At 49.7% G+C, this 277,710-nt stretch overlaps 2 protein-coding genes and 3 long non-coding RNA genes across 10 annotated transcripts; 3 read left to right on the forward strand and 2 right to left on the reverse strand.

Moving 5' to 3' along the window:
- The first annotated feature begins 39,056 nt into the window (after positions 1–39,056).
- Positions 39,057–185,883, forward strand: Kcnn3 (potassium calcium-activated channel subfamily N member 3). Of its 4 annotated transcripts, none has more exons than XM_052732071.1 (8): positions 39,057–40,331; positions 80,468–80,563; positions 128,073–128,491; positions 163,982–164,123; positions 170,750–170,860; positions 180,090–180,217; positions 181,167–181,236; positions 185,560–185,883. In XM_052732071.1, the coding sequence occupies exons 1-8, from the start codon at positions 39,378–39,380 to the stop codon at positions 185,854–185,856; spliced, it is 2,217 nt and encodes a 738-aa protein (XP_052588031.1). In that variant the 5' UTR covers positions 39,057–39,377; the 3' UTR covers positions 185,857–185,883. The 4 variants fall into 4 exon arrangements, with proteins under 4 accessions (XP_052588031.1, XP_052588032.1, XP_052588033.1 ...); XM_052732073.1 differs by lacking the exon at positions 39,057–40,331 and adding an exon at positions 41,402–41,423; XM_052732074.1 differs by lacking the exon at positions 39,057–40,331 and adding an exon at positions 42,383–42,678.
- An 18,039-nt stretch (positions 185,884–203,922) lies between these two features.
- Positions 203,923–211,271, reverse strand: LOC128106525 (uncharacterized). Of its 2 annotated transcripts, XR_008216738.1 has the most exons (4): positions 210,275–211,271; positions 209,046–209,659; positions 206,643–207,530; positions 203,923–204,133 (listed from the first exon to the last, which is right to left on the reverse strand). It is a non-coding gene; the product is annotated as an uncharacterized LOC128106525 (long non-coding RNA). The 2 variants fall into 2 exon arrangements; XR_008216737.1 differs by having other exon boundaries at positions 206,643–209,659.
- Positions 211,272–222,878: 11,607 nt separating this feature from the next.
- Positions 222,879–232,516, forward strand: LOC128105731 (uncharacterized). The gene is made up of 4 exons (XR_008216469.1): positions 222,879–223,015; positions 230,754–230,809; positions 231,226–231,355; positions 231,776–232,516. It is a non-coding gene; the product is annotated as an uncharacterized LOC128105731 (long non-coding RNA).
- A 22,047-nt stretch (positions 232,517–254,563) lies between these two features.
- Positions 254,564–276,947, forward strand: Adar (adenosine deaminase RNA specific). Of its 2 annotated transcripts, none has more exons than XM_052731525.1 (15): positions 254,564–254,646; positions 257,936–259,349; positions 261,577–261,764; positions 262,823–262,967; positions 263,506–263,644; positions 263,765–263,949; positions 269,270–269,417; positions 269,733–269,904; positions 270,659–270,752; positions 271,274–271,396; positions 271,636–271,769; positions 272,998–273,180; positions 273,621–273,733; positions 274,010–274,137; positions 274,313–276,947. In XM_052731525.1, the coding sequence occupies exons 1-15, from the start codon at positions 254,619–254,621 to the stop codon at positions 274,557–274,559; spliced, it is 3,441 nt and encodes a 1,146-aa protein (XP_052587485.1). In that variant the 5' UTR covers positions 254,564–254,618; the 3' UTR covers positions 274,560–276,947. The 2 variants fall into 2 exon arrangements, with proteins under 2 accessions (XP_052587485.1, XP_052587484.1); XM_052731524.1 differs by having other exon boundaries at positions 254,566–254,646; positions 269,270–269,495.
- On the reverse strand, positions 264,718–269,263 carry LOC128106205 (uncharacterized). Its single transcript, XR_008216627.1, has 2 exons — positions 267,967–269,263; positions 264,718–267,912 (listed from the first exon to the last, which is right to left on the reverse strand). It is a non-coding gene; the product is annotated as an uncharacterized LOC128106205 (long non-coding RNA).
- Positions 276,948–277,710: the final 763 nt, after the last annotated feature.

The raw sequence follows: 277,710 nt of genomic DNA on the forward strand, positions 1-277,710 counted from the left end.
TAGCTGCTTCAAGGGTTATGACGTCTAGTCAGTTGTTTTCAGCTCAGAATGCAATGACCTCTGGAGGCCTGTAGGTATAATTAGGTACTTCCTATGTTTGGGGGAGGGAGCGTTTTTTATATGTGAAATATGGCCTTTCCTATGGCTACTTTTCATTTCCCTGCCGGCCATTTTGGCTCCCTACCTGTCCTGAACTCCTTTGCTTTTGTTCTCTCTCTCTCTCTCTCTCTCTCTCTCTCTCTCTCTCTCTGTCTCTCTCTCAAAATGTATTTTATGTATATAGGTATTTTGTCTGCATTTGTACACACCAGAAGAGGGCACCAGATTCCATTGAACTACAGTAATAGACAGTTGTGAGCTACCGTGTGGTTGCTGGGAATTGAACTCAGGACTTTTGGAAGAACAGCCAGTGCTCTTAACTTATCTCTCAGGTCCCATGGTTTTGTTCTTTAATTTTTTTTTTGGTTTTTCGAGACAGGGTTTCTCTGTGTAGCTTTGCGCCTTTCCTGGAACTCACTTGGTAGTCCAGGCTGACCTCGAACTCACAGAGATCCGCCTGGCTCTGCCTCCCGAGTGCTGGGATTAAAGGCGTGCGCCACCACCGCCCGGCTTTGTTCTTTAAAATTTTTTAAAAATTATATTTAAAAAAATTATATTTAAGCCGGGCGGTGGTGGCGCACGCCTTTAATCCCAGCACTCGGGAGGCAGAGCCAGGTGAATCTCTGTGAGTTCGAGGCCAGCCTGGACTACCAAGTGAGTTCCAGGAAAGGCGCAAAGCTACACTGAGAAACCCTGTCTCGAAAAACCAAAAAAAAAAAAAAAAAAAAAAAAAAAAAATTATATTTAATTTAAAATGTGTGTGTGTGTGCGCACACACACGCACATGTGCACACACACGCAAATATATCACAGCACACGTCAGAGGACAAGGTTTGGGAGTCAGTTCTCTCTACCATGTGGTCCTAGGGATGGAACTAAGTTCAGAGTTGGTGGCAGGTGTCGTTACCCGCTGAGACATTTCACTGGTCCTAGCTTGTTCTTTTGAGACAAAAATCTCACTGTGTGTTCCAGGCCGGCCTGGAATTCACTCTGTAGCCCGGATGTGCTTGAGCTCACCATCCTTTGCCCCATCTCAGTGCTGGCTCAGTGTAGGGACTGTAGACACTCACCACTGTGCCTGCCCACCCTGGGCTTTCTGGTTTCATTTCCTGGAACTTGCCAGGCTCTGGTTTCCCTTCCTTCTTTTTCTATACTCTGCCCACTGTAGCCGTTCTCCGCCTGGACCACTGCAGCCCCTGCGGTTCTCCGCCTGGACCACCGCAGCCCTGCGGTTCTCCGCCTGGACCACCGCAGCCCTGCGGTTCTCTGCCTGGACCACTGCAGCCCTGCGGTTCTCTGCCGGGACACTGCAGCCCTGCGGTTCTCTGCCTGGATCACTGCAGCCCCTGCGGTTCTCCGCCGGGACCACCGCAGCCCCTGCGGTTCTCTGCTTGGACCACCGCAGCCCCTGCGGTTCTCTGGCGGGACCACTGCAGCCCCTGCGGTTCTCTGGCGGGACCACTGCAGCCCCTGCGGTTCTCTGGCGGGACCACTGCAGCCCCTGCGGTTCTCTGGCGGGACCACTGCAGCCCCTGCGGTTCTCTGGCGGGACCACTGCAGCCCCTGCGGTTCTCTGGCGGGACCACTGCAGCCCCTGCGGTTCTCTGGCGGGACCACTGCAGCCCCTGCGGTTCTCTGGCGGGACCACTGCAGCCCTGTCGTTCTCTGGCGGGACCACCGCAGCCCCTGCCGTTCTCTGGCGGGACCACTGCAGCCCCTGCGGTTCTCTGCCTGGACCACTGCAGCCCCTGCGGTTCTCTGCCTGGACCACTGCAGCCCTGCGGTTCTCTGCCTGGACCACTGCAGCCCTGCCGTTCTCTGCCTGGACCACTGCAGCCCTGCGGTTCTCTGCCTGGACCACTGCAGCCCTGCGGTTCTCTGCCGGGACCACTGCAGCCCCTGCGGTTCTCTGCCGGGACCACCGCAGCCCTGCGGTTCTCCGTCTGGACCACTGCAGCCCTGCCGTTCTCTGCTGGGACCACTCTTCATCCTGCTTTGGCTCTCCGCTTTTGCACCACTGCCTTCTTTGATTTTTATTCCTCCTCTGTCCCTCTCAAGAGCGGAGTGTCCTTGCTGTGGAAGTCCACAGCACTGGCTATCTAGGCTTACCACCCCTCTGAAACTACTTAACTGTTCTCCCATAACCCTCTTAGTTATGGTGACATAACTAAGACAGGAGGTGAACTAGAGTGGTCAGAAGCCCATGATCCTGAAATGACCACTTGTTTGGGTCAAATGAGCCCCACCACTCGGATCCTCCAGGTACGTGATGTGAGCATGCTGGACTCCATCCAGGCAAGCGACAGAAGCCAGAGGAGCTAAACCTCAGCCCGTGGCCCCATCTCCTCTCTCAACTCCATCCTCCTCAGCTCCTCCTGTCTCTGTGCTGGAGACTCTGCTCCCGGCTTTCCCCGGCTGACTCTTCTGGTGCACTGGCCTCAATGATCAGCCCCGTCAAGTCTCTCCACCTGCCTCTACTGTGAGTCAGATATTCTTTACAGACCCCACATTAGGGTTGTTATTTTAGAAAAGATGTTGCTATGTATCTCCAGGCTTGGGTGACTTGGGACTCACTATATAACCCAAACTGGCTTCAAACTTACAGCAATCCCCCTGCCTCAGCCTCCTGAGTGCAGGGATTTCAAGTATGAGTCACCACGGCCAGCTCAGGGTCTGTTTCTTATTTGATTTTTATTATTTTTATTTTAAGATTACATTTTATTTATTTATTGTGTGTGTGTGCATGCACACACGCGTGTGCGCCCACCCACCCGAGCCACTGTCAAAGGTTAGCTCGCAGGAGTGGATTCTCTCCACCTTGGAGGGTTCAGGGATCAAACTCAGACTGTCAAGTTTTGCTTTTTACTTTTCTTCTGCCTTTTCACTATGTAGATCAGGCTGGCCTTAGACTCATAGAGATCCACCTGCCTCAGTTTCCCAAGTGCTAGGTTAAAGGTGTACACCACCATGCCCAGCACTGGAGCCTCCTACAGGTGAAGGCCACTAGGCCCAGAACTAAAATCCACTTTTAAAAAGCTGGCTGCTGGGGCTGGAGCTGGAGAGATGGCTCAGAACATTGACTGCCCTTCCAGAGGTCCTGAGTTCAATTCCCAGCAACCACATGGTGGCTCACAACCATCTATAATGAGATCTGGTGCCCTCTTCTGGTGTGCAGGCATACATGCAGACAGAGTACTGTATTCTTTTTTTTTTTAAAGTTTTTTTTTTTTTTAAGATTCATTTATTTATTTTGTATACACCATATATGACTGCAGGCCAGAAGAGGGCGCCAGATCGCATTACAGATGGTTGTGAGCCACCGTGTGGTTGCTGGGAATTGAACTCAGGACCTCTGGAAGAACAGCCAGTGCTCTTAACCTCGGAGCCATCTCTCCAGCCCCCAGAACACTGTATTATTGATAAATAAAATAAATCTTTAAAACACAAAAGCTGGCTGCTGGGGCTGGAGAGCCCATTCTGTGGTTAAGAGCTCTTGCTGCCCTGTCATGAGGCTGGATTTTGGATCCCAGCACTCATGTTAGGAGGCTCACAAATGCCTGTAACTTCAGCACCAAAGGGTCGGATACCCTCTTCTGGTCTCCCCAAACACTGGCATACAAATGTGTGTATATACTCATACAAACAGACAGCAGACAGACTGACTCACACACACACACACACACACACACACACACACACACACACACACACACATTGATAATAATGAAATAATGAAAATAGGTTAAAAAATAAAATGAAAAGAAATAAAAAGAGCTGCCTGTGGTGGAGACAGGAGAATTATCTGGGCCTTCTAGCCTGGAGTACTTGGTGTAGCCCAAATCAGAAGAGAGACTCTGTCCCAGCAAACAGAAGAGAACTGACCCATAGAAGTTGCCCTCTGACCTCCCTCACTGTATGTACACTCTTCCTCCCTCCTCCCCATTCCTCACCCCTCAATATTCCCCCCACTAATAATACAAGACAAAAATTTAAAGTGGAAAAAACTTTTAAAATTTAGAAATGGTGGTCTAGGGGTCTGGAGAGCTGGCCCCGTGGTTAAGAGCACTCGCTGCTCTTCCAGAGGACCAGAGTTTGGTTCCCAGCACCCATGTCAGCGGCTCACAGCCATCTGTAAGTCAGCTCCAGGGGATCTGACGACTCGGGCCTTTGTGGGCACCAGCACTTACGCACATACCTGTATGCAGGCATGCACAGACCTATACATAGTTTAAACAAATTCCTTTAGAAACGGTGGCCTCATCAGGTGTGTGAGGTAAGCCTGGACCACGTGGGAGCTTGTCTCAAACAAACGAACAAGAAACAAACATCCACCCAGACAGACAGACAGGCAGATGCTGTTCTGAATTCCCTTCCAGTCCAGGTCGCTTTGCTTCAGGAGCACTGAGCAGGGCCCTTCCGTGACACAGGCTAAGGGCTGCTGTCGTCCTCTCTGCTCAGGAAAGTGCTGTCCTGGTTCTTTGCGTGCCCCGGTTTTGATCCAGACGTGTGTTGGTGACAACATCACTCTTGTGTACAGTTGAGACAGCTCTGTTTCTGAGACTGTCACTTTAGGGAATTGTGTTAAGGAGAGCTATTTCTGGAACTTTTGAATTTCGAGGACTCCAAGCTACAGACAGACGGCTGTTTGAACTTGTGGATCTGAGTGCTTTTGTGGGTTCAGTAGTTTGTGGGGAACAGAGGCCGAAGGTGACTTTGGCAGGACTCAAAGGGCCAGCCCACACCTCACTCTGGGACAGTCATTTATTCCAGAGTCACCTGGACTTGGTGCTGCCCCACTTGAGTCTCTCGGGACTGTTGGGCAGCATGAGGCGGGTGCCTGTCCAGTGTCTAGTTCGTACTGTTCCGGGCTAGGGTCGGCCTGGTGAACAGTGTGGACAGCTGTGCTTGGGGCCATGGAGCAAGACCGCCCTCTGTTGGCAGGGCCCGGTTTCTCCAGCAGGGCCCATCGTCCCGGGAAAAGAGTGGGCGGGGTCAGGAGTCTGCTTCTCCAGGGTCTGGCGCCTTGCTGGGAGATGGTCCTGGGGGCAGTCTCCAGCAGCTGATGGGGGCTTGCCTTCTGAGCTGTTTTCCTTTCTTTCCCCTTAGTGAAATTGGAAGGCACCTGCCTCACACATTTGAGGATTTGCATGCTAGACTTCTGCACATCTTAATGCTATAAATAAGCTACAAATGGTTAAACAGAACAAGTTGACCTTGGTAAATATGCTTTTATAATGATGAAATTATCAAGCAAGCAGCATAAAGTTACCATCATACCAAAACTGATGAATCATTATTATACATGCTGGGTCTTATTTAATGGACCAAGAATGACTGGATAAGCAACAAAGACAAATAGCATCAATAAATTATATAGTTTTTAACAAGACTAACTTCTTTTGTCTTTATTTTAACAAAACACAGATTGTCTGGTTAAAAAATGTTCACTTGATTTGTGTTGTGTTGGCATGGGGTGTCTAGGAGACAGCAGGACGGGGTTCAGTGGTGACCAGCAGGGCTCGACACGAAACCCGAGTCAGGGATCCAGATGGTGGGAAGAGAAAGCCAGCTCCAGCAAGCTGTGCTCTGATGCCACACATGAAAACACACCAGACGAACAAATAAATGTCATTTCAAAAGAAAAGGGAGCTGGGTGTGGTGTGGTAACGCCTTTAATCCCAACACTTGGGAGGCAGAGGCAGGTGGATCTCTGTGAGTTCCAGGCCAGAGAGACATGGAGAGACCTTGTCTCAATGAACCAAGACTCCCGATGAAAGAAGTGAAATTAAATGGAGGTGGCAGAGGCAGGCTATAGACATCGCAGTGGCACTTTGCCTGGCACACTCGCGTGCTCCTGGCACACTCATGTGCTCCTGGCACACTCACGTGCTCCTGGCGTGGGTATGTGCTGAAGCTCTGGTTCCTTTTCACTCGAAGGGCTTATTTACCCTCCCACCCCATGAAGACATCTGAAAAGGATCAAGCCTTCACTATCCCTTACTTGTGGATAGCTCAGCCTCCAGAATCATGAGTCCTGGCTTTCTCTAGTTTGTAAATTCACCCATTTATATTTAAATCTAAGGCGTTTCGTTACCAGCCTACATGATCAAAGACATCAACTTATTTCTTCAAAAGAAAAGAAAAAAAGGGCTGGAGAGACGGCTCAGCTGTTAAGAGCACTGTCTGTTCTTCCAGAGGTCCTGAGTTCAATTCCCAGCAACCACATGGTGGCTCAAAACCATCCATAATGAAATCTGGTGCCCTCTTCTGGCCTGCAGGTATATATGCAGACAGAACACTATATATAATAAATAAATCTTAAAAAAAAAAAGAAAAGAAAAAACACTGATGATCAAGCATAAAAAAGTTGGAGCAAAATTTGTGCAGAGAGCCAATATTTTGAAGTTTTGTTTCATGAGATTTTCAATCTTATCACATATAAGGCTGGAATTATTCCCAGTTCTGGAGTTCAGTGTCTCAGGTTCACCAGTGGGAAGAAGCAGGGCCAGGCTTTCTGCATCTTATCCGGACCCACGTGTGCACAGACCTAAGAGTACTAGGCAGTGATTGCACAGTGATCCTCCAGGCACTGGGAGCAGCTGTTGAGCATGCTCTACCAACTCAGCAATACTCACACAGCCCTGGCTGAATCAGGAGAGCGGGAAAAAGACCTCAGAAAGGCTCTGTAGTGCTGTTTCAAAGGATCTGACAAATTAATCTTCCTTTTGCTCTGGCTCACGGGGACACCGGCAGGCCTTGACTATGCAGTAGGGAACGACAAAAAGGAGCTTTAGTCATACCAGAACTGAAAGGCCAGAGCAGGGGCTGCCACCTGGGAGAAGACCTGTCACGGTGCAGGCATTGAAATGAAGTGGAACTTTACTTTGTGGCAAGGCACTCATCCTTGTAGACCCACGTCAGCCTCCAAGCCCCGGGCCTACACTTCTCGCGGGCACATTTGTGAATTGCAGCATCCCCAGCTTCTACACCTGCCTCCTCCCTCCTTCTACACCTCCGTCCTCCTCACCGTCCTTGCTTGACCTGGTAGTGTTCATCACCTCGACTGTCCCCTGTGCTTTCTGATCCCAGGACTGATGTACAGACACGCAAACACCAACACTGCAGAAATATAAAACACTGCAAGTGAGTCCCCCCGTTCCACACCCTCCAGGGGCAACTATCATTAACAGTTTGGTGCATATTGCTAAAAAAGCATATACACATCTGTATTATTTCTGTTTTAAAACAAAAATGTGTATACTTCTAAAAAAGTATATACACATCTGTATTATTTCTGTTTTAAAACAAAAATGTGTATACTTCTCACTCTGCAGCATCTTCCTCCGACCCCCCAACACAGTGGGTTCTTTCTGGAAATATGTGCCTATCTGTGGCCTTCTCTCCAGTGGCGGTATATGGCCTGTTGTGGGGCTGTGTAATTCCTTATGTAATCAGTCCCCTATTTATGGACATTTGGGTCCTTTCCAAGTTTCTGCCCTCATAAAGAACGCTGAAAGAGTGTTTCTGTGTACTTATCTCTTCATGCTTCTGTGAGAGTTTTCCAGAATAAACTTCCAGATGTGGAAATGTTCAGTATTTTAGCTTAGTTTGGATTTTGTGGAACAGGACCTTGCTGTATAGCCAAGGTTGACCTGGAGTTCATAGTGCAGGCTGACCTTGAACTCCTAATCCTGCCTTGGTCTTCCGAGTGCTGGGATCACAGGCTTGCAATACTGTGCCTGGCACACACTGACTGCTTTCAGCAGATACTACAGGTTGAGCATCCCCGTTCTCAAAACCTGGAATCCTAAGAACTCAAGATCAAAACCTTTTGAGGCTCAACACAATGCCACAAGTGGAAAATTCTAAATGGACCTCATGGACAGGGGGCCAGCAAAGCACACAGGTGGTAGCGGCGTCCGCCTTGGATCCCAGCACCTGGGAGGCAGAGGCGGTCAGTTCTCTGTGAGTTTGAGGCCAGCCTTGTCTACAGAGCGAGTTCCAGGATTGTGATCCCCTGTCTCAAACAGCAACAACAGCAGCAACAACAGGCAGCCGGGTGAGGCCATCTGATAATGTTACCTTCATCTTATGTGGGTAAACTGTGGGGGAAACCTTTCCCGCCTCACGTGTTTCTGACTTGTACTAAATTCCCTTCCAAAAGGATTGTGCAGCCCGGTGTGCCGGACCTGCAGCCTCTTGGCTGCTTGTATCCCGGGATAGCTATGAGGATGGCTCATTTCTAGATGCAAGGGCACATCAGAAGGTCGGAGGGTTCTCGTCGGCTCCCCAGGGTGCTGGGCTAACCTCGTAGTGCTGGCGGCTGGTGGGCTTGTGCCGTCTTTACTGGTCTGGTCAGCAGGCTCTCCGGCCCTGTTTGCTGGATCCCCCCCGCCCCGAAAGCTCCCTCCATGCCCATTTTTTTCCCTCATTTTTCATTCTTATCATTTCCATACTAAGTTCTAATTTTGACTCTGCCAATTAAATAAACAAAGAAAAAACCACGTTAGGAGCAGTCGGAGGTAGCTCATTGTAGAGCGGCTGCCCAGCATGTTCCAAGTCTTGGGTTTGATTCTCAGAACTGCAGAAGCAAGCAAACTCTCTTGACAAAGTGAAGTAAGATTGACAGTCTCGGCCTCTTATTTATCCAACCCACAAATAGTTGGTGACGACCAGCCCTGCGCGTGTGCAGTCCTAAGCACTGGGGTCATAGCCCTGAACAAGAGTGATGTGGTCTCTGCCGTTGCAGAGTTTGAGTCTCGTCCTGGGAGACAGACCATAAACAAACGAAGAAGCAAACAAAAACAAAAACAAAAACAGTAGGAGCAGGCTGGAGAGGGGGCCTGTTAGGGAGTGGGATGGGAGTAGAGGTATAGCCGGGGCCTGAGGGTTGAGTTTTCACGCGCTGGGAAGCTTGGAGGATTTAATCTGGGTTACATGATCTGGGAGAGCATGCTCACTGGACAAAAAGGGAACTGAGCCAGACAAGCGAGGGAGCCCAGAGAGACCCATTTGGAGAGTCCATGGGGGCTGGCCAGGGCTAACGCAGGACACACAGATTTTGGATAGTGTAGCTAGGCCAATGGGAGTATTATTTAGATAAGGAAGGCTCAGGGAGGTCTGGGTTTAGGAATAGGAAAGCCAGGGTTCTGTTGCTTTCAAGGTAATGTCCAAGATGCAGGTGGATCAGTCGCGCACATATCTGGTAGCTGCCATGTAGACCATCAGATAGACAAGCACAGGACTCCAGAGAGGCACAGAGGTCAGCACCGTCAGTGTAGGTCTGCAGCCACCAGCAGCAAGGACATGGTTAAAGCCCCCAGCCAGGGGATCCCCGGGGGAGTGACAGGTAAGGGTCCTGGGAAGAAGTGTGAAGGTCCTCCAGCCTGTAAAGGTCAAGTGAGCAGGAAGGACCTAGCTGAGATTGGGTGTGTGCAGGGGCTGTGGACAGAGAAGGGCTTAGGAGAGAGAAAAGGGGCTCAGAGAGACCCAGGCAGCAAGGTACGAAGAAGGGACCACAGGTTGAGGAGGGGTCATCTCTGGTTTGAGGCGCAGGATCCCAACTCCAGCTGAGCAATCGCAGGAGATGGAGTGTGTCGTAGAGAGGGCCTGCGCTGGTGGAGGTGGAAACCCAGACTCTCAGCCCTCCTTTGGCTTCACTGTGGGCAGGAGGAGAGCCTCAGGGGTGGTGGTGATGGTGGTGATGGTGGTGGTGGTCGGTGGTGGTGGTGGGTGTGGAAAGAGATATGAAACTCAGGGAGGGCGTCTGAAGCCAGAAAGACCCTGGTGAACATTTGCATACAGACATCAGATTTGTGAGGTAGGAGCAGCTGATTACAAGAGAAGGGAAGTGGGTAGGAGCCATGTCGTTGAGAAGGGGAGAGATGGGGTCAGGGCCTGAGTGGCACTGTTAACCTAGGAGAGAACAGAGGATGTGGCTAGATTGGGTGCTTTTCTGTTGGTGTGGTAAAAACAACTTGTAGAAGAAAGCGTTTATTTTGGCTTACGGTTCCAGAAGGTATGATTGAAATTCCGAAGACGACTCTCAGGCAGCAGGCGTGATGGCAGGGGGAGGGACTGAGAGCTCACATCTTGATCCACAAGCAGGTAGCAGAGAGAGCAAATGGAAGTAGGTGAGGCATTTTCAATCTCAAAGCCTGCCCTCAGTGAAGTACTTCCTCCACTGAGGTTGCAGTATCTGAACCTCCCCAAACAGTGCCACCACCTGGGGACCTAGTATTCAGAGACAAGAGCCTTATAGGGACAGTTCATTCAAACCATCCTGTGGCTTTGTTTGTTTGTTTTGAGATAGGGTCTCACTCTGTATCCTAGGCTGCCTGAGCTCTGAGGCACCAAACTGCAGGGAGCCACCCTGCCACCCAAAGAGGTGGCCTTGATGTGGGTTTATTGTAGGTTTGGTGGCAGGGAGCGGGGGATCCTGAGAGAGTGCACTTTCCTGCTCATAATTAGGAAGCAGGGCGGTTAGTGTGACACCATCAGGTGTGGTAGGGAAACAGAGGTGCTTGGAAGAAGGAACATACTTGCGACTTTGTGGACTGGAGAAATGTCTGTTCCTCAGAAGTTTCGGCGGCATTGCTGGGGACAGATTGGGCGTCTCTCCAACTTTTCTCTCAGAGGGATGCCTTCCATTCCACTCGCAAGCCCCCTTCCCCACCCTCATACTCCTGCTCATTGACGTTGATGTCCTCCATGGAAGCTGACTCAGAGAGATGATGAAGGAGGTGGGCCAAGAGAGGGACTTCCCACGCCCAGCTCAGGAAGTCCTCTGGTAGCCCTGGGCAGGGGCAGAGGGCCTAGTTGGATCTGCCCTGGCAGGATCGGAGGCAGGCTGGCTAATTTTAGGAGGCCTCTCGGTCCTATTGTTCTGCTGATGCTGGGTGGTAGGTGTTGGGCCGCGATACCAGCGTGGGAAAGGAAGTGTGGCTGCTGTGAGCCTGTGAGAAGGATGGAAACTCTGAGCATGGTACACAGGTTTCGACCCTGGGGAGGTTATGCTCTGTTTCCCAGGGAGCAGGTAGGAAGCTGCCCTTCCCCTGAACCCTTTCTTCCATGAGCAGCTTTTTCACGGTCCCAGCTGAGTGTGGGGTTCGCTAGACCCTTCAGCTCCCACACCTATTCCACTTTGCCTCAGCCTGCCTCTCTCTCTCTCTCTCTCTCTCTCTCTGTGTGTGTGTGTGGTTTGAGTGTGTATAGGCTGTTTCCCACCACATGGCTCCCAGCTGGCGGGACATTGAAGGCCAACCTGCTCATGCTTGGTCCCGTTGCTGGTGAGGCAGCTGATGGCCGTTTCACGGGCAGGGGTTTGAGGCCCACATGAATGACGTAGGTGGTGGTGGATCCCTGAGTCTCCAGATGGGTGGAAATCGCTTTGGCTGGGGGCTGCTGCTGTTCGAAGGGAGGCTGGGAAGGCTGGGTGAAGATGGTTTTCTTATGAGAACAGAGGCGGCACAGGGGTGCAGAAATGGGCCCCAAAGGTCTGTGCTTGAGTCTTGTCCCTTCTAGGTGTTAGCCTCGTGACTGAGCAAGCCGGGTAGCCCGCTGGAGCTGCACACGTTGGAAAGAAGAAGCTGTGGAAGAAGACAACTAGCAGGTCACATCGAAGGCCAGATTCCACGTGAGCCCGAGAGCAGAGGACTGCCTTCAGAAGACATCCTCACCATTTCCAAAGGATGAGGGCTTTGTTATGAAAGGCTCTCGGGACCCCGGAAGAGGGCTGAGGTGTTGCCCAGCTGGTAAAATTCCAAGTCTGCTGGTGCCCCGGGCTCCAGTGGGGTGGAGTACCTTCACAGGCTCCAAAGGCACTCTGAAGGCCCTGCGTGACTTCAATGCCAGCGCTGACCGGGCAGCTGGGTGTGCTTTGCGGCCTAGCAGGTTTGCTCTAGCGAATTCCCCAGGGCTCTTTCCAGTTCTGGGCAGAACGAGTTCTTCTTGATCTCTCCCCCAAGCACCAGAGAATAGAGAAAGTGCTGGTGTGTGGGGAAGGGAGAGCCCCAGAGAAAGGAGCCATGAGCCAGCCCGGGAGTCCCCCGGCTGCCTTACGGGTCACCCGGGGTTACGGAGGGCCTGCCCAGATGCCTCAGAGTCTAACCCTGATCTTTCCTGCTTCTCCTGTCTGCTGATGATCTCATACCTATCAATCAAAGCTCAAGTGATTTCTCCCTGCTGGAGACCTTTTGTGCTCATGCATTAAGATCAGTTTTCATTATTTACTTATTGTGTGGGTACACCTGCCCGCGCATTCGCTTGCCATGTCCATGTGGGTGCTGGGAATCGAACTCAGGTTGTCAGACTTGGTCGCAAGCCCCTTTACCGGCTGAGTCATCTTGGATGGTGCACTGTGTTCCTACATTAATAAGCTAGTTTTGATTGCAAAGAACAGAGAAAAATCAGTTCAAGTGGATTTCGGCAATAAGGAGGACCCATACCTCAGATAACCAGTGATTCCAGAACTGCCGTTAGCTCGGGCATGGCTTGACCAGGCTTCTGGCTGTTTTCTTGTTCCTTCTCTGAACTCATCCGTTCTCTGCTGTGTTGACGTTATCCTTGGGCTGGTTCCTATGTGGGAGGCAAGATGAGTGCCACCCGCAGCAACAGGGAGCACACTCATCCTTGCAGTTAATGGGCAGAGAAAGGGCAGATGCCAGAAGTTTCAAACTATCTCCCCTGCCTGAGGGAATCCGTGTGCTGGCTGACTTGGGCTGGTATTATCTTTCCTTCCTGAATCAGCTAGTGTAGGAACAAAAGATGAGATTATGTGGAACAAAATTTCACCTTGAAACTGAGGCGCAATCTGTCTCATGAAAATGTGTGCCTGCTACAATGTGCAAGTGAGGTGGGTCCCAAGGGTGTTTAACCAACTACGCAATTAATTGATTGTTTAGAGACAAGTGTGTAACCTGGCTGGCCTGGAACACAACATGTAGACAAGGTTAGCCTGGAATTTGCTGTGACACCCCCCCCCCCACTTCAGCCTCTTGAATTCTGAGACTGCAGGTGTGGATTACCAGGTGTGGCTCCAGGGGAAGTCTCCTCTCCCCGCAATATTTCTTTTATTCCTATTTATGTGTAGCGGTGTGTATGGGGGTGTGGGTGCAGGTGCTCTCAGAGGCCAGAAGAAAGCATTGGGTCCCCCGGAGCTGGAGTTACAGGCAGTTGTGAGCCACTGGAAGTGGGTGCTGGGAACTAACCTTGGGTCCTCTGCAAGAGTAGTCCCCACTTTTAACCACTGAGCACCTCTGCAGCCCCAGGGGATAGGTTTTTGCAGAAGAAGAGGGCAGATGCTGTTGTGGGTGATCAACAATTGCCTCCCGCACTTCCACGGCACTTGGCGCACAGACGTCCTAGCGTTTGTTTCTGCTGATGAAATCCCGTTTGTCAGGATTTCTTTTGTGGATTGCGCTGTCGGAAGCCCATCTAAGGCGTCTACGCCTGATGCAAGGTCACTAAGACTTTCTCCGATGTTCTCTTTTACAAGTTTTAGAGATTAAGTCCTGGACACATCATAAGCTAATTTCTAGATATGGTGTGAGGTATTGAGCAAAGGTAGTATCTTTGCAGATGCAAATCAACCGCTCTAGTATCATTTGCTGAAAGAAAAAGCATCCTTTCTCTGCTGAATTACCTTTACATGTAACTTGGTTGAAAATTAGTTGTTGACTTGTATGGGTTTATTTCTGGACCATTCCGTTCCAATTCTGTTTATCCTCTTCCTCCTCCTCCTTCAAGAGTTATTTATATGCAGGTGTTTTGCATGCATGTCTGTGTAGCCTGTGTGTGCAGTACCTGCCAAGGTCAGAAGAGGGCATCAGATCTGCAACTGGAGTTAAAGATGGTTGTGAGGTCCTTTGCAAGAACATCAAGTGCTCTTAACCACTGATCCATCTCTCCAGCTATAGTGTCTTATTTTTTTGAGGCAGTCTTGGTATGTAGCCTGTGTTGGACTTGAACTTCTGATAAGAACTCCTACTTCAGCCTCCCAAAAGGCAGGAATTACAGGCATGTGCCACTGTGCCCAGCTCCATAATGTCTTGTTAGATCCTTTGCATTTCTAGGTAGTCCATTTATATATACATATATATAGTGCATTTCTACAAAAAAGGCCACTATGATTTCAGTTAGAACTGAACCTACAGACCAACTCAGGGCGTGTCCCGGTTTAGTTTCTGCTGGGAGCGAATACCACGAAAGCAACTTTGGGAAGAAAGGATTGTTTTGGCTTACAGTTCCAGAGGGATACAGTCCACAGTGGTACCCAAGGTATGGCGGCAGGAGCTCCAGGCCAGCTGTCACCTTAAGTCAACAGTCTGGGAGCAGAGCGCAAGCGGGAAGCGAAGTCAGGCTAGAAAACCTGTACTGGCCATTTCATGTCAGCTCGACACAAGCTGGGGTCACTCAGGAAGAGGGGACCTCAGAGGAGGAAACACACCCACCAGACTGGCCTGTGGGCAAGCCTGTGCTGCCCCTTCTTGACTGACGATGGATACATGAGGGCCCAGTTCAGTGTGAATGGTGCCACCCCTAGGCCAGAGTTCCTGGGTGTCATAAAAAAGCAAACCATGATGAACAATCCAGTAAGCAGTTCCCCTCCACAGCCTGGTCTGTGTCAGCTCCTGCTTCCTGGGTCCTGCCTGAGTACATGCCCTGACTCCCTGGGTGATGACTTTAAGATGTGAGATGAAAGGAAAGAATTTTCCTCCCCAAGTTGCTGTTGGCCATGATGTTTTATCACTGCAATAGAAACCTTAACTAAGAGAAACCTCAAGTGGGAGCTGTGCTTCTCAACTTTCCTAACGCTGCGGCCCTTTAGTACGGTTCCTCCTGTTGGGGTGACTCCAACCATAAAATTAATTCGTTGCTACTTCATAACTGTAATTTTGGTACTGTTGTGACTTGTGATGTTAATATTTTTGGAGACAGAGGTTTGTCAAGGGAGTTATGACCCACAGGTTGAGAACCATTGTTTTAAAGATTTCAAAACCTTTCCAAATATCACCACCATTAAGGGAGCAAGTGTTTAAACACATGAGCCTATCAGGGACATTTAATGTGCATTTAAAAAATCAAATTTACCCATTTTATATTTTTGAAGTTGTTGTCTGTGACATTATTTGAGTTTTGAGACAGGGTCTTTCTCTCTCTCTCTCTCTCTCTCTCTCTCTCTCTCTCTCTCTCTCTCTCTCTCCATACCCCTGGCTAGTCTGGAACTACATCTATAGACCAAACTGGCCTAGAACTCAGAGATCAACCTACCTCTGCCCCCTGAGTGCTGGGATTAAAGATGTGGTGTCACCATGTCTGATCTTATTCAGTTTTTGTAGTCTTTTTCTTTTGGACCACCAACCAGCTTCCAAATCATAACACAGAGAATTCTTTTTTTTTTTTAAATATATTTTATCTTATTTTTATGTGCATTTGTGTTTTTGCCATGGGTGTCGGGGTCCCCTGAAACTGGAGTTTCAGACAGGTGTGAGCTGCCATGTGGATGCTGGGAATTGAACTCAGGTTCTCTGGAAGAAGAGTCAGCACTCTTAACCCCTAAGCCATCTCTCCAGCCCCCGAGAATTCTTATTAGTTGTGAATGCTCAGCCTAGCTTAGGCTCATGTCCGGCTAGCTCTCTTAACTTAAAATAACCTGTTTCTCTTTATCCACCTTTTGCTGGAGGGGCTTTTTACTTTTTCTCTCTGTATGTCCTGTTTTTCCTGCTTCTTCCACATCTGTCTGTCTGGTAACTGCCTGACTGGCAGGTTTTGAGTCTAGATTTCTCTTATTTATTCTCTCTGCCTGCCAGCCCCGCCTATCCCTCTTCTGCCTAGCTATTGGATGTTTAGCTTTTTGTTAGACCAATCAGGTGCCTTAGGCAGGCAAGGTGAAACAGCAACACATCTTTACATAATTAAACAAATGCAGCATAAACAAAAGTAACACACCTTTACACAGTTAAAGTAATATTCCACAGCATAAACAAATGTAACACATCTTTACACAGTTAAATATTCCACAACAACCTTTTGTACAATTTCATCAAGATCTCCACATAGATAAAATTTCCACATGAATTTTGGGGACATTTTGCTTTCCTCCCTCCCTCCATCTCTTCTTCCTTCCCTCCTCTTGTCCTCTCTCTCTCCTCTCTCTCTCTCTCTCTCTCTCTCTCTCTCTCTCTCTCTCTCTCTCTCTCTCTCTCTCTCTCTCTGGTTATAGGTATCTGCTTCTGCATCTCCAGCTGCCCTCTCTTTTCCTGTTGTGTGGCTGTAACTGTCCATGCAGTAGATGGACAGCAAGAGGGGCCATGGCTTGTTCTCAGTTTCAGGAGGAAGAACTTAATGTCTCACAGTTGCAGTGGTTTGATTTGAAGTCTTCTCCTAGCCCCAAAGACCAAAGGCTTGGTCTCAGGAGGAGGCACCCTGAGAGGTGAATGGATCATGAGGGTATTAACCTCATCAATTACAATTGGTCCATTGATGAGTTCATAGCCAACTGGACTATTAGGAGGTGGGGCCTAGCTGGAGGAAGCAGGTCATTGTGGGCATACTTTTGAAGACTTTAGGTGTACTTTATTTTTTATTTTTATGTGTATGGGTGTTTTGCCAGCATGTATGTTTATACACCATGTGTGTGCAATGTCCATAGAGGCCAGAAGAGGGAATCAGATCCCCTGAGACTGGAGTTGCAGACAGCTGTGAACTGCCATGTAGGTGCTGGGAATTGAACCTGGAAGAGCAGCCAGTGCTCTTAACTGCTGAGCCACCTCTCCAGTGCATGTGCTTTTGAAGACTACATGCTACCCCTGCTCTCTCCTAGGTTCTCCCTCTGCTTCTCCACTGACTGAAGTGTATAGTTTTCCTTACCACTCTTCTCCTTAGGTGCACAGTGGACAGAAGCCATGAGCCACAAGAAGTCCTTCCTCTCAAGGAATTCACCTCAGGCTTTTGTCATGGTGAGAAAGGCTGATTTGTACAATGTGTTGTCAGTCATAGTTTTTTTTTCATATATATGCTTTTTTCCAAGACAGGGTTTCTCTGTGTAGTCCTGGCTGTCCTGGATCTCACTCTGTAGACCAGGCTGTCCTTGAACTCAGAGGTCTACCTGCCTCTGCCTCCCGAGTGCTGGGATTAAAGGGCCACCATAGTTTTTTTTTTTTTTTTGTTTTTGTTTTTGTTTTTCGAGACAGGGTTTCTCTGTGTAGTTTTTTGTGCCTTTCCTGGATCTCACTCTGTAGACCAGGCTGACCTCAAACTCGTAGAGATCCGCCTGGCTCTGCCTCCTGAGTGCTGGGATTAAAGGCACACGCCACCACCGCCCGACTAAATAGTTTGTTTTTTTAAATAGTTGTTCTCTATCAGGTTGAGGATGTTTGTTTATTCTTAGTTTGAGGGTTTTAAAGTCAGGAATATGTTTTGAATTTGTTGAATATCTTTATCTACCTATCATATATATTTTTGTTTTTTTAGTTTGTTAGTATGGCAAATTCTATTGATTTATTTTATGTGTCTGACTGTTTTGTCTGTCTGTATGTATGTGGAGTGCTGGAGGAGATCAGAAGGTGACAGATTCCCTGGAACTAGAGTTACAGACGGTTGTGAGCTCCTGTGTGGGTGCTGGGAATGGAACATGGGTCCTCTGCAAGAACAAGTGCTCTCCACTCCGGAGCCATCTCTCCAGTATAGATGTAACTGTCTCGTTAAATAAGAAACACAGAGCCAAATACAGAGTTAAAAGCCAAGAGGTCAGAGCAGTAGCTAAGAGCTGAGATTAAAAACCTTACCCTTCACTGCCGCTGCTGTCCTACCTCTCCGCAAGAGACCTACTTCCTGTGTGTTTGTCCTATTTATTGACTTTCTATTCTGCCTTCTCATTGGTTGTAAACCCAACCACATGACCTCCTCTTTACTGCCCATCTATACAGACCTCCAGATCTTCTGTGGTTGGTATTGAGATTAAAGGCATGTGTCTCCATGCTGGTGGTATCCTTGAACACACAGAGATCTGCCTGTCATGTGATCGGGATTAAGGGCATGTGCTACCACTGCCAGACTTCTGCTATGGCTTGCTATTAGGTCTGACCCCCAGGCAACTTTATTTATTAACATACAAATAAAATCACATTTCCGTACAAATAAAACATCACCATTCTCCAGATTCATTTTTTTTTAAAGATGGGTCTTGCTATTAGTATGTTGCTCAGGTTCCAGGTTGTGTTTATGGCTCCTCCTGCCTTGCTTTTTTTAGTGAGGCCTCAAGTAGCTGAGGATGGCTTTAAGCTCCAAAAGTAACTTGAGAATGACTTTGAACTTCTGATTTTCCTGTCTCCACCTCCCAAGGGCCAGAATTACAGCTGTGGGCCACAGTTTCCAGCTGAAACAAGGCCATGGAACAGGACAACCAGGCATGCTGTACCCTAATTCCTGACCCCAAAGAAGGTTGATAGGACTAAAGAGGTAGTCCAGTGGTTAGGGACACTGCATGTTCTTCCAGCTTACCTGGATTCAGTTCCTAGCACCTACATGATGGCTCACAGCCATCTGTAACTCCAATTCCAGGGGATCCAATACCCTCTTCTGGTCTCTTCAGGCACCAGGCATGCACATGGTGCACAGACATACATGCAGACAAAACATTTATACACGTAAGATAAAAATAATCTAAAAAAAAGGAAAGATTGATAGTGGGCGTTTGCTGAGTAAATCATAATGTTTCAGGGTACGCTATCACAAAGGACCAAGCCAGTAAGCAGCGTTCCTCCCTAGTCCCTGCTCCTGTTCCCACTTCCACATTCTTGCCTCGAGCTTCTTCCCTGGCCTCCGTCAGTGACGGACTACCCAGTGTCAGCTGACATAAGCCCTTGTCTCCCAAGGTTGATTTAGTCAGTGTTTTATTATGGCAGCAGACAGTCCATTTTATGTCAGTCTTATCTGTGGCTCTCTGGATGAGTGTCATTGTCTTAGAGTTTCTGTTGCTGTGCTAAAACACCACAACCAAAAGCAACTCGGGGGAAGAAAGAGTTTACTTCTGCTTACAACTCTCAGGTCACGCTCCATCACTGAGGGAAGTCAGGGCAGGAACCTGGAGGCAGGAACCGATGAGAGGCCATGGCGGAGGAATGCTACTTACTGGCTTACTCTTCACGGCTTGCTCAGCCTGTTTTCTTTTCTTTTCTTTTTTTCTTTCTTCTTCTTCTTCTTTTTTTTTTTTTAAGATTTATTTATTTATTTATTATGTATACAGTGCTCTGTTTGTGTGTATCCTTGCAGGCCAGAAGAGGGAGCTAGTTCTCATTACAGATGGTTGTGAACCACTATATGGGTGCTGGGAATTGAACTCAGGACCTCTGGAAGAACAGCCAGTGCTCTTAACCTCTGAGCCATCTCTCCAGCCTGTTTTCTTATAGCATCCAGGACCACCAGCCCAGGGGTGGTGGCACCATCCACAGTGACCTGTGCCCTACCACGTCAATCATCAATCAAGAAAATGCCCTAAAGATTTGGTCACAGGCCAATCTGGTGTAGGTATTTTCTCAGTTGAGGTTCCCTCTTCCAAAATGACCAAAGCTGTGTCAAGTTGACATAAAACCAGCCAGCACAGTCATGATGTCTGCGGGGTTTGGACGAGAATGTCCTCCATATGCTCAGATGTTGGAGTGCTTGGTCCCCACTTGGTGGCATTATTTGGGTAGGTTTGGGAGGTGTGACCTTTCTGGAGGAAGTATGTGGCTAGGGGCAGACTTGGAGGTTTCAAGGCCACCCACCATTCCCAGTTTGTTCTCTCTGTTCCCTGCTTCTGCCTTTTTGACATGAGCTCTCAGATGTTCCTCTCCCATGTCTGCTGTCTGCTGCCAAGCCACTCTGCCACTATGGACGCTTGTCTCTCTGGAACTCTAAGCACAAATAAACTCTTTCTTCTCTAAGTTCTCTTGGTCATGGTGCTGTATCACAGCAAGAGGAAAGTAGCTAATACCATGTCTGCGCCTGCCTTCTGAGTTGATGATTTAAGATGCAAATCATGGGAAACTCAGCCCAAGCTGGCTTCAGCAGAAGAGGTCACAGTGTGTGAACACTAGCTTCATAAGAAGCCTGAAGGAAGGAATCATTAGATCTGGCCGAGTCAGTAACTCAGTCATGTTGTCAAGCACCCTACTCCAACTTTTGGCTCTGTGGTCCTCACCAGTTCTCTCGAGTGAACTCTGCTCATGGACCCAAGATAGCCGCCATAGGTTCAGGCATCACACACAGACCCAGCAGCGTCAAGAATGAAGGAGATCTGGGCTGCGTAGCCCAGGCATGTAATCCTAACCACTCGGGAGGCTGAGGCAGGAGGATTGCAAGTTCAAGGCCAGCCTGGGACACTTAGTGAGACTCAGTGTCAAAATCAAAAGTAAACAAAGAAGGTTGGGGATCCAGGTCAGTGGGAGAGTACTTGCCTAGGGTGTGATGCTCGGCCCTGGTTTCAGCGCTCAGTACTGGGGGGCGGGGGGAAAGGAAGGGGACACTTTCCAGAGGTCTCAGAGATGTCCCTTTCATCCGCTGGCTGTCACTTGCCCATCTTAAGCCAGTAACCGTTAAGAAGAACGGGACCATCATGGAAGCCTTAGACTAATTCTGATGATATATATATAGCTTTTTTTCAAGCCATGTGACCCCCGTGAGGATGAAGTTGCACAGATCTTGGGTTTTGTTACAAGGAAGGACGGGCCCAGTGGCCACCAGGGAGGAGTATGTGTCTGTTTCTCGCCGTCTGACAACATCTCCCAACGTGGTCAGATATCTGACCACATCATGGCTTTGATTAAACCCTCCAGTGGTGACATGCTTACTTCTGACTGGATTCTGAGCTGCTTGAACGGGACTCGAGGCTTCAGGACCTGACTTTAGGTACCATCCAGCCTTTTTTCCCAACTCCACTCTACTTTGGCTTCTCATTCCCGTAATCCCCAAACCCCTGCTTCCTACCCTTGCTCCAACACTCCACACCGTCATCCTCATCGTCCAAGTGCCTCTCTCTGCATCTCCACAGAAGCTGCCCTGTGCAGAGTGCTCACTAACTGCTCAAATGAGACATTCTCTGCTGAGCGCTCCTGAGAAGCGGGAGGCATGATGTACAGACCCTTGCATATAACCTTGTGTCATGAGGGAGGGTCTCTTCCTGTCTGGTCTTTGCTTCTTCCTGATGCCTTAGTGTGGAGATGTACCTCCACGGGCTGCTCAAGACGAGAACTGGGGAACTCTTGTCTCTCTTAACCCTGTGTCCATTTTGTCTCGCAGTATGCCAATCTTAACTTCAAATGCCTTCTCAGTTTCTCTCCATACTGCCTTATGTCGGGCCCCGGTCATCGATGGCGTGGACATCTCCAAATCAATGCCTGCCCCTCCAGACTGCAGCGTGGGCTTCCTTTCTCAGCGGTGCAGCTGGGTGTGCGTCTGGAGGAGGTTGCTGTCCAGCCTGGACCTGCTGACGCTCTTTCCTCGCTTGGCCACATTCTCTCGGTTGTCAGTCACTTCTGGTCAGACTTCTATGGAATTTCTCAGCTATTTATATCTTTATTTTTTTAATTTTGAGACAAGGTCTTACTCTGTGGCCCGAGCTTGCCTGAAACTCATCATTCTGTGGGTGTGGTGGTTTGAAAGAAAATGTCCCCCAAAGGGAGTGGCACTATTGGGAGGTGTGGCTTTGTTGGAGTGGGTGTGGCCTTGTTGGAGGAAGTGTGTCACTGTGTGTGGGGGGGCGAGTTTTGAGGTTCCCTATGCTCAGGATACTGCCCAGTGTCCCCGCTGACTTCCTGTTGCCTGCAAGATGTAGCATTCTCAGCTCCAGTGGCACATCTGTCTGCACGCCGCCGTGTTCTCTGTCGTGATGATAACGGACTGGACCTTTGAAAGTGTAAGTGAGCCACCAGCAATGAAATGTTTTCTTATAAGAGTCGCTGTGGTCATGGTGTCTCTTCACAGCAGTGAAAATCCTAACTAAGACAGTAGGCAGGCTGGCCTTGAACTCACAGCAATTCTCCTGCCTGGTCTCCTGAAGCACCATGGCTGGCACTGAGAAGCCATCTCTCATCCTGCTCTCATACTTTTGTGAACCCAAGCCATGTGAAATTGTCTCTGATTTCTCCAGGATACGCCTCTGTCTAGAATGCAAACCACAGTTAGTTCTGGAATCTTCATCTTTCATGCTTCCCCATCCCTGCCAGCTCCCCTGGATGGACCCAGATTCCCTCTACCGTGATAGAACCTAGCTGTACCCTGTCATGGTCATATAGTGGTTGGGGATAAAATGCTCTTCGGTGCTTCCGTTTAGTGAGGTTGCTGTTGGGGGATGGGAGGGGGCTCTCACAGAGCATACTGCTTGATTAGGATGTGGGAGTCCTGGAGGGGCGAGTTCATCATATCAGTGGGAGGCATAACATGGGGGCCTGTCTTAGCTGAGAAGCCAGGATGCCTTTCCAGAGGAAACTGGGTTTATACAGGGACTCTAGGGTTGAGGAGTGGCAGGTGACCAAGCAAAGAGGTGAGAGGGGTTGGTGGCATTCCAGGCCCTTGTGATGCCCTGAACTGAGCAGACTTGCCTCTGAGGAACTGGATGGAGGTGGGGGAGGGGTAGCAGTGTGCAGAAGTATGTGGGGGAGTGGGGAATGATGCCTAGGGGACTGTGGAGGTTCATGAAGGAGGCCTGTGTTTTATCTTGACCGCTCTGGAAAGCCACTGTGGGGTTTGAGCAGAGGCATAATGGGTCCAGATTTTTATTTCCAGAAGATACTTCACTGACACACGGAGCATGAATTTGAGGGTTGGAGGGGAACTGTGTAGGTACAGGTACTAGTGATGTGGAGAGGATGGAGAGGAGCAGCCAGGAGTATTTTGGAGGTTGGGTGAACAGGATGAGGTGGCAGGTGCCGGGGATGGCACTCACCACGGAGGACTGGGGCTCTGCCTGTTTGTGGGGAGGCAGGCCAGGTGGATGTGAGACATGAATGTGACTCTTCAAGGTGGATGCCCACATCATCCACCTGCAATTTCTGTGAGTGCAGCAGGGACTCCAGCAGTGTCTGTAGAGAGAGTGAGGGAAAGACACCCTCTTTCTGAGGTGTTCTGCAGTCTGGGCAGCCAGCACGTGGGTTGTGCCTCTGTGGTAAAGGGAAGCTGCTGTTGAGAAGTTTACAGTTGCCTCCGCTGGGTGACTCTGCTTGTCCCAGCAGCAGCTGAGGAGCACAAGCAGGAACAGCGTGTGTGTGTGTGTGTGTGTGTGTGTGTGTGTGTGTGTGTGTGTGTGTGTACAGGAGATGGGAGTTGGGGGAAAGGCCTGAGGAGTAGGGAGGGGTGTGTACTCAGCATCTCACCACCATTCATTGATGTTTCTCTTAGCTGGGGGCATAATGTGACGGCAAGTGTCACTTTTTTCCCCAAGGACTTGGACTATGATTTCCCCAGAGGTCTGCGGCCCGGGAGTTGAACACACGTGAAGGAGTCTGCAGTCCTGTGTTGAGGTGTCTGAGCACAGGTCCCATGCCAGCCCCTTGGGCTCACAGGCACCATGTGCACCCAGGTCCAGAGGCACCACGTGGAGCCAGCCACTGAGCTGGACAGTGATTGGTGATGCTGTTTGGGTGCAGGGGTCGCACTGCAGTTGATCCTGCTGCTTCCAGAGAGTTCCCTTGTGTTTATCTCTCCTACTTTCCCTTCCTGTTAATTAAAGAATTATTATTAATTGTGTGTGCCTGTGTGCACGCACATGCCAGAGTGCACACCCTGAGGTCGGAGGACAATGCTGCAGAGTGGGCTCTGGGGATCGGGCTTTTGCAGCAAACACTTCACCACAGAGCCATCTGCTGGTCTCTGGGCTCTTCTCTCTCTCTCTCTCTCTCTCTCTCTCTCTCTCTCTCTCTCTCTCTCTCTCTCGATGGTCTTGCTTGCTTGGAACTTATTGAGTAGCCCAGGCTGGCCTTGAACTAACTTGTCAAAACCTCCTCCCTCCTGAGTACTAGGCTTACAGGCATGGGACACCATACCCTGTTCCCTTTTCAACATTTTTATAAAGAGGAAAGTATTTACCATGAAAACTCAGAGAGGCAAGTTCACTAGAACCCTCTATATGGGCATAAGAACCGCTAGCATTCAGTAGGCAGAGGCAGGAGGGTCTTGAGTTCAAGCCAGCCTGGGCTACATTGTGAGTTCCAGGCTACCCTGGGATATATAGCAAGACTATCTGAACATTCCCATCCTCTGCCCCCAACACATACACAGAGGCATGCATAATATGTACGTCCATACCAAAACAACCCCCCCTTTTTTTGTATATTGCTATATGTCTTAGGGTTTCTATTGCTATGAAGAGACACCATGATCACGGCAACTTTTCTAAGGAAAACATTTAATTGGGGTGGCTTGCTTACAGTTTCAGAGATCCAGTCCATTATCATCATGGCAGAGGGTAGGGCATGGTGGTGTAGTGGGTAGCCATTCCAGCTTTGGTCTGGAAGTTCCAACCCCCCTTGAGGCTTCGGTAACTGTCACACTTCCAAGGCAGGGCCAAGAGAGGACCCTGAAGACCCGAGATCCAGATGGCCAGCTCTCTCTTGGTTACTGGACCCTGGACGCTGGAGGTAGACCGAGCAGAGTTCTCCAGAGAACACCGCCGGACTGTGCTACACTTTTCCCAGACCCTGTAAACTATCCATTCACTTGGAAGTTACCCCACAAAATAAACCTCCCTTTTAACTACATGGAGTGGCCTTAATAATTTCACCAATATGGTGGCATGAAGGCAGACATGGTGCTGATTACATCTTGATCAGAAGGCAACAGGAAATGGACTCGGTGTTACACTGAGGGAAGCTTGAGCAAAAGAGACCTCAAAGCCCTCCCCCACAGTGACACACTTCCTCCTATAAGACCACACCTACTCCAACAAAGCCACGCCTCTTAATAGTGCCACTCCCTCTGGGGGCCATTTTCTTTCAAACCATCACACCATAAGTCAGAAAGGAATCTCAAGGGATATGAAGAAAATTAAATGACTGTCGGTCATTTTGTAATTAAGGTGGGCACTTAGCCTTCCTTTGCTCAGAAGTTCTGTGAGTCAGTTTAGTTTCATACAAGTCGAGCAGTTTCTCAATCTAGTTGGGAGGTGGACTTATTTATTTTTGTATCTGTTCATTTAACCAACATTATGGAGCTCCTAGTATGCTTCTGGCACTGTCCCAGATGCCGGGGGACATAAACACTGTATTGACAATTTGATATGGCATGCTCAGCAAAGGGAGTAACCGACCCAGTTTGGGGATGTGGAGGCCAGGGAAGTCTTACACACGAGCATCATTTCAACAGGGTCTTAAGGGATGAGTCAGTGTTTTCTAGCCAGGAAACAGAGAGATGGAGCCTTTGGGAAATAGTTTTGGAGATGCATGTGCTGTAAGGAAATCGGAGTGTGTAGATTATTTATAGACTGCTGTTTTCTTCCCAGCCAGGAAATCAGGGTGAGGAATAGGGTTCAAAGGTCCGAGCTTGCTGTGACAAAACTCCTTTGAGGCCTAGCTCTTTTCTTATTCTGCCTTAAAACGATGTGCGAGTCATCTGAATCATGACCCCTCCACCCAGCAGGGCCACTGGATGCAGGAACTGGAAATGTCTGGATCCTGCTGGGCCAGGAGAACATGGCAAGTCCTGGATTTCCATCCTCACGCAGAAGCAAGGGTGCTCCCAGAGAGGACCCAGGGCTGGGGATGTTAAGGGACAACTTAGCAGGAGGGCTTGTGGGGCACTTTCTGTCCTGCATCCCACAGCTGTTTGTCATCCCTCTTCCTCTCATTTCCTTGCTTTCACTCTGATCTCTCTGTCTTCTTTTCTTTTTTCAAGACAGGGTTTCTCTGTGTAGCCCTGGCTGTCCTGGAACTCACTCTGTAGCCTAGGCTGGCCTCGAACTCACAGAGATCCGCCTGGGACTAAGGGTGCTGAGATTAAAGGCGTGCATCACCACCACCACCTCGCTCCCATCTGTCTTTCTTGACTCACCTCAACCTGCTTTCCTTCTCATATCTCTTGCTCACCTTGGGGTCATCCTCACGGTCCCCACAGCTTGTCTTTAAAGGTATTTGGGGAGGGCAGAGTTGGGGCATGTTGAACCTGGCTGCTGTCCTTGCCCACAAGAGTCTGGATTTGTATGCAGGAACATAGAGGACTCCTTCCCCTGCTCTCACATGTCCCTACCAGGCTGAAACATATCCAGGCAGATAATCATCAGGCTTCCTCCAGGATATTAAAGACCCCAGCACCATGCAGATGTTCGCATCGCTTGCTCATAAGTTTCACAAAAGACTTTGTTTCCCTGGTATGTGATAGAACAAATCTTTAATGAGATTTCTTCCCCAAATCTCTCTAATAAAATCAGTCGTGTGTGTCCTCTATATATTTTGCAGGGCCGGCAGGTTCTCATTTGGGTGCAGGCCGCTGCCTCACTCCTTCCTAGCTAAGCTGCAAGGACACTGAGCTGGAGTATGTCTTCTGGGTCCAGACTGCAGAGCTGCCCCAAGGGAAGAACTCCTGTAAAGAAGTATATATACTAAGTCACCTGGTGGCCTTGGTGACCCAGGGGTCTGCCTGTCCAGGAGCCAGTAATAACTGCCGTGTTCTAGATCCCAACTCCTGGGCTCTTGAAGATCCCAGCTCTTGAAGTCAGCCCCCCACAACATGGCAGTACCCCCACCCTTTGCCAATGAGTGGTTTAGGTCTGAGTATGTGACCCACTTTGTGAGATAGGAAAGACAGTCTAGGGGCTTCTGGGGCATTTCCCTCTGTTATGAAGTAGAGATCCACACAGGGTTGGCGTTCCCTGCTTGTCTCCAAACCCGGATGGGGTGTCTGCATGTGTTGTGGTCGGCATGCTGGGGACAGAGGAGCAGACTCAAAAGGGACCATGTTCTGGCCACAAGTGCTACCAATTAATGAGACTTCTAGTTCCCAGGGTAGGAGAAAATAGCTACACTTGAATTTTTTTTCTTGGCAATTAAAAGCATCTTAGCAGATACAGTGAGGCCCAGGATGCCCCCCTCATGATTTATAAGGGAGGCTCAAGCTCACTGAGATGAGGTGAGGAGGTAACCTTGGAGTCAGACAGTCTCCATGTTGGAGCACCAGGCTTGTGGTCCCACACAGTGGCACACACATCACAGGAGAGCAGCGCCCTTCTCTGAGTTGATGCTTCCTTGGCTCAGAACAAGCACCAAGTACACACAAATGCTCAGTAATCGCCAGTTCTCTCCTCCCTCGATGTGTTTATCTTCCAGCTATTTTTAAAGGGACCGAGAGGTGCCAGGTGCAGAGAGCTATTTAATGACATTTCAGTGCTGGGGAAATTTTACCCAGAGACCGTTCTGAGTCCTTTACCCACAGTTGTTCAAAGTACAAATCGCATCTCTAATGCCAGCAACGGAGTTGAGGGGGAGGGAGATACACCCGATTCTCGATTCTCTATGGTGATGAGGGACGTGGATAACTGAAAAAGCAGATAATCCCTGAACCTGCTTTGAGTCATTGGCTTCCCTTGCCTCCCCCAGTGACAAACTGCCACACGGATGCACGTTTCTCCTCTCCTACATCTCTGTGTGTTTCTTGGCAAAGCTACTGATTTGCCTTAAAATGGTCCAGGGTAGGATGAGAGACGCAAGGCTCTCTGGAAACTTCATGGCTGTGCTTTGAGATGGGCTAGTACAGCTGAGATTTCTCTAAGTTCTCTTTAGCGCAGTGGTTCTCAACTTTCCTAATGCTGAGACCCTTTAATACAGTTCCTCATGTCGTGGTGACCCCCCAATCTTAAAATTATTGCTACTTCATAACTGCAATTTCGCTACTGTTATGAATCATAATGTAAATATTGGCTATGCAGGATATCTGATATTGACACCTGTGAAAGGGTCGTTCGACCCCCAAATGGTTTGAAACCCGGAAGTTGAGAACGGCTGATCTACAGGGTCAGTTGGGAAGGCTTCTGGACCCTCAGGGAGACAGGGAGACAGGAGCTCGGAGATGCCTGACTTCTCCCTTCAGGTGGGCACAGCCAACTCCATGGTTGTTCTAAGACCCTTCCCTAGACCTCACATGCTTGGAAACAGAAATCACCCTTTTCCCCACCCTTCTCTTACACAGGGGCATGGCCGAAGATGAGTGTGCTCGTTGGAGGAGCTTCTGAAGTCTTGATCCAAGTTTCCTCTTCAGTCAGTGAAATACCTTCAGACACAGACAAGAGGGATGAGCAGCCAGGCCTGGTGACATCTATCTATGCTCAGAGTCCTCCGGAGTTACTGAGGCAGAAGGACCGTGAGTTTGAGACTGGTTTCGGCCACCTAGTGAAGCAGGTGGAAAGGGTGGGGCCATGTAGCTCAGTGGGAGGATGTTTGCCTCGGATCTGCGAGGCTCTGGGTTCCATCTCCAGCAGCGTGAAATGAAAAGGGGGATAAGAAAACAAAACCTTACTAGGTCCCTAGCCACACCACAGTCATTACTTCTGGGGCTGGAACTGACTGGCCAGCCTAAGAGGTATTTGCTCCTCTCTTGTCTCTGCTGCCAGCGCCACCCAAGTCAGCTCCCTAAACCCAAACGCAGGGTCTCTGAGTTTTGATCAGCTGAGCTTCCTGGCTTGGAGTGCTGGGCAGCCTGAAGTTCTCCATGGGCCTGGGGAAGTCGATGGCCAGTCTGGCCCTTGTTGGGAGATGCTGACGTGCCCCACCGGCCAGAGTCAAGGCTGGCATTCCTGGAAATGGCCACGATAGGCAGCTGGTGTTGGGTGCTGGGAGCTGGCAGGTGTTTGCCCAGGGTTCTCTTCTTGCCTTTCTCTAGCTCCATTGGCCTTCTCGCCCTGGGGGGGGGGGCTCACATTTGCCAGTTATTGGGGGGCCGCCAGGGGGCTCAGTCACTAGGTTTGTGGGAAGAAGCTCTACACTAAGAAAAGAGGATTAGCACTCAGCAGGGCTGCCCAGGACTTCCTAGGATGGAGCCACAGGATTGTGGGAGCAGCAATTTGTCATAAAAACAGCCCCGGGAACACAGTTTCAGAAACAGAGTAGGTAAGGTTTCCTAATGTAGGAAAGGAACTCCCCAGGTAGAATAATGGAATTATGGCTTTTACTTGGTACATATTCTTTCAGAGATGCACAGCCTTACCTATCCCCATTTTCTCATTGCCCGCCCCCCCAGACTGGGTTTCTTTGTGTAGCCTTGGCTATTATCCTAGAACTAGTTCTGTAGACCAGGCTGGCTTTGAACTCAGAAAGATCCACCCACCTCTGTCTTCTGAGCACTGGGATTAAAGGTGTGCGCCACCACTGCCCAGTGACACGAGGTTTTTGAATGCCAGTTGGGAAAGAGAAAGACAAGGTGCTGGGCCGGAGGCTGGACTCAGTATTGAATCTGGGGCAGGTTCCCAGGCCTGGGTCCCAGTGTCACCATGAGTGGGGACAACCGGAATGACCTCGTACAGACAGACACTGGTGAATGGTTCACCTAGAAAAGTCTTAGGTCCCTTCCTCTTTCTTGCCATCCGTTTATACACATTTTTATTCCTAGGCACACACATGCACACACATACAAGTCCTGTTCCTACGCCCGCCTCTGTCTGTTCCTCTCAGGACCCCTCGTCTGCTCACATTTTTCTAGGAGCGATGGGGGAGGGGGAGACAAACCTGCAAAGCTAACTTTATCCTCTTTGTGTCTGTGCTCTTTATGTATGTCACAGGCTCTGAGTGAGACAAGCATGGCTTCCAGAAGGCCACCCTGGAGTTCATGGACAGTGACTTTTAGGGCCAGCACACTTTCCTCCATGTCCTCTCCTGGAAAGGTTCTGTGTGGCCACTGGGGGTTCTGGAGCATGAAGCCACTTGGTCCTGCCCGGCAGCAGGTGTCTCTGGTGGGACACTTTCCCCGGGACTTGGGTCCATGGCAAGGTCTTGTTGGTGTGCAGGTCAGAAGAGCAGGTTGGTAGCCGTGGTGACGTCATTGTGGAGAAAAACCTCTGGTCTTAATGCAGGGAACAGGATAGAGTGACAGTGTCCTGATGTCCTAGAGAAGATTTTCAGAACAGTGATGTGCTCTGGTCTCATGGTAGTGGCGACATTAAAGGTGACAACTTTTGTTGTATAGCGGGAGTCCACGGCAAGGTGTATTCTATGAGTCCACGGTTGGGAGAGAGTGACTAGCAGTGTTGATGGTGACCTGATTTTCAGTTGTACAAATGAGCAGGCATGTGGGGATTTGGGGTGCTTCTGCCCACAGTGGCCAGGAATCCAGAAACATGCTTACCCATGGCTGTTCTATATAAGCAAAAGGGCCAGGAAGGTCTTCCTACAGACCCTGCTCGGACCCCTCGCTACGTGGCTTCCCAACCCTGTCTTCCTCCCCGTGTCCTGTTGAGGGACACCAGCCAGAGCGATTGTCCGATCTGACGGGAGCCTCTTTAGACATCACTGCCTCTCTAATTCTGGCTCAGTCGACATTGGTTTTGTCAGTCTCCCGACGCAGGTCAACCTCGTTGCTTTCAATTTCAGGTGATTTCCATCTCGCGACTCTCGCTCCCTCTGCAGCCCATCCTCAGGCTCTCAGCTGGCCAATCCCTCCTGGGAAGCATCCAGGCTGCCTCCCAGGCTTGGCAATTAGAGACCTGGTCTCCAGCAGGGAGGATGGCTTTGGATTATTGCTGAGGAGGGAGAGCGCAGCCGTGTGTCCATAGCAACCCTCTGGCTTTCACCTTTACCAGGAGGGAAAGGAGACCAGGGAAGGGAGAGGCCAGTGCTGCCAGGCAAAGCATTGGATCTGGGGCCTTGGCCCTGGGTGTGTCCTTAGATGTGGCGAGGGAAGACAGGGCTTCTCTGCTCACTTGACAGGGGTAGTATGTGGAGCTGAGGACTGTAAGGGTGACGGGGTGGGAGATACTGAGACAGGCGCTGCTGTACATCCATTGAAACCGAGAAAGGATCAGTCAGGCGAAGAGGGCACGTCAAAGAGACCTGGGGCACTCAGCTTCTCCTTAAGATGTGTGAGTTTATGAAGCCGCCTCCCAGCTTGTTTTTCTTGCAAGTAAGGGGTGGGCCTGAGGCAGCTCTGCGCTTGTCCAACCTTGACACTCAAATGTATTATGCTATCCACACAGGGGTTAGCAGGGCATATGCCTTTTCTACCAGGTGCCAGGGAACTCCAGAGAATCTCGACAGGTAGAAGCTGCCTTTGTGCTATTTGAGGCCGACATGCTCTGCATAGCAAGTTTCTAGCCAGCTAGGGCTACTCGGGGCTTCCCCACACTCCCAAATATCACTTTTCAAAATATCACAAGGGTTCATGGCACTGACTCTAATTCCTGGGTCTTGGTGAAAAGAGGCTGAATGTTGAGTTGGCCATGTTCAGGTTCTGTTCTTGTGCATGAATGTGTGTGTGTGTGTGTGTGTGTGTGTGTGTGTGTGTGTGTGTGTGTGTGTCCGTCCCAGGCTTGAGTGCAAGACTATGTGCATGCACCACCAGTAGAGGGTGCCACACTCCTCACAGATCCTCCACAGGTTGCTTTGTGTAGGTGGATGAGCAGAGCAAATCTGAGCCTGTAGAGCACAATCTCCAAGCGGTATCTGGTGTGTGGGCCTCAGGTCCTTTCCTCTTTAGCTGGCAGGTCTGATGTGGGCTCAGCAGGCTCAGGTCAGAAGCCCAGTCAGGTCCCACAGCTGCTTCTTACCTCCCTGCTTGAGACTTGTTCACAGGCTCCAGAGTGACTCTGCCCTCTTTTCCTGTCAGGGCCTTGTCTACCTGGCTCTGGCTCTTACCCTGGGTGGTGCTGGGGCCTGCTCTGTGTTTGTGAAACTGTTAAAGACTTCCTTCTTTAATCATTTTGGGTCAGGGGCCAAGAAGCCAATTTATTCAGTCTGTTTTAATAAGAGCATACTCTGTGTCTGGCACTGTTGTAGATGTGGGGAATACAGCAGGTGAAGAAGTCCTCACTGTCTACAAGATAGCCACCAGTCTGGCAGGTGAAGGGCTGTCTCCATGATTTGGCCTCGAGAAGCCTGGATGTTCCAGGCTCTGAGATGAAGCCCTCTCTGGTCCGGAGTCTACATGGTCCCTCCAGCAGCCATTTGTCCTGTGTTTTCCCAGTTCACATGGGTGGTCCCTTTTCCAGAGTATACGTGCTACCACTGGGAACCCAACAGGGCATCGTAGTGACAGAACCTTGGCACTCTGTCCCTCCCCCGCCCCTTTCCCCGCTTCTTTCCTAGACACACTTCTTTCCCATCACAGTGTTGATACCTTTCATTTGACCTTGACCCCTCAGACAAACGTTCCCATCCGGATGACTCATCTGTCCAGAACAGTAAGTTCTCACACCAACGCCCTGGAGAAGGGGTCACGAGAAGCATTACGGCTGCATCTTGGTGTCCCCAGCCGGCTGTGGAAGGAGACAGGAAGGGCCCACTTTCCAGGCTGCGTGGTGAGATGTGTTCATCATGGGCACTGGCGGAAGAATGGCAGCTCGAGCTGGAGGGGTGGGCTCCCAGACAGACCATGGTGGCTCCCGGGGCACGGCCCAGATGGCCCATCCTGTCTTCTCACCAGGGACCTTTCACAGCCAAGGGCAGACTCACTCTCTGCAGAGCCTCTGCCATCACCAGAGCAGCTCCTGTGAGGACCTGGGGTAGGAGTGGCAAGCGAAAGGGATGCCTTCCCTGAGACGAAGGAGCCCAGTGGTAAGGCAGAGTGGACAGGATATGACTGCTTTGGTTCCTAGCTAGGCCTCTTGCCGCCTCTGTGAGTGAGAGCTAGCTGCTCACTGTCACTGAAACTTGACTCCATTTTTCCAGCTGTAGAATGGGTATATCGATCTGACACCTTGCTGTTGGCACCACATTTGCGCCGAAAAGTCCCAATAAGTACTCAAGGTGTGGCCAGGCCACAGATCTTTGTCTCTACCACAGTGATACCTAAACTAACAGTTCCATTTTTTTTTTCTTCAGCAAAGCAGGGTGCTGTGTGGTCCCTTGGCATCATAGGTGGCTAGGAGCTGTTAGTGTGTGGCCTGGTGGCTAGAGGAAGGCGCTGTAGTGAAAGCTTACTCTTTAGGTGGCAGATAGGGTAGAGTTAAGTTTTAACACACCTCATCCCAGAGTCTGAACACAGAGGAACCAGAGAAAAGAAACAGGAGACCTATACCTTATCAACTGACATCCATGGGGGCCAGGGGCAAGGATCCCAGAGTCAAAGCGCCCCAAACTTTCACTCACACATAAACTCATCTGCTCACTTATTTATTCAATAAACCCTTTGCATTCAGGGTGAATTGTTACTGTTGTGGTCATGGTGGTGTATGTATATATGTGTGTGTTTGTATGTGGTGTGTGTGTGTGTGTTGTATAATTTGTACCCTAAGCTCCTGTTACCAAGGAATTTATGGTACAAATTAGATGCAGGAGAGAAAAGACATGCACGTTGATAAAGCCAAAACAAGAAGAGGTGAGCAATGTCTCCAGAGAGACCACATGAAATGACAAGGGATTCGAAGTGAGAGAGGACGTCCGAGTTGGGAAGAGCACAGAGGAGTCTGAGAAAGTCCCTGCTCCTTACATCCAGGACAGCTGGACATAGGGCGGGCTGAGGCAGGAAGGCATGGGACGAGGTTCCAGAGCTAAGTGGTAACCTCGAGAGAGTCACTGAGACCTTTCTAACCTTAGTTCATGAGGGCTTCCAGGATGTGCAAATGAAGGAATCTATGTGAGAACTATAACGGGCTAGCAATTACAGTTGTTTTGATGATTCCAGCGCCCACGAATCGAATACCACAGCTCTTAGATTCGAATACAGTGCTGACTGAATCTGGGTAGACCAATGAACGAGCTCCTCAGTCCAGAGCTGTGTCCAGTCCAGCCATCTGAGGAATGTATGGTTGACCCTCCCTAGACGCCTAAGGAGACCCCTCAACCCTGTCTTCTCTAGATATCCCATTGGTTTTTGTCATTGTATTTATCACCCACCTACCCATCCATCCAATTAACTTTTAATAAGTACATGCACGACAGCACCAAGTTAGAGTCTTTTGCTCTCAAGGGAAGGAGATGCACATGAGCCACATGTCACCTCTTCTTTTGAGTCAGTTCTGTTTATAGGCAATGAGGTCTGTAGAGTAGACAGTTCCAGAACTGGAACACCCTGGAAATACCTTTCCTGCCGCAGCCCCTTGACCACACGGGTAAAGTTCCATGACTCCCTCTTCTTCACCCCCAGATGATCTCTCCCTGGTTTCAAGGCCGCTGCTTCTCCCTCTGTCAGGCCTCTGCTGTGTGCCCAGCTCTGTGGAAGAGACAAAGATGTATCAATTCTGCCCTCCAAAAGGTTACAGTGTAGGAATAAGGACACACAAAAGTGATACAGAGTCATATTGCTTGATGGTGACAATGTTAGCATGGAGTCCCCGAAGGCAGAGGAAAGGGCCCCGATGTGCGTTTGGGGAGTTCAGGTGGAGGAAGGATTTTCTGCAGAAAGACCTTTGAGCCATGCCTTGAAGGTCAAGGAGAAATGTGTTGGATGAAGGTTTGGGGGAAAGGCATGCCAAGCAGAAGGGACAGGGTGAGTTGAGGCATGGAGGTGTGAAACGGTATGACTCAGGCGAAACGGCAGCTCGAGATGGGGGTGGTGAGGACTGAGCCTGGAGAGAGGGCAGTGCCTACCGAAAGCATTCCCGCAGTGGGGCTGGCTTGGTCGGTGGCCACCCTCCCTGAGTTTGGGGAATCTGTCCTCACCCACTCTCCAGTACTCCGTGAGGTTAGAAACTACGGCCCTCATCTTTACAGTCAGGAGAGGCCCAATGTACCATCCTTCTGTTCTAGGGCAGTGTCAAGACTTGATGCCCCCCCCCCCCCTTCTACTGCGTGTGGCGTGTGTAGAGGTGTTTTGCCTGCATTGATGTCTGTGTACCAATTGTATGCAGTTCCTATGCAGACCAGAAGAGGGCATCAGATACAAAGGAACTGGAGTTACAGCCACTTGCGAGCTGCCGTGTGGGTGCTAGGAATCAAACCTGGGTCCTCTGGAAGACCAGCGAGCACATGTAATCACTGAGATATCTCTCCAGCCACTATGAAGCCTCTCTATTAAAACATATTTTATTTATTAGACTTATTCACTATATGTTTCGCGTGAGCGTTCCACCTGAGTGTTTGTGTGTCCACCATGCCTGTGCTTAGTGCTCATGGAGGTCAGAAGAGGGCATTCGATTTCTTGGAATTGGAGCTATGGATGTTTGTGAACCACTGTGTGGGTGCTGGGAATCGAACCCAGGTCCTCTACAAAAGCAACAAGTGCTCTTAAGCTCCGAACCATCTCTCCAACCCCATGATGTCTCTGTTGATTGCTCTCTGCTTTTAATGACCCCTAACTTCTTGGATACTCACTGAGATTTGCATTGCTGTCTGTCTGATTAGTTAGTAGCTACAGGCCAAGTTTTTAAAAACTTGTCTAATGCCTCGGTGGTCTCATGATACTCCCAACTCATGGGTTGTTGAGTGTAAACATGGGTTGAGTGCTCAGGGGAGGCACTAGGAGCTTCTTACGCTAGGAGATATAACAGCAGTGGGAAGACATCGGGTGCAGGGCAGCCCGGGGCAGCTGGAAAGGCTGTTATGCTCAGGCTCTGTGGATGCACAGATCCTGACTGATTCATACCCTTTCGAGTTAAAAGCAAAGCCTTGGCCTGCCATACCTTGGAGGTAAGGAGAGGAAGGTATGAGAGTCTTATCAACATACCCAGGGCTTCTCAGAAATCCAGCTTCATGCCAGGGAACAGGAACAGTCTCTGGAGATGAACAGCTGGAGCTGACAATGGACCAGGAGGGAGTTGTGTGCTGGTGGAGGTTTACCAGCCAGTAAAAACTTAGTACAGCCGGGCGGTGGTGGCGCACGCCTTTAATCCCAGCACTCGGGAGGCATAGGCAGGCGGATCTCTGTGAGTTCGAGGCCAGCCTGGGATACCAAGTGAGTTCCAGGAAAGGCGCAAAGCTACACAGAGAAACCCTGTCTTGAAAAACAAAACAAAACAAAACAAAACAAAACAAAAAAAAAAAAAACTTAGTACAACCTGGTGGGAAGGAGCAAGCCCTGGATGACATGTTCATTCATTCTGTGGTGTGAACATTCTCACCACAAATGATTTCAAGCTGCCAGGGTGACTCTGGTGAACTGGAGTGGGGAAGGCTGTCAGAGCTGGCCTTTAAGAACCAGTACTGCCAGGTATGGGGGCACACACCTTTGATCTCAGCACTTGGGAGGCAGAGGTGGGTGAAGCTTTGTCAGTTCAAGGCCAGCCTGGTCTGCATATCAAGACCCAGGACAGCCAGGGCTACATAGAGAAACCCTGTCTCAAAACAACCAAGTACCAACCCACCCACCAACCAACCAACCTACCAACCCACCCACCAGTACTGGCCAGCTCCAACACACTGTCGAGGGGCAGAGTTGCTACGTACGGTGAAGAAGGGAGGCTTGAGGGCGGGTGTGGGATAGGATCCTAGTGGCTCACAGGGGCCAGGGACCCTAATTTTGCCTATTTTACAGAGTAGGAAGGTGAGGACCAGAAGGGCATCTTGTTTGTGCCAAGTGACCATCCATGGCAGTCAGGACTCCAGCACAGGAGTGTGCTCCAGCGCTGAGCACACCTCACCCACCTTCTTTCAGGACAGACTTGCTGGACCCAGGGTGGGAGCCGCCTCTGTGGCGTCAGTCTTAGAGCACTCCCAGAGGAGCCTGGGGCTTTGGCTGTAGAGCAGCCCCATCCATGACGGTGACATACCCGGTTTCATTTAGATCCTGTTGTCACGGTTAAAATAACTGGCTCAGAAAAGTTAGTGGAGACAGACGGTAACCTGTGGGGTAGAGTAGGCAAAGAAATTTCCAGCACTAGAAATGAAATTTTCACAGCACAGAATCTATATCTGTCACAAAGCCCCAGTACTAACAGCACGTTTTTGCTCCTAAGGTTGTATTAGTGATCATTTATTAATGATCATTAAACCTAATCATGTGATCTGGAGCCTTGAGTCAAAAAGGTGACTCTGTCTGGGGGAGGGAAATCAAGGAGGAAGGTGAGAACAGGGACTGGGCAGGCCGGGCATGCTGGGCGGTGAGGTAGGGTACTGAAGGCCTGTCCGGTCACAGAAAAATGCACGAGATCCCAGGCTTGCACCTGTGTCCTGATGCTGTGACTCAGTGTGTTTGCATGCACTCGTGCATGTGTGTGTGCATGTGTGTGTGTGTGTGTGTGTGTGTGTGTGTGTGTGTCTACAAATTGCCCCACCATCATTGATAGCAATCTTGTGCAAGAGTGATTGTCACGATCAGGTCCCTGGGGGTGTGGCTTATAGCGCAGGTAGTTCAGCTGTCAGTCTTCTGGGCTGACAGCAGCCTCCGGAGGTGAGAACTGGTGGGCAGAGGGGGCTCTGAGCACATTTGATGGGAGCTGTGCTGCTCTCTGACCTGGCCATTTGCTGTTCACCATTCAGGAGAAATGCTTTGCAAACACACTGGGCATGTGTATAAGTGTGCACGAGCTAGCTCACACCTGTGCACATGCATGCCCACACATATGCATCCGTGTGTATTCCTGGATCTCCTGCTATTTCCTTACTCATCTAGGGAAGGCCCTGGACAGAGGCCTGAGGATGGTGGGGAACTGGGAAGTTGACAGGGGGTGTCTCCCCCTTAAGGCCCCAGGTGTGTCTAGAGGAATTCCACAGCATTCTCTTCCCCTCTGATCTCTAAGGCTGTCACAGTTAAAAATGGAGATAAATTCATCTCTGGCCTTGTCCCTTTGGAGCCTCTTGGCACACAGTCGGAGCTTAATAAATACTTTATGAGGAGGATTCTAAACCAGGGAAGCCAGCAGCTGTTTCCGACTCTGACTCTCAGAGACCCATGGGGCAGATCAGACATGGAGCCACCAGGATCTCCAATCTTCCTTCCAGACCCTGAGGTGACTCCAGGCCCAGCTGTTCCGGAAGAAGCTGGATCCAGGTTACTTCACACATCCTGCTTAGGGGAAGTTGGCTCTTCCTTGACAGGTTCTCTTTGGCTCTTTCCCATCCATCATGTGAACACTATTGAACAACCACATTGTGCTCAACATCATAGGAGAAAAGCATTCTGGGTAACAGCATAGGAGCAGTGGGGTCTACGTTCAGATCCTAGTGCCTTTAATCACAAGAGGCGCATTTCTTATCTGTGCCTGAGTGGGCTTCTTTTCTTTTTTTTTTCTCTTTCTTCTTTTATTTCGTTTTTAGAATGATGACGTCATTCCATAGGGTTGACGTGAGGTTTAGAAATAACAGAGGCTCCTGCACACAGCGCAGGTGCTCTGGCAGCGGTAGGTGAGCTTCTCCTCCCCATCAGGAGAAGTGGGTTCCTGCCACTCCTGGCTATTCTTACTCAACGCCTCTGAGGGTTCGTTCTCTTCTTTGTAAAATGGGAGCCCAGTTGGGTTTTGGGAAGGGTGTCCCTGGAATCCTATGTGTCAAACAACCTGTCACAGACACTGGCCATTAATCAACGTTTGTTCTCCGTTCGCGGTCCCCCCAGCATGGTGACAGCTTCCCCTTTAGGATGTCCTGGGTCTCTCTTCTTCCCACCGCCCCAGCGCCAGCGTCCAGTCCCGATCGGGGGTTCAGGATCCTAGTCATACCTCCCAGGGGAAAGAGGGCAGCTGCTCGGCTCCCGGGTGGGGTGTGGAGGGGTTGGGGGGGGGTGGGGGTCTTGGAACAAAAACTACAGTTCCCAGCCCTCGTTGCGCTGCCACCCGGCGGGGAGCGGAGGATGGCAGGCCCCTTCTGGGAGGCGGAGCCTGGGAGGGAGGCGGAGTTAGGAGGGTTGGAGAGTTAAGCCAAGCCAATGAAACCGCTGGCTAATAAGTGGGCGTGGCTTGCCATATAACAGTGTCAGGAGGAGGAGAGCGAAGCTATTGAGCCAGCGAGGAGTGAAGCTGAGTCTGCCTCATACACTCCTAGAGGACCGCCTCCAGAATAGAGTTCCTTTCGCCCCTTCCTCCTTCTCCCAGCTCCTCTCCTGGCCTTTCTACCCGCCCAATACAATGCATACTCGAGTGGCAGCCCCAGAGAACTGAAGCAAACCAAAGAGAGAGGACTGGAGCCAAGACACTTCTGGTGGGGGAGCTCGGATGCCTGGCTTTCTTTGAGGTCATCTTTGGAACAAGGGTGGCTTTGGGGTGGAGGGTCGTGCTGCAGGGAACCCAGCCAGGCCCCAAGATGGACACTTCTGGGCACTTCCATGACTCGGGGGTGGGGGACCTGGATGAAGACCCCAAGTGTCCCTGTCCATCCTCTGGGGATGAGCAACAGCAGCAACAGCAACCGCCACCACCGCCAGCGCCACCAGCAGTCCCCCAACAGCTTTCAGGACCCTTGCTGCAGCCTCAGCCTCCGCAACCTCCGCAGCTTCAGCAGCAGCAGCAGCCGCAGCAGCAGCAACAGCAGCAGCAGCAGCAGCAGCAGCAGCAGCAGCAGGCTCCACTGCATCCCCTGCCTCAGCTTGCCCAACTCCAGAGCCAGCTTGCCCATCCCGGTCTGTTGCACTCCTCTCCCACGGCTTTCAGGGCTCCCACTTCGGTCAACTCCACCGCCATCCTCCACCCTTCCTCCAGGCAAGGCAGCCAGCTAAATCTCAATGACCACTTGCTTGGCCACTCTCCAAGTTCCACAGCCACAAGTGGGCCCGGTGGAGGCAGCCGGCACCGGCAGGCCAGCCCCCTGGTGCACCGGCGGGACAGCAATCCCTTCACGGAGATAGCTATGAGCTCCTGTAAATACAGCGGTGGGGTCATGAAGCCCCTCAGCCGCCTCAGCGCCTCGCGGAGGAACCTCATCGAGGCCGAGCCTGAGGGCCAACCCCTCCAGCTCTTCAGTCCCAGCAACCCCCCAGAGATTGTCATCTCCTCCAGGGAGGATAACCATGCCCACCAGACTCTGCTCCATCACCCCAACGCTACCCACAACCACCAGCATGCCGGTACCACAGCCGGCAGCACCACCTTCCCCAAAGCCAACAAGCGGAAAAACCAAAACATTGGCTATAAGCTGGGACACAGGAGGGCCCTGTTTGAAAAGAGAAAGCGACTGAGTGACTATGCTCTGATTTTTGGGATGTTTGGAATTGTTGTTATGGTGATAGAGACCGAACTGTCTTGGGGTTTGTACTCAAAGGTAGGGGCTGTGGTTTCTCTTTATACCTTCAACAAAAGGAGTATGTAGAGGAGAGAGAGAGAGAGAGAGAGAGAGAGAGAGAGAGAGAGAGAGAGAGAGAGAGAGAGAGAGAGAGAGAGAGAGGCTTCCTTTGCTTAGTTACATGAACACCCTCCTAACTTCTGTGGTTTTCCTCCTTGGTCCTGTGAGAATGCCTGCTTTGCTTCCCTTTGTGGGGACATCCCCATGCACTGTGTCTAATTTGCAGACTCTGTGTTAGGGAGCATTAAAGAATCCCTTCTGAGAAATCGCTTTTTTTTCCCTCCAGGCTCACTCGTACTAAAGCATAACCCAGCAGCTTAACGCACCAATTAATTACACTCTGCCTTGATGTGTTCGCCAATTCCTGGTACTTCCCTCCTTTCCTCTCCTGCCTGCTCCACTCCATTTTCCCCAGGATAAAAAAGAAATAAATGTCTGGCTGGGGGTAGGGATCCTATAACATTCCCAAAGCCCCCCCCCCCCTTCCCAAGTTTCTATATCCCTTCTGGTCCCAGGGAGACTCCAGGGTAAAACAGAGATGTAGCCGAGTCTCTCCCAAGGGCACCGGGTTAAAAATATAGGTGGAGGAAATCAGCAGTCCCTTCCCTCAGGAAAGAGGACTCAGAATAAACCTGCCGCTGCCTTGTAAACATGCCCTGATAAAAATGGCTACAGGTGTTATCCAGGCAGAGCAGATGGGCACCGCCTTGGCATCACAGGGAGAGTCCCTCTCCTTGGGATGGGATGATAGGGCTTCCCCAGAGGGCCACGGGAGCCGGCGACCCGGCTCAGCCCTGTTTCTTCCCTCCCACCCTAACTCCTTCTCCTTGGGATAAATAAAGATGAGTGTACGTGAGAGTGCACACTGGATGGAGAATGGCAGGCACTGTGTGTGTGTGAGTGTGTGTGTGTGTGTGTGTGTGTGTGTGTGTGTGTGTGTGTGTGTGTGTCCATTGCCCTAGCCTTTCAGTCGGAGGAGAAGGTTTCCTTCCCAGAGGGGAAGGAGGTTCAGGAAGGTGGTTTTTGTCAATGCTGTACTTGGCAGGAAGCTGCTGGTTGGAAGGCTTGGAGGTGCGGGGAATTGTTGGGCAAGTGGCTTCCCCACACCGTACCTTCGGCCCCAGTTTGTTGTTGGTGTGTGTGTGTGTGTGTGTGTGTGTGTGTGTGTGTGTGTGTGTCTGTGTGTGTGTGTCTCTCTCTGTGTACTTGTGTGAGCGCCTGCTTGTTGTGTGGATGCCTGTATTTATTTGTCGTTTTGGACGAGGGCTGGCTGGGCTGGCTGGTGGGTAGCTGGGAGGGGCTCAGCTGTTGCAGGTTTCAAATAGAGCCCGGTTTCAGCAGGGCACAGCTGCTGGAGACTGTCACATTCCTTGCTGAGATCTAGTCACAAAAACCTGGGAGTCGCTGATCAGATTTCCCCCATTCCCAGAGTCTCACTTGAAACCAGGATGGGCAGAGCTCCTTGTCAGCCAACCGGCATGGACAGAGTCCTCCGGGGACCTGCTGCTTTGCAGGGACTGCCCGAGCCAGAGCACTTGGAAGCTGCCTTAGTCCAAACAGCTCATGGATGAACAGACCTCTCCGTGAGCAGAGAGTGGGGTTTCCCCTGGAAGCCCAGCTCACTTAGTCATTCCCTGTAATGAGAGCCTGGGAGGCTGTAGTCCCCCCGCTCCCTGCCTTCTTAGAACGGCCTCTCTTGCTATGTGCTCTGCCTGGGAGATGGGCTGGCAACCACCCCCTGGGAATCAGGAGCCCTTGCTGGGGGAAACCCATGGAAGCCCATATCCCGGGGGTGTGGGGTGGCACCAACATGTTCTCGTTAGTGTTCCCCATGGTGGCTCTTAACGAAAAGGCTTTTCTAGGAGTTGGTGGCTGTGTCCAGCTCCGCGTATGGGATCCATGGTCGTTGGTCTGAATGTGTTGGGAGGGTGGCCACCAGGCAGGGGTGAGCTAGCTTCTCTGGTGGAGTACTCATGGGAAGAGGCTTTCCCAGGAAGGGAGGCTGCAAGTGGAGGCAGGGTGAGATCGCCGGAGGTGCGTGCCCCCTCCGCTTCTAAGACAGGATTCTCTGGTGCTGATGGCACCAAGGGACAGTGGCTAAGAAGCTCCTGCTTACCTCAGCTGGTGAGGTGGCCACTTCCTGTGGACTCTGGGGATGGGACTGGAACAACAGAATGTTTAACGAGGCAAATGTCCCTATCTGCCGTGGAGACAACCGGGATCATACCAAAGAATGGGGCCAAAGCTGGAGTTCCAGCTCTGCCGCTGTTAGCTGTGCGATTTTGGATAAGTCACGGGACTCTGCAAATCTCTTTCCAGCTTCCAGGTGGGGATACTGAGTCAGACGAGCTCAAGGCCCTCCATAGCTCCTGTTCATTAAGAGGGGTCTGCTGTGGCTGTTTGTGATGACGGTGGAGAGAGATGCCTTCTTCCTCTGTAATCTAGCTCTGGCTCTGGAGTTAGGTGGAAAGTAAGCATGCAGGAGGAAAGTTCTGCAAAGAATCTGGGTCTGGTCGGAGACCATCTTTAAACATGAGGCAGCTGTTGGGGAGAGGTGTCAGCCTTGGGGTGGGGTGGGGTCGGGGATGGGCTCTGTGACAGAAGAGCTCAGAGAGCCTCAGGACAGATGAGTGACTCTCATCTGGAGGTCTTGTGTGCTCCCCTGGCTTTGATGATGACTCTGGAAGCCAGAGGCTGGACCAGGTGCCCAGTCATTTCAGGTTCTGCACCTACAATGGCAGTTTCTAGTTAGGTGATTGATGGTCTGCAGCCCTGTGCCTTAGCTAGCTCCTAGGCTCTCCGCTTTATCTCACAAGGCTACACGCTTTCTGTCCGCCTATCCATGGCTGGTATCGGCTGCGGGGAGAGTAATTCACCATGCAGGCCCAGGTGTCTGGGAGAAAAGCCATGCGGCAGGTGCCCTGAGCATGCTCAAAGTTGTTGCAGAAGGGAGCCAGTGTGAGGAGGTTGAGAAATGGGGACAAAGTGCCTCCCAGCTCCCACCCTCACAGGCTGTAGGCGATGACATGGAAGGAAGGGAGTTCTACTGAGAAGGGCAGGTGGGAGCCTGAGCAGGGAGGGGCTGCCTCAGAGGCCCTCAGAGGTTGGCTCTGAACTGAATGGGGACTCTAGGTGCTCCTGCCTGCCTGCCTGCCTGCCTTCCGTCCTTCCTTCTTGCCTGCCTGCTTTCCTTCCTTCCTTCCTTCCTTCCTTCCTTCCTCCCTCCTTCCCTTCTCTGTTCCTCCTGTTCCTCTTCCCTCTCCTCCTCCACCTTCATCTTCTTTAGTAGATGAGTTTCCTATCTGGAGACTTAGACAACAGAGCATAGTCTAGAGATCCTGTTTGGAAGTCTTGGTGATCCCGTCTCTACGTCTCAGACTCCCTCTAACTGTTAGAGTCTAACAGGATTAGGGCGATGAGGATTTAGGTTTTTTTTTTTTTCCTTACTGTGTTCTCTACTTTCTTCTGGAGCTGGTTTGGCCCACATAGCCCTGTTGCCTTAAGCTGTCAGTAATTCTCTCTCTGCTAGGTCCAGAGAGAGCTAAGGATAGCCTGGCTCTCCCCTCCCCTACACCCCGATGGAACTCAGGCCTTAGCCTTGTGGCTGCTTCCCCAGGAAGCCTGGCTGTGCTGGGCAGCAGGGCAGCTGTCTGTTTCCATGGATTTTGCACACTCTTCAGCAGCTTCCCCATCCCCGGCCTAGAGATCCACCTCAGCTTCGCCTCGGCCCCTTGTCCCTCCTGTCCGTCCAACCAGACTTCTTGTCTTTCTGTTCCCTTCTGATATCCCTGCCTGTCCTGTTGCTATGACGACACAGCCCGGACACAGGAGCTCCCGTCTGCTCCCTCAGTGGCCTCTTCTCTCTTCTTTTTACTCTTTCTTCCTCAGACCACCCAATGAGCTGCCACCTTGAGGAGGCTAGTTCTCCTGAGCACCTAGAAGAGGTCTCTCATGAATACTCTTCAGAGAATGGTGGCTTCTAGGCCAGGGCCACTTTGTTGCCGATCTCTTTGTTGGCCTCACAGATAGCAGAGAAGTCCTCCAGCCTTTAGCTGGAATGACTGATAGTATTCTAGGTTTTATTTTGGGGCCTTGTAGGGTGAGTGTGGGGAGGTGGTAGCCAGAGTTTCACACTGTAGGTAAGCGCTCTATTGCGCACATCCCCAACACCACAAGTATCCCAGTTCTGGCCCTCTGCCCTCCTGGGAAGGGAGGTCCTCGCTGCAGAAGGGCAGAGAGGTAGCTGGGCTTGACATAATGAACAGCCCTGCCTGTTCCTTTGGGGCCCAAGTGCTGCTTGAGGTTAGACAACCGGCTGCTGGAGTGTGGATTTCTAGATTTGGGGGTACCAGTAATGTGATTTCAGGCGTGCTGGGGTGGTAGAAACAGGGTCGACCCTTGGGTGGGCCTCCTGCAGGATGCCCTCCCAGGGTGTGCAAGCAGGAGACTTGATTTTCAAAAAGCCCTTTGGCTGCAGGCAGGACCCTGAGAGGCAGCAGCCAAGGGCCTCAGGTCCACATTTTATTGTCCCGGGGCATATTGACTGTGCCAGCCCAGGGAAGGACAAGCGGATCTGATAGTGTGAAACAGCCGCAACCCTTCCCCCATGGTGACCATTTATTTATATTCTCTGTGGACAGGGAGCAAATAAGTGAAACCTTTGTAACCTATACGGTTCCTGCTAACTTGTCATATACTTTCCTATGCATGTCACCCCACTATTTATAACCATCCTGGGCACAGGCTCTGATGATTCCAGACTTCCCTTCCCCACAGGCGGTATTCATGGGTGCTGGGCACTGGGACAATGGCTGGGCATTTGTCTCCTGAGTAAGCTAATTAGAAAGCTACTCCATGGCCTTTTATTCCCTTATTTAGCTTCCAGGAAGGAGGATGTATGAGCCCATCCTCAAAAGATCCTCTTTAAAGAAAAATTAGGTAGAGAAAAACAGAACAAAATTGAGTAACCTGTATTGTGACTCTGAGACTCCAATGGAAATGTAAAATCAGAACAGAGAGCTTTGGTTTCGTGCCAGTTATTTATGGGCGGCGGGTGGGGTTGGGGTTGGGGGGTGAGTGTGTGTGAGTGTGTGTGTGTGTGTGGTTGTGAGGGGCGTGTGTGTATATATATATATATATTGATACAATATCCCTTTTCTTTGCTCAGTGACAGGACACCAGAGTATTCGTCGGTAGTTGTTTTTCTTTCAAAATCCCAAAGGGAGAGAGAGAAAACGAAGAAAGCCATCAATTCCTCTTTAAATCATGAGGGTGGGTAATTCTAAGACTGCACTGTTCTCAGGAGCTGTGGGGAGGAAAATTCTAGTGCCTTCTCTTGTGAGGAAAGTCCGGAGGAGGCTAATGGGTTCTCAAGGCCCCCTCCCCCTGTCACTCCGCCCCCAGGTGCTCTGAAGTCATGGGAGAGGCTGGGGGCAGGGACCACACTGCTTCACCTGCCCCACACTGCTCTGAGTGACAGGTGAGGGAAGGCGGGGACCTTTTCTTAAGTACTGGATGACTTTACACCCAAGAGTCCCAGAAGTAGGCGGTGCTGGAGGCACCTAGGCCGATGAAATCACTCACTAAGCTAACACTGCGGTGGGCGTGGTACTGAGACAAGAGCCCTGCCCTTTTGACTCTGGAGTTGAAGCTCTTCTGTGCCTGCGGCGGGATACGCTGCTTATATTTCTTGTGTGTGTTTCCATTGTGGTGTTTCAGTGCAGAACCTTGTACATATTAATATCAGGCAAGCGCTCCACTGCTGAGCAGTCTCCCCAGCCCAGATTACTTATATTCTGTTTTGGTTTGTCTTTTTAGATTCCTTGTATTCTCTCTGCATGTTGCATTATGTGTACATGTGGAAGTCAGAGGTCAGTGTTGGATGTCTTTTATTTTGTGACAGGATCTCTCACTGAACCTGGAGCTCACTGATTCAGCTAGTGTAGCTGGCCTGTGAGCTCAGAGGCTCCTGTGTCTGCTCTCCCCTGTATCCCATCTACCCCTGCACCCTGGTTAATGTGGTTACTAGGGATTGAACTCAGATCCTTGTGCTTGCATGGAAGAGGTTTTACTGACTGACCCCCGCCCCCAAGCCCCCCGATATAGTCTTAGAAGATACAGCTCAAGGCCTACGAGCCAGAGATCAGAGATACAAAATGTTGTGGCAGGAGAAGCTTGGCCCAGAGACAGGCAGGAGAACTTGATTGGAATTCGAGCTGCTGGTGCAGGAACCTAGGAAAAAGATTCTTCAGGGCAACTAGGACCCCAGGGGCAGCCTGGGTTCAGGATGAGGTTGTAGGCAGGCCTATGGTGGGCCCTTGAGATGTTTCCTCTATGAGGGGGTGTCGTACACTGCCAGGGTGACCCTGGATAAGTTGTGGGGATGTTATTGTGGGGATTACAGGGAAAAATGAGAACTTGCCTTGTAGAGGCTTGTAGTAGGCGTCTACCATAGCACCATGGTTACTCAACACCCCTGAGAGCCAGTGGGGCCCCCAAACTATCTGTCTTACCCTGTTCTCTCCTGCCTGGATCTTCTCTTAGGCATCTCCTTCCTTTTCCAGTGCTGGCTGCCAAGGTGGTAATGGGGAGTGGGGACTCAGCATCGTCTGTCTAGCAGGCACAGTCCATCTGCTGCCCTGCACGGTCCCCACAGTGGCTCAGAATCATTACGACCAATTGTATTTTCCAACTGGGGAAACTGAGCCACTAGACCCCCTTCTTAGAGGGTTCTAGAATGAAGCTCAGGGTTCCAGTACACTGCTCACTCTCTCTCTCACCCCCCCCCCAATCCAGAAAATCTCGGAGGGTTTCTCCATTGTTTATTCTGGAATTTTCTTCTTTCTTGAGTCCACGTTCCCTCCTCCCCGTCTGTGCCATGGTTTACTGCTGTCAGCACAGACAGTGGTGGAGAGGGCCTGCCTCTGCCTTTAAGGAGCCCCCAGGAGGTGCTGGGACTTGGTGCTTCTTGCTTGCTTTGTGATGGTCCTTAATTCGCTCAGACTTAAGAGTTACACTCCCTTTCTGCTACCAGGTTGTGTTCCCCTCAAGGACTGGCTGAGCCATTGTCCTCAAAGCCACCTTCTCCAGGGGTACCCCGTGGGCAGTCAGACAGCCAGACAACATTGATCCGGGTTGGACGGTTTATGGCACTGGTGCTTGGGAACACTATGAGGGAGAGAGTAACTTGGGCTGGAGATGCCGGGAGTCCCCTGTAGAAGGTGGGGTAGTCATTGAAAATGAGCCATTAGAGAAAGAGGGACCCATGTTTGAGTGTGAGAACTGTAGGACCAGGAGATAAAGTGTGTAGGAGACGAACTGCCTATGCAGGGTACTTGAAGATGCCCCTAGGATGTACGTACAAAGGTGGATGGGAGGACGGAGAAGATTGAGCAAGTTGTTGGGGGCTGTGCCGCATCCTGGGAAGTTCTGAGCAGGGATCAAAACACTCCTGCTGGGGTGTGGGCACAATGAGGGACTGACAGCGAATTGCCGTGAGCCCTGAAGATCCGATGCTCCTTGCCCCCCTCAAGTATGTCTTACCCGTCATGGTCTTGTATGGTAGTTCAGGGATTGGTTGGAATCTAAGTTCATATCTTAACTCTGTGGCCTACCAGTGGTGGAGAGTTTGCTGAACCCTGAGCCTGTTTCTTCAGATGGTAAGAGGGAGTCCCAAACATTCCTTATATCATAGCACCCAATATCTCTCCCTGCAGTAAAACACCAGCATCCTTCCCTATACCACAGTATGCAGCATCCCTCTGTGAAGCATAGCACCCAGCACTCAAGGTTTCTGTCTGTATTGGAGTACCTAGCATAGTGCCCAGTACCCTTATCCTGTAGTATAGTACCTAGCACAGAGCTGCACATGCATTTTGAACCTCAGCAGCTGCCCCTTGGAGGACCAAGCCTGGAGGGACACAAGTACACATGTCACCTGTGCATGCTTTCCAGATGGCTGTGGAGAAGATGGGATTCTGCTTAGGAGAAAGATCTCTGGAAGAGTTGAGCATATGGGGACCTTGTCCTCATCTCAAACGAATGGCCAAGACACCAGTATTACTGCTGGATGGGTCTCAGTGTGTAAGTGAGAGGGAGGGGCCATTCTTGGGAAGGTGGGACTGTCATGGCTGCCTGGCCTGGCCTTCTGGAGTCTCCTTATCACGAGTCTCTATGCTCAGGGTTGACAGTCTGTGGCCTGGGCATAGCTAATTGGGTGTGGACATTCAAATTGGACAGGTGGAGAGAGCACAAAAATAGACCCATGGGGCCAGGCCAGAGGCTGAGAGGAAGGTCAGGGGACACATGATGATCAGGGAGAAAGAGACAGAGAGAGTAGGGCTCTAGAGAAGGAACCAGCCAGGAGGCTGTCCTGGAACAGATCTAGGCAACTGAAGAGGGCTGCATCTTGCCCAATGTGCCATCAAGAGAACACAGTTTCCCTTCAAGACCTGAGGTAGGGGTACTTTGCAGAACGTAAAGGGCTCTTTTACCCAGCTTGGAACACTAAGGCCGTGCTCCCAGCCAGGCACCAGGGGGCACCAACCGTAGTTGGGTAGAGAAGGATATGTCAGACAACCTGGGCTTGTGGGTGAGGAAGCCATTCTTCCCACCCCAAGGCCTGGGTCACAAGATACTGGAGTTGTCCTCTGAACAGAGTCTTGGTGATACCAAATGAATGACATGCAAATGATGTTGTGAAATAATATGCAAATTGGTATCTGTTATTGTGGAGTCAGCTTATTGGGCGTTTTTCGTCAAGGATCAGAATGTCACTCAGTGTCAAGTAAGCATGAACGTTGGCTTAGATGAACCTTGTTGCAAGGGCTGCATGAACTGCTGTCTGTACCTTGGAGCTGCAGGTTTGCGTCTCCCAGCTAGCATGTTCAAGGCCAGTTGTTTGGTGTTTAGCTTGGAGAAGTTCAAACAATGAGCACCTTGCCCAGGGTCACTCAACAAGCCAGGAGGAGGCAGCAAGATCATCTGATCTCCAGAGCCCCTTAACTGTGGGTGAGTTTGGAACTGGAGATGGTCATGGGGAGTCAGAAAGATCCGGCCGCCTTGGGTCCTAACTATGGCCTACCCTTTTTTTTGTTGTTGTTTTTTTTGTTTTTCGAGACAGGGTTTCTCCGTGTAGTTTTGGTGCCTGTCCTGGATCTCGCTCTGTAGACCAGGCTGGCCTCGAACTCACAAAGATCTGCCTGGCTCTGCCTCCTGAGTGCTGGGATTAAAGGCATGCGCCACCACCTACTCTTACTGCTGAATTCCCCTAGGGACCATAAGTCAAACTCTCTGAGCCTCAGTTTCCCCATTTGTAAATGAGAGTACCAGCATTCTCTAGTCCAGTGAAAGTCACATTTGGGAACAGTTGAGTAAGCGGCCCGCGCAGTGGCTGGCACCTCTCCCAGGCTGGTGATCCCTCCTCACACCTCTGCCTGAGCTACCACCTGCCCACATTCCTGTGAGGTTCTACCAGCAGGGATCTTTGCTGGGCCTTCTCCCCTTTGGTTTCTGATTTTAACAAGTTGGAGCTTAGGCGGTTTTTTCTCTTCTGCCTTCCATCAGGTGAGATGTTAACTTTCCACACAGCTCCTACACATGCCGACATCTGGAGCTGCCGGAGAAGGCTGCTGCTCCTTCTCATGCTGAGAGCGTGAGAGCGCTGCTGTGGTTCAGGCCACTGTGTTTGCAGGGCTCAGAGCTGAAGGCCGTGGAGAAGGGGACCCTTAGAAGTCTTCTATGGGAGATAGCCGGGCCATTTCTACCTTGGGTAGCATCATACATGCCTGGAGTGGCCAAGCTCCACCCACCTGGGTGGGCATGCTCCTGCACAGGCCCCGCATTGGTGAGGGAAACAGTGCAGGGACTGTCTTTCAGGACTCCAAGGCCCAGAGAGGTTCTGTGTGTTCCCCAAGAGCACTCAGTGGAGGGGCAGCAGGAATCCAGGGGTTCTGGTTTCTGCCATTTCCCTTTTTAACTCCTTCTCCAGGCACCCTGGATTCCAGGAGTGGAAAGGGTCCGTGCCCCTGAGGACTAGAGTCAGCTCCAGGGGCTTCTCCTCACCCCAGCAAGCACGCTGGTTTCTGCCATCTCTTCCTAAAAGTGCTTAAGATTTCCCTGCAGACTGGGAACAGGGCCCACGGCTGAGCTCGGTGGCTTTGCACAGTGGGAGGCGGGACTCTAATTCTTCTGCTGAGGGTGAGGCTGGGGGACTAAAAGTGGGTCAGGCTGGGGTCTGCTGTTGACCTAACGTACTCAAGGTACTGGGTTCCATCCTCATGCCCAGATGGCAAGGAGAAAGCAAGTGAGCGAGCGAGCTGGACAGGCATGGCCCCTAAGGGGCTCTTATTCTTGGCAGTGGTGACCTTCGCCTTTGATATCTCTCCCGAAAGCCCGTGGCCTTGTGATGTTAGGAGCTCCTTCATTGGTCCATGGTTCCCGCTCCTCCTTGGTTCGTGCAGGGATCCTGAGGTCCCTCAAGAGTGAAATGGGTGTGATCCGGGAGCCAGTCTTTAGATGTAAGCTGAGTCTGGAGGGTTTCCTCATAGGCAGGTGGCATCACAGACAAGGCTCTGTCCCAGCAGCGTGGGAGGATATGCCACGGTCTTAAAATGGAGGCTTCCTTTCTCTTCCATGGAAATAACAGCAGAGTCAGTGGCCGGCTCAGAGGATAAGGGCCCTTTCTGCCGAGTCTGATTATCTAAGTTCAATCCCCAGGACCCACACGGTGGAAGGAGAGAACCAGCTTCTCTCAGTTGTCCTCTGACCTCCACAAGCACTCCTCTAAATAAGTAAATGAATGTAACAGAAAAGTCTAAGTGGGCCCCCATGTCTACTTCGGTGGTGAAAAAGGGGACAGAGAGGGAAGAAGATGATGAGTATTTTACTCTGTGCCTTCATATGCCTCATTAATGCCTCGCAACAACATACGAGGTGGACATCATTAGCCCCGTTTTAGAGATGCCAGTCTGGAGCCTCAGAAGGGATATGCATCTTGCCCAGGATGTTACAGGTAGAGCTTCAGAGCTGGGACTTGAGCACAGGGCAGAGTGGCTGAAGCCTCCTTGTACAGCAGGCAGGCTGCGGCCGGTTGGCTCTTGGGTGTTCTCCTTCGAGCCAAAAACCTGTTCGGTCTTTCAGAGCCCCAGCCTTGCTGCCTGTCCCCTTGTTTCACAGCTCATTGGCCCGCTCACCTGTCCCTGGGGTGTGTGGAGGGGTGGGCAGAGCACTGTCAGTTTAGTGGAGGTTTGTGGGAGCTCCAGGAGCCAGCAGCGAGGAGGGCTGGGCTTGCACACTCCTTGAGTTCCTGCCTGGCTCTGGCTCTGTGGGTCTTTGTCTCTAGATTTGCAAGTGAGGGCAACGGTGTTTCCTCCCAGGGAGGATGTGTGTTGTGATGGAGACAAGATGCCGTGAGGGCTTTGTGAGTGCCGAATATTACACTGATAATGTTCTCACTGAATCAACTCTCAGTGCTGGGTTCATCCCCGAGACTGAGGACTAGAATGAGTCCCACTCCCTGCCTCCTCCGGGCAGAGTCATCTGGGCACTATGTGCCTATCCTTGTAATGGTTTCGTGCACTCTCTGGGTCTTAGCTCCATTCTGTCACTTGCTAGCTTTAGGAAGCTGCTCCAGTGTGTTGATTCACAATGCCCTTGGTGGCTAACGGTAACCAGGCTGCGCAGGCTTCTGTGGCAAATGCCAGGCCGCTGTTAGGAAGCTTGTGACATAGCTTTTGGCCTACACTGAGCCCTCGGTAAGGGTCAGGTGAGACCGTGGGTGGCTGGTGAGAACCTCTCTGGCTAGGCATGGGCAAGCTTGGCGTCTGGCCATTTATTTTGTCATCTGGAGAATGGAGCAGAGAGCTGGAGGAGTCTCTCTCTGGCCATCTTGGGCTGGTTGTGGTGGCCAGGTGGAACTGGGCAGTGAGCAGAAGGAAATGGTGGTACTCTGGGGGCAGGGGACTGCCTGTCAGGGTTTGCGATGTCTGCGGGAGGGGTGGGCTGGAGGGTTATCTCCGTGTCCCACACGTGAAAACCCGTGAAGGCAACACAGCTAAGTGGATTTCCTCACTATCAGGAGACAGCTGAGAGACAGGCGCTTTGGCCAGGCGCCCCCCCTGCTGCCTCCTCCCTGCAGGCCAGCCCTTGGCATGAGGCCTGTTTGTCTCCTGAACCCTCTGAGCAGCAGGGATTTAATTACTATAATGTAAGGAGCTGTGGCTTGAGGCCTTCTGGCAGAGGGGAAGCAGATTTGTCTTCTCCCTGGGAGAGTAAAAACTGATGGAAGGGAGAGAAATGACCCTTTCCTGGGGCTCCAAGGCTGCTGGGTCGCTGGGGAGCTTTTCTGGGCATAAGGAAAGAGGAGTAGGCAGGAAGGGGTACGGTGTTCAACCTCAGGGCCTTTGGTGCTCAGTTTTGCCTTCTGTGAGTGATTCAGCTAAGTTGCCTCTGTTTTCCCCAGCAATCTTTGCTACAGACAGCTGTTAAGTACCCACTATGTGCTACGTATAGCCCTTGAGAAACTTCCTGTCCAGGCAGAAACACAGGTACCACTCTACAGATGGCGTCCAGCCAATTATTCTAGGCACAACACAGTGGGAAAAACCACAGTAGATGAAAGTCTTGCCCTTGGGGGACTCACGCTTCCATAGCTCAACCCAACAGGTTCATATTTGATGTTTGAAGTGTTATAAAGGAAAATAAAGCTGGGATAGGAGGGCACAGGGTTCCAAGGGAAGCCCAGAGTGCTTCGACAAGTGCTCAGAGGTGACATTTGGTGACAATCTGAGTGAGACTGGTGAGCAAGCCAGGCATCCTTGGGGGGTGGGGGTGGGAGACTAGCAACATGAAGGCCTGGGTCAGGTTTATGGCAGTCGTGGTCTGGATAGCCCTGTCCAATACACAGAGAGCATGAACTATCTTGGTCCTTTATGGCTTCCCAGTAGCCATATATTTTAAAAAGTAGGACATACGAAATTTATGTTAATATTTTCATTTCATGTGATGAAGCTCGATATTATAATCTCAATGTGTAAGTGACGTAAAAATTTTCAGTGAGATGTCTTACACTCTGTCTCCCGAACTGTGTCTGGTGTATATCTGACAGCCCATCTCAGCCAGACGCTAAATCTTCACGGGAAACGCTTAACCTGTTTTAGAGTCCATAAAACTTACAGTTAAATAAACACTCACATTGGTGCAAGCATACTTTAGCGTTTTCTAATAAATTAATAGTGAATCAGTTTTAAAATTATGGTTCTTTATTTTGGTTCTAGGGTTGAACCCTGGGCTTCACCTGTGCCAGGCACATGCCGTCCTGCTGAGCTATACTCCCCCAAACCCTGGCACTTCAGTTTCCTGGTGAATAATCGACAATAAAATGCACATATAAATCCCTTGTACTGGCCATGTCAGTGGGGCTTGGTAGAACTTGTGACATTCAACAGACACTCCCCCAGAGTGAGGAGCCAGCCCCTCAGGTCTGCCTGACTGAACAATGGGGAGTGTGGGTGATGGGAAGGGGTCGAGACTAGCAAGGAGGCAGGACTTGGAGTATGCTGTGAAGAATTTGCCCTTTACCCTGGTGAGATAGCATCAGGTGAGGGCTCCGAGCAGAGAGCGACAAGTCGGCTTTGGCTTTGGAGTTAGGCCCAGACAGGAAAGCCCTGTAAGAGGTGTGGAGACTTCAGGTGAGGCTGGTGGGGATCTAGACATGGAGGCAGCAGTGGGGTGAGGACAGTGGCTGGTCCTTGCAGGGTCTGGAAGGGTAGGTTTCTGGTGAATCTGGTGAAGCGAGGAGATGGGTGGTAGGCGAGGGGTACAGTGTAGCCCTAGAAATCGGGTGTGTAGAATGTGCCCTAGAAATTGGGAAATTTGTGAGAACCATACTTGGCTTATAGAAGGTTCTTGCCCGGCCTCTTCCCATGATTGATGGCTCCTCTTGCATTCCAGAGGGTAGTTTATGACAAGGTTGGCATCCTTTAAAACAAATCAAGGGATGGGCAAGAGGGCTCAGTGTTGGGTAAGGGTGCTTACGGCCAACCCTGTCAACCTGAGCTCTGTCCTGGGACCCACATGGCGAAAGGAAAGAATGGACTCCTGTAAGTTCCCCTCTGGCCTCCACGTGTGTGCATGGCATGTGTACACCCCCAGTCCCACAGCATAATAAATGTTAAAAAACCACTCCAAGCAAATCAAACAAGGGGCCGAGGCAATAGTTCAGTGGGTAAAGCTCTTACTACATGTGTGAGGACTCAACTTTGAATCCTCAAAAAAACTTTGAACCCATATGAAAATGGATACAGTAGTGCACGGCTGCAATCCCAGGGCTTCTAAGGAGAGATGGGAGGCAGAGCTGGAGGAATCCCTGGGCTCAAAGGCTGACTAGCCTGGTGTATGCAGTGCTGAGCAACAGAGGGACGAGGTCTCAAGGTGGAAGGTAAGGACCAGAACCGAAGGACCACACCCGAGAACTACACCCATGCAGGGCGGAGAACTACACCCGTGCAGGGCGCATTCCCCCAAACCCCAGCCAAGACACAAAATGGCACACACAGAACCAAAATCAAATCAATTATCTATGCGTACAGCATCACTGATGTTCAGTTCTCAAATGTCCCAGCGAGTTAACAGGGGTTTTCTGGGTCAGTCCACATTTGAAGATCAAGTCTCCTGGTTCTGGACTGACCCCAAGAACACTTTGATGGATAGGGTCAGAAGTGATGAGAGACTCACTTGGTACAGTCAGACGATGACCGAAACAAGATCGACACCAAGGATTCCTAATGTTCTAACACCTTCAACTCCGTGGGCAGCGGGGGAAGGGATTAGTGAGCTTGAACAGGTAACTCAGAGACGAGGCCTAGGTATAGAGAGTCACCAAACCACTGAGTCCGAAGCTTATGACGCTCCCAGGGCTCTCGGGGACTGCTAAGTGATGCCACTATAACCTTTCCTTGTGAGTGGGGGAAAAAGGGCAGGAATGGCTTTAGAGCTATTCTCCCAATCTCTTGGTGTCTGATGGTTGGCCTTGGGCCCAGAGGGTGAGGGTCTGAAGGTCGTGGGACCTGTGTGGGCCAGCTCCTCTAGCTGGGTAGTCCGGCATGCTGGGTGTGGGCCTTTTGACCCATTCAGAGTTCGAGCCTGCCACTAGTTGACCGTAAGATTTTAGTAACTTAATCTTCAACTCTTAGTGGTGCAGGCAAGAGTGATGGTAATGGATTGTGGTAATCCTCTGGCTCCTAAATGCTGATTCCTTTCTCCTTACATGAGGTGCTTCAGGAGCACTGTGCACAGGCTTTTCTGGCCTTTGGGTGGAGAGGGATGGTGTGTCTGGGGCTGGGATGTGGCTGAGGAACAAAGGTGTGGAGAAGGCAATGGTAAAGGTGACTCGGGATCTAACTGGCCTTTGAACCAAGGCTTTCCACCTGAGATGTTTGCTCCTCAGCAGACACGTAGCAGAGCCCAGAGACATGCTTGGTTATCCCAACCAGGGGAAGGAGCTGACAGACACCTAATGGGCAGGGGCCAGGGCTGCTCACCGAAGCAAGCCATTACCTGGTTCCAAACAGCAGCTGTTGAGGAAGCCTGGGGAGATGGCTTGTCTCAGGACAAATGGGACAACAAAATGTCATCCTAACTGCAGTGTGACACTAGTCTGTCTTCTCTGGGATGCTGCACTAGGGCTCAGACTTGAATTTTGTCCTTTGTTTTGAGGGCCCCTGTTGGCCCGGAACTTGCTACATAAACCAGGCTGGCCTCCAACGCTCAGAGGTTCACCTGCCTCTGCCTCCTGAGTGCTGGGATTCAAGGCGTGGGCTACCACACCAGGCTCTCAGACTTGGATCTAAATTCTGAGGTCAAGTTCAGGCCCCTCCGGAGTCTGTTCTTTGTTTCTGATCTCTGTGTCTTTATATCCTTGGAGGTTTTTGTTGTTTTTTTTTTTCTCCCTCCTGTAGATGGGACTGAGGTGTGAACCACGTGGAAGCCTGTGAGGAGGAGAGACTTAGGGGCCTTTCCAGGACCCCCTCTTGCCTCTGAGAGGCCTCAGATGCCAACTTCATCTTGGTCTTTGTTGTTTCTGAGAGCATGTAGAGCTGTAGTCTCCATTTAAGAAAGATAGAATTTGCAGGTCTATTACTTCTGTGCTTGTGAGTGGGGTACTTAGCTGGCTGAGTGGCAGCTCTCCTGGCATGGGGAGAAACAGTTGGTGTACCAGTCTGGGTCAAGCCAGAAGCCTCTTGAGATTGTGTGGGTTACTGCTCTCCAGGTCGACCTTGGGAAGCTTGTGCTGGGCTGCGGACCAGCCCCTGGGAAAGACAGGTCCAGGATAAGTCTATGCAGACACACAGAAGCTCTGAGAAGCAACTCTCACTGATGCTTGCTCCCTGCTGGGTGCTGACCCCCAGTGACGTTGGGAACACAGAGAAGACGGTGTATGGTCGAGGGTTTGCGGGCTGTGGTAGCGTGGAGGCCTGCAGACTGCTATGAGCTCCACCCGGGCTCCTTCTCCTCATGGGTGTGCTGTGAGTCTGAATGTCTGGCGATCTCTCAGACGGACCGGGGGCTCGAGTTGGGCCTTCAGGGCTTCATGAGGCAAAGGCGAAAGAGTGTTCTAAGCTTGAAGGGATGGTGGTGGGGTGGGGGTGGGGGTGGGGTTGCAAGGCCCCAAATCGGAGAGTGCCAGGTGTTCTTAGGGAGGAACAAAGGAGGCAGGTTTCTCTGGGAGGGATAAAGCATACGTTGGAATGGGACAGGAGTTCCCTGGTCTTTGCACACCAGGTTGAGGGCTTTGCACGCATGTTGAAAGGCACGGGGAGCAGGGGAGCAGGGGAGCAGTGTGATTAAGTTTTGGCACAGAGAGCAGTGGTAGGAAGAAGTTGGCAGTGAAGTGAGGGGTGACCCAGGCCAGGGGCAGTGGGAAAGGAAAAGGTGGGATCTGACAAAGGAGCACACGTAGGGCATCCTCCTTCTGGCCCAGGGTTACCGGACGGAGGCTGTGTGTGAAGGTTGATACAAGCACTGTGGCTTGAGTACCCCCCTGCTTTGCTCAACATCCAGCCCTTCCTTGGAGGATAGGCATCAGTGAGCAGCCAGGCAGCCCGCCGTCCCAGAGAGTGGGGTGGCAGAGTGCCCACACCAGCCGGCACCAACTGGCACCCGCGCCCTGGCTGGGGGCTCTCCTTCTGGAATCCATCAGCACTGGCTTCCAGCCAGACCCGATGGAGTTGGATACACCCTCCTCCTGCATGTTTTCAAAGATATGGGCGGAGTAGCGACAGCATGCAGAGACAGCCCTTCCTCTGGGGTTCTTGTAGGAGCCTGGGTAGTGTCTGACTCTACCCAGGGGCAAGCGGGCAACTGTGGGGCCTCCCTGAGTCTCAGTTTCTCTGAGTTTGAAGTGAGTGTACTGATTAACCCATGCCGGGGTTGTAAGAGAGGATTCAAGAACACAGGTGGAGGTTCTCGGCCCAGCAGCAACAGTCACTGTTTTGAATGGTCAAGACGTGGTGGCGGACTGAATGGGTTGGGTGGGGGAGGTGGGCTATGGTTGCCATTGAAGGAGGGGAAGAGGGGACACAGTGGAGATGGCAGTTCTCTTAGGCTGCGGCTCTGCAGGGCTGGAGGAGTGCGGAGGCCACCCAGTGGAAGCCTGAGGCCCTCCCACTTTGTAGTCCACAGAGGATTTTATTATCTAACTTAGGGCCAACTTTTCGAAACACCCGTTGTCCCCATCAGCCGCCTCAGTGCAGTGACCAGAGAGGTCAGTGGGGTCAGCAAATCTGCTTGGCCTCTGGTCTTGCCCGTGTTTTTGGAGACTTTCTGGACCCCCAGTGCCTCTCTCCATCACGGTCTTCCTCAGAGGCTAGCTGGTTCTCTTTCCAGGGCTCCAGGTGGGGCCTGGCCCAGTTCAGACTCCAAGAGGAAGGAGTCCTGGGCTCTCACTCTTGCACTGATGTTCACCCCCCTCTGCCCTCTGTGTGTGTGACCTGGACAGTCAAGAAAGCTCTCTGAGGGGCAGTGTCCCGCATAGAACAGGATGGTGACGCTGCTGTCTGGGGTCCTCAGGAGGATCCCAGGAGACGAGGAACGTGTTGGCACCAGCACACAGAGGCTACTTGTGGGTGTTTGGTAAGTGAACAAGGATGGGTTAGGCTGAGTAGGAGACAGGCCTGAGGGGAGGCCTACCGCAGGGAATCTGTGATGAGGGGCCAAGCAGACCTGCCTCAGCTACGGGAGAGCAGAAAGATTGTCCTGGAGTCTACACTGGCTGCCTGAATGTGCAGGTGGAGGCTCTGGGTGCTGGCCTGGGGGAATGCTCCAATGCCTTCACCACAGCGAGCGATAGGTGTGGTTTGTCAATAGCCCCAGTGACTTGCACACTATTCAGCATCTGTTCTTCCTTCTGCAGTCCCCGAATTCCTTGATTACCCCCAACAGTGGCAGGGGAAGCTCTCTCTGCTGCTGTGACCCTTTCCTACATGCTTTCTAGCTGTTTCTTCTCCTGGAATTTGATTCAACCCTGTGGAAACAGTTAAGGGCTACAGTGGACTGAGGAGTGGGGTGGATTTGTCTATTCTAGGTATAGACCATAAGGGGCCATGTTGTCTGCAGAGATACGAAAAATGAATAAAACCAACTGTACGTTAGTCTGCTTTTTAGTATGTGCTTGTAAACAAGGTCAGTGATAACCCACTCTTCTCTGGTGGTGGGGTGCAGATGCTCCCCCATGCTAGAATGTGGCTGGCTAATGGTCCTCCAGCCCAGGGTTGACATGGCTGTGAACATCAAGACTACTCTTGAGTCCTGGTCCAGGAGGCCCTGGGTGACTTGAAAGATGAACCCATCCAGGACTGCTTAGATTTGGGAGACAAGGGACAGAGAAAGGGAAGGAGATCTCCCGTGAGACACAGGCAGAGGAGTGGGTGAGCAGATGAAGGTTGGGCAGTGGCAGATGGAGCGTTGTCTGGGTCCCTGGTGTAGGCAGAGAAGAGCATGTCTTGTCTATCTCTTGGGGACTGGCTAAAAGTCAGTGCTGATGGGCTCCAGAAGACCTCCTAGCCAGGGTTCTCCGGGGCTAGCAGGCAGCTTTCTGTCTTCCAACGGGTGAGCAAGAGACCCAAGTCTTCCCTCAGGTCTTAGAGGTCATAAATGGAGCACTGGGGAAGGGCAGGGTTTAAGTTTCCCTGCCCTGAAGAACAAGGGTGTCCATGAAGATCACTCTGAGCTCTTTAGGTCGTCCTAAAGTTGTTCAAACAGGTTCCCTTGCAGGACACTGTGTGTGTGTGTGTGTGTGTGTGTGTGTGTGTGTGTGTGTGTGTGTGTGTGTGTGCACATCTGTGTTTGGCCTGTCTTCCAGTTGGACACCTTGTTTCAGGATATTCAGGAGGCCAGGGTCCATTTTGGAAACATGTCACTGCTGCAGTTGAATGTGGACATCAGTTGAGGGTGGCTTGTGGTCCTGCGTGGTAGGGCTCCTGCAGTGACAGCAGAGACTTCTTGGGTCTCTGGATCCCTTTCAATTGGCAGGTGTGTCTGGTTCCCTCAGAACTCATTTGGAAGTGGTCAGCAGGCTAAGGGGTGTTGTATGGGGTTCCTGAGGTTGAGCAACCAGGCTAGGCATAGCCCATGACACTTCTCGGAAATTTGTGGCACCGTCACCGTGTTGGCTGGATACTGAAGAGTTGGCAGGATACAGAGTAGGCATAGCAAAGAGGTTTTATCTGGGTGTCAATTCTGAACGGTTGGTACCAGCTGCCAGAAGAGCTGTGATGAGAAGGATTCTGAGGTGCTATCTGAGCTCAGTGAGAAAAGTGCTGTGATTGATTTGTGATGTCTGTCAATGGCAAGGGGAGGTGAAGGGAAGAGGGGATGTGCTTCCACTGGTGTTGCAGAAGGAATACAGAGATTCTAGACTGACTGTTAGTGAAAAACTCATACTTTGTCTTGTCCCAGTTTCTTTATCCCTAAAAATGGGAGTGATAGGCTTATTAGGTATTGAGGAAGAAAATGGAATTAAATATTTTATAAAAGGTGAAAACATGGAGTGTGGATTTCATTGTTTTGGAGTCACTCAGGAGCTCAAAATGACTTCACAGCCATAGTGCAGTCTCTTCTTCTCTGTTTGCTGTAGGAACCACACAGACAGTGTGTGAGACACTTGATTGGCATGACCTGTGACCAGTCCTGTGCCAGGCACCTGGTACCATGATACATTCTTTGCTAAAGTGTCCAAGAAGGGTTTGGTTACATCCCTGACTGGTAGTCACTTCATTTCTGTCCATGATTCCCCGGTTGCCGATTTAAACACTGTTTCTCTGTGTAACAGAAAAGGACAGAAGTCTCTCTCTGGAACTTTGTCTCTGACTCTCCATTAAAGGTAGCAAAATTGCCTTATAAAGTCTGAAAGCCTGACAAGATCATGTACTAGCCATGCATACATTATGCAAATCTGTGTGGAGTTATTTAATTTGCATAATGGATGGGCTGAAGGAGGGCTGGGAAGGGGAAGGAGTGGGGATGCTTGTACAGACCCCGTTCACCCCACAGAGTGAGTTTCCCCTTCCCATGCTCCTGCTTGGCCTTGAGATTGCTGGTCTGTTTATTCCTGCTGGCCCCCTGCCTGTCCCTCGGTAGTCACCCCTCACCTGCAAGACAGTCACCCAGGCAGGCACAGAGGGCCTTGTGTCTGCTTCTTGAGCAGAGGGGCTTCATTACCTCTCATAGTCCCCCATGGACAGACAGCTTTCCCTGAGCGGTCCCCCGGTCATTGTCTCTCCTGTATTTGTCCGGCTGAGGCACTGGACTTGGTTAAGTGCCATCGTGAATTGTGAGTCTTGCCACTGGGTGGCTTTTTTTGGGATTCTATGGGAAGTGGAGGTGGGAGGGTATCTCGGGGACATCCCTCCTGATCGGTCTGCTTTCTCTATGGACATATCTGACAATTGCTTTGAAGGCTGTGATGCTCTGGTTATGAGGTTTCAACCTTCTGCTTTTCCTCGTCCCCTTCTCTAGCCCTTTCTGAGCTCTCCTCTGGCCTACACCCCTAGGGGCTGAGACGACAAGCCCAGGGTCTCCTGAATGCTAGGTAAACTGAGCCCCAGCCCTGGCACCCCCTCCCCCACTAATCTTAGGGCTTAGGATTTGACAAGGGCCGAAATTGAGACCAAGGGTATTTGAGGTCAGAACCCAGTGGATACTCCCTGGAAGTCTGGGGATTTGGAGGGTTAAGGTTTAAGGGGTGTTGGGAACCAGCTGTGTAGGTAAGACAGGTGTAGGAAGCATCTGGGCAGTTGGCTTCTCTGGCTGGTGCAGAGGGTGTGTCCTCTGTAGTGGACAGATTCAGAGCCATCTCTGGCAGAGGATGAACAGGGGGCTAAGTCTGCCAACAGTCTGGGGCTTAATGTGGCCAAACCTGCTCAAAGTTCTCCGTCCCAGGGCTCGTGCTAGGCTCTAGGACCCTGAAGATGAGCAAGAGCCTCCAGCTTTCCTTGACCGACTTCCTACTGCAAGTTCTCGGTCCTGGGACTTCATGAAGCCATTACGCTTACTGCCCCATTTTACATCAGAGTATGGTAAGCCTTGGTCTCACGGCCAGTGAGTGAGCAGCAGCTCTTTAAGGGAGGTCTTATGACCCCCAAGGCCCATACTCTTGAGATTGAGAGTCCGATCCAGACCTCTGGTGACAGGGTGTGAACAGAGGGTCTGTGCAGTGTGAGAGAAGCAAGGAGAGGAACAGAACTGGACGCACAGTAGCAGGGACACTAGGGACAGTAAGGAGAGCCGTAAATGCGCCATGTTTGGGAGTCTGAGTTGGCCTGGGCTTTGGGAAATGGAAGCAGTTCCTCCATGGGGGTGAGGCGGGGTGGCAGCCAGAGGTGGGGTGGGGTGAACAGGGACTTGGAGCAGGTATTTCTCTGTCAGGTGAGGTAGACCTGGTATATTAGCTCCTGTCCTGCTCAGAGGGCCATGGCTGGGGCAGGTGCGGGTGCGGCCCTTCCTGTTGGTCTGTTTGTCCAGCTGGTGCACTGGCGTCTCCTGCCCGGGGCTGGGGGTAGACGGTGTGTGGACCCTTTTTCTCTGGAGTGAGGCCAAAGCTCTCCGCATACCCTCTCATGCCAAGAATGGGCCCCACAAGCACCCTGAAAGACAGTGCTGGAAGGATACGTGTGGCCAGGCAGAAGAGGGACCCCAGGCTCAGAGAGAGGGGCGACTCTCTTCACGTCCCACAGCTCACGGAGGAATAATCATAGGAGTTCCGGTTCCCAGGTCCCTGGGGTCCTTCCTCACTTGCTCCACCTCGGGCGAGCAGCGTTGCCTTCTGGAAAACATTTACGCTCTTTTTACACCTGGCCATCCTCTCGGTTAGGCGGGGTCTTTGTTCTGGAGAGATCTCCAATGGTTTCAGCAGCTGGTGGAGCAGAAGCTACTGACCCCACAACTGCCTGGGGGTGCTGTGCACACACATAGTCTGCTCTTGGGGGTGCCGTGCACACACACAGTCTGCTCTTGGGGGTCCCGTGCGCACCCACAGTCTGCTCTTGGGGGTCCCGTGCGCACCCACAGGCTGCTCTGGGGGAGCCGTGAGCACACACAGACTGCTCTGGGGGTGCCGTGCGCACACACAGTCTGCTCTGGGGTGCCGTGCACACACACAGTCTGCTCTTGTAGGTGCCGTGCACACACACAGTCTGTTCTTGGGGGTGCCATGCGCACACACAGTCTGCTCTTGGGGGTGCCGTGCGCACACACAGTCTGCTCTTGGGGGTGCCGTGCGCACACACAGTCTGCTCTTGGGGGTGCCGTGCGCACACACAGTCTGCTCTTGGGGGTGCCGTGCGCACACACAGTCTGCTCCCCCAACCATGCACAGATTCTTGTGTTCGTCCTCGGTGTTCGAGCTCCTGAGCCCTGGAGGGGCTCTGGTTGGGAGTTGGCAGTGGACAGTAGGGAAGAGCCCTTGGTGTTCAGATCTGAGGCATTCTGCCAAAAGCTATGAGTGTTATAGACTGTGACTTTAGGCGGGCGATTTAGCCTGTTAATTTTCTCATGAATAAAATAGGTGATAATAATACCTTCTTTAGGGGTGCACAAACCCTGATGCTTTTCTTATCTTTTTTTCCCCCTGAGATATGGTCTTTGTAGCCTTTGCTGGCTTCAGACTCTCTATGTAGACCAGGCTGGCCTTGAATTCACAGAGATCTGCCTGCCTCTGCCTGCCAAGTCCAGAGATTAAGGGTGTTTGCTACCTTGCCCAGCCCTTGATACGTTTTGGAATTACCTTGGGGTCTTTTTTTAAAAGCTGGTGTAAAAGAAAAACAAACAAACAAAAAACAATAGCAACATCTCCCTTCTGACCTCGTTGGTTTGAGTGCAGCCTGGGTACTGGGACATTCCCAAGCTCCTTGGGTTATGTGCAGCAAAGTTTGGGAATCACTACCCTAAGTTTGTTGGGGATTAAAGGAGATAATGCAGGTTCCTGGGGCGAACTCAATAAATGGAGGTAATTAGTATTCCTCTCACTGTGTTTAATGAGAGCTCTGGTAGGAGAGGGAGGGGTTTCACTTTTATTCCACTGTGGGTCTGTCCTCAGTGGCCAGTCTTTACCCAGAAGAGCTCTCCCCTCATTGCTGCCAGTATTTCTGCCACTTCAGGGCCAGCTTCGGCCTTCCCGATAGCCATCGTAGCTGTGATTAGGTTGGGTGCCCAGAGGGGAGCCCGGATGTGCTGGGCTCCACGGCAAGCAGCCAGGCCTCGCCTGAGTCTCCTCCTGGTGGTATTGAGTCCTCGGGATGGCCAGTAGAATCAGACGCTGAAGACGTTTGCTGTATCTTTGAAATGTTCTTCGCTGTTGCCTGGCACCAGCCGAGGCTGTGAAGGAAGACACATTTCCCCAGACTCCTCTGTGGCCCTGACAGGAAGTTGTGCATCAATGGGCTGACAGGAAGAAAACGGCTCTACTGCCGGGAGCATCTGATGGGGGCTGAGGGAAAATGTGGACTCTTTTGGTCCACAATGAGGAGTCTCTTTCCTAAGGCAATTCCTCTGTTTATTTTTCTTTCGGTGACAAAGATTGGGGGTAGCTAACGAGGAGCCACGGGAGGAAAGTGAGTGGGGGGGCCTGTGCAGGTGTGGCAGGTGGGAAGTTTGGTGGCCAGCTGCCCTCGGCTTTTGACAGCATGGTTTCTCCCAGCCCCCTGCCTCGGGGGGACTGCAAGGTGACTAAGCATTTTGTGATCTGCAGTGCTTTTTGCTCTGTCTACCAACCGTACCTTTGCAGACGCCTTTGATTTCTATTTCTTTTTACCACCCCCCCTTCCAAAAACCCCACAGTGAATCTTTTAATAGCATAGGCCTTTTGGATCTCTAACCAATCAGTTGCCAAATCCTATCCAAAGTACACCCAGAATAGATGCTTTTAATAAAATGTATCACCTTTAAGCCGGCATAAACCTGTGAAATTTGTACATTTCTTCTGGAGCACCTCTACAAATTTTACAATATTGAAATCACCACCCAGTGACCTTTGAGAAAATACTAGATAAATTGCAAGTGATAAATAGACAAACCAGGCACCATTTCTAGCCAGTGCCTTTCCTGGTGGGCTCTTCGCCTGGGCCTGTGAAATCCCTGACCGCGGGCCCCCCCACCCCAGCCCAGCCCGCGGAGCCGCCTCGTGCCCTGCAGGCCTGTTTTCTGCCTTGCTCCTGGCAAAGAGCTGATGGCACGGTGCAGCTCTGAGAAACAGTCCTGGTATGTGGCTAGGCACCTCGTCCCGTCTGTGTTTGTCTCTGTGCTCCATCACTAAAAAAAAAAAAAAAAAAAATTCTGCCTGTGGTCAGAGCCCCTAGAAGCTGTGGTGGAGGCCTGAGGGCTGCGTCCCTGGGCGAGCGGCAGGGAGTCCTCGGCCTTGCCAAGAGCGGGTTGAGCTGTGGTCCGAGCTGGGTGACCTTCCCGATGGGAAGACACTCAATGCCTAGGCCAGTCCTTGGTCACCTGAGTGTGGTGATGCACTCTGATGGTTTAAATGGTCATTTGTGCCCCTAGGTCTAGTCTCTGCCACGATTCTGCTGCATGGGTACCTGCCCGCTTGCCAGCTGCCGGTGCACCGTGCAGCAGGGGTAACATCCTGTTTACATTTTGTGTAGGGAAAGCCATTTGAAGGCAACGGTCTGTAAAAAAAAAAATCACATCAGCGGGAACTCTCAGAGAGTCTTGGTCATTCAGTGCTCCTGCGGGTCAACGCATCTCTTGGGCAGGGGCAGGGGGCATTGTGCTCTGCTTCCTAAGGGCTGCTAATTGCGGTTGACCCCACGGCCATGATCTTGTATTTACGGGTTCATTTCATGGACAAGTGAGCTTAGCCACAAGCCTGGCTGCTTTGTCCTCACCATGTGATGGTCCACGTCAGCATCAGTGGGAGCTGGTCTTCAGGTCACTTGGATTTCTAGCGTGGTTTCCCTGTAAATTGCCAACGGTTGTACTTGAAACCCGACTCCCCTCCCCTGTGGGAAGGAAGGGAGAGCAGAGAGAAAAATCAGAGGTTACAGCATGTCCAGAGCAGGTTGGTCTTTCCGTAGGTAACACAGTTTTCTGAGACCAACACTGTCTGGGTTTACTTCCTTCTTAACTTGACAACTGATTTCTACCAACATTAGTGACATTTTTCCCCCTCACATCTCAGGCAAAATGCTGGGTTTCTGGAGGAGGTGGAGAGATAAGAAGATAACAGACACCTGGTTCCCTTGTGTGTGTGTGTGTGTGTGTGTGTGTGTGTGTGTGTGTGTGTGTGTAGGGAGGGTGGGGGTCTGATTGTCTAGAGTCCATGATGTGAGCGTGAGCTGCAGAGGTGGGCAGGGCTTGTACCATGCAGTGCCTATCCCTGTCCCAGGAGCTGCAGAAGTAGCAAATGGAGTCTGAAGAACGAGGGGGCGTGGCCTGTTTTCTGTCACTTGCCACAGAACCTCCGTGGTACAACAGAAGGGTGCGGGTCCAGGATCCAGGCTCTAGGTCTTGTTTCGAGGTCTGGATTTTGCAGCTAGATGATTGTGACCCGGGCCTCAGTGTCCTGGCCTGTAAGATGTGAGGAGCCTAAGGCCTGGACCTGCCCTGAGAGTCCACACTCAGGCTCTCCCTCGTTGGCAGCCATCTCTTTGTGCCGGATTTGTCCTCTTGCCATCTGACCCCATCTCCTGGCTTACCATAACCAGCAGCTGGTGGTGGCTGGAGCCGGAGGGATGAGTCCCTCAGGAAGAATGCACCCTCCTGACTCTGCATGTTGGCTTCCTCCCTCTGACCCCGGGACTCTGGGCTCCCACCATTCACACCCTGGGCCCAGCTGGGTCTCTTCAGTGAAGTAACCACTTCCTGTGCCTACGACCCTTCCACCTGGTCTGCAAGCGACACGAGGCAGCTGCTTCGTAGCCGGTGACGTCTTTGTGGAGAAATGACAGTGTGTTTGGCCCATGCTGTCTTTTTCCTTGGCTGACTTGGGTTTTAAGAGCTCAGCTGTCATCTGCAGTGGTTGTCTGTGAACTCCAGTGTTGGCTTTTCCCACCCAGGGAATTACTTCCGAAAGGCTCATTGGCTTGTGCTCCCTATCCCATCCGAGTGCTCCTCCAGGGAAGGGAGCCCCAGGAGGGCTTGGCAAGGCTTTCTGTTTTCCTTGGTCTTTGATCACAGCTGTTAGAGTTAAAAGCTTAAGGAATGGATGCTAAACAAATAAGTATCTGTTTAGTCAGTAGGATGAGGAAATTAAGGTGACTCAGATTTTAAATTCCCAACTACCTGAAAGATCAAATTTGTGGTGGAGCAATGCAGAGCTCCCCTCTCCTCAGGAATCCATTCATTCTTCATCTAGCATTTAGGGAGTAGGTGCCAGGTCTTGTGTGGGGCAAGGGGTCAGAAGGACAGATGAGCCTCCCTCCCTCCTACCTCTGGTGACCACAGTAGAAGACCAGGACCTATGGGACTTGGAGGGCTCTAGCAGTTTGGTCTAGACTCCACTCCTTAGCTGGCAATCTTAAAGCACGTCCCTGGAAAACAGAAATAGTGCAAAAGGGAAGAAGTGTGGGGGAGGAGCAGGAGATGAAGGTGGAGGAGAGAGATGGGAGAATCACAGCAAACTTTCCCACGAGGGAGGTGTTCCACACCGCGCCACAGTTCCTTGCTGAGACTCACAGCCTTTTGCAGCAGGAGGCCAGAGGGAGGACATTCTTTCTCAGCTCCGCCCTGATTGTTTCTTCATGGTGCCTCAGTTTTATTATGTTTGTTTGTTTGAGACAAGGTCTCACTGTGTAGCTCTGGCTGTCCTGGCGCCTACTATGTAGACCAGACTGGCCTCGAACTCATGGAGATCTACCTGCCTCTGCCTCCCAGTGCTGGAGTCAAAGGTGTGCGCCACCACACCTGGCTAGTTTCATCATCTGTAAAGACAGGCTTCAGATGAGGTGATATAGAGGACTGCTTAGATCGGCTTTTCTGAGAGTGGTGTGGGGCTGGTGGACTCGGAGCAGGGACCCAAATAGAAGACACTCGGGCATCAACCGACTTTCCCTGGCTTCTCCCGTTTCAACACCAGGAGACACCTGGTGAGTCCTGTGGGAGCCCTGCTACTTCTTCACTTGCAAGAGGTGCCTTCTAGCTGTGCTGCTGGAAGATGGAAAGTTCTGGGTCTCCACGCTTGCATAGCTTTCTGATCCGGACATACTCTTCTCAGAATTTCTTAATTGTTTTCCTTTCTGTTAGTGTGGTCCCTTGCGGCTTTCACGGCAAAGGGCTCCTGAGTCTGGTACACACACACACACACACACACACACACACACACACACACACTCACTCACACACACTCTCTCTCTCTCCCCGATGCATTTGACTGACTTCCTGTCAGGCCCGACTCCAGGTGCCTGTGGCCCGTCCCAAGCACCCAACCATGGGGCTGCTTCAAAGCATAGCAAGAGCCCTCGCTGCAGCTCACTCTTGTGGATCTGCAGGGAAGGCTCGACAATGCGTTGGCAACACTGTGTTGGAAGAATCGGAACTCTCACTGGGTAGCTTTGGGTAATTGCTTAATTATGTTGGGCCTTAGGTTTTCTGTCCATGAGATGGGAGTGACTTGCTCTATCTCCTAAAGACCAGAAGACAAAACCAAACCAAACCCATAAATAGGAAAATTCTAAGTCGCTGTCCAGGACACAGTGATTTGATATCAAATGTATTCTGAGATAGCCCGTGACAGGTTGCTGCCTCTGAGAAATTCTGTACTGAGGAATACCAGCCAGCCAGGACTAAAGCAAGCTAGGCTCATGACTATGACTGTCCGTAATTGATGTGATAAACTTAAAGGAGTGACATGTAAGTGCAATTAATGCAGGCACAGTGACACCGCCTTGCTAAAAATAGCGTCTACTAATAATTACTTTGATCTAGCAAATGATGCCTGTCTGTGAGCCTGGCTGGGGCAGAGGGTCTGCTAATGCAGTAGAAAACTCCACTCCTCCCTTCTACAAGGTGAGAGCCTTCACGGTGGAGGGGCAGGAAGTGAGCCCACCTCTCAGGCAGCAAATGCATTGTGGATAAGGAGGTGTCTGATTCACTGCTGGGTATTATATAATGTTACTATTCATATTAATAGTTATGCCGGGCACAAACTGGACTTTCTGGGCTAATGGGGTGTATGGACACCCTGTGTATGGGCTGTACTGTGAGCTCGTGGGAAGTCATGGCTAGAACACGCTTGCGTTCATCATCTGGTCTTCAAAACAATCTCGGAAGGAAGAAGAGGTTTTGCTGTCACTTAATAGATATTGAAGACAGTAACAGGGCCAAATGGTCCACCCACAGTTTTGGACTGGCTTCCTAGGTGGCTGGCCTCATGAAGGTAGAGGCAGCTGGCTGGGGTCAGGGAACTCTGTGGCCATGGAAACAGAGGGAGGGCTCAGTCAACCTGGCTTCTGCAAAAGGGGAGCAGGTGTCAGCAAGAGCAGAGTGGCCTTAGCAGGCCTCAGCCTGGGACTCTTCCAGTCTTGGACATGGGGTTAGAAAGCTTGGGGTTAGCTGGGCGTGCTGAGGAAGGCTTTGGTCCAACACTCAGCAGGGCAAGCAGACCCTGTGAATGTGAGGCTAGTCTACACAGTGAGCTATAGGCCAGCCAGGGTTAGAGAGAGAGAGAGAGAGAGAGAGAGAGAGAGAGAGAGAGAGAGAGAGAGAGGAGAGCTTGAAGTTAGAGTCCAGATCCTCTACCTCCCAATTAATCTTGGGAAAACTTATGAGTACTCTATGCCCTGGTTTCCCATTTGTCAAGTGGGAACACAAATGCTTTATTTATTTTTTTTTGAGGACTTCCATCCCTTCCTTCCTTCCCTCCTTTCCCTCCCTCTCCCCTTCCCTCCCTCCCTCCTCCCTCCCTCCCTCCCTCCCTTTCTTCCTTTCTTCCTTCCAAGACAGCTAGCCCCAGGACCTGCTGGGCAGCAGTTCCTCAGGATATCCTTGAGCTTTTGAGATTGGAGAGCTCCCAGAAGCAACTTTCACAGACAACCTACTGTTGCTGGACAGGAACACACTCAGGCCTTGTGGTTCCTTTTAGGGGGTAGTTTCATAACTATTTGACACTCTGTGGTTAACTCTCACCCACACTGGCGTGGAGATTTGTGGAGGTGGCAGCAGGGACATAGGCTACCAAGCCCAGAGCTTGCTCGGTGACCCTTCACCCTCACTGTATTTCTGGATCACCGAGTTGGGACATCTCTCGTTCCTCTGGCCTGGATGGTTTTGTTGAACTTTGTTTCACTGGGTACATGTGGGGTCCCGGTTTCCTTCATGGCAGATTCTTGGGTGTCCCTAAGCACATCTGAGATATGCTTCCTGGAGCTGATCATGGATGCACTCATGAATGCTGGAGGTGTCTTCTTGACTCAGCACCCTGGTGGCTGAAGCGTCCGTCTTATGGCAGCCCCTTTTGGGAGAGCCATTTTGTCAGGTCCCAGCTGGACAGGAATCACAGCAGGGACTGTAGGAAGGAAGGCTGCGGCTCCTTGATCTCCACATGGGCCAGTGGCCATGTGACCTGTAGCTGCCCTTCTGGGCTCTCAGATAAACTGGCTTGATCTGCGTAGGTGACGTGGCTCCTGTGGTGCCCCATTGCTGGCATTGATGGCAAAAGGTAGGCAGGCTGGCAACAGTTTGGTGCCAGAGGACTAGAGAAAGACAGAGTTTATAAAGGCACCACATCCAGCCTATTAATAGCCCGTGTTTGGTCTCCACCATGTCTGTCAACATCATCCATCACACTCAAACAATTGAAAAGCCTGTGCCAAATGGTGAGGAGTTAACAACTCACGGCTGTGCCGAGTTTCTGAGAACAGCATTTCCACTTCTTATGCAGACCGAAATGCCAATTGTTCTGTGCCAACTGGTTATTTTTCCAGACCATTTCCCTTTATTTATGTTTAAGCGGTTGTGTTTTTAAGCGAGAGGAAGATGGAGAACCTAGAGTAGGTAATTGTTATTTCTTTTGATTTGCCCTTGAATGAGCCATAGGAGAAATGGTCTTTTCTCAGCCTTGACATGAGAACACACAGATGCCGAGGAGGGGTCAGACAGGACCCTCCTCTTTGGGGGAGCATTCAGGCTAGTTGCAGGAAGGACAGGGGCAGGGGGAAATGCCAGCCCAAGCCTTGGGAGGTTGGGATTCTGATCTCTTTCAGTTTTGAATGTGACCTTGGATAGGAGGGGGCCCTTCAGTGGGCCTCAGTTTCTTTATCTGTATAATAGGGAAGTTGGGTGAGATGGTCTGAGGCCAGAGGCTGTGGCAGGTGTGTGCTCTACAATGTTTTTTTTTTTTAATATTTATTTATTTATTATGTATACAGAAGAGGGTGCCAGATCTCATTACAGATGGTTGTGAGCACCATGTGGGTTCTGGGAATTGAACTCAGGACCTCTGGAAGAGCAATCGGTGCTCTTAACCTCTGAGCCATCTCTCCAGCCCCACTCCACAATGTTTTTAGACACCATAGGACTCATGAAATTGCTGACTGGCTGAGGATACTCGCCGGCCATGGCAGAGGAAGGAGAAAGGCAATCCGGAGCAGATTGTCTGTAGGAGAAAGAAAAGGACTAGATGATAGGCCTGGCGATGACTTCCCAGACAGGGATCCAGGCTTTTGGAGAACAGATGAAGCCAAGGACGACAGGACCACCAGGTGGGCCTGTGAACGCAAGTCTGGATTCTAAAGTTGCCCGGACACAGGCTGAGTCCTGCTGGAGACAAGCCAGCCTTTCTGTCCTCAGTGTCCTCACGGAGAATTTCCAAGGATACCTCCAGACCTGGCGTGAATGTGCCCTGAGAAGGGGGAACTGTCACAGAGACCTATGAGGCCAAGTCGGAGCGGGACTCACAGGGGTATTGGCTTAGCTTTACACCTAAGTAAACTGAGGACAGATTTCTGAGAAAGTCAGGCCTTCCCAGGGAGCATCTCTCTAAGTCGTCAGCCTCTGAAGCAGTCAGTCAGATACAGCCTGGAGAATTGCCACAACTCTCACACAGGGAGCAGGGGTATTTGGCTGTGTGGCTTTTAAGTCGCCACCAATGGCAAGATTCAGGGACTCCATTGTTTATGTGGATGACCATCTGCCTAGTGGTGTCTCAGCAATGATGTTGATTCCTGCATCCTGGGTTCCTTCTGGAGCCCTAAAGTAGAAACTCTCACCTCTAGCCTGCATATCAGAATCAGAGGTTTTTTTTTTTTTTTTTTTTTTTTTAAAGTCTGCAGAGATTCTGAATCCATTGTTCTGGTTGGGGCCAAGGTCACTCCATCCTGGGACCTGGGTGATCGTGCCTGGTGGAGTTGCATCCCATGTCCACCCTCACTGTGGGGACAAAGAGATACTCTCTGCTTCTGTAAGGTACAGATAGGTTTGCAGTTGGCGTCCTTCCTTAGCGTTCCATTTGCCTGGGCTGGCTTTGTGTCTGGAAGAAGCCTTGGTGGCTCCCTTTAGAGTAACAATCAAGCTTTGGGAAGGCCCCGTCCTGCTGTGTCTACCCCCCACCCCCCACAGCACGAGGCCTGGCACATGACAAGTGTGTAACACAAATTCCGACTAATTGCAGTGTTGTAAGTGTGGCAGGAAATGCATGAAAGCAGCATGCCGCCAAGACTTCCTGGTTTGCCAGCCCCTTTCTGCCCAGACCTTGTAAAGGAAAGCATCTCAATCAGAATTATGTTTGTGGCTGAAGGGGTGGCAGCTCGTGGGATCTCCATCTCCAAAGTGACCTTCTCTTGATTTCCTCGGGGCACCACACCATGGGAGAGCCGGGCCCCGGGAGGATCATTGCCTCTTAATTGGTGTGCTGGTCCTCATGCTGGCTTCACCAGACAATGCCGGGCCACCCTCTGCTCAGACCTGAGTGTCCTTGCTATTTTCACTGCATGATGTCCCTCCGACATCAGGTCCTATGTCCTCCTGGAAGTGACAGAGTAGAAGGCCACAGAGAAACGCCCCAGGCCAAAGTGACTTTATGTGTTTTAGTCCGAGACATTGGCTTCCTTCACTCACTAGCATTTCCTGTCTTGTCTGCCTAGGCCTGGGCTAGACTTGCAGGGACAATCAGGACTCCCAGGCCCGACCTCAGGCTGTCATTGTCCTCATGCCCCTCAGTCACTGAGGTTCAGTGGTACCACCGGGGCCTGGCCATGACATTTTCTCCAGACCCTGTGCTCTGAGCACGAATCCTAGAGTCAGACTTGTTTGGGTTCACATCTTGCCCCTGCTTCTTCCTTGCCCAGGGATCGTGGGCTAAGTGACAAGCTTTCTCTCAGTTTCAGAACTCTCTCTGTAGGGTGGGGCCACACCATAAGTCAGTGGGACCCAGGGCAAGTGAGCACATATTACCCGTTCTTTTGATCACCCCCCCTTTTGCTTCATGAATTTGAAAATCCAGGATGGAAGTGTCTCTACCTTGTGGCCACATCTCTAAATTTGCTCCCTTCCTTCAAGTATTCAGTATTCAACATTCAGCTGATATTTATTGACTTGCAATGTCCTAGACAGTATTTCACATATGATGACATAGGAATGACTTTAGTATGAAGATGCATCCCTCTGTGGCTGACATCCTGGCTAGGACAAGTAGCAGTGAGTCAGGTCAGGCCTTGTTAAACGACGCCAGCTTGGGTAGTACCGTTGGGGAAGAGTACCTGTGTGTGCAGCCTCAGAGAGAGTGCGAGACCAGAACAGGTCTGTGGGTCCATCTTAGCCAGGTAATGCTCCCAGTTGAGATGATGAGTGACTGAGGAGACAGAGAAGGGCCACAGCAGGGTAGGGCTCCAAGAAGCCATCTGCTCAGACCCCCTCCTGAGTTAGTCAGCCTGCATATAATGACCCTGCTGAGCCCAGGACTGAGAGGAGAGAGTGGTCCATTTGTTTCTGCTGACATTTGGCTGTGGGTAGGGTGAGTGCCGAGGGAGCATGTCAGAAGGGTGTAGAACGGCTGTGATGGTGAGGGTGATGATGGGTCAGGGCTCAGCTTGTGGGCAGGATTCAATCAGTACACTGGGATGGTGAGGAGGAACTCTCTAGTGTTTTCCAAGGGCTCAGCCTGGAGCCTGGGCAGAGCAAATGCTCAGTCATATGACTGGTTGAATGAAGGAACATGGATGTAGCCTTGTGGCTGCCTGATGTGTCTCTGAAGTGCTGAGAACATGAGGTACTGCTAGCGGAGCCTGCAGTGGAGACCAAGTCAGTTTCTCTGCTCTGCGTGACAAGAGAAAGGGTGTTTGACTGAAAGAAATGTGGAAAGATAACATTCCCCGCTTTGTATCTCTTGTGTGTGAAGTGAGAGAAGAGGAGGAACTGGAGACCCTGGGAGGTTAAGGCCTGAAGAAGGAACTGGAATCCCAGTGTTATAGTGGACAAGTCTCAAAGACAGAACTTGAATTCCCGCCTTTAGTTGTCAAGTTCTGTGTTGTAGAAAGAGACAATAAAAACGTTATTAGCCCCCACACTAACAACAGGGTAGAGTGGGCTGAGCCTTTCCATGACTCCATTCTGGACCAGGAGTACTTGCGATGGGATGGGACATCATGCTGAGGATGCTGGTAGGGCCAGCATGACCTCAGGTGACCTCATGACCCAGATGGCCTCAGGCAGCTACACCTGGGAGGAAAACCAGCTAAGGTCTGATCAGGCAAGGTGGTGGAAGTTCAGAAGGCAGAGTCAGGAGAGAGGGGCAGGGAAAGGAAGGCTAGGCTAGGTGCAGAATGAAAGGCCCAGGCAGAGGAGAGAAGCAGGGCCTCCCTGGAGATCAGCAACCAGGAATGCTGACTTCCCCGGCGGGGGTGGGGTGGGGAGACAGGGAAGGAAGGCCTGGCTTAATCTGCATAGCATTAATTAGCAAGAGTGTCTAATTAGGACAACCATTACAGAGCTACAGTACGAAGCCAGTGCTGAATATCAATCAGTCTTGGAGCCTCTCCATGAAATTGAAGCAAAGGTTGACCTTATTAAACAGAAAAGATTTCTAACTCAATTATTTCCCAAGTCGAATGCACAAAACGAGGTGATGTCAGGAAGGCACATCAGACCTTAATTCGGGAAATCCAGGTTCTGAATGTTATCACCTCTGTCCCTTGGGGGCTCCTAACCAGTGACAGAGACATGAATGGGCTGTGTACATGTGCTGTGTGCTTACATGCACACCCTTGGAGCTTGTTAACTTGGCTGGGGAAGGAGCCTCTTTGGTTCAGGGGTCCTACATGACTGCATCCTTTTCTGTCCCCCACCTGCAACGTTCCAAACAATAAAACACATTAAGAACTTCAAAGTCTCTGGGGAGACCTACTGTAATCATTACGACCCTGGCCTGTCTCTGGAAGCTACAAGGCAGGCCAGGAAAGTAATTTATGCTGCTGGCTCAGAGGCCTTGAAACCACCCCATCTCCCTGTGCACAGCCCCCCAAAGGGACACAGCAGCCTTGAGAAACTTCTCTTTGAATCCGGAGGCCAGTGGGGCCCAGCCTCAGGGCTGCTGGCTCAGAGCTGGGAGGAAGATGGGTCTGGGTGGCAACCGGCCTCCCTCAAAGCTGACTTTGCCATTTGTTGGCTTTGACCTTGGACAAATAAGGCTCCTTGGAGCCTCAGTTTCCTTGTCTGTGAAGGAGAGTTCATGATGCCTCCTTTGCATGGTAGGTCCCTGGAGTAGTACTTCAGCCCCGATTATTATGAATGGGAGAATCACAGACCTGTGAAGGGCTGGTTTGTGTCCAGGAGTGCAGCAGGGACCACATGGCGGGAACAGCTCCAGGAATGTGTCTTGATCTCCTGCCCAGCCAGGAGTCTCTTGTGCAGCCCAAGGCTCCACTGAGGTAACAGGACATGCTGTTTCACACAGTACCTAGAACACCGAAGGGCAGGGTAAGTATGGGACGCAGAAAAATTTGGCAGATAGCTAAAATCTGAGTTAGTTGCATGACCTTGAAAAAGTCACTTCAACAACTCTCCAGTTCTTAGTGTTTTATCAGTAAAATGGAGACATTAGGGTTTTTTTTTTTTTTTTTTTTTTTTTTTTTTTTTTTAATATCAGGGATGAAATGTGTGGTGGGCCTGTTCTGGGGGAAGCTCATGATCAGGGCTCATTGAAGATTAGCTGTAAACAAGTGTTTATTAAATGACTCTTATATTCAGAGCACCAAAGAGGTGATGGGATCACATAGCGTAAATGTGTTATCATGTGGGTTTAGAAAGACTGCAAATCAGTGAAGCAATAAGGCTGTCTGAAGTGGGTGTGAGTCCCTAAACCCAGCCCCAGTGACTAAGAGCTGAAGTGTCCACTCGGCCTAAATGCACACTCTCCTGCACAGGCTGAGAAGGGTCACTTTTGGAGTAGGACACTAGGAAATGGGTGTGTGTAAATGAAGTGGGGTTTCAAGACTCTGAGATAGCTTAGGCCATTCATCCCCACCGCAGGGATCACTTGAGGCTCACATGTCCCCTGCAGCCGCCATGCCGGAGTGCATGTTACAAGGAAAGATGCATCTTTCCCACTGCACGAAAGCCTCTTCCTGGCAGTCCAAGGCTCAGATTTTAAAAAATAAACTTTTGAACTACAAAATGCTATATTCCCATTATTAATAATCGGAGAGAAGAAAAGTGATAAGAAAACAGCCTGTGATGCAGAATATTGATATTTTCACAATCTTTTTTCTACATGAAAAAAATTTACAAATAATCAGAAACATACTACCTATCCAGTTCGAGGCTCACAGCTCTCTGGTGAATAGTCTATCACCCCTTCTCTCTCTGTGTGTCTTCAGATGCTCTCTATTTTCATGGCTGTGCTAGTCTCCACCACTGGCTGCTCAGATGGTCTGAACCACTTGGATATCCTTGAGCCTGTGGGACTAGATGGGTTTTAAAATGAGTCCCACCCCCATGGAGCGCTGGAGAGACGGTTAAGAGTGCACACCGCTTTTTCAGAGGACTAGAGGACTCCCACATTGGGAGGTTTATAAGTGCCTGTAACTCTAGCCAGGGGCATCTGACTCCCTCTTCGGGACTCTGTGGATGCCGCACTCACATACCCCTTACATTCGTATTTTAAAAATAAAAGTAAAATCTTCATGCATAAAAATGCCCCTCCATCACTGGGATGTGTCCTGCGTCTCCTGCATGTTGGGGGTTATTTCTTTGTTGCTAAAAAGTTCTCAGACATAGGAGAGAAGGGCTGACTAGCTGGCCACAGGACCCGTCACAGCCAGGGAGTCAAGTTCAAGGCCCCAGATGGATCGTGGTGGGGCACAGCGGGTGTGGAAGGTGCCCCACCATGTGGTGTTCGGTGGCTAATTAGTCAACCCTGTGTCAGTGGTGTCATCTGAAGAGTCACATCGATTTCAAGCTCCACTGGAGTTCAAATGGGAAAGAAGACGATAATTCAACATTTCGGCAAATAGAAAATGGCCCAGGTCCAGCTAGACGTCTTTGACATATTTTCCAGGTGTTAGAAAGTGAGCTAATGTTTTTCCTTTATTGACATGTGATAGGATCTCAAGGATGTCTGTAAAGTCTCCAGGGTCCCTGTCAGTCCAGTGCACAGCTCTGTCTCCCTGCAGGCTGCCGCTGGCCCATCAGGCCACACCAGTCAAAACCTCTGAGCAGGTGGGAGCTGCCTTTTAATGGAAAAGCTTCAACTTTTGGGAGAAATGGAAGAGGCTTAAAGGAGAGGAGACAGCATCTGGCCCCTGTCCCTTCACCTCTTCGCCTAAAAATGATGGAAACAGACATAGATTCTGACGTTAGCTACTTTTTTGCCAAGAAAATGAATTAGAGGTGGAAGTGTGCCACTGATCACAAGCCTTCCTGGGGTAGGCGTGATGCTCTCCACATGCTTTTGGACCCCTTTGACAAGGACCTTATGGTCATTTCTGGCTGGAGAGCACTGTGAGCTGTCCCAGCTCCTTCCTGTAGGGAAATTCATCTTGTCCCACAGCAACCGGAGTGTCCCTGGGCCTCCAGCTTTTCCCCTCAGCCCCAGCTAGGTCTGGGATCAGCATCAAGTAAGCTTTCAAAGGCTGGAACCTTTTGGAGGGTCAGAACTGTGTTCTGCTTTTCTTGGTGCTCATATTGCATTAGCAAAGCACTGGGACTCCACGAGACACCCCTGTACTCGTGAGCTCAAGAAAGAACTCCAGGGTACTCTTTGTTCTGAAGAGCGTAGAGGATGCCAAGGGGCCTGAGCCCTGGGGATGGAATCTAGGACCTCCACCTTGTGTGGCTAGTGCTCTACCATTAAGCTAACACCCCCAGCCTTTGGCCACCTTTGGGTAGTACAGAATGGAGACATTTCTCTGAACCGTATAGTGTAATTAAGTGAGAGCTTATGCAAGAAGACAGACTGAAAACTTCTGGTGGGTGGGCCCCTCTCTCTCTATCCCCCAGCATGGACCACACTGTGGAGTATCTAGCTGGTATTCAACAAGCAAGAACTGGTTGAAATGGTTGTGAAAAAGCAAATGGATAAAAACTTGAGGTGCTGAGGCAGGAAGATGGCAAATTTATGTAACCGAACCTTGTCTCAGAAAACAACAGAACAGGGGCTCAGGGAGATGGCTTCACAGGTAAAGGCAGTTGCCACACAAGCTGATAACCTGAGTTTAATTCCTGGACCTCACATGAAAGTGGAAGGAGAGAACTGATTTCCAAACGCTGTCCTCTGGCTTCCTTGTGAGCGCTGTAGTACGTGCGCATGGCTGCCTGCTACGTGTGCACCCTGCAACAGACAATACAAACAGAACAGAAGTAGGAATGAATGAATGAATGAATGAGTTATTCCACTAGGTCTTCCTCAGAGCACCAGGACTGATTTGTGCCTGGCATGAAATGGGCCTCAATGACATAGCCAGGAAGTGAAGGGTGGAGGTGACAGACACACCAGAGAGAGCAGCTCCCGTTCTGTGTGAGTCCACAGCGGGTGGTTGAGAGCATCGACATGGGCACCTGCTAGTCCTGAACGAGACCAAGCTGTCCTCTTGACTCTGGTGGCCATATTGGACCCTAGAACCTTGCTCTGCAGGTCCTAAACCGCTTTCACCTCTGCCGGTGATGTCTCCCTCCCCTAAGCTCGTTCAGCTCTGCTGTATCACCTGGCAATCAATCTTATCTTGCTGTTGAAATAGCTTCCATTGTTATTTAAAGACCTTGGCTGTGACATAGTATGTGTACACTTTTAGGGGAGTTTTGTTGCATGTTTTTTGAAACCTATTGGTATGTGATGACTGGATCGGGCTGGTTAGCGCCCCCATCTCCTCAAACATTACGCAGTTCTGTGTGGTTAAGAACTTTTGTCCTTTTCTAGTTATTTTGCAGTGTGCCATAGGCAGTTATAACCATGGTTACTTTGTATAGAAAAGTAGAGTTAGTCTCTCTTACCTAGTTATTTTTTGGTCTCTTGTCTTGGTCTGCCATTTAGGTCTGTGTAAGGGAATTTTCATGAGCATTCCTATTTCCGGGTAGAGCTAGGGCAGGGCAATGTATAGTGCTCTGACCTGGGGGGGGGGGGGGTGTCAGAGACTCTGGCTTTGAACTCTGACCTAAGCCACTCATCCCTCTGGGCATGTCATTGCTATAAAGTTGGGGTGTGCAGAAATTGGACATTATTGATTACCCTTGAGGATAGCACTGTTTCTTTGGTCTCCCTCAGCTCCCAGGACCAGAGAGAGCCCCCCCCCAGTGGTGCTTGGAGATGCTGCCTGACCTGTCAGCCACTTTTGCTCAGAGCTATCTCCTGTGTTCCGTTAGGACTGGAGGTAGCTCTCCTTTCAGACTTGCGTCACTCAGGAGTGTAGCAGGTCTCAACTAGATGCTCCGGCTGACCGGAGCGAAGAGTATCGGTGGCCAGCACTCCCTGAGCCGAGCTAGGGCAGGTGCCTTGATGGTCACGCAGCTCTGAGTAGCTGGGGCAGGCTCTGGACCCAGCAGAGAGAGCTAATGCACAGACTACAGGCTCTTTAAACCACCTGGGCTGAAGCTGCAGGGAGTGTTCTCTGCCCTGACTAGCAGGCCACCACAGCCTTTCCCTGCCCAAGACCGCTTTCTGCTCCTTTGCTGGCCGCTCAGCCATCCAGTAGTTCTTCTGCCGTCCTTGTCTTCCTCTTCTGACCTCGGCTTAATCTAGGAGACAGAGAAGCTCCCGGGACATCCTGATTCACGCCTAACAGAGCTCTTCATGGCCAGGGACGTGAGGGACTTTAGAATCTTCTGGTTTGTGTTAAGATAGAAACATGAGTAGGCATGGTATGGATACCCAAACCATATAACAATGGCACAAAAAAGAATTACATTCACGTGACTTAAGAGCATGGAGGCAAATATTCAACACACCAGTAACCAGAATCCAGCCAGGTGTCACAGACATGTGGGGTCGTTCTGGGAATGCAAGAATGTTCTCTCCTCAGAAGCGAAGGCTCAGAAGGGGCAGCCCAGGCTCAGGCTAACTTCGTGCTCCATCCTGCTCCCAAGAGGGACTAAGGACGGTCCCTTCCTCTGCCCACCTGTTTGCTGGTACACTCCTTCCACGAGCTGCTTCTTGCCTGGACCCCCTAACTCTCTTTCCCTCTCTCCTGCAGGATTCCATGTTTTCGTTGGCCCTGAAATGCCTTATCAGTTTATCCACCATCATCCTGCTTGGTTTGATCATCGCCTATCACACAAGGGAAGTCCAGGTATGTCCCTCCACTTCAAGTAGTAGCCCATGCTCCTGCCTTCATCTGGACTGAACCCATCCACCCTCAACCCAACTTGAGTGATTTTACAAGTTGGTGTCCAAAGTCTTGGCTCTCCTTTTGCTCTTTGGATCTTCAAGGAGGGTGTCTTGAGGCTATCCTGTGATCTTTTAGAAGAATGGAGACATTATTTCCTCTCAGGTGGCCTCATGGGTAGGCATATGGCTTCATGACTGGGGGCTGTACACACACACACACACACACACACACACACACACACACACACACACACTGCCTCAAACACCAGCAAGGAGCCTGCACTTCTGAATGTGGGGATTCCACCTCTGAAGACGCCAGGCTGGGAGGCACCATTTTCTAGATGGAGTGGATGTGTGATGTGGTTGAGGATGTCTCTTGCTTCTGGCTGCCTGGGATGACTCAGTACTCTGGGAACTATTTCCTGGACATCTGGGTATTCTTCCAGCTTGGCTGATATAGTTCACCTAGGACTGTGAGAATAAAGCTGGAGTGAGTGGACCTGAGCATCCTGTCATGACAGTGAGTCGTCATCGCCCACGCCGCCCCTGGCCCCACTCCCCCTTGCTGGCTGATCTGTTCACTGCTGACCCAGGTCATCCAAAATATCCAGATGCTTCTGATCATGTGCGTGTGAATCTGGACACTCCCCGGGTTCTCTGGTCAGAGGAACATAGACAGAATCACATCTGGGCAGCAGGAAGAGAATGATAAAGACCAGAACTCAGGAGTCAAAAAGACTGTGGTCAAGTCTTGGCCCTGACCTCTTCTTGAAGAGTGTTTTTGGATAGTCCTGTGACCTTTCTGGGTCTCAGCCTCCTCACCTGGAATACGGAGGCTTTATTCCAGCTTTGTGGGGTTACTGTGAGGGTGGAACAAGAAAGTGGTGTGTGTGTGTGTGTAAACACTAGGCAGCAAATGCTGGTCAACTCAAGTCCTGTTGTTTCTCTTTGTCCTGACACAGATGTATCATGGGGAGCCTCCTGGTCTCTAAATGAGGTCCAGTTTCTGGCCAAGTGCCGGAGTTGCTCTGGCCGGACTGGATGTAGTGGTTTTTCGAGACAGGGTTTCTCTGTGTAGCTTTGCGCCTTTCCTGGAACTCGCTTTGGAGACCAGGCTGGCCTCGAACTCACAGAGATCCACCTGGCTCTGCCTCCCGAGTGCTGGGATTAAAGACGTGCGCCACCACCGCCCGGCTTGGATGTAGTGGTTTTTACTCTAGGTCTTCTGGGCCGGACTCGCAGTATGCCCGTGCATGAGGACACCCCCTTAGAGACTGTACTCTAGCTTTTGCAGAGTCTTGTGTGCTTATACTGGGCTATGCTTTCAGGGTTGAGTACAGAGGTCACTAGGCAACTTCTTTCTCAGAGTTCAAACTGGACACAGCTGTTGGACTTGAATCCACACTATTATCTAGCAGGTCTCAGAAAGTAGCCAGTAGCATAATTGAAGACGACCAAGGGTCCATGAAAGGACAGGGGTCTCCAGTGTTGGCTTCAGCCCAGTTTCCACCCTACCTGGAGTTCTGAGCCTCTTCAACCTTTGGGGGTCCTCACTTTGTCATCTGCAGGGAGGCTGTGTGGTCAGGTATCACCCTGGCCTGTGTGGGAAGTTGTCACAAAGGCCAGATTAAAAAAAGATGAATCAAAACTCAGTTGGATCCAGGTTGGAAGGAAGGACAGAAGGCAGCCCAGCACTCGGGGTGGTCCTCCCAGACACATGAACTTCCTGTTTCTGCATCTTGAAGGAAGAGCAAGATCTCTGCTTCTCTTAGGTTCAATCCTCTTTCCTGCTTCAGGTCTACATACCTGAGTTAGTTCAACTGCAAAGTGATGCTGGTCTGGGGGCAGACCATGCCCCTGGCAGACTATCTAGTGTACCCTCAGCTTAGGACCAGTCTCTGTTTCCGTGGTAACCACGCTCTCTGGGTCACTTACCTTGGCCCAACACTCACAGTTGTAGAAAAACAGAGTGAAATAGGGGGCTTTGATTTTTTTTTAATTGATTATTTTTTAGGTTTTAGCTTTGTGCTGTCGCATGTTGTTCTGGGGACAGAACTCAGGGCCTTGCACATGTCAGGCCAGGCTCTGCCTCCGAGCTACACTCAGCCCAGAGTAGTGGCTTTGACTCCTAGCTCAGATACTTCAGCTTGAATGACCTTGGGATGATAGTAAGTGCTCAGTTTCCCACCCAAAGAACGGAAGTCCTTCTCCCTGCTTTGACGAGTTCTTTCGGGTGCTGGGATGGCATAGAGCACAGTGTGATCTGAAGAAACGGGAACTCTACTCCCTTTCCTGCTACACCCATACACCTGCCCTCTGGCTTCTAGCTGCATCTTGGGATACGCCAGGTGGGACAGCTGCCTGGTCACTAGCATGGCGGGTAGTGCTGGCAAGTCTGGCTTTCTTCCTGTTGTGGCTGGGCTCTGGGCTCAGTTCCCATGACCCAGCCCCTCATCACGCTGTGCCCACTGACTCCCAGGGGATGGTACCAGTGTCGTCACCTTTACAGTCACGTTCTCTCTACAGCAGCCTGTGCTGTCTCTCGTCTCCTTCCGGACAGGAATGTGAATGGCTTGGGCCCAGAGAGGCAGCAAGAGAGGTGTTCCATCAGCACCTCACCTGGCTAAGCTGCAGTGTTCTGCATGATAGCTTTCTCCATCACTCCAGAGATGATGATGTCATTGATGTTTGCATTTATAAAAGTATACAGTGCCTGACAGAAAGCTGGTGTTGGCAGCACATTTTGGAATAGAAGGTTCTGGACTCAAGAGCTCTAGTTTCTTTCCTTTTTTTTTTTTTTTTTTTTTTTGTTTGTTTTTTTTTTTGTTTTTCGAGACGGTTTCTCTGTGTAGCTTTGCGCCTTTCCTGGGACTCACTTGGTAGTCCAGGCTGGCCTCGAACTCACAGAGATCCGCCTGGCTCTGCCTCCCGAGTGCTGGGATTAAAGGCGTGCGCCACCACCGCCCGGCAAGAGCTCTAGTTTCTAAAACTAGTTACATTATTATTTTTGCTTTGTGGTCTGGGGCCTCAGTTTCAAGGAAACTCTGTCTAGTCATTAGGGTCCTAGGCCCCTGGTTTCAAATTCCCTGGTCTAGGTATGGCTGCTCATTTTTCAGGGCCCTGGTTACTGAGTGATAGGGAGGAGCTGTCCCCTATGTGACTGACAGAGAATTTCCAGGGAAAACCGGAAAATCTTTCCTCAGGGAAGGCCAGCTGCTGCTGCGGTGGGCATGGGAGGAAGAAGGCTGCGGCTGTCCCATCTCCTAGTCTTAGAGGGCCACAAATGTGGCCACCCGCCCGGCACAGGACCTGCTGGGTTCTGTGACAGAGCTGACCAGAGGAGCATCTAGATGGACACTGTCCATCTAGAATGCCCCCTTTCTGCTGAGAGGAAAGAAGCCAGCTCTTCTGGAACTTGCTCTCAGCCCCAGTCTTGTCTCTGGAACAGCAAGGAAAGGACCAACACGGTCACCTCTGTTATTGAAGACGTCACCTGCCCTTCTTCAACCTTTGCCTCTTGTGGCACTTTGGATTGGAGCTTTGAAAGACTCAGGTACCTTTTATCCCCAAGCCAGTATATCCTGAAAAGAAAAAAAACAAAACAAAACACAAAAGCTATGCATTTGGGGCATTCACTAAAATGTAACCGGAAGCCATGCTTGTTCACGGACAGTTCACTCCTGTGCCATGCTTTGGACGCCCTTGGTGCATCCCTCTACGCACAAGGCACTGAGCTTGGCTTCTCTCCTGGTCGCCTCCCTCTCCTGCTCTCCGTTGCCCAACAGCTCAGTTGTTTATTCAGCAAGGGCTTTAAGGAGGCTGCTGTGCACAGCCTGGGTGGAGCTCTTCTTCCTGGGCTGGAAGCCTGATATCACCGTTGCTTCTCCGAGGGGTTGCCAGCTTTGACTGTGTCTGGTGCTGGCCTGGCAGGCAGGCTAGACGCTGTCACCTTTTGGGGTAGGGGTATATGGTGACCTTTTGAAAATGTCTTACTCCCCTTTGCGCTGTTTCCTTCCTGCAAAGTCAGACTGGTGGTAGTCCCTACCACGAAGACTGTGCACAGGTCAAATTGGGGCATTATAAGAATGCTGCAGCTTAGATAAAGTCCTGTATGCCTGGCTCACAGGGTGGAAAAGGTGTCTGTCTTAGCCACTGTTCTGTTGCTGTGAGGAGAGACACCATGACCAAGGCAACTCTTATAAAAGAAAGCATTTAATTGGGGCTGGCTTACAGTTCCAGAGGCTTATAGTCTATTACCATCATGCCGGGAAACATGACAGCGCACAAGGTACGGAGCAGTAGCTAAGGGTTACATTCTGATCTATAGGCATGGGCGGGGGGGGGGGGGAGACAGAGAGAGAGAGAGAGAGATGGACTGCGCCTGGCATGAGCTTTTGAAACCTCAAAGCCCATGCCCAGTGACAAACTTCCTCCAACAAGGCCTCACCTCTTATTTTTTCTCAAATGTGCCAGTCCCTGGTGACTAAGTCTTCAAATATAGGAGCCTATGGGAGCCATTCTTATTCAAACTGCCACAGCGTCCCAAACAGAGATAACACAGTAAGCAAAAGCCCTGGGGTGGAAACTGCAGTGTGCATTCAGAATGCATCAAGGCTCTGGTCTTGGGCAGTGGGGCAGCTCCACTGTGGAAGGTGGGCAGGCCAGTTTGTCTTGCTAACAGGTTTTGAAATGTGCTCTAGGCAGCAGCAGTCATCATGAAAGGGTGTCACGCTGGAGGAATATTTACATTTTCCACATGCTCTCTGCTGTGGCTGGCAAGTGTGAGAAGGGTCAATTTCAGAGGCAGGAAGATAGCTAGAAGCTGATGACAGCATCCAGGTGAAGGATAGCGATGCCTGACCAGGATGAGCGCAAGAATGAGGACAGGAGGAGGGGACAGACTTTAGAGATGCTGAGCGAGTGGAAATGACAAGACTTGGTGACCAATTAGTCTGGTTATATTCTCTGCGGGGAGAGAGGAGTCTTCCAATTGCTGGGGTAACTCAGTGCTGGAGAGTGCCATTCATTAAACCAAAAACACAGAAGGAGGTCAAGGTGGGAAGGTGTTGGGTTCTACTCTGGGCATAGGAGGGGCCTCTCGCTGCCTCCAGCAAGGAAAAGGGAGCTAATGATGTCGAATAGTTAGGAATGGATGTGCAGGGGCAGTGAGATAAGAGGAGGCACAGGGCAGAGTCCCCAGAGGATCCTTGACAGGTGATAAGTAGGTGGTGGAGGAGGAGCTCCTAGGAGACTGAGAAGGAGCAGCTAAGGACCACAAGGAGGGGGAGGAGAGAAGGGAGCTGTTGTGTCTGCCACATGGAGGGCAGGACTGAAGAGCACATCTGTCCTCTGCCTGCCTTTGTCAGGGCAGTCATTGGGGATGACAGTGTATGGGGCGGGGCGGGGGGGGGGGGCTGGAGTGAACAAGTAGAGACAGTGAGCATAGGCGCTCTGCCTTTGTGGATAGACTATGAGCAAGGAGCCAACTGGGAGGGAGAGGGGATAACCAGGGCTTATTGTCTGGTCCAGGAGCATGCGAGTGGGGAAGGGTAGAGTGCCCAGGGAGGAGGTGCTTGGCTTCGGCTGGGGATATGGACAGCAGTGGGAGTTCACATCATGGAGCCCCTGGATAGAGGCTGCAAGCGCCATCAGTTACCACTCATGCTATTTCATCAGCTGACTCAACGGGACGGCGTTTATCTACACCTGTTTGGAAGTGTTGGTCCCCTCAAGATCTAACCCAAGCCTCCCTGCGCTTCTGTAGTTTCCTCCAATGTGACAGAAACATAATGATGGTGGTGAGAGATGGGCCTTCCGCTTTATGAATTTGGAACACAGGGGACCCAAAGTGGAGATTTTCATTTACTAGGTATATAAAAGTGAATAGTTTTATTAAATACCAACAGGGTTCCCAGAAGATAGGGAACTTATTTAAAACCATAGGACGTGAGTTATAGTCAGGAGACAGCTCACACTGTAAAAGGCTCACCCACTGTAGTGCGATGGTCCAGGAGATCCGTGCAGCCTCCTGGGTACTCACAATGCGCTGTCACTGAGACATGATGTGTGTAATGCAGGAGGGGTCATTGGTGCAGACTCTTTGGGGTCCATTTGCTAAATAGGTACGTAGCATCTTCCCATCATGGGGCAGGCAGACAACTTAGTCCTGCTCTTTACCTTCTCCTTCCTATAGAAGTGTGGACTCAAATCCTGGCCCTAAGAGGAAAGGCATGACAGCTGAGCTCTGTATGGACTTCTCTAAATCAGTAAATTGATTCTCGTATCATTTATAACACTGAGCCTGCATGTTCATCGATTTACTCAATATTCATAATTCACGTTTAACCCATTAACACCTTGAGCCTGCTGATCCAAGCTTATAAGCACCCTAGGAGGAGAGGTGTGTGTGTGTGTGTGTGTGTGTGTGTGTGTGTGTGTGTGTGTGTGTGTGTGACAGTCCAGGTGGCATGAAGAAGATGGAGTGGGGCGTGTCTCCTGGGGGCGGGTGGGTCCTAGGGAGGTGATGCTGGGCACTGTGATCACTTGGAGCAGAGACCTTGTGTATTGGAGACAGAGCTGGCCTGGAGTGATTCAGAGGGCTAAGGAGAGCAGAGGAAGTTATATCTTTTTCCCCCCCGTGGGAACTAGAGGCTGTCTATCCATCTGCAGACAGACCATAGACAGTGCTGATGGCGTTCCTGCTTGACTGACTGATGAATTTGAGGTGCTGGTTCTGGGGCTGAGCAGGTGACTCAGTTAGTAAAGTGCTTGTCCCCCAACCATGTGGACCTGAGCTTGGATCCCCAGTACTCACATAGGGTTGATGTGCTTGTAACCTGTGGGAGGGGGTGCATGTGGTGTGTGTGTGTGTGTCTGTGTGTATATCTCTGTCTCTGTTTCTGTATCTCTCTCTCTCTCTTGCTGTGTGTGTGTGTGTGTGTGTGTGTGTGTGTGTGTGTGTGTGTGTGTGTGTACAGGTGGATCTCTAGAGCTCATTGGCCAGGTACATTAGCCAAATTTATGAGTTCCAGTTTTAGAGAGACCCTGTTTCAAAGAATAAGGTGGAGAGCGGCCGAGGAAGACATCTGTCTTCGTTAGGGTTTCTGCTGCAATGATAAGACACCATGATCAAAAGCAGCTTGGGGAGAAAAGATTTGTTTTGTCTTCCAGCTTATAGTTAGTTCATCATGCAGGGAAGTCAGGGCAGGAACTCAGCAGGAACCTGGGTGCGGGAGCTCATGCAGAGGCCATGGGAGACTACTGCTTACTGGTTTGCTCAGCCCGCTTTCTATCGTCATCTAGGACTACACATCCAGGGGTGACATCACCCTCTGTGGGATGGGCCCACCCACATCAATCATCGGTCAAGAAAAATGAACCATAAGCTAGCCCACAGGCCAGTCTTGTGGGGGCATTTTTTTAAATTGAGGTTACCTCTTCCAAAATGACTCTATCCTGTGTCAAGTTGACACAAAAAGCATAAAACCTAATGTTGACCTCGGTCCTCCACATGCATGTGAACACACACACACACACACACACACACACACACACACACACACACACAGACACACACAAGAAATGAATGGCCAGCTCTGAGTTCCTGAGATCTGAAGACCCTGGGTAAGACATCTCAGCCTGGCTTGGTCTGAGGGCATCAGCTCAGTCTCCATGGGACCAATACAGAGGAGACCAGAGCTCAGATGGGTTTAGTACTGAAGGGGTACCCAACCTGACCAGGACATGCTGCACAGCAGCCTCCTCTGCCAAGCTTATGCCCATCTCCTGTTCCACTTTCATTAACACTCCACTGATAGATTGCAGCTCGTGTGGGAAACTGAAAATGGGGAATGTGTTCCAGGGGCCTCACTGTGGTGCTGCTGATCCTGGGGTCAGCCTGTGCTTGGTAAGGCTGGAGAGAAAGAAGCAAGAGAGAGGAGGGCCTGCCATGAAGACACATGCCTGTAATCCCAGCATTCAGGAGGAGGCACCGTGTCTCAATAAAAGAAGGAAGGCAGGCGGGGTGCGGGGAGCAAGAGAGAATGCAAGAGAGTGAGCGGGAATATGAATGCTTGGCTTCAGCAGGGTACCAGGAGACCTGTTCACATTCTTTGAAGATAGGAGTTTCAGCGGTGGGTGCTTGGGCAACTGCCTGGGTGGTGATGGTTCCACCGCACTTAGTCTGTGCTTTGAAGTCCGACAGCGTTTTCACAGGGCTGTCAGCTTTACCCTCTTCACCTTTAGCCTGATAATTCCTCCTCTAGGAATTCTTTCTGGCCACCTCTGGTCCCCAAGCAAGGTGCCTGTCTAGTCCGCGACTTAGCATCAGCTCCTCGTCTGCTGCGGCTTGCCTGATTGGTGGCTTGTAAATGCCATCTCTTGTCGGCCCCTCTTCCCTAGGTGTGGACTCCATGATGACGGGGACTGTATTGGAGCGAAGAGATGTCTGTCAGTCACATAGTTAGACTCAGCAAGAGCTGAATAGTGAATGGATGAATTGAACTCAGGTAGATAGATGAGGTCTGTCTTCCTTCTGTGGAGAAAACTCATCTCCAAAAGGCTGGACAGGCCTCAGTCTGCAGTGTGGACTTCTGGCCCATGATTTTTGTATCCCAAAGGGTAGAAGTCTCAATAGGCCTCTCTTGTGAGCTTGCCCACTGTGGTCCTCCTTGTTGCACTCTGGTCAGCCTACCTCAGTCCCAGGACCTGTTCACTTAGATCTGCCCCTGGCTGTGAATTGCCATGGTTACCACATCAATCCCGATAGTCAATTTCTATGTGACACTGTGCCTTTATTTACTAAATATTTAAACACTTGAGTTTAACCCTTTTGCCTCACAGAGGGCTTCCTGCCTCTGCTCCTCTTAGTAGGTGTGAAGGTACCTGCTCTGCCCCGACTGCTGAGGTGAGGGGGCAGCCAGACTCCATCTTAGCTCTCTGTACTTCGTCACTGGGAAATGCATTCTGAAGCATCCTGTTTCCTGACAGAGCGTGTGCTGTGTCTATTAAAAGTAGGAAAACCCATACCCTGGGCATGTTGGGACTTGTCCCAGCCAGATGGACGGCTCCAAACTTCTCAAGTTCACTTGCTGGGTGCCATTGACTCTAGGGTGCATGCCTCTTTATGTGTGGGAATGAGTGAGTGGGGAGGGGTGTGTGTGTGTGTGTGTGTGTGTGTGTGTGTGTGTGTGTGTGTGTGTGTGTGTGTTTGCTCTTGCTTGTGTGTGTGTACATATGGAGGCCAGAGGTTGGCACTGACATTGGATGTCTTTCTCTATCATTCTCTTGTTCTTTTGAGACTGGGTCTCTCACAGTTTCAGCTAGACTGCGTGGCCGGCAAATCTCCAGGATCCACCTGTCTTATGGCCTTTCCAGGTGCATATGGCTGCCACAGCGAGCTTTTATGTGGGGGTTGGAGACCTGAACTCAGGTCTTCATGCTTGTACTTTGCTCACAGAACCAGCTCCCCAGCCCCGCAAATTCCTCTTACCAAGTCTTCCAAGGCCCCAGGGTGGTAGGGTTGTCCTCCATCCTAGACCCTGACAGGGCTCAGGGCAGATTAGTTCAGAAGGAGTTATGTTTGTAAAGGGAAGGTGGCTCCTCCTTTTTACTTCTCTCCTCACTGGCTTCAGACAGGCCCCAGCAGTCAGAATCCACCTGCCTATGGGTTGCCTTGGAAACCACACACTTGTCTTCACCCTGGGCTATGTGAAGTGAGTGAGCCCTGGATAATGTGGCTCAGGAGGCCTCAGCAGTGCGAAGCAGCACCATACCCAGGGGGACTGAGCAAGTGTGAGGGGCCCAGTACCTGCCGCACCCCAGGGCTCTGGCTCCGTGGAGCTCTGCACTGTTATGTGGGACTAGAACCTGTGTCCAGGTTGTCTGGAGTGTTGATCACTGTAGCCAGACAGGCTACCACCAGCTCAACTTTATTATTTTTTGTGGTTGTAAAGTAGATAGATCAGGCCAAATGACCTTTGGGGCTTCTGATTCTATGAAGGTGCCATAGCTGAGGGATCCTTGGTGACAGGGAGAGAACACAGAAGGAAAGGAGGCCGGCGGCCGGCAGTACGTGCCCAGGAGGCTCCTGGTGGGACCTGTCTGAACAACCATGTCCTTCCCCTAACAGCCTTACCTCTTTCCCAGAAGCAGAACTGGACACCTGGCTAATGGCCTCAAAGCTGATACAGAAAGCCATCTGAAAGACAGTTTTTTGGCTCTGGCATCTTGTAGTTTAAAGGAGACTTCTCTCCAGTCTTTTGCAGGCACACACGGGCCAGCCACTCAAAGCCTTTAGAGTAATTACAGTCGGTGGCCAAGCGTCCTCCCCTCTCAATTCTGTCCTCCTTTCTCCAAAGTCACTGGGCCGCAAGCTCGCTTCATGGAAAATCTGTCTCTGGCTCTGGTGAAGTGCATCTCTGTGACTTTTCCAGAACTAATACGTCCTGTTTTTGTATTGTTCCTTTGTGTTTGGTTTGTTTGTTTCTTCCTTTGAGGTAAGGGCTTACTGTGTAGTTTGGGCTGACCTGGAATTTGTGGGTTTTCTTGCCTCAGCCTACTAAGAGATAATCTAATTTCCAGATGTGTGCCAGCTCCCATGCCCAGCTGTCTTTCCTCCGCCTATTATTTTGGGGGTGTTCATGTAGGTGTCCTGTTTAGGGTTCAGCACTCAGTAGACGTTGATTCTCAGTACTGTGACTAGCTATTCATCTCCACATTAACTCTGACCACTGCTGAGAGGATACTGACCCAAGCTGAGTGCAGCACTACTCTGTGGAAATAAGCATACACATTTGGAGGACAGTTGGACATCCTGTTATTTAGTAGTAGGTTCCTCCCTGGGACCTGGGACCTCAGGAGCCATGGACTTTGGACCAGGTGTACGGTACCAGGCCTGGATTCTTTACTGTGGAGCAAGTTTCAAATCCAATCCCAAAGCAGGCGGTTACCTCCATAACCTTTGTGCCGCGATTTCACGAGTGGGCACATCTTGTCTGGCGGATCAGTACTGAAGCATGCAGGGTTGGCTGCGGGGTTACCACTGATGCCTTTTCCTCCCCAGTAGCCTGGATAGCACCTCCTGAACTATTACAGCTAGTCCTCAGGGAGGAAGTTTTCAAGTTTGCCTGGCTTCTCTCTGTCCCTCAACCAAAGCGTGCTGTATCTTCAGCCAATGGGTCTTCCCAGTTAGTTGCGGTGGGAAAACAAGAACTATGGGGCAATGGCTGGTGGTGTTTGAAAGGGGCCTCCCTGATTCCTACACTTGGTACTGAGATGTTTATTTAATAATCCATGACTGACAAGTCTGACTATGCAGGGCACAGCTACCATTTTTAAATAGTGATCTTGCCCCACAATGGTGGCCATCCTCCATCAGCAATGTGTATTAGCCCCACTGTACTGTGTCTGGTCCCCCACAGGCTATTAAACCCCACTTCCCTAGGGGTATGTGTTCTGAAAGCACCACCAGGGTTCTATGTACACTTCAGGTAGAGGACTAGTACCATTTATGAGCTCGGTAAAGGTGGTGTCTTCCTTCAGCCGTCTCTGCCGATGCTCCTTCAGTGTCTAATAAAGGTGCTGTACACAGTAGGAGCTCAGTGAGTCTAAACTAGGCTAATGGAAACTGACTCTGAGGCTTTGGGAAATTGGAAGACACTGTAGAGTTTTGCTGCCTAGAGATTTCTATATAATTGTTATTGAATTATGCTGCCAAGAAAATTCTGGTAATTCTAGTTTCCTGTTGGGCAAGAACCTGGTAAAGTGACATTTCCCATTTCTAAGAAGAAAGATGGCGAAATCAGCAGAGCTCAAATCCTTCTAACCCAGTAACTGGATTAGGGGAGACGGGGTCTGTCCTTCATTTCCCTTTGGTTGAAAGGGTTTTATGTAAGTTAGAAGAAATTCTGTCACTCTCACACCTCCCCTGTCAGAAGGGAGGGAGGTCCATGGGCAGTGGACCTGGGTCTAGGTTGTGATTTTGTCATTTAATTTTTCCCCTTAAAAATGGTAGTGAGGCCGGGCGGTGGTGGCGCACGCCTTTAATCCCAGCACTTGGGAGGCAGAGCCAGGCGGATCTCTGTGAGTTCGAGGCCAGCCTGGGCTACCAAGTGAGTTCCAGGAAAGGCGCAAAGCTACACAGAGAAACCCTGTCTCGAAAAACCAAAAAAAAAAAAAAAAAAAAAATTGATTTAGCCGGGCGGTGGTGGCGCACGCCTTTAATCCCAGCACTCGGGAGGCAGAGCCAGGAGGATCTCTGTGAGTTCGAGGCCAGCCTGGGCTACCAAGTGTGTTCCAGGAAAAGGCGCAAAGCTACACAGAGAAACCCTGTCTCGAAAAAACAAAAAAAAAATAAAAAAAAAAATGGTAGTGAAATCTACATAACATAAATTTGCCACTTCACAATACAGTTCAGTGGCATGAAGGGACATCCACGCGTGGTTCAGGAGTTGCCACCAGCCACCTCCAGAACTGACTTCATCACCATCGACGTAACCCATGTGCCTTGGTGTGAGAGAGACTGGCCTCGTGCCCTGATTTCCACAGGCACTCTCCACCATGCCAGCCTCTGAGCCTACCCTGTGTCACACCCCTAGATCACAGGCTGGGGTCCTATTCCAAGCCTTGGTCTGGCCAGTGGCTTGCAACCACATGCGCGGCAACAGCGGTAGCGCCGTGTGTCCATTCATCTCTTGTGGGCAAGGGCTTGTGCCTTTGTTATTCCAGATATCCTTGTCAGCGCCTTGTTTTCTACAGAAGTCAAGTGAGGCTGAGAGGATAAATGACCCGCTCAAAGGCATGTGGCCGATGAGAGGCAGAGCTGGCGTCCCATAGATGACCATCTCCGGGCCCGGCAGACTTCCCTGCTTACGGGAGTGCACTCCACTCTCAAATCCACTCCTATCCCTAATCCCCATGGTGTCTAGAAGCACCCGGGAACATGGGTGAGTCGCAGGCATACTGTTAGGTCATTGAGAAGAGGGAATGTGGTGGGGTCCAGGGCTGAAAAGCAACATAGACGCATTGGTCCTAACTCCTGAGGTCTTGCTAGGCACACCTCAGCCTCTGCGGTGCCTTGGGTGGCCCCCTCCACCTGTTAGAGGCTCTCTCTCTTTCTGGCTTCCCTGCCGTCTTCCCCTGGGGTCCGACATTTGTGGAAGGATGGAGTGCAGCTCCCTGGTGGAGGAGAAGGTCGCGATGTTGGTGAAATGCCCATGTTTCCCTGCCTGCCTTCCCTTTGCTGTAGGTGCTGATCTTTCTTGCAGATTGGCTGCGTGACTGAGCCCCACACAGTCTTGATTTTGCTTGCCTCCCTGGGGGCAGGCACCCATTTCTTGTGCCCTCCTCTGCCTGTCTGGACCCACTAGCCCTGCTAGTCCCTGGGCTGTCAGGTTCATATTTGCTTTAGCTCTAGGTACTGAAGACCGGGCAGTCTGGGGTCTGCTTTAGAGGTTGTCTTTGCTTGCTATATCCCATAGGTCAGGGCCCAGCAGCCTCCTCAGGATTCCTACTCACAGTGACTGTTCTTACGCTGAGCATCTACAAGGTCACACCCAAACTTCCTTGAAGGGGACCCAGAACTTCCCAGCATCTTATCTTTCCAGATAGAGCGCGGGGTCCTGCCCAACCCTACTGCTCTGAACAGATCCGGGCAGAGGTGCACCACTGTGACCTGGTCAGCAGGGGGCCACCTCCTTGCTTTCTCATTCTCTTGACCTTAAAGATGGCTTCCACAGCAGCTCACTGGTTCACTCAAAGCCTGCTGCTGTCTTCATTGAGCTGTTGATTTTTCAGCTGTTCCCCCCTGTCCCTTGGTCTCTCATTTTCGTTGTAGAAGCAGCCCTTTTTAGGGGGGTGGGTGGGCGGGGGAGAAACCTGCACCTTTGGTTGCCCCTGTTAGTTTCCCCTTGTGTTCCTTTCATCTCATCAGCAGCAGGGTATTTGGGGTGGTCCCAGCTTCCTGCCTCACACACTGGGTGAGCCTGGTGTAAGGGCCTTGTCCAAACCACTGAGATAGATGTGGAACCAGAAACTGAATCTGGGGCGGTACATTTTCTTTAGCTCGACTACACAGAGGGAATTGAGGTTTAAAAAGAAGCCCAGGTATTTGCAAGTCTTTTATTCTAAAAACCAGTGGCCTCCCCTTAGACTGCAGTAGCGTGTCCCTGTCCACCACACCTTTCCCTACACACCATGCACATCTGTGAAACACTCATCTCATGTAACCAATGCTTACTGTAACCAATGCTTCCTGAGCTACAGCGCTTGGTGCTGGGCGCCAGCTCTGGGTCTGGCCTCTGGCTTGGATGACACATGACACTTGGCCATTTGATAAGACGGTTGTAACAATGTTGCCCCAACAGCCACAGGAGAGCGTTGACACATAGCCACATGCCCTGTGGCTCTAACATTCCCAATCCGCTCCACCACAGCAGCTGGGCTTGGCCCTTAATGCTGACCTGTGACTAAGCTGGCCTGCTATAGCCACAAAGCAGGGATCAGGAGCCAGCCACGGTGGAGCCATCCGCCAGGTGCAGAGCAACCACAGCCTCCAAACTCAGAGCATGAGGCAGCATTGCGCTAGGACAGGCGCGACTTCCAATGTCCCTGACACCTTCCTCCCTGCAGATCCCGCCCCTCACTTCTTCCAGTTCCTTCCTTGGTGCTCCTGGGGCAGGGAGCTAAATGCTCTCCAAGATCCCTCTGGGTTCTCTATGATACCACTTGTTAGACTGTACTAGAAACTAGCCATTTAAGAGCAAAGAGGAGTTGCCTCCACTGGGTGTGTGTAGGATGGAGGCGGGAGGGGCAGGCCTGGCGATGTTTGTCTTCCTGCTGTTGTTAGAAATAGCAACTGTTCTCCACCTTGCCTGAGGACTGGACGAAAGGTGATTAATTTCCTGATACAGAACTATTGGAGGTCTGTTCCGAGCCAGGCACCCGCAGGGACAGTAAGGCTCCAGCCCTAAACAGACTTGCGATCTAACCTGAGATAAACATCTTGACGGCAGGCCCAGTGAACAGCCTAGTGAGCCTTCCCACCTAGGTGGGAACAAGGACCTCACACTGGTGCTGGGGAGATGGTAGAGGGGTGGGCGGAGTTCTAGCAGAGCAGGGGAGGGTCCTCTGGGGAAGGAGTCTGGCAAACAGCTGGGAAAGGTAGGTAAGCCTAGTGCTTTTAGGGGTGGATAAGACACAGGCATAAAGGGACTGGAGAGAAGTGAGGATGGATGGGCTTGGGCTGTCCTGGGGAGTCTAAAAGGGTATTGTAATCTGACAGAGGCAGGGGTGTTAGGGAATGTCTCCAAGCTGCTGTGGCAGAGATTTTAGAAAAAATGTGAGTTCATCAATAGCTTATCAAAGACCAAGCAGTGAGAGTGAGGTGGGGAGATGGACAGACATGTGGAGAGTTGGTTGTCTGGTCACAGGTATCGGCTGGGACTTCCAAGTTCGGGACTGTGCTGGGGAATAGGTTGAAAAATCTCCCTCATTGGAGATCTCCAAGACTAAAGATGGCGGCTATCAGCTGCCCTTGTTTGAGAATCAGGAATGACAAGTAACCGTCTCAGCCTAGAACCTTGAGATTCTAAAGCTTATGGATGGAGCACGCCCCCAGCAGGGCCTCTGGGAAGCCCAGCGCGTCTTGCACTGTCGGATCTTTTCAGATGGCTGGCAGGCGGTGTGCCCATCGGGCTTCCCAGGAACCCAGTTACCTCCCCCTAAAAATACACTCGTCCCCAGCAGCCTTGGGAACCGAGCTTCTCCCAAAGGCAAGGGTTTGAATCTTTTCTCGTGGTCAGGATCCAGACTTGCCAGTTTGGCCAGGTGGCTAGGACTGTCACTGTTCCAAAGTGTCAGCAGCATGGGCTCCTGGGGAGCATCACCCAAAGCCAACACAAAACATCTTGTGTGTAGTGGGGTTGAGAAGGCGCCATGTTGGGGGTCTCACAGGAAGAGGTGTGCTGCCTGGGCCTGGGTGGGAACTCAGGGGCATGGCTTTGGCCGGACCCCAGAGCCAGGGCCTAGCTCAAACAGCTTGTTTCCACTTCTTGCCAGCATTACCCTGCCTCTTCCCACCTTTATGTACCCTCCGGCTCTCTTTTCTTAACTACAGCCATTTTTACTTTTTTTTTTTTTTGTATTGGAACATGCAATGTTTGTTGCTCTGGGTAGACTCCGCGTCTGCACGTGCATGTGTGTGAGTGTGGTTTTAAAGCCGGATTGACAGGAATGGATTTTACAGCCCATACTTCCTGGCTCTGGAAAAAGAGAGGGGAAGACAGTGAGGGACAGGATCTCTAAAGCAGGGAACGTTCTGATCTAGGTGTGCTTTGGGGATAAATTTAGTTCTCAAGGCTGCTGCGATGTTCTAATTGAGCAGGAGTCCTTGGGCACCCACAGTGGGGAGTGGCCGTGTGTCATCCCTCACCTGCTGGCTCAACTTCAGGGACCACAGGAAGCCCAAAGCTTCTGAATGTTATGTATGCAGAGCTACAGTGGCAGCAGCCCTGAGCAGACACAAGATGGATGCGCAGCGTAGATTTCCTCCAGGCCCCTTCTAGGTGCCGGTGGGGTTTGGAGCACTTTGGTTTTTATGGCTGGCACATCTCAAAGAGGAAATGCAGATGAATGGTGTATACTGCCATGTTCCCAGGATTAAATCAATAAGAGCTGAAATATTAATTGGGCTTTTATGAAGAGAAAATGAAATATGGTATGGCACAGAATACTCTAGATTTAGGTTCATGAGTTTGACTGTCAACCTCCCCCGAATTGCTAGATTTCTCTGAATCCGTTTCCTTCTGTGTATAATAGGTGGCCATACACATGTGTTGTAGTATCAGCTTAGAATATCCCCAAGCCTGGAACAATCAGGAGTTTTGGTGATTATTTTAGCTTGCCTCCTCCTCGATGAGACCACCTTTTGCTCATAACACAGAGTCCAGCTCTTGCCTGTGGTTGGCGCCTGCTGTTCGTTCAGATGAGGTCTCTGGAGCCCTTGCTGGCCACATTCAGGTCAGCACTCTCCCTGGGGACCCATCTCTCGTCCTCACCCTTCTGTCACTCCCAGTATTCATGGTCATCCTAGGGCTTGTAGGGCTTCCTGCCCAAGGCTGGCCAGTCCCTACTGGTCCTAGATACAAGCTTATTGTCAACACGTGGGGCACGGAGCCCCTCACTCTCCTAAGTACTGGGAACTGGATCTCAGGCTGGTGACTGGAGCATGGACAGGCTCGTTAAAGCTGCCTGGCTGGATATAATGGTGACAGTGAAGATAATAAAACATTAGCACAGGGCCACATGCTGCACAAACAGTATCCTATTTAATCTTCATATTATCCTCAATTTATTCCCATCCATTTTGTATTAGCTTGAACCAGCATACATTTATTATCTTACATTTGGGGGTTGGGGTCAGAAGTTTAAAATGGCGCCAGCGAAATCTAAGCGTTGGCAAGGCAGCTCGGTATAATCCATTTGCTTGGCTTTTCAGCTTCTGGAAAGTGGCTTGCCCTCCATCTTCCAAGCCATTAGTGGCTGGTTGAGTTTTCTCCTGCTGTGTCACACTGCCACCGCCTCTCCTGCTCTCCTGCACTCTATTTAAGGGCCTTTGTGACAACGTGGTGCCCATCTGACAATGAAGGAAGAGCTCCCATTGCAGACTGACCATCTTTGCTCTGTCTGCATCCTCTCTTCTCCTTTGCTGTGGTTTGGGGACTGGATGTAAACATTTGAGGGGTGTTCTTCCGCTTACCACAGCCCCTTCTTGCAGAGACTTGGATATTAGATCCCATGCCCAAGATCATGTGGCTGCTGAGTGGCAGGCTGGAACTAGAAGCTGGAGGTGGTTGACCCAGGAAAGTCTGAGAGAAATCCTTGTGCAGAATAGCCTGACTGCCAGTGGCATTCGGAGAGAGGAGATGGGAGGAGCCCAAGGTTGAATCCAGTTCGTCTTAGTCTGGAATGGGAGGACAAGCTGGCCTGGCGAGACTCTGCGGGAGAGGCCGTGTTCTTCAATTGGGCTGCACACTGGAATCACCCTGGGAGCTTCCAAATGATACCAGTGTTCCACCCCTGGAGAATTGGCCTTAATTGCTCTGGGGAGACCCTGAGTTTAGGGATTTCCCAGGCTTTCCAGCTGATTCTGGAGTATAGCGGAATCGTCACTTTCAACTAATCCACAGCCCCAGCTGGGCCTCTCACCCCAATAACTGCCTTCCGAGTCCCTCCGAGTTGGCGGAGCCCCTCTCTCATCCTACTCAGGACCCTGAACCCCAGGCCTCTCTGCTCTACGCTGCCTCCTTGTAGCCCTGGCTGCAGGCTACAGGGCATCACATGTTCCCAGAGGAGCCTCCCCTTTGGTAACGAGCATGTTCCTCTCTGGGTCTCTCTAGTCTCTCTTGTAGGGCTGTCGGCAAACGGGATCAGTTTCTCCTTTGTTCATGTTAGTGGATAGAACAGGTTCGAACCTCAGCCCTGCCAAGTCCTAAATGAACTTAGCACGAGTTATTCTCCCTCTCTGTACCTCAGTTCCCTCACCCATAAGCGTAGGACGCAAATAGCGCTTACCTGGTCAGTGTGAAGATTAATGGTTTTGCAGATGAAGGAAATTACAGCTAAATGTTTGCCAGTATTACCAGCGGCTTCACCTAGCCCTGTGGGTCCAATTGATTTCAACAAACATTGATTCTTTACTTAGTGTGAGGTTAGGAAAGGGTAAAGTGTCTTCCCTGCCCTGAGATAGCTCACAGTGGTGGAAAAGGTAAATCAGTCAGATCAGACAGCTAATTACGGTACAGCGTTTGGTGTGGGAACCAGATGGCGGTGAGAAATGAAGGCAGGGATACCGTGATGCAGGGATTGTGAGGAGCACGGATGTGAAGGGGCATCATCAGTTCTCAGCACTAATAAAACCTTAGTGGGTTTGTCTGCGTCTGCACATCTGAACTTATGGGTTATAATTCCCGTGAATTCAGGCAACTTGCAGTAGCATTTACCTGCAAATGCAAAGGTGTGACCCACTGTGAATGTTGGTGTTCTCTTCGAGAGGACAGTGGCAGGCTCCCCAACAGAGTGGATCCTGCCTCCTATCCAGCTATCCCCCGGAGAGTAGCAGGAATCACTGCAGCGGCAGAGGACACACGTCCTGCAGACAAAGGGGCCGTGGCAGCATTGATGGAGGGGCATGAAAGAAAAACATGGATGCACGGGGTAAAAGGGCCTTAAAAATGGGCAGGGTCCAGGTTCCAAATGGTCAGAATAAGCCAAAAAGGTTGCCCAGCTGGGGAATGAGGCCGGGGAAGAGGTAGGTCTTAATGTGACAGCCCGAGGGAAGTTAGGTAGTGGTGGGGACACCTTTTGGGGAGAGGGCTGCTTGCAAGGCAGAACGTGTCCTTCCTGTTCCCTCTGGCCAAATGGCCAGTGGCTCCACTCACCCATCTCTCATGGGGACTGCCGGCTTGCTCAGTGTTGGCTGATGCTGCTGGCAGCTGTGGGTGTCTCTGCCAGCTGTGTGAACAGCTGTGCACCAACCCTGGGCTGTTCTGTGCCCTGGCTCATTTCCCTTCTCTGCTTGGTTGAGCACACTTAAAAACAGGATCCTACACTCCTTGATTCCAGCTGTAAAATACGTTCCTCAGAGGAAAACAGCGTGTCGTCTGCCGGGGAAGGACTGGGGGGTGAGCACTAGGGAGACGTGCAGGTTTTTCTCATTTTGAAGAAAACCTCTGTCTGAAGCAGACAGGGGGTTGATGAGTGTGCTTGTGTGTACAAGGTGCAGTAAGGGCTAATAACAATACCTGATCATTACCGAGTGGCAATTGCCAATTCTGATCGAATCCCACAGGGTTTTTCTGTCAGACATCATTTAAACCCCACCTCCATTGCTGCAGCTTGCATGCTGATGATACCTTTAGCTGCAGCCTCAACAGGACTTCTAGAAACTGTTTGCAGTAGCCTGGAGCTTGTCCCAGTGTCCCCAAATCCACTGGTGTGGCTCACCCGAGGTGAGAAATGGCCCTTCTTCTTCCTGGGATGCTGGAGTCTACATGATTCTGCAGAGGGAAGGGAAGCCTGGGTGGGCAGAGTCGGAGAGGATTTCTGAGCTGCTCACAAGGCCTGGACAACAACAAAGCCCAGGGCACACAGCTGGAATAGACATGGTGGCTTCATCCTCAGTCAAAGGAGGCCAGAGCCTTGACTTGTCAGGGTACAACATGAAAAGACCCTCCCAAAGACAGCGTCTCCCTTCCAAACGATCTGAGTAAGCAAAAAACATCAAACATCCAGGAATAAGGCCAGGGAAGAGGTAGGTCTTTGTTTTTTTGTTTGTTTGTTTGTTTTGTTTTGTTTTTTTGAGACAGTGTTTTTTTTTTTTTCTTTTTCTCTGTGTAGCTTTGTGCCTTTCCTGGAACTCACTTGGTAGCCCAGGCTGGCCTCGAACTCACAGAGATCCGCCTGCCTCTGCCTCCCAAGTGCTTGGATTAAAGGTGTGCGCCACCACCGCCCGGCGAAGAGGTAGGTCTTAACATGACAGGCAGAGGGAACCTGGTGGGAGCCTCTGGGATTGCAGGGTTCTGCCTGCTGTTGGGAGCTCCATGTATGCTGGTGAGAGCAGGTGGGGCTGTTTCCTGCGGTGGAGTCTGATATCCAGGCCTGGCTGGAGGATCATAATGACTGGATGTCATTTTTTTTTTTTCTGTAATATTCTAGAGCTCAGCTCTCAAGGCTCCATGCGTGGCTGAGCTTCTCTCTGCCCCCTCTACCTGCCTTGGGGATTCTAGATCTTACTTGGACCCTTTCCTGCATGTTCTGGGATTTCCTGCCTCTTTGCTCTGGAGAGCACTCCTTGGGTGGCGGGGAGGTGTCTCCTGCTGCTCTGTGCAGGTTCCCTGAGTCAGTCTTTGTCCCTGCTGACAAGCTCAATAAGTACACATGACATTCGTCTTCCTCTGGCTCAGAGTCCAATGGATCTGGATATAAATTCCAGCTCTGTCTTTCACTGGCGATATAACCCCAGGCTAGTGGTTTAAACCTTTGTACTTCAGTTCCCTCCTCAGTAAAGCAGAAGGGTGCCAGTGTCTTCCTTAACAGGTGGCCAAAACGGGCAAATGAATCAACACAGTGAGTGCCGTGGGTATGGGTGCCATAGGGTGGCTCCCGCTTCATCTCATCCCCCCTAGTCAGGACATGCTACTTGGACCCCGTATCCTTTTGGGGTGTCAGAGCTTCAAGCTCCTCTCAGAAGCCTTTCCCAGGTCCTGCTGCCAGCTGTGAGGACAGCTGTACCTCTGCCACCTTCCCTTGCATCCCCCTGGGTTTTTTTCTGTCACGTTAAGCGGGCAAGTGCGCTTAAAAATAAGTGGCAGACGCCGCGCTTGTTTGAAGTGTAAGGTATGCCACCCTCAGAAGGAGCGTTTGTGCTGTAGAATAGATAAGAAAGAGCTATCTGCTTAGAGAACTTTTTTGGCTAGCTTTTCTTCCAGGGCGTGGGAGGAGCATCCTCCGTCCTGGTGTGGGCTGGGGGAAGAATGAATGTGCTCTTCAGAGGCTCGGCACAGGCTCTCGGTCTGTGGCTTTCTCATTGATCTATTTCTCTCTAGTGAATGGGCTTAACAGAAGTAGAGAGAGATTTTTCCCTAATGATGGGGATAGAAAAGAATAAAAAGTGACTTTAGGGGTATCTTGGGACCTTAGCTGTCATTGTGTGCCGACACTTCATTTCAGAATGTAAAGGGCCCTGCTTCTCTTTGGTAGGATAAATAAATGGTCCTCTCGCCAGGAGAAGCCAGGAAAGAGGCAGAACTTCTCCACTTAATAACACACAGCATGGAGGGGTCTCTCTCTCCTTTTCTTCCCGGGAGAGACAAGGCTGGTGCCTGGGTCAGCTGGAGCTCAGGACGACTCAGCATGGAGTCCTAATGAATTGTTTGGAACAAATATTTCCTAGTGTTATTGGGAATCCAGGGAGGGCTTTTGCTCAGTTAGCCTTGGAGGCCTGTCTTAGGCTGCTGCCCTGGGCACTGGTGCCCAGGTAGAAGGCGGCTGCGTGGCTGTCTAGGGTGAATGACTCTTGCTGACCGGAGGGTCCTTCGTGCTACCAGGTTACCAGCAGATGAGCTCTGGAGGTTTGTATTGGGACAGGCAAACGCTAAGCCCGGAGCACCCATTTCTTACACTTGATCTTAGCCAAAAGGCCGAGAAGCGATGGAGCACCCATTTCTTTGGTGAGAGTTTGGGTCAAGAAAAATCCCTTGAATGATTTTGAGTCCTGTGCTAGAGGAGGTCAGAGCAAGGCTACGTGGCTGCCCTGTATTGCTGCACATTAACCCAGCTTGTGACAGTGCTCTTCAGCCCAGAGTGACTGACATCACTTGGCATCAGGGCTGACTGAGCCCAGCGACATCAGCACAGAGAACCGGGGCCAAGGGAAATCAGTGAGTTTGCCCTGTGCTTGAATAGAGGGAGGGAGGAAAAGCTATGGCTTCTCCAGGTGGATAGGTGGTCCTCCTGATTTCAGGCTGGGGCTGAGGCAGGGGGTCCGGGAACAATGAAGTCCTCCTTTGTTTCAGGGTGAGAGGTCTTGGGGCTTTATTGTCTAAGCCATTGGAAGCGGTCTGATAACAGCTAAGGCTCTGGGGCCTGCCTGAGTCCGTTTCTGTTGCTGTACCTGAAGACCGTAGATGGAGTACGTTAGAAAGACTAGACGTTTATTTAGCTCACATTCCTTTAGGCTACAGCGTTTAAGAGCATAATGGGGGCATATGCTCTCTAACTGGGAAGGTGTCTTGCTTCAAGCCTGATAGCTTAGTCTCTCTTCCTCTTTCCACGAAGCTAATAATGCCACCTGGGGTCTCACCCCCATGACCTCATCCCCCGAAGCTCCTACTTCTAGATATCATTAACACAAATTAAGGAATTTTTAAAAATTGCTTCTTCTTTTCTTTTTTTTTTCTTTTTGTTCCAGGGTCTCATGTGGTTCAGGCTAGCCTTGACCTTGCCATGTAGTTGAGGAGAACCTTGATTCTTCTCCCTCCACCTCCCAAGTGCTGGGATTATAGGCATTGTAAGAGTGCCTCAGCACACCCTGGCTTTATGCAGTACCAGGAATCACACACACACTGGGTACTTTATCAGCATGCATCCTCAGCCCAGGAATTGCTTTTCTAATACATGAACCTTTAGGGGACACCTTCTAAGCAGAGCAGAGCTCCAAGTGGTAAAACCAGAGACTTTCTGTTTGTCAAGCATGTGAGAAGGCTGCTGGGTTCCTCAGCTCGGGGATGTGCCCGGGGTGCAGCAAAAGGCAGGGTGGGTCCATACCAATCCACTTCCTCTCAGGAACTGCTCTCCAGTTGATTTTATGTGGCACTTAAGAAGCTGAAAGGTACATGCGTAGGCTCCATTGAGGGACCTGAGCCTTGGACTTGGTTGCGGTTGTATTCAGTCAACTCCATGTGAGACTCAGGGACAGAGCCCGAGGATACCCGAGGTCTCAGCAGCCATCTCCATACTGTCCTCTGAACTGATGAGGAAGCTAAGGCCCAGAGCAGTGGGAGACCTACTCCAGCCCAGAGAGCCTGGTACAGAGACCCGCCCGGTTCAGCCTTCAGCACTCCAGCTAAGCCTTGAGCACTTGGCACGAGAGAGGCTCCGTGCTCCACACTCACCAGTCAAAACCAGTCACTTTCACAATTCCAGGTACTGGCGTGCAATAAGCAGCAGGGAAGATCTAATCCCACCCTCACAGAGCTTCTGCTCTGCGGGAGGGGAGGGGCAGGCCATGAAGAATCAAAGAGGCCAGAGTACCTAGGCATGGTGGTACACACTTGTAGTCTTTTGTACTTAGGAGGTGCAGGCAGGATCAGGACTTCAAGGTTATCCTCAGCTACACAGTGAGTTCAAGGCCATCTTGGGCTACCTCAGACCCTGTCTCAAAAGAAGAGTTTTATGTAAATTCCTGCTAAGGACAGTGAAGGAAGCAGGACATTGATGGAGAATGATGGAAGGAGAGATTGACTGGGGCTGAGGTTTCAAGGGCGGCAGGTGTCTTTGAGATGGTAATTTGGGTATCACAAGATTTATTTCTGTAAATATTATTTCCTTTTCTTGTGTACTGAAGTATTATCTCCCCAGGAAAGTGAGGCTTGGGGAGACTAATTAACCCCCTCAGTCACACAGCTGACCAACAGACGAACCAGGATTTGAACACCACTTTTCTCCTAAATCCAGGCTCTTCCCCAACTTTGTTGGCTGTTTGCAGTGAGGATGACCGTGTTCTGTTTTCCATGGCTACAAGGTGACTGTTACATGTGAGCAGTAGAGGCGAGTTCTGAGTCCAGCTCCACAGCTCCGATGCCCCCTCTTGTAGGAAAGCGGGAGCTAGATGACCCAGGGGAACGCCTCCCCTCCTTCTGGAACTGGCCTCATTAGGAATGAGGTGGCAGTGTCCCAGGGCCAGCTTATTTAGGCCACAGTTTATCTAACCCAGACTTCTTATGAAGCTGGGTAGAGCACACCCATCTCTGCAGGCCCGCCGGGTTGGCACACTGGAGTGGCCCCCTCCCAAATGTTTTTCTCATTTCCGGTTTCCCGGTTGTTTTGAATCCACCGGCTTCATTTCATTCATCACCAAAGCAAGGCGTGCAATGGAAAAGACACATCCTGTCCTCTGGGTGCTGCCTCATTTCCTGCCTGAGATTGACAAGCGCCCCTGGAGCACTCTGCACACCTTAGAGAGGGATTGCTGTGCCTGTGGCCGGCAGGGCTGTCTGCAGACAAAACTCTGGCTGCTTTATGGACAGAGTCAGTTCTTCAGTCATGATTTGTCTCCCCAGCCACACATTTGTAGCTTGTTCACTGTGAACCTTTGCAGCCTGTATACGTCATTTTTTTTTTTTTTTAGCCCGCTGAAAATTCTTCTAAACATCTGTGGATCGATGCAAGTGCATCCCTGTGTTCGTGTGCATGTGCTCACGGTGTCAGTGCCTGGCAACACCGGCACATATGGAGTGCCACTCAGCCGCTAGCTTGTTTCCACCGGGGACAGGAGAGGTGCTCCAGGGACTGTAATTCCAGACAGACAGGAATGCCCAAGAGCCCTGGAGATGAGCGGACGGAAGCAATTCAGACCTGCAGTTGAGGCTGGGGAAATGGACCTGGGCTTGGCTCGATGAGAACTAAGGATCTGCCAGTAGGGCTCTTTGAGTGTCTTCTTGGCTATTGCTCATTGTAAACCTTCTAAGGTATTTCCCAAGAGACGTAGGGAACCTTTATTAGGCTCTCTCTCTCTCTCTCTCTCTCTCTCTCTCTCTCTCTCTCTCTCTCTGTGTGTGTGTGTGTGTGTGTGGCAGTGCTGGGGATATTAAACCTGGGGCCTTGTGTGTGCAGCTAGGCAAGGCCCCTGCCAGTTACATCTCCAGCGACTAAGCATCTTTTGTTGTCACATTCTCCATCCCACTCATCACCCGCACTGGGTCTCAGGGTGTTATGACAGCGGTGGCCTCTTCCTGGCACTCCTTCCTTCCCTTTCTGTGTGTCCTTTATCCTGTCTTCACAACTGGCAAGGCATCAAACAGACACACACATCCGACCTTGACCTTGACCTTGACCTAGTCTGCAAACTTCCCGCAGCTACTCACTCATCACCCTTCCAATATAGTTTAGACTCCACGGGACAGCATGTCTTGGAGCTGGCCCTGCCCTGTTCTGAAATCACATTTATTCACTTCCTCTTTAAACCCTCACCAGCCCCTGCGAGGTTCTATATTGCCTCAGTACTACATTTCTGGACCTTTGCACACATCAGGAATTCCTTGTTCCAAGTGCCACCCCCTTGCTGTGAAGCATCCCTGATATCCCCAACTTCTGCCTGCCTTGTGCACATAGACATCTCCTGGGCCCTTGTCGACAATGCAAAGACATCTCTTTTTCTTCACTAAGTCCTTCAAGGGCAGTCTGGCCCATGCCTCTGGACTCCCAATCTCATATGGCATCCAACAGAGTAGGGGCTCAGGGAGTGCTTGGTGAATGCATGGATTCCCCACAACACCCACATACTGTTAGCCAGCTGCTCATTGGATCTCGGAGCGGAGCCATGCCCTTAAAGAAGCTTTATTCCCTCTGCAGGGACTCGAACCACCTGTGCAGGGCAGTGGTGGCTTTGCTCTATGACCTCAGGCTCTCTCATATGTCCACAAAGCACTTGTCGAAAGGGGTGACTAGATTCTTTCCACAATATCCAGCCAGAGAGGGGACACAGCTCCCCACGCTACAAAAGGCAACATAGTCCCAGAATCCCAGTGTTATTTTTTTGCTTAACTGATACAAATGTGTCCCAAGAACACAAAGACCAAGACTTTAGGTCTTAGGCATTGTAGCCCATCTGTTCCCTGGGCAAGATAGCAATTTTTTGTTGATGTTGAGATAAAGTCTCACTATGTAGCCCTGTCCTGGAGCTCACTGTGTAGGCCAGAATGGCCTCAAACTCACAAAGATCCACTTGGCTCTGCCTCCTGAGTGCTGGGGAGTGTGGGGGTGGGGGGAGAGGATGTCACCTCTTACAGAGCTCCATCAGTGGCATTTCAGAGCATGCTCTGTGAAAATGTGAAAGATGACATGATACCTGCATGCTTCAGTATAGACTCCTTATGGACCCATCCAGCTGTGTGAAATCCAGTCGTATATACTGTGAAGACCTGGCCTCCTTTATTACACAGAGCCCCTGTTCTCAGACTGGGTGAGAAATTGTTCTCCACAGGCCAACGAACAACGAGCTCCCCTACATCTTCACAGCAGCTTGTCACAGGGTTTTTACTCTGCACTCACAGTAGACATGACTAATCTATCCCATCCTCAGTGAGCTCCTGGGCCACCTCAGTGCAAGATGCCCAGCTGGAAGCTTGCTCCACTTCTGTGACTCTGCTCAACCATTGACCAAAACTCCTGTTCCCAAGGACCTCAGTAGCTGAATAATCCAACTCAAAAGAAGACCAGAAAAGTGATGGTAAAGACAAAAAGGAGAATATAAGTAGTCTGCCCTCACAGAGGGCACTTTCTCATCTCAAAGGGTCGCGGACTCAAGTAGCGTGCAGTCTCGTAACAGGCCAGGAGCAAAGCAGGTCATGTTGTAAATCACGGTGGCAAATACCGTGAGAAGCCTAGGACAGGGTGCCCACTGGAGTGTGACTAGACGCTAGCTTGGCACAGAGGGAAGGGAGGAACATTCTAAGGAGAGGGAACCGCATCCTCAAATGTGAGTGTCGGGGAGGAGATGAATGTGACAGCCTCAACAGCTGCCAGTGAGCTCCTGTGGAAAGCCTGGGGTGGGAGCTGGAGTGGGAAGATGAGTCTCCTTCATCCCAGCAAAGGGCACACCCTGGGCAGCCATTGGTCTTGTGTCTCCAGCTCCCGGGAGTGCAAAGGACTGAAGACTGTGGAGGAATGTCGGCTGGGATGGGTGGTGGCTGCTCTGCCGTCTCTCGAGTGTCTGCAAACCATGCACTTGAGCTCTGTTCCTACCCTCGAGGCTCTGTCCAGGGCATGACTAGCCTGCAGCTCTTGGGCATTTCTTCACTCCATCAGCTAACTTAGCCGCTCTGGCCGTTCTTGGAACTATTTTATTGCAGCCATTTTGTGTCGTGTTTCTGCCCCATCAGCAACAACTGAGCAGCAGCTCCCAACATCTCAAGTTCCAGGATTTAATATTTTTCCATTACTAAAATTATTAATGATCCGCTGATAATTTGGAGTTTTCATTAATTACACTCATTCATGGTAATCGTCTAATGTGGTTTATTACTTTCATCTGGGGTCTTGTCTCTCTTCTAGCCTGGTGCCTTTGCCCCTGGGCTCCATTGGAGTCTTCTGCCCTTCCTGGTTGCTCTCTTCCTGTGCCCCTGCTAGCCCTCTCCAGCTCTTCTGTTGCTATGAGGTGCAGAGAGGACAGCTGGGGTAAACCGCTTTGTGTTTGCCTCTTACAGGCATTTGGGCCCTTGCCTGGCCAAAAGGCAAGGTGGGTGTTTCCTGTCTGGCCTCCTCCCTGGGTGGAGGGAAAGAGGCCACCGAGAGCTGTTCACTTTACTGCTGCTTGAAGGCTCAGACTTAGCGTTCGTGGTTTGCATGTCTGACACCTCACTTGGCACATGATTTATTACAGTTTTAAATAGCCCTTTCTTCCTGGATTGAACTGTCCATATCCATTTGGAGTGGGAAGATCTGGCTTGTGGTGTTGGTAGCGAGAATGTTTTTGAGTGCAATTGTTTGGGGGTTCTTAGTGCAGCTGATGCTCACACACCGGAGAGCGCCCTGTGTCTGGCGGGAACCCAGGAGACAGAAGCAGATAGTTGCCTGCCACCTGGATGAAGGATGACATGGATGCAGAGAGCTTTTTGTTTTGCTTTGTCTACATTTTAGAGACAGAACATCCCAGGCAAGGGGAGGCAGTCTTATGAACAGCCTAGAAGGGGCTTCAGGATCCATACTAGCCATTCCCTTGCCTTTGTGGTGGGCTTTCCACCGGTCCGGGCTTTGTTAGGAAAACATTTCCCAGGGAGGAATTCCCCTTGGCTGCTCTCTTTCTCTCCCCTCCTCCCCTGGGGGCTGGCAGTCTCTCTAGCCAAATCCTTTTTGCTGTAGTTAGAGCCTATCTGGGACAGTTAAGCTGGAATACAGGACGGTTACAACAAAATATGCAAATTCCTTTTCCTCTTACAGAGATCTATGTCCCCTAGATGTCCCCTAAATTAGCTCATCAGATTGTGATCACCATCCTGGGGTTGTGATGATGTGGACAGCTGCAGAAATCCTTCATGGAGGGGGAGCGGGGAGTCCAACCAGCTCCCTATGGAACATTCTGGTTCCTTTTGTTATCCTGCACTTCTTGAATGAGATCCACCGTCAGCCCACCTCCTTCCCTGCTGCTGGTTCAAAGGCTATTTAGTGTGGCCCCAGGAAAAGAGAGAGGATTTGGCATGGCTGTGAGAGCCTGGCAGAGACGGCAAAGGGAAGAGGTCACCTGGGTGTGGCATGAGTCACCTGATCTCACACAGGGATGCCCACCAGCCACGCCTAGGCCCTTCATTCCCCCCCCACCAAGAGTCCACAGAGAGTGCCACCCACCCATTTTCACCGAAATGGCAAAGGTGTTTATGCTTCTCCCCTCTGTCAGTTCTGAACCCTCAATGGCCTTGCCGGCCATTGTCCATGAAGCAGATCTCACCTGTCATGCTGGCTTGGGCTTATTTCTTATTTATTTGTTTGTTTGTTTGTTTGTTTATTATTTCTCCACTTCCAAGGTTTCCTCGACTAGCTAGAAGGGTGCTTTTTCCTATGGAACGATAGGAAGAGATGAGATTTCTGAGGGTTGGAACCATCCAAAGAGTGAGAGTTAGCTCTTGGGATGGGTGTGTCTTCCCCTTCCAAATTCAGACAGTTGAGAGGTTTCATGAATTCTCCAGAAAACTATAACCCCATTCATCTGGCAACAGGAGAACACAGTAGTTAGTGTCTGTGTCCTTTGACTATGAAGTTTTGGGGAGAGCTTTAGGCTGTCTGTAAAGTACACGGCAGGGCCCTTTCTTGACAAAATGGGTGAGAGCCCCTTCCTCTCCCTGTTCGTTACCTCAGTGGAGCTCGGTTGCCCTCCTCCTGTGCGCCTCCTCCCCACTCTCCCTGCTCAGTGCTGCTACTGTTGCTGCTACCAAACTCGGTGTGGTTGTCAGTCCGTAGGGTTTCGAAACCCACCTGCTCACAGCCCAGGGGAGGGATTAGAAACATGCACGGACCCATTCAGTCATCAAGGGCCTACTGTGTGCCAGCTAGAGAAGGGACAGAATGGACTGACTGTGTACCCTGCCCTGCAAAAACCCTCAGTGTAGAGCAGGAAGTCTTTCTTTTTAAAATTATGATAAAATACACATCATGTAAAATTTACCATCTTTACCATTTTTTTTTTTTCCTGAGACAAGGTCTCTTGTATCCCAGGCTGGTCTCAAATTCTGTATGTAGCCTGGGACGAACTTGAACTCCTGATCTTCCGGCCTCCCCATTCTGGGTGCTAGGATTACAGGCACACACCACTGTGCCGGGTTTATGCATGCTGGGACTGAAACCAGGACCTTGCGAGTGCTAGACAAGCATCCTATCACTGTGCTCCCCAGTGATAGGGCTCCCCAGCCCTTCACCATTCTGAAGTATGGAGTTAGAGGCCATCGATTTGTGAGGGAGTGAGGGGGTGTGTGGAAGGGTTTGGAGGGAGGAAGGGAAAGGGGGGAAGTGATTATAAAAGAGCATTGTTGGTGGGTTAAGCAATCCCTTACCCCCACAACTCTCAATCCCTAGATTAAGTGAGGTTAAATCAAGGACCCAGAGAAGGGAGCCAGCCGTGAGCTATCTGAGGGCTCTGGTGCCCACAAAGGTTCTTGATGGCAGGGAGGCAGAGAGGGTTGGCCACAGAGGAAGATGTGATGGGTCCAAGTGCTGAGAGAAAAGACTGGGAGGGGAGGAGGTTGGGTCCCTTCCAGAAGCCAGAAAAAGCCGGGAAATGCATTCTCTCAGATCTCCCAGGAGCCACCCTACTCACAAGCTTGACTAGTCCAGTGAGGCTGAATCATCATCTGGGCTCCCAAACTGGGAGACACCATGTGTGTGCTGTTTAAGCCCCTGGTGCTGAGGTGAGCAGCACCAGGAAGCTCACACACAGACAGACATAGACAGACTGGAGAGGACAGAGAGGGGCCAATCCAGGCTCAGTCACTGAGCAGCTGTGTGGTTCAATCTCTTCATGCCCCAGTGTCCTCATCTTTAGATAACGGGGCTCCCACGGAGGTTTGTTAAGGCTATGGAGTTAATGTTTGTAAGTCACCGAATGCCTGGAACCGACACGTGTACATTTGTCAGATAAATAGCTCCACGCACCCAGCCAGGTCTGGCTCGCAGGTCTCAGTGGGATGATCTCAGAGGACTGAGTCGGTGACTTGAGTCTGGTCACCAGTGAACTGGAGCGGGCTAGGGAGGAGGGCAACTTCTAGAAGCCTGCTTGGTGGCTTCATTAAAACGGAGCACAGAGGCTTGAAGGGGCTACCCTTCCATTCCCTGTCACAGCGCGGGCTTCCTCAGGGTAAGAGTCAGGGCGGGTGCATGTGTGAAATGGCATTTCAGTGCTGACCAGTTGGCTTTCCTTCAGGAAGTCTCAGAACTGTGAGACTTACACCCGTGAGCTAAGTGAATCCTGGGAAGTGCTCCACACATCTGGCTTTGGGGTTCCTCCAAAGACTGGAGCTCTCAGAGCAGGTCAGCAAGCCCTGGGCTGCTGCATATGGCAAGAGAAGGTAGGGTAGGCTAAGAGGAGGCATCACCTCCTTGTGCCTGACCTTGGAAGGGTCTAGAAAATATGGCTGTGGTTTCTATTGCTGCTGTAATTAATCTCTAAGATGGTCAGAGACCGTTGTGACAGATCCATGCCCAACATCTTCAGGGCCTGGGCCGGCCTCACGTGGTGGCACCTAAGATGTCTGTGGGGCGCTTGGATCGTCATGTCTGAGTTCCACCCAGCTCTCCTGCCCTCACCAGATGTGGGAGCTTCCCTCTGGGGAGAACAGCAGGGAGAAGGTACCATGTGACCACCCTGGAAGCACGCTTGGCCCTTCGGATAGGGAATTCTGGGATACTGGGTATCCGAAGATAGGCTTATGAGATGGGATGGCCCATGGGTTTCCAGCCCTGTGAGGAGGGGCTGGGCAGAAACCCCATGTGGGTTGCAGAGCAGGAGTCCCGGTGTGTGGGTCCAGGGCAGTCTCAGACATCAGTGCAGTGGCCAGGCCCTGGATGGCAAGAAGCGTTACCCTATCCTCTGCTCTATCACCAGACTGGCGCCTTCTGAGCCTGAGCCTCACCTCCTGTGTGTCTGTGCATCTTTGGGAGACAGCACCCCCCCCAGCTTCAGGCTCAGCAGTGGGTTTCTCTCTAACCTCAGCAGGTACTCCATGGAGCCTGGCGTTGGAGCTGGCCCAGAGAGGCCGAGGGGCACTGTCACCTTAGTGACTGTGGCCTCTCTGGCTTTCTCCAGACCCTCCCCAGGAGGGAAGGGGCAGTGGAGAGTGGCTGATGACCTCAGTGGTGATGACCCGAAAAGGGCCCTCTTTGGAATAGGGAGCCAGCCTCCACGGTACTGGGCAGGTTGAACACGATGTAGCCTTCTGAGACTTTCAGGACCTGTAATGGGGTGGACCTGGGAATAAGTGCCATTGTTTATTTCTTGTGCATAGGATGGCTTAGCTGGGAGGAGTTGTGGAGCTTACCTTGTAGTGGAAACCTTGGGGGGGGCCCTGGGAGCAGCACTGTCCAGCAGGGTTGGGGGAGGCTGGAAGCGCCGCAGAGGAAATAACAGGGCAGGGGAGCACTTGAGGAGCCAATTTCCCTCCAAGAATGGCCAAGCTTAAAATATCTCCAGCAGGCTCCATGAGTGGTCTTCCCCAGGAGACTTCTGCTAAAAAAATGTTTTTATTAACTTTTTAAAATTACAGAAGCAATATTGGCTTGTTTTAGTGCAGAGGTGTGTTCTAATTATTAAAGGAGAAAAAAATCAATAGTTCCCTCAATTCCTGCACCGTCCCTCTCCAGAGATATGAGGTGTCAACTCTGTGATATTAGCCAAAGGTGGTCTGCACGCCTGTGTGTATATCCCTGCACACTTATATAAAAAAAAGGCCACCTTGTATGCACATCAAGGGATACTTTCTATGTGCTGGTGATTTTTTAAAACAGGAACTCACACTATGCCCACTGCACAGCCATTTTCTCTGTTTGTTTAGCAATACATTGCAAACCTTTCCTAAGTCAATACGTACAGACCAGCTTCATTTTAAACAGCTGCATAATGTTCCACAGCGTGAGCACCATGATTTAACTGGCTCCCTATGGATGTGTATTCGGGTTATTTTCTGGGTCTTAAAAAATGGTAAAGAAGCAGTTCTTTAATGAATATTATTTGATTTCTTTATTTTGTGCACTTCTTTATTCTCTTGCCTTGGGAGAATTAGAGAAATAGTGAGCCAGTGAGGTACGTTTTTCTTTTCAGTCATTTTGATATAGTTTGGAACTTTACTGCCTCTAGATCCATCAGGCAGCCACTGTTTCCCGAGCTTGTGCTTGGCGCTGTGGCCATGTGGAAATCAGCCCTCAAGGGCCCAGTGTCAGGGAGGGGGCCGACAGGCAGGAGGCCAGGCACTTTGGTGAAATGGTTTGGGCAGTAGCTGCTCGGGAGCAAGCTCAAGAAGGAGGCTGTGGTTGAAAACAGGCGTTTCTAGAAGATGACGATGTGAACTCTGGGTGGTATCCTGTTTCCCCAACCTGCTCTGAGGTCCCGGGAGGCCCAGCTCAGCTGTCAGTCAGAACTGTACCAGGACTCCTCTTCTGGAGCCGTTAGGAGGAGTGTACGAGTGAATGAGCCCCACACAGGACAGGAAGAGTCCCTCAAGTGATCCACAGCACAGCGGAGTGATGGCAGTCCACAGTAAACTGTCATGTCTTCTGTGACGCTCCAGACACAGGAATGTCATGCATAAAGAACAGTAGGGGAACAGGGGAGTTGACTCAGCAGCTAAGAGAACTGGTTACTCTTCCAGAGGTCCCGAGTTCAAATCCCAGCATCCACACGGCAGCTCACAACCGCTATAACTATAGTCCCATGGGATTCAATGCCCTCTTCTGGTGTGCATACATGTGGACAAAATAAAGTAAAATGTATTATTTTATTTAAAATATGTATAATTACATATATATAAAATAAACATATCTTTAAAAAGAGAAATGGTAGAGATGGAAAGCTAAATCCCTTTATTTGATCAGCACACACATATTCAAGTATCACAGAGTGCTCCATTGATGAAGTTACTACGTGCTAATTAGCAAGAGACAAAGTAAAGTTCTTAGTATGGTGTGAATGGAATAGCCAAGTGGTCAGCTGCTCCCTGGGAGACCAGTAAATGCTCCCTGAGGGCTAATGCTTCAGGGAGTCCTTTTTTGTTTGTTTACTATTTTTAATTAAAAATTACATATAAATGTGTTTATTATTCATTTGTGTGTGCATATGGGCATGTTCATACCATAGTGAATGTGTGGAAACCATAAAACAGCTTTCAGAAGTTGGCTCTCTCCTTCTACCATGGGGGTTCTGGGGATTGAATTTAGGTCATCCATCAGGCAGGCATCTTTACCCACAGAGCTGTCTCATGGCCTCCTTTCACTGATTGATCGATTGATTGATGATTACAAGTCTCCTGTGGCTCAAGCTGGTCCTGCACTGCCTCCTGCCTTTTGTTTATTTCTTTTTGCCAGGGTCTCATGTAGTTCAAGCTGGCCTGGGACACCCAATATAGCTGAGGGTGACCTTGAACTCCCAATCCTCCTGTGTCTGCCTCCCAAGGGCTGAAATCACAGGTGTGTGTTACCACATCTGGTTTCTTTTTGTTTTGTTTTTTTTTCTGAGACAAGGTCTTCTCTGTAGTCCAGGCTGGCCTTGAACTAGCTGCCCAGTGCTGGCATTACAAGCCTTCACAAGCTGACCCTTGACAGTGAGGTGAAGGGCACTTGAGTCAGCCCAGGACTCCCACTAGGCCCTGATCTCAGCTCCCAAGGCTCCTCAAGGATTCCAAACCTCTTGACTTCAGCTATTGAAAACAGGCCAGGTTTGAAGACTCTCCAAATGGTAAATAGGTTGGATTACCAGCCTGGAGGCTGGTGCTGGGAAGATGAGCCCCCCCAACCCCCACCCTGCCGCCCCAACCTTCCCAAAGATTCTTTCCTGTGTCAAGCCAAATGGAAACTTAAGAAACTTCCTGTTTGCAAAACCATTCTGCTTACCCCAGACATCACAGAGGTTAGACACCGTGTCTGTCAAAGCAGAAGGAACTGCAAACACATTCCAGCTTGGTCCAAGATGGGTAAACACCAGCAGGTCACCAGACCCCCAGCATAGCCTGGGCTGGGACCCAGTGGTCAAGAACATGGATGTACAAGAGAATGGACTTTGTAAGAGTCTAAGCTTGCCCTTCCTTAACTCTTTGGCCATTATTGAATTCCCACATTTTCCCAAGCCTCAACTTCCCTGTCTGTATAATGGGAATAATAATACGTTCAGGACCTTGTTCAGGACTGAATGAGATGGTCCTGTAAAGTGCACAGCTTCGGGCCGGGCACCTGTTGTTGTTGGAGGGAGGCAACCGCTCTTTCCCTACCTCCTCTGAAACTGAGGCTGGCACTGCTGACTTCTGGCCATCCTTCCCCAGCTTCTATGTGGGGGTCAGCTCTGTGAGCCTGGGGATCAGCCGGACTGGGAAGTCCCGAGAAAGGCTTCTCATCCTATGTGGAGATGAGTGAAGCTGGAAAGAAGGGGCCGTCTACTGGAGCCCTCTGGGAAAGAAGCAGGGAGTGGAGCCGTAGTTCATAACGTCCCACATGGCGCAGCTTGCGGTCTGAGTGCCTTGAGGGGCATGAGGTAGTGGGTGTGCTGTGGCAGGTGGTGAGGACGGAGGGCAGTGGTGGGGACAGAGGGGGGTGATGAGGACAGAGGGTCAGCTGAGCTCAGATGGGGACGAGCTCTTTTTACCAAGTGGACTAAGAGGTTGAACTTGACCCAGAACGCCCTGGGGGAACAGCTGGCAGGGTCAGCAAGGGAAGTTATGTGACTCGGTTCTGTTGGGGACATTTACTCTGGCAGCTGGAAGGTGGATGGAATGGGGCACTTGCTAAGACGAGGTGTGGCCACCGTCACCAAGGGCTGGCTGGATCACGGTGGCTTTACTGCATTGAGTAGAACTGGACAAACTCCAAAGCTACATGAGGAAGAGCCCCAGTGTCTCCAGAAGCCTCGGGGAAGGAGGCTTGTTTCTGGGGAGTTCACCCCCATCGGGCACTGGGTCGCCTCCATGCCCGTCACCCCCCTCCTTGGTGGCGCTGTCCTGGATGGCTGGTAGGGTCACGTCGTTTGCTCTCAGACGTCTCTCATTTCTTTCCCATCATGTTTTATTTTCACGCCAGCAGGCATGGCTTATGAAATTATGTGGTTCGTCTGTTTACTATCTGTTGTCCTACAATGCGTGTTCCGTGGCCCAGGCTTCTTATCTACTTGTTTTCTGTGTCCTAGAGCTGAGCAGGAGAGTCCCCAGTCAGAAGCCAACACGATGGATGCATGGATGGGCTGATGAGCCCTTCAGAGTAAAGCTCCATGCCTGTGCATCCAGAAACTTACAATTTAATTTTTAAATGTATTTGGGAGTTTTGCCTGCATGAATATCTGTGCACCAAGTGAGTGTAGTGCCCATGAAAGCCAGAAGAGGGCATCAAATCCCCTGCAATTGGAGCTACAGAAGGTTGTAGGCCACCCTGTGGGTGCTGGGAATCAAACCTGAGTCCCCCGGAAGAGCAGCCAATGCTCTTAGTCACCTAGCCATCTCTCCAGCCTCGCATCTAGGAGCTTTTGAACTAGGCCCCAAACCCTCCTCTCTAGCAGACTCCTTATCTGTCACCACAACTGGAGGAGATCAACGGTTTTCCTGCTAAGCGGGTGGGACACAGAGATCATAAAGAGATCCGTGTAGGTGGAGAGGGAGGGAGTTGGCACTGAATGATGCTTTCCATCCACCCTTAACCTAGAAAGCCGAGTTTCTTTCTCATATTGGACTTCCATTAAAAAAAAATCACCGGGCGGTGGTGGCGCACGCCTTTAATCCCAGCACTCGGGAGGCAGAGCCAGGCGGATCTCTGTGAGTTCGAGGCCAGCCTGGTCTCCAAAGCGAGTTCCAGGAAAGGCGCAAAGCTACACAGAGAAACCCTGTCTCGAAAAACCAAAAAAAAAAAAAAAAAAAAAAAAAACCAAAAAAAAAATCATTAGTAGGAAATGGAAAGCTGCAAATTGGATCCAACCTTCATGTTCCAGATGAGGAATCTGAGGGCCAGGGATGGAGAAGGACTTGCCAATGGTAGACTGCTCTGTCCCCAGTAAGCCTGCTCAGGGATAGAGAGCTTCTCGCTGAGTGAGTGAGAAACACGCACTTTCTCAGTCGCCATGGTTCGGCCTTCATTCTCCTAGAACTGGGGATGGGCAAAATGATTTATGGTCGTCACTGGTCTCCGTTAGTGCCACATGGGCTTCAGGCTTGAAAGTCCCCAAGGGTTCTCATGTCTATGGCAATAGACTGGCGGTGATGTCTGGCAGAAGAAATCTTAGTCTGGCTGGGGCAAAAGCCACGAAGGGACATTATACATGGCCCAGTGCCACCAGCTGTGGGAAGTTAGTTTCAGGTGAGGAGGATTTCTTCTTAGAAGGATGCAGAGCAAGAGAGGATCACTCTGACAGTCTCTCTGGTGCTTTTGCAGCAAGGCCCACCACCTAGGCAGCCCCTACGAGGCACTTCTTAAAAATTTTTCTGCTTATTTATTTATTGGTTTTTCGAGACAGGGTTTCTCTGTGTAGCTTTGGAGCCTGTCCTGGAACTCTCTCTGTAGCCCAGGCTGGTCTCAATACACAGAGATCCGCCTGCCTCTGCCTCCCGAGGGCTGGGATTAAAGGTGTGTGCCTCCACTGCCCAGAAAGATTTTAATGATTTGGTTTTTTTTTTTTTCATGTGCATTGGTGTTTTGCCTGCATGTGTGTCTGTGTGAGGGTGTCAGATCCCCAGGAACTGGAGTTTTAGGCAGGTGTGAGCTGCCACATGGGTACTGGGAATTAAACCCAGGTTCTCTAGAGGAGCAGCCAGCGCTCTTAACTGCTTTCTAGCCCTTGGTCATTTTTGCTTTTTAAATTTCAGTGTTTTTCTTCTTTTTCCTTTTCTTCATCTAGTTCCATGCCGCATTTCCTTACTGGAAATTTTATGTTCGCTGTTGCTGTAGACCTCAAGTTCATTTCAACCCTGGCAGTCAGCTCTTGTCCTCAGGGAAACCCAATTAGGGATCACAGGACTTTTTGATGTTGTTTCCATGGTAACCCCATAGTAATGGTGTACATACATAATATATGTTCTAAGGAGTTTAAGTTTATTTATCTATAAGACATAAAGATAACACTTTTTAAGAATATTTGGGGCCAGGCATTGGAGGTGCACACCTTTAATCCCAGCACTGGGGAGACGGAGGCAGAGGCAGAGGCAGGAAGATCTCAGTGAGTTCAAGGCTAGCCTGGTCTACAGAGCTAGTTCCAGGAGGCTGGGGCTATTATACAGAGAAACCCTGTCTCAAAAAAAAAAAAAAAAAAGAAAGAAAGAAAAAAAAGGAAATTTGGATTTTTTAAAAATCCAAAATGTTTTCTTCTGCATTTTTAAGAAATAATTTATTTATTTTTAATTTTATGTGCACTGGTGTTTTGCCTGTATGTGTGTTTGTGTGAGGGTGTTGGATGCCCTGGAATTGGAGCTACAGACAGTTGTGAGCTGCTGGGAATTGAACCCTGGTCCCCTGGAAGAGCAGCCAGTGCTCTTAACTACTGAGCCATCTCTTCAGCCCCTCCTGCATTTTTTTTTTTTTAATGATGGAAAATTTCTTTGAAGTTTTTCTCCCACAGAGGGGACAGCAGAGAACACAAAGTGTTTCTCCCATACCTCGTCTTTCCACTTTAATTTAGAAAACTTTATAGCTGAGCAAGAAAGTCTGTCTACACAGGGTCTCCCGTGATGGCCGAGGACATTTTTTTGAGATGATTTTGCTCAACTAAAGAGCAGAAGGGCCTCAAGTCTTTCACACTAGAGTGGAGGGGACCAGTGGTCTAATGAGTCAACTCAGGCTCACTGTGGAACAGACAGGACAGTTGAAGCCTTGCCTTGCTTTCCTGCCAGGGTGGCCGCTCTCCACCCTGCAGCTGTCCCCTGGGAGGCTCCAAAGTGTCTGGTTGAACTGACCTGTTCTGAGGTGACCAGATGGCCCTTCAGAGCTGGCTGTCATGAGCCAGGGATGACACAGCTTCTCTGTGAGACGGTCTAAGGAGGAAGGAAGCCCTGCCTTAGTGAGCTGGAGGGGCCGAGGACTCCACTGAGCTCAGGCCTGTGAAGACCAGGCACCGTGGCCAAACCTCAAGGGTCTCTGGCTCATCTGAGATCTCTAAGAGCATTTTCTTTGGCACCATCAGTGACCACTCAGAGCATCCACGATGACCTCTTTGCCCCTGCCAGCTAGTCACAGAACTCCCTAGATCTGCTAAGGAGTCTCGCTGTTCCCACACGCCATAAATTCTATTTTGCCTACGTTATCTGATCTAATTCTCCAGTGGACTTCCTTAAACACTTCCAGAACACACTTTGGAAACTAACTGGACAGTTTGGAAAACAACTTTTTAATACTTTGACTTCTTCTTGGTATCTGAAATGAGGTATCCAGAGGATGGCGGAAAGTGGAATGTCTGTTGGCCTCCCTTGGACTGGCCAGCCCTATAACTATGGGGGCGGGAGGGTGAATAGGTGTTGTGGGTTCTTTCTAGAGCTTGGGGCAGGAGAACTGAAAAGAGAACTGTTGGGCATGGAAGGCCTTTCACCCGCTCTCCTAGTACCTACCCAAGTGCACGTCAGTCTTAGTGTATGTTGATGGTATTGCGCTCCTGAGAGATGCTAGCCTAAGACAGCACCTGCTCCTGGGGATGGCTCAGCCTCAGCGTGGTGGCTCTACAGAGCTTCTGTCACACAGCTGGTCTAGGAAGGCCTCACTGGAGTGCCTGGCAAAGTTGAGTGACAGGAAAAAATGAGGCCATATGCCTGCAGCAAGCCTCACAGAACCGATCTTTTAAACCTTGGATGCTTTGCCTTTTATAATGTCCCATCGCTCAAAGCAAGGCACATGGTCAAGTTCAAATCCCAGAAGCTGAGACATAGACTAGACCTCTTGTGGGAGGGAGAGGTGATGCCATACCCACAGAAGCAGGTGGTTCTGTGGACATTTTCTACAAGCTACGCGCGGTACTTGTCTCCAAGTGATGCTGAAACCCCATCTTACCCAAGAAGCTCTGCTCTGAGGGTCCTCATCTGCCTCTCTGATGCTAGAGCCACTTGAGACTGCAAACTGGTTCCTGGGACACGTGTTTGACTTGTGTTTATGTCCCTACAGTGTCCTAACCTGCTTGGTTCTTGCTGGTTGTTTCACTCAATTGAGTTTAAGTCGAACTGAATGACTCTGGCTTTTCTCTAATTACTGCACATTAGGAATCACTCTGTTGTGTCCACGTCCCTCCAGAGGCTCTTGGGATCACAGTAACTCCTGCTCTCAGAGTTACACAAGCGGTGGAAGGACCCAGCCCGGAGCATCCTCTCACCATCCGAAGAAGGGTGGGACTTTTCGAAGTCTGCAGGCCACGGTACCACATGACCCTCTGCAGGCTGGCCCTTCCTCCCTTCATGAGGAGAGTCTCTGTTTCAATAAGATGCAGCAATTTAGAGACAGAATTTTGTTTCCTCCCAGGGAGCCAGTGGGCAGGGGCAAGCACAGGCTGGGTCAGGAGAACACTTCCTTGTCAGTGCCAAGTGTCTTCAACCTCCCCCTTCCAGGGCTGTCTGTGGCCCTGCCTTGTGACACATCCTGTCAGCATCACCCCAGGGTCTTTCCAAAACCCACCAGAGGCAGTCAGGCTGGGTCATCGAGATCAAGCTCTGGGGGAGACCTATCCTTTGTGGAGACATCATTGCCCATTTCCCCGGATCCCTCTGATCCAGCATCACTCAAGATCCTGAGTCTGGGGCCAGCAAGATGGTTCAACAGGGAAAGGAGCTTGCCACCAAGTCTGATGACCTGCATTCAGTCCCCAGAACTCACATGGTAGACAGGAGAACTAGTTCCAGCAAATTGTCCTCTGATCTCTACACATGCACATGAGCATACCCATACATAAACAAATAATGTAGTCAACGTAATAGTAGACACCATTTTAATAATTAATGAGAGATGCTGGTTCCAGGTTAGCTCTAGAACTTTCTGATGTTGGAGATCACCTGGGGCAGTGTCTTAGTTAGGGTTTCTGTTGCTGTGAAGAGACACCATGACCACGGCAACTCTTATAAAGGAGAACATTTAATTAGGGTTGGCTTATAGTTCAGAGGTTTAGTCCATCGTCATCATGGTGGGAAGCATGGCAGCACACAGGCAGACATAGTGCTGGAGGGGTAGCTGAGAGTTCTACATCTGGATCCGAAGGCAGCAGGAAGAGACTGAGACACACTTTCTCCAACAAGGCCACACCTCCCAATAGTGCCACTCCCTGTGAGCCTATTAGGGGGCATTTTCTTTCAAACCACCACAGGTAGTTTATTGCAGATCGGACTCACATTTGGGAATGGGGCAGCATCCTCCATGGCATGAAATGTATCATCAGGCCTTTGTTAGTCAAGGGCCTAGGAATGAATTTCCTGCAGGAGTTTCCATTCTGGATTCTTCATAAAGCAGTCTTTGGCCCCTTCCTCCTCATTCACCCAAAATTGGCTTCAAGCCACAATGCGCCAGAACCATCCCAGGCACTGTAAGTAAGTGAACCAGCATGGGCCCTGTGCTGAGGAACTCACGCACCAAGAACACTCGGGTCAGGTCGGAGGCACCAGCAGGACAGTACCACAGAGTTCTGGCTTCTCTGAACAGGAGGCGTGTGCTGGTTAGTTTCCCCCAACTCGACATAAGCTAGAGTCATCCGGGAAAAGGGAACCTCAGCGGAGGAAATGCCTCCATTACACAGCCTGTAGGCAAGTCTGTAGGACATTCCTTGATTAATGATGGACATGGCACAGTGGGCGGCGCCACCCCTGGGCAGGTGGTCCTGACTTGTATAAGAAAGCAGGATGAGTGAGAGAGCCATGGGGAGCAGGCCAGTGAGCAGCATCCCTCCATGGCTTCCCCTGATGATGGACTGCTGCAGCCGGTAAGCCAAATAAGCCCTTTTCTGCCCGGTTGTTTCTGGTCCTGATGCTTTATCATAGTGACAGTGTCTTAGTTAGGGTTTCTATTGCTGTCAGGAGACAACATGGCCATGTCAACGCATAGAAAGGAAAACGTTTAATTGAGGTGGCGGCGTACAGTTTCAGAGCTTCAGTCCATTGTCATCATGGTGGGACATGGTGCCGTGCAGGCAGACATGGTACTAGAGAAGGAGCTGAGAGTCCTACATCTTGCAGGCAACAGGAAGTGGGTGGTCTCACTGGGCGTGACTTGAGCATATATGAGACCTCAAAGCCCACTCGCTCAGTGACACGCTTCTCCATCAAGGCCACACCTACTCCAACAAATCGACATCCCCTAATAGTGCCACTTCCTTTGGGGGCCATTTTCTTTCAAACCACCACAGACAGAAGCCTAAAACAATGCCAGCTGGGGACCATTCTTCATCCTCAGAGGAGGAAACAGGCAAGAGAGGGAAGATTGGCTGCCCAAAGTCATGTAAGTGGCAGCATTTAATAAACATCTACTACATGCTAAGGTTGAGGTTAGGCATGGGCAGTAGTAGAGATCAAGGGAGCTGTAATCACTGGGTCCCGACCCTGGCCACACTTGAGAGTCACCTGTGGGGAGCGATCCCAGCACCAGGAGGCTGAGGTGGGAAGAGAGCAAGATCAAGCATAGCCTGAGCTACATAACAGACCTTCTATCAGAAACAAGAGTAAGAACAATCCTAGGGTCAGCCCACCCCACTGCACAGAGACATCAGCCCTCCTCCCCTCCCACAGATTCAGACATCAGCCCTCCCCTCCCACAGATTCAGATATCAGCCCTCCCCTCCCACAGATCTGGACATCAGTCCTCCCCTCCCACAGATTCAGACATCAGCCCCGGCCCCCTCCACAGACCCAGTCTTAGTCTGAGGATGGACCTCGGCATGGAGATGCTTTTCTTTCCTTTTTCCTCCCTCCCCGCCTTTCTCTCCCTCCCCCTTGCTTGTGCTATGCTCCTGTGGTGAAAGGCAAAGGGAATTTTAACAGGCTCCAAGTGGCTCTGATGTGCAGCCACACTGACAGCCACTGGCCTAAGTGACAAGACAGACGGAAACACAGTAAAGACCAATAAATAGCTGGAACTTGTGATTGGCAGGGAATGAGCAGGAGGCTGAGAAGCTGCAGGGTGCATCTGCAGGAAGTGAGGTCACACTGCAGAGCTTGGTTCCAGGGGCAGAAAGCACAAGGCATAGGCTGTCCTGTGTAGGAGAGCCACGGATGTGCTGGGATGTGCTGGGATGTGCTGGGAGATGCCCGGCTCTGCAGCGCCGCCAAACGCTGCCATGGTGCCTGTCTAGCAGGTGCTCTCAGTCTGTAGCCTGAAATAGTTCTCCTTGTTCCTCTACTCCAAACAACCTCCCCCAAGTGCACACTGCTCGAAAATGCCCCAGCAGTCAGCTCTGTGATCCACCTACTTAGAGAAGAGTCGGTGGAGTGCAGAGGAACAGGTGAATTGTCCCGTAATGGAGACAGTCAAACGGACTCAGGGAGTCTGATGCCTGGCTGTGGGAAGCTTCCATCCAGCTCACCAGCCTCCGATGTTGACTACCCAGGACTGCCCCCATCTCCCTTGCATCAGGAAACTGAAGTACATAGGGCACCTGAGCGCTGGTGGGACACCGCCCCAGTCCAGCTCTTTCCTGTGGAGCTGTGTAGCTCAGTGGAGACCCCATCCTTCAGTTTAGATGATGGACCAGCTCAGTCCCCACCAAGCAATCAAAGGAATCTGTTACTCATTGCTTCAGTTCCTACTGCGTGAACCCAGTTACTATAGCAACCGAATGTGCTTCTTTATCACTGGAGGGAAGGCTTTAATTTTGTATTTAAAGAGTTTGGCCAGATAGTCATGTTGCCATGACTCGGGCTGTCGGATCGCAGTTAGGAGCAGACAGACGCCTTGGAATGGCCATAGATCTGTCTTTCTAATTGATGGATCTGGTCTGGGAAAACCCAGGCTGCACTGCACTGAGAGAAGGGGAGGCTCCCTTGGTGATGTGCTGGAATCTTTCCCTGTTCCCAGGTGACTCCTGATGAGAGGCGCGCCGCCAGGTGTTCTCATGGCGGCCTCTACTTCCCCTGCTGACCTTCATCATCAGGCCTTGCTTGGCGGTTTTGCTCTATTCCCAACAGACAGCAGGCCTTTAACACATTTGCCTTTAACACATTAACACATGGGTTATGAGTTTCACATTCGTTATGGCCCTTGTGTGGTCCCGGGACAGGAAGAGGGGGAAGCTGAGGCTCAGTGACATTGGAGTCTGGTCCCCGCCACAGCCACCTCTTTTACCTCTCAGTGCAAGCATGCAAGGCCTGCTAGCATGTCTGGAACTTGATCCTGTAGCATGCAAATGTCACAGGCAGACACTAAAAGCAAGAAGCACTCCCCCACCGCCCCCCCTACACACTGTCTACATCATGTGACTCACCTGCTTGCCTTCTATTTGTATCTGGTGTGCCAGAGACTATTTGACTCTCAGGATTTATTCCTGGAGGCCTCAGGCCCAAGCAGCGTGAGTCTTCTCTTCCTCCTTGGATGGAGTGACTCGTGGGAAGGCAGCGGAGAAGGCTGAAGGCCTGTGGTGGGGCCCAGACCTTGGAGGAGGTGGAGGCAGTCTGATGCAGGCAGAAGCGGCAGGGAAGGAGGCTTAGTTCATCTAACCTTTGGCCAGCCCTCAACACATAGTGCGGCCAACTTTTCTCCTTTGTGGATGCTGGATTTGAGGTTAAACTCATCTTTCCCCAGCTCCTGCCACAGCATCGGCGTCTTCCCCTCCCAGGCTGACTGTTCCCTGGCCTTCCTGAACTGGCCATCCAAGGCAGGATTCAGGGGTCGCTCTCCGTTCACGATGCACGAGTGGATGCCTGCCCTCCGAGGCTCTCTGCCCCAGAGCGCCAGCTGAGTTAGGCCACAAGACCTCCACCCTAGCTCTTCATTAAAGGCCGGCAGCTCCCATCCTGGAAGGCAGCAGCTCCCTAGGGCTCTGGGCAGGATTCATGGGGGTGCATGGCAGCGGGTGGCAGCCAGGGAGGTACATGGGGTGTGATGGGTACCTCCACTGTCCTGGCTATCGCCTCGGCCTTAGGCAGGCCCCAGTGGCTTGGGACCTTCAAGGCTCCTCTCTGTTCAGAGAAGACTGAGTCTGTTGAAAGGCGAAAGTGCAGTTCCTGAACAGTCATCAAGCACCGTGGGACCCCATAGTGGGACTTCCTTGGGGACAAAGGCTGGGCCTTCCCCACATAATCTCAGCTGAGTACAGGCAAGGCAGATATCCAGGGAATGACTGCTGGAGTGGGTTCTCATGACCTGGCCCCAGGATTCAGAGCTTTGAAGAAGGTTGGTACTGGAAAGAAATGGAGATATAGCTGAACCCAGTCATCATTGTTTGGAAAGACCAAGATACTAACCTTTGTAAGGCTAAAAGATAGCAGTCATAGCTAATATTAACAATAGCTAATAGTTACCACTATGCTCATAATAGCTAATAGTGTGATAGGTGTTAGGCGGGGTTCACTGTACCTCGGGCATACCATTGTGCACGATACATGCAATGTGCCCATGGTAGCCTCTCTGGCTTGCTTGCAACAGATGTCGCATCCCCAGATGAGAGTGGAGGGGCAGCGAGGTCCAGTAACGCACTCAGGGTTACTGAACTGGTTAGTACTGGGCTCAGGAGCCGTGCAGTGGATGTTCTATGCATGGCTCAAGAGTGTAGGAGGGACAGCAGACACTTCCTGCCCCTTCTGGGTTGGGGTCAGGAACCTGGCTGCCCTGTGAGCCCCATGATTCAGGAGACACCCCTCTTCATCAAGCCACACTTGCTGAGACTCAGAGATGTGGGGTTTTTGTTTTTGCTTTTTCTCTTTTAAACACAAAAGCACTCTTAATCCCCCTTAGCATAAAATAACACACAGAGGCCGGATCCTTCACGCTGGAAGGGAGCTTGGCAGGGCATAGCAGAAAGAGACTGACCCATCGCTTGCCCCTCCCGCTGTCCTCCTCCAGCCAAGCTCTCTGCTCTTAGGATTTGTGGGAGTTGTCCACACACCAAACATGAACACCAAAGGGATGCTTTGCAGTTTAACCCAGCTCTAACACTCTATTGGAAGTTGGCATTCGATGCCACTGGCTACTGGCCTGGTTCTTCAGCTCTGGCCCCACTTCCAAAGCCCACACGGGGCTGACTGACCAGCTGTGAGTTGGGGCTCCTGTGACCTGGGCCCTGGGTTTGATTTATCTGCTGGACCCAGGTGAAACACTTGCACAATTCTTCTTCAGGATGCTTCAGAGAATCCTGTTAGCAACAAGCTGGACTGGACTCCCAGGGCAGGAGAGTGGGAAGCGCACGGAGCCCCTGGGGCTTCTATGGGCGTGCCGCCTTCCAGGTACCTCCGTGTGTCCCGCTATCTAGAACTCTCCAAACCTTGGCCTTGGGTTTTGCAGAAGCTCACTGTGTGGCACACTTGATGAAATCTTTTGCCACTGATGCCACCCTGGGGAGGGTGGGACTGATAGCCATTCTCTTCCTAGCTCCCATCCCAACGTTGGCCAGTGCTCCCCAAGCAATCACAGCATGGTCATTCAGTCATGACACAGGCATTCAGGAGATTTTGACTGTGCTGGCGACGGGGCTTAGTGACAAACAACACTGTGTGAAGCCCTGGGCTTCAACTCCAGCACTAAATAATATAGACAGGTGTAAACACCTTTAACCCAGCACTTAGGAGAGGCAGAAGCAAGTATATCTCTGTGAGTTCAAGGCCAGCCTAGTCCACATAACAAAACTCAGGACTGCCAGAGCTACACAGTGAAATCCTGTCTCAAAACAAAACAAAACAAAACATAATAGCGCCCCCAAAGACTCATTATTTTTAAAGCTCATTGTGTGTGGGGTATGGGGTGTGTGTGTTGTGTGTGTTTGTATTTGTGTGTGTGTGTGTGTGTGTATGTGTATGTGTGTGATGTGTACATATGTGTCTATATGCATGTGGTGGTGGTGGTGGTGGTGGTGGTGGTGGTGTGTGTGTGTTGCTGGGGATCAAACCCAGTGTCTTGTGCATGCTCTGCTGCACCCCAGTCCTCTCCTGGGGTTTTAGTAGCTCGTGCCTCAGCCAAGTTGAAGACCAAATGTATTGTTTCTGATTATAAATCTCAATATCCAGCTTGTCATGCTGGCTTATTGTAATCCCAGCAATGGAAAGGTTGAGGCAGGAGGATTTCCATGAGTTTGAGGCTAGCTGGCTACAGGGTGAGACCTTGTCTGAAACAGACAGACAGACAGGCAGACAGACATGATGGTATCCTAGGAAGCAACTTCCAGAGGAGGAGTGCAAGGTGCTGAGAGTGGGCGTCTTAGCCAAGATATCCAGCCGACCCAGGCAGGTCTCCACTCTCTACTGGGGCACTCACCACAGCTGGAAGTCCAGCCTGCCCCGAGGTGTTCAGGCTAATGGAACCCCCATTAGCGTCTTCTGGGACATTCCTGCTCACCTGTCCTGGCCACACTAACGCACTCTCTGCTCCTCCAGCTCTTTGTGATCGACAATGGTGCAGATGACTGGCGGATAGCCATGACCTACGAGCGCATCCTCTACATCAGCCTGGAGATGCTGGTGTGTGCCATCCACCCCATTCCTGGAGAGTACAAGTTCTTCTGGACCGCACGCCTGGCCTTCTCCTATACCCCTTCTCGGGCAGAGGCTGATGTGGACATCATCCTGTCCATCCCCATGTTCCTGCGCCTGTACCTGATCGCCCGAGTCATGCTGCTACACAGCAAACTCTTCACTGATGCCTCATCCCGAAGCATTGGGGCCCTCAACAAGATCAATTTCAACACCAGATTCGTCATGAAGACACTCATGACCATCTGCCCTGGCACGGTGCTGCTGGTGTTCAGCATCTCTCTGTGGATCATCGCCGCCTGGACCGTGCGAGTCTGTGAAAGGTATTCCAGGGGGCCTCTGAACTCGGAACAGGGAAGGGAGGAGGGGCAGGGAGGTCCAGGTCTAAGGGCTGATGGAGGAGGCAGGAATGTTCTCACATACTTCAAAGGAGGAAATAGGAATGAGAAGAGGGCAGAGCTGGCTTAGGATGTTGGAACACTGGAACCCAGGTAAGCTGGAAAAATACACAGAACTGACTTTTGTTCTTTCTTTTAGAGCAGTGTGTCAAGGCCTTCTGGTTATATCTTCACCAGAAGTATTACCAATTTACAAGGTTTTTCATGCTCTCCTCTTGGAGATTAATGATGCTTGCTGATGTTTAAAAAGCTCTAAGAAGTCCTGCAATGTAATGAAGCCTGTTCATTTTTGTTTAGTTCAAATTTCCTCATATAATTATTTGTGGTGATATATTGTGTACCCTAATAAAACTTGCCTGAAGATCAGAGAATAGAACAAGTCACTAGATTAAACATAGAGGCCAAGGAGTGGTGGCACACACCTTTAATCTTAGCACTCGGGAGGCAGAGGCAGAGATTCAGATGGATCTGGATCTGTGTGAGTTTAAAGCCACCCTGGACTACATGAGATTGACTCAGTCTAGGAGAGAAACAGAGCCAGGCAGTGGTGGCACACACCTTTAATCCCAGCACTTGAGATCTCATGTCTTTGCTTGGGAAGCATACACACCTTTAATCCCAGGAAGTGAGAAAGATATATAAGGCATGAGGAGACAGGTGTAGCTAGAGTTTACCTGCCTGGCCCACAGTCAGGATAAATCTCTGCCACCCGCCAGTCCCACAACCATTCAGACCCGACCAAGTAAACACAGAGACTTATATTGGTTACAAACTGTATGGCCGTGGCAGGTTTCTTGCTAACTGTTCTTACAGCTTAAATTAATCCATTTCCATTAATCTATACCTTGCCACATGGCTCGTGGCTTACCGGCATCTTCACATGCGACTTGTCATCATGGCGGCTGGCAGTGTCTCCCCGACTCAGCCTTCCACTTCCCAGCTCTATTCTCCTCCTTGTCCCGCCTATACTTCCTGCCTGGCCACGGGCCAATCAGTGATTTATTTATTGACCAATCAGTAACACATTTGACATACAGACCATCCCACAGCAGACAGGAACTAAAGGCTTTTCGGTAGAAGCTTTGCTTTCAGCTAGAGACTCTTTCAGGCTGAGGAGTTGTTGAGGTAAGAGGTGGTGGCTGTGGCTTGCTCTGCTTCTCTGATCACCACACAATATATCACCACAATTATTTTGCCCACAGATCTTTTTTTTTTTTTTTTCAATCACACATCACTACTAATACGTCTCTGCTCAAGGTTCGGTCCACAAATTGACAGTATCGGCCTCATTGGGGGGCTTGTTAGAATACAAGGCCTTAACCCCAGAATTACTGACTCAGCACTGGCCTTCTAGAAGCTTCTCACCATGATTCATATGCACTTTAAAGTTGGAGAATCATGATGCTGGTGAAATAGATTCAGGAAAGATTTTTAGGGGGCTGGTGATTCAGACCAAGGACGTCGGGAAGGAACTGTGGCCTCCCTGAGACCCAGGGCTCTGTAGTGACCAGCCAGTTCTCAGAACAGTCACCCCTGTGGCTCCCCATTAGGACCGATACTACCTCCCTCCTCCACCCCTCAGGCCCTGTTGGAGACACCTGTCTTTCTCAAGCTGACGCCGTATCTCATTCTAATCATATCTCACATACAGAGTCCAAATCTAGGCAAGGGCTCTGGAGTCTGCCCGAGAAGCTGTAGCTTCCTCATTTTAAAGTAAAAGTCACTTGAAATGGAATAAAGCCATGCTCCTGGGGGTACTTGAAATGGAATAAAGCCATGCTCCAGGGGTAGAGAGCTTCTCTGTGTGGGAAGGCACGGAGAAAATCCGTGCTGCTTACACAGACCCCGGTAGCTGTCCTTAATACATCAGTACTTACGGCTGGCTGGCAGCTCTTCCATGTGCCCACATCTGAGCAGATATAAAACAGGACAGAGAACTCTAGCAGAGTTAGCTTGAGTAGGCTCACATGGGAGCCATGAACTAAATTTCCCACTGTCTTTGGGGTGTTCAGTCTCTGAGTATGGCTTTCAGATTTCAGACTGAGACGTTGTGCTGCCCAGAACATGGTCCTTAGAATGAGAGGGGCAGCCTCTGAGAACGAGGCTGTGACTGTCCATTTTGGGGGACTCTGCTAGAGAGCCCAAAGCCACAAAGCCACACCACTCGGCTCTCTAAAGCCCTACCCTAGCTCAGCAGCTGAGCTTCTTCTCCAAGCAGGGATCCATACTAAACATTTCCTCTGGAACCTTCTCTGGCAAATACATTCCCGTGACAGGGAAAGGAGTGCTCTGTCTGCTTCCAACCCCAAACCCCTCATGAGACTGTTGTGTTGTTTATTTGAGACAGGGTGGTCCAGGCTGGCCTTGAACTTGTGACCCCTCTGTTTCCATATTCCCTCCTCCTGCTTCCTCCTGCCGGGATGACAGGTGTGTGCCACCATGCTGGCTGTCACGTGGGACTCTCTGCTGAGGAATACCAGTCCCTCTGCCTCCCTGAGCTTCAACAATGAATGAAGGAGAATGACGCCTACTGCATGGAGTTATTGTTTAAGTCAAGCAAAGCCACCCTTGCAAGCTGTACCTTGCCATGCGATGGCAGTCAGTTAATGGCATGCATCGCACAGTCCCGGGTAACTCAGGGACTTGGTGGTTGCCTTCTTTATAACCAGAAGAGACAGACTCCTACCAAATGCCCACTGATACTCATCCTGCTTTCCTTTCTAATCTTCAGAGGCCAAGATTGCCAACAGTGATAATTGAATTTGTATAGCCCTTGGGGGCACTTCAGGTTTTCCATGTTTGTGCCCCTTGTCTGGCATGCATTTCAGACGAACAGACAGCCTGAACATAACAACCAGATACCTACCAGGGAGCTGCATTGCTTATTGAAACTGTCACAAGTATGGCAACTTATTTATTCATTTTCAGAAGTCTTTGCATCATAGTTGCTATTTAATACCCTCCAAAGCTCCCAGGTCCGGGTTGGGTTAGTCTGGTTAGACAAGGTTTGCTTGCATCAAGATGCACGAGGCTGGGTTAGCCTGAGTTAGCCCAGGCTAAACAAGAGCAGCCATTGTCGAGCTAGGTTAGCCTGTGCTGCTACGGAATTCCCAGCTGCTTCTCCGCAGGCGTGGCTCAAGAGCCCCAGCTGAAGATCCAGGAAACAAAGGGAGGCAGCCCCTGCCGTAGCCTGGCCTCTAGGAATAGGCTTTGTGATCACAGGCTTTGGGGTGGGTTAGATGTGTGGTACCCAGCACAGGGGCAGTGCCCTGGCTCCTGCTTCTCCTCTGCTGGCTCTGTATCTCACGCTCCATGATATCCCAGCCTAACCCAGACCCGAGGAGCCCTGACTGTCCTCACGTTGGGGTTGGCTGCTGGAAAGTAGCTGGTTTGAGGTCACAGGGCTCCCAAGTGTGCAGCGAGAATGCAAGCCTGATTTCTGCCCCAAACTTCAAATTTATCTTGTCAACCCAGGCTGGATCCCGCAGGGACAGGAAATTGTGCTCCAGACTGTCCTAGTCATTCCCCCAGCCTGAGGTCTGAGGGCCACTGTGGTGACACAAAAAAATGCCAGACTTGCTGTTTGGTCTTCTCTGATGTCAGTGTCCTCGATCACTCTGCCGTGCCATTTCCAGGGCCGACTTCATGTCCAGTGAAGTCCGCATGTGTGTGCATACATGCATGTATGCCTGTGCAACTGTGTGTGTGTGTGTGTGTGTGTGTGTGTGTGTGTGTGTGTACTGGGCGTGCTCATGGGTACGTGTGTGGGTGTGCACGTACATTTGTGTGTGCCTGTGTGTGTGCATTGGATATTAGAGTGCCCGTGCTCCATCCTCTGTTGACTGGGGCACTCGCCGCCTTCACCTGGCTGTGAAAATGCCATCTCTCAAGGGAGCTGCCTGACTCAGGGTCACACCCCTTACTCAGGGGTGGCAGGAACCCACTGACTGTCAGGGGAGTTTACAGAGCCCTTTACCTCCTAGAGCATAACTCTCTAGGGCCATCTAGGGGTCCCTAAGGGATCACCTGGGGTTTCTGTTACCATTGCACCCCGCCTAGCCTGTGCCCTGCTTCTCGTGTTGATCCTGAGAGCCCCCCCCATCCCCAAATTTCTGTCCCTACATGTCATGATCTTTGACTCTTGCCCAGAGTCTGATCTATAGGGCCGTGAAAGCATGCACAGAACTCATGTAATCAGGCAGAACTCTCTTACAATGGCCAACCAGTTCCTTTCAGAGCTGTAGGTGACCCTGTGCTTCCCAAGGTCAAACCATAAGAATGACTGGCTGAGACATTGAGACAGGGAGACTGGAGAGTTGGACCAGAGTGGGAGAGGGATATGGGAAAGATGGCCTTGATGCCTCTCAGTTTGATCTGATGGTGACTCTGTCACCTTTGGTTAGAGAGGGTAAGTGACTTGTCGAGGGCATTAAGCACCACGACGGGTTCTAGAACCTGTTTTGGCTGCTGCCACCCAGACCATGGTTTGCATATGGTCCAGGTGGCTTCTGTCAGCTGAACTTGTCTCTAGCTGTATGCACACACTTCTGAAGTTGCTATGGAAATCCCTCTTCAGCAAGATGCGTTTTAGAAGTCATTTCTCCTATCTGGAGTTGGCTTTTATGGGCCAATAAATGTTCTTGCATCTCCTGCCAAGGGCAGACAGGCGTTAATAATGGTGCAGAGGAGCCCTGTGCTGGGAGAGCAACACCTGGTTGCCGGGAGGGCGGTGGCAACCTCGGCTTGTTTTGCCGGGACCCCAGAGAGGCATTACACACCACTGCCTCTGACAGTGCCTGACAGTTGCAGCACTCAGCAGTCTCCAGGATTCTCTTGGCTGCATGCCCACCTCCCACAGGCCTCCCAGGGCCACCCCAGGAACCTCCTCATTAAACACTGTCAAATGCCAAGCAGCATTAGAAAGGGAACAGTGGAGGCCCCAGGTCCCAGGGCATCAGGCCGGGGAAGTCGGCTTTCCCTGCACACCCTGAGCAACTCTGGCAGCCCACACGTGTGTGTTTGTCTCCTTGAGAGGAGCAGAAAGGCCTCCAACAGCACTGGCAAACACAGGCTGTGTCTTGCTTCCAAGCAAACCCTCCCCACCCTCTTAAAAGGCTGGACCCCTCTGGGCTCTTCCGCTCTGAGGCTCCACAGTCTATATGACTCCCTGCAGGTTGTCGGCCTCAGGGTCTCAGGCCTGTCAGCAGGCGTTTGATTTTGACTATGTGAATCTGAATTTTTTTCATACAGATATTTTAATGAAGAGTTTGATTCTAGAGATCTGGCCTATAGAGCCAGAGAGAATCAGGCCGTTCTGGGGTTGGGGTTACAGCTCAGGGAAAATACTTGCCTAGCATGCATGAGGCCCTTAGTTGATCCCCAGAACTGTGAAGGAGGAGGAAGAAGAGGAGGAGGAGGGACCAACCTATACTCTTGTTCTCTGTTAGTGACTAGTGAAGCTCCGAGGCAGGAGCAGAAGGGAACAGAGGGCCTACGGCTTTGACTTGAAGAGAGCAGTATGGAGCTTGTCTGCAGGATGAAGCTCATTGCAGGGAGTCCAGGAAGTCCCTACGCTGAACTGAGCTGAGAAGAGCTTGAAAGCGCAGGGCTCAGGACTGAGGTTGTGAGGAGCCCTTCAGTGGGGTACAGATTCTAGTATGAACCTGGTGCAAAAATCCCATGGGGGACTGTGTGGAAAATGATAAGAGCTTCTAGCCATAGCTATTTTATCGAAGATAACCAAAGCTTGTATTCAATATACAAGTGTTCAACTTATTATATGTATATACATACATATATATGTACATATATGCACATACATGCACACATAAAGGAGAGCAGCGTATGCTCAACATTTTTTACTGTTGGAAGTCTGTGATTTTAAATGTTTGTAAATGGATGGTTGAGGGAGTCAGAGGATGGACCAGAAAGCACAGCACTGGATGAAGCTCTCTTCTGGTCTTGCCTCTAGCTGGAGAAACGAGAAGTTGGTCTTCTGTAAGGCAGGAGTCAGTCAAGGTGGTCCTGCTGCCCAGCCAGGTCCTGCGGGGACCTGCTGCAGCATCACGGAGGAGAAGAAGGAGGATGCAAAAGGATGCTAATGATGGGAAACCCGAAGCACTCTTAGGAGACTAGCTATGCCTTGCAGTGCAAGAAAAGAACAGTCTCTGTGTGAGGAAGACGGCAGAAAAGGAATAGAAACACATCTGGTTCACATGCTCAAAGTTCCTGAAAATCAAAATTGCTTTTCTAAAGGGGAAAATCCGCATTTGTGATGCTTTTTTTAAAAAGTAGAATATAGAGGGCCAATGTTAAAGCTTTCTCAGAGGGCCAGTGAGAGGGCTGAGTAGATAAGGGTACTTACTGCCAAGCCTGGTGACCTGAGTTAGTGCCCCAGAACTGATGTGGTGGGATGAGAACCAGCTCTCACAGGTGTCCTCTGACCTTCATGGGCGGTGGCACTTGTCCTTCCTCCACAAAGAAACAACAAATAAATAGTTTCCAAAGTTGTTTCAGAATCTAGAAGAGGTGAGTGAAAGGACCATTAGCCCAGAGATGGAGGCTGTCAAATCCAGGTTTGGACAAAAGTATAATCAAAGATGTACAGGGAGAAAAGTTTTCCAGAATTGTCATGGGTAACAGATACTCAGGCGGGGCAAATAAAAAACACTACCTTCTTTCCAATCAGAAGGGCGATAGGAACTACCTCTAGATATTACTTTTTCTGGAACTGGGTTAAATCATACAGTTAGCCACCTGAGAGTCCCATGAACAACACAGCTGTGTTTTCCTCAGATCCACTGCATTTTAAGAGTCAGTAGAACATCTTGACAGGGTTTGCAGTTGTGTGACCCACTCTGTCATTTGAAGAAAGGAAAAAAGACTAACAATTAAGATCTTAATAACAGACTGATGTGAAAGCCAGAGAGGTGGACAGAGGTATACTGTACAAAACGAAATAAAGACATTTGTGCATGGTTGCCAAACCGAATTTTAATATCAAAGGAAAAGTAGTTTCTACGGAGTAGGTGCATGAAATAAAAACAGTAATTCAACAATAATTAGGGGACTGCAAATCGTTAGAAGTTTAAAATGGGAGGGCTTGAGGGGTTTAGTTAAAAACATGTTGAATCCATCATCTGATGTAGAGAATTTTAATCCCTAACACTTAAACTCAGTAATCAGAAAAATATAGTTGAAATCATAATTTAAACGTTAAGGTTACCACAAGTAGGATTTAAAAATGAGGATTTGCCGGGCGGTGGTGGCGCACGCCTTTAATCCCAGCACTCGGGAGGCAGAGCCAGGCGGATCTCTGTGAGTTCGAGGCCAGCCTGGGCTACCAAGTGAGTTCCAGGAAAGGCGCAAAGCTACACAGAGAAACCCTGTCTCGAAAAACCAAAAAAAAAAAAAAAAAAAAAAAAAAAAAAAAAAAAAAAAAAATGAGGATTTATTTATTTAATTTTATTTTATGTGTGTCTGTGCAGTGTCCATGGAGGCCAGAAGAGGGCATCAGATTTACTGGAACCGGAGTCACAGACAGTTGTGAGCTGCCTCTTGGGTGCTGGGAATCAAACCTGGTCCTCTGGAAGAACAGCCAGTGTGCTCTTAACCTCTGAGCTACCTCTCTGGCTCCCACAAGTAGGACTTTAAAACCGTACAATAAGGATAACAGTAGCATCAGCTATGAGCTGTCCCCCACCCCCTAAATTGGTACCTCACCAGTGTGAGGCCTGGGGACTGCGACATTCCCATTTCACACAGGATGAAGCTGAGTCACGAGGTGGTTAAGCAACTGCACTTTCCAAATATTGGGTCCCATTAAGTTAAGACAGAAGAAACAAGGACTTGGGACCGGAAAATGTAAGAGCAGAATCGCAAAACCCAATGAGAGAGAACCAAATCTAAAATTTATAATGATCAACATTAGTTGAGTTTGCCTCACTTTGATGAGATTTCAAAGCAAAAGCTGTTTTCATGCTATTTTAAGAAGAGGAAGCTAAAGCAAAGGGACCCAGAAAAAAGTAAGAGTGAAGAGTTATTATGTCAATGCAAAGCAGAGGGCAACGGAGCCAGGCTGACTGCACAGCTCAAATTGTTATGTGCTTCAAAGGAGCCATTTAACATTCTAGATAAAGGGGGCTGGAGAGGTGGCTCATCAATTCAGAGCACTGGCTGCTCTTCCAGAGAACCGGGGTTCCATTCCCAGTACTCCAGTTCCAAGATCTCTGACTTCCTCTTCTGGCTTTTGCAGGCACCAGACTCACAAGCGGTGCATGGCCGTGCATGCAAGTAAAACACCAATACACACGAAACAAAATAAAATAGTAGTGATGAAAGAAAAGATGAGGTTGAAAATCTGGGGGCTGGAGCGATGGCGTGGTGGTAAAGCTTGTCATGTAAGCTGAGGACCAGGTTGGATCCCCAGAACCCATGTAAAAGCCCGGTGGGTATGATAGCCCACTTGTAATCTCATCGCTCAGGAAGTAGAGACAGGATCTCCCCGGCAAGCTGGCTAGACAGATGAGCCAAAACGGCAAGTTCCAAGTTTACTGAGAGACCCTGCCTCAATATATAAGGTGGAGAAGGATTGAGGAAGACATCCAGCATCAGCTTTGGGCCTCCATATTTACACATGCACCCCCCCCCCCACGCACACTCATACATACACACATATAAAAAAATAAGAAAGAAAACCTGAAATACTAAAGTTTTGATGGAGAACTATGTACTCAAATGAAAAGTACTCTTCACAGTTTTCATTGTTAAAAAGTGAAGGAGGACGGAGAGATGGCTCAGTGGTTAAGAGCACTTGCTGCTCTTCCAGAATCCTAGATTCAAATCCCAGCACCCACATGGCAGCTCACAATCATTCATAACTCTGACACCCTCGTCTGGCCTCTGTGGACACCGCACACATGTGGTGCATTGACATGCACACAGGCAAAACACTGATACGTTTTTAAAAAAATAAATACATATTTTTTTAAAGTGAAGAAGGAAGCCAGGTATTGTAGTACATGTCTATGTACATGCTTCAGGAGGCTGAGGCAGGAGGATTGCCTTTAGTTTTTGGCCAGGGTTGCATATTGAGTACCAGGGTTATATACCAAGATCATGTCTCAAAAGGCCAAGAAAAGGAGATGAAGAAGGAAAAGAAACTATTTTAATTAGAAGATGAAACAAACCTTAGATGGAAAGCAGAATAAATTTATAATGAAGAAACAGGAACTAATGAATATTAAAAACAGGATTTACAAATCTGAAAGTTACCAAATTTAATCAATTTTTGCTGTATTGGAAAACAAAATTAGAAATTTTAAGGGAAAATAACGAGTGATTCACAGGACATTTTAATCAATAAATGAAAACAGCTTGACTCTCACAAGAGAAGTCATAGGGGGACTTTCTCTATGGATACTAAAATGTATTATAAAACAGAGAGTCATTAAGTCCCTTGGGCATTACTCATTACTAAAGAAACCAGTAGCGATAGATCAATGAATCGTAATGGAGAACCCTGAAATACATCCTGGTGTGAAAACCCAATCATGGAGGAAGAAAACCAATTAGGAAGCAATAGATTATTCTATAAATGTTCATGGGGAAATTGGAAGCTTGGATGAAATATCAAATTGGCACGCCACCTCTCACCAGCCGCCAAAATAAATTCCAGGTAGATTAAAGAGTCAGATAGAAGAGAAGAAATATGAACAGGAGCCAGAAATCAAAGTGAATATTTAATCAATCCTGGGGTGAAAAGTAATGTTAGACAGACCATCTCAGAAGAGAAGAACCGTAAAGGGAAGGAGGTGCGTTTGATTACACCATAAATACAATTTAAGATCTCTCTCCTTTAAAAAAATAGAAGCCAGGGCTGGAGAGATGGCTTAGTGGTTAAGAGCACTGGCTGCTCTTCCAGAGGACCCGGGTTCAATTCCCAGGAACCACATGGTGGCTCACAGCCATCTCTAACTCCAGTTCCAGGGCATCTGATGCCCCCTTTGGCCTCTATAGGCACTAGGCACATAAGTGGTACACATACATGAAGGCAAACCACACCCTACTGTGTGTGTGTGTGTGTGTGTGTGTATATATATATATATATATATATACATACATATATATACATATATATATACATACATATATATACATATATATATATGAATATATAGATAGATCAAAAGTGAAAAAAACTATTTAAAAGCAAATGTTACTCGAGAAAAATATTTGTAACAACATGACAAGAGGGAAATATCTCACTGTCCAAAGTGGTCCTGGGCGTCGGTCACAGTTTACCTCCCCACTGAAGGCAGCCACAGCAGAGAATTAGAGGAAGTCACCAACGTGGAGTATATAGTGTACTGGTCACTAACCAGAGAGTCGTGAGTTTTCTGCCAGTAAAACAGTATGGAGCACATCATGAAGCTCTAACTTGGTGCCGCTAAGGTCTTCCTGTTGATGGTGGGGTGAGGCTGTGTCCTACCCTGAAAGCAGGCAGGGAGTTAGCACTGTCTTTCTGGAAACAAGCTTGTTGGGAAGCCCTGGCAGGCTTATAGCTTTAACCCTAGAAAGTTCCTTGAATGGAACGATAAACTGACATCAGAAGTCTTCAATGTAATGATGTTTATAACATCAAAGAATCAGAAATGAAGTGAACGTCTAGGGTTTAACTGCTGACATAAAGAGGCTGGGGAGATGGCTCAGCAGTTAAGAGCACTGGCTCCTTTTCCAGAGGACCTGGGTTTAGTTCCAGCACCCACACAGCTGCTGACAACTGTCTGTAACGCCGGTTCAGGGAATCCGCTGCCCTCTTCTGGCTTCTCTGGACACTGCATGCCCATGGTGTACTTACATACAGGCAAAGGAAACACCCATACAGGTAAAATAAAAATAGAATCTTTAAAAGAATGTTTAAATAGGGTATAGCAATGTTTACAGTGAGTTCTTAGGCAACAATGTTTAAAAGTCAGTCTTTTAATGATTATATTAATGTAGTCTTATGTAAGATCTGGGAAAGGAACACAGACTAGCGCCACACAGCACACCACCATCCACCTCTTACAGGCGAGCCACATGCACAGAAATGCTTGGGAACACATGCCAATAGCAAGCTCTTTTCTCCATGGGATGTAATAGAACTTCTTTTGGTTAGATTTATTGTGTTTTTACTAGACTGTGTCTATGTATAAGAAATGGGTTTGGGCTCACAAAGTCTTTCAGGAGGGTGTAGATGTGCCAAGGCAGGCAGGCAGGCAGGCTGGCACACACACTCGGTAGTGGGGCTGCGTCTGCATCCTTATCCCTAACGCAAAGTGATCCGGCGCCTCACATTGTCTCGTGGACGGGTCGACCTAAAGAGTGTGTTGATAAGCAGCATGCCATCTTGAGCACCAGGGGCAACCTTGTGCACATATATTAGCTTCAGGAAGTGCTGACCCTGGAGGAATTTGAAATTCTGGCAAGTGACTGGTTAAAAAAGTTTTTTTTTTTTAAATGATGTTTTGTCTTGTTTAACCCTTTGACAGAAAAGACAGTGCAATTGGTTTACAATGTCCACACTATACACGAATTTTTAACCGAGAGAGGCGGCTGGCTTTCACAATTTCGACAAGCCCCTCATTGTCCCCTCTGCATGAACTCTAGTGTCTTATCGACAGGGCTTGGGAAGTAGGGTTGGGTCGGGCCGCGTAGTTTTCATATTTAACTTCCCTGGAAAGTGCCGTTGAAGTTCCTTCTGGAAGATTCCCTTCCTGTCTAGCAGCCGATGGCCTTAGAGACAGGCGGGATGGTAAGAGCCTTGTGGGTCCTCTCGCTGGAGCCTCCCTGGGAATGGCTATGTCCTGGGCTTGTGACACCACGGTATGTGTGTGTGTGTGTGGGGGGGGGGGGCCTCCCAGATGCTGCCTGGCGCCTTGCTTGGTGGGAAGGCCCGGGAATCCTGCAAGTTAGGGTGCATTCAGAAATCACAGAAAGAGAGGCAGTGGTCTTGCAAGGAGGGTGGGGAAATGTAAGGCTGGTGATTCTCTGTCCTCTGTCCCCTCACCCGAGCTGTGCGGCCTGGGTGAGAACAGCACCTGCCTGGCCACAGGGGCCGCTGTGCCCAAATCTCCCCTGAGCCTGAGTCTTCTAGGGTGCTGCCATGCCCAGGTTCAGCGGGCTGCCGCCAGGGTGACTTCAGCACTGGGCCACCGGTCCCCGGGCCACATCCCTAGCGGCACTAGAGTTCTGGCCTGCCTTGTGTCTCCCCCATCCTCACTTTTTTCACAGCTGAGTTTCTCTTTCTGTTATTTCTGATTCACATTTTTTCCGTGTTTTTCCTTTTCCGTTCACAGTATGCTTCTACTTTTTGACACTCAAACAGCAAAACTTGTTTATTTGTTGCTATTTTCTTCATACTTTTATTTATGTTAAATGCACATTAATTATAAATTGCATTACAGTTAAGGGATGGCATCTCTTAGAAGAGTCTAGAAACGGAAATCAGGAAGATTTCCTAACAATGGCAACTCTGAGCTCTGGGTACAGGATAGCCCCTGAGGAATGAGACTTGCAGGAGCCCCCCACCCCAGACCCTGAGGAGTGAGCCTTGCAGGAGCCCCCCCACCCAGCCCCTGAGGAGTGAGCCTTGCAGGAGCCCCCCCGCCCCCATCAGTGTACTGGGAAGCAGTACTTGTCCCAAAAATTACTACGGCGGCCTGTGGTGCTAAAGGTGGACTCTCTTTAGCAATGACACTTTTTTCCTCCAAGCTGTTTGCTTTGGGGACACCTGGAGGGAAGGGGTTGCAAGCCCCCCCCCACCACCACCCGGGTAATGATCCCCTCTCACTCTGCTAAGAACGGATCCAGCCACAGTCAAGAAGTTGCGTTGTTCTTCCAGGGAATGCTAAGGACATTCTGGTATGTTGAGAAGGGCTCTGCTCCCAGCAGAAGGCCGTGTTCAAAGCTTTCCAAGGTGGGGAATCCTTGGATGGTGAGGGAAGGAAGGGGAAGGGATAAGTTCCATGACCAAACAAAAAAAAAAAGAAAAACCCATGTCCATCTCCCAGCGGATGTTAGTCCAGACACGAAATCTGCCTTCGGCCCACCTTTCCATGTTCAACCTTTGGTTGCTCTGTTAGGTGCTTGACCCCCCTACCCCCATGCCCCCGCAACTCCATGGCAGGAAATCCAGCTGCAGTAGAGGGAGGGCCACCTCAGCCCCACAGGGACTGAGCACTGTGTTGAGGGCTGACATTTAGTGTTGTGAGGGAGCCATCTGAGTCACAGGGACGACTGTCACCGTCACCAGCGCCTTACTGATGAGCAAGAAAACCTCTCAGAGAACAAGGGAGCCCACGGCAGCAGGCCGAGCAAGGGGCGCGAGTGACTTAGAGGAGCTTTCATCCTAATACACCGCTGTGCCTGGTGAGGAGTGGTGCCCGTGTGTGTCCCCGTGCACTGGTGTCCCAGGCATCGGGTCTGTGCTCGGACCCTCACATTGCCCTGAACTCTCTCTGCTTCTCTATTTTTAACTCTTGTTTTTCTCAGGAGTTTTATCAGTTTTCTTTTTTTTTTTTTTGTCTGTCATATTAGATTTTTGACTCTGACGAAGAACTTACAATAGCTTACACAAAATAATAAAGTTTTCTTGGGCAAAAGAAAATGGGAAAAGGGTCAGTCCAAGCAAGATGGGCACCCAACAACATCAGGGACAGAGACTCCTCCCTTGCTGCCCTACTGCTCTGGAGACGTGGCTTCTTCATACAGTTCAAGAAGGCTGCTGAGGCTCCAGCCATCACATCTTCCTTCTAGCCAGCAGAAAAAGAATGTATTTCTGCTTTTTATGGATGCATGCCCCTCCCACTGGTCATTCCTGGGGTTGAGGAAATGGAGATTTCATCACTTGTGTTCATAGCTCACTCGTAGGTTTGCGAAGATGGGCGAATGGGCCACAGTTGTCTCCAAGGTCAGCATTGTTAGCTACCCCACGCCCGTGCCTACCCCACCCAACCTTCCATGAAGGGTTTCAAGCTCTGTAGTTCCTGTCCGTAATTCCCTTCAAATTCACCTTTCTCCACACCTGCTGGCACCGACCCCTGCTGTTTCCCTGTCTGTAGAAGCTTCTAGTTCTGCTACACTTCAGTGTTCCCAACAGAAGATTAATTCACATTCCTTAATTTAGAGTCTTCCAGCTTCCCCTGCCCAAGCCCAGTAACCAGGGTAAACTAGCCGAGTCCTTGCGGTGAGTGACTGCAATAACCCTCACGTCTCCTCATGGGAGCTTTATTGCTCACGGTGAAAACCATCGCACGGGAGGGAGGCAGCCTGGGCCCAAGCTGCCAGAGTGGTACCCGACCTGTATGCAGCACCTCTACCATGAGGTCCCGGAGGCAGAGGCAGGGAGGTTGTGGGTTCCAGCCAGCCTGGACTGCATAATAAGACCCTGTCTTTAAAAACAGAAGAAACAGGAAAGGGCTACTGAGATGGCTCAATGGGAAAAGGGGCTTGCCACCAAGCCTGGCGACCCGCGTGGTAGAAGGTGAAAAACTGGAAACCGAGTCCAGTGAGTTGTCCTCTGACCATCATCCTTCAAACGTGCCGTGACATGTACACACACGCACGAACACACACACACACACACACACACACACACACACACACACACACACACCACACACCACACACCACACACACACACACACACACACACCACACACACCACACACAGACACACACACACACACACACACACACACAGACACACACACACACACACACGCACACACACGCACGAACACACACACACACACAGACACACACACACACACACACAGACACACACACAGACACACACACACAGACACACACACACACACACAGACACACACACACACACACAGACACACATACACACACACACACCACACACACACACACAGACACACACACACACAGACACACACACACACAGACACACACACACAGACACACACACACAGAGACACACACACACACAGACACACACACACACACACCACACACACACACACCACACACACACACACACACAGACACACACACACAGACACACATACACACACAGACACACACACACAGACACACACACACAGACACACACACACACAGACACACACACACACCACACACACACACACACACACCACACACACAGACACACACAGACACACACACACACACAGATACACACACACACAGACACACACACACACAGACACACACACACACAGACACACACACACACACACAGACACACACACACACACAGACACACACACACACAGACACACACACACACAGACACACACAGACACACACACACACAGACACACACAGACACACACACACACACACACACACTCAGGAGAGGACAGGAAGGGGAGGAAATAGAAAAGAATAGAAAAGAGAAGGAGGAAAGAAGAGACCGGAACAGAGAGAGGCAATGAGAAAAGGAAAGGAGGGGGAAGTGGGAGGGAAGAGAGCGAGCCTGGGCTCATCGTGTCACAGAGCAGGGACCCGCCATGACCCTCAGTTCAGTGCCCGGGACCGTGGTTGGCTCTTGACCAGCCCCTGGGCCTTCCGGTGTTCCTGGTCTACAGACGGGAGTTGAGCGCCCGGCTCACCCGCTAGGTGATTCAAGAAACCAGCAGAGCCCAAAGCGGCCCACGTGCTTCTCTGCTTCTCCTGACCCACAGAGCGAGGGGCAAGATGGGAACAGAGGGATCCCATCTGTGCAGGAGGATGTGGGGGCTCCCTGAGTGGAGGCCTGAGACCTGGGGCTGGTGGCTACCTGCTGCCTGCGGCAGGGCTGGTTGTGCTGGGGACGAGAGAGCGAGCAGGGGAGAGAGCATACTGTGGGGAATGAGTTAGGTTTGTCTTGCAGTTTGAGCCAACTGCTTATTTTACGATTTCTTGAGGGCATGCTGTCTGGTGTCTCAAAAAAATTATGATTGGTGTGATTTAAAAAAAAAACAACAATAGTGATTTTCAGAGGAGACCCACTTCCCATACGGGAGCACAGATGGAAATGGCCCACTGTTCTCTGGGGAGGGGGGACTGTGATTGGATAGACTTTTTCTGAGAAAATGCAAACCAAAACCAGCATCTATGTTGTCAAAATTACAGAGTTAAATAAACGCTATGGCTGACTGGTTAGTAGCTTTTAATTATTATTTTGTCAAATGTAACAGACGTGGTTCTCCTTAGCGACATTCTTAATGTGTTTTGCTCTTGTTTATAATTTATATTAGGATTTTATGTAGGGAATAGACCTATCTTGAGGCTGTCCATTATTTCAGAAATTAGACTATGGTCTCCTGTGACTATCAGCCTGTCACTGTGGGACCAGCTTGTCAAAGTACACTACAGGGAGGGTGCTGGGACCCCGCCGGACTTAGAAGTCTGAGGAGGAGGAGGGGCCCTTGCTCGCTAGTGCTGGCTGCAGGCTTTGCTCTACCCTGACTTCTCACAGTGGTGGATGGTTGCTGCAGGTCACTCCCACTTCTCTGATGGAAGAGTTGGGGCCCTCCCATCGTGGTTGAAGTCCTATGCCATGCCTCTGGTGGTTGTTGGCAGGTCATCTCACAAGGGCTGCCAGACCCTGCCCTCGCAGGGGCTGGGGATGGTTCTAGAACAGAGGAGGGGTGCCTTCTTGTCCCCTGGCCCTCTGGTTTCCTTTGTCATTTCCCAGTACTCTGTGAAGGGGGCAGGGCAGAGTCACCTTCCCACTTTAGAGATGCGGATGGAGGCTTGGGGAGGTGCATAAGGCAGGTTCTGACTTGGCCTGGGTCCCCTGGCAGCCAGGTGTGTGGCATCGTGTGTGTTGCTCTGGCCCAGACTCACGGAGCCCCGGGTACCTAGGCCAACAAGCAAATAGATGTCAGGTGTGGGTGATGGCTGAGGCCATCTTTGCTTTGGAATATAATTCTGAATCTGTGAAAGCCAGTGGAGAATCAGGCCATTGCTCAAAGGGTGTTTAATAAAAATCCCTAGTCAGCCATCACCATCATCTTCCTTAATGACACCTCATCCCCAGTTAGAGCAGACAGGACAGAAACAAAACAGAGGAGGCTTTGCAGGAAGCTACCACCCAGCTGGCTTCTGGCTAGGCTTCCTCCATCTGCGCGATGCCTGGCTTGCACACCTGTCAGCCTCACTGCCTTCGCCCTGGGGTTCCCCAGCTCCAGCATGCCCCTCCCTTTGCATCTCCTTTGTTCCCTGCCTCTCTGCTCTCATCTGAGGGTTCCCAGTCCTAGGAAGTGTCAGAGGTGGGCTGTAGTTTTCAGGCAACATTTTTGTTGCCTAGCAACATGTTACAAGCACCTTCTTCTGAGAGGCTGCTTCCTCTAAAACAGCTGGGGCCAGGGACACTAGGACCAAGGAATCCTGAGGCCTCCCTGGGGTAAGGGAGGGATAAAGAGGAGGGAAAGGAGGGGGATGGACGGACGGACGGACAGATAGACAGACAGACTTGCATAACTCTGAGGGTAGTCATTCCTACTCTTCAGTGGTTTTGTGGCCAGAGTCCTCTCTACTGTCCTGTCGTGGATCCCAGATGATGGTCAGTGTCAAAGTCCTGGCTTGGGAGCCATCAGAGGAAGTCACTTACTGGCTTGGGAGCCAAAACCAGCCTGAGGGTCCCCACCTGACCTGGTCCCTGGCCTTGTCTTGTTTCCTGAGATGCCATAGGCCTCCTGGCTTCTGCCTGTGTAACCAGCCCAGCTCCAGGTGCTCTGGGAGTGGGAAGGAAGATAGAGAAGGAGGCAGAGTGTGATTTAAAGATGAAACAGGGACCAGGGAGGTGGCTCAGTGGGTAAAGGCACCTGCCACCAAGCCTGAGTGTGATCATGCGCTGATTCGAGACGAGGCTTCCATGAATCTGTCTTCTCAAAGATGGCCTTGAAGAGCCAAGGGTACTGCAGATGGTCACTCACTGCCCGGCCTGATCTTCCCTGCCAGCGTGGGCTGCTGAGTGAAGGGCAAGACAGTGCTCCAAAGATCACAGCCACAGACCTGCCCTTCATCTAGATGAGGACACGAGGCCCCTAGTGATCGGTACCATGAGGGACAGCTTTCACGCCTTCCCTCTTGGCCCTGCAGCTGACAGAACTCTCCGTGGTTCATCCCGTCTTTGTCTTGCCCCTCACTTTCCTCCAGCAAGCCCCTCTCGGTTCAAGAGACAGGAAAAGGGAATTCTAATGCTGGCAGCTTTCACCCCCCATGGTTAAGAGGCCCAAGGCTGTGACCTGAGCCCCGGCAAGGAACACTGCCTCCAGAGGCTGCTCTTGTGGGTCATGGGACACGCCATCTTTGAGGACTTGAAAGTCTATCCAGCAAGAAAACTCCTCTTGAGGGGAAAAGTTGAGTGCGATTGGCTGTCTCCATCCTTTTCTTCTCAAGTACTAAGCTTCATGTCTGAGTTGTGTTCCAGAACCTTCCAGTTAATCATGCCAACTAAAGTTTCAGGGAATTGGCAGTAGGAAGAGTGGACTGGAGCTAGCTCCTAAGAACCTACTACCTGCTACACTTGGCCACCTTTTCTTGGAAACATGTGATGCCCAGGCCCAGGGAAACATTTTCGAAGGAGATACTGTGGTCAGGGAGCCCTATGCCTCGTCCTTAGATGAGGACAAAGGCTAACTTTGTCCTTGGCCTGGCCTGCAGTCCTTGGCTCTGCAATGACCCTTTTCTCCATGGCTTTCTAACGGCTGCAAACTCAGCCAGCTGGAATTCTCCCGTCTCCCCTGGCTTCCTGGGTTCCTTCTCAGCACCCACTTCTCCATGGCAGGGGACGTTTCCCACCCAAAGCGCTCACGCCTTTCCCTTGGGTAAATGAGCAAGGAAACTCTTTTCAGGGCATCCCTCCTTCTGTTCCTATTTGTTCTTGGCCACAGAGTGATCCCCACCTCCCTCCCACACTAACCCTGTCTAGGTGGGAAATTTGCTTGCCTGGCTGCCTGCTTTTCATTCTGAGGAGAAAACCCCCTTCTTTCCTTTTGGGCTCCATCCAGGACCAGGGTCTCTGCAGTAGTCCCTTCCAGGGGGTGCCATTGAAGCCTTTGTGAATGTCCTTTCCTGGGGCTGTACATAACCTACAAGGCTGAACAGGGCAACCCTAGCTCTTAATTACAAAAGTCCTTTTCATAGAGATCCGGGCTCAGATGCCAGAAAGGGGGAAGGCCCCAGCAACCTCTCCACCCAACTTCCCTGGGCCTTTGTTTTCTTGGAGGCATCATATGGCCAAGCACAGGGCTGTGGACTCAGGCAAATGCAAGCTTACACCCAGTACAACCACTCAGCTGAGGCTTTATTCATTTACTTTTTTGGGGAGGTGGCGAAGATTGAATTTGGAGCCTTCCATGTGCTAGGCAAGCCCTCTGCCTCTGAGGTTTATCTCCAACCCTAGGTTTTTGTTGTTCTGTATTTTAGACCAAGTCTTGCTGTGTAGCTCAAGCTGGCCTTGAACTTATTATGCAACTCAGACTATCTTCAAACTCCTGATCCTCTGGCCTCAGCTTCCTGGGTGTTGGGATTATAGGCATGCACCTCCACCTCAAGCAAATGCTTTATTGTGTACACATCCCCTAATTGAGTGGAGCTGAGTTTCCAGTCAGGAAACAAGAACTGGTAAGTATTCATCTCATGGATCGGAGAGTGCGCACAGTTTGGGCACACGTGGCTCCGAGCTGGTACTTGATAAACGGTAACAGTGGTGGTTCTTTCCTGGAATAAAGCTACGATCCAGCCCTACCTACCTCATGGAGATGGTTCCAGAAATAAAATGCGATGAGAAATAGAATGCTTCTAAGATCACAGGGGAAATACTTTGCAAGAATCCCAACTACTTTTATTTTGGTCCCTGTGTATGGGAACTCAGCCCTCAGAAAGCCTTTTGCCTACAAGTCACGCTCCGCGACCGATGGCAGTTGTCAAGAGAGGCTCAACCAGGAGGGAGAAGACTCCCAGACAGGGACGGAGGCTCTGGGTGGGTGGAGTTGAGTAAAAACCAAGACAGCAGAGCCCCACAGAGGAATGAAATGACAACGCTGAAATGTCATTTCTTCCAAAGCCCTGGTTCATTCCTGGCCTCTTTCAACAGTTTGCCTGGTTCTGCTGACCTGCCTGAGGATCTGGGCAAGGCCTGTGTCGAGGAGTGGCAGAGAGTTGGCAAGCTCAGAGGGCGCTTGGTCGGGAAGGCAGTCTAAAGGAGCTGATGTCCTCAGCTCAAAGGAGTCCCAGACAGGAGGCCCAGTGTGAGCAGCATTAGGGAGTGTGAGCAGCATTCAGGAGTGTGAGCAGCATTCAGGAGTGTGAGCAGCATTCAGGAGTGTGAGCAGCATTCAGGAGTGTGAGCAGCATTCAGGAGTGTGAGCAGCATTCAGGAGTGTGAGCAGCATTCAGGAGTGTGAGCAGCATTCAGGAGTGTGAGCGTACAGCGTAGGGAAGCAGCAGCAGCAGCTGCTTGCTGGGGATCAGGAAGACAATCTGGGCCTCTCTCCTTCAGTGCCAGAGGGGGAGGTATGGCCTCAATCTAAGGACACAGTCCTCAGCTCTTCAGTCAAAGCCACAGTTCCCAACCTGATGACAGAGGAGAGCTTTTGTTCAGATCCCAGGCTTCTGTTCCGCAGGTGCCTCGGTGCAAGTCCATTATGGCAGCTGAATCCCAGCCTCCTTCCCAGGGAAAATAACAAACCAGAGTCCAGGAGAGCAAGGAGGGTCTTCACAGGGCTGGGAACCAGCACAGCCCCGGGGCAGGCCCCTCAGCCGTGGTGCTGATGCGTGCCCCGTGTGACTCTGGAGGCCATTTCTTCTTCCTACTTGTTTTCCGGGCCGGTGGGAGCCACTGTTGAATCGGAGCACTGGAGGTGCCTATGTTTGGGCAGAGTTCCTTGACTGCAGTTTAGAGGGAGCTAAGGTGTAGACTGACCGTGAGGCAAGGTGCCTGCCTGGTGAGGACACCGCTGGAGTGCTGTGATGCAAGAGCATGGAACCCAGATCCGCAGGACAACTCACTGGATGTATAGTGATGGTGGAGCAAGCTCAGGAAGAATGCCCAGGTCATAGAAGATGGCGGTGGCGCTGTCCACACGCAGGAGAGAAGGGGTGGTGGGTGCAGAGAGGATCTGGGCGGCCAAGAAAGGACTGCTCTAAGAGCAGAGTCAGAGATCAGTTGATTACCCACGGCCCCACCCCTACACCTCATGCTAATAGACCACAGACCTCCTGGTACAGCTGTTCCCACTCATTTTCTATGGTCTCAACTCCTCCGGCGCTCCCTGGATTGGGGACTCCCTGGACCGGGGACCTTGTCCTGACTCATTTTCTGCCACCTGTATCTGATCATACCTGGCAGGTCTGAGCAAAGACTGGTGTCCCCCAAGAATGAATGATGACTTGTGGAGGCCTGGGTGATCATCCCCTGAAAGTGGCTCCCTCCGTCCTGAGCCCTCCCAGGAGGCCGAGAAGGTGAAGGGGAAACAGAGAGGGGAAGAGAAGAAAGAGGGAAGACTGACAGAAGAGAAAAACAAGAAAAAGGAGAAGGCAAGAGGAGGGTGGGGGAGGAAGGCGTGTGGTTAGGGACAGCAGCTACCAGCACAGCCCCCCTTCCTACCCCGTGCCTTCTTGCGTGCTAAAATCCCATGCTGGAGATTGGGGGAGAGTGTGTCTTGACCTGCGCGGCTTCCTGGGCCCTCAGCCAACCTCATCCTTCTCCTGAGCCACCCTCCTCACCTGGGCCCTGCCACCCCAGTCATTCTGGTTGGCTCCTCCTAAACATACTATTTTCAAAGCAGGTCCCTTGTCCAATGTGTCTAGGCTCATCTCAACACATTTGTCTCAGTTAATCATGGCTTTTGTCACGTTGATGTTTGGAGTCTAGCCTCGTGAAGTTAGACTCTCACTCGCTGACTGACTGAGCGCAGTGGTTAACTGAGGCTGCCATGTGTGCAGAGAGCTAGGTGTGAGATACGTGTGACTTCTCATGTGGTGATCCCACAAACCCGGGAGAGCCAGGGCGTGCTTCCTGTCAAAGGGAAGGCCTGAAATGTGAAGAGGCAAGCACTTACCACAGCTAGGCGTGGCAGCGCTGGCGGCGTGGGCATCCTCCCTGTTGGTCTCCCAGTCCACACCCTCTTCACCACACACATCCTCCTGGAAGACGCTCCCCCAGTAAGTGCTCCTTCTAGGCATAGCTTTCCTCCGTTTCCACACATTTTGTTAAACATTTCCCAATCAGAAAACATGGAAATATTTTTTAATAAGAAGAAAGAAACATTGCAAATTGAGAAAGCTTTGCCAGATGAGCCATCTGGTTTTTGATTTAATAACCATCCATAGAGGTGGACAGCACCCCCTCTGAGCAGAAGATGGACTGTGGAGGGAAGGGCAGCTGGCTTCCCTCAAATGCTGCTCCCTCCAGCAAGGTTGGGGTGGGGGATCAAAAGGAAGAAACCAGAGGCTGGGGCAGGGGTGGGGGAACAGAAACAAACCAAGATGAGGGAAGCTCAGCTGGGGTGTCCCTGGACTCTGGCGGTGGCGCTTCCTCACCTCCCGGGGCACATGCTGTTCATTCCTAGGTCTGGAAACAAAGGGATAGACTTAGACGTGCCTTGGAAAGATCCAGGCTGTCAAAGGGGAACATCCTTATGTCGCTAAACTCAAAGTCAGCTCTTGGAAAACAGTTCACTGTCTTTGAGTATGAAGGGATCAGGGAGTGACTTTCTGCCCACATCACGGCACATGGTCTACAGGACTTGTGTTCAGCCTGTCATTTGGCATTTGAAGATGTTTAGAGAAGAAACTGTCTTTTGGGTGGGAATAAGCAGGAAGAGCCCTGACGTCCCCTAAGGCGTTTACTTTTCAGCTAACTTTGAGTTTCAGTGACCTCTTTACATACTCCCCACATTTCCCCAGGGCCTCGGAGCTGAGGCCCACAAGCCCTTGAGAAATAGCTGCAATGGCCGGCCCTGCCATGCTGAGGATACTTGATTATTAGAGCTAAGTAGGGCCCTGGACAAAGGCAGAAGTAAAGACTCCATGACATGTCTCCTTCAGCACCAGCTTATCAGGTTCCTTCTGAGGAGCAGGCAGTAGCCAGTCAGTCTCCCTCCCTCCCTCTCTCTCTCTCTCTCTCTCTCTCTCTCTCTCTCTCTCTCTCTCTCTCTCTCACACACACACACACACACACACACACACACACACAGCCTTGCCATTAGCCAGTGGCAGAGGCCCTGTCAAGCCAGTGAGGACCTAGCTAGGCCCAGAGACTGTCTCCTGTCTTGCCTGCTGCAGCTGCTCTGTCTGGGCTGGGAACAGAGGTCAGGTCCTCTCACTTGCTGGGAGGAGCCAGTTTGGTTGGTTATCCTTTGAGGCTTTTTGTTGCTTACACGTAACATTGGGGTGACAGTCCTCAGGCCAGCTTGTGCGGGCCTCTGTGACTAAATGGGCCACCCCCTGTCTTCTTCCACGCATTTGTTCAACGAACATTCACTGAGTAGCAGGGATGCATCCGTAAGGGGGCCTGGCAAATAGGACCGACAAAGCCAAATGTGCATCCCGTTGGGTGGTGTGATACATGGGCTAAGGTGTGGTGGGGGGCGGTCCCAGGACAGGAGCTGGGGCACGGTGGGTGCAGCAGGAATGCAGGTAGGAATAGGGTGGCCAGGAGCCTTACCAAGACACTGGCATGTGAGCCAAGGACTGCTGTAGTGTGCGGGAAGAGGCTTCCAAGCAGGAGTAACTAGTAGGAAAGCCAGGAGCGGGGGCATAAAGCTAGGCTGTTGAGTTGCTGAGCGGATGTCAGAGGAGGAAGCAGGAGGCTCATGGCAAAGGGGTTCAAAGAGGTCCCGTGGGTGTGAGAGGGGTGGTCCTTAGGCACTTGGAAGGACTGGCTTTCGCTCTGAAGGACCCAGGAATGTCTGCCATGCTCTTTGATGATAAGCGATCCCCCTGCTGCGGTGAAACCATGGTGGTCCAAGGTGTGGCTGTGCCAGCAGAAGCAGAGGCCTGCTAGCCAGCACCTCAGGCTCCACCTGAGAGGACAAGGCTGTACCCAAATGAGAAGACGAGTGTTCACACACTGATGGCTCTCTGAGGTGACGCTGACAGGATCTGATGGAGCAGGGGAGATGGAGAAGCGGCCGCCACCTAGAAGTCCGAGAGCCCTGGCAGATGACAAAGCTCTGTGGAGAAGCCGGACTTTCCCGAACAGCAGTGTCTCATGCCTCCTCTCCCTCCACGTCCTGTGCGGCTGTCCTTGCCATGAGGACAGAGCCCCAGGGGGGAGGCTCTTCCAGAGGCAGTCACATGCCTCTCTCTGTGACATGCACAGAAGGCTGATAGCTCTTGCACATTCTGGTAAGATAGGCAGGGCTGGATTAGACCTGATTCCCTGAAGACAGGACAGGGACAGGGTTCGTTCAAGGTCACCAAGCCATTAGAGTATGAAGGACAGTCTTGGGGTTTTCCTCCAGTTCTGTCAAAGCAAATCCTGCCCAGAAGATTGTCATGGCAGGACAGTCGACAGTGGATCGTTAGAACGGTGTCAAACACTGTTCTCATTCATGGAAAAGGAACTCTGTGAGCTGCTGTCCCCCTTTACCGGGAAACTGGGGACAGTGTACTGCATGTACTATGGGGAAGGACCAAGAATTTGTGGCCTGGTCCCAGAGCCTGTGTTTCACATTGATGCCGAACAGGCTGGGGCCTCCCAGCAGCAGAGCCAGAGCAACAGCTGGATAGTGAGTGTTCTGTGTGGTGTGGGCCAGAGCAACAGCTGGATGGTGAGGATGCTGTCTGGTGTGGGAGTCAGGGGAAGAGCTCCAGCCACCAGGAGAGTTGGAGCGGGGTCTCCTGGGATCAGTTAGAGGGACCGATGGAGACATGGCGGGATTGAGAGGTGTGCGCACAAGGCAAGCTTAGGACACTGAGGAAGCCAGAGGAAGAAAACGTGCTGGGAGAGGGAAAGGAGCGAGCTGCTGAAGATGCCAAAGAGAACCATCTGAGGAGAGCGTGCAGTGGGGTCCAAGGCCACCGCTGATCCAGATGCACGCTGTTGAGTTCTTCACCGGAGATCGATCTGAGCAGGAAGACCCCAGCTCTGTGCAGTGTCCGACGGAGAACCTGAGCGTGGAGTACAAGTTGAGCGCAGTTATCCTTCTGGAGGGAGTTCTGCACAAGGCCTGGCTTGATTCTTGCGACATTCCAGCAAACAAACCAACCCCAGACAAATGGCGGGAGCTACCACATCCCTCAGATCCATATGGAAAGACTCTCCTGGCGAGAGACTACTTTCCACAAGTGTCCACACTCCTTTGGAGGCAAAGGGAGATCTGTATTCTCCTCTCTCGGGCGTCATTCCCATCACCCTGTTCTGGAACAGGTCACAGCCAGTGTCAAGAAGCCGTGTTCTTATGAATTGTGAAAACCAACTCCAAGCTCGAGGAATTTGGCAGCCGCTTTGACAAAGGTCAGCCTGCCGAAGACAATGGCTGGAGTCGCTCTGGCGTGCTCCCCTGGGTGACTGGGGCTTGCACTGCATTCGGGATGGCACAGGAGTTGCCATACTCAAGCCACAGACGTTTAGTGAGCACCTACTACCTGATAGGTCTGGAGGTGGTACCCAGAAAGGGCTACAGAGAGAACTATTATGTAACCGTAGGGTTAATAGGCCAATGGAATAGTATGAAGAACTCAGAAATAGAACTACTTCCACGTGGAGGAAGTACTGAAAGTCAGGGGGAGAAAAACCAGTTTCAGATGAACTGCGGAGTCTCATAACCTCAGGGAGGGAGGGAGGGGTTTCCTAAACATCACACAAAACACTAAGGGTAATGAAAATGGAGAAATGCAACTTCGGTGAAGCCCCAAACCTCCATTAAAGATACCCGAATGCCAGCGAGTGCCAGCAAGGTGATTCGACAGGTCCATGTGCTTGTCACCAAGCTTGATGATCCGAGTTCCCTCTCTGAGATCTGTGTGCTAAAAGGAGAGAATCTTTTCCCACAAGTTTTCCTCTTACCTCTATATGCAGGCTGTGACATGAGCCACCCAAAGAAACAAATGAATGTATGGTTGTGATCTGCATGGGTCAGGAATTCCAAGGCATCTTCAGTGGGTACCTTTGGCTCAAGATGTCTCATGAAGTTAGGACCTGTCTCTCTTCCAGTGTCTAGGCCTCCAAGGTCACTCCTGTGCTTGGTGGCACAGAATGAACCCTCACCGTGGGGAGGGGGAGATGGGGGAACTTTCCATTGGCTTGCTTCAAGACCTGGGCAGTGACTTCTCTCAGGAAGAGCAAGCCAGAGAGAGTAGGTGGGAAATCACCAAGACAGAAACCACAGCCCCTGACAGTCTAACTTCTGACGAGGACTTCCATCGCTTCCGCTATGCTGTATGCATTAGAAGTGAATTACTAGTTGAACCCACATTCAAAAGACAGTACTGCAAAGATGTGCGACTACCTCAGGATGGGGACGGATGACTAGCAGCCATTTCAGAAGCTGCAGAGCACACTGAGATGAAGTCCACTGTGAAGAAAAGGAGCCAGGGAGAAACACAGAGTCCAGGATAATGATCACTAGTGGGAAGTGTGATAGAGTTGTGGGAACACACCGGTGGGCATGGTGGTTGCAGTTGGATGGTCCTTCCTGGGCGTTTATTTTCTTGGTACTTTTTGTGTATTTTGTACACATATTTGTGTGTTGTGTATGGGTTACTTTTCTTATCCCTGCATCAAAAATGCCCGGCTAAGGCAGCTTAAGGAGGGAAGGCTTTACTCTGGCTTATAGCTTGGGAATGTAGTCCACTGTGGCCAAGAAAGCATAGCAATAAGGTCATGAGACTGCCAGCCACATTGTGTCCACAGGCAGGATGCAGAGACGTGAACTGCTGGTGCTCAGTTTGCCTCCTCCCATCTCCCATCTAGGACCCCAGCCCATGAGGTAGGGCTCTCCTGTTCTGGATGGTCTTATAAATTAAACCTCTCGGAACACATACTGGCAAACACACACTAAGGTAGTTCCTGGCTGATTCTAAACCCTGTTAAGTTGATGTGGACAGTAAGCATCTTACTTCATAACAATTGTTACATGTATTTTTCTTCACCTTGAGATTTTTGTTGTTGTTTGCTTGCTTTTGAGACCAGATCTCTATCCCAGACTGACCTTGAACTTGCTAAGTAGCTCAACTCTTGATCCTCCTGCTTCAACTCCCAAGGGCTGGCATCTGCAGGTGTGTACCACAGTCTAGGTATATCAGTGCTGGGTATGGAGGCCAGGGCTTTATGTGTGCTAGGTGTCTTAGTTACTATTCTATTGATGCAGAGAGACACCATGACTAAGGGAACTTATAAAAGAAACCATTTAATCAATGGCTTGCTTACAGTTTAATCAGAAGGCTCATCTATGCCCATCATGGCTGGGAGGGTGGCAGCAGGCAGGTAGCCATAGCACTGTATACTAGCAGAAAGCTGACATCTTAACTGGAAACTGGGGGCAGAGAGAATGACTGAACGTGTTGTGGGCTTTTGAAACCTCAAAGTCTACCTCCAGGAATATACCTCCTCCAATGAGGCCACACCTCCTAATCCTTCCAAAAGAGTTCCACCAACTGAGAACCAAGCATTCAAATATATGAACCTATGGGGGCCATTCTCACCGAAACCACCATAATAGGCAAGCACTCTATCACTGAGCTACAGCCCCAGATCTTTGGATTGCTTTTATATTTGATATGGATGTCTGCAAAACCTTTTATCAATTACTTATTTATCTGCTTGCTTACTTATTTTAGTTTTTTTGTTTTGTTTTGTTTGAGGTAACAGGCAGGTCTCTGAACTCACTACAATCCTTCTGCCTCAGGCTCTTGGGTCCTGATTGCAGGCATGTACCTCAGACCTGGCTTTCTGCAGAGCCTCCATGGTCTGTGGTCCTGTAGTGTTTGCTGTGCATTCCTATTTCTCCCCACTTAGCCATTTCTGGAGGCATCGACCTCCATGGCTCTGCTGATGGACTTAGTGTTTTCCTCCGGGTCCCTAAAGCCATGCATGGACTGTGCACTTTTGGAAGCTTTGGTTTTAAGCATTGTCTGTTCACTTCCAGGGTAGAAGGTGAAAATCTAGCCCCTGTATTCCCCTCAGCTCTTCCTGTCCCTGGTCCTTTTATAATAACTCTGTCTTATTTTTGTTAAACCGGAAATCAATGTTTACATCACTTAGTTAAGACTAATTTGACTCTATTCATAATTGGATCCTATAGTAAAATTTTATCATTTTCCTTTTTCTGTGGAAGTTTTCATTTTCCCTAATTGCTAATTATCATTTTTCTTCATTTGCTTGGGTTTCTATGTACTCATCACTAGTTAAATTCCAAATCTTGCCATTTGTTTGAACCTCTTTTGGGGACGTTCAGATTTCTCAGGCCTTTAAAAGTTATCTTCCTGAGCCTGGCCCCAGAGCCTGCCACCTTTGGACCTGTCTCCACAGCTGCATCATGGTGTCCTGGCCTTTCCTCTTGCGTGGGGCAGCCTTCTCTAGTCCTGCTCTTCTTTCTCCTTGCCTTAGAGAACCCAATCCCACTGTGCCGGCTAGTTTTATGTCAGCTTGACACAAGCTAAAGCCATCTGAGAGGAGGGAGCCTTAATTTAAAAAATACCTCCATAAGATCCGGCTGTAGGTCATTTTCTTAATTAGTGATTGGTGGGGGAGGGTTCAGCCCACAATCCCTGGGTTGGTGGTCCTGGGTTCAGTAAGAAAGCAGGCTGAGGAAGCCATGAGGAGCAAGCTAGTAAGCAGCACCCCTCCATGGCCTCTGCATCAGCCCCTGCCTCCAGGTTCCTGCCCTGCTTGAGTTCCTGCTCTTGATAATGAATAGAGATGTGGAACTGTGTGTGAAATAAACCTTTTCCTCCCCAAGTTGCTTTTGGTCGTAGTTTTTCATCACGGCAATAGCAACCCTAAGACACCCACTATGGCTTCCTGGGGAAAACAAACCTTCTAGAGCCTTGTGAATGGGAAAATGTCCTCCACTCTCTTTCTCTTTCAGACTCAGCTAATGTTTGGTGCTGTCTTTGATACTTTCCTACTGCTGTGATAAGGCACCATGAACCAGTCAACTTATAGAAGAAAGAGTTTATTGGGGCTTACAGTTTCAGTGGATCCACAACCACCACAGTGGAGAGCATGGCAGGCAGGCAGGCATGGCACTGGAGCAGTAGCTGAGAGCTCACATCTTGAGACACAACCACAGGGCAGAGAGAGCTAACTGGAAATGAGCCTTTTGAAACCTCAAACCCCAACCCCGGTGACACACCTTCAACAAGGCCACACCTCCTGTCCTAGTTAGGGTTACTATTGCTGTGATGAAACACCATGACCAAAGCAACTTGGGAAGGAAAGGGTTTATCTGGCTTACACTTCTACATCACTGTTTATCATTCAAGGAAGTCAGGACAGGAACTCAAACAGGGCAGGAACCTGGAGGCAGAGCTGATGCAGAGGCCATGGAGAGGTGCTGCTTACTGACTTGCTCCTCATGGCTTGCTCAGCCTGCTTTCTTATAGAACCCAGGACTACCAGTTTAGGGATGGCACCACCCATCATGGGCTGGGTCTTGCCCCATTGATCATTAATTAAGAAAATGCCCCACAGGCTTGCCTATAGCCTGATTCCACGGTAGGGATCCCTTTTGAGTCTCCTTCTTCTCTAATGACTCCAGCTTGCATCATGTTGATATAAAACCATCCAGGACACCCCTAATCCTTCCCAAACAGTTCTACCAACTGGGAACCAAGCATTCAAATGGGGCCATTCTCATTCTGAGCATCACAGGTGGTTTTGGAATTCTGGTATCTCTTGACTAAGATTCTGGTTTGGAAATTATTTTCCTTTCGATTGACTGTTAGATTTTTTTTTAACTTTATGTGTACAAATGTTTTGCCTGCATATGTCTATGCACCATGGGATGCCTGTGGAAGCCAGAAGAGGGCATTGGATCCCCTGGAACTGGAGTTACAGGTGGCTGTGAGCCACCATGTGGGTGCTGGGAACTGAACCTGGATTCTCTGCAAGAGCAACAAGTGTTCCTAACCACTGAGCCGCCTCTCCTGCCCCATTTTCCTTTAGAATTTTGACAGACGTATCTGGCCTTCTAACTGCCAGTGTTTCTGGGGGAAAGTCAAAGGTCGTTATAATTTGTGGTTTGTGTTTGTCTTTCTCCTCCTCCCCTCCTCCCTCGGGGTCACAGAACCCTGCGGGGCATCTCCTTCCTTCTCCACGGCATTGGGAACTTGCACACCAATGAGCCTTGCTGTGGCCGATCGCTGTCCATTGTGCTGGGACCTTGGTGACGCTCAGCTCTTCTGTGCTGGGGAATTTTTTGGATGACTTCTTCAGTGATGACCTCCTTCCCTCACCAGTGCTTTGTTTCTGAAACTATTCTCTGGATCAGTAGACAGATTCACCAATTTTCTTATACTTTATGCTCATTTTTATTCTTTGAGTTTTCCGCCATTTGGGAGACCTGCTCTATTTCTCTTCCTGCTCTATTCAATTGGTTTTTCCTGGTAGAACACCCCTCCCCTTTTTTTTAATTGAAAATAGATTCTTCTCTCATATAATACATCCTGACCAGTTTTCTTGCCTCATGGGTACAAGGTCTTATTGTATCTCCCTTGCAATGTTAATTATAGGTTCCCTCCCCACCCCCACCCCTCGAGCCCTGCCCAAGAGTTCTCTGTGAATGATCTATTGATCCTGACTCCTTTCCTTCTGATATAAGTGACTAATTTCGTCTGTCTTTGTGTGTTAGAGGCCTTCCTCCTTCAGGTGCATGGAGGTTCCTACTTGCTTGCTTACTTTTAAAGGTAAGGAGCTACGAATTTAGGCGTAAGAGATTTGTGGAGCAAAGGTAGGCATGTATGTTTAATGAGACATCTCTCCAGCCATATTTTTCCTGTCTCTTACTTATTTTGTAATATTAAGTAGAAAAGAAAAGAAAGAAAGAAAACCATGGTTCACCCTGATGGAAAAAAATTATCAATTATAATAATTACTGTTGAGTTCAAAGAAAAACTTCAGCCTCAGCCCTTAAAGAAAAACACGAAACTACTTCCTCCCCAAAATGCTCTATTGCAAAAAATAGCATGAGATTAGTACGTGGATGTGTGACATGTGTAAACCACAAAACTGTGAATAGGCTTGGAGCGGCTCTTCCCTCCCACAGTCCTGAATCACCAGCTGATTGCTGGAGCATCACTTCCTGCTTGGTGAGTCGCACGTGGGTCTCATCTCCATCACAGTGCTTTCGCCACAGCAGAGTCCAGGATGTTGGCTCCTCCCATAGCCCTCCCCACCCTCGAAAGAGGAGGGGGCAATTAGCAAATGAGTGACTTTCTCAGGATCTGTTTCTCTTTGCCTCAGCACACAGCAAAGGTGTGTATATGCTGAATGAAAAAAGAAACCTACAAGAGTATTTTAAAAACCACAGGGGGAAAAAAGTAGTTACATATTATCTTTTAAATGTTTTGTTTTGTTTTGTTTTGTTTTTGAGAAAAAGTCTCTGTATCTAGCCCTGGCTAGCCTGCACGTCACTCTGTAGACCAGGCTGGCCTCTAACTCACAGAGATCCTCCTGCCTCTGCATTCCAAATGCTGAGATTAAAGGCGTGCGCCACCACCCCGGCTTGCCTGGCACGCAATTCCCCTTTGACGTCTAACCTCTGTACCCCAGAATTCGCGCGCGTGTATAAATTAGATGATGCGATGCTGAGGGCGGCCAGCAGCTCGCGAACACTAGCGTCAGCTGCAGATTTGCCAGAAAAGGACAACGTGTACGGTATCGTGACGTTGCTGCGCATGCCACACACTGATCTTGGTCACCTGGTTGGCATTCACGGCTCCCCACTGCTTCTCCAGGGACACCTGCAAACACACTTCCCTGCCTGGGGCCTGGCCTCTGTAGGCTTGCGGGCAGCCAGCCACTTCATGCTCAGACGGCAAGGGTCTCGTGTCGCTGATGCTTCTGTTCCGGTGTCAAGTACTTCAGCCTAAACTTCAAGACAGTCCCGTGACTGTCTCGATACATCATCCATTGGGGCTCTTTCCTCTGAGGTGGTAATTCCTGCTCTCTCTGTTCCCGCCTTTGCCTGTACACGCAGTTACGGCTAATGTGTGGTGAGCACTTACTCTGGGCTATGTACTCGCACTGTGTTGCTGCTGCCTGTGGGTTATTTAAATCTTCCCATTAGCAGATAAGGAAACCGAGTCACAGAGGCTTTTAAGTTACTTGTCCACAGCCATGGAGCTACACAGTGCAGCTGGCACTGGCCCATCCCTGACACCTTCCCCGCTCCTGATTGAACCTCAGTGTACTCAGACCTGGCCCGAGATTGCTTCCCAGAAAATACTCTTCCTAATCAGTCACACTGGCTGTGCCCCTCCCAACCCCCCGCCACGTTTTCGTCTGTGCTGCTGGATCATTGTGCGGGCTCTATCCGTCTTCTGTGTCCTTCCCACGACCACTGAGTCTCGCCCCGTCCCCACTCCCAGAGTCTGGTTTTGTAGTCTAGAGGCTGGAGCCAGGGCCCGTCATCTCCTAACATGCAGGAAGGGATGCAGGCCAAGGGCCTAGAAGGACAGGCAAGCAGGACAGTAGACGGGTACCTGTCCAAGGTGTGTCAGACTGGGGTGAGGGTGGCCCAGTGGGGCCACTCAGTCCTCAGTCCTGGAGGGAAGAGTGGGATGTTAAGCCTGTGCTTCTCCAGGATGGCCAGGGGAGCAGGACAGGCCAGCCTGCGGATATGAGCCTGGAAGGAGCAGCCAGCCAGGGTCCGAGGAGAGAAGCAGAGCATGGCTAGGAACTGGGGACAGCCTTCTTTAAAACAGGGGTGACAGAGCAATTCGGGCCATCTTCAACTGTCCCCAGGAGTTCCAGGTACCTGTGCCCTCGTACAGGCGCAATGAAAAGACACTGCCACCTGTTGATGATTGGAGACTGGGCCCGAGGGCGGTAGGCAGCTGCAGCCATCTTGATCCCAGCCATGCACACCCACCCCTCAGATGACTTCCTTGTTGCTGTGCCCCATCTTTTCAAGCATCTTGCTCACCACAGACCTTCCTAGAAATTCTTGCCATGCTGTATTTCCTACCAGGGAGCCCAGAATGGCTTCCATGCCTTCTAATACCAAACACAAACATCTGTCCATAGAACTCCAGGCCCTCCAACCTCTTCTGAGCACTGGCCTCCCAAGCCATCTCATTGTTTACTGCTGAAGCCCAGGTGCATTCCTCTCATGGACACTTTCTCTCACTCTCTAGGACACATGTCAGTCACTTCTGCTTCTCTGGTGCACAACAGGGCAGCAAAAACACATGGACTTTGTTTCCATTACTTCCTGTGTGTCTTCGGACAAGTCACTCAATGTCTCTGTGCTTCTAGCTGCTTACCCATCAGACACTTCAAAGGGTGCTGTAAGAAACAGAATACTTACGTTCAGAGCGTCAGTTGTATACCATAGGTGCTCAATAAATGGCATCCTTCGTACTGTGTTTGGTGTTCTCCAGCGTAGATGCTTCCCTCTGACTAGCAACAGTTCTCCTTCCCTTCAGGTGCATCTCCAGACACACATGTGCTTGCACACGCCCCTGCACACCTCACCTGGAAGACAGGGCTGGGGAAGCAGTGCGGGATGATCATTCATGGGGTTCCGGACTCCGTTGTGCATGGAGGTCACAGCTGAGCATAGCCAGGGCCCAGCCCTTGCCAGCGCTTGAGTCTGTACGCCATGTATCGGCCTCCTGGGTTACAACGTTCTCAAACAGCTGCCCCCTCGATCCAAACAGATGTCCCTGGTCCAGGCTCTGTTCCCCACGTAGTGGCTTCTGAGTAGGTGACTGGGAGATTTATCAGGACCAGGATTGCATTGTATGCCACTCACATTGGTCCAGTGGGATGACCCTTGGAGAAAGGCTCTTCCTCCTTGCCGTCTCCCCTGTGCCCTGCTTGCTGAGTTTGAGGCTCTTTTCCCAGGCCTGTCTGGAGAACTGCAGCTCTGCTCTGCCATGTTACTGTCACAGAGCACCACGGGCTGGGTCATTTACGAAGAAGAAAAGGCTAGTTGCAATGCTTTGGGAGGCTGGGAAGTCCACTGTCAAGGTGACGACAGGTGTAGTGTCTGGGGATGCGCCCTGATGCCACGTTGTCCTCCAGAGGGAAGGAGGGCTGTGTCCTCACAGCAGAAGGCACAGGATCAAACCAAGCAAATGGATGCATAAAACCTTGTTTTTAAGCCAGGTGAAGTGTCACGGGCCTGTAACCCTGTCACTTGGGAGATGGAGGAGGAAGATCAGGAGTTCAAGGCTAGCCTGAACTATGTAGCTCATGAGACTCTGTCAAATAAATAAACAAATAAATAAATATCTCCATCCATTCATGAGGAAGAAGTCTTCCCAGCAACATTTTCATTTTAGGAGGGAACACATTTGAACAATAACACGCACCTTCAAGCTAGATGTGACGGTTTGTGCCTTTAATCCCAGCACTCTGAAGGCAGAGGCAGGTAGATCTGAGTTCAAGGTCAGTCTGATCTACAGGGCAAGCTCTAGGACAGCCAGGGCAACATAATGAGACCCTGTCAAAAAAAAAAAAAAAAAAAGGTATCTGGAGGTGGAGGGGTCTCACCCACTCACTTACAGAGCCCCCTGGAAATGTCTGCATCTCCCCAAAGCAGAACTCCTGGGCTGAGTTCCCTGGAGAAAAGCAAGGCAATAGGAGAAAAGGTCTCCAAGCAGAGAACATATTATGATATTTCCAGCTGTGTCCTGCCACAAATATTTATCCAGGTCAGAAAGGAGGCTGTGCTTCTGTGAACATGCCAGAGCCCCTGCCCATGAAGCCAGCTTCAAGATAGGCTCAGACCACAATGGCCTCCCTCTAGACACACAGGAGCTGCCAGTCTTGGGACCCATTAACTGTCTTAAAGAAAGTGGTGTGTGTGTGTGTGTGTGTGTGTGTGTGTGTGTGTGTGTGTGTGTGTGTGTGATCTATTCTGACCAAGAGCCTGTGGCCTCAGATTCATCATATCCACATGCATTTAGAAGGTCGGTTTAGAAGGAAAATTTAAATTGTATTCCTGCATGATTTCATCCTAAGCTTTCCTAGCAACAGTGAGAGGACGTCTACAGTGCGTTGCACATCGTGACAAAACACTGTGCCTTTGGGACTCAGCTGCTGCAGGCAGGTCCTGGCGGGGCCCAGATGCAGGACCTTCAGGAGCCTAAAGGGAGATGCCACACTGTCACCAATGCACCTTCCTCAGCAGATACCCCATCTCCTCCGCCTCCCACAGCCCCTGCTCCTGGCAGTGGTCTCACGGATTAACTCCTGTCTTCCCTTGGCAGGTACCACGACCAGCAGGATGTAACTAGTAACTTTCTGGGTGCCATGTGGCTCATCTCCATCACGTTCCTTTCCATTGGTTATGGGGACATGGTGCCCCACACATACTGTGGGAAAGGCGTCTGTCTTCTCACCGGCATCATGGTGAGTACTCTGCCCCCTGGCTTGCCCTCCAGGTGTTGCAGGAGCACAGAAGGGCCCATTTGGGGAGGGGGAGGGATGCTAGTCACTAGGAACAGGATGTCTGTCTCCTGCACATCAAAAGGCCAGTGTGAACTGTGAAACTTCCTAGTTTTCCGAGCCCACCCCCAAGTGCCCTGGGATTGGCTGCTGCTCTGACCCTCTCACTACACGCTACTCCCAGGGAACACCGGGCTTGTAGTTTACCATGCTCCTTCCTGTGTCCCAGGTTCCATAGACCTCGGTACTGGTTCTGATCAAGTTAAGCTGGAGCTCAGAAATAGAACATTGAGCCAGCCTGAGGGACCTGTGTCCTGGATGGGCTTGGCTGCTGGCTTGAGTCCTGGTTTGCCCGCACGGCTCTCGGCTTGCCTTGGCTTCCTTTCCGAGGCTTTGTCTTCCACACTTGCACAGCAGAGCACCGGCTCCGAGGGCCAAATGCTTTCCAGTATGGGTGTCTGATAAGGCCAGCAGGTCTCTAGGCACCCAGCACCGAGGTCCATATCTTCCCACCCTCGGCCAAATGTCTCAGGATCCAAGGAGCTCTGGGACGCACATGTCCCTGCCGTTTTACTGAGGTTGGGTGCAGCACATAGGAGGGGTGTGCTGTGCGAGTTAGAGGCAGGATTTCAGAAATCTCTCTGAGTTTTCGCTCTACCCTCACTGTGGCCTCTGGGCCAGCTGTCACCCGGGGAGCTTGCACTCTCCTGGGTAAAGTGAAGCTGGACACCCGACTGGCCTCCTCGCTGGCTCGTGGAGGACCATTGGGATGAACAATGAGAGCTGTACCCAGGCTATCCCCACTTTCGAAGCAGCTGGGGTTGGAGGATACTATGGGGGTGGGACAGGCAGTGTTCCCCTTGGATACCCTGCACAGAGTCCTAGAACCAATGCCAGACTTTCTTCTCTCAGCCCAGGTGAGGCCCTCTTCTCAGAAGAGGAGTGACCTCAGAGAGAGGGCACACAGCTAGGCCTGGGGACATCAAGGCTGGCGTTGGACGGACGGAACCGATGGGGTGCTTGAGGCCTGGGTACTAGGTCCCCGTGGACCGGCCCTCAGCTTTCCCCTCACTGTCCTGCTCTCAGCCTGCGCTGTTGCCATGACACCCTCCTCTCGGGGCTCCTCTCGCCTCAGTCCCTTCCTCGCTGCTCCCAGGAAGCAGGAGAACCCTTCCTGTGAGGCAGTGAGTGACCTGTGTCTGCAGAAGGGAAGGTTCCAGCTAACTCCATCAAGGGAGGGGGGACTGTCCTTCTCTGCTCAGCATGGTGGCCATCAGAGCTGATGTTGGTGGGCAGGAGCCAGCTGGCCACTAGGAGAAGAGAAGACCCCAGGGCAGTGGGAGGCTGGCCACAGCCTCCTGTCCTGTGTGAGCAGGCAGCCTTGAAAGAGCCAGTAGGTGAGAGAGGCAAGGGGCCAGGCTGGGATAAATCATGGTAAGTGTAAGGCTTTAGAACAAACACCTCCCATCATTCAGTAGGAGTCTGTCTGGCGGGACTCCAACTGTCACCAGGAAACCAGGCAGAGAGTCTTCCTACCAGAAAGGAGTGAAATGCCACCTGAAGGCTGCAGCTTTCCTTCTGAGACTCCCGGAGTGGGCTTCGGCCCCACCCCAGCGCTCAGGCAGGGTGCTCAGAGTCTCGCTGCCCTGCCGAGAGGTGGACAGGCCTCTGTTATTTTTAAATACCAGCCATATTCTCCCTCTCAGCATGGAGCTGTGCCCCATCCAAGAAGCTGTCCAGGCCCACTGTTTCCCTGGCTCCCTGGCATCACCTCTCCTGGCTTCTGCTCTAAAGCGTGGTAAAAGCACAGAAAGCCCTAGCCCAAGACGCGGCTTCTCTAGCCTAGGCAGTGGTCTTCCTCGGCTTCCTCCCCACCTTCCGGCCCCATTGGTGGCTGCGTGGGCCCACAGTGTTCCTTGTGGATTGCAGTGGGATCCAGCTGGGAAGGGCCAGCAGGTGAGGGACCCCACACTGCTTCCTGTGTTACAGTTCCTGCGCACAGGCCTTCCCTGGGAGTGCGTTGCATAAAGCCGGGCTCCAGGAATATGAGCCTTTTCCTCACAAAGGCTCCAGCATGAGACATTCCCTCTGTTCTTTGCCCGCATTAAATGCTACTCACTCTGGAGCCTGGTGGCTTTTTTTTTTTCTATTCAACGTGACTCTCCAGCTGAGTCATTCCTTTCTAGGGGCTCACATTGCTAAGGCTACCCCCACCACCACCACATGATGTATATCTCCTGATTATTATTCCAAGGGCCTTGACTAGAGGTAGGGCTTCCTGTTTGGTTACCATGGACACCACCAAGGCCAAGGCAAGGGCTGCACAGGAAGAGAAAGGGAAGGATTTAGTGTGCCTGCTGCAAACGGCCTTAATCATTGTTTTCCTTTGACAATCCAGCAACTGCATAATTATCTGCCATTAGGCAGGGCATATAACTGTCTGGACAACTTGACACGGTTGGCATAGGCCCGGAGCACTTGAGAGTTCACTCATTAACACAAATCTACCTTGAGCTGCAGCATCTCCCCATGAGGAATTTTTCAGGATACTTTACAGCACTGTTAATATTCAGCACCCAGAAGGGACAGGAAGCTCTGGGCTGTGCCTCTGTGGGTATCTGGGAGAACCTCGGGGCCCCCAGAGGGGCGTCGTAACTTCGTGTCCGTGACTGGGCTTCTCGGTCCTGCATGCATTCTGCCACCCTGATGTGGGTTGTGGACCAACAGGCCTTGCAGCTGTCCAGCGGGACAGTGAGCTTTCCCCAGCAGTGTCCTGCGAGATGCCCCTCGAGCTGATGAAGACGAGGTGACTTTGGGAGCAGCTCAGGGAGGGCTCAGCATGATGGCTGCTTAGTGTCCCATTCCATGTGGCTCTCCTCAAACACCTTGGTGTCAAAGCTGTTGATGGTGGTTTGGCTCTTCTGTGGAATCTGTTGCAGCAACCAAGCCAACCGTAAATGCTCCAGGCTGCCTGCTTCCATTTGTCATTTTCATTTATGTTTTATTTCCTTTTATGCCTCTTCAGTTAAGAACACCTCATACTTTTCCCTTTGGGATACTTGTTTTTCCAACGTCTAAGATTTTCCAGCTGTGGGAGGCCTGGTTATAGAGCAGTTGGGGTCCAGATTTGGGTCCAAATCTGCCGATGGCTTAGACATGTTCATCCCTCAAGTCACACTTTCTCTGATCAGTCTGAGTCTTTTGCTTACCTGTGTACCTTGGGGAAGACTGGCCTTGTTGAAGGTGGGTCCTCTCCCCCGCAGTGGGAACAGGACTTGGGTAGAATGAATTGAGGATTCCCGTTGATGGCAACGGATTCAGGTCTTGGCATCTGCAGGCGAGAGGCTGAGTCACAGATTTGCTCCTCATTCTGATCCCACGGAAGTCACTACAGCAGCTGACAACTTTCTCATTCCATCCCACCCTCTCCTCACACGCCCCTCTGCCCCCCTCTGTCCACCAACATCCCTGAGATTCGGCACCAGGATGGCATGAACTCTCACACTACGGTTAACCAGGTTCTTGGTGGTTCACCTGTTACACAAAGCTGCACCATGGCCAAGTCCCGCGAACACTCCCAGGTGATGAAAGCAAGCTTGGGATAACTCTCGTAAGCAAGAAGTTTCCATGGGAACACGAAGTAGTGAAGCTCAAACCCATAGGGACCAACAGGGCTGGGCACTGGGGGAAGGGGGTCTCACGGCACTTCTTTGGTGGCCTCGAAAGAACTCAGGCTGGGCACTCGCCTCTGACTTAGGCTCTTTGTAATCCGTTTTCCTCACTCTTGTCAACTGTTCTTTTTCTTTCTTTCTTTCTTTCTTTCTTTCTTTCTTTCTTTCTTTCTTTCTTTCTTTCTTTCTTTCTTTCTTTCTTTCTCTTTCTCTTTCTCCTTTTCTGTTTTCTGATTAGTGCTGATTAGAATGTGGCCAAACTTTTTTTTTTCCATCTCATTCCTCCTCTCTCCCCTCTCCCGAGTTCTCTCCTCCTCACTCACATCCTGGAAAGGACTAGCAGCAGCCTGGGTCTTAGCACTCCTCACACGGTTTTCTGAGGGTTGTTGGCGTCTGATCCCGCATTCACAACGTTGCCTCTAGTAGTCATGAATAGCTCCGGCATTACCACTCGTGACCTCCCTAGTCATATCCAGACAATGAATTTTCTAAAAGAAATCAGAGCATGCAGGCCAGCAAGATGGCACATCGGCCAAAGCATACTGCCAAGCCTGATAACCCGAGTTCAAACCCCAGGACCCACAGCTCGAAGGAGAGAACTGGCTTTCTCAGGTTGTTCTCTGACCTCCACGTGTGAACCATGGTGCATGCACGCACACACACACACACACACACACACACACACACACACATAATTAAATTTGATAAATTTTTTATTAAAATGGTGAGTATGCACTGAGGTTGGAATGCTGTTAAGAAGGCAGCACCCTCTGGAGAAACAGCTACAATTCGAAAGAAATTGGGTACTGGGACTTAGTCCACTTTGCTGTGTCCATACAATCAATCAATCAATCAATCAATCAATCAATGTATCTTTCTCATGTAAGACGAGTAGTTCCTTAGTTTAAGCACGGCGCTTCCTGTTAACAGTCCTCTGCAGTCAACCAGCTAGGCTTCGGGCCAGGGCGGGGGCTACAGGACTCCTGTCTAGACCCCAGCAATTGGGCCATGACCAGTTGTTTCGATGATGTTCCCAAGATCCATGAAGCGAAGGGGGACTCGCTCCTCAGATGTCACACCCCAGCTTTCCCTGGGTGATTTAAGTGGAATTATTTCTGAACCCAGGGGAACCTGGGAAGAACCCTCTCCCTCTGATGTTCCATTTTTAATGCTAGGACACATCCTTCTTTTTGAATGTTCCATACAAAGGAGAGGGCTGATGTTGGCTTTGCTTGAGAGGAGAAGGAGCATGCATCCTCCCTCCAGGACAGTTTCTTTTAAGCTATTTTTGCTTTGGGCAGCCTGGCTAAATTGATTACAGCTATAGACTGGGCTGTCCAATTGCCTATATCCTCTGAAAATTGGGCACAGAGTCTCCAGCAAGCCACAGATGCCAAGAAAACACAGCTATCCCCAAACAAACTGGGAAAATGAGTCAGAAAGAAAAGTTCACAGACTGGGTGCTGTGCTGGGACTGGGTGGCCGAATGGACAGTGTCCCTTGGCTGTGGTAATGGGCCCCTTGTGGAGAGCTAGGAGAAAACACTGTCACTTTCCACAGCAGCGTCTCACATGGGCCGGCCAGACGGCCTTCGTCAGCGAGGGGGAGAAGGGCAAGTGCTGTAGGAAACGCATCTGTCCCAACTCTGCTGTCGACTGTAGCGTCTCTGAGAAACAGTCTCAGTTCTCACACATATTATAAAACCTATTAAGCCAAAAGCATGACTAGTGGATTCCTTCATCCCCAACATCTCAAACTGCTAGCTAGCCTTGGCCCTCTGCTTTACTATGTGGCAGGGGAAACTCACTGCTAGCCTTCCTAAGTCTGACACCTTTTTCCATAGGTGGTGGTCAGGGTGGTATCCATGTTCAGGAGAGGGCAGCGGTCCGTGAGGAGAATCCAGGGATGGTTTCCACTGGCCATCAGAGAACCAGGCAAAGGGATTCTGTCTTTCTCCCTCAGGATTCACAGGCCACCAGGCCACACAGAGAAGAGTGTTTCTAAACAGAGACAGCCAAGTGCATAGCTAAAGGACAAGGCAGGGAAAGATGTCCCCCTCTTCTGTGGCTCAGCTCAGGCCCGCCACTTTGCTCCTCCTCTGCTGTGCTCTCCTGTGGGGGTCGGGAGGTGGAGGTGGGGGTAGGTGGGAGCTCCCTGAGCAGACTAGGAACTTTATTCTACAGAGGCTGAGGGTGCTCTTCTGGATCCCTTAAATCCTAGCTGCAGGCAAGAGCACAGTCACCTTTAAAGTCCCTGCATGTTGGTGAATGCGTGAGGCTCCTTCTGAAAGTCGGTTCCTGGTGCTGAGTCACAGTCTCGAGCCTCAGGGAGAAAGACCCACACATGGGGCAGGCACTATAGTCAGTGCCTATCAAAGTGTCCCCTTTGGGAGGCCATACGCATCCTTGGGGAGAATGCATCACCTCTCCATCTGGCTGGTCTCAGGACTTCCTCAACTGCCAGGTGTGGCCGGCACACTGCAGTCCACACGGTGTTTTCTTTCTCCCTGCTGGGCTGGAGCTGGTGTGAGCTCAGGACAGCATCAGACAGACAGACAGGCTTCTATGTGCTGGACCTCTGTCACCTGCTGCACCACACAGGAGCTTGACTGCCCATGGGTTTAATTCCCCAAAGACTATACATAGCCATACAGTGCTGAGAATCGGCCAGCTCTGTGAAGAATCATCCCCACATGTCAGGGTTACAAGACAAGAAGCGTTGCAGACCCCTTCTTGGGTGGGGATATCAGGGCACAAGCAGGTTTTGACAGGCTTTATGGCATGTGTTGATCAGTCAGAGACCTGGAGTCTTATACCATTCCCCTGAAATGCCCACACTGAGCATGGGCACACCGAGTCTCGTGTTTTGCCTCCTAACTGTGTGTTTTCTCTCCTGGGGCCCTCCAATGTTCTCCGGCAGGGCGCAGGGTGCACCGCCCTCGTGGTAGCTGTGGTTGCCCGAAAGCTCGAACTCACCAAAGCAGAGAAGCATGTTCACAACTTCATGATGGACACTCAGCTCACCAAACGGGTAAGATGCCTTGTGCCCGGGCCTTCATGTGGGTTCACAGCTGAAGAGGGAGCTGGTCAGAAGAGATCAGACCGTGTTCCTGAGCGAAACAGATTAACCGTGTTCCTCTAAGTGCAGTTAGGGGAGCCCCAGCTCAGGCATTCGGCTCCTGCTCGACGAGGGAATCCCATCAAACCAGGTGAATCCACCATTAAGTCACCGCATGCTTCAAGCAACCAAATAATTTTCCTGATAATTAGATCAATTGCACACAGTGATAGCAGCCCCCTCCCTGCCTGATGGGGTCAAATCAATCACCCAGTGTGATGCTAGGTTTTTGTCTCTGCTCAAATATGTTCATGATTCTCATTAAGAAGGGCAGTAGAAAGTCTTAAAATTATACTGGAGATACATCTAAATCCAATCCCTTTTAAAAAGCCATTTAAAGAGATTGTTCAGTAGAGCCCACGTTCCCAAATATTGTTGCTCATCAAAATGTCATCATCCAGTTGGGCTTTGGGGTTTTCTGGATAATGGCTCTCACTTGCACCCTTATGAACGTGGCTTAGGAAGAAGAAAAGCTGAAAATACAGGAATGGGGTGATTAGCTGCTGCTCAGACACCCCCACTGCGTTGTCAGAGAAAAGGAAGCCCATGTAAGCCAGGCACAGTGATCCCAGAACACAAGAGGCTGAGGCAGGAGGACCGTTGCAGGTTTGAAGCCAGCCTGGGCCACCTGGTAAACCTGGCTTTAAAACAAAATAAAAACACAAGCAAAAATTAATAAGGCTCCTCTGGAACAGAAAAAGAATAAGGCTTCCAGGACAGCAACAGACCCAACAAACTAGGTAGGAGCTGTTTCTTTAACAACAGCTTTCATGCAATCTTGAAGCCAATGGCAGCCTGAAGGACAGTCAGGTACGTGACCTCGTGAAAGACTTTTCTTCTCAAGATGAATAACCAGGACCCCATGCCCTACACAGGCCTTGGGCCCCAGGGAAGCACTTCAAGGGGGTATGAATCCACCAGCAACCCCACAGTCTTAGTCGAGGATTTGAATGCTGGAGAAATTCTTCTGTGATTAACGTTTCAAAGGCGTAAAAATGTGTTAGAAGTAAAGACAGGCAGGAAGACAGAACAAAGGGAGACCCGAGAAGGAACGGGTGGGCCCTCGGGGGAAACCAGTGCGGAGTGTATGGTTGCCAAGGTCTCTCAGCTTCTCAGCAGAATTATTTACAGCGTTTGATTGTTGGGTCTTTGATGGGGGGCAGGGGTTCTTTAAAGAGCTGCCGCAGATAGGAACCTGTACCAGCAAATCTTCCCATATCGTTGGCATACAGACCATAAGGAGCATCATGGCCCCGAGCCACCAGCCAGACAGAAGAAAACACGGAGCTGCAACATGACAGTATGACACTGTCACCCTGCAGCGCTCACATCAAATGCTCTGAGGATCCTCATCCTCAGCCCCCTCTCCAAGTGTGCCACAGACATGCCAGCACCGAGGGGAAGGCTAGGGGTATGAACTGCCCAAATGCAAGTGTCACCCTGAGTCAGCTCAGTTTCCTGCTTTGGAGCCCCACAAGCAAGAAGAGAGGAGAGGGCTTTTGCCTCCCAGCTCTTCCCAGAGGTTGTTTGCCAAGAACAGAAACATTAACATTCTCTTGTTTACTCTGGTGGCTTTTTAAAGCCGAAACTGTACTTTGTATTTTCATGCTATTCCTTTGTCCTTTCCATTTTTCACCCAGTAAATCAGACACTAGGGGAAAATAAAGCCAAGGAAAGCCAGCTCTCTCATGGGCCAGGAAAATAAGCACATTTTTTTTCCTGCTCTCTAATTGTAGAAGGAGATGAGGTTGTGGTTGCTAATTTCAATCTTTCAAAAATAATTCACTAAAATCCTCTTCAAGTCCACTTACTTTTGAAGGAATAGGGCTGAAAATCAAATCCACGGGTATTTATTGCTCGTCTATGAGTGCAAGGTGCCTTCTTAATTGAATAACATCTCACTTTTCTCAGAACACTTAAATCCGCTGAAATGTCCCTTTAATATCTTATATCTCTTCCCAGAGAAATAAACACAAAATGGATGATTCTTACAGAGGGAGACTTTTGAAGCTGGCAGTACTGAGACTTTACAGAGGTCCTTCTGCATGACCTTGACTGAACCGAAGCTGGCCCTGACCTCTGACCACTAGGGAAGCCCTAGAGGGTCCTGACCTGTCCTTTGCCCTTTCCAAATGGCCGTGTGTCCAGATACAGTGACTCATGGGCCAATGAGAGGCAAAGACTGATCCCAAGACTCCAGTGAATTCCCAGAGAAAGATCCAGTGCAGGAGCCGCCGGGGCCTGTTGCCATTCAGTAGTGGACAATTAGTAGGCTTACCCCGATAAAAGCAACCCCTTGCAAGTATATGCAGTATTAATCCTTCAAGCATCAAAGCAGAAAGAAAACATGAATCACAGCCTGTGAATCAGGAAAATGCGAGTCATTCTGCTGTTAATTTATCTAGCCTGTCTAACTTCAGCCCAGCCTCTCCGGGTAGCACCAGGCTGTTGGTATTCGGTTACAAGTCAATGGTTGGACCCCGACTAACAGAGATGAGAAACATCACGTTGAGAGACTACCAGCCAGCCTGGCTCCAGAGCTTGATCGGAGGTGTCCATTAGAACTAGAACTGGTTCTGGTAGCATGAAGGAGGGACTCACTTCTGGCTTTCCCAAACCCAAACATGTCTCTTTCCACCTGACTAACTTGTCAACCTTGGTGGCAGCGTCACTTCTGTATTTAGTGGCATTGGATCTTCCCGCACTGACTTTTCAGTCACTGCTGCTGTTAATCTATTATTATGACGTATTGCCAACCCTTGGGCTACTCAATAGTATCTAAGGAAGTGATACATAGCAGCACCGTGCATGGATGCGAGATGGTCAAGTGCCCCACTGACTCCCCACTCAGACCTGTGGTAGGCTCTCTAGTCAATTTGACAAGTGTGTGACTTGGGGTGACCTCCTTCTCCTTGCAGAGGGTTACCTCCCCACCCCATAGTCTCATCGAACTACATTTCCCATGAAATCGGTGAGTAAAGCCAAACCCAGCAGCCCTGAACTACTTCTGGCTCCTGACTCTTCAGGGCTGCTAACAAACATTGCTGTCCCTCCAGTGTCCAGGTCCAAAGACAGTGCCAATTCTGACCGGTCTGCTTGCAGCCCACAGGTCCCCGCCCATGTGTCTTGGCTGTTCACACACGATGACCCCTCCAACGCTCCTCTTGCCCATCTGTAAAGCACGCTCTTCCTGGTTTCCCCTGCTGTAAGTTCTGATTATCCTGCATCCACGCGCCAGTCTCCCCCAAAGCGCAGTCATCCTGCACTCGGCTTCCCCTTGGATCCCTTTAGACCTGAACATATCACTACCACCCTCAAAAACCTTGGGCAGACCTGGAACCTGCTGAACAGTCCTAAATAAAACTTGAACTCTGAGAAAATGTCAGAGGCTGGGAGAAAAATGTTTCCAGCAGGCTTATTTAAAGACTTACTCTTAGCCGGGGTGTTTTATAGGGAAACATAGTGTCAGTTGCTGTTCTGCAGACATGGAAGACTGGCTAAGGAACTCTAGATGGATGGCCCACAGCTGGTCTGGCTCAGGAGTAGGTCCCCAGAACAAGTCTTTCTCTGCAGAGTTCATTAGGTAATCAATCATGCCATTACCAGGAATGCTAATTCTCCCAGATGAGGATTGCAAATGGCGTTCCCACAAAGGCTGTGACCCAGAGAGACTGGGCATGGTGTTTCTTTACGGACAATAGTCGAGAAGCAGTGTACTGGAACAGGAGAGACTCCGGGGATGAGCTGGTCCAAACCAGATGTGAACACTCAGGTCCAGAGAGGGACAAGGTAGTGATGCCCAGCATGAGCAGCTAGTCATGCCTGTCTAGGATCTAGTTAGTTTGCTGGAATCAGCAGCCCTCCACTCACCACCCAACGTGGTCAGTTCCTTGAGCTTTGCATTGTGGCTAGGGACCTAGACCTGCTAGGGAGAAGAGCCAGTTTAACTCCACATTAGCTGAGTGTCATCTTAATATCACTGTGAATGATCTGCCATTTATCGTGAGTGGCTTCAGGTAGAGCTCAAACTCCAACACCGAACCACAGGATACATCCTCTCCCCATTCCAAATTCCTACCAAAAATGGGGGCAGAGCCCTTTGTAGGTAAGGCAGGGAGTATGGAACACGATGGAGGAAAAGACAGGAGGCATAAGCAGGGCAATGAGAGAGACGGTAGTCTCAGGAAGTCAGTGGAGAAAGACAAGGAGAGAGGGGGCTGGCAGGGTGAAGGGAGCAGCCTCCTCCTCCAGTTCTGGTTCTAATGGACACCTCCAATCAAGCTCTGGAGACAGGCTGGCTTGCAGTCTCTCAACGTGATGTCTCTCGTCTCTGTTAGTCCGGGTCCACCCATTGACTGTTGAGATAGTAAAGTCAGAGTGGCCAGGCTGACCTGGATTCTCCCTTTGCCCTCTCTAACCGAGAGGGACACTGTTCCCTGGGTAGGGGTCCTGGCAGCATAGCTGGGGACCCACCAGTGGGTGAATTACTCAGTGGGCTTCCGGTGGCCACTGAGGGCATGGGTACCCAAGGAAGGAGCTCTTTTCATCCCCCTTGCCTCCCTGGCCACTCTCCCTGCAGCTCACAGCCCTTCCGTGATACCTTGTAGCAGTTACCCCGGCAGAGAGGTGGCCAGAGCAGCCAGTAACATGGGATGCTGTGGCCAAGAGTGCAGAGACATGTGTCCTCTTGTATGTTTTCTTTTCTTGGGGGGCTGGGGCCATGAGAAGAAGCTGACACGTATTGGAAAAGTAATACCAATAAAGTGATAGCAGGCCTATGAGATGGCTCAGTGGAAGAAGGCACTTGCCGCCAAGCACGTTGACCTACGTTTGATCCCTGGAACCCCATGGTAGCAGGAAAGAGCTGACTCCCAAAAGTTATCCTCTGATCTCTCTACATGTACACAGTGGTGTGTAGGTGGAGTTTTTCTGTTCTTCAACCACTCTCAAATAAACACAGTGAGGCTTATATTAATTACAAATGCTCGGTCAATAGCTCAGGCTTATTGCTAACTAGTTCTTACTTTTTTTTTTTTTTTTTTGTATTTTTCGAGACAGGGTTTCTCTGTGTAGCTTTGCGCCTTTCCTGGAACTCACTCGGTAGCCCAGGCTGGCCTCGAACTCACAGAGATCCGCCTGGCTCTGCCTCCCGAGTGCTGGGATTAAAGGCGTGCGCCACCACCGCCCGGCTTACATTTTAAGTTAACCCATATTCCTTATTTACGCTCTGCCACGTGGCAGTACCTTTATTAGCATGGCATGTTCATCTTCCCCCCTGGTGTCTGGCTGGCCACTCCAGACTCCACTCTTCTTCCTCCCAGCATTCTCAATTTGGCTTTCCCGCCAAACTTTTCCTGCCTATCCTGTTCAGCTATTGGCCAGTCAGCCTCTTTATTAAACCAATCACACAGTGATTCACACAGTGTACAGAAGGATTACTCCACAGCAGTGGTGCATACACCACCCCACTCCCCCACCCACCCCCGCAATAAACAGATGAATGTAGTGGAAGATACAAGAAAACCAAGTGACTGTGCATCGGAATCCACCATGGCCAGGCTTTATGCTAAATGGTCTATGTGTATTCTCCTTTAATCAACACGGGAGTCCATCTTGCAGATGAGTACCACTTGCAAGACTCCAGCTCTGAGTCACGCTTTAGTTTTCTTTAAAGCACACAGTATCTGATACTGTGTATTAGAAGCTGCGGCAGAAGGATTTTAAGTTTGAAGTCAGTCTGGGATAATAGTGAGTTCAAGGTTGGTCTAGGCTACATCATCAGACCCAGTTGTTTGTTGTAAGAGAATGGTATTGATTTGTTGATCTTTATGCTCTCACTTTCTAGAACAGTGTCTGGCTCATCATAGGTACACATTAATATTCATTAATTGTCCTTTAAATGGGTGGAGAAAATAAATCTCAGAGAGTTCGGCAACAGATTTAAGGTGGAGCTAACAACCCACCCACTTACCGCATTTATGGAGGCTAATATGTGAAATAATGTAGATGTTAGTGTTCTCTGAAGCCTGGCACAGTGCTCGGTAAGAGTAAACTCAGTTATCTGGGAGATCTTCGGTGGACCTGTTTCTTCCCCAGGCCCACTAATGTGAAGAGTCCTTTCTAGCCAGGTATTGTGGGATATTCCTTTAATCCCAGCACTCAGAAAACAGAGGCAGGTGGATCTCTCTAGGCCAGCTTGGTCTACATAGCAAGTTCCAAGCTTTCCGGGGTTGTTTACTGAGACCCTGTCTCAAAACAAACCAAGTTCTTCCTGTAGTATATAGACCCTAATCAGAATGAAGACAGTAACGTGAGAGACAGAGAGCTTATCTTAGATAGAGACTGGGTGAGCACAGTCAGCCTGCATGCTTACGGGTCTGGGAGCTGGAGAGCTGGCCTTTCTCACACAGAAGATCCTTACCTAGCCCTCTTCAATGACATCAACTCAGCCTATCAAAGCCAACCTTGAATGTCCTCGCCAGCTCACTGCTTCCCTCTCAAACCCCGACCCTCCCAACCCGGCATCCTGGGAACATCTTTTAGGTTTGGTACCCTTGTTCATCAGGAGAGCTCAGAGGGTACCTAAGTCTTCGTCAGGGAAAGGTGTCTCCACTCTGGAGGCTGAAAAGGCCCCAAGACGGGCTGAAAGGGCTGTCTTCTCAATCATGCTCAGAGCCGGGCGCCAGGTGAAATGGAGGGAGGCTGACTCAGGAGACCAAGTGCGGTCGGTTAAAGCCTATTGCCTTTTCTCTTGCAGATATTGATCTACTTAGCTTTGTGCCAGGCTGTTTGCTAGCAATTAATTTCAGTCAGAGCAAGGGCTTGCGTTTAACGTTACTTTCCCGAATGCTCAGGGGCCTCCCTCTCAAACCCATAAAGATGATGTGATGCTTTTCTGCCATTTGGCCAAACTGTGACTTCAGGATCTTTCATTTAGGCTAGAGTTCAAGGCAAGAGTTGAAGTCTGTGTTCTGTCATGTTGCTGAATGGGGGCCAGAAAGACTTTAAAAAGCAAGACCAAAACCAAACTAACATCCTTCCCAATTCCTTGATGCTGGGAAAGAGGAAATGGTTCTGTTTGAATTCAGATGAAGTCCAGACCTGCCTCCCTTCAGACCATACGAGAATCATATGCACCTCTTGGACCTGACTCTTGATTAGTCTTGGCCATTAGCTCTCTGTGTGAGTCTGGCCTTTCACTCCATCTCCAAAGCTGTTTCCTTCTATTTTAAGTGGGGAGCTTGAGTTGTATAATAATAACTAATGTCTGTCTGACACCTCAAGATTTGCATAGTGCTCAAATCCACATGGACTGCTTGCCATTGGTAAGCTGATGGGCTGAGGCGTGTGTGTGTGTGTGTGTGTGTGTGTGTGTGTGTGTGTGTGTGTGTGTGTGTGTTAGATGTCTTCCCCTCATCTTATAATTATAGATAATAATAAGCATTTGCTCCTAAACTGTACAGGGCCTACAGGCTTTCCCATTTCAAATGTTTGTTGGCAGGACACAGAGACTGTTGTCAAAGGTTTGTCCGTATTGTTATTCTGTGGCTCTATGAGCATTCCTAAGAAGGGACTGTGTAACTAGGGCCCGGCCCATCCTTGTAGAGGCTTGGGCAGGCTTTTTCCCTCCTACTTACCTTTAAGGCTTTCCTTGGAGGCTGAGCACCTATGGAAGCTGGAAAGATCCTACAGCAAATTGCCCATCCCTTTAAAGGACACGGCAGCATCTTCTCTGCCAGGAGAAAGCCCTCCCTTCCCACCACCTCCTTAGCCAACCAGAGCCAAGGCCCAGAGCCCATCATCTGCTTGCCCCTCCTTGCTAGCCAGACACTGGCCATCTCCAGCCTCAAGTCACCACCTGCTCACTGTCAAACAAGACAGTGCCAGAGGTGGCCCAGGAAGTGTTTAAAACCATTTTCACAGGAGATTTTTTTTTCAACTGAACAACAACCAAAAAAGCAATATTTATGTCACTTAGACATTCCTGAGAAGACTTAGATGTTCTTTTAAAAACATCATGTCAGCGCCAATGAAGAATATAACCCATCCTTAGTAATAGATTTTTGAAACACACACACACACATTATCAGCCTGCTAAGCAATGTTTCCCAGGCCTTCCCACACGTCTCAGCATGTTAGCTGTGCCCATCTGCTGGTGTGTCGGTCTGAAGAAGCTGGTCTGTACTCTCTGGTTTTATTAAAATCCTATCTGGGGAGTCATCTGATCTTTTCTACTCTGGTCTCCTCACTTCCAGGCCCTGAGCCTGTGGTCCTGTGCCAGTGTGTGTGGCTGACAGAAACGGAGATGGTGAATAAGAACTAGGTTCAGCTTGCACTTAATAGGGTTGTCTTCTCTTGTTCTTACCACTAAGTGCTGAAGATGTCTGTGTTTGGATTGAAACCTTGTCCCCTGCCATCTGGATGCCATTGATATGTCTCAGCTCAGTCGTGAGCTGGAGGATATCAGCGGTTTCCATGTCAACAGATGACAGAGTTGTATGTGGAGCTGTGTGACTGTGGTGCCCTGGGAAGCCAGTCTCAGAAACAACTGTGCTCCCACACCTAAGTACCTTCCCTGATTCTCAGACATCCCTGGGATGATTTCAGTTTTGTGCCAATTACATTTACATGGATAATTGCAGCAATAAAATGTGGCCGTTTAGGAAAGGAACAATGGCCTTGTTGGTACCTAGTGTTGCTGTTTGGAGGAAAGACATTTCCTCAAAGACACCTTTTAAAATCTCTGCTTGGTAGGGAGCCTGTGACTCTCAAGTGAAGTGTGGCAGCCTGAATGTGAGGGCATCCATGGCATGTATTTATTGATCCAAACTGTACCCCAGACTTCAAGGCCTTGCTAAGAAGCCTGTCTAAATATAGCATCAGCAACGGCGGCCGAGAGGCGTCGATGAAGCCATTAAGAAGGAGGAGAAATGCCTCTCAACTCCAAGCTCCAGTCTACTGCGTCCAATACAAGATTAATAAGATATGTTTTAATCCTCTGTTCTCAGTTTCATGCTCTTGATTAAGAAAATAGATCTTTGAGGAAGCATCTTCTCAGGAGGTAGATGGTAGATGTTTTCACACAGAAAAACACTGTGTGAGCCAGGACTTCACCTGACAGTGCTTCTTTCCTTTCCCTTAGATCAAGAATGCTGCCGCCAATGTCCTCCGGGAAACGTGGTTAATCTATAAACACACAAAGCTGCTAAAGAAGATTGACCATGCCAAAGTCAGGAAACACCAGAGGAAGTTCCTCCAGGCGATCCACCAGTGAGTACCAGAGGAGTGTGCGGTGTAGCCAAACTGAATTCGGGAGACCCCAGCTCGGCTGTACTTCTCAAACCAGGGAGGCATGGAAGAGATCCACTCTGTTCTGCTCAAAAAACACCCAGTCCAGGCTCTCCTTTCACTCACTGCTCCCGTGAGGCAGTAGGCAGGCTGCTGTGGAAGGTAAAGCTCAGAGCAAGAACCTAAAGGCTCTCATGCTACCTAGACATACAGACACACATGTGCATAGACACACATGGACACACATACACATGTTCACAGACATACATATGCACAGTAACACATGGACACACACACATGCATAGACACAGACACATTATAGACACATATGCACATAGACATATACACATATGCACAGAAAAACACATACATGCAGACCCACGTGCCTTCACGTATGTGCGTGTTCAGACACACACACACACACACACACACACACACTGCAACTCACTGGTTCCTTTTGTAACAGAGGAATAAGTTTTGTAAAGTATAGAGAGCTGGGTATGGTGGTTCATGATTGTAATCCCCAAACTCAAGAGGCTGAGGCAGGAGGATCACCATGAGTTGAAAGCCACCCCGGACTACAAATTCAGTTTGAGACCAGTCTGGGCTACCAATTGAGAGCCTGCCTCCTCCCCCCCCCCCAAATAAATTCATAAGTAAATAAGTGAACAGGGCAGAAAAGGGAAGCCCGGACGGTCAGGAAGCAGACATTGGAGGTGGTAGACCCAGACGAAGGCAGCGGGAGCAGCAAGGAAGTGAAAGCAACCCGGGCAATCGAGGCAGGAGTTTGCTTCCTTGGGGCCCTGCCAGCTCTAATTGCGTCAGCTCCTGCCGGTGTTCAAGGTCCCAGTGCTAAGTTCTGAGCTCAGGTGCAGCGGAGGGCTAACGCTGAGTATGGACTTGAACTACCTGTTCCAACTCTTCCCCACAGACTGAGGGGTGTCAAGATGGAGCAAAGGAAGCTGAGTGACCAGGCCAACACCCTGGTGGACCTTTCCAAGGTGAGTGGCATCCAGGACAGCCCTGGCCGCATCCACAGCACAGTGCAGGACCTGGAAGACAAAGACAGCTCTCTCTGATTGACAAGTGTCTAGGTTCATGTTTTTTACATGTGTGATCTACCGGTGTGCCCTGTCTTTTCATAGTTGGCGTTGGTTTCTTAAGTTAAATAGCTCAGATTTGTCTTTGCTCATAACTAATTCGCTAACCCAGTTCTTAGTGGTGTGTTGTTTATTAGCTGTGCGTCGAGGGGCTTCTAAAGATGACTGAAGTCACACAGGAAGCATCTTAGTGAGGCCCAAATGGGACAAGGGTTCTGCAGATGGCCTGGGATATGTGTACTTCAGATGGTTCTTTTCAATTTGTCGTTATAATAGGAATTCATATTCCTGTGTCTTCTGATCCTTACAGCCCAGATTTTCCTGACTTCAAATTGATGGTGGCAGTGGTTTTTTTTTTTTTTTTTTTTTTTTTTTTTTTTTTTTTTTTTTTTTTTTGTGTGTGTGTGTGTGTGTGTGTGTGTGTGTGACAACAGGCAGACAGCTGACAGTGGACATGGAGGTCCTGAGAGCCTAAGGTCTTAAGGCCCAATATGACAGGCATATGCCCCATTGTCAGGCAGTGTTTCTCGCCTTTACTGCCATAAACACCCTAACGAGACTCTCTCTTCTTGAAAATCAACACTGTAGGCAGAGCTGAGTGTGGGCAATCTGACCAGGAGGCCTCCCGCCGCCCCTCAACCCCCACTGCCTTCTGATAGAAATTATATAGCAAGTGCATAGCCCAGGGCCAGGCTGGGAGAACACTCCAGCAGATGTCCATTGTAATGGAAGCTCATTCCCTGGGAAAGCAAAGGAAACTCCCTCAGGCCAATTAGGCACCTTTGAAAAGAGCCTGCAAGCAGAAATTACTGGTTGCTGGGCCATGTGCAGGCGCCTCATTCAATAGAGGGACCAAGGCAAAGAAAGGACTTCCTATGCCTGTGAGGACTTCAGTCACAGCCGGGAGACGCCCACAGACCCATATGCCAGTAGAAGGGGTATTCAGGTGGAGTGTGGGGTTTCCCAGAGCCCAGTGTGGGAGGGGGTGAATGGACCCCCGATCCTTGGGCATGTTGGTTAATACTCTAGAGTTCCAGTTACCAAAATCCACTAAAAGTACGTTGTAAATGGAGCCATTTCTTCCAAGGAGACGATGTCACACCACCTCCTCTCTCCTGCTCAGGGGCTTGTTCAAAGAGCCACCTCTTCCTCCCCTCTCCCCACAACCCGGCTCACCTTGGGCTTAATTGACTTTCTTTTGTTCTTAATTCTAAATTCTCAAGAGAGGTGATTTGATTGGCCAGTTTGAGTCACATGTCTGCGTTTAGACCAATCCGCTGAGTCTGGGAAGAAGAAGAAAACAGTTAGGACCCACTCTGTGAGCCTTGGGTGCAGCTCAGTGAGATGCCCCAAGATATTTCTTTGAGTGCTAGCAATGTTTGACATCCCTCCTCTCAGCAACAGGACACTGTGGCTGATACAGCTCCCGGAATATCAGGTAAACCAAGCTTTGAGCTCATCTTCTGCAGTGCTGCCCAAGTCTCTCAGAGACGGACTGTCTCATGGATGGGGTGAAAGAGATGGCTTGGAGATCAGAGCACTTGTGTGCAAGCATCAGGATCTGGCTTTGAATGCCCAACACCCACACTGAGAGCCAGGCAGAACTGCGCGCGCGCCTGTAACTTCAGCATTGGTGGGCAGAGAAAGTGAAGTTTTGATGGCCAGCCCTAGCTTAGCCAAGACAGCAGTTTCTGGTTTGGTGAGAGACCCGGTTTCCAGGGAATAAGGCAGAGAACAATAGAGAAAGATACTGTCCATCTTCCTCTGACTTCTGCATGCTGGAACCCATGTACTGGCACCCACAGAGTCAAATGCATGCAACACACACACACACACACACACACACACACACACACACACACACACTGTGTTAGAAAGCCATTCTCCTGCATTGCATTGGGAAATTAAGCCATCTGTCACTGGGGAGTGAAGTACATGGGGACGTGCAAAGCCACTGTAAGGGCCATGCGTAAGACCCGAGGAGGAGGTGGACTCTGATACTCATCCATCTAGTCTTTGTCTTTTCCTCCCACGGGACCAGCCTAGATTCTAGCAGCAACTGTGTGTGTTTTATGTTGGTCTCCGTTCACCCAGCACCTGTCATCAAGCACCGGCAAGGGAAGGAAAGCATCTTGAAGCCGTGCTCCCTCCTTTTCCCCTGGGGCCTCACCTCCCTCCTCCCCACCTCTGCGCTTTGCTCCTCCCTACATTAAGAATGTGGCCTCCCAATGGCATTTTCTGTATCAAACAGGCCCCACGTATGGTGTCAGAGCTGGGAGGGCTTGGACCCCTTGCCAGATTCCTTCAGTTTCTTCAACGGAGATATGAAAAGGACTCCCACCATCTAAGACTTGGGTGAACAGATAAGATAGGAACTGCTGCTTTGTGGGCTGTGGAGGTCTCAAGAGCGACAGTGTTGGTTATGAACACAGAGAAGGAAGCCGGACCCACGGAGCAAGATGGCCATCACCCAGGCACACAGAGCAGGCCATCAGAGGGCCCCTGGGGCCCAGCCTGGGATGCGTGGTCCATCCATTCTAGGGGGACCATGCCCGGTGAGGAGGTACTTGACTACTCAGGTCACCCTTTTTCTGAGGATGTCACCCTTTTCCCGGGGCTGCAGAGCTGACTAGAGAGGAGCTGTCTTCATATCGACTCCCCCAATATTCCTGTTGCAAGAGGTGGGGGCTCTCCTGCAGTTCACCGCTGTCTCTTCTGTTCTGCTGCTGCCTGTGTGCTCTGCCTTCGTCCTGTTTCTCTCTCACCCTGCTTCCTGCTTCCTGCTTCCTGCTTCCTGCTCCTCTGGCCTCTGGGGTCACCATGGCTTCCACATTCTCCTAAAGCAGTGGCTTCTCAGCCTTCCTAATGTTGCAACCCCTTAATACAGTTCTTCATCTTGTGGTGACCCCCAACCGTAACATTATTTCATTTCTACTTCATAACTGTAATTTTACTACTGTTATGAATCGTAATGTAAATATCTGGGATCACAACCCACAGGTTGAGAAACGCTGTCCTAGAGTAATGACAGGCGAAATGAGATTAGGGTGTCACTGCCAGATCCCACAGAGACGCAGTTCCACAGCCCTGCCCCGCCCCCTCCCCCACTGCCATCAGAATCCCTTCTTCTGGCTCTGGGAGTGAGAGACTCCTTAATCTCACTCCCAAGTGAGTCTAGGATTCTGCAAGTGGCACAGGGGCCACAGGGTGTCTGTGCAGGGAGTTCTGGTAACAAGTAGGACCCAAGAACACTGTGTGATAGTGTTGGGGGCAGGACACCATCAGGAGTACCCTCAAGGCAGCATTTGCCAGGAAGTGTGGGAGGCATGACCGGTTCAAGGAGTCAAGTGTAATCTAATCAACCGAGACCTCAGCCAGGTGGGACGACCCTTAAAAGAAGCACCCTGTTCCAGGTCTTTGTACCTCCTTTTAGGCCAAGGAGCAGAAGGGTGTCACCTCAGCAGGGCAGCCCCTTCTGGTCCAGGATCATGCCTGAGGCATTAATCACATTTTATATTCTGGCTGCTGGATAGAAAAGGGGGTGGAGGGGGGATGCAATCTTGTAACTGTGTAGTTATTAACTTCAATTTTGTAAGGAGGCCAGGCTAAGAGAGGTTAAGGGACCTGCTAGTGAGCTGAAGGCTTGCAGCTTCAACCTTGACTTGTTAATTGTGAGTCTGTGGCATTGACCATCCCCACCTCAATGCCTTCTCCTAAATCAGTAGATGAGATGCCAGTTCTCTGTATGAACCTGAGAACCATTTAGACCTTTATTCCATATAAGAAAAAAAGGAATGTTTCTTTTCTTCAGTGCATATTTATTATTTAAAATTGATAATTGAGTTGGGCATGGTGGCCCCCGCCTTTATTCCCAGCACTCAGGAAGCTGAAAAAGGGCAGGTCTCTGTGAGTTCCAGGCCAGCCAGGTCCACATACTGAGTTCCAGGCCATCCAGGGTTACATAGTGAGACCCTACATCAAAAAAGCAAAACGAAACAAATTATAAAATTGATCATTGATACCCACTTCTTTCAGAATAAGAAAAATAGAGTGCCCACCTTGGCCTTTCCATCACCTGGAAGGTCCTGGAGTTCTCCTTTGGTGACATGGGATACAGCTGGGCGGAGGGGGTTCCTGATGCAAGGTGGAGGGCATTTCGTCTCCCCATGGCAGATTCCCCTGTGGTGATGGTCTCCTTCCTGTCTTCCACTCTGTCACCCCCAGATGCAGAACGTCATGTATGACTTAATCACAGAGCTCAATGACCGGAGCGAAGACCTAGAGAAGCAGATTGGCAGCCTGGAATCCAAGCTAGAGCACCTCACAGCCAGCTTCAATTCCCTGCCCCTGCTCATCGCAGACACCCTGCGCCAGCAGCAGCAGCAGCTGCTCACTGCCTTCGTGGAGGCCCGTGGCATCAGTGTGGCCGTGGGAACTAGCCACGCACCTCCCTCTGATAGCCCGATCGGGATCAGCTCCACCTCCTTCCCAACCCCATACACAAGTTCAAGCAGTTGCTAAATAAAACTCCCCACTCCAGAAGCATTACCCATAGGTCTTAAGATGCAAATCAACTCTCTCCTGGTCGCTTTGCTATCAAGGAAGTTTCAGACCAGGGACCGGAAAGAAGAGAGATGGAGCTGATGAGCTAACTCATGTTCTTTCAGCGTGCTTTGTTCGATATGCCTTGAAACCAGAAATCTAATCTCTGTTTAGGTGCCTCTACTTGGGAGCTGGAAGAGGAGGTGACAGGAAGCGGTGCCTCTGTTGGGGGCCCCTGCGGCAGAGCTGGCGGAGAACAGAAATCCTTGCTCAATCTCAGGTTTTCACAGGGAGGTGGGGAGGGGCAGCCACTCTGAAGCAGCTGAGAGTGAAGCCAGCCAAAGTGGGATGCACTGGCCAAGGGTGGTAGCAGGTTTGGGAGGTGGACTCCCGACTGCCTCGGGACCTCAGCACACCTCTCTCCCATCCTTTTGTCCAGGGAAGCCCCTGGGTGGTAAAAGTAGAAAGAGAGAGCTGCCCAGAACTTTCCAAAATGGACATACTCAAATTAGATGGGGTGTGTGTGTGACATAGACAAATAAAAAGCCAGATTTTCCATCCAATAATAATATCGAACACATACACACACAGCTGTTCTGGCCAGGTCCTTTTTCGTTTGAGCTGAGCCCACATGAAAGGGACCTGGTACCTTGCTGTGCACACAGTGAGTGAGCTCCAAATCTGTATTGAGACCAAGTGTGAGGTGTGTTTACCTGAGGAAGTTAGCAGGTACTGGCCACATTCTGCATCACTGAAGATGCAGGTCCCTCCTTCACAATGTCCTGGGCACACACCCTGCCTGATTCAAGCGTATGCCAACCCCTAATTGTCGGCATTCTGGAGGGATAAGCAGCCATCTAAAAATAACAGCTTTTGAAGAGTCTTCTTCCAGCCAAGTAAGCTGCGTGCTGATGGACCCTGCATTCTCAGGTGTCTGTGTGTGAGAGATGAGGGGGCAAGTGTGCCCAAGGCCACTGTCGTGGAAAGAACTATTGTCTGGCCTTTGTTGAGGCGTCTTCACCCAGCAGCAGGTTCCCCGCCCGAGATGTATGAGTGTGAAAGGGTCAGTGCCTCCTGCTGAGTTGGGAGAAGGCTGGAGAGTGGTTCCTGTGGTCCCTTCTACCTTACCTGAAGTCACCTCAAAATGAAACACTGTGAGAACACAGGGAGCCCCAGGAAACTGTGTAAAATGAGAGGGTACATTTGTTAGAAGCCTGTTCCTATTGTACCATGTACATCTTGGGGCAAAAACTACTCCACTGAATCTCAAAGTCCAAGAGACTCCAGAAACATCTAGGTCCAGGATAGGGACAGGCACTTGATTTTTTTTTTTCCATTGTTCCATGATCTGACCATACACAGCAGCTGTGACGTGAAAACTGTCATGTCATTTATCACTTTTCCCACTTCAGAGGTTCTTTGATTTCTGCTTGTAAGAAATCATATATGGAATATTTTATCTGTCTTTGGTAGAACGAAAGGGTGTTATCTGTGTTTGGTTGCTGTCTTGAGAGTAGCCCTGTGACCGGCTCTCCGGGCCACCCTGGAGGCACTGCCTTGCTGTACGGGTTTTTCTTGTGCAATGCTGGACCTGGCCCTTTCAGGACAGGGGGTTGCTGGATGGTGAGGCAGACAACCGTGGCGTGGAGACCACTCTTCGGTCTTTTGCTGAGTCTCTTGTTTGTCCTTCTGTCTTGCTGTTGCTGTCTTGTGTTTTATTCTGCAGTGCTGGAGACCAGACCTGCGGCCTCTGGCATGCTAGACAAGCGCTGTTGTCTTAATGGCCTGTCTTCTTAATGGTCTATCCGGAGCACCCCCTTGAGCATTTTCATTAGCTGTTTTGCACACCAGAGAGGCCACATTTGTCGTTAGCGTTTAATTCTTTTTACTTGTTCTTTTAATTATTAATTATCTGAAAGATTATTTTTATCCCAAGAATGGTATTCCTGTTTTCAGCTTAACCAAACCTACAGGAACGTATACAAACAGATGAAATAGCCATGTGGCTTCTTTGTAGCATTGGTTGCATTTCACAAAATGAAGGCTCCTGATGGGCCCACTTCCTGGTCATTTGGCCTAGAGACCTCAACTGTTTCTTCCTGCTCTCTCCTTGCATCCTGCTGTGATCCTGTGCTGTGTGGTGGTAAGCATGGCACAGCTTGGGATTTAGCCTCCATGTCACACAAATGCCCTGCAAGATCCCACTGCCTCTTCTGCCTCGTCTCCATCCTGGACTGGAAGTAGTCTAAAAATCTGTCTTTTTGTTGACGTTCTTGCTAAGTAAACCCCGGAGACTAAGCTAGCAATGCTAGTCAAGAGAATGGCTAGAGTTGTTCCCAGGAGGGTACCACTAGCATTGGAGAGATGTGTGGACATTTGTAGGGTAGCCTGGGCCATTGGTAGTGCAATAACTGTGTGTGGTTTTATCTCTAGCAAAAGAATATACCTCGTAAAAAGGGACAGGATCTGAAGGTTGGTTCTGCGATGGCGAATAAACTGCTGCTTCTCTGTCCTAGTATTTCAGCTTGATGTGGGAAGTAATACTTCTCTTGCAAATACAATCAATCCTTGGTGACCTAGGTATTGGGGATCCTGGTTGTAGCTCACACAGATGTATTCCTGCATCTTTTGACTGATCCCACATCACCTGAGCATCTCAGATGGTGGGGAAGGAGGCTAACGAACCCTATGGCTGTGTGGTTGTGGTAGTGGGACAGGTTTGATTCTCAAGAGTGGGCTGCGTATTAAAACCATGAATTACTGTAATGTCACTCTAGCCTTGAACTGGTCGAACTCCACCCACTCCTAGAAGGCTGACCAATGGCAGAGACCCTCCTACCATTTTTCCAGGAATGCGGTAGCAGACAGAAGCACTCCAATATTTCCCCAAATATCTGGACACTTGAATTAAAAACTAGAGCCACCCTCTCATTGCGTAAGCCATATTATAGCTTCATGTACTGTGAAGTCAGGGATGTACTGTGATACTCCAAGACCACTGAGCTCAGTGGGATTTCAGGACATAGCATCAGTGGGTAATTTCCACCCGACTAGAAGCCCATTCCTCCTCAGATTGAAGTCCAAATAAAAATCTGCACCTTTGGCTCAAAGGCCACGTATGTGGCCATCATCAATAAATTGTCACAAAGTGTCTGTGAGCCATTCTTGCCACCTTCATGATGTATAACTCCATGACATCACGTCTCCAGATATGATCCAAAAGAGTGAGCGGGCTATAGCCATGAGTCACCAGGGACTGTGACCCCAGCAGGGTCCAGTGCTGTGTGAACAACAAACAACCTTGTAAATGGGAAGATGTAGAAATTGTACATGAAACTTGGTTCTCAAGTGCTGAGCAAGTTATTGAAGGCCAAGAAATAACGATTTTAATATATTTAGAGAGTTCCCTCTTCACTTTGCAGTAATTTCCTTGCAAAGAAGTCATGGAAAGAAGAAAACTAGTGCTACAAAGTCAGGGTAGATAAACATCTGGGACCGGAGTCCCACATCTGGCCAGTGTCTGTGTGTATTTAAAGGTGAAGATGAGCTCATGTTAAGTTCAAAGTGTTCAGTGGAGGACAAAATGAAACCACCACTGTCAGCAATGGCAGCCTCGACCGGCTAACCCACACTTAGGTGTTCCATTTGAATGTAGTGATAGTTACCAAAAAATAATCAGTGGGTTTAGGTTGTAAACCCAACCGACAGAGAGTAAAACCAACAAGGAGAAATATGGGGTTTGTGTATGGTTCTGGAAGCCCCCCTCCTCCAGTGTGACAAACAGTGTACACAAACTAAGAGTCAGTGTTTCATCTCAAAACAGTGTGGCTACTGCTAGAGAAGCCCAGCCGAGACACGGTGATGCCATTGTGCTACCGTAACTAGCACGTCACCGCTTCCTAAGCTACTGCTTTTAAGTGCTCAGATAGGTCCCCACTTCATGCAGACACTCTGCTCCCCCTAAAGCTTCTAGACGCGGATTAAAGATCCACTAGTGGTCATGTTGCTGTCCCTGTTGACTTCATGGTCTTTGGATTCTGCCCCTTAGACGGCTACCTGGAGGCTGCCTGGCAGGCATGAAGAGTCCCTTCTGCACCCTGTAGTCGTCAGCTGGCTTGATCGTGCACGTTGGACAGTATCCCCTCCTTCCGCACTACCGCCACAGCAGACATCTGGGGGATGGGATTACAGCTAGCCCTAAGAAGGGGAGAGCGGAGGGGCAGCGATGGTGTCCGCCTGTGGTAGGGGGAGCTTTTGCCAGGCTGCACGAACAGTCACTGGCAGCTAACTCCTGCCAGACGAGGAATAGGTAGATTTTTTTTTGTTGAAACAGGCCACAGCTTATGAACAAGGTCGACAGACAACACAGAGGGAGGTAACTGAGATCTTTCTGTCTTACGCCATTACCGGAAACGCTCAAACGTGAACTGGAGTTCCCTCTGAACAACATTGTCAAACCCTCAACAGACCACCTCCAAACCAGGTGCCATGTGCCCTGCAACTGTTGTTTACACACCGAGAATCGTATTCTGGAAGCTGTAACCTTGGGCCTGGGCCGACAAGGGACAAGGTGACCAATCCAGCTGGTGGAGGAAAAGCACAAAGTTCAATACCAACCTCCAGTTAAGATCCCAAAGAGATGCTGACATTTCTGGCAAAAAAAAAAATAAATAAATTAAATAAATAAATAATAAGATAAAAAAAGAATAGGAACAGTGGCAAATAAAAACAAAACAAAACAAAGAAAGGAATCTGATGGAACAGCCGACATCCAGCTTCCCGGAGGGAGGACGGGGCTAAAAGACATTCTCGAGCTGTGTCAGTTTTTGGATCCCGACCAGAGCTGATCCACCTTCATCATGCAAGGTGTTAAGTGGCACAATAACGCGATGGATTTAGTCCCAGACTCTCCGTTCTGTGCTGGCCACACGAGAGCAACAGATGTGAGGAATAGGATGCTGATGGAGGAACCATTTTCACAGCAAACTCAGAAATGGAAGTGTTTATATTCCGAACCAGGCGGGCTTCAGTATGAATCTGCATCTTGCCTCTGTACTGCTTGCTATTTTTTAATGATAGGAGAAAGCATAACAGTTTATTTTAAATATGAAATATATTGCTATATTATAAAATATATTGTAACTTTCGATTAACATTTTGTATCAAGCTAGTCTTTAGCAGGTTGAGTGACAGCCTGCTTTCCTAACGACTGTTTCTGAGTACACATCGCTGTTAGTGGTTGCCCGACACCCAGGCCCAGGGTCCTGGTTCCACAAGCGTGCTGGACGGCCATGTTCTCATTCTCCAAGACGGAGTGAGTAGTAGAGACAAAAATAGCCCTGATGTGAGCTTAGAAGAATAATTCTACCCTAAATTCTATCAAGCCATTTCAGAAGTGATTTTTAAAGCCGCCACTCCTCCGGCAGCTGCCGGCCAGTCTAGTGAAAGCGTAGACTCTTTCTATCTAAATGCAAAGGGCCCATTCTGGAAATGATTGCCTCAGGCACAGCCAACCAGCTTTCCTCTGGCAACATCAATTGGGCATTAAAAAAAAGAGTCTTGTTTACTTTGCCTCAAAATACTCAGAATTCTAAGCATTGGGTTTCTCTGTGTAAGAGGACAACCGAGATTAGAATTCTCTGCAGGCAGGGCCCAGTGAGAACTGGAGATGTACCTCTCTGAGCTGGCACTCTCTCTGGAGGATGGAGGTTTCTGCAGCTTGTTATTGGTGCCGGAAAAGGAGACAAGATGTGCACAGAGAGACCCAGCAGATGACCCAACAGAGAGCCGGCTTCCTCATCTGCTCTTCACTCTCGCTGGGAGGAGGTGGTTCCGACCACACTTCCCCTTACGGAAGAATTAAGCGGCTCAGGAAACCCATTCCCTCCTTCTCGCTATAGCTTCTGAGACACCTGTAGAGTTTCAGAGTTTCTTCCTTCCAATTGCCAGGGTCCTATTCTGTATCCAAGTGGATGAAGGAAGTCTTCCGTAGGTCCACACAACTCCCTGTGAGGACCTTGCTTCCTGGCATCACTTCCACATAACACTGGACAGGTGCAGACCAAGTAGCATCAGGGGAGAGTTACCTGCCTGCCTCTTCCCTTCACAAACTCCGGAAATGCACACAGATCCACAGATCATGCAAAACCCCAGGTGCTGTCCTGAACAAGAGGCCAGAAGTCTCTTCAGCCTAGGTAAGGCTTGGGCCTCTGTGGCACCTCTTAGTCACGCCCAACAACGGTCAAGTCTCTAAGTGTCCAGCTTCAGTCGGCTGGAGTAGCCAGGGCTGTCTGTGTTCACAAGTCGTTTATCTCAGCATCTGCATTACTGCTCAGTCCCATGCTAGGCTGAGCCCCACTAAAGCCGTCAGAACTCTAGGGCACCTGGTTTTAGCACATTACTCACTCACTGGGTAAAGGAAATGAGCTAACTCCCAATTTGGTAATTGACTGAGAGACATTGATTTGTTTCTTTATACATCTCCTGCTCAAAAATGGAGCTGTCTATTTTGACTTTTCTGTCTAGCACTTTGTAGAGCGGCTACGATGTTTACATGTATAGAGAACACATATATTCTTCTGACCTTTCCCATCAAAGCTGGAACTCACCCACAATCAAGGAAAGAAACACAAATTCCAGAGTTAGAGTGAGGCTCTGGGCAATAATTCGTGTGTGTAGCCATATGCTAATCCTTGCTACCCCAGGTGAGAGCCACAGACCTGTGGCATTCACATCCCCTTAAGCCTGTTAGAAACAGATTCTCCAGGCCCCACGCCAAGCCCACTCAATCACAATTGGCATTTTAACCAGAGCTCCTGGTGATCCATATGCAATCTACACTGAGAAGCGCTGGCCTCACCACACTGCGCTGGTAACCAATAATTCAAAAATTCAGCTGTTTCTTTCTCAGGCCTCAGTTACCGAATTGTTTGGTGATGGACAGGTCTTACATGATTGTAAGGATGAAAATGTGTACATCTGAAAATTCCATTTGATATTGCACAGTATAAATGATATACAAGAACTGTAATGTCAGCAGGAGGTGGCCTTTCTCTAGTCTGATGTGAAAAGCACTCAAGTCACAGCTTTGAGCCGCCCCAAAGCCCCTTTTAGCCTATGGTAGTGGCCCATCAGAGTATAAGGTCTGGCAAGTCCCTGGATAGAAGCCAGCACTCTTGGGGACTAGAAAGAGAACTCAGTTCAGTCATTCAGACACATTCCTAATCTCCTGAGGCTATCTCCTGCTCAACACATAAAGCAAGGTGGGTAAGGAAAGATGTGAGTTCTGAAATTGGCACCCTAAATTGATATGTACCCAGAAACAGTTATGTTCTAAATTAATGGCTTTAACCTGTTCATTGTAAAAAGTGCCTTGGACTTCAATCTAAAAGAGGTCAGTATAAATATGTATGTGTGTGTGATGTGTATGTAGGCAAATATTTACATATTTATACATACATAGGTGCACACACATATACCTGCACATTCATATATAATATATACATACATATATAAATGCTTCATAATATATCATATTGCTATTCACAGCTTCATATTTTGTTTGGTCCTATGTTTATTTGTTTAGTGAGATCTTTACATAGAAAGGTTCTATTCAGGACATGGATGTATTTTTTGTTTGTTTTTTACTTTTTATTAAAAAGGTAAAGGATATTAAAAGACAAAAAAAGCAAAGTGCCTGAAAGTTTTGAATGGAGTTGTGGTAAACTTTCACAAGTCACCAAAGAAGAAACGAATTTCTATTTGAGAAACATTTTTCTGTTGCAGTGACTTTGTTTTCCTTGAGGGAAATGCACAAATGAGAAAGGGTGGAGTGTATAACGTCCATCAGAGTCAATGTCCACGGTCTCCACAAGGCAACTCTAAGGTTTTTGTTCAGTTGGGGACATATCTTTTCACACATCTGAGTATAAGGTCTGGAAAGTCACTGGATAGAAGCCAGCACTCTTGGGGACTAGAAAGAGAACTCAGTTCAGTCATTCAGAAGGACCTCCTCCTCATGTGGCAGCATGCTCTTGGCTGGTGGTGTCCTTTGTGTCCCTTCTGAGAAGGGCAGACTCTCTTAGAGGGTGCGGGGCTCAGAGCCATAGCAGATGCAACAACACCTTAGGTGAGGTTGGTGGGGAGCCCCTCTTCCTAGCCCAAGTGGACACCTCTGTCTTGAGTAGCTGGCAGAAGGGCCCTAACAAGCCCTTAGGAGTTCCCTGGGCCCTCTTTTCTACAGAGATGCGCCCAGCCTCCCTGCCTGAGCTGCAGCCCCCTCTTGGAATGATGGCATCAAAAGCTCCAGAGGGATTTTCTGTTTCCCAGGGCCCTGCTCACAGGCTGAAGGAGGCATTATGCACTTCTTCAAACCAATTAAACCTGTCTCGCAGCCTGTGGCGACACCCCGGCAACAGCCAGGACCACGTCAGAGTCTAGGTCCTGCAGTCACAAGGGTAAAGTGCCCCTTTCAAATTCCGTCTGTGGTCATAGGCAGCCATATGCACATGGCGCTAATAGGAAGACCCTGCGTGTGACTGGGAACCAAAAAGAGAACCGTGTCCAGCAGCTCCAGGCTACAGGCACACACAGAGGATTGCCACTAGATGGGTCCCAGAGCAAGAGATGCATGGGAAACCGAGCCCCTGAGCAGATACCCTGAACTCTCACTTTCCTTCCTAGGAATCTTTCAGAGCTCTAGGCAGAAACTTAGTGTCATCATGTGACTTTTTTTTTTTTTTTAAAGATTTTATTTATTTATTATGTATATAGTGTCCCGCCTGCATATATGCCTGCAGGCCAGAAGAGGGCACCAGATCTCATTATAGATGGTTGTGAGCCACCATGTGGTTGCTGGGAATTGGACTCAGGACCTCTGGAAGAGCAGTCAGTACTCTTAACCTCTGAGCCATCTCTCCAGCCCCATCATGTGACTTTCTCAAAGAGGACTTAATATTTGGGAGTTTTTCTAGGTGTTTAGACCAAAAAAGTTTTTCAAAAACTTGTTTAGCTCTATTTCTATGGCTGCTCATTCCCGAGAGGTCTCGTCTAAAAACTCCATATGAACAAATGTATTTTCTGTGATGACTCAGCGGTCATCATTTATGCTGACAGTCAGCAGCACCTCCATCTAAGGACCTCAAGCGTCAGTCAGCTGTCACCCAGGAGACAGGGTGTCAAATAGTATACCCATTATCCCGGTAGGAAAACGAGGCCACAGAAAATTGGGCTGCAAGTGACTCACCGAGCTGAGGCGTTAAATGGACTGGGTACCCTTGGCCCCGCGAGGTGCATGGAATGAGAAGCTGGTTCTGCAGGCTAGTAATGGGTGAGCCCTGTGTTAATCAACCTAGGCATCAGACCGCGAGCAGGGTCTGGTCGGAGGATCTGGGAGAGACTCCACTTTCTTCTCTGTGCAAAGGGGACGGGAGTGTGACATCGAAGGGGCTCAGTCTGTGGCCTTCCTCACTTCTGGAAGGAAACTGAAGAACGTGCGTGTACACGTGCTATGGCACACGCCCGTATGACACGTCAGCATTAAGTAAACAAGAGGGAAACAACACACGCAACACAGGCAAACCCCTAAAAGATGAGCAGCTGTTGTCCTTCTCTTTCCTTCCCTACATTTTTTCCTCCTTCTTTAAGATAAATCACTTAAACTTTACAATCCTCAGCCTCCAGAGCGCTAGAATTACAGGTGCGAGCCACCCTGTTCAGCGTTGAACAGGGTATTTTAAAATCATTTGCATGTGGGTGTGATGTGTGTGCCTGTATACAAGCATGTTCATAAGTGTGTAGGCACACATGTGTGGGTGTTAACGAGGAGGCTTGAGGCTGATGTCTACAGACTTCTCGGTCTCTCTCCACACTGTCTATTCACTGAGTCAGAGGGTCTCTCAACTGAACTCAGAACAACACATTTCAGTTAGTCTGGCTAGCTGGCTTTCTCAAAGGGTCCCTGTCTGCATCTTCCAAGAGCCCTGGGTTTATAAGTGGGTGCCAAGCCCATCCAGCATTTGTGTGTGTTCTGGGAATCTGAACTCTGGTAGTCAGCTTGTCTGGCAAGCACTCAAACCACTGAGCCATCCGCCCAGCCTCTTAAAGGGGAGTTTTCAAAGGAAGAGTTTCAATTTAGTTGAGAGAAGGAAGGAAGGAAGGAAGGAAGGAAGGAAGGAAGGAAGGAAGAAAGGAAGGAAGGAAGGAAAGAAGGAAAGAAGGAAAAGAGACCCCTAGAAACGATCACTTTTTACAGCAAGACCAAGGCTGCCCTAAAGGCAGTGTTGATCCAGATCACCCCCTCCAACAGGACACTGGAAAAGGGCTTCAGTCTAGGCCAGCTGCTCACCAGAGGTGAAGCCACATCTGTGTACAGATAAAGCCCTAGGCAGTGACCCCATTGGTCTGTTCATAAACAAGTGGGCTTCGCTGCACAGTACAACCCCCTCTGCAGCTTTAGAAAACACACCAGGCCCCTCAATCCTGTAGATTCAACAGAACATCTAGGGTGGCTCTTGGGTCCTGCGGGTGCTTCTAAGGGTCAGCTGACTTGGGACTGGCTGTGTGGGAACAGTGCTGGTGAAGGTACCTGCTCGTGTCCAGCCTGGCCCCAAGTCCCCTAACTTTTCTTTCATCCAGTTAAGAGGCTGGGAGGACAGGGCTATGGAGGGGGCCAAGGCTGCCCTAAAGACGGTGAGGTGATCACAGCTTAATCCCTTTCTTTTCAATCCTGAGCCCATAAACCTGCACTAATTTGCATTCAAGGGCCGTTTGCATAGGCAAACAATGCCATCAGGTTATTCCAGCTCAGTGGCTCTCTGTCTAGCTGCTAGGCTTCTGTCGGCACAGCCAGTCTGAACATCTTGTCTTTCTTTGGCCTTACCTCTGGGTGAGGATGGGGGGGAGGACCATACTGGCATCTTTCATTAGGGGGGAAAACAGTTAAAAATAACACACTGTCCTTGCTAGCAGGTATGTCGATGAATTTAACAGAAAAAAAAAATGTAGCTGCTGCTAAATCCATTCATTTATCTTTCCTAAACTACCTCCAGCCATAAGTAAAATTCCGTCTTTTACCTTTAAAAACAGTCAAGCCGTTATTACATTACATATAACCGAGTGCTAGAAAAACAGCATTAGGATGCAAAGGTGGTCCCAGTTCTTCAAAATGGACAAGTCTATGAATAGCAGAATCCAGGGGGGTGTGGGTAAGAGTGACTCCTGCAGCTCAATAGGAATAGTTCCAGAGAGGAGAAACATGGCCCCAGCATCCAGGAAAGGGCCCATTTATATGTCTGTCGAAAGCAACAGGGGGAGAGGGGACCGGAGAGGTGGCTCAACAGGGGGAGAGCACTGGCTGCTCTTCCCGAGGACCCCACTTCAGTTCCCAGCACCCACATGATGGCTCACAACCAACCATCTGTAACTCCAGGCCCAGGGGATCTGACACCCTCCTCTGGTCTATGGGCACCAGGCACACACATGGTGGACATGCATAGACACAGGCAAAACATTCATACCCATAAATACAAAAAGTAACAAGGTGCTGGTCCTGAAAAGCGGGTGCTAATGAGAACAGGCTGTCCATCCATCTAGCTCACAGCCCTCACTACATTGCATGTATTGCTTGCTTGTCTCGTTGCTATGACAATGCACTTAGCAGACTTGGGGAAAGAAGGGTTTGCTTGAGCTCATGGTTTGAGAGCGCCGCCCATCAGGGTGGGAAAGGCAGGACCTTGAGGTGACTGGTCACCTTGGACCCACAGTCAGGAAGCAGAGAGCAATGTATGCTGGTGCTCAGGTCACTTCCCCCTTCTATTCAGTCCAGAAGGCCAGCCCACAGAATGATGGATGTTCAGGATGGCTCTCTCCGCTCCTCAGTAAAACCTCTTTAGAAACCCCCTCAACAGACGTCCTATGAGTTTGTAACCTAGGTAATCCTAAGTTCCATCAAGTTGACAATAAAAATTCACCATCACATCACCTTTCACACAGGAAGTGAAAGTTCAAGAGGAAGGAACTTTCCTAAAAATCATTGAGAAATAAAAGAAACAAGACCAAAGCCGTGTTACGACATCATCTTGAGACTGGGGGGGGAGTGAGGGTTGACCACGCAGCAGACATTGGCCTTAGTTCATGACCCACCTGCCTCTGTCTTGCAAGTTCTGGATTACAGGGGTGTGTGCCACCACACCTGGCTGTGAGGATGCCTTCTGTGCTGGCACAGTAACCAGGACCCACCTAGAGCCGCACCACATTTTCCTCAGCGTCATCCTCACTTGGTAGTTGACTATGGGTTTATTAAAAAGAAGAGGCCCTGCTTTCCAACACACACACACATCCGATCTCGAGCACTCGTCTCCCTCGGAGAGCTAAGGTATGCTTATGGTGGCTACTCCCATTCATTCACCATGTATTTTATATTCCAGAGGTGCTGATCATCTGGGGCCGTGAGTTAAAGGAGCTTAGAGTTAATACTCATAAGGCTACAAGGACCCCTACTGGTTAGGAGACACTAAATTAGATTATTAAAATGATGCAGAATTATATCCAGCATCACAGTGGATTAGGCTAATGGTGGTCAGGGTTATTAGCCTCTGTTATAGTCACTCACCACTGCAAATAGCATGAGAAGATTAGCCCAGATTAACTTCATCTCTTTGCAGCTTGAATTTGAAATTTACACCTTATTTTTTTTCTAGAAACAAGTTACACTTAATTGCATCTTCTGAAGTGTAGTTCTGTCTCCTGGAGCCCAAGTGTGGGAGGTAGAGAGCAGCGATGCACACGCTATGTTACAGCTGCCTGTAGGTGATTTCCTCTTCACTGAGGTAAAGCTGCCTTCCAAATCTGTCCTGCCTCTGCTCTGACTTCCAGACCCTGGGTATCACTTGAAGATATATATATATATCAGAGAACACCAGGGTACTCACATCCGAGTCACTCATCTGGGGAAGTAGGAGACTGCAGGCTGTGATTCTAATGGCCTTTCCAGAATGCCCTCCTCACTTCCCACCATTTGGAATGAGAAGGTAGTTACACAGTTTAGTCTGAACTCTGGCATTTAGAAGTCCCAGAAAACTGACTCTTAATTGATTTCTTAGTGATTTTTCCCCCTAAGAATAACAATGCAATGTTTACTTGGCTCACAAATTTGACATCAGAGGACCCTGTCTGGTTTCAGTCGAAATAAGAAAACACTCACCACCTATGATCAAAACATAGACAAGAGGGATCGACATCTCCAGTTCTGTCTTTGAGCACACGGTTGAGAAAGTTAGAGGACAACAATACATAGTTTCCTTTGGTGAATTCACCATCCTCCATCCCCCACTAAGCAGTGCTCCCTGATCTGTGGTGGCCATGGCCGACTGAAGACCATCAGGGTGCCTCATCACCTAGCCAAGCGAACTGGTCCTAGACCCAAAGCTTAAGCTGGAGCTCCCAGAAAGTCCCTTTGGCTTATGAAGACCTGGCATAATGAAGCACTGCTGTCTGGAACATGAGGATGAAGCCAAAATCATCAAAGACCAAAGGAGTACAGGAGAGACATAGGGAGCCTATGTAGCATAAGAAGAAATACCTATTGGGTCCTTGTCCTCTCCTGGCGGAGATCCTAAAAGCTGTACTTCCCTATGGTAACCTTCTTTTCTGTTGTTTTGCCTTTGACCCTGCTTCCTGACTCAAGGCCCCTAAATTCCGGAGAATTCCTGGGCAGTAAGAGTTTCTTTTACTCTAACGAGGTGTATCATGCTGAGCACCTGGATAGCTTCAGGATGGGGGCTGCTAACTAGAAAGGCCGTGCCTTAATTACCTGCCTACTCCCCCTTTGAGAAAATGAGGGGGGCTGGAGACTGCATTAGTGATTCACCATTTCTACATGACGAAACATCTGTGGAAGCTTCCGTGTGAAGGGCCTTGACAAGCTTCCTAGCTGGTGAACACCTCCACATGCTGTGAGGGTGCTGTACTCCAGCCGCATAGAAACTCCCTCCCTCAGAATGTCCTGGGACTTATCTGTATACACCTGTACGTTCACCTCTATAGCATCCCTCACAATAAACTTAAGCCCATGCGGTCCCGAATTCTGTGCGCTATTCTGGAAGAGGACTGAAAGCCGGGAACAGTACCATATGCTTGCAGTCCCAGCTATTCAACAGGCAGAGGCTTGCCTGAGCACAGTTCAAGCAGAGCCTGGCCAACAAAGCTACACCTCGCACAGCTTGCCTGGACTCGGGAGGCTGAGCAGGAAGATCACATATTCACAGCATACAGAAAGACATCCCACAGTACTTCCCCTTTTCTGCCTAATCAAAAAAGGAGATTTTTTAGCTGCTCTGTGGTGGTGCATGCCTTTAATCCCAGCACTCAGGAGGCAGAGCCAGGCAGATCTCTATGAGTTTGAGGCCAGCTCGTTCTATAGAGCGAGATCCAGAACAGGCACCAAAACTACACAGAGAAATCCTGTCTAGAAAAACAAAACAAAACAAAATAAAGGAAGATTTTTAAGTTTAACATAGTAAAATTATATATTACAAAACAGTTATCAAGCAAGAATTACAGTTACAATATCTAGTCTATTTGTAGTTGCAAAATTAAAGAAAATATTCTATCATCTATCCTATTTTTGCGAGTCTAAAGTTTCATATCTAATTAACCTTTTATCATGACTAAGGAAAACTATAATTATAACTATCTAGTCTTCAACTCCATCAAAGGCCCCAGAAGGATATAATATTATCATTATCCCATGCCCGTAGGAAGTAGCCAGACTTGAACCAGTGTCCCTATACCCAAGGAGTCTGGTGGAAGGTCCCCCTCAGCCCCTGACACCCATATACCCAAAGAGTCTGGAATGTTCTGGTGGAAGCTCCACCTCAACTCCCCTCCCCCATCTCTTTCTCCCCAAACCCACCTGCTGTGGGATGTTCTGTATGCAAATGTGTTGCTGATTAGTCAATAAATAAAACACTGATTGGCCATTGGCTAGGCAGGAAGTGTAGGCGGGACAAGGAGGAGAATAAAGCTGGGAAGTGGAAGGCTGAGTCAGAGAGACACTGCCAGCCGCCACGATGACAAACAGCATGTGAAGATGCCGGTAAGCCACGAGCCATGTGGCAAGGTATAGATTAATGGAAATGGATTAATTTAAGCTGTAAGAACAGTTAGCAAGAAACCTGCCACGGCCATACAGTTTGTAACCAATATAAGTCTTTGTGTTTACTTGGTCGGGTTTGAGCGGCTGTGGGACTGGCAGGTGAGAGAGATTTGTCCTGACTGTGGGCCAGGCAGGAAAACTCTAGCTACACCCACCCCCTCAAAGCCCATCAAACAGTAGCCCCTCCCCTAGAGCTGTCCTCCCAGTCCAGACCACTGCCCCTGAGGAATCCCACCTAAAGCCAGTCCCTCCCTGGGGCTGCTCAAGACCACGCCATATTTGCCATGTGACCCTTCCCCCATGACTCTTCCCCTGCCTTCCCAAGGGTCATCCAGGATTTCTCTGCTCTGTTCATTAAACCTGGATTTATTAATTCGGTTTGATTTGGCTTACTACATCAGCAGCAGTGGATACCCAGCAAGTGGGGATTTAAAACTTATCAGTCTGTGTTTGAGCAGTTTTGTGAGAGCCTGTGTGTGTGTGTGTGTGTGTTTGCATTTGCACACTGTAAGCAAGCACATCAAAACCAACCAGACCACCCCTTGGGTAGAAAAACAGTTTATCGGGAGGACACACTGCCCGGCTGTCTCAAAGAATGGAGAGAGCAGCAGCCCTGAGGGAAATCAAATGGATTTTATGACAGTCAGCAGGATGGGGTGTTTGGCATGACACTGGCTGTTGGGGTTAATCAGGAGCTAGATGTGCTTTGCCCAACACAGGTGACTATAAGGTGTGGAGAAGGGACGTGAGTAGTGGATTTCCTCACAGAAACCCACATCATGAGGTTTCTGAGGAGTGTTGACTTCAGGTTTCTGTTTACCCAATCAGAATCTGGCGTAGCTCGGGCCAGGGCTGTCATTTGGGACATGGTCAGCAGCACTGCCACTTGGTGGAGGCCAAAGGACAAACTTGGCGGTCACTCCTCACATGCTGTCCCACTTGGGTTTGAGACAGGGTCTCTCACAGGCCTGCTCCTCACCTAATAGGCTCGGCTGGCCAGCCAGCAGGCTCCAGAGATCACTTGTCTCCTCCATCCCAGTGCCGATATTACAAGTGGCCACCACAACCCCTGTTTCCGTGGATTCTAGGGTATCAAACTCAGGTCTGGGTGCTTGCAAGGCCAGCCACTAAGTAAATAAACAAATTCTCAGCCACTACATGTAAAGCGTTGAATAACAAATGTAAAGCATGCAGAACAAAGGTGTGGAACTATAGCAGAGCGTAGACAAACCCACAATTGCAGCACGAAATGGTGACGTCTCTGAGTACACAGCAGTTCAAGCACACGAAAACTGGGAAAGGCCACAACATACAAATGGCTCAATAATCCTGAAATCCGGAGTCCACACGCTTGCAGTGCCCGGGCTGTTGATGGAGACTAACGAATGAGTAGGTCCAGTTCAGACCATTTGAAAGGAATGGGAACATGCGAACAAAGTTTTCTGACCACAGTGTGATACGTACTCCATCTGAGCAAAACAAAAATTATAACTGGGAGAATTCCCTCAGGAATTAAGAAATATAAATGATTGCCAAATCAAAGAATAAATCATAATGGACATTTTAAGTATGAAAAACACTAATGAAGTACTACATTTCAAAATGAGTTTTGTACAGCTTAAGGAATTAAAAAAATAACATAATAATTCCACATAAAATAGGAGGGAGCCAAGCATATGGCTCACACCTGTATCCCAGCACTCAGTAGATGAGGCAGGAGGATTACAGTGATTTGAAAACAACCTGGGCTTCAAGGCAAGTGCAAGGCCAACCTGGGAAAAAAGTAATATGAATAAATAGAGACAGGATCAAGATTTTTTTAAACTATTATATAATATCTTAAAAAGCCAAATGTTGATCCTTTGGAAAGACTAATAAAAATGATAAACCTTTAGCTGAATTGAAAACAGAAAAAAAAAAGTAAAAAATAGAATGGGGGCAGGGCCCTGGGTGTGTTGGCTCATGCCTATAATCTCAGCACTTGGGAGGCTGAGGCAGGAGGATCAGGAGTTCTATGCCAGCCTGGTTTACCCAGTAAAGTTGAGACCAGCCTGAGCTAGATGAAATCCTGGCTTTACGCCTTTAATCCCAGCACTCGGGAGGCAGAGCCAGGTGAATCTCTGTGAGTTCAAGGCCAGCCTGGGCTACCAAGTGAGTTCCAGGAAAAGGCGCAAAGCTACACGGAGAAACCCTGTCTCGAAAAACAAAAACAAACAAACAAACAAAAAAAAACTAAAACAAACCGGGTGGTGGCGGCGGCGGCGGCGGCGGCGGCGGCGGCGGCGGCGGCGCACGCCTTTAATCCCAGCTCTTGGGAGGGAGAGGCAGGCGGATCTCCATGAGTTCGAGGCCAGCCTGGGCTACATGAGCGCGTTCCAGGACAGCCAGGGGGGTTACATAGAGAAACCCCGTCTGGAGGAACTAAAAAACAAACCTAAAGCAAAATAAAACCAACGCAAAACTAGACTGCAAGTACGCCTGCCTGCTCCTTGCTTCCTGCTGATTCTTGCAGTCTGCTGTGCCTCCCAGTCCATCCCCCTAAGTCAACGGGTGAATTCTGTGACCAGTTCAGGCCTCCCATAACCCGCTGGCCTCTGACGCTGCAGCGCTGGAAATGAAGCCTTCAGCACAGGCGTCTTCAGGGAGCACTTCACACCGAACCACAGGCGGTTCTTTGGCACTCATTTCTATATCTGCTATATTTAGTGTTTAAACGACCTTTGGTGCGGTGCAGCAGGACACCAGAGGACACAAGGACATCCGAGGGGCGTAGGAAAGGTGGTCTGGACAAGCAGGGGAGCAGGGTGAAGTCCAAAGATCACTCCCGGAGGCCTCTGATGCCGTTTGGACCCTAGAAACAAAAGCCACCCCCCAAACGACAGGCACACATCTTGAGGTAAACACTGGGATTTATCCCTGGGAACTTTGACCTTGAGCATTTGTCAAGGTCCTGGAAGCTGCGAACAGGGAACTCAGGAGAAGGTGCCGTCGAGGAAGGGACACACTGCTGAGAGTGTACTGAATCAAGAACGGTGGGCGTCTGCGGGATCCGACATATGGGTAGGCAACGGCTGGCATCATCTCCGAACTCAGTCTCCTCACCTGCAAAACAAAAATAATCTTAGCTCTCTCGCCAGAGGGGTGCCCATGAAGATAAAAGGCAGCAGCTGAGGTCACGTCCCCAGGGTCCCCTGGCTTGTGCCTGTTGGTGTTCCGGATACCCAAATTGAGCTTGCTTCCTCCACCCCTGCCTCTGCTACTGATTGTCAGCACGGACAAGGAAAGCAGGAAGTCCTCACAGCATCCCAAGAGCTGCGCAGCAAGCTGGCCCCTTGGCTAGGCTCACATTGCGCCCCGGGAGTCTAGCACATCAGCCATTAAAGGAGGCTTCTCTGCCTCCAGAGCTCCTGCCTGACAATCCTCCCAGTAATCAAAAAGTCGTTAGGACTGACAGTGTTTGCTCCCCATCTAATTTCACAGAGATCTGCGCTTCTCAAAGAACCTTTAAAAGGGAAGGCGGGGCACTGGGGAAACCTTGGCGAGAAGGGCCCTGGCCACCAGCAGAGAAGGCAGCCTAAGGAGAGGCATCCCTGGGAAGAACTGCCTGCCGTCCTCACCCTACGCAGCCACTCAGCTCCTGCAGCTGGAGTCCTCGGGCCCACCGGTCACCTAGGTGACCAGGCTGCCGGGCAGCACAGAGACCTAGCCTCCCAATGGGCCTCTCCATCCAGAGCTGGAACTTGTGCCTTTCTTCTCAGCCCCACGCAAAGTAAGTGGGAGGAACAAGAACCACTTCTCAGTGCATCCAATTTTCAGCAGCCAGCCCTTGACTCTTCCCAGAAGCTCTACAATGCTTCTGGCTAGATTAATTATAAATTGTCATCTTCCTGTTTTCCTGCGTATGCTAATTTTCCATCAATATGTCTACAATCCTGGAATAAAAAAAAAAAAGGGTGGTCCAGAGCCTGCGTTATTTCATTCTTTAGCGGCTCTGCTGTCAGAGGTCTAAGCTTGACACAGGATGGTCCCCACCCACCAGCCAAGGCACCTCCTTTTTTTTTCTTCCTATTTCCCTGCCCTCATCCGGCTTCTGGAGTCACAGGTGCACAATCAATTGGACTTCTAAAGCTGCGTCCTGTGCTCTTCAGCTACCAGAAATAAGTGTTTTGCCTCTCCACCTGGGTCACTTTTGTCTACATTTGACTAGAAAGTTCTACCTTATCCTTCAAGACCCACTTCTAGAAAGTCCTTCCCAACGTTTTGGAACCTCCCAGGATAAGCTGAAGCGATAAACTAATTCCGAAGACTCATAGGTGATCTTAGACATGGCTGCAGCGGAGGGGCTGTGCTGGGTGTGGCCACTGAGACACCCTGTGTCTGAAGCCTAACTTTGCTGCCCACACTGTCCACTAGTCCGACCTTGGGGTGCCCAGCCTATAAAGCAAGGGGAAATGCTTGGCACAGAGCAAGTGGCCAATAAGCACTGTTACTGTGTGTCAATGTCATTCTTTTCAAATTGGACCTGGTGGTACAGGCCTGTAATCCCAGCAGTTTGGGAGAGTGAGGCAGGAGGATCAAAAATTGCAGAACAGGGTTGGGGAGATGGCTCATTTGGTAAAACACCTGCCCTGCAAGCCTCAGAAATCACATAAAGCTGGCTATGGTGAGGCTCATCTCAATCCCAGCACTGGGAAAGTGGAGACAGGAGACCCCGTCTCATAAACCATGCTGGGTCTGTAATTGTGTGGAATCACACTGAAGCAGCCTTATCTTTTGGGTAAGCCAGTTAATACACCAGGAAAGGCAGGATCCATGTCTTAGACATCTTTGTGCCCTAAATTCCAATAAGCATCGTTTAGTAGACCCTCAGTAAACATTGTCTGATCTCGGAGCAGCTCGTAGGGACCTTGGAGCCCTGTTACCTGACGGTTCCCTGCCTTTCTTCTCCTGTGTATCATTCCTGAAGCCTGCACCTGTCCCGTGGACCACACTAACACCTCTGCTCCCAGAGGGTCCTGTGAGAGGCTATAGTAAACTTACTCTATTTTTTACACTTTAAATTTTATTTTTATTATTTGTGATGATGTGTCTGTGTAAGGGTGTGTGCTCATGTGGCAGGTGCCCTCAGAGGCCAGAGGCGTCTGATCCCCTGAAGCTGGAGTCACAGTTGGTTGTGAGCCATCCTGTGGTTGCTGGGAACTGAACTTGGATCCTCTGCAAGAGCAGTAAGCACTCTTAACCACTGAGCCATCTCTCCAGCCCCTGATTATCCTTATTTTAAAAATAAGAAAATGGTCAGGGCTCATTTTATAAGTTCATATACATATATGCAAACATATATATCACATATGTTTCTTTTGAGATAGTAGTCACTCTCAAGTAGCTAAGAAAATGGCACCAAAACAAAAATATTGTGGACTGGTGACTTAACAGAAATTTTGATCTCAGCGCTCTGGAGCCTGGGAGGTCCAAGAGACGGTCCTTGGTGAGGCCCTCTTCCCGGGTTGCAGTGGCTGCCATCTTGCTTTACGCTAACACGGTAAAGAGAGAGTCAGAGGGACTTAGAGATGGCTGCCTTTCCGGAGGACTTAGGTTTGATTCCCACACTCACATGTCAGTTCACAGTCGTCTGGAACTCTAGTTCAAAGGGGATCCGATGGCCTCTTCCGTCCTCCGTGTGCTCCAGACATGTGCGCAGTTCACAGGAAAACATCCATTTGCATTAACAAATAGAAATAATTTTTCAAGAGAGGAGGCAGACTGAGAGATGCTGTTTCTTTTTATAAGGTCACTCATCTATTCACAGGGCTTCATCCTCATGACCTAATTCTCTACCCAAGGCCAGTCTCCAGACACCATCAAACAGGATTAGAGCATCAGCATGTGAGTTCTAGGAGACACTCAGTCCAGAGCAGACGGTCAGCAGAGAGACCAGTCGAGAAAGTTTCACTATTGACGTCTTTATTTCGGGTTCCCTCTTTACTGAACACTGGGGCTCCTGTCCGATGCTTTCCACTTAATCAAGGGCCATACTCTGTCCACCATGGAGTCTACCTTTGAGGGGTGTTTGGATGCTTATGTCACTGGAGGAAGCCGGTGGGTGAATAGTGAGGCTGAGCACCAACATCAGCAGAATGGAATTAAAGAAGGGGACACATTCTCTGGGGGTGGGGAGTGGGAGTGTCAGATCCTCTGGATGGGAGAACAGCGGTGTGGCCATCCCTGGGCTGGAACTGAATGGCCTTGTCCCAAGCAGCCCCAGTGTGTGCTGCTCTGGGGACCTGGTGTGAGCTGAGTCCCCAGCAAAGAAGGACAAAGCGGGGGTCAAGGCCACTGTCCCAGCCTCCAGACCAGCAGGCCACACTTCCAAGTGTTAGTTTTGCTTTGTCTGGTAGTGTCCTACTTTGGGTCTAGAAGATCTGGAACGTCCCCCAAAGATGAAGACCCTTCCGCAACTGTGGCACTGATGAGAGGCAGTGGGACCTTCAGGATGTGTGACCTAGTAGGAGAAAATAAAGCCATCGGCACGTCATCAAAAGGGACGCTGGGACCCCAGCCCTACCTGTCTGTCTTTGTTTCTGGCTCCCCTGAGGTGAGCAGGCATTCCATCTTCCCCACACCACAGACCAGGAGCAGCAGGACCAAGCAACCCAAAGTGGAGCATCCGGAGCCAACGTAAGCCCTCGCTTGTTCTACGTTACCTCGGGTGTTCTGTTGCTGTAAAGCAAACCCAACCACACACCTGCTGCAGTCTCTTCAGTTTCTGGTCCTTCTCTGTCACGTTTTTTCCTCAGAAATCCTACCCTCTTCCCCCGCTGCAAGCTCTGGCCCCTATGGCGCAGCAAGTACACCGTGTGAGGGCAAAGGGGCTAGAAAGCCCAGGCTTTGGCCTCTGCCTTCCTGTGAGCTGGAGCAGGGAGGCAGGCTGGGTGAGGAGGGCACGCCCCTCAAGTCTAGGCTCTGAGGAGCACGGCCTCCTCCCACCCTGTTCTCACTCCCTGCCAGGTAGACGCTTCTCTTCCTCCAGATGTTTAGCCATTGTCCTAGTCAGTCTTGTCCACTCGACCGGACTTAGAATCACCATGGAAACACACCTCTGGGCGTGTCTGTGAGGAATTCTTTAGATTCGGTTAAGTGAGGTGAGGAGTCCCACCTTAAATGTGGGTGGCATCATTTCATGGGCTGGGGTCCCAAATAAGGAGAAAGCGAGTTGAGCATGCTCGCCCTGAGCAAGGATGAACAAGCTCGCCCTGAGGTGAACAGGCCTCCCTGCCTCCCCGCTCCCCATGATGTACTGTGCTGTTACCTGCTCAAACAAGGGTGCCTGGCTCTTCCTGGCTCATACTCCCCGGCTATGAAGGCGAGGCGACCAGCCACCCCCTGCTCCTTTTACCATAGTCTTCGTCATGGTGGACTATATCTCCGGGAACCACGAGCCGGAATAAACCCTTTGCTATGAGACAAGTGCCTGGTCTAGCTACGATGGCTCTCAAGGAGGAAGGTTCCAGAAGCGTTTTGGAACACTTGGGTCTGGGCCATGGCTCTGGAAGTTCAGGACACACAGCTTAAAATAACCAATTTGGAGGGCGATGGTGGCACACACCTTTAATCCCAGCACTCAGGAGGCAGAGGCAGGCAGATCTCTGTGAGTTCGAGGCCAGCCTCGGGTACAGAGTGAGTTCCAGGAAAGGCGTGAAGATACACAGAGAAACCCTGTCTTGAAAAACCAATAAATAAATAAATAAATAAATCCAATTTGGTTTTGGAGATGTACCAGTCAGTGGGATGATTGCAAAAAAGGAACCGGAGCAAGCCAAAACCTACTAAATGGAGGGAAGACTTAAAAAGAGGGAAACAGTTCCCCTCTCCTCCCTCCCTCTTTCTAAGTCTTCCTCCATTCTTTCTTCTATGTCTTCTCCCCCTTCTTTACAGATATTTATTCCAAATATTGCCTCTGAGAGTTCAGGTTTAATTCTTGATCTAGAGTTGGGGAATTGGGGGAGGAAAGCATTACCTGGATAGTAAACACAGAACAGAGTCTCTGCTCAGTCCAGCCCAGGTGACACACAGGGCTCCATGGATGAATCATCATTATGTCAATTCACCGCTAGGGAAAGAGCACCCAATTTTGATTTGCTTATTTCCGTAGACAAACTGTGTCTTCTCCGTGGGCAAGCTCACAGATTCTGTAATTACTTATTACTTCTGCCTCATTTTCGCACCATCTTCCGGATTCAAGGTTGGAGTTTGGGGTTGAAATACCTAATAGTACCAATATTTCATTTCCAAAGACAGACGTGTCAGTAAATGGTACAAAGAGCCATGTCCTGCGCACAGGAGCACGTCTGCGCATGCCAGCTCAGCAACTTCTCATAGACTCTTCAAGTCTCACACTGTTACACTGGTATGGGTCCCAGTTTCCTGTGTTTGGAAGCCATGACACTCAGAGGGACCCCCAAAGTACAAGTGCAGTGGATGGAGGAAGGGCTTGGGAGTCAGACAACGAGGCGTGCATTACAGCCTACCACCTCCTGGGGTCTGTTAGACAGTTTGTCTAAGTGAGTGCTCTTCCATTAGACTACATCCCCAGCCTCAAGGATTTATGCTTCTGAACCGAGGTTTTCTTATCTGCAAAATGAGGACAATACTTATATCAAAGGGCTGCTAAGGATTAAATGTGAGTGTATAAAGCACCAATTCCCCGCTCCAGCTGCTTCCACATCACTGGAAAACTTGTTAAAATGCAAATAAGCCAACCCTAGCCTGAGTCTACTGAGTCAAGAGCTTTGGGGGGAGGGATCCAGCCATCTCTGCTTTAAGCAGTCTCTCCGTGAAATTCTGATGCTGGCTCTCGTTTGAAGCGTAGGGTATAGGCAAATCAGACATCCAACAGTGTCTTCTATTCTCTTTACATGTTTGTAAGATGTGTCTTGTTTTTGTAATGCTGGGCAAGCACTCTATCACTGAGAAGTACCCCCGGTCCCTCTTTAAATAACACAATAATCCTTTCCATTGAATGGCTTGGGCATGAAATGAGCTAGGGAATCCAGCCTTTTTTTTTTTTTTTTCCGAGACAGGATTTCTCTGTGTAGCTTTGCGCCTTTCCTGGAACTCGCTTTGGAGACCAGGCTTGGCCTCACACTCACAGAGATCCGCCTGCCTCTGCCTCCCGAGTCCTGGGATTAAAGGCATGCGCCACCACCGCCCGGCTTGAACCCAGCCTTCTTGCTCAGTTGCACTTACTAAGTCAGCCCCTTGAAAGCCGACCCAAGACGCATGCTCATAGTCTCAAAACAAAACATCATCTAATACACCACAGTGTTGTCATTGTCCACCAGGTGCAGCGAAGGTGGGGTGGGCGGACCACACTCTGCACGGCTTTAGGAGGGTTGCCTTGGAGGAGAAGACTAAAACCATTCTTTCTCAGGAAGAAACCTGGTCTTTGCAGTTCCCAGAGCCGGCCCCATCAGGCTGGAGCCTTGACTCGATGCTGCCATCCTGTGGACAGAAGGGAGAAGCGCGTGTGACCACAGGCTCCACCCAAGCCAGCACTTCCTGGACTTCTAGAAGCCTTAGACCCTGACTTGGTCAGGTAGACGCAGAAGTGCCGCTGCTGAAATGAAGGTGCTGAGGTGCTGGCAAAGAACGGGAGGAACCGGTGCTGCACGAAGCCTCCTGGTTAGTATTCTCCGCGTGCATAGCACCGAGGAGGGTGGCGCTTGCTCTCGAGTGCCTGAAAAGCCGATTTAAATACACAATCTGTTCCCAACGAGCTGCAGAGAATTTGCAGAACTATTAATAAATCTTCCCAGACAACAAATATACATTTTTAATGAGAAGCTGAAAATTAAGAGTAACTTAAAAATGCTGTGCAAAGACTCAGCTTCTAATTATAATCTAGAGGAGGAAACAGGGATGGCTTCATTTCTCCCGATAGACCAGACACACTGAGAGAGCTCCCATTGATAAATCAGTGTCCTCATTTATATCTGCTCCTGCCATGCGATTTAACGTTCTAGCAGGATACTTTGCTTTAACAGAAAATACCACTTGTGAGCAATTGCAATTAGCCAAATTCTATATGCAGCTAATTCAGCCTTTCACAAAAGGGTTGCTTTTTTTTTTTAAAGTGCCCATCTACAGAAACAAGACATTGGTTAATAACAGAGCATGTCAGAAAGATATAGGGAGTACTTCTAACTTATAGAATAAAATGTCCCTTTGTAGAACGGAAGGTGTGTGTGTGTGTGTGTGTGTGTGTGTGTGTGTGAGAGAGAGAGAGAGAGAGAGAGAGAGAGAGAGAGAGAGAGAGAGAGAGAGGTGGAGGCTTTCTCAAGGCCAAATCTTCAATTAAAACACCAAGATAAATAAATAATACAGTAACATAAAGGTCACTGAATAAAATAGGTAATGTGGACCTAAATGGATGCAGATCAAATAGAAATCTTTTTTTGTTTGTTTGTTTATTTTGTTTTTGTTTTTCAGAGACAGGGTTTCTCTGGGTAGTTTTGGAGCCTGTCCTGGAACTCACTCTGTAGACCAGGCTGACCTCGAACCGAGATCCGCCTGGCTCTGCCTCCCGAGTGCTGGGATTAAAGGCCTGCACCACCACCGCTGGGCCAAATAGAAATCTTGATGAAGACTAGGCTACTTTTAAGCCAGGGGCTGGGGAGACGGTTCACTGGGTAAAGTGCTTATTGCACAAGCTTTAGTTCAAATCCCCAGCATCCAGCTAAAAGCCAGGCATTCTCATGCTGCCTGTAATGTAGAGCTGCCGGTTGGAGACAGGCAGATCCTGAGGGGGTGGGGGGTTGAGGCCACCCAGTCTATCCAAGAAGACAAAACTCAGTGACAGACTGTCTCAAAATAAATAAATGAAGGCAGAGAAGTGACTGAAGAAAATATCCAGATGTTAACCTCTGGCCATTGTATGTGAGCACACCGGCCCACACATGTGACATTTATCTATACAACACATACTGCACACACACACACGCACACACACACACACACATACACACACACAAAATAAATAAATAAATAAAGCTAGGCATGGCAGCATATGCCTGTTGCTGTTTTCAATTTATTTATTTATTTTGCATGTGTACATCTTAGTTACTTTTCTATTGCTGTGATAAAACACCATGACCAAGTCAAATTACAGAAGAAAGCATTTAATTTGGCTTGCAGTGTCAGAAGGTTAAAGCCCATGATGGCAGAACAAGGAGCTGCTGAGAGCTCACATCTTGATCCACAAGAGCACTGGGAGCCTTAAAGCCAACCCTCAGTGACACACCTCCTCTAACAAGGCCACACCTCCTAATCCTTCCCAAACAGTTCTGCCAGCTGGGAACTAAATATTCAAATATATGAGCTTATGGAGGCCATTCTCAATTGGCAGAGTGCTTGCTTGCCACGCATGAAGTCACAGGTTTGCTCTCCAGCACTGTGTAATCTGGATGTGGTGGCGCTCACTTGCATCTACCACTCTGAAAATCAAAGTAGGAAGATCAAGGTTCAGGGGCAGGCACAAAAGATGGCTCAGGGGATAAAGGGGCTTGCTGCCAAGTCTGATGACCTGAGTTCAGTCCCTGGGGCCCACTTGGTGAAAGGAGAGAACTGATTCTTGTCACATGATCTGTACACACACACACACACACACACACACACACACACACACACACACACACGACAGCATGGGTTGGAGAGATGGCCCTGAGAGCTTTCATGCTTGGAAGTGCTTACTGCTCTTGCAGAGGACCTGGAATCAGATCCCAGACCCACATGAGGCAGCTTACAACCGCTCGTAATTCTAGCTGCAGGAGACCCGATGTTCTCTCCTGGCCCCTGTATGCACCTGCACATATGTGCACACACACAAAATAAATCTTTTTTAAATAAAAGGACAATAGTATCAAGTTTGGTGGGGCATACCTGTACTCCAACACTTGGAAGGCTGAGGCCAGATGATCACAAGCTTTAGGGCAGCCTGAGCCACAAAGCCAGAGACAGAATCACTTGAGTTTTATTCGTTTGGCACCAAAAATGGAAACTTGGGAGCCCAGAAATGCAGCTACATGCTTTGCTGTGACAGAGACACAAACTCAAGCTGCAGATGGGAAGGAGGAACTGGTTGGCGTTTCCTACTCTTGACTTCAGACACTGTGTGGCGGGAGTCTCCAATCCCAGTGAAATCCAAAAGAAAGTTCCAGAAAGCGATGAGGTTCACTCCCAGCTCAAGGCTTTGAGCAGGGCCTGTTGGAGAGGCTCTGGCCAGGTAAGCGGAGGTATCACAGAGGAGCACAGGCAGCAAGCAGCAGGTGAGAGGCTGACAAAACTATCCTGACTGCATCCAGAGCATCACATTTCCACAGAACCTTTTGCCACTCCGGTATATTAAGTCACTATCACCTTAGGCTCTCGTTCCTGTGTGAGCCAAGGAAAATTGGTTCTTATCCCAGGTGTCTCAGGCAAGAGGACCAGGTCATGATGTTTGGGCCATAGCACCCTAACCCGGCAAGTTACCTTCCAGAACATTGTTGGACATGTGTGTTTTCTAGCATGGTGTGAATGTGCAGGGCAGCTGGCTCCAATGAGATGCCCAGATTCTCCTTAGCTGGGCATGATGCCCAACCCATGGAGTGGTCGAACAACACTCCCTCACAAGGTTTCACAGAGGCTTACACAAGATGCTGTGTGCAAGGTGCTTTTGCAGAGGTCTGGCACACAGCACACACCTCACAGACCCCTCAGTTCCCAATGTAGGCAAAGGCACACAGGGGTGGGTGGCTTCCCAAGGAAGATCCAACATAGCATGGAAGTGAGCAAGTGAACGGCAAGGACCTGTCTGTAGCACCCTCCTCAGGGGCCACATCCCAGTGATAAGATGTCTGGGGTACCAGCCAGAGCCTTGGTAGAGACGGGATGGCCTGTGAGTCCAGGTACCTCAGAGCATGCTATGCAGACCCATACTTCCTCTTTGCTCTTACATCCTCAGACTCAGGAAGGTTGAAGGGCAGAGCACCTGGGTGTAGCACCTTGCTTGACTCACATGTGAAAAGTCCTAGACCTGCTCCCCAACACCACACACACACATGCACGCAGATACACACACACACACACACACACACACACACACACACACACACACACACACACACACACACTAACAATAAAATATTTTTTTTTTTTTTTTTTTTTTTTTTTTTTTTTTTTGGTTTTTCGAGACAGGGTTTCTCTGTGTAGCTTTGCGCCTTTCCTGGAACTCACTTGGTAGTCCAGGCTGGCCTCGAACTCACAGAGATCCGCCGGCCTCTGCCTCCCGAGTGCTGGGATTAAAGGCGTGCGCACAATAAAATATTTTTAAAGAGTATCATCTTTGCATTAGAATACAGTTTCTTCCCTTAAGGAATATTCTAAGAGAAGGTGTGTAGTCTTTGGCTCTGTGCCTTAAGGTTCATATCTGCACAATGGTAGCATAGGGCCAAAGTGAAGCTCCCATCCATCACTGAAGGTTTGCTGAAATCAACTGACCATCAACAGATTAAATAAGAGAGGTGTGCACCTTCTTAAAATATTCAAAGGGGAGAAAATCACAGGAGTGGGATCACCCACTAGTCCGATACCATCCAGAACGGTACCCCCCCCAAAAAAAAGATTGTATTTATTCATTTTGGCTTTTAAAATATTTTTTATTTTTGTGTATGTATGTGTGTATCCGCAAGAGTTTCTTTGCACCATATGTGTGCATAAGCCACAGAGGCCAGAAGAGGGTATCAGATCCTCTGGAACTGGAATTACAAGTGGTTGAGAGCCACCATGTGGGTGCTGGGAACCGAACCTGGGTCCTCTGCAAGAGGAGCCAGTGCTGGTAACCATTTAGCCATCTCTCCAGCCCCAGGGCTCCCCTTTTCTGTGCAGTAGGTCAGGTGGAGAATATCACAACTCTAATATCTAATATCATCCACAACTCTAATGGATCAAAGACAATTATTAAAGGAATAGAGTATCCCAGAGACAGACATTAATTACAAGGTTCTCTTTGGGATTAGGATCAGACAAGGGGACAGATAAGAAGGTCACCATTTTGAAAGACTTAGTTTTGCCATTGTATTCCTGTCTCAAGGTGGGATACGGACGAGGTCTTGGAAGTCTGGCTTAGGTTGGGTTTTCAATGCAGGGGTCTGGGAGTTAGAATTGTGTAAAATATCTGCTATAGACCAGACATGCTTGTAATTCTAGCACTTGGGAGGCCGACAGGGGGATGCCATGAATTTGAGGCTAGCCAGGACTAACATAGCAAAACACTGTCTCAAAAAACAAATCATGGCAGAGTATGTAGTTTGGGATTGTAGATACAGGGGAGTGGGGATTTTAAGGCCTGCCCTAGGGAGGCGCTAAACGACCATCTGTGAAGTGGGCAGAGACGAAGCAGAATGAGCAGGACAGGGGCTCAAATAAGAAGTATAGGGCCAGCTTAGTTATTCTCTATTGCTAGGCACCATGGTAGCCAGGTTTGTCTTTGGGCCACCAACCAGCTCCCAAATAAAGATGTGGAGACTTACTTTTAATTATGAATGCTCAGCCTTAGCTTAGGCTTATCCCATTAGCTCTTATAACTTAATCTAACCTGTTTCTACTCATCTACGTTTTGTGTTGGGGCTTCTTACATTTCTTTCATTCTGTATGTCCTACTTTCCTGCTTCCTCCATGTCTGGCTGGCCCCTACCATCTCCCTGCTGTCTCCTTTTCTTTCTTCCCAAAGTCTAAACTCCTACTACGACTTATTCTCCCTGCCGAGAAGTCCCACCTATGCCTCCTCCCTTGCTATTCAGCTTTTTATTAGACCAATCGGGTACCTTAGGCAGGCAAGGTAAAACAGCAATACATCTTTACATAATTAAACAAATATTCTGTAACTCACCATGACCAAGGAAACTTACAGAAGAAAGAGTTTATTGGGGCGTATGGTTCCACAGGATGAGTCCATGACCATCATGGTGAGGAGCGTGGCAGCAGGTAGGCAGGCATGGTGCTGGGGCAGTATTACATCTTGAGACACAACAACCAGGCAGAGAGAGAAAGAGCTAATTGGGAATGGCGTAAGCTTTTGAAACCTCCAAGCCCACAGACAGCAACACATCTCCTCCAACAAAGCCACACCTCCTCATCCTTCCCAAACACTTCTACCAACCAGAGACCAAGCATTTAAACATATGAGCCTATGGGGGCCATTCTCATTCTAACCACTACAGGGGCCAAAGAAAGTGTGTTAAGCAGGATTGTCTAGATGAACAGAACTGATGGACATACATGTGGTGTGTGTGTGTGTGTGTGTGTGTGTGTGTGTGTGTGTGTGTGTGTGTGTGTACATGCACACATGCATGTAAGGGGGCTTACTAGATTGGCTTACACAATAGGATCTGTGTACTCCAACAATGGCCATCTCCTCTGAGGAGACTGTGAACCTGGTAACTGCTCAGTCCACAAAGCTGGATGCCTCAGCAATCCCAGGCTTGTGCTGACGCCCTGGAAGATTCTTGGAAAGTCTCTGGCTGTCCACTCAGGTTAAAGAAGCTGGAGCCTGTCACTGAATGACGGTGGCAACCACCACAGCAGCAGCAGCAGCAGCAGTGACAGATACACTTACCCACAAGAAGTGGCAAGCAGCTCCGACCTCTTTATATCCGAGACAAACCGTTAAACAGTGCTGCCCACCCTGGGCAAAGGTCTCTCCTGGATTCATTCTTGCTGGAAATGACCCTGCAGACACTGCCCACTGAGGAATGCCGTGTGATTGATTCCAGATCCTGTCAAGTTGACAATCACCACAGAGATGGAGGTGGGACATTTACTGGTGTGGCACTGACTTGGGAATGAGTGTCACATCTACGAACACATCATCTTTCCTTTGTTCTTTTTAGTTCTAATTTTTGTCACTCAATAAAGATTTCTAATGTTCTTTATAGAGGGCTTATTTATTCCTATATATATAGTTAATAATGACTTACCATCATCTTAAAGCATTGGTATCTTAAGACTGGTTTTCCTCCCAGAGCTGAGGGGCTGAAAGACAGCTATCAGCAGAATGCCATTTTACCGTTGAGCCAAATGCTCCAGATTTTTTTTTTTTTAAGTTTACCATCCAGGGCAGCAGTTGACTGTGTGTGTGTGAACAGCAAACTTAGCCTGTCTGGGCACCCTTCTTCAAAGACAGGGCCGCTGGAACCCCAAAGTTGTGGAAGCTGTGACTGACTGCAGGGGGCGCCCTAGCCACACCTTCCATGGCTGACTGAGGAAAACAAGCCACCTAGGAGGGTCTCTGTGGGTTGCTCAGCTCTGTTAAAATGTAACTTAGCATCAGCTGCATGGCCGAGACCACACTCTGCCCAGGACTACTTGATTTTACATATTAGTGACCCTCTGTTTAAACTTAGCCTCATGTCCGTGCCCCAGCGATGGACTTGGGGGTCACAGGGACCTTCCCCGTATGGCTACACTGAAGAAGTCCTTCTCCGCCGTTCACGCTTTCCTAACTATCTTTAATTAGTATGTTGGAGATAGGTGGCCGAGCCTCACAGGTTAGGACTGCCAGGACCCAGGCTTTCACCCTAAAATCTCCAACGACAGCCTTTTCTATCCATTTTATCAGTGGTAGAAGGGCAATACAGCCCAGCCCCGCCACTAGTATCCCAAGGAGTTCCCTCTAGTGACCACCACTCAGGTAAAGCCAGATAGTGCACTGTTTAGATCCAGGGATGAGAAACTTTCGACTCCCAGGCAGATTAGCCTTCTATCCGTTGTCACTGAAGCAGGCAAGCAGGCAAGGGAATAGTTTAGCAATCTGGGACTCCACTTAGTCTGGGCACCGGGCAGCCTGAGAGCCTTACCCACACATCCTATGAGCACACATCCCTCTCCAAATAATACACCTAGCAACCTGTGAGTAATCTAGGACTCCACCTGCATTGAGCTGCACCCCTCCCATACTCCAAACACTGGTTAACTTTCTCCCCTCCTAACAGCTGTCAAGCTCAGATAGTTTTTTACTCAATCACACTCATTATAGTCAAAGGTAAGGGAGTTGATCTAGCCTCGGATAGTTTAGGGTGCCTGCACAGCAAGGTAGTACCTTCTATGTGAAATTTTAGAAAGAAACCCTTATTTCGGGACTTATTTGTCATCTTATAACTATGTAATTTGAGAGTGTGCATGATTTCGGTCAGATGCATTATGGGAAGGAACATGTGCAGTAGAGAAAAGGCTAGATAACTTACACCTGTCAATCAAAATAGAGAACTGCCCACAGTAACCAGCCCCTCCATCCTTAGACCACTTAGCTCCACCCACACTGCCCACTGTCCCTCTTGACAGCACATTTCTTTCTGATCAGCGCCATCACTTTGCTTTGAATGAAGTCGCCTTGCTACTTTGCATCTGTGGTGTGCCTTTATTTCTTTCTTGAACAAGATGCCAAGATCGGGAAACATTCGGTCCAGACACCGACCGGTGATGACACCATGCCCCATGCTTTTCCTGTCTTTCTATCCTGCCTCGGTTTCATTGAGTCTTCACAATTATATGAAGTAAGCAAGAAGAATACCACTGATCCAGTTTTAAATGTAGAAGCTGGTGCTTGAGTGGTTTAGGGACTTGGCAAAGGAGGATCGCCGAGCCACCAGGACCTTGGTAATGCCATGCTGCTCTCCTTGGTTTGCTTACCATTTTAGATCTCTGTTCTCCATTCTTCAAGGTCTCCTGTCCGTCTGGAAACTGAACATAAAGCTGAGTGCTCTGCACGCCTGTCACCCCAGCACTGAGGACATGGAAGCGGAGCTGGAGCTCAAGGCCCACTGCTGATAGGTATCAAGTTCAAGGCCAGCCTGGTCTACATGAGACCCTGTATCAGAAAGAGACTGAATAGATTTGGCAGAGTAGGACAGGAAATGAGCCAAAAGACAGACTGCAATACAGCGGTCACATTTATGTTAACACGATCAAGTGTTTTACCCATTTATTACAAAGCCTTGGGATACCCGATGAAAGAGGGTCTCAGAATAGCCGATCTCCCCAGCCAGGTGGGCCTGTGAGAAGGTTTCTTCACCCAGCATCTCCGTCACCAGAGTATTCACTGAGCAAGGACTCAGCTTGCCTTCCCAAGCCAGGAACAGCCACTCAGGTTGGGACTGACCTTTTCTAAGTTCACAGGACTGTGAATATATCAAATCTCCACTACAAAGAGCTTTTTGAAAGATAATTTACCTTGATGGTCATTTCTTCTGCATAAAAACAATACCTGTCTTAGTTGAAAATTCCATATATGCACAGACCATTTTTAAAATGTTGCTTCTTTTAACATCTAGAAGCACAAAAATCAAACAAGGTTTGGTCTCAAGTTCTCAGGCCTCTTTTTATAGAAGATAGGGTCCTCTTTCTTGTAGTGAAACAGGCAATAGGTTTAGGGGTCAGGAGAGGAGTGCAACCAGCCTGGACTGAAGAATGAACGGGGCTTTGTTCTGGCAACATGCCACATAAGCTATCAATAAAAACAACAAAGCAAAAATAAAAACACGCTAAGAAATTTCTTAAAATACTGAATAAAAATTTTAAAGTACTGCTGGGCAGTGGTAGTGAATGCCTTTAATCCCAGCACTCAGGGAGTCAGAAGCAGGCGATCTCTGCGAGTTCAAGACCAGCCTGGTCTACAAAGTGAGTTCCAGGACAGCTAGAGCTATGGAGAAACTCTGTCTTGAAAAAACAAAAACAAAAGCAACAACAAATTATTTTTAAATACCTAGATATGCATAGCTGATCTGCTTAGAAAGAAAGGACATCTCTCCAAAGCCAAAATAAATCTGTGGTAGTTTGAATGTAAATTGGCCCCATTAAGCTCACAGGGAGTGGCACTATTAGGAGGTGTGGCCTTGTTGGTGCAAGTGTGTCACTGTGGGGGCAGACTTTGAAGTCTCCTTTTCTCAAGCTGAGCTCAGTGTGACACTCAGTTCACTTCCTGTTGCCTGTAGATCAAGATGTAGGACTCTCAGCTCCTTCTCCAGCACCATGTCTGCCTGCACGCCACCATGTTGCACCATGGGGATAACGGACTACACCTCTGAAAACGTAAGCCACGACCCCAATTAAATGTTTTGCTTTAGAAGAGTTGCTGTGGTCATGGTTTCTCTTCACAGCAATAGAAACCCTAACTAAGACAAAACCAAAATCACGAATGCAGAGTTCAAATCCCCAGAGTCCAAGTAGAAGTTGGGTGCTGCAGGGTGTATCTGTAATTCCAGTGCTCCTTTGGGGAGATGGGAGGTGCAGACAGGAGATCTTAGCAAGTTGTCAGATCAGCTAGCCCGGTGTGCACAGTGTTGAACAACAGAGGCCCTGACTCCAACAAGGTAACCAGTGAGGACCCACACTAGAGGCCATCCTCGAACCTCCACACAAAGTGGCACACACAGGAACAGACAAACATATCCACCTCAACCCTCACACACACACAAATACCCACAAACATACTCACACAAATACCCACAAACATACACATGCAAATAAACACACACATGCACAAACACACATGCACATACCCATAAATACACGTTTACATATACAAACACACACACACACACACACACACACACACACACACACAATTTAAAAGGGGAAAAGCACAGACTTAGAGGCTGAACCCACTGGCTCTCTTGGTGTCCCTGCCAGGCTGAGACTCTAGCCAGGCTTAGTGTTCTTATCAGCTGTAGAAGTGGCTGCTGAGCCTTCCATTCAGATTGACGTCTGCCCACGGGATGATGAAAGAGTGAACTAGAAAGGAAAACCTGTCTCATAAAAGAACTTAGCCTTGAAGAAAGAGATAAAACTTCTGGAAATGACCCCAGGTGTCGAACTGGCCCCTCAAAGCACCGTTGCTAAGATCCCCACCTGCTGCATGGTCCAAAACCTAAAAACTCAAGAGCATGAAGCAACCTTGAGTTTCATGTTTATTGGTTTAATTTTGTTTTTCCTAATATATAATTTATTTTTAGTTTATGTGCATTGGTGTTTGCCTGCATGTATGTCTGTGTGAGGGTGTCAGAAGCCTTGGAACTTTAGTTACCGACAGATGTGAGCGGCCACGTGGGTTCTGAGAATTGAACCTGGGTCCTCTGGAAGAGCAGTCAGTGCTCTTAACCGCTGAGCCATCTCTCCAGCCCCTAATTTTTGTTTTTGCTTTAGCATTTTGAAGCAAGGCTATCCTCTGTAGCCCAAACTAGTCTAGAACTTGCTATGTCGTCCAAGATAGTCTCAAGCTCATTTTCCTCCTGCCCCAGCTGTTACATGAATCCTAAACAGTCCTAATAAAAACCTGGAGCCAGATATTGGGGTAAATGCTGAAAGATCAGAGGAGACAAGCCACAGCCACTTCTCACCTCACCAACTCCTCCACAAATCCTCAGACTGAATGCCTCTGAGTCCTCAGCCGAAAGGCTCTCTAGTTCCTGTCTCCTCATGCCTTATATGCCTTTCTCCACCCAGCCATGTCAAGTCCTATCTCTTCCGAGTGCTGGGATTAATGGCATGTGTGCTTTCCAAATACTTGGGTTAAAGGTGTGTGCCACCACTGCCTGACTCTGTTTCTCTTCTAGACTGATCAATCTCATGTAGCCCAGTGTGGCCTTGAACTCACAGAGATCCAAACAGATCTCTGCCTCCCAAGTGCTAGGATTAAAGGTGTGTGTGCCCCCACTGCCTGACCTCTGTGTTTAATGTAGTGGCTGGCTCTGTCCTCTGATCTTCAGGCAGATTTTATAGAGTACAACAAAGTATCACCACACTCAGCCTCTCAGGCTGTCTCAGTGCTGAGACCGCAGGCATTACCACCACACCTGACAAAATGATTTTGAGTTTGGAGAATCCTGATGCATTAAAAAGTAATTATTTCTTTATGTCTAAATAAAATTCCACTGAGTATCATCCATCCCGCTAGGCTGGCTCATTTCTCTGGCAATTTTGAATTGATCAGCAATAAACATGGATGTGCAGGTATCTCTGTGACATGTGACTTTTGAGTACATGTCCAGTGAGAAGTTTAGCTGAATCATACGGTAGATACACTTCTAGCTGTTTGAGAAACCTCCACACTAGCTTCCATAGCTGCTCTATCAGTCTGCATTGGCCCCAACAGTGAATACCTGTTCCCGTTTCCCCACATCCTCCCCTGCCCCCAAACCAGCATCTGTTACCATTTGTTTCTAGATGATAGCAGTTCTGGCTGAGGTGACATGGAAGCTCAGGGTAGCTTCAATTTGTATTTTCCTGATGGCTAAGGATGTTGAATGCTTTAAAAATATTTATTGGCACAAGGCAGTGGCACACGCCTTTAATCCCAGCACTTGGGAGGCAGAGGCAGGTGAATCTCTGTGAGTTCGAGGCCAGCCTGGTCTACAGAGCAAGATCCAGGACAGGTACCAAAACTACACTGAGAAAACTTGTCTTGAAAAAAAAAAAAAACCAAACAAACAAAAAATTTATTAGGACTGTCTGTTCAGTTCGTGAACCCATTTACCAGTTGGCAATCTTGGTTTTGGTGTCCAACTTTTGCAGTTCTTTATATAGTCTGTGTATCAACCCTTGTCTAAAGTATAGCAGGCAAAGGTTCCTTGCCATTCTGTGGTCGTCCACTCTGCTGAGAGTTTCTTTGCTGGGCAGCTCTTCAATTTCCTGTAATTGTTTTTGCCAATTCGTGGGGCTATCTCCTGTGCTACTGTGGTTCTATTCAGGAAGTTCTTGCCCACTCATTTATTCTGTGCTGCGGAATAATCCTTCTGTACACTGTGAACATGTGTTGCTCTCATTGTTCATAAAAAGCTGATTGGCTGGTGGCTAGGCAGGATTTCTGGGCAGAGAGAACACTGAGGAGAAGAAGGGCAGAGTCTGAGGAGACGCCATGAGAGGCAGCGTGAGCAGGTTGGGAAGTGCGCACATGAGGTGAGTGAGCCTCGGGGCAGCACATGCATGAGTAGAAATAGTTAATTTAAGTTACAAGAGCTAGCTAAAAACAAGATTAAGCTCTCAGCCAAGCTTTTATAATTAATATTAAGTCTCTGTGTGGTTATTTGGGGATAGAAAAGTCCGCCTACAATTCTGAAATGTTTGCCATTAGGTGTTTCAGGTTTTAAATTAAGATAGACTTTGAGTTGATTTTTGTGCAGAGTAAGAGAAGTTGATCTCATTTCATTTTCTTCAGGTGGATATCCGTTTTTCTAAAGGATCAGACCTCTAATGTAGCTTCAAAACTTATAAGGACAGCTTCAACAAACACTACTATAATAAAAAAAAAAAAAAAAAACGACAGAATGTGAAAAAGTAGCAGGATGTGGTGTTACACTTCTAATCCCAGCACTTGGGGATGAAGGAAGGAAGATGTGGAGTTCAAGATTCGTCTGGACTATGAGGAAAGTGGGGGAAACTGAGGCAGAGAGAGACAGAGAAAGAAAGAAGCAAAATCAGATTCACAAAGATTTCTGCACTGAACTGACCCTGTAGGGACTGCATGTGGAGTACTTGCTTAACATGCACAGAGCCCCAAGTTCTGCCCATTGTTTGAAGTTGGGTATATGTGCAGTTAGATTCAGGTAAGCGTCCCAGGTTGGTAGGGACCCTGTTAGGAGAGCAATGTGTACACAGGCCAAACCAAGTAGAGTTCCAGGTCCCTAACCTGGGCTTAGAACTCCCTGCCTCACCTGGGATTCGTCAAACTCTGTCTTAAAAAATATATATGCATGTGTATGATAGATATGTATTTCTGAAAGACAAACATGACAGGGGAAATGTATAAAAATTACTTTGATATTAGAAAGTAACAAAGTTGGAAGACTCCACTTCCCACATCTAATTTCTCAATGGAAATATAATAATAATTAAATGTGGTGTTGACATAAGGATGGTCAATAGAACAAACCGAGAATCTACTAACAATCCTTTACACTTATGGTTGACTTTTGACAAGGTTATCAAGGCAAATGAATAAAGAAGGAACATTTCAACCAACAGTGCTGAGCCAACTGGACAGCAATGTTCAGAATAATTAAGCTGGATCTGTTTTTTCACCCTGACAGAGTCCAGCTCCAACCTATCAAAGGGTTCTTTGGGAGAGGAGAGAGGAATGAAGTTTAAGATAGAAATATAGGTGTAGAAAAAGACAGAGACATAAGATAGCTTTGGGAGGGCCCTGGGTCAATACCCACTCGCTTCAACTTTAATCATGATGGGCTTTTTATACACCAGCAAGGGGAGGAGCAAAAGATATCCCCCTCTCAAGGTTGAGGTATAAAGTACCAACAAGTGTAGACCCCTCAAAACACCTGAAAACCACGCCCTTGGCCAAATCATCCTGTTATGCAGCCCTGCTAGGTAAAGCAAGCTCAGACATTCTGACCTTGAGTAAGGCCTTACTAGGGAGTCTCTGTGGGCCCCCATATCACCCCAATGCAGAAACTATAACAGACCTAATGTAAGAGTTAGCTCTATAAAAAAAAAAAAAAAAACTTAGAATAAATTATAGAACCCAAAAGTCTTTGGCAAGCTATATGTAGTAGTGTAGGTGGTATGATCCCAGCACTCTGGATGAGGCAGGAAGATTTCAGTAAGTTCAAAGTCAGCATGGCCTACATAGTGACTTCCTGTTCAGCCTGAACTTTGTCTCAAAAAACACAAACACAGAGCTGGACAATGGCTCACTGGATAAGATCCCCCACTCTGTAAGCATGAAGATCCAGCACCCACATGAAAACCCCCATGGTTTCACGTGCCTGTAAGCCCAGCACAAAGGAGGGAGAGACAAGAGCTTGCTGGCCAGCTGATCCAGCCATGAAGACAAGCTCCCGGTCTGCTGAGAGACCCTGTCTCAAGTCAATAAGGCAGACAGCAACAGCGGAAGACACCAAATGTCTTGCTCCGGCCTCTGCATGTGTGCATACCAGCACACCCACACCAAAAAATAAAAGGGCAGTAAGAATCAATTTGGGGGCTGGTAGGGCCGGCTTAGTGGTAGAGTGCTTGCTCAGTGTGCATGGCACTCCAGTGAACCTTAAGCTTCAAGAAAGTGGAGAGCCCATGCTGATTCATCCCTATGGGCTAAGGCAGGAGGATTTCCATGTGTCTGAGGCTAGCCTGTGCTACAGACTAAGACCTCATCTGAAAAAGATGTAGGAGAGTGGGGGTGGACCTTAAGCTGGAGGAAAATATTTGCAAATCCCATATCTGATAAATAACTCATACTTTAACAAGGAGACAGCCAGCCATTAACACTATGGACAAAGGGTTTGAAGACAAACTCTTCCAGGAGATATACAAACACCTATCAGTAGTTGTGTGACTTTTCCAGGGGAATTATGAACAAATTTCTATTCACCCCAGACAGAGTACCCACAGCAGACTAAAACAGCAATCTCAGTCAAGCAAGCCTGGCTTGATGAACTCATGAGTTTATTAGGGTTACTCATCAGAGCATGGGAGACTAGAAGCCCACGTCAGCCGTGGTGATTTACAAAAGCTGTATCCCCAAACTCTGAACAACTTACAGGCAGCTCCACCAGAGTCTCCTCCAGCCATTGCTTACTGCTTCCATAACCCTGGGGAGGTTTGTGAGTCACTTAACGTTCTAAGTAGTCCAGGCCTGTGAAATGTATTAGCTTCCTTATCCTTAGGAATTTCTTTTCACCCTCCGGGAGGGAATACATCAATTCCTTAGGGAAATGCCAACCAAAGGCAGATTGAAATCACATGTTGGGACTGGAGAGATGGCTCAGAGGTTAAGAGCACTGGCTGCTCTTCCAGAGGTCCTGAGTTCAATTCCCAGCAACCACAGGGTGGCTCACAACCATCTATGAGATCTAGTGCCCTCTTCGGGCTTGCAGGCATACATGGACGCAGAACACTGTATACATAATAAACAAATATTTTTTTTTTTTTTTTTTTTTTTTGGTTTTTTGAGACAGGGTTTCTCTGTGTAGCTTTGCGCCTTTCCTGGAACTCACTTGGTAGCCCAGGCTGGCCTCGAACTCACAGAGATCCGCCTGGCTCTGCCTCCCGAGTGCTGGGATTAAAGGCGTGCGCCACCACCGCCCGGCATATTTTTTAAAAAGCTATTAAAAAAAAAAGAAAGAGACCACACATCACCTCCACAGTGTAGAGATCCAAGCTAAACCGAAACCATAGAGTGGAAGATCAAAGTTTTTAGACCAGACCCTAGTACTGTGACGGTCAGGAATCTGCTTGATGCCTTTCATATGAGATCAAGATAAACCAGACTCATTCCAGTATGAATGAAAACTGATTTTGTTCTGGTCACTGTATTAGTCCAGCCTCTCTGGCCCAAATCACAGGGGTCTTGTGACCAAGTCTCTAACCAGTCATACTGAGCATAGCCCTGGGTCAGTCGGCCTCTGGCGTCACAGTCCCTTACGATCAGTTCTCACCCACCTGCAGTGGATTTGCCTAGACCAGGTGGTGATCCTCAAAAAGACATTAGCAAGTGTTGGAAGGGATGTGGAGAACCAGTACCCGTGTACAGTGCAGATGGGGATGTAAAGTGTTCCCAACACCCGGGAAGCACTTTGGCAGTCCCTCAAAATGTTAAACGTAGGATTATCATCTAACTCAGAAATTCTCCTTCTAGTTCCCTCTCACAAGGAAAAAAATGAAAATATCTACACGAAGATATGAAAACATTTTCATTCAAAAACACACAAACATTCATAGTGGTGTTATCCAGAATTCCAAAGACTAGAGATGATGAAACATTTCAGAAACAGATAAACAAATGTGTTGCATCAGCACGTGGAACACTGTTGTGGAATCTCCAGGATACTTTCATCTACTGGTGTATATGCTACAGCGTTGCTGATCCTCAAAGATGTCCTGTGATAGCAAAGAAGCCATTATAAAAGATCTTGTCTTGACACTAGGTGTGGTAGTCCATAACTATAACCCCAACACTGAGGATGCTGAGGCAGGAGGATTGCTAGTCTCAGGCTAGCCTTGGCAGTTTAGCAAGACTGATTAAAAAACAAACAAGTGAAAGTCATATGATTCCACTAACGTAAAAGATCTAGAATTGCCGGGCGGTGGTGGCGCACGCCTTTAATCCCAGCACTCGGGAGGCAGAGCCAGGCGGATCTCTGTGAGTTCGAGGCCAGCCTGGGCTACCAAGTGAGTTCCAGGAAAGGCGCAAAGCTACACAGAGAAACCCTGTCTCGAAAAACCAAAAAAAAAAAAAAAAAAGATCTAGAATAGGTAAATCTATGAATTTCACTCGTTTGTTTTTGAATCAGTCTTGCTAAACTGCCAAGGCTAACCTGAAACTAGCCTTGGATTTTATCATATTTCCACAAAGCTGAGGGTTTCATTTTAAGTTATTTGTTTTATTTTGTTATTTGGGTTGGATTTTTGTTTTGTTTTGTTTTTCAAGACAGGGTCTCACTGTGTAGCCTTGGCTGTCCTAGACCTCGATCTGTAGACCAGGCTGGCTTCGATGTGCCTGCTGGGATTAAAGGCAACCAATATAGTACCACAAAGGAAAATAAAGAAGAGGAAAGTTGGTGCATCAGCTTTCTATGGGCACAATGGCACATGCCTGTCATCTCAGCACCTGGGAGCTGGAGTTCAAGGTCATCTACCCATATATAGCAACTCTGAGGACAGCTTAGGCTACATAAGATTTCACTTTAAAAAAAAAAAAACCAGCCTGGTAGTGGTGTTGCATGCCTTTAGATCAATTTTTTTAACCAAAATAAACTCCAGACTCACCATCCCACCAGAACAACCTTTCTCAGTCTTTTTAAAGAGTCAACTATTGCTGTCTTTCAAAAAGTTGTAATTGTTTATATGTGTGTTTTGCCTGTGTTTATCTCACCAAAGAAGGTATACAGATTCTGAGAAGAATCGACTGGTGAATGCTTGAACGCTCAGCCCTAAGTAAGCGAACAATGATACCTAATGAAATCCAGGAAGAGAGCCACATATAAATAGTTTAGTTTATAGCAGTTAAATGTGGCAATTCTAATAAGTGAGAAAAAGAAAACCTAGTCCATAAGCTGTGACTGGGACACCCCAACAGAAAAAAAACGAAAGACATTATAATTAGAAACTGAACAATGAATGACATCACAGAGAAGCTGAGGACATTCTCATAGGAGAAGCAAATTAATACCCACTGAAGAAGCCAGGTTGAATGGCTCTGACACCTAGTGACTCCAGAGTGAAGATAAAGTCAGAGTTAGAAATGGGAAGATCGATTAAAAGTTGATTTAAAGTAGTGAAGGCCTGGGCCCTTCACTATACTGCACTCCCTTATGCCTGCCTCTCCCACTGCAGAGAGGTCTCAGGTCTATTGTATTGGGGCGGGGGAGCAAACTGAGCTGTCTGTCTGCTTACCTGTTTATCCAGTGATCCATTTATTTCTTTTTACTTTATGTGTATGAGTGGTTTGCCTACTTGTATATCTGATTACCACATGCATACATTACAGGAGCCAGAAGAGGAAGCTGGATCCCCTAGAACTGGAGTTACAGATGGTTGTGAGCCACCATATGGGTGCTGGGATTCTAACCCTGGTCCTCTGGAAGAGCAGCCATTATTCTAACTGCTGAGCGATCACTCCAGCGCCCTGATTTGTTCCTTTAAAGACAAGGTGTCATGTGTTCCAGGGTAGACCAAAACTCACTCTGTAGCCCAGGATGCTCTTAACCCCTGATCTTCTTCCTTTCCCCTCCCAGGTGCTGGGATTACAGACATGAACCACTGCACCCTGTTTGGTTTTATCTTCTACTTTTGGGTTTTTGCTGTGGAACAATCCTTTTCTACACAATGAATATGTATTGCTCTCATCGGTTAATAAAAAGTTGATAGGCTGGTAGCTGGGCAGGAAGTTAGGCAGGAAAGCCAAACTCAGAAAGATGGGAAGGAGGGCAGTGTTGGGAGAGATGCCAGCCACTGAGCAAGAAGGACATGTTAAAAATAAGGTAACCAGCCATGAGCCACGGGGCAAAGTATAAATAGAAATATGGGTTAATTTAAGTGTACGAGTTAGCTAGTAAGAAGCCTGAGCTATCGACTGAGCATTTATAAGTAATATTAAGCCTCTGAGTGGTTATTTGGGAACTGGTGGGTGGCAGAGAAACATCTGCTTACAGGTTTGGGGTGTGTGCAAGGGGTGTGAGTGTGTACATGCTCATATGTGAATATGGACCAGTGTGTGTGATAATATGTGGAGACCTAAAAGTGACAACAGGAATCTTTACTGATCGTTCTTCCATTTTATTTATTTATTTATTTATTTATTTATTTATTTATTTATTTATTTATTTAGAGCCAGGGTCTCAATGTGTGGTTCTGGCTGGCCTGGAACTCACAGAGATCGGCCTGCCTCTGCCTCCTGAGTGCTGGGATTAAAAGCGTACATCTCTCCCAGGTGGGGTCTCACTATATAGTTCTGGTGGCTGGTGCTCACTATGTAGACCTGGCTGGGCTAGATCAGAGATTGGAATGCTTCTCTTTCCCTAGTGCTGGGACCAAAGGTGTTTGCTGCCAACCTCTTTGCTCTGTAGCTCTGGCTTGCCTGAAACTGAGGCTGGGCTACCAAGCAAAAAGGACTTTGAAAAGAAAAGTATTATAAAAAGTATGCAGTGGGGGGCTGGAGAGATGGCTCAGAGGTTAAGAGCACTGACTGCTCTTCCAGAGGTCCTGAGTTCAGTTCCCAGCAACCACATGGTGGCTCACAACCATCTGTAACGAGATCCGGTGCCCTCTTCTGGCCTGCAGGCACACATGCTGTATACATAATAAATAAATCTTTAAAAAAAAAAAAAAGTATGCAGTGATAATAAGACAATTATAGTAGAGGCTAATTTTAAATCTCTATAGTTATAGAAATAAGCAATTTGCTTTCAATTTTATTTTTAATGGCTGATGTTGGAAACTGAACTCAAAGCCTTGTGTGTGTATACCTGGAATGCACCCTACCACTGAATGACACCTCTATCCCTGAGCATGCTGTTTAAATAACCTGTGAGGCCAAAAAGAAACCACTTTTAAAAAAAAGACAAAAAATTCAAAGTTAAGAATATCTATTTTTAAAGTAGAAAGTGAAAAGACACAAATGGGAGAGAACTTGCAATAAAATTGACAAAGAACATGTTCATATTACACGAGAAAGTTAGACCAACACTCTACTAAAACAATGGACGAAACATGAGGAACCACCTCTGTATAAACGGAACAAGGATGGGCCAATGGGCGGGCCCCTTGCTTGCTTATTTCTTCACAACAGACTGGGATTATCAGATCAGAAGTTTGTCAACAGCACTAAGCCCAGACGTTTGCATATTCAAGAAGGGTTTTGTTTTGCTATAGATGAGCTCTTGCTATGCTTCCTAGGCTGGTTTTGAGTTCCTAGGTTCAAGGGTGCTCCTTGACTCAGAAACATCGGGCCCCACCCCAGCCCCCATCTAAGTGTTTTAAACTTTGCCCAAGTAAGCAGATCTTTAGCCACTCGCCCGCCATATTTGCCTGGATCTTATGAGCCTGTGACAAAACCTGCTAGTTACAGATCAGGTAAGTTCCGCAGCTGGGCAGTTCCTGGGTCACAAAGTCCCCGCTGTTAGATTCCGGGCTGCAGGCTAATCCAGCCACACTCACCTACAGCAGTCTTTCCCTCTCTCCCCAGACTCTCAGCTACTGGCAAGTCCCCCACCCCTCTGTGAATCTGTAACCTGCTCCCCGGTAAGTGTGAAACCCAAACAGGAGCCACATGGTGATACATTGTTATTAAGTCTCCATACCTTACAGGAATAAATTTCTATCTCCCAAGCCTAATGTATTCTGCAAACCAAGTTTTTTCAGCCTATGCTGAACTTGTAACCTCATGATGTATACCCACCTCTTTGCCTTGCTAAACTCCTGAACACCTATGATGACTCCCCTTCCACAGGATGTATTCTTGTACTTTTCGGCACGCCCCGCCCCCCCCAACTGGGCAGCCTTGAGGTGCTAACCACCAATTTTTGCAGTTGTTTTTGATCAACCCTAACCCTTCCCCATGAAGGGGACCTCAAATCCCAGACTTAGGATGAGGCAGCCAGTTGGCCAGTCCCAGACAAGGTCTGGGACAAAGTCGCCTAACTGGTTTTTTTCCTCAGGTTTTTTCCACCAGGATGCAAGGGAAGAAATGCTAAATCCCAGACCAGACAGACACTGTTGAAGTTGTGCTCATCTGTAGCCCTCTCCGTTAGGGTCCGAAAGAAGCCGCCAAGAAAGACCATCAGTCACGTATGCAATCAACAAGAGCATTTATTATTTCCAACATGTTGGGGTGGCAAATAGCGACCCCGAAGGGAGGTCACAAGCTCCTTTTAAGCAGAGTTAGGGGAAGTCCAGGGAGGAGGGATTAACCTGGTGCTGATTGGTGGAGGAAAGATTAGTCAAGGGACTGATTGGTGGGAGAATCTAGTGGTTGGGAACCTTCTGGCTGCAGGATAAGGAAAGCTATCTTTAGCTAGCTGAAGGCTGGAGGTGCCTGCTGATTGGTTGCCCCTGAGTTGTGGTCTTCCGGAGAACTGCTTGCTCAGCTCCAGACAGTTATAGTAAACCGAAACTAAGGCCCGGTCCCTGGCAGGACTATTAAAACCTGTCATGGCTCTGGTCTGGCTCCCCGGCCATCTCACTCTCCATCCTCATACTTGATTCCAGGATCCCTTCTGCTACAGGGAGAGACAGACACCGTACAGAGAACCCATCTGAGTCTATAAACAGTCTCTCCAGACGTCTGGATTCCAGGAGACTGACAGATGCCTTTTTCCTTCAGACTTCTGGGACATCAAAGGGCTGCTGGTGGCAATACATCTTCCTCCTGTATAATGGGTATGTCTTAACTTAACATGCCCCTCCTCCGCAGACCCTCAGAATGGTCATCACCCAGGAAGTTCCTACCTTCCCCCTGATGCCCAGGAGTCAACGACAGCTTGACTATATGACACATACTTCTGCCTTCCTTTAAGACCTGTAAGAAGCCGTTCCCCACTCTGCTATGGGATCCTGAACTCTCATCAGAGCCCCGCCCATGTTGCTGTCTGACCACAACATTAATAACTCTACTAATAAACCTCTTACCCCAAAGAGCAATTGGTCTTGGTACCCCACTTATACCCCAGACCGTTCACCCTTAGACTGCTGGACACTATGATGGTAAATTCTTTCCCCTGGAGTTTCCACATTTTCCTTAACGTTTGGATGGCTCTCCTCACTCCCAGAATCTCTGGATCTTATGTTGAGAGGAAGGGGTCTCCCTTGCAGTGCAAAATTGGCCCAAATAAAATGTGCCATCTTGTCATCGCTACAGCCATCTCCAGGTCATATCTTTTTCCTTGCTCAGCCCTGAAATCCATTTCACAGCAGAGGACTGCAGACAACCTATCCTAAGTAGAAGAGATGTTTAAGGGTAGATAATAAGGCCAGGATGGGATTCCATCTAACACCTATTGTTAGTAGGTGCTCTTCCTGGACCCGGATGTGGAAATTTCTGGCAGCCAGTAGGCTCCAGAATGCTGATAGCTGTTGAAGCAGCCCCAGCGGCTGCTAAAGGGAAGCAGGTGATAGCCTGTAAGATCACCATGGCAACCAGGAAAAGGACAACTTTCTTACAAGAGTCTGTTTTCACACAGCTGTAGAGAGAGGCAGAGCCCTGCCTACCTTCCTGTTAACTTTTGGCAACTTTCAGCGGGCTTATGATTCTTCCCCGGTTGACAGTTCTTTCCCGATTGGTCTTTTTTTTTTTTCTTCTCCCCCATCTTATTTGCATACCCACAATCTGTCAATCAGGGCCCAGCTGGCACCCTATAAATTCATACACATAGACAGAATCACAGAATTATTGGAGGAAGAAGGCACGGAAGGGTTCAGGGTCCAGCTTCTGGCTCAGGCTGGGGTCTGAGGGTGGAGGGCGGGGAGGGGTGCGCTGATCTCCAGGCGCCCCTGCCGTTTTCAGAGGAAGCCTAAAGACTTCAGGGTCTGGCTCTCAGCGGGCTCACTCTTCAGAGAAGCAAGACTGTCTTCAAGACTCACCGGGATGGACTTGCCAGGGGCTCCATGTGCCTAAGGCTTCTGCCACCTGGAGCTTCTCCTCTGAGTAGGGTGTTTGCCCAAGCCAGCCTCACCCATTCCTGCCTCAGACTCTAAGACACCGCACTTCAGCTGTAAAAGGGAGCTTGCCTCTGCAGCTGCCCTTAGCCCCTAAGACCCACAAGAGATGTGCCTGCTGTTACGGTTATTCCTGTTGATGATCTGAAAACTTGTTCTGCAAGGCACTGCTGTTGGTTGGGACCCCAAAGCTCGCTGAAAGCCTTCTCAGGGCTATAATGCTTCTTGCAGGCCCCCTGCTGGTCCCAGAGTCCAAACCTGTTCCATTTGACTTGTTAAGTCCCACGTGGTAATTTCTTTAAAGTTGTTTTTATTCCACTTAAGGTTGTTGATCCTGAATCAACAGTAAGGTACCTCCTATTTGTACACTCTGCTTTATCTGCCTACTCCATTCTTGGAGGAGGGTGTGACAAGAACCCGCTTGGAGACAGGAAATGTTCTTTGCCAACCACCTTACTTTTCGATAACAAAAGTTAAGATCTGAGGTATTAGGGCTGGAGAGATGGCTCAGCGGTTAAGAGCACTGGCTGTTCTTCCAAAGGTCCTGAGTTCAATTCCCAGCAACTACATGGTGGCTCACAACCATCTGTAATGAGATCTGGCGCCCTCTTCTGGCATGCAGGCAGAACACTGCATACATAATAAACTCTTAAAAAAAAAGATCTGAGGTATTAGAGAAAGCATAAATACTAGCTGTAAGTAAATGTTCTGTGACTTCTCCTGTGGAGATGCAAACATCTGCTCACTTGAGATAGGGGATGAATGACAGGCCAAAGTCCTGACTGTACCGAAGTCCAACTGGACAAACCTGAGTTTACTGGGGTTACTTGCATAATAAACTGTCCTCTAACAGTGAAAATGTGCAGTATGCAGCTTATGAGAGGTGACACTTAACAAATCACTCAAAAGCTCACCCAGCATAGGTGACAAGCCACAAAAGCTGCATCCCTGGAGCTCTGCACATAGGGAAGGCAGAGCAGCCAGCCAGTCGTGTCTTCTCTCCCAGCAACATTACTGGTTATGTAATGGGGGGGGGGGGGCTTGTAAATCTTGTAAGTTTCAGGAGCCTCCTGAGCTTTACAAGTTTTGTTAATTCCCTGAGTCTTTTCTTTTCTTTCTTTCTTTTTTCTTTTGGTTGCAGGATTTCTCTGCGTAGCCCTGGCCATCCTGGAACTCACTTTGTAGACCAGGTTGGACTTGAACTCAGAGATCTGCCTGCTTCTGTCTCAAGTGCTGGGGTTAAAGGTGCATGTCACCACACCAGGCTTAGTCCCTGAGTCTTAACAAGAGGAAGAAATCACTATACAACATGGTATAAATACTTTCTATAAAAATTAGGTACTTAAGCTACAAAATGGACCATTAACATACCAAAGACCCATCAGTCTTGCATCTAGATAAAAATACTCAAGAAGTTTTTATACAATGGCACCAGAAGACAGTGATCATAGTCACATTTGGAAATAGAAGACTGAAAATTGTGTTTACATAGTTAGAGAAGGGATACATAGATAATAAATACATAATAAACTGTCCTCTAACAGTGAAAATGTGCAGTATGCAGCTTATGAGAGGTGACACTTAACAGGTTTGTGAAAATGAAAGCCCCAGGAAATAGACACACAACTAATAAAAAATGGGTTGCTTAGTGATAAGATGTGAAAATAAATTATGTTGTAGCTGTGTAAATGCAAATTCAAGACGGGAGTAATTACTGAGGGGAAGGCGACAGTAGAAGACTGGGACCACTTACAAAGTGACGAAAGGTTCATTGGAAGTATGTTTTTCTGGTGGGTGTCAACTTGAAGATGTGTTCGTTATGTTGGTTTATTTGACGAGCACGGGTGTTTTTGCATGTAGTATGTCTGTGTACCACACGTGTGCAGTGCCAGTGGAGGCCAGGAGAGGGCGCATACGACGATTTCCCTGGAACTGGAGTTACAGATGGTTGTGAGCCCCCATGCAGGTGCTGGGAATCTAACAGGGCGTCCCCCTGGAAGAGCTGCTGGTGCTCTTGGCCCCGGAGCCATCTCTCTAGATCTCATTATGTTGCTTTTTCCCAAATCATCCAAAGTCTACTGGTTATAGCACACTGACAACCAGTTCTGTGGTCTCCAAGGCTGTATCTATACATATTCTCGGGTCTTCCAACCAAACCCCATTAAGGGGGACTGGGGAGTAGAATCGAGGCCCCGAGCAAAACCGCAGTGTCCTGACACCAAGTACCTGGTTCCCACCATGCACACAAAAATGCCCTCCTCAGATGGCGAGCTATTAAGGCAGACGGAGCCACAAACACCCTCATTTTCCCAGGGCTCAAACAAAAGAGGGATGCATCACATGGGCCTCCCTCCCACGCCGGCGCGCCAGTGATGTCACCAATCTGCGCCCCAGCCATTGATTCCTGACTGAAGGTGGAGGACTGCGCGTTGGGACCCGCCGGGAAGGTCCGGCGCAACGGCAGGCTCAGGAGTGGGCAGCGTCGGAGGAGTCGCGCGCGGGTAAGCGGCCGCTCGCCTCCCGCAGGCCGCCGCCGCCGCCTCCGCAGCCTGCGGCGCCGTGGAAGGAGGCGCAGTGGTGGAGGCGGAGGGTGCGGCGGGACTGCGCGGATGCTCGGGCGCTGCTGCGGGCGGGAGCCGCTGGGTACCCGAGGCCCTCCCGCCGTGCCTATCCTTCCCCGCGGATGCGGGGCGCCGGCGCCTGGCCTCGGGAGCCTGCCCGGCGCCCTGGCTTGGCTAGTGCGGGGGCGCGGAGGTGCCCACCGTGGGATCCCACGCGGGGGTCGCGGTCGTGGCGCGCAGCCTGGGGCTGGCCCTGAAGCAGGAGGCCTTGTTGCGTCACCTGCCTTTCCTTCGTCTGTTTGGCTTGATTCTTGGGCCCTGCCGGAGGGTAAGCCGGCCCGAGGTGTTCGGCGTGGGTCTCAGGGTCCGGGAAACTTGCGGTGGGCTTTTGGAGGCGTAGGGGGAGAGTGCGAGCGTGCACTCCGCCGAGGGGGCTGTGTCTGAGCGGCCGCGGGCGAACACTGGCACACCGAGGCCTCTAAGGCTGGCGGCTGCTGGAGAGGGAGGACAGGTTGCTAGAGGAGGTCATTAGCGGCGGAGAACGCAGGAGCGTCAAATTGTGGGCAGTTGAATGACGATGCCAACTTATTTCTCTAGGAAAGAGGTCTTGTTCCCGTCGTTTTAAAGATCCGGAAAAACATCAGTGTTATTTACAGTTGAGTGCTTGCAGTATTATGGGAGGCAGAGAAAGACACTGAGGCGGGCACGAACGGTAGAATCAGGTCCACTGCTTCTCAGCAGTGTGACATTGAGTCATTTAACCTCCCTCTCCAGTCTCGTCCTTGGCCTTATCTACAAAATGAAGATAGCTATGCTTCTCTTGACCCGATGTCTAGCTGATGATTAGGGGCTGGCACGGCCGCTGCTGACTTCTCTCTGGTGGTGTAGCTTCAGGGGCTGGAGAGCTTTGAGCTGTTTTGGATATTTGCTATCCTGCGTTGTTACCCTACTGTAGACTGCACAAACTTCTAGAGCTGAAAAGAGCTTAGGACTTCGACTTGTTGTGCCAATTACACGTTCTCTTTTTTGAGCATTTGGCTCCTGACACTGTGTCGGGGGCTTCAAATACACTAACTTATTTAGTCCAGCCAATCAACCTAGTGCAGTAAGTACTGTTTCCATTTTACAGATGGCAGAAGGTAAATCTTGGCAAGGATCCTAATGCTGTTGCAGAGCTAGAGCTTGAAGCCAAGCCATCGGGTTATGTGGTTTGGGTCTTAGTCGTTGTCAGCGACTAGGGTCCTGGCAATGCGAAGGTGGCGTGGTCAGGGAAGGGAGGTATGGACGTGGGGGGTGGGTGGGTATCGTTTCCTGGGAGTTGCAACAACATCTAGTTGTTGCATTAATACATCATCTTTTATTTTACATCCTACCCAGTAAATTGTCCAGATGTAAACTGAGATTTGACTTTTTTTGTTGGGGGTGGAGAGGAAGCCTCCTGGCCTTGGGCATACATACAGCACTGGAATACTGGGCAGACGGTAGGTATTTGGTGATTGCTTGTAGAAGGAAGAGGGGGGGAGGCAGAGGCACTGTTCCTCTCACCAGCAGGAGACCTGGTGCCTACTTATCCTTAAGCTGCTATTTTTATACTCCAGCACACTGCCACACAAGCATCTTACTGATTCATAGACTGAGACTTGAAGCTCTCATTTAGACCAAGGTTGGCATTATTACCCGTGACAAACTGATTAGAGTTTTGAAGTATGCAAACAGCAGAATCTGAGCTTTGGGGCTTTTGCAGTGATCCCTTGAGCTCCAGCAATTTGTTTTGCTGTGACATCTGCTAGATGGGACCTTAATGGGCACAGCTGCTTGACAGCTTTTACGCTTTCTCGAAAGCACCATCAGATGATTGTCTGGCATCAAGGATAAAGAGTTCAATATTAAGTTTCTCTAAAACTTAAGTGTTCAGCAAAGATCTGTGACCGATGCCTGGTCAACTTCACACAAGCTAGAGTCATCTGAGAGGAAGGAGCCTGGACCGAGAAAACACCTCCATAGGATCAGGCTGTAGGCAGGCCTGCAGAGCATTTTCTTAATCAAAGATTGATGGGGGAGGGCCCCGCCCATTGTGGGTGGTGTCACCCCTGGGCTGGTGGTCCTGGGTTCTATAAGGAAGAAGGTTGAGCAAGCCATGAGGAGCTAGCCAGTAAGCAGCACTCGTCCATGGCTTCTACATCAGCTCCTGCCTTTAGGTTCCTGCCTGAGTTCCTGCCTTGACTTCCCTCAATGATGAACTGTGATGTGGAAGTGAAAGCCAAATGAACCCTTTCCTCCCCAAGTAGCTTTTGGTCATGGTGCTTCATCACAGCGGTCGTAACCCTAAGACAGATGACCATTGATGTGGGAATGGAACTAGCTTCAAACTGCTCTCGATGTTTTATATTAATTCATTATTTGTGGTACTGGGGATTGAGCCCGTATGCTCGTACATGCTAGGCAAGCGCACACTCTATCACTGACCTGTATCCCTTGCTTCTTTACTTTTTATTCTGAGAAGGGCTCTCTAATTTGCTCCTGCTGGCCTTGAACTCACAACCTCTTGCTTTAGCCCTCCCGAGTAGCTGGGATCACAGGCCTATGCTGCCAGGCCCAGCTTCTTGATGATTTAAAGCAGCGCTTGTCTGCCACTTCTGTCTTTAGAGGTCTGTACAGTAGGCTGTTGGATTTATATAACTCTTCCGTTTTAGACTCTGGTCTAGGCACATAGCCCTTCGTCCCTGAGCCCAAGGAGCTCAAATGATTTTTCTGTACTTTCCCAAATGCCTAAAACCTGCTTGTTTCACTAGCTTTATTAGACATTGGGGAGACCTGACATCTCTTCTTCTGTCTGTCTATACCCTTCCTTGCACAGAAAATAAAGTTCTCTCCCTGAAAGAGGACATATTAAACTAGTTGCAAATTTCAGGAACCCAGTGTAAGCTACGTCAGTAAAAGCATTTCCCTCCTTGATTGCTGCAAGTCCAAAGGTGAGCTTCAGGTATGGCCAGATCTTGGGGCTGAAATGATGTCATAAGGACACTCTGGGTCCTGTCTTTCTCCTGACCTTTTTAGTTTATGCGGTGTTTTTCTACACACTGAAGAAGCTGAGACCACTGACTGCCCTAAGTCATGATTTTATGGCTGGCCATCTTCTAACATGGTGAGCTAATCACCGTGGACAGGAGCGGGGAATCCCATAGGGGAGTGGGATTCCGTGGCTGGACAGGTCTGCATCACAGGCCCTCTCCTGGGATAGAGATGCACACCGCTTCTCCATAACTACAAGAGCCTTTGACCTGAAAGGAATATACCTGGTTTTGTTTGCTTTTCAATACAATGTTTTTCAGTGACAGCAACTCATCCAGTCCATGATTTCACATCTGCCATTTGGCTTGACCTTCCTGACTGCTTCCTTTGGCTAATCCTTTGTATTTAAGTGTGATAGTTTGTTGTAGAATATTAAAGATGTGTTACATTTGTTTATGCTGTGGAACATTTGTTTAATGATGCAAAGATGTGTTGCGTTCTTTTCTGTTGAATTTGTTTAACTCTGTGAAGCTGTGTTACTTTGCCCGTCTAAAACACCTGATTGGTCTAATAAAGAGCTGACTGGCCAATAGCGAGGCAGGAAAAGGATAGGTGGGACTGGCAGACAGAGAGAATAAATAGAAGGAGAAATCTGGGAGGAAAAGAAAGAGCAAGAGAAGAAGGAGAGGAGGATGCTAGGGGCCAGCCACCCAGCCACATAGCCAGCCATGGAGTAAGTAAGAGTGAACATAAAATATACAGAAAAAAAAAAAAAAAGGAAAAAGGAAAAAGTCCAGAGGCAAAAGGTAGATGGGATAATTAAAAAAAGCTGGCAAGAAACAAGCCAAGCTAAGGCCTGGCATTTATAAGAATAAGCCTCTATGTGTGATTTATTTGGAAGCTGGGTGGCAGGCCCCCCCAAAGAGTAAAAGAGTAAAAAAACAAAACAAAAGTAGTTAATTGTTAACATAACACAACCTAGAGTCAACTGGGAGGAGAGTCTCAATGAGGGGCTGTCTACATTGGGTCGGCCTATGGATGTGTCTGAGGGAGGCTGTCTTAATTCCACTTGTTGATGTGGGGAGCCCCAGCCTACTGTGGGCAGCACCATTCCTGAGGCAGGGGCTCTTGCACTGAGTAAATCAGGATTAGCAGGTAAGGGTGTGTGCATCTCTTTCTCTGTGCTCTTGACCGTGGATGCGACATGACTAGCTGTTTGAAGGTACTGCCCTGCCTTCCCCAGAATGATGGACTGGGATCTGGAATTTTAAACCAATAAACCTCCCCTAAGGGGCTTTATGTCAAGGTATTCTATCACAGCCACAGAAGTGAAGCTAGAACACAGTAGGTTGTATTTCTGGGTTTGTTGGTTGGTTTTCATGTTTTGAGACAGGGTCTTAAAGCACAGCACAGGCTAACCTGGAATTCAGCGTAGACCTGGCTGGCCCGGAATTTACAAAGGTCGTCCTGTCTCAGTCTCCTGAGTGCCGGGATTACAGGTGCACCACCACGGCCATGCTGACTTCTGCTCAGGAGCGGTCTGCGTGCCGCTCTGCCTGCCCGGGAAGAAGAGGGCACATGCCTCGCAGTTCTCCCTCTTAGCGCTGTTCTCCTTGTAGACTTAACGCCATCCTGCCTTGCATTTGTCCTTGTTTTCTCTAGTCTTAGTAACGTGTCAGCGTGGTGAGAGCCACGAGGAAAGGAGCTTCTTGTTGTCTTTGGGCGAGGGCAGTTGGCATAGAGCAGGAACTCGGGAAATGTTGATGAAGAGAGTCCTGCTGTGGTGCTGATGAGGAGCCAGTGTGCAGGACGGATAGTCTTACCATAAAGGGCTGAAACTATTTCACCGGACACCTCGGGAAGGCGGGACCTCTGACCCGTTTGACCCTGTAGAGGTCAGGCTTTGGGAGAATCCAGCTGGGAGTTCCACCCTGCGCGAGAGCCTTTCAGAACTTCCTCATTTGTTTGTTTGAGAAAGAGTCTGTCTTTCCATGTTGCCCAGGCGAGCATCAAACTCAAGTAATTCTCCTGCCTCAGCCTTTCAAGTTAACTGGAACCTCGGGTTACATTACCTCACCTGGCTCCTTGTGTACTTTGATAGGGTGTGTTAAGGTTTTGTTTCTATTTTGAGGTGGTTTTTCCCTTTGTGATATTTAGTTTAAATATTTCCTCCAACGCCTATAATGTGTCAGGCACAGCTACAGCCCTTTAATTAAAAAAAAAAAAAAAAGTAACCCGTACCAACTCATTCTTAAACTGGATTAAATTTTCAGACTGGGTTTTGAGATCCATGTTGTGAACTTGAAAGTGTCTTGTCTCTTTAAATACCAAAATACCCAGGAAAAGGCTTTCAAAGAAAAGAAGAGGAAAGATCTCCATCAGAAAAATTATAAACTGGGCGCTGGAGAGATGGGTCATCAGTTCAGAGTGCTGCTGATCTTCCCGAAGAGGCTGGGGTTCAGTTCCTTGCACTCATAGGGCGGCTCACAACCCTCTGTAATTCCAGTTCCAGGGGATCTGATGCCCCCTTCTGGCCTCTGCAGGCACTGTATGCTCACAATGCACATACATATGAGCAGGCAAGATACTCATATTCATTTAAAAAAAACCGGTAAAAGAAAGGTTTTATCTAGTTCATGTCACCCTTCAGAAACAGCTTCCAGTGGCAGCCTGTGTGCCTTCCCCCTGCCCCCCAGGATTTTACACTCTCTAGTGTAGATGTCATCCTTGAAGGCTTCTCTTCACCTAGCTAAGCTGTGCAGGTGGATCGCATCTAACCTTTTATACAGCCACCATCAAGGGGCCTTAGCTACACCACTGCTCTCTCCAGGGCAGAGCCACCCTTCTGGGGTGTGTGTCAGAGCCCTGTGCAAGACAAGTCAAGCTTCCCTGGGGTCCTGCTCAAGCATCTAACTCCCATACCCTTAGACCTCGATAGATGGCATCCATCTTCCTAGCTTTGTGTGCTCGACCACCAACCACCTCCCCCAAGAACAGCACAACGGGGGGAAAAAAATGCCTTTTCCTTTTAATAATAGAAACAGTCGGTCTCAGGCTGACCTGGTTGTGTAGTGCTGTAACCCTAGCTACTCAGACTGTGTTCAAGGCCTGCCTGGGTAACCTGGCAAGACCCTATTATTTAAATAAAACAAGGAAAGCTGGGGTAAGGTGGGCTTAGGGTCATAGCTCAGTGGTACATAGCTTAGCATGAGGGAGGCCCTAGGCTCATTCTCAGCACTGAAAAAGAGAAAGGGGCGGGGTGCTTCGCCTACAAATAAACTCTCAAAGAAAGAGGATTACTGTTAACCCTGACCTGGCCCCAGGGGTCTGAACTCCAGTCCCTGCTGGCTGCAGGTCTCTGCCGCAGGGCCGCGGCCTGTGCTGGTGCCGGCTGCAGGTCTCCGCCGCAGGGCCGCGGCCTGTGCCGGCTACAGGTCTGTGCCGCAGGGCCACAACCTGCCGGCTGCAGGTCTCCGCCGCAGGGCCGCGGCCTGTGCCGGCTGCAGGTCTCCACCGCAGGGCCGCGGCCTGTGCCGGCTGCAGGTCTGTGCCGCAGGGCCACAACCTGCCGGCTGCAGGTCTGTGCCGCAGGGCCACAACCTGCCGGCTGCAGGTCTCCGCCGCAGGGCCATGGCCTGATGTGCTTCCAAAAAGTAAGCGGGGAGTGAGTGGTCCTTACACAAGATTCTTGGGACCAGAAGTGGTTTGGATATTGGGTTTGTATGCGTGTGTTAGGTTTAGGGGATATTTGCATATGCACAATGAGATGCCTTAGAAGATGGGCCGGAGAGTAAACAGAACGGCATTATGTTTTCACAGATGCCTTATACACAGCCTGGTGCAGTATCATACAATAGTTTTTAGTTTTGTGTGTGAAGCAGTTTCACGGTGTAGAATTTTATACCTGTGGACCACATCAGAGCTTAAAAGGCCTCCACCGCAGCATTTGACTCTCAGACGTTTGGGATGCTCAGCTGCCACCGCCTTCCAGTGTTGAAGCATGCCCTGTGTGGCTTTCTCCCTGCCCTGCAGAATGAAGTATTTACACTAAAAGTGGGAAAAATTAAGGCCAACTTTTTAAAATATCTGATCTTAATTTACATTTTATTTATGATTAAATGAACTTTTTCCCATGTCCTGCTAACTACCTCTTTTATATTCAAAGTCCTTAGTAGGTATTTCCTGTTTGTTGTGCTAAAGTGATTTTGCGCTTGACTTCCTCTCTTGACTGTGCAAAAGTAAGTTGCCCAGGTGCTCTAAAGCAGCAGCTCAACCTGTGGGCCACGACCCCCTTACAAACCTCGATCTCCAAAGTGTTTACATTGTGATTCATAACAGTAGCACAATTACAGTTATGAAGCAGCAATGGAATCATTTTATGGTTGGGGGTCCCCACAACATGAGGAACTGAATTAAAGGGTTGAAGCATTAAGGAGGTTGAGAATTACTGTTCTAAAAGCATGAGTATATTTGTTATAAAAGGAAAAAAAAAGGCCGGGCAGTGGTGGCACACGCCTTTAATCCCAGCACTTGGGAGGCAGAGGCAGGCAGATCTCTGTGAGTTCGAGGCAAGCCTGGGCTACAGAGTGAGTTCCAGGAAAGGCGCAAAGCTACACCGAGAAACCCTGTCTCGGAAAACAAACAAACAAACAAACAAACAAAAAAAAACCTAATTTACTGTGGACTTTGTTCCAGCGTATTGTCTATCTAGTCTAGGCTGTGGAGTTAACCGTACAGACTCTGTTTGGGGTTGGGGGTGCAGCTCAGCGGAGCGCCGGCCTAGTGTGTGTGAGGCATAACTTCCATCCCAGCACCAGAAGATGAAACACTCTTCATTCTTCTGAAGCAGATTTTATCCTTTGGGACTTTTCCTCTGTAAGCTTAAATATGTCCCCCTACCTCCTTTGTTCTGTATTCTAGACTTAATATAATTTTAAAAAAGTAATTTTCTGTTTTATTTCAGCTTTTAAAAAGAGATGTGATGGCCAGGCAGTGGTGGTGCACGCCTTTAATCCCAGCACTTGGGGGACAGAGGTAGGCGGATCTCTGTGAGTTCGAGGCCAGCCTGGGCTACAGAGTGAGTTCCAGGACAGCCAGGACTACAGAGAGAAACCCTGTCTCAAAAAACCAAAACCAAAAATAAATAAATAATAAATAAAAATGAATGTGTATGGGTATTTTGCCTGCACATATCTGTACATCACATGCATGCCTGGTGCCCATGGAGACCAGAAGAGGGCGTTGGGTCCCTCTGGATCTAGAGTTACAGATGGTTGTGAGCTACCACGTGGACACTGGGGATTGAACCTGGGTCCTCGGGAAGAGCAGTCCATGCTCTCAAGGGCTGAGCTAACTCTCCAGCCCCTTGTGTAATATTTTAAATAAAAATATTAACTAGCTAAGGGCTGGAGAAGGGTTCAGTGACTTAGAGCACGGACTGCTCTTCCGGAGGATGGGAGTTCATGTAACAGCGTGCATGTTGGGTGGCAGCCACCTACCACTCTGGCTTCGGGGCATCCAATGTCCTCTTCTCTGTGTGTGTGTGTTTGTGTGTGTGTGTCTGTCTGTGTCTGTCTGTCTGTCTGTCTGTCTCACACACACACACACGAATAGAATAAATAGCTCATAAAGAATTTTAACTGAAGGTCTGTGCTTTATTTTAACTCTGCTGTTACTGCTATACTGTGAAATTGCCCTTTGGTACAGGTGCTCTCGGTTTATGCTGGTTTGGCATAACTTCCTTATGCATGCACAGAGCATACACATCAGTAGGAACATACTTCAAGTTTGGTCTTTTCCTAGGACAGCCCTGTGCAGTTCCATACTCTGGGAATATTCACCCACACTGTCCAGTGTAACCGGAAGTTTTCCTGTGTCCCACCTGGCCCACAGCAGTTTATAAAATAATCACTCAGACACTTAATATTAATTACAAACTCTTTGGCCTATGGCTCAGACTCCTTACTCACTAGCTCTTACAACTTACCTCAACCCATTCCGATTCATCTATGTTTTGCCACGTGTCTTCATGGCATTACCTGTTCTCTCTTGCTTCTCCTGGCAGTGGCTCACAGCATCTCCTCTCACCCTGCCTTTCTTCCCCTGTATCTCTCTTGGATTCCCCACCTGGCTCTATTCTGCCCTGCCATAGGCCATAGCAGCTTCTTTATTAACCAATGGTAGCAACACATATTGAGAGCACACAGAAAGACATCTGCCAGCAGTCCAAGGGCACAAAGCTTTTCCCAGCTGCTCTGCCAGGCTATAGTGTCAGCACATAGTGGAGCAACCTTGCTTTCCTTTTAGGCAGTGATGCATGTATTGAAAGTCCAGGGTCATTCATACAGTTCATTATTTTAGTGTTCTCAGCGTGTCAGAAATTGCTACAGGAAATTCTGTTTATGGTGCTTAACTAGGCACTCTGAGTGCACAGCCTTTCCATGTGTAAGCAAGATGGTGGGTTCAGCCTCTGTCCTTTCCTGCTCCCCATGTGTTCCTAAAACACTTTCTGGGGTGATCTATGTGTTTGTGTGCACAGATTCTATGTGACTTATCAGGGAGCTTAACAGAAAATATACCCATTTAATTAGTAGCTAAATCAGGAAATACAACATTTCTATAGGAAATCGCTGGTGCCTGTTTCTAGTCACTACTGCTCCTGAGTACAACTGGTGTTCTCAAGTCCTTCCCCACAGATTCATTCTAAAGTTTCATGTATGGAATTATACAGCATGTACTTAACCGTGTTTTGTGTTTTTGTTGTTGGATTTTTGGTTTTTTTTTTTTTTTTTGAGACAATCTGACATATCCCAGGCTGACCTTGAATTTGTTCCGTAGCTGAGGGTGATCTTGAACACCTGACTCTCCTGTCTACCTCCCAGGTGGTGGGATTATAGACATCTTCCCAAGACACCCAGTTTACACTGCATGCTTTGTATGTGTGTGGTTGTACATGTATTCACGTATGCGTGTGAGTGCATGTGGAGACCGGAGTTGGATACCTAGTGTCTTCCTCCATCTCTCTCCATCTTGTTTTCTGAGAGAAGATTCCCGGAGCTCGCCTCTTCAGCTGGCCAGTAAGATCCCGGGATCCCCATCCCTCCCTTGGCAGTGCTGGGATCACAGCTGCACACTGCTGAGTCCAGCTTTTCATGGGAGTGCTGGGACCCAAATTGAGGTCTGTACACTTGATGACGGGCGTTTCACCACGTGAGCGCTCTTCAGTGTGGTGGAATAGCACTGAGGTGTTTGTTCAGCGCTTGAAGGGTGTTTGGCTGGTTCCAGTTCTAAGGGGCACTGTAGTCCTAAGGCCGGGTGTGGTGGTGCTTTAATCCCAGCTCTTGGGAGGCAGAAGCAGGTGGATCTCTATGATCCAAGCCAGCCTGGTCTACAGAGTGAGATCCTGTCTCAAAATAAACAGTTCTAGGGACTGGGGAGGGGGTGGGTCAGTAAATAAAATGCTTGCGAAGAACCTTAGTTTGATCCTCACAACCCGAGTTTAAAACAAATAAAACCATGTCTGCACAGTGTGGGAACTTGTGATCCCAGTACTGGGGAGGTAGAGACAGGAAGGTCCCTTGGCATGGCGACCAGCCAGCCCCACTTAATTGGTAAGCTTCAGGCCAACGCGAGACCCTCTCTCAAAGAACATGGGCTTTGTTTCTAAGGTTGTTTGTGGCCTTCACACACACATAGATGCACTTGTTCACATGTGCACTACACACACACACACACACACACACACACACACACATACACACACGAACACTCATATCCATGTACACACTAAAAAAGAATAAGTTCTGTAACACACACACATTTTCTATTGTGGTTAAAAAACAAAACAAAACAAAATTTACCATCATAAGCCATTTTTACAGATCTAATTCTAGAGTATATAGGCCTGCATGACCAGCTTTCCAGGTTGGTTATCAGTTGTATCATTGATTACATTGTTTAGTTAATTCTTAGTAATACAGTCACCTTATAGTCATCATTAGCTGAAATTAGACACTCACCTAAGACTTTGTACAATGTCTAATTGCTTTGCAAAGCAGTTGGGCTTATCAATTTAACTTCAGAAGATAGTTCCTTGATTGTCCTTTTTTTAAAAGTTTTATTCTGTGTGTATGGGTGTTTTGTCTGCATGTGTATATCCATACCATGTGGGGTGCCTGGCACCCATGGAGGCCAAAAGAGGGTTGGGATCCGAACTCAGGTCCTCTGAAAGAGCACCCCATGCTCTTAACTGCTGAGCTATCGCTTCAGCCCCTCTTCCTCCTCTCCTCCCCCCTCTCCTCCTTCCCCACCTCTGTACAGGCTTTCTCTGTGTAGCCCTGGCTGGACTGGAACTCACTCTGTAGACCAGGCTGGCTTTGAACTCACAGATCTGCCTGCCTCTGCCTCCTGAGTGCTGGGTTTAAAGGCCTGAGTCATCATACCTGGCTTTTTTTTTTTTTTTTTTTTTTTAATTTTTTTGGAGCTGAGGACCGAACCCAGGGCCTTGCCCTTGCTAGGCAAGTGCTCTACCACTGAGCTAAATCCCCAACCCCATACCTGGCTATTTTAATTTGTCTTTTTGAAACAGAGTCTCACTATTTATCCCAGGTTAGCCTTCTGAAGCCTCCAGGTTGTTGGGAGTAGAGACGTGTGCCACCATGCTTGCTACTGCTCTTGACTTGATCACAATAAAATATTCCCTGGACAAATATTTTGCCGAATACTTTGTATCTGCAAGGCTCTGTGCTGTGTTTGCACAGACAAGCAGACTTGACTAATGTAAATGTGTAAATACAGCTAGTAGAAAAAGAAGGCCCTGGGTATGGGCACTATAAACTTTATCTGCCCCCTATCCTCTCGTGTTGGAAAAGAACTAACAGAAAACTGGGGGCTGGACTCTTTCAAGCCTGCAAAAGTGTGATTTGACTGTTGGGCAAACAAGATGGAGGGTGGACCAAGCCAACAGTAGATAATGTGGCAGACCTTGTTTTGGACCTGAACCTTTATCCTAAGATTAATGGTGGTAACCTCCTAAAGGCAGCAGTAACCTAATCAGATTTCAGAACACTTTGGAGGAAGCCAAGGTAGTTTCCTAGAATCAAAATTAGATTGTGAAGTTATCCATGGAGTCCCCAAAGTAGCATTAAGTATTTGTGTTTGGGGTGTGTGTGTGTGTGTGTGTGTGTGTGTGTGTGTGTGTGTGTGTGTGTGTGTTTGTGTGTGTCTGACAGAGCTTACTCTGTAGCCAGGGCTGGCCCTAATCAGTTGGCTCTATCTGTTTAGAGAGCGTCCTGTCTCTGCCCTCTGAGTGCCGGCATTACAGGTGGTGTTGACACTTTACCCGGACCTTAGCAGTTGTTTAAAGTGTTGGTTGGAAACTGAGTGTGTGTGCTTTCCCAGGGAGGCCTTTGGTCCCCAGCTGCATAACAAATCCTGAAGACAGGCCACTCAGCAATACAGATGCTTCTCTCACAGCTCGGGGACTGTTTGGTGTCACTGCACTCCAGTGGAGGTGTGAGCTGGCCTGAGCTGCCTCTGGAGTGGGATGTGCCGGGCCTTGCTTGCTCCTGGTGGCCACTGCTTGGCTTGGGACTACATCGTTGTATTCTTTAATGTCAGCATCTCAAATTGCTCTCTTCTGACGTCACAGGACCTTCTCCTCTGCATATAGGTGGAGAGATCTGTGAACTTGTCAATAGTGAAAGAATGACATTGAAAACCAAGTTAGGAAGCCTGGCATTGGTGGGACACACCTGTAACCCCAGCACTTAGGATGCTGGACAGGAGGCCTGGCATTGGTGGTACACACCTGTAATCCCAGCACTTAGGATGCTAGACAGGAAGCCTGGCATTGGTGGGACACACCTGTAATCCCAGCACTTAGGATGCTGGACAGGAGGCCTGGCATTGGTGGGACACACCTGTAATCCCAGCACTTAGGATGCTGGACAGGAGGCCTGGTATTGGCGGTACACACCTGTAATCCCAGCACTTAGGATGCTGGACAGGAAGCCTGGCAGTGGTGGGACACACCTGTAATCCCAGCACTTAGGATGCTGGACAGGAAGCCTGGCAGTGGTGGGACACACCTGTAATCCCAGCACTTAGGATGCTGGACAGGAAGCCTGGCATTGGTGGGACACACCTGTAATCCCAGCACTTAGGATGCTGGACAGGAAGCCTGGCATTGGTGGTACACACCTGTAATCCCAGCACTTAGGATGCTGGACAGGAGGGTCTTGAGCTACATGGTGGAATCCTATTTCAAAGAAAGAAAGAAGAAAAGAGAAGTTAGAAATGGGCAGAGCCTTATCAACTCCCTCTTCAGGGAAGACTGGAAGACCGTAGACAGCTACAATGGCACTCAGGAGACAGCATCGTACATTGCCTTTAGATTCTATTAGGAAGATGGAGTAAAAACTGCTCAATTAAGAACAAGGAGAAAGGCCGGGTGGTGGTGGCGCACGCCTTTAATCCCAGCACTCGGGAGGCAGAGCCAGGCGGATCTCTGTGAGTTCCAGGCCAGCCTGGGCTACCAAGTGAGTTCCAGGAAAGGCACCAAAACTACACAGAGAAACCTTGTCTCAAAACAAACAAACAAACAAACAAAAAATCTAAGAGTAGTTACTTACTCCTGTCTTGAAAAACAAAAACAAACAAACAAAAAAAGAAAGAAAGAAAAGAAGCAGCAGGGAGAAAAAAGTAAATCCCATGTATTGGTTGTTTCATAAATTGGCTATTTGATGAATTGGCCATCTGGCAAATTGGCTTCCTGTGAATTGGCTGTTAGTGAAATCCACGTGCTTCCCAAGAAACACTGTAGCACTCGGGGCCCAGTGTGCTGTTGCTGCCTAGGAGCCAGCACTTTTTCCCTCCACTTCCTACGACTGGAGATGGGGCCACTGCTCTGCAGGAGCTAGGACTGGGTAGAGCTCACAGGCTGGGATGGGGAGAAGAGGAAGGAAAGGACAGTCTGTGAGAATCCTTGGAACCCAGATGTGGGCCAGTAGCTGAGTCTCTCTGCTGGTCAAGTGCCACTCACAGTACTGAGCTTGCATAGGACAGGCAGCTTGAGTAACAGAAGGATTTAATACGTAGAGGCACAAGGTGTATGGTCATTTTGTGAGCTGCTCATGAAGCTAAATGTACAATGATATGCACATAGAATGTTCTACACAGAACTATTAGCCGTTGTTTTTACAATTGTTTTAGCATTGTTATTAATTCTATAACTTTATTGTGTAATTGCTAACAATGGTTGGCACAGACATTTTTTCCTTTCATTTACTGGAGAACTCTGCCTCAGAAATAAAAGCATGTCCCTTCTTCTGGAGACCTCTGGTTTTTTGTTGTTGTTGTTGTTTTTTAAAGATTTATTTATTTATTATGTATACAGAAGAGGGTGCCAGATCTCATTGCAGATGGTTTTGCGCCACCATGTGGGTGCTGGGAATTGAACTCAGGACCTCTGGAAGAGCAGTCTGTGCTCTTAACCTCTGAGCCATCTCTCCAGCCCTCCCCCTTTTTTAAGATTTGACCTCTGTTTTTGGGGGGTGACTTGGTGGCACCCATCTGTACTTCCAGCAGTTGGAAGCTAGAGGCAGGATGATAAGGCTCAGAGTTAGCCTCAGCTGTATGTGGAGTTCAAGGTGACTCTGGACTGTATGAGACCCTGTGTCAAAAAAACAAAACCAAAAGCTGGTTCTGGCTGTTGGCATCCACAGAATATCTCTCAGGGTCAATATAACTGGCTGATGCCTCATTCTTCTGTCTCCTGAAAGCTCCCCAGATGATCTGAGCAAGTTAGATTGCTGGGGAAGGTCTGTGAGTTTTAAAAATAAATATTGCAGGGATAATAGCTATTTTGGTAGAAAGAAAAGCCTAATGATAAATATTGAAGAGATTGGGCATGGTGGTACACACCTATGTCCCAGAACTCAGAGAACAGGCTATAGCAAGTTCCTGGACAGCCAGAGATATACAGGGAGATACAGGGACGGGAGAGAACATGGGGGGGGGGGGGGACCCAGAACAGAGACTAATAAATTTATGCCTAGAGCTCCATATATTGTTTCTTAAGAGCTAGGATATACGGTGGGGATATGGCTTGCCATAGTATAGACAAGGCCACTGGGTTCAATCTCTAGCATTGAAAAAAAGTGAGGATAAGAACTTGAGTGTATTTATATGCATATTCTCTTAAAAAAATAATGCCCTTGGGGCTAGAGAGATGCCCAACTGTTAATTGCACATGCTGCTCTTGCAGAGGACCTGGCTTCAGTTTCCAGCACCCACATCAGATAGTTCACAACTGCCTGTAACTCCAGCTTCAGGAGGATCTGAGACCTCTGACTTCCTAAGGCACCTGTACTCATAGGCATGTATCCACCCCCGTCTCCCCAAGCACAAACACACAGAATTTAAAATCATTAAAATCTTTAAAATAATACTGATGCTTTTAGTACTTAGTAACTTGGTACGTCACTGCTTCTCTGATAAAACATTGCTAGTTGTTCATGTAGCATTCTGTCCAAGCAGCGCATTTCTCTCTCAGTGGCTCTAGGAGCCAGCACTGAAGGCGAGCAGACTTTACTGTACTGTAAAAGCAAATGATCTACCTGCCGTAGACAGCTATCTGTGTGCCGAAGTCTGGTTCCGGAAAATTAGAGTCAAAAACTGTTGTAAACATGCATCTCTCCACAAAGTGAGGTTACACAAAATGTACAGCTCACCCAGATAACAGTAACTGTAGTTAAAGCAAGGCTCGTGGGCACTGGGAGCTAAACCTGTGGCAGCTCCTGAAGGCGCGTGTGGAACTGGGGCCTGGCCACAGTGAAGCTGAGGGTTGTTTTGTTTTGTGATTCCTTATTTTAGACATAACTCTGAAGTATTTAGGTGGTGACTAAAGAGTAACCCTCAGAGGTAAGTACAGTGATAGCTGTCACCAGTCTGGGAGAGGAGACAGGTTTCTGACTAAGACTGTGGCGGGTACTCAGTTGATGAGACTGTGACAGACTGTCTGCAGGTACTCAGTTGATGAGACTGTGACAGCAACAGTCTGCCAAGGCATAAAATGATCTTGTAGGAGAGAAAGTTCTCCTGAGAGCTCTTCTGTGTTTGGTTCACAGAGGCCAGAAGGACTAGGACAGCTGCCTGCACTGGAGTCCCCATGAAAGCGCTTCCGGATTCTTCCTGATTACTTCCCAGGAAGGCAAGAAAGCAGAGGTAAGGCACCATGCAGGTTATGGGAATGGTGCAGAGGACCTGGGGAGGTGGGCTAGAATTCCTGCAGGGAGAGGCAGTTCTCTCTGTTTCCTTACCTTTTAAAGTGGTGGAACAGAGCGTGCACACACATACACATGCATATATACGTGAACATGAATAAATCACCAGTGCATAAAAATCAGTTAGCAAACATATGTAGCCACTACCCAGGTGAAAACTGGACTATAGCACCCAGAATATTCTTTCCATTCAGAGCACCTTCCTCTATGCAGTACATGATACAGCTTGGTGTGGCCTGGCTTGGGACTCTACATGTCTTCTCTCCGTGTTACTGTATTGCTTCCCATCCATTGCATGTGGCTGTAGCTTTTCCCTCTGTTGCTGCAGAATGTTCTGATGTTGCTACATTTGCTTATCTTTGTTTGATAGACGCTTGGGTTGTTTCCAGTGTCTTGGAGGTTATCCTGCTTGAGGAATGGGATGGCTAAAACATAGGTATGTTTTCCTAAGTAGTGACTTCCTCAGTGACTGGGGGCTGCTCCTACCTGGTCCTCTGTGCTAGTTAATGGTGCCTAACTGGTGAGTGGACAGAACCTCACTGTGACCTCCTTTACTGAGGTTCCCTGATGGCACCAGACTGAGCTTTCTTCATGTGTTCATTGTTATTTTTATTCCCCCCTGTGAACTCTGTTTCGCACACTGTTTTACTGATGTGAGTGCACTCTTCCCTCCTGTGAACTGTTTTGCACACTGTTTTACTGATGTGAGTGCACTCTTCCCTCCTGTGAAGAACTCTGTTTTGCACACTGTTTTACTGATTTGAGTGCACTTATTCCCTCCTGTGAAGAACTCTGTTTTGCACACTGTTTTACTGATGTGAGTGCACTTATTCCCTCCTGTGAAGAACTCTGTTTTGCACACTGTTTTACTGATTTGAGTGCACTGTTATTCATTCACCCACTGTCCGGGCTCACTGTGCAGGGGATAGAGTCTAAACAGCCCTGCCCACAAGCGAGCCCCAGAGAGCACTGAAGGCAGCTATACCAACAGGAAGGCCATGATTGGGAGTGACATTTGAGCCGTCCATCTTGGCCAGACTGCTGCATTCTGGGGCTCCCACTTACACCACGTGCTGGGTGCTGAACACTAGCACACACCAGGTGCCCAGGACTGTGAAAGTGTCTTGGCAGCTCCAAGTGCCCACTTGCTGACAAGTAAAATCGGCCATACAAATTCCCGTTTCCTCGCTGCCTCCCCACTACCTGGAGTCAGGGAAGACCTCCCTGGGACACAGTCTGTGAAGCAGATTTTGAAAAACAGCTTCACAGAGCTGCAGAACATCATTCGCAAGACAAGGAGAATTTCCCCAAACAAAGTGGATGAATTCATCAAACAGTGTGCCAGGTAATAAGAGAGAGATCGCAGATCTGAGGACTTTGTTACAATTGTCTCTGGTGTGAAACAGCTCACGGTAGCCCTCCTCACCATCCTCAAATTCCCCTTGGGATTGTCCCAGTCCTGTGACCGTGTTGTCCTGAAGGCCATCCTGACTACCCACTGTCCGTGATGCACACAACACAATGCACAGGAAAGTGTGTCTTGGCCCCGAAGGCGATGTCTGCTTCCCTTGACGTGTGGGTGGGATTCCTCCAAAGTTGTAATGAACTCCCCATTGAGGATAGCTCTTGCTTCCCTTCCCCCCAACAAAATTGGTGTCCTGCACAAATGATGTGATGACATGTTCAGTGTGACTGGCAGATTGGCAATAAGAGACCGCTATAAACTGTGACTGGATGCACATTCTTTTAACTTCTTCCTCGAATGTTGGCCTTGCCTAGATGTGAAGCTTCCCAGAATGCATAGTCATTATTTTACCAATTAATTATATTTTAGAACAGGAAAAAAAAAAAAGCTTCACAGAAAGTACTAGTAAAAGTACCTGCTAGAAAGCCAGGCCCAGTGGTGCATATCTATAATCCCCTGCACTCAGGAGGCAGACGCAGGAGGATTATGGTGAGTTAGAGGCCAGCCTGCACTGCATACTGAGTCCCAGACCAGCCTGGGTTACAGAATGAGACCCTGTCTCAAAAAAACAAAAACAAGGAAAAGGAGGAACATTCTAGGCCAAGTAACAGAATATACAAAGGTCAGCAAAGGAAGGAATTTTATCCGCAAGAAGGTATGAAGTTTGCAGCAGCCGACAGGGTGGATGAGCTCTTGGGGACAGAGCATCCACAGTCAGTCGGTCATTCTAGGGAGGGACAGACTTGTAAATCTCTCAAGTAATGGGGATTAAACACGGAAAAGGAACTTCCTCACCGGGCAGAGGGGACGCTGTTGAGTGCCCAAGTAAAGCTTTCAATACCGCGACATAAATTGCACCCCAGCTCTCAGCTGGCAATGTGAATAGTGCGGAGGCGGAGCGCCGAGGAAGCGGTGGGTGGGGAGGGCGGCGGTCCAGCGCTTGGGGTGGGCGGGATGCTGCGCGCGGCTGCCGAGAGCAAACCCCGCCTCCTGGCCCGGGCAGGGAGCCTTTCCAGGAAACGAAAGCTAACTCTGGGGAGCCATCTTGCGGCCCAAGTGCGGGCCTGGCCGGCGCTATGTCTCAGGGGCTCAGGGGACCCGCAGGTAAGCCCGCCGGTCTGTACCCCCGCCTCCGGCTTGTGGAGTGTGCGTTGCGCGTGTCCTGTACTCCCTCGTCAAGCCGATCTGCCCTTCTGGGCATCTGTATTCAGTTAGTTGTTGGAGCTTTGAGCAAGAGGAGGGAGGAGGCGTGGGAGAAGATGGACCGGGGTCCGAGCCCGACCCTGAGGACCCAGGCCAAGGCAGACACCCCTTCCATTTCTGCTCCGGCCGCTGGCGCCTCGCTGAACTGCTGTAGCCCCACTTGAGCAACTTTTCTTACCTCAAGGCCCTTCCCCCTTGCTCTCTTTCAACTTCCTGGGGAATTTAATTAGCCTGCAGATAACCTACATGGTTAGGATTAGGGTGTCTTTCCACAGCTTATGGGGTAAGCGGCAGTGGAATTCTCTTTAGCATTAAAGAGAGAAATGCTGTCCTGAGCTGCAGTCCGTGAGTCCCAGCAGCAGTGTTCTAAACAGAAGGATCCGGATTCAGAGGGCTCATGACTGATGCTTGGCGCCGAGGACGGCGGGAGGTGGGCACGGTTGAATGCACAGGGGAAGGGGAAAACGTTGGTGGAAATAGGAATGTTCTGTATCTTGATTGGATGATGGTGGTGGGTTTGTTTGTTTGGGGTTTTTTTTGAGACAGTTTGTATGTGCTGACCTTGGCTGCCCTGAGCCATCCACAACTCTTGCCTCTAGTGCTGGGTTGGCTGGCACGCCCCACCCAGGTTTATACCTTCAATTTTAAGAAGCTATTTGGGATGAACCATGGCCTCACACTTGCTAGGCAAGCGCTCTACCACCGAGCTATAGTTCTAAAGTGTGTGTCTATCTGTCTGTGTGTACTTTTAAAACTTAATTTTTCAGGGCATGGTGGCACATGCCTTTAATCCTCTCACTTAGGAGGCAGAGACAGGTGGATCTCCATGAGTTTGAGGCCAGCCTGGTCTACAGAGTGAGACATTGTCTCAAGAAACCTACCCAAAAGGCCAGCTTTTAATTTTATGGATGTGTACTCATACATAGACTCGTATCTGGAGGTCAGAGGACAGCCTCGGGGTTGGGTCCTCACTTTCACCTTGTCTGAGACAGGCTCTCGTTTCCAGTGTTGGCCCTCAAGCGTCCAGGAATTTTTCTCTTGGTCCCCTGTACACTCAGGAGTCCTGCAGTTAGTGATGCCTATACCACACATTAGGCCTTTTTGTGGGTTCTGGAGATTCAGACTCCAGTCCTTAGGACTCTGCAGCAAATGCTTACCCACCAAGTCATCTCCTCAGCCCTTAATGTTGTATTTTAAATGTTGTATTTTCAAAAGCCTTTCCCTAATAACACGGAGGACATCTGACTTGAAGGAAAGGCATTTTTATATATGTATATATGTGTGTCTATGTATGTGTATCTTTCTGTGTGTATATATACATTCTGTGTGTATATATACATATGTGTGTATATACATACACACACGCGCGCGCGCACACACACAGTGACTTTGAGAACTACTCAGTCTCATTAAGTGACTGTCCGCAGCCATTCTCAATTGGGAATTAGTTTTTAAAGGGCTTTTAGGGGTAAGACAGAATAAAGAATTCCTTCTTTAGTCCTGCCTTCCAAATATAACTCAGTAAATTCATTACTGTTTCTTTTCATCTTTGTTCATACTAGTGTGTGTGCACACACACACTCACTCTTGGGGATTTTCCCTTTTTCTTAATAGAAGAGACTGTAACATACATGTACTCTGCCATTTACACTTTTAACATATACTCAAATTTTCTGTGGTCACAATACAAATGTAGCCAGGCCTTTAATCCCAGCACTTGGGAGGCAGACGTGGGCGGATCTCTGTGAGTTCGAGGCCAGCCTGGTCTACAAAGTAAGTTCCAGGTCAGCCAGGGCTACACAGAGAAACTCTGTCTCTTTAAAAGGGGGTGGGGGGAATCCAACATACATGTATATATGTTTACAAACTGTAATGTTCCGTAGTGTGAGTATATTTCAACTTATTCAGCAATTTTGTAACTAGGCACTCATATTTGCCGGATTTTGTCTGAAAATAGCCATTTAAATCAAGACTGTATTTAGGGGCTGCAGAGACGGCTCAGCAGTTAAGAACAATGGCTGCTGTTGGGCCACAGCCATCTGTAACTCCAGCTCCGGAGATCTTTGGCCTTCTTGGGCACCAGGCACACATGTGGTACATAAATGCAGGCAAAACATCCACACACATAAATAAGTCTAAAAAAGGTATTTACCTAGACACTGACTTTAACCTCTCTGAAATGAAAATGTCTTTTTCCCCAAATTCACTTAAAGAGCCAATCGGAAATCACGTAGTCTCCGTTACTGAGCCGTGTGATTGGGCTGCCCATTCTGCCGCACAGCACCCTTTCCCAAGCCTGTGGGGTAGAAGTGCGCACAGAGGAGCCGGGTGGTCTTGTGTGTGCAGACTTCAGTTCAGTCCATGCTCTTCAAAGCTGTCTGCCCTCTTCTAGGACGCGGTTACCGCGTGGAGATGGCTCCTCCTGTTACGCTCCTCCTTGAGCTGGGAGAAGGGGAACACCGCAGTGTCATCCAGGCTTCAATTCTGCTTGTCAAGATCATCCCCATGACAGGGTTTTAGAGACTAAAGGGGCTGTGTTGTGTGGTGGAGAGCCCGGCTCAGATGGCTGATCTCACGCACTCTGAGTCCCATTTTCCTCCCACTTTCAGGGTTGTGTTTGGTTGGTTGTTTCTGAGATCCCATGTGCTTGTGTTTCAGGGTCACGTTTGTTTGTTTGTTTGTTTGTTTGTTTGTTTGTTTGTTTGTTGGGGTGATGGTGCACATGCCATCCTGCATACACGGTGATGAGAGGAAACTCACTTCTCTTCCTCCACTCAGATCTTCAGTATCAAACTCAGGTCACCAGGTCCCGTGGCAAGTGCCCTTACCCACGGAACCATCTTTTTGGCTATGTGTTTCTAGTTTTAGAAGGAGAATTTGGGGGGTGAGTAGAAAGTTTTTCCCCATTGCCTTAAACTCCTGTTGCAAAGGAAAGTGTTAAGTTGCTGGAGGCCTCGCTGAGAGGCCGCCATAAGGAAGACATCATGTGTCTTGCTTGTACTGTCCCCTCCTCTGTGTCCCTGATGAGCTCACAAGCAGAAGCCAGTGAACTAAAGTTACCCTAGTGAGGGCATAGGCCACAACTCAGTCAGCTACCCTGCCTGCTTGGAATTCCAGGCAGAAACTGGAGGGATGTCCAACTCATGTACGGCTCTAACTCAAGCTCTGTCCTCCATGTTATCTTCTGCAGGGGTGTTCCCTCACCAGACACGCTCCTACTTGGACCCCAGCTATGAGCAGAGCAAGTGGAGACCTCCGCAGCCACGTGGGCCTGAGTCTTTCCCCAGGAGTTTCCAGCTCCAGCAGATAGACTTCCTCAAAGGGCGGCTCCCAGAAGCGCCCCTGATTGCACACCAATCCCAGTCACTGCCACCATTCCTCCCAGGACACTGGCCAAGGTTCCCAGGGCCACCTTCCCAAGGCAAGCAACTGGAAATCTGGGGTTTCCCCACGAGTGTGACTCTCAGAAGTCAGGGGTTCCACATAGGACTCCCACCTCCTCCCCCACAGAGCAGGAGTCTACCATGGAGAGGCGCTGACAGGCTTTGCTCACACTTCCAGGAGCTGAGTATTAGTCAGAGTCCAGAGCAGAAAATCCTAGGTCGCCTGGAGGAGCTTGGTGAGGGGAAGGCCACCAGTGCCCAGGTCCTAGCCAGAGAGCTCAGGGTCCCAAAGAAGGAGGTCAATCGTATATTGTACTCCCTGCAAAGGAAGGGGAAGCTGCATAGAGGAGTAGGGACTCCTCCTTTGTGGAGCCTTGTACCCTCACATCAGGCTCAGCCCCCTAGAGCTGTGAATCCAGACAGTTGTGGCCAGGAAGTCCCTCAGGAAGAGCCTGGTTTGGACAGTAAAGACGGAGAGCCTGCCCCTGACGTAGAAGGACCTCCTGAGCCTCTTGACATGGCAGAGATCAAGGAGAAAATCTGTGACTACCTGTTCAATGTGTCCAACTCCTCTGCCCTGAACCTGGCTAAGAACATTGGCCTCACCAAGGCCCGAGATGTGAATGCAGTGCTAATTGACTTGGAAAGGCAAGGCGATGTCTACCGACAAGGGGCCACGCCTCCCATCTGGTACTTGACAGACAAGAAGCGTGGGCGGCTGCAGATCAAGAGGAGTACACACAGTGCCCCAGCAGCTGTCCCAGAGGCCACCAGAAGCACCTCGTTCCCCACCTGCCACTCACCCCCTTCAGGTGCCTCAAGCAGCATGGCAACCCCCAAAAAAGTGGAGAATGGGCAGGAGCCTGTGATGAGGTATGAAAGCAGGTATGAGGCCAGGCCAGGACCCGTGAGACTGCGACCACACGCTTATCACAATGGCCCCTCTAGAGCAGGGTATGTTGACTCTGAAAATGGCCAGTGGGCCACAGATGACATCCCAGATAACTTGAATAGTATCCGCACGGCGCCGGGTGAGTTCCGAGCCATCATGGAGATGCCCTCCTTCTACAGTCCTGTCTCGCCACGGTGTTCACCATACAAGAAGCTGACCGAGTGCCAGCTGAAGAACCCTGTCAGCGGGCTGCTAGAGTATGCTCAGTTCACTAGTCAGACCTGTGATTTCAACCTCATAGAGCAGAGTGGACCGTCCCATGAGCCTCGGTAAGAGACCACCCAGGACACGTGCCTAATGTGAGTCGGGCGCTCTGGCTCCTGCACTGTCTCAGCTCACTTGCGAGTGGTGGCTTCTGTCTTTGCCTTCTCTCTTCCCCACCTTTTGGCTAAATCACCCTTGATTGGTCGTTTCTCTAAATGCTAATCAGAGAGGATAGACCTCGAGGTAGCCGAGACTGACTCTCTTGGCTGAAGTGAACTTCCTTAGAGATGACTAGCTCTTGTGCACCCATATCTACCTTCTTGGGCCAGAGGTAACACAGACTACTTCTGTCCCCATCACTGCCAAACTGAAGCTCCCAAGAGGAGAGTGGCGGGGCAAGCTGAGCAGAGGAGAGTAGGAGCGGGTGGGCGGGGCAGGCTGAGCAGAGGGGTGTAGGAGCGGGTGGGCGGGGCAGGCTAGGCCAGCAGAATAACAGCATTTGTTAGGCAGCAACAAGTGCATGTCGTCTTCCCCCCCCCCCCCCCAGCCTCAGCTGGGAGAGGACGGGAAGGTGTGTCAACCACAGAAAGCTGCCTGCCGGTCTTATGAAGGTGGTGCTTGTACTTCTGCACACCTCTCCTACACAGGGCTGCACTGACTATAGGCAGCTGGCCAGACTTTGCACTACAGCAGCGGTTCTCAGCCTTCCTGATGCTGCAACCCTTGAATACAGTTCCTCATGCTGTGGTGACCCCCAACCGTAAAATGATTTCGTTGCTACTTCATAACTGTAAATTTGCTACTGTTATGAATTGCAGTGAAATATCTGATATGCAGGATGTCTGATGTGTGACCCCTGGTTTCCAGGCGTGAGGGTTCCCAGCAGTGACCTATTTCTTCCTTAATTTCCTTCACGATACCAAATTGTCACTGCAGGAGAACTGCTAGACAAAGGGGTGTGTTTAGCCCCAAACTGGCAGAGCCAGGGCCCAGTTTGGGGCTAGGGGCTAGCATTCTTTCTTTCTCTCAGCACCCTCCAGAGCTAAGGGAAAGCTGTGGGGTTTGCCGTTAGTCATTCTGGGACTTCAGCCATATAAGAAAGGAACGTGAACGCTACCAGGTGTGGTGGCACATACCCATAATCCCAGCTCTCAGGCAACTGAGGCAGTGTGGAGAGTACCAGGTTAGCCTGGGCTAATATATAGTAAGACTGCCTCAAAGGGGGGAAAAATGAAAAAAAATGATGTTATATTCAAGTGTTTTGAAGACCTAGGAAGTAAGAGTCTGACCTTCTCTGAATGAAATGAATCCAGCTTGAGTCAAGAGCTTAAGACATTTAAAAGCTTGAGCAAAGGAGGCTGAGGCTAAGGCCAGAGGTCTGGGGCCAAGCATTTTGCTTTTCATCCCAGACAGACAGAGCTATAGCACTGCACAAGCCATCTAAGAAGGACACATTGCTCCAGTGACCTGGACACCCACCTAAACAGCAGACCTTTAGAGGTGGCTCCTTATCTAGCCCTCACGCACCCCTCCAGCCTCCTGTTCCTCTTCTCATACCCAGCTCCCTCCTCTCTTCTTACCACCAAGGGGCAGGTGTCTGCTGTGGGTGTCTGGGGAATTCTAAAAGAGCATCACAATACCTTTCTTAGGACCTCCATAGAAGAGGCCAGTCCACACAGTCGGCTAGGGTAAAGCTCTGGGGGCTGTTCGCAGGACTGGCCACCCACTTCTTTTGTGCACTTTATCTTTTTTCACTGTTAAGAAATGATAGCAGGCCAGCACGCCTGTCATCCCAGCCCTTGGGAGGCAGAGGCAGGAGGATGTGTAGCTCAAGGCCAGCCTGGGCTACAGAGCAAAACCCTGTCTCTAAACCACGGCGGGCCAGCAGGATGGCTCAGGAAGTAAGACACACTTGCCACCGAGCTTGACAGCTTGAGCTCGATCCTCTGAACACATGTAGTTAGAGGAGAAAACTGACTCCCACAGGTTGTCTCTGATACACACACGCGCGCGCGCAGACATACACACACACACACACACACACACACACACTAAACTTAAAAAAAAAAAAAAAAAAAGACACCCTTAATCCCGGTACTCGGGAGTCAGGCAGGAGGATCTCTGAGTTTGAGGCCAGCCTGGCCTATATGGTGAGGTTCAGGACAGCCAGGGCTATGTAGAGACCCTGGAAGGCAGTCAGTGTGGCAGAGCATTCTGGGGTAGAGATCTCTTTTGAATGAACAGAGGAATGACCGAGTCTGGCGTTGACACATGTAATAACTTTCCACCAAGCTTTAAATTCCAGGTTGTCATCAACGGCCGAGAGTTTCCCCCAGCTGAAGCCGGCAGCAAGAAGGTGGCCAAGCAGGATGCAGCAGTGAAAGCCATGGCCATTCTGCTGCGGGAGGCCAAAGCTCAAGACGGTGGGACACCAGAAGAACTGTCCCACTGTCCCATGGAAGAAGACTCGGAGAAGGCAGGTGTTTCCTCCCTGGGGCCAGCGACCCTTGGCTGACCCTTGGCTGTTGTGTGTCAGGGTCTGACAGACTCTGGAAGCTGTCCTGGCTCACATAGTCAACACTCCTGACGCAGCAGCCCTGCCGTCCTCCCTGCCCTCCCGTCCTCCCTGCCCTCCCGTCCTCCCTGCCCTCCCGTCCTCCCTGCCCTCCCCTCTTAGCCAGCTCTCCCTCTCCCGTCCTGGTCTGATTGTATTTGCAGAATGTCGGGGTTGAAAGAACCAAATATTAGTCAGGGTTCTCGGGGAAACAGAACTCACAGAACTAATCATGGAAAGAGGGTTTCCTAGCTAGGCACACGGTATGATCAGAGCGCTCTAATGAAGCCGGCTCACAGCCGGGAGCTGAAAACTGGTAGCTGCTGAGTCCCTGAGGCTGAGTGCCTTGGCAGTGCCAACGTGGCACTGAAGGCCTGAGCCGTTCCTCTTGGAGAGCTGCTCTGATGTCCAGAAAAGCCAGTGTGATATCAGGGAGGGAGGCAGCAGCAACCATACCGATGAACTCGAACCATACCGCAGTGTGAGTGGAGGCCAGGCTACAGAAAAACAGCTTTTATTGCCCGTGTCCTTTTGTCTGGACTGTTGGCATTTAGGGTAGTCTCCTCATGTCGGCTAAGCTATCAAGACAATCCCTCAGACATGCCCACAGGCCAGTCTGACCCAGACAGCACCTCACTGAGGCTCCTTGCCTTTGGTTTTGAGCTGTGTCAGGTTGGCAGTTAAAACTGACCATCACAGACCTCGAATCCACTCTCCTCTCTTAGAAGGTAAAGTCACCCCTTCCTGTGCCCACAGCTTCTCCTTTGGAAGGCCTCTCCTAACATTTAGTTGTCTCAGTCTGTAATTGCAGCATTTGGCAGGCTGAGGCAGGAGGATTGCCTTGAGGTCAAGGCCAGCCTGGACTATCGGAAGACATTGTTTCAAAAGAAACCAGAGGGAGAGATAAAGTCTCAACGGCCCGCTGCTCCTTGCTCTGGTGATCTGATGAATGTTGTCTTGTGTTTTCTTCTTTTCTCCAGCCAGCAGAGTCCCAGCCCCCCAGCTCCTCAACAACATCCTTTTTCAATGGGAAGAGCCCAGTTACCACGCTGCTTGAGTGTATGCACAAACTAGGGAACGCCTGTGAATTTCGCCTCCTGTCCAAAGAAGGCCCTGCCCATGACCCCAAGTATGTCTTACGTGTGGTGTCTCCTGTGGAGGTCTCCCCAAAGTAGGAAAGACACTCCCCTTGCAGCCTCGGAGATGAGAAGTCGTTCCTCTTTATGGTCTCTCCTGTTGCAGTCTGGAAAGGGGCCTTCAGGGCCTGGCTGCTGCTATGAAGCAGAGAATCTGGGATTAGGAGTTCGAAGGGACCGAGGACTAGGTAGGGTCACAGCGTGGACAGCGTGGCGGTCACTGTTGGGACAGAAAGGTTGAGGATCTGGGCATGCCTTAGCGGCTCCCTGCTTGGGGGTTCTGGCACACACTTGTTCAGAAGAAGGCTTCCTGGCGGGTGTGAGGAGTGGCCCTTGCATGTTGAGTGGTTAGCCAGGTCAGTAGACACTGGGGGCAGTGGGTGGGCAGGGCACACTAGCTATCCAAGGCCACGGTTACTACACAGAGGTGATGTGTGTAAGAGCTACGCGTTGTGGAGGATGGCAGCCTGACGGGGCGAGGCAGATCCCCCAGCCCAGCCATTGTGATCCTTGCCCGTCGTTTCCTCTAAGGTTCCAGTACTGTGTGGCCGTGGGAGCCCAGACCTTCCCCACTGTGAGTGCCCCCAGCAAGAAAGTAGCAAAGCAGATGGCCGCAGAGGAAGCCATGAAGGCTCTGCAGGAGGAGGCAGCCAATTCAGCTGATGACCAGGTGGGGCACTGTCCTGCTCAAGTTACAGGTCAACTGTTACTGCGTGGGCAGATGAGGGTTGTCTTGAGTCCCTCTGAGTTTTCTTTCTGACATGTTCCTCTTCGGCCAATTCTCCCTTAGTCTGGAGGTGCGAACTCGGAATCTCTTGATGAGTCTGTGGCACCCAACAAGATCAGGAGGATTGGTGAGCTCGTCAGGTACCTGAACACCAACCCCGTGGGCGGCCTGTTAGAGTATGCTCGCTCCCATGGCTTCGCTGCTGAGTTCAAGTTGATCGACCAGTCCGGACCACCTCACGAACCCAAGTGAGTGTCATAGTCCTGGCAACAACCGTGTATCAGCGGGGGAGGGTGGCTGGTAACCTCAGGGTAAGAAGTGATGCACGTTAACTCTGACTAATAGAGGGCAGGTTGTCTGCACAGCCTAGTGAAGACATTAGGTCAGCCATCTTGAGAATCCAGTCACTGGTGCAGTGAGTGTGAGCCTTTCAGTTTTAGGAGCTAATTTTAGCTTCATTCAAAATCATTCAAATGGTTGAAAAAGCATTCAGTGAAAAGTTGGATTTCTATCCTTTTCATCCCTTTTCAAGTACCCTTCTGTAACCATTTTTATTCTATGTGTGGATGTTTTGTTTGCATGTGTGTCTGTACCGTGTGTTCTCAGTGCCCATGGAGGCTAAAAGGGGCCAGATTCCTAGGACTGGAGTTACAGATGTTAGTGAGCTGTCATAGGGTGCTGGGAATCAAACCCAGAGCCTTTGGAGGAACCATCTCTCTAGCCCTCCCATATCCAATTTTTTTTTTTTAATTTTAAAAAGTAACTAAGGAGGAAAATCTCACAAAAATCACATGGGGCAGGGGCACTAGGGAGAATCAGTCGTTAGGAGCACTAGTGGCTCTTGCAGAGCACCCAGGTTTGGCTCCCAGCACCCACAGGGTGGCTCACAGCTATCTGTAACTCCAGTTCCAGGGCATCTGACACCCACTTCTGGCCTCCATGGACACTAGGCACACACTTGGTACACTTTCATCCATGTGGGCACACATCCAGTGTGTGTGCGTGTGTTTGTGTGAGTGTGTGTGTGTGTATGTGTGTGTAAATTCTAATTTTTTTAATTACCTTTTGGACCACCAAGATGGCACATTGAGTAAGGGTACCAACCTGATGACCTGAATTCTATCCTTAGGACCCAGAGAGAGAGACTGATCTCCACAGATTGTCTCTGGGCACCACACATGCACCATATGTGTGTGCCTCCACTAACAAAAAAAAACAAAACTTATAATTAAAACTATTATCTTGCTATTTTAAATTTGTCTTTTTTTAGTAGTGCTGTCCTTGATGTTATCACGTCCATATGTATTTGCATTTCATTGAATTGCCTCATTTGACATGCCCCATTTTCTTTTAGAGTGTTACTCTTTCGTCTTCTAGAGCTTTTAAAACAATAAAAAACATTAGCCCTTTGATGATCATAACCCAGTTAAGAGCCCCCAAACTAACGGAGCCCAGAAGAGTTCCCGAGCACCCCCACTTCAGGGTACCTTTGTCCTGTGTGGAAGCTGGCTGGGAAAGAGGACATGGCCTCTTGTCTCTCCCTACAGCCAGCCTCCCTTCCTTAAGCCTGGTCACAGGATAGTGGGATCGTCCTTGGATTCCTGGAAATTCAGTCATTCACCTGGGACATACGAACTTAGGAGCTGGGATTGAAGATGTGAGGGTGCAGCTGCCTTGGGACTGTAGCCGCGTTGGACCTGCCGTGCGGCTGTCCTGGGCAGGCAGATGCTGATTCAGCAGCTATTTCATTTCCATCTCATCTGGCCTTTCCTTTGTGTGAATTATGCTGCATCCACTCTTCCCTCTCTTTCTTGTGACCTTAACCAACGTGTAGGCTTTTACATGTTGTCTAAATGCTGGAAAGTGCTGACGGTGTCTCTCCCACAGACCTCTCAGAGCTCCGGATCCCTGTATCCGGTTGCATGCATTCACTCCTGATCAGATAGACACCTGCATGACTTGTCCTAGGCAGAGATCCAAGACTCAGGATCTCAGTAAACAGTGCCACTGCTTCCCACCCTCAAGTCTGTCTTAGGTAGGATGTCTAGTGCTGATAAACACCATGACCAAAAGCAGCAGCTTCCACTTAGTCCGTTGTTGACGGAAGTCAGGTGGCTGAAAGCTCAGTCTGCTTTCCTATACAGCACTGTCCACAGTGGGTCAGGCCCCCCCACGTGGATCTTTAATCAGGAAAATGCCCTGCAGACTTCCCTACAGGCAGTCTAGATGGAGGCATTTTCTTAGTTGAGGTTCTTCTTCCTAGATAGCTGGAACTTGTGTGAAGTTGGGGAAAAACCCCAGGATACTTACGCCTTCCTTTCCCACTAAACAGTCCCTGAGTTCTGCTGGGTACATTTAGTTTCTGGCGAAGTTCCCTCTGCTTTTCACTTTGGTGTTAGTACCTGGTCTAAGCCAGCGTCTTCTGCCATCTGGTACATCCTAACTGGTTTCTGCCGTGTTTACTTCACACTTGTGTGTAGAGCCCCTTTTGTTAGCATAGTGGCCTGCAGTCACTGGGGAAGTGTGAGATCACATTTGCTAAGTCTTGTGGAAGGGCTGGACTGCCCTGAATAAGGATCTGTTGTGACCCAGCTTCACTCCCTAGGGGAGGATTCCTCCCAAGACGTGATGCTCAGGCATCACTTACGATGGTTGAGAGGAAACAAAGGATTCAGGACAGGAGACAGATAGCCTGTGTCCATTGGTACTGCATCTATCAATTTAACCAAGTGTAGACTAGATTTCCTTTTAATTACACCTGGGTTTAGTCTTAAGCAACATCCCCCCACACTGATAGTGTCTGTACTGAACATATGCAGGTACTTACTGTTATTCCCTGAACCAGATAAGGTAACCTTCTTATATAGTACATCCACCACATTGTGTATTGTAAGTTATTAGAGATGATGGAGGCACGCAGCAGAATGTGCATGGCTTATTTGCAAATCCTGTGCTGTTTTATTTCAAGAACTTGAGTGTTCTGTGAGTCTGGTGTCCTTGGGGATCCTAGAACCATCTCCCTTGGACACCCAGGGGCAGCTGTGCGTCTCTAGTCCTGCGGTGGGAGGACAGAGCTAGTAAAGGGACTGAGAGATGGTCTGGTGGCTGAGCAGGGAGTAAGGAGAGGGCAAGCCTGTGCCAGCTGTTTGCCGAGAGGGCCTGCCTTGTAGGTTGTTGCTTTACCACAGAAGCAGTAGGACGTCGTGAAGGTCTGAGTGGAGCATCAGTGGTCCTCTCCACATTCTTGTCCTTTATTAACGCTTTCCTGACAATTTTCGTTTTCTCCTTTGAGAGTACTTTTCCAGACCTTTGCTTCAGATTCCACCGGAATCACTGTTGGCACTCTAAACTGGTAACTCCCTTCCCACTTGAGAGAACAAAGACTTGATCTTCCCCAGACCAGACCTGCCTACCTTGCCTCTGTCGGGAAGGATGAAGGAAGCATCTTTCCTCCCCTGTGTGTGTGAGGACCGGTTGTCTCCTCATCTGCTCCCCCTTGCCTCTCTTTTGCAGCCTGTCTCGGCTTACTGACCTCAGCCCGTCCACAAACCCTTACCCATCTTTGAGAGCCTGAGTCCAGACCTTGCTTCCCTCCAGGCTCTACCCCATTTCTCTGCTGCTCTAGACCCCAGGCCTCTCAAAAGGGCCGTTTATAGTCACTGGTGTGCTTTCCACTCCCCCTGAGGGCTGGAGAGATCGCTCGGCCGTTAAGAGTGCAGACTGCTCCTGCAGAGGACCCTAGTTCCCAGTTCAGTTCCTAGCACCCACAGGGCAGCTCAAAACCACCTGACTCCAGCTCCCGGGGGACCCAGCACCCTCTTCTGGCCTTCCCAGGCACTGCACAGATGTGTATACACAATTGAAAATAAAAATAAAATCTCAACTTCTGCTAAAAAGCCTAACCGCTAGCTGAAGTATTACTGGGCATTTGAAATGTGGCACCAGGGTCTGAATTAATCATAAATCTAATCTTTTAGTTCACTTAAAATCTGGTAGCCTCATGTGGTTTGTAGCTTTCATATTAGCAAAGCACAGCTCTAAAGGATTCTAATTTCATAATTAACAAGCTTAATCACATTCTGTTGTACATACACAAAAGTATGTGTGTATAGTGCTCATCCTTTCCAAAGACACAATGGCCACAAAATCCTCCTGGTCTCCAGAGGCAGAGGCCCTACAGTTTTCCCTGCTCACCCAGACCTTCTGCTGCCCTCACGTATTCTGGATTTTGCCCACTGGCTGGCAGAGACCTGCCAGCCAGAGACCTGCCAGCATGGGCAGAGAAAGGAACAGAGGCATTCAGCTGCTTCGTAACTGAAGGACAGTGGGAAGGTCAGTGTGGATGGCAGAGACTGGGCTGTGCCTCTGAGGCACCATTGGATTATCCAAAGCTAAGTTTGCATTGGGAGCTGACTGAAAGCTAGGATTCCAGAAAGCTGGTATGTTTCCAGGCTTCTGCGCTCTAGCTTCGCTCTGGATTTGTGGGAGCCTGCCTCAGGAACAGTGGGGACCCCCTCCCTACTTCAGAGCCCATGGTCCATTTCCTCCCTCCCTCCCTCCCCCAGTCCCCCCATAGCTGTCTCCAGCCTTCTGGAAATGGACAAATAATTCCTTTCGAAAGCTTGACTCCTTGGCCTAAGGCAGACTGCAGTCACCTTCCAAGGTTGTCAGGAGGTATACAGGAAACAAAATTGGAGACTCTAAAATTCGACAGTATTAGGAATACAGCTGAGTGGAGAGCGCTTGGTTGGCCTCCGTGGGGCCCCAGTCTTGGGGTGGGAGAATCAGACCGTGCTAAATTCCTGGGTATTTCTACTTGAGAGAATAAACCTTTCTCGTTTGTGTGTACATGGTTGGGGGGCGGGTGCTGACGTCATTCCTCAGTCACCGTCTGTTTTTCTGCTTTTGTATTTTTGTTTTTAAATTTGGAGGCAGGGCCTCTCACTTGGCCTGGAGCTGGCTGACTAGGTTAGGCTAACTAGTCAGCCAGCCCCAGGGATCCTGGCCTCGCCTTGTTGTTGGAGTCGCAAGCGTGCTGCCCCACCGTGCCAAGCTTTTTTTGTGGTGGAGGCGGGGATAGAACTCGGGTTCTTGTGCTTGCAAAGCAAGTACTTTACCAACTGAACCATCTTCCCAGCCTGTAAAGAAATCTTTTCCAATACTCTCTCATCTTCCCTTGTAATAAGGAGCCTTTGCAGGTAACAATACAGACAGAATTTAATAAGATTGTATGAATTTTATAGTCACTTCCAGTTTATGGGAAGTGGCACTGTTTTCCCATTTATGGTAATGAAATGAAATTTCCTTTTAAAATATGTTTATAGTTCTGATAGGTCTGGTTAGAGGAAAAACTAAGAAATAGTGCAGCTGACGTCTGGATAGCAAACAAACAAAAAAACACGTAATTCATGAAGGACTGAAATCTGAGGATTGCCCCCGAGTGAGACCAGCAGGTCTTTGTGTTTGCACGAGTGGCCTCATTCTAAGGAAAACCACCAGCCTTCCCTCCGTGGCCGTCGGGGGCTGCCACTGCTTGTCTTCATTCTCATTCTCATTCTCATCCCAAAGGTTTGTTTACCAAGCGAAAGTTGGGGGCCGCTGGTTTCCAGCCGTGTGTGCGCACAGCAAGAAACAAGGCAAGCAAGACGCAGCGGACGCAGCCCTCCGAGTCTTGATCGGGGAAAGCGAGAAGGCAGAGCAGTTGGGTTTCGCAGAGGTAACCCCAGTGACAGGGGCCAGTCTCAGAAGAACTATGCTCCTCCTTTCCAGGTCCCCAGACGCACATCCAAAGACAGTTAAGACATCTGCTTTTGGTGCTCTCTTTTGGGGGTGGGGGGTGGGGTTCTGCTTGCTCCTCCCCAGAGAAGTCGGCTCTTCACTGTGCCGTAATTACCCCTAGGCTTCAGTCTTGGTCTCAGTAGAGTGCATGTCTGGGGTGCTAGATGTGGAATGGGAAAGGATGGCTCCCGTGCCAGCAGACACACAGGACGCAGGCAGAGCTCTGGGGCCTTACAGCGCGCCTGTCCCACAGCTTCCTCTCACTGGGAGCACCGTCCACGACCAGATAGCTATGCTGAGCCACCGCTGCTTCAACGCCCTCACCAACAGCTTCCAGCCCTCCCTGCTCGGCCGCAAGATCCTGGCCGCCATTGTCATGAAGAGAGACCCTGAGGACATGGGTGTTGTCGTCAGTTTGGGGACAGGTGAGTGCACCCTGAGACATTGACCTCTGGATGAGAAGCAGGTCCTTTTCAGCCTTCCTGGAGTCATTGTGAGCAAGTCCAAAGGTGAGGACAAAGAACTCCACATAGGTTGAATGTCTTCAAAGTTGCTGACACGATGCTCAAAACATCTTTGAGTTGGATCTGTTAAGATTTTTTTAGTTAAGGCCGGGCGGTGGTGGCGCACGCCTTTAATCCCAGCACTTGGGAGGCAGAGCCAGGCGGATCTCTGTGAGTTCGAGGCCAACCTGGTCTCCAAAGTGAGTTCCAGGAAAGGCGCAAAGCTACACAGAGAAACCCTGTCTCGAAAAACCAAAAGATTTTTTTAGTTAACTGCTTAGCAGTAAACACTACAAAAATATCCCAGAGTCTCTGAAGTCTGACTCTGCCGCCCCCCCCCCCCCCCCCCCCCCCATTTCAACTAAGGAGCACTCAGGTTTCTGTTCATTTTAACTGCAGTCAGCTCAGATTTGGAATGAGTTTGGGGTTTGGCTGGGATTTGTTTTGGCTTTGAGGCAGGGTGGCCCAGGCTAGCCTCAAACACCCCACCCTCCTACTTCAGCCTTTCAAGTGCTGAGGTTATAGGCATGCACTGTGCTGCCAGGGATGGGTTTTTCTCTAAGTGAAAGAACACAGAGTCCAGAGTCGGTCAGCCCAAGGCCATCCTGCCTTTAAAGTCTTCACCTGCTTCACCAGCACCCTGATCGCTCCGGGTTTCTTTTGGTGACCTTCCCAGGGAATCGCTGTGTGAAAGGGGACTCTCTCAGCCTGAAGGGAGAGACAGTCAATGACTGCCATGCGGAAATCATCTCCCGGAGGGGCTTCATCAGGTGAGCAAGGTGGCCGAAGCCATTTAGCTGTCGTGGGGCCCTCCCGACTCCCAGTCCACTCATCTTGAAACCCCAGCAGATTGTCAGCAGTCAGGCCCTTTTGTGACCTGGCTGCATCTTTTCAAAACAAAGTGACCTCTGCGTCCTCAGGCCTTAGGAACGAAGCAGCCTCTCCTTCTATGTGAGAACGTGTCCTCAACCTCTGTCCCTGCCGGCTGTCTTCTCGGGGTCGCCTTTAATTTATGACGGGCAAGAGTCGGGGAGAAGCAGCAGCTAGCCCTGTTAGGTCTTGAGTCCGTGTATTCTACCTGGGATCCTGTATGGCTGCCCCAAAGGCTACCTCTTATGAAGTGCAGAGGTCTCCTGCAGAGAACTTACCAGTTCCTCTTCCACTTGAGAGGCTGAAAGCCATGTACCATGGAGGCCTCGCCTTACCTGGACTCAAACCAAGGGCAGAGTGTGGAGGTGTGTTCTGCTCTGCCCAGACTCGCACTGCCTCCTAGCCAGCTTTCTTTTGGTAGGTTTCTCTACAGTGAGCTCATGAAGTATAACCAGCATACTGCCAAGAACAGCATATTTGAGCTTGCCAGGGGAGGAGAGAAGCTCCAGATAAAAAAGACAGTTTCTTTTCATCTCTACATCAGGTCTGTACCCCTGGCTTGGCTGTCCCCATGTTCCTCTGGCTCTAAGCCCCGACCTTGTGCTGTAAGCCATGTCTGCGCTGTGTCTGAGGTGCATGCCCAGATGGCAGAGGCATTCCTGCTGCCCACTACCCAGCTGGGCTTAAGGAAGTACATCCCTGGCTTGCATGACAAGTGGCTTCAAGACCCATGAGTGGGAGGGAGATCCATGGGGGGGTCTTAACTAACGCCATTGTCGGCAGCACGGCGCCGTGTGGAGATGGGGCCCTCTTTGACAAGTCCTGCAGTGACCGGGCTGTGGAAAGCACAGAATCCCGCCATTACCCTGTCTTTGAAAACCCCAAGCAAGGCAAGCTTCGGACCAAGGTGGAGAATGGTGAGTGACAGGCGACCTCCCAAGACCACCAGTGGGCAGCAAGGCAGCATGTCCATGGGGGAGGGCAGGTTCTGTGTGGAAGCCTGTAGCCTGGGAGAGCAGGGCATCTCCAGGCTGCTTAGGAGGCAGAGGGGTCCGTGGAGCCCCAGGAAGAGTCCAGCTAAACATAAAATGAGAGCCGCCCCTGTGTCAGTGGTCATGGGAACGAGGTGTGCAGAAACAGAGAGAATGGATGGGAGGCGGGGTCCCCTGAGCTGACACGTGTGATGCCAGCGTCCTGAGCTCCTGCTGAGGCTCTGCCCTGCCCTCCAGAGTCCTCTCTTCTGTCAGCCAGTGTCTCCTCACATCGCTCCTATCCCTTCACACCTCACTGTCATCCAGATGGTCCTCAGACAGTAATCAGGTCCTTTCCCCAAAGTGTGAACACAGCCACCATACAACCCATGCTCTGCTCCCAGAGGTTCACCTAAGGAGTGAGGTGTCTGTCCACAGAAACACATGAACAGGCGTGCTTATGGTAACAGTCCCAGTGGCTAGAGTGGACTGAACACAGGTACCCGCACCCGGATAAATGGCTAAGTAAAATGTGATCTATCCATACGATGGGATATTATCTGCCATAGAAAGAAATAAAGACCTGAGACCTTGAAAACATGCTAGCTGAAAAACGTCACAGAAGAATATTTGTCATATGATTTCATGTCCTAAAGGTGCAGAGTAGACAGACCCACAGACAGATCAGGAGCTGGGAGTTGCCAGGCAAGGGACTTGCTGGTGTAAAAGGCTTCTTTGTAAGGTGACATGATGCTCAACAACTGATTGTAATGACGGAGCAGGTGTGAAAACACTTGTGTGTTTTAAGTGGGTGGATTGCGTGGTATGGCATATGAATTGTAGCTCCATACAGCTGTTCTGAAACAATACCAAACCAGCTGGGCATGCAGCACACTCCTAGACTTGGGAGGCTAAAGCTGGAGGATCAAACGTTTGTGCTTGGGGTATACAGCAAAACTGTCTCAAAAAAACCCCAAGGTTTGGGCGGTGGCCTGGTTGCTAACCTGTCTGCTGTGCTATAGCACAGAGACTTGAATTCTGATATGCAGACCCCAACCTCGGCACTGTAAAATATGTGCAGTCAATGGCCTGTACCTCAGGAGTGCACATAGTGTGCCCGGGATGTGGTTTGGTCCAGTGGCCTTCGTTGGTCCAACTCAAGTCTTTCATGCAGGGGAAGGCACAATTCCTGTGGAGTCCAGTGACATTGTACCCACGTGGGATGGCATCCGGCTTGGGGAAAGACTCCGTACCATGTCCTGTAGTGACAAAATTCTACGCTGGAACGTGCTGGGCCTGCAAGGGGCACTGTTGACTCACTTCCTACAGCCTGTGTACCTGAAATCTGTAACACTAGGTGAGGGACTTACTTTGAGAGCTGGAACCCACCTGTCCTTGGCTCAGATCCCAGCAACCTATAGGCCATGTTGTCCTGTATTCCTGTTCCTCCCTTCCCAAGTAGGAACAGGGTCCAAGTGCCCAGTCTGCTGTGGCAGGGAAGGTGGGCATGGGCAGCAGATTGAGGAAAGCCATGCCGGACTGGGTCTCGGGATGCGGTGAAGCCTCTTAGAGCCTCCTTGTCGTCTTCTCTCAGTCCTCTGCCTTAGATCCTTGTATTTTGTGTGTGGGTATTAGATGCCCCGTGTGTCTTGTGTGGCCACAGTCAGGTGCTTCACATCACAGGAGCTATTTCCCCGTCCTGATGACTGTTTCTCATCTTCCAGCTCCTTGTGTGCCTCTGCCTCTGGGTAGCATTTGTGCAGACCCAAGCGCAAACTTGCTTTTGTTCTCACCCAGGTTACCTTTTCAGCCAAGGGCATCTGACCCGTGCTATTTGCTGCCGCGTGACCAGAGATGGGAAGGCATTTGAGGACGGACTACGCTACCCCTTTATTGTCAACCACCCCAAGGTGCTCTAACCTCATTCTGTGTGCTCTTGACACACACCTCCTCCTACAAAACTGCACTGTGGGAAGGGGGTCCCAAGAGCAAGCTGTTCCTTCCTCCCTTTGGGTGTCTGGGCTTAAACTCTCAGTGTGAAGTACATCTGAACCGTGGTGAAGTTAATGCAGCTCTCAAGGGGAGTGATCGGGGTCTCATACTCCTTACCCACGAGTCTTCATCCCTGCTCCCAAACTCTTGCTCTGGAAGGGTTCCCTTCTTCCATCACTCTCATGGGTTCCTAGGTTGGCCGAGTCAGTGTGTACGACTCCAAAAGGCAGTCTGGAAAGACCAAGGAGACAAGCGTCAACTGGTGCTTGGCCGACGGCTACGACCTAGAGATCCTGGATGGCACCAGAGGCACTGTGGATGGGTAAGGAGGTGGGATGGCACAGGAGAGGCCAGCCAGTCTTGCTGCCAGACTCCCCAGGGCAGGCCCCTGCCCGCTAGTCTCCAGAGTTAAGGGGTGTCCACCTTCTGCAAAATTCACACCTTAGCCCTCACCTCACCTGCTTCCAGATGAGTAACCAGTGCCTCTGTTTCCCTAGACCAGGAAAGGAGTTGTCTCGGGTGTCCAAGAAGAACATTTTCCTTCAGTTTAAGAAGCTCTGCTCCTTCCGTGCCCGCAGAGATCTACTGCAGCTCTCCTACGGTGAGGCCAAGAAAGCTGCCCGTGACTACGAATTAGCCAAGAACTACTTCAAGAAGAGCCTGCGGGACATGGGCTATGGGAATTGGATCAGCAAACCCCAGGAGGAAAAGAACTTTTATCTCTGTCCAGTACCCAATGACTGACACTGGGGCGTGCTTCTCATGGGGTCAGAGGGAGTTCATGACATTCCTCATCACATTGGGCCAGAGTTTGGGGGCTTTTTTTTTAAACCCCTCCCCAACCCCCCTTTTTTTAATGGAGGAACCATAATAGATGGTACCAAGACCTTTGGTTCCTATTTATCCTGCTTGCTTTGGGATTTTAAGGTGGGGTCTGGTCATGCCCCCCACTTCCCAAGCCAAGAGTCAGATTAAAGGAAGGGGGGCACTTTCCATTCCACGTGTAGCATAGCCAGTCCCTGATACCTGCAGCCTGCCCCTTGGAGTTTGGTTTTGTGGAGGTTTTTCATCTCCTTTTCCATTGCTACACTGACCTCTTGTGGATTTGATCACGTCCCCGTCAATTCTCTGTGAATCACGTCAGGGGACTAACCATCTCACCTCTGTAGATCTGTAGCCCCTGACCCTCCCTCCTACGATTCCTTCCTGTGGTGAGGTTTCTCCTTCCCCACCCCAGAGGTGAAGAGGTGGACATAAAGGGTTGGTGAAATGTTTACATGGGCAGGAGCTGAGAACTGCTCAGGGGTCGCAGGGCAACGGGAATGTGGTTGGGACAGGCAAACCCTGCCCAATGACAGGTCGTGCTGGCCAGCCAAGGAACTGCCCTTCCCGGGCAGCAGGGAAGTTGAGAACCAGATGTGGGACTGGAGAAGGTGCCCCAGGGGACCCACAGGGCACTGATCAGGGTGCACCAACATTCCTTGGAATGTAGCCACACTCTGTCTGCCCTTCCAGAAAGCATTCCCAGAATCTGGCTCTGTCCACGTGGGGTGTGGGGCCACAGACCCCAGCTATTTGTGAGAAGCTGAGGACAAGTCATGGAGGGTAGATCCTCTGTGCAGACTGAACAAGAGTAAATGCTAAGCATCATGATGGCGAGGTCACTGTCCATTTGGGACTTCTCTCACGGCGCTGTTAGCAGAAGTTGACAAAGCCTTGTGTAAAATTCATATTTCTAAAAGGCCAGAGGTGTTGATTCTGGACTGCATTACAGACTTGAGATACAAATATATTTTTCCATTAGTGAATGTACTTTCATTTTACCAGATGGCTTCAGAGGCTGGTTCACGGGCCGAGCACAAGGCACTGCGCTCTCCTGGCCTGCCCCACCCCTTTGGAAATCTTGATATATGTGTAGGGCGGTGTTGTAGGTGGCAGGGCAGGCTAGCCTCCCGCTCTGGGGTGAGCTCCTTGAACTCCTTCTCCCCCTAACATTGAATTGTGGGTATGTAGGAACCTTAGCCTCTGTATAGAGTCTGTCTCTAGCACAAGTCAGACAGCTAGACCCTGCTCCATTCTGCCCCACAGGGCCAAGCCCACACCTTTCCTCTGAATGGTGTGGCTCCCTCTGGGAATAGCTGTGTCAGTGGTTTCCTGCACTCCCTTGCTCACCCCCACCCCCCACCCACCCACCCCTGTGCTGCCTGGCTCTCCCCCCTCCCCCGGCCCACTGCCAACAGCAACCATATCATATTTGCACTTCGATTCTAATGGCTACTGTCTCCTCAACCTGTGATCCAACCTGACCAACACAAGAACCTATGTCTTAACAATACACTGGGGATGTCTTTGCACAACACCACATTATCCTATGGACCTGCTAGTGTCTGCGGTAGTGAGGGTCTGCCTGCAGATTTGCAAAGTAGCACCATGTCTGTGGAGTCAGCCGGAGGCATGTTACGTTCTGGCACCTGCATCTGAAGCAGAGCCATTGTGGCTTCTGGGCCTGGGCAGGTCAGGGACTTCTTTCCATTGATTGCTTCGGCCCCCTGGTCCTTCCTGAGCAGTCATTCGGCAGAGCTGATTCAGCAGCCTCCTCCTCAACCAGGCACACTGGGCTCTCCAGACCAGAGCCCTCTCTTACCCTCGAGATCCTGCCTAGCAAATGTTTGGTTCTGGGTTTCTCTGCAGATGGAGGAGAACAAGGCATCCCTCCATTCTGTGGGCCTGCTGAAGTGAATCACTGGCACCCACACCCTGCCTCCAGGCCCCACTGGGCAGAGGGGCAGAGCTTCCGCCATGTTTCTCTCTTTTTTGTGATCATTATTTTAAGAAGCAGGGCCTTCCTCCCACACCGTTTCTAATAATTTCTGTAGTTGATTTGTCTGAACTGTGGCTGTCTTGCATTCTTTGAATAATCACGTGTAAGAATTGTCAATGCTTGAAACTATTTCCTGTACTCAAGTTGAAGGGATTTTTGTTGGCCTTGGGGTTTTGACAGGGACCCCCAAGAGCGGAGTGGGGAAGAGCCCAGGCATAGCCTTGGCACTGTGATGGATACAGCCCCTTCCTGTGTCCCTTAACAAATGACAGTATACATTCCTCAGAAATAAAAACACAGAAGCAACAGGACTGTTAGAAAGTTTCATGTCTTGGTTGCTTGGGGGAGGTGAGAGTGGGGACAGAGAAACCTGCGACACTAAAATCTTTGGCCACAGCTGTTTCGGGGTCCCCACTGCTCCGACAGTCTGACTGGGTGGGAAGGTGGTGTGTCGATGGGTTGGGCTCCAGCTGCGTCCTCAGCGCTGTGCTCTCTGCTTCACACCACCCCTCCCCATCCAAGCCCACCATCTCATTCCCTGTTCACCGGGGCATATATAGGACTTCAAAGCCCCAAATGAAGAGATGGCACCGGGAACTATCACAAACCACTGTTCGTGCCGGCCTCACCTGGGTTTTCCTCGCCACAAGCGTTCAGCCTGTACTGTGCCATTTGGAAGGGAGTCACGGCTGGGAAGCAGGATGGGTTCGAGCACATCTTTTACCTTTGTGGATGGCTTCCAAAGTCTCCCTCTTCAATTTCAAGGAAACTCATCTCTTCCTACATAGTAACTTACTTCAGAATTCCTGGAAGACCCATCTTTGACCTTTCAATGGTAATGCCATACCTGAGGACATTGAGTGACAGCTCCTTCCTCATGCTTTAGACAGATGGGACAACTGAGGTCAGAAGAGCCAGCAACACGTTTTGGGGCACAACCTTAAGACCAGGACTTTATGTGGTATCGTTCACCACCTGCTTAAATTCAATCCTCAGGGAACAGCAGTTCTAAAGGCAGTTCAAGGTGACAGCGCCTGCTGTCCTGGAGTCTCAAATTCCTCTGTCCTCAGGCAG

The sequence above is a fragment of the Peromyscus californicus genome, unplaced genomic scaffold (genome assembly GCF_007827085.1).
Source record: "Peromyscus californicus insignis strain IS unplaced genomic scaffold, ASM782708v3 Scaffold_9__1_contigs__length_137607984, whole genome shotgun sequence".
In the NCBI taxonomy this organism is placed as follows: domain Eukaryota; kingdom Metazoa; phylum Chordata; class Mammalia; order Rodentia; family Cricetidae; genus Peromyscus; species Peromyscus californicus.

Excerpts from the sequence above, each read along its gene's own strand:
- Kcnn3 (XM_052732071.1), top strand. The coding sequence starts at position 39,378 with ATGGACACTTCTGGGCACTTCCATGACTCGGGGGTGGGGGACCTGGAT. Across the intron at positions 80,564-128,072 it reads ATCACACAAGGGAAGTCCAG|CTCTTTGTGATCGACAATGG; the intron begins GTATGTCCCTCC and ends CTGCTCCTCCAG. Across the intron at positions 181,237-185,559 it reads CCCTGGTGGACCTTTCCAAG|ATGCAGAACGTCATGTATGA; the intron begins GTGAGTGGCATC and ends TGTCACCCCCAG.
- Adar (XM_052731524.1), top strand. The coding sequence starts at position 254,619 with ATGTCTCAGGGGCTCAGGGGACCCGCAG. Across the intron at positions 263,950-269,269 it reads GGACCACCTCACGAACCCAA|GTTTGTTTACCAAGCGAAAG; the intron begins GTGAGTGTCATA and ends CTCATCCCAAAG. Across the intron at positions 271,770-272,997 it reads TCGGACCAAGGTGGAGAATG|GGGAAGGCACAATTCCTGTG; the intron begins GTGAGTGACAGG and ends TCTTTCATGCAG.